The 288,358-nt window shown below is 35.7% G+C and overlaps 3 protein-coding genes across 5 annotated transcripts; 1 reads left to right on the top strand and 2 right to left on the bottom strand.

Moving 5' to 3' along the window:
- Nucleotides 1-61,554: 61,554 nt before the first annotated feature.
- LOC145660574 (heterogeneous nuclear ribonucleoprotein U-like protein 1) lies at nt 61,555-143,770 on the bottom strand. The gene is made up of 17 exons (XM_081725806.1): nt 143,464-143,770; nt 136,340-136,545; nt 132,836-132,981; nt 129,973-130,040; nt 122,271-122,413; nt 121,323-121,419; nt 121,086-121,198; nt 116,611-116,871; nt 114,035-114,157; nt 109,817-109,945; nt 97,955-98,123; nt 97,207-97,431; nt 95,959-96,034; nt 79,070-79,247; nt 70,440-70,614; nt 66,201-66,418; nt 61,555-61,806 (listed from the first exon to the last, which is right to left on the bottom strand). Exons 1-17 carry the CDS (start codon nt 143,600-143,602, stop codon nt 61,690-61,692), a joined length of 2,583 nt encoding a protein of 860 aa, XP_081581932.1. The 5' UTR covers nt 143,603-143,770; the 3' UTR covers nt 61,555-61,689.
- Nucleotides 143,771-143,793: 23 nt separating this feature from the next.
- Nucleotides 143,794-221,054, top strand: LOC145660575 (dynein regulatory complex protein 8). Of its 2 annotated transcripts, XM_081725808.1 has the most exons (5): nt 143,794-144,044; nt 162,458-162,574; nt 187,469-187,592; nt 201,778-201,988; nt 220,918-221,054. In XM_081725808.1, the coding sequence occupies exons 1-5, from the start codon at nt 143,999-144,001 to the stop codon at nt 220,924-220,926; spliced, it is 507 nt and encodes a 168-aa protein (XP_081581934.1). In that variant the 5' UTR covers nt 143,794-143,998; the 3' UTR covers nt 220,927-221,054. The 2 variants fall into 2 exon arrangements, with proteins under 2 accessions (XP_081581934.1, XP_081581933.1); XM_081725807.1 differs by lacking the exon at nt 220,918-221,054 and having other exon boundaries at nt 201,778-202,140.
- A 9,191-nt stretch (nt 221,055-230,245) lies between these two features.
- LOC145660573 (retinol dehydrogenase 11-like) lies at nt 230,246-273,073 on the bottom strand. Of its 2 annotated transcripts, XR_014126837.1 has the most exons (5): nt 272,715-273,073; nt 268,915-269,150; nt 263,770-264,064; nt 243,276-243,754; nt 230,246-232,409 (listed from the first exon to the last, which is right to left on the bottom strand). XR_014126837.1 is itself a non-coding variant. In XM_081725805.1 (4 exons), the coding sequence occupies exons 1-4, from the start codon at nt 272,979-272,981 to the stop codon at nt 243,590-243,592; spliced, it is 963 nt and encodes a 320-aa protein (XP_081581931.1). In that variant the 5' UTR covers nt 272,982-273,073; the 3' UTR covers nt 230,246-243,589. The 2 variants fall into 2 exon arrangements, 1 of the variants encoding a protein (XP_081581931.1); XM_081725805.1 differs by having other exon boundaries at nt 230,246-243,754.
- Between the last annotated feature and the right edge of the window lie 15,285 nt (nt 273,074-288,358).

The raw sequence follows: 288,358 nt of genomic DNA, 5'->3' as shown, positions 1-288,358 counted from the left end.
TTCACTACGTTACATGGGCTTTATCATTCATTTAGCCAACCCCCCGTTGTTCCACTTCAGGCACACTACCCGTTCTCTTGTTGTACGAATTTCGTTTAGTTTTCTTCTCAGGTTTTCGATGTAACACGGTATTGTTCAATGCAGTTGCTAACGAATAAAACTGGTCTTGGGCGTTTGTGGGTTAAAGTATATGTAAAACTTGATCAAATGAGACCTAGTATCTGCTGTTTTCATCAAAACAAAACTTTGTACAACTGTTGCCCATGTGTTTCAGATTTGTTACTCTAATGTCACCATCATCTTCTACATCACTTTCAGACACACACACATACCGATATTTAATCCTATTTCTGGAAGAACCACAATCAAATTTCACTAGGAGAAATACATGTGTTCTAATATTGTCCATTCTGAGCCCGACAGTTGAAGGGTTGGAACATCATTAGGAACGTTGTCTTTAAAATTTTATTCTGAATTAATGTCGCTCTCATCACTTGGTGAATATATCATTCTGTACACTGGCACTCTTTTCGTTTTCCTTGAGCCAATCTAACTTGAATTACCTTGTTCTTCTTCACATTTTAGAGTGTTTTCCTCTTCTAAATGGCCAACAACGAAACAATGCGCAATGAGTTTCGCAAAAGGGACGTGAGAGGAAAAGAGTTAATCTTTTAACTTGCCTATAACGCTGCATCCTCACTTCATTTTTCAGTTTCACCTTGTTACTATGTTTAAGTCTATATTTTCTAGCCCTTTCAGCGCCTCATTGCTTTTGTTGATCGATTCAGTTCATCACTGATAATATTACTTGGAACAGAGTTACTTCCATGTGAATCCATATTACTTATTTAAAAAAACTAACACTAAAGCAAATCTTCACTGTGAAGTAACAAACAATCACACCAAATAACCAAAAACCAACTGTTTCCCTTCAATTCACTTTCCCGCATTTTACCTGACAATGGCAGTGTTCAAATGACTAACGTTTGGCAGATAGCACAGAGGATCGAGCAGCAGGCCCGTAGCCAGCCTCCAAATTTAGGGGGGGGCTAAATGTAAATTAGGGTGGGCACACACAGAGAGAGACACAGACATTATACAATATATATATATATATATATATATATATATATATATATATATATATATATATATATATATATATATATATATATATATATATATATATATATATATAATGTCTGTCTCTGTGTGTGATGATGAATAATTTCTTATGCTCTTAAAACTAAAACTACAGCGTGAAGGAATTATTATTAAAATTTTCCCCTATAGCGTTAGTACAACTGTACCTGTAAGCTAGAATACTATGTGTCTCCTTTTTATTTTATTTGTTATGGCAACAAAATATTTCTTCCGTTTTCTCATCTTCAAGGAAATAAAAAAAATATTTGTTAAAAAAAATAGTTGGCCCAACGAACCAATCACTAAAATTTCCAAAGAATTAGTACAGGAAATACGTTTTTTAATTTTTGATGACTGAAAAAATATTTGTGAAACTTGAAAACATCTAGAGAGTAATGAGATTTAATACTATCTTCAAAGAGATTCTACAGAGAAGGGTCTCAGAATCTTAAATCAATATTTTTAAATACATGTGGCCTAAACAAATATATGCATATTGGAAAAATGAAATTAACATTTTACCTGTATTATTATTTACATCTCCTTAGATATGAAATTTTATATTTCTTAGATATCACGCGCTTTATTTTACTCTTGTACTTCTAAACATTTTTTGATCTTTTTTTATGGTGATGTTCGAAAGAAATAATGATATGTTTATGGGTTTTTGCTATCTACAAATTTATAAATTTCATAAGATTAAGTAACACAAACACAACACGCATATATACACTCCTCATGTTGGCACACTATAATAGAAACAAGTTGCACATTTGAACAATCACTAACAACACAATCACAGTATGTCTCCTTGTTTTGGATGCTGCCAATCTTAGAACAATTGTGTCCAGATCGAGGTTTCTGGTGATGTCCTTGTAACTCAGCAAAACAAGATCGGCACGGTGCAGTTAATGTACAACTCCTTTTGGAAAAAATGCCCTAACAAAGATGGAATTCCTCTCACCTGAAGTAGTTCTATATAAAGGTTGACCGGCTTCAGGGCAGAAATTTAGTAAAGAAAATATTCAAATTTACAAACGTATAATTTCTAATTGCTTTCTTTTTAGTAACCGAAAAAAACAGCTGTGAGTTCCATTTTATCACAACACATTTCAATTTTTAGACGTCGTGGACCCCGTAGACAGGTCACGCGGACCCCTGGGGTCCGCGGACTCCAGTTTGACAACTACTGCTCTAGACTCTTTGGAACATACTATCAACAATCATTTAGGATGATTGCTACTAAAGTCATGTTTAAGTAAAAATAATCTGTTATGATCTGGTACTCGAGCATTCAAATAAATAACTCCAAAAAAGTTCCCTGTTCTAGCGCAGTTACTTTCTTTCTCGAAACGAAATTGATAAGAGAAGTAACAGTTCATTAAATTTTCTTTCGATAGTACAGTTCATATCAAAGTATACATGAAATTCTTCTTTACATTGTACAAACAAGAATTCGAGATCAGTTGCTTTCGTAGGTACTAAAATGTTTAAATTAAGAACTAATTATTTAAACAGCTATTTACTTATTTCTATTGAAGATATCTCTTCTTCAAAATGAAACTACGTTAACAAATTGTTACTTTTGTGGGCTACCCCGTAGCCTCATGGGTACAGCGCTCGCCTTCGGCGCGTCTGGTTTCGGGTTCTAACCGTGCTGGGAGTCCTCGGATTCAAACAGATAGTGATTTGGATGTTACTTTAAGCTATAGGTCCCGTTTCTTTATAGCCTCCCTGCTGAAGAGAGACGCTAAACTCCCCAACGCACCCTGTTTTAAGTCAAAGGTGAAATTTCAAATTTATAAAGCATTATACATATTATCATCCAATAAGGTTCAATTTTTAATTGAAAATTCTGTTTTTCCTATAAGTGCAACTACTACCTCCGTTTAGTCCGCTGCATTTTTTGTTTACATACCAGAAGATTGCAAGGTATTCATTTACAAAATAGTAACTTTGCATGATTAGGCTTAGGCTTACGTCTAATGATCTGCTTGAACATTTGATTCTGGCACCAAAATTTGGCAACAATTATTAAATTATTTTAATATAAGTATCTAATTATTCACCCCCGATAGAGATTAAGTGAATCGAACTAATCTTTAGTTTAAAGATATATTATTCTTAAGTTATTTAACAAATAGTCAAGTTGCTGCTACACTACAATTCTCATTCTTCAAGTGAACTTCGGTGCATCTTCAGAAACCAGCATCGACCAACTTAACATGTTCAACCATGTTCAACTCACAACACAACAAGAGTAAATACAATTCAGAAAAGGAAACTTTTCTTACTCCGTTATCACGTGACATAAAATGTAGTCAAAATCCCCCACCCCTCTCTCTCTCCATGTCCAATATACACAAAACAAACCCATACACCTGTGTGATTATTAGAGCGAAGCAATTGCGACCCCCTGTTGAGGGATGCTGTCTTTTGAATCTCTCGCATATTAACCGAAAGCCAATGACTTACAGCAAAAGGATGTTTTCAGTTGCAAATTCCAAAAAGAACAGGAAGAAGTAAACTCTTCGTCCGCAGATTAAGGTAAAAGTATGTTGTTTCTGAACACAAATACATGTTTGCCGATAGAATAACCATAAATTATTTTTCTCCTGCAGCGAAGGTCGTTTGCACATGGAGCATTATATATTATATATATATAAACAGACTCACGCTCAAATAAATATTAGAGCTCCTCCATTGCTAAGCGGTTAGCGTACGCGCCTTTGGCGTGGGAGACCCGGGTTCGATTCCCGGCGGGAGCTCATGTGGTTCGGATTCCACGTTAATCAGTAGGTCCACGTCTCATATAGCCTCGCTGCTGAAAGGGACGCTAAACTAAATCAACTCAACTCAAATAAATATTAGCAATTCAAAGAAGCGTAGCGCATAAATAGGCCAATACTTTAAATGAGGATAATAAAAGTAAATTTTAATTTAGCACTCTAAAGTACATTTGGGAATACAATTTCTTCCAACATTTCAGTCAGTGTTCGAATTAAATTTTCGAACGAGAGGGGGATACTTATGTATTGTTGCTGTAAATGTAGAAGGCGAAAATTTATGTTACTTCTGTGATACGAGCCGGACATAAATTTTTACCGAAGGGGAATTTCCCCGGCATCCCCTGTTAATTCGAACTGATTTTAGTTAGGGGGGCTGCAAAAATTTAGGGGGGCTGAGCCCGCCCTAGCCCCCCGTGACTACGGGCCTGTCGAGCAGCTCAACAGTTGTACAACATTATGTGGTTTGAACGCCACCAATCAGCGCTCAGACAAATACCCTAAAGACATGGTAATAACACTAAGCGAGTTGCCTAGCAAAGTTCGACTTTGATACTTTGGAATGTAATTTAATTCATTTAAATTAAATTATGGATGCAAATTTTTTATGCTTGTTAATGTCCAAATGTTAATCTTAAAATATCAATCTCTTTAGTGAGGATATTGCATAATAACAGTCTTAGAACAACCAAACAATTGCATGGTTACTTTTCTGTCCCGTGCGTAACGGTGAGTCGAAAAAGAAAACATAGTGTGAAGCTAATTAAATTCTATTTTCCAATTTAAAAAATATAATGCACGGTAAGGAGAATGAATGTAGAACACAAGTGATGGCTTATAAAACGAAAATGCTGCCATACATCGCAGAGAATGTCCAATGAAATTGAAGTAGTCATGTGAGCTTTTTGTCTGAGTCCCGTGCGTAACGCTTAATTTTGGCTTATAACTCGAATATGCAATTGTTTTGAGTGATTCGTTTTATTTAACTATGCACTAATAAATTTCCCCCTAATTTTGACTTACCTTTTATTTTATTTGAAAATACATTTTTGTTTAAAAATGCAGTTTTTGTGTACGAATGTCCCGTGCGTAACGCTGAGAATCGCCCTTCTGAAAGTATAGGTATGATGGACCTTTACTAGCTTCGAGGAAGTATGTTGTTATTCAATTTGTATAAAACTATATGGCATGTATTAGCAATTTTCAACTATTAGTCGTTTTTTTTAAAAAAAAAAAAATCACCCGAGTAATTATTACGAGGTCCACCATAACATATTAATGATTTTAAAGCAAAAGCATAAGTTCATCCTCAATCTCGAGAATTACTTTGACTATCTGCTATGAGATACTATCTACTTTCTTGCGAAGAAAGTCAATTTTTATCAACGAAATGAAAGATGAACTTTTTGGCCACACGATCTACAAACTATCCAGAACTATCCCTCTTCCGCTATTTTCGTATATTTAAAAGCTATACAATTCTTTATTTTGCAGAGACTTGCAGTTGCTAACACCACTCAGCCTCTGTTCGTGCTAGCGGTGGAATATTTACAAACAACAACACAAATAATTAAATATAGAACTGATACCACTTAAAATACATCTTCCTTACAGTATTAAAGCATATACCGTATATGTGATTGTCATTGCATGTCATATCAATATTATTACACAGAAATACCCCTTTTCCTGGTTATCTACTGCTTGAGAGAAATCACCTGACTGCTGCTGTTATACACCATGCTCGCCCCTTCACAACATCACGTGAGGATACAAATAAAACCAAAATAAGTTTTGTATTTGTATTTATATTTTGTAAATAAACTGTAGCACGAATGAGCAAGGCTAAGGAATACTAGAATATTCTACTCATTTAAGAATGCATAATATTTTAAGAACTTAAACCTATTTTTAAAGAAAAGATTAAACCTGTGAATATGTTATATGTATTGATATTATACTAAAACAGTACCAAAATTCTAGTTGCTGGTTTTCCATAATTTTTGCGGCCAATTATATGAGCAATATGTGAGGTTTATCACAAAACACTATGGTAAATAATGTATTGTATTTGATGGTTATGATGGTGGACCTAGCGTAAAGGATATAAAACATTGGACATGAACAAAAAACCATGAATACGCTTAATCTTGAGGATGACATGCACTTGTTCGTTTAACTCAACAGGAATTTCTTTCTAACACAAAGAACAAATCCGAATTGATATCACTTCTGACGAAATATCTCGAGAAACCTGGTTGTACCGTACTTCAATCACCTGGAGGTGCAGACACATTAGTTGTGGTAATCGCAATAAGTGTTGCAAAATCTGGCTCGTCAGCAATAGTGGGAGAAGATTCAAATCTTTTGGTTCTGGTGGTAGCACTCGCAACAGCCGAGACTTACATGTTTATTATTTCTAACTCGAAGCGACCACATAAGATATACAGCAGTACCAAACTTCAGAAAGCATTGGGAGATATGGTGAACTGCATTTTATTTCTGCAGCCCTTCACTGGTTGTGATACAACTTATGCTCCACACAGTAAAGGGAAGAAAACTGCGTACAAAATACTGGGGAAAATGAAGTGCGTCGAGAAATGGATATTTTCAACAACCCAACATCATCTACTGATGATGTGGTAGCTCTAGAGAAAAAATATTCTTAGCGTTATATAGATGTATAGAAAAAGAAAATCTGGATTGTACAATACGTCCCACTAGCTTTCGAACCCCCCCTCCCCCCAAAAAAAGTTATAATTTCCGAACAAATGTACATAAGAAAATGAAATTCACAATACAAATACCTTGTTTCATGCTAAACACGAGAAAGGGTTGAACAGAAGCGCACACGTCAAAACAAAGACGATAGGTGGCGCCAGGGGAAGTGCTGCTTGGCGTGGTGCGCGGGCGTTAGTGTGACTCGAGTCGCTGCATCGCGAGGATGGTTCTGTACACCGTACAGGAACGCGTGTTCATTGTTTAAAAAAATATTGGATATCGGGATCGTACCAGACCGTTCAACGTGAATTTTGCTGTGAATTTGGATGCCGTAAAGGACCATCGAAATCATCAATACATCATTTGGTGAACAAGTTCGAAACAACAGGAACGTTGCTTACGGGACATGGAGACGCGCGTCCACGGATGTCCGAGGAGACAGTACAGAATGTGCGGTAACGTTTTTTGCAGTTCCCCAAGAAGAGCCTGCGTCGATTATCACAAGAGGTAGGGATGTCAAAGTCAACTGTACAAAGAGCCGCCAAAAGAGCCAAGCTGTTTCCATATCGCGTTACAGTCGTCCAGGAGTTGAAGACTACAGATTGGGAAAAGCGCGTGATGTATTGTCGTTGGTTGCAAGCTTTGTTGCATGACAATCCAGGAATCCTAGACTATACTTGATTCACAGATGAAGTTTGGTTCCATCTCTCCGGTTATGTGAACTCGCAGAATACTCAGGTGTGGGCCACCAAAAATCCGCATTGTACCATGAGATTCCACTTCATCCCTTGAAGGTGGGAGTTTGGTGTGCAATTTCCCGACAGCGTATCATTGGATCCATCTTCTTTGAAGATACAGTAAACACACAAGTTTACTTACACATCTTCAGTGAACTTGTGAATCAGCTGGACGATCAAGAACTGCGTCACGGTTATTTCCAACAAGACAGAGCAACATGCCATACTTCCAACGTGGCCATGGCAGAAATTGAGTCCTTTTTTGGTGACATGATAATCTCTAAAGGATAGTGACCGCCAAAATCCCCGGATTTGACACCACCTGATTTCTTCTTATGGGGTTTTCTTAAAGGTTGTGTCTACAGAAACAACCCACGATCACTGCAAGAGTTGCGAAACAACATTGAAAATGCTATTCATGAGATCACACCGGAGACTCTACTTCGGACTTTTCACAATATGGAACGCCGTGTACAAACATGTCTTGACGTCCAGGGAGGACACTTTCAGCACCTGCTGTGACGGTCATGTATTCAGCATGAAACAAGGTACGTGTATTGTGAATTTAATTTTCCTATGTATATTTGTTTGGAAATTATAACGTTTTTTCGCGTTCGAAAGCTAGTGGGACGCACTGTACAAGATTCTGCATCTACAAAAAGATTGTATCCAAACAACGCATTAGTAACACTTTTAACTTAGGAGTACTATCTTCAACAATAGCTGCTGCAAATCAGCAGAGTGTGTTCCATTAAGTTCAGCAGTGAAAAAATCAAGAGATGACTCCAACTGAATGAGGCTGGAGAATTTGTGGTGATTGCCTTCTTCCTGTAGCAACATTTGAACAACCTGCTCCAGAAGATTTGTATCTGTAGCATGCAACTGCCAGGCAAACTGCGGAAACAATTGTGGGTGCAAAAGAAAAGAGCTAGATTGTGCATCATTTTGTGGGCAGAGTAGTGGACACAGATGTGGTAATAGCACTACTTTAATTGAAGATGCAGATGACGGAAGTGATGATTAAGCTGTCACCAAAACCAACTTCTTTGAAAATGAAGTTAACGTAAACTTTGGACATTCAACTGCAAAACACCATTGAGAAAAGTAAGTCTCAAAGTACACTGGTATATTTAGAACTTTTGTTTATTAATAATCGCAAGGCTTTTTACAGTACCATATACACTGATCAGTAGTTGAATTAGAGACAGCAGGACACCCTACAGAGGTTCCACCAGTGCATGTGAATGAAATGCATCGCGAAGGCACTGCTGCTATGTACTTCCTCTCTCGATATCCGTGTCAATGGGCATAGTGATGAGCGCAAGAGTCTTGGTCTTGCAGTTTTTGCAAGAGTCTTGCATGCAAGACCAAGACCAAGACCAAGACCACGAATAGCGGTGCAAGACCAAGACCAAGACCAAGGTGTGCAAAAACAAGACCAAGACCAAGACCATACCTGCAAGACCAAGACCAAGACCAAGACTCTTGCGCAAGAGTCTTGCACAAGTACTGGTACTACTTGAATTTTTTTATACAATATAAAAAAGGAGAAAATTCATTACATCTTTACTTGAATATTTTGACTTCAGTAAAAGTGACACTAGAGTGAATGTGTTCCCAGTAGTATTATGCAATCCGTGTGAGTCGATCTGCCCCTGTAGCATATAGCTACAGTATATCGTTTCCTGAATTGGTTGTTCGCGTTTTCTGTAGATATTGCTCGTTCTCAAGCCACACAGGTGTCATCTTGCGCCATGTAAGCTATTTTAGTGGACAAACATCGTGTGCGTGGGTTTTCTTAGGTTTTTTCCGTTTCTTTCTAGTTTCTTCATTCCACCATTTCAGTCTTTTTTCATCACCACCGTCTCCCTTAGCGTTGGTGCATTACTGTGGGACGTTAAACTAGATACTTCATTTCATTTCAAAGCATACTAATGGTGTTCTTCTTCCAAAACTGAAGAGAAATGTAGTATTGAACATCGGTAATTCCGTACACCATAGGTGCTGACTACATGAGTATGGCCTTGGCTATGAGACTCAAGCATCCGTTGTAAATTTTTAATGTGTGCTCATAAAATTAATATCGAAATAACATTTTCATGACATTGACAAAAACTTAGTGCATGTGACCGCAAGTTTGATTTCATAGGCAGATGCTTATACGTTGAAAAATTGTTTATTCATATAATTTTTAGCCTCCTTAGGTATACGGCACATCGGGGATTGAGCGATATAACATTACACAACAACAGTAAATCTATATGATAAAATTGAAAGTGACTATGCTTGTGACTCCCAATCTCTTGAACACTCTTGAACCACCAGCTCGAGATCGATCAAATTTTCAATATAGATCAGGTTTGGGCCTGGAATGTTATTTATCAGTTCACTTTGAAGGAGCAACGTATGGGGGGAGGAGGAGGAGGGGGAGGTATACAAAAATTAAAATAAATAAAAATAAAAGTGACTAAGTTTGTGACTTAATAATTCTTGAACCACCAGATCGACCTTAATCAAATTTCTAACATGTATGAGGTGCCTAACTGGAAAGTTTTTTATAGTTTCATTTTGATGGTAGAACCTAGGGGAGGAGGAGGGGAGAGGGAGGTATATATAAAAATAAATAAAACTTAATAACTCTTGAAACACCCGACCGATCTCGATCAAATTTTCAACATAGATGAAGCTCAGACCTTTCACGATTTTTATCATTTTACTTTGACGGTGCAACATAGGGGATGGGGAGGAGGGAAATATATGTAAAAAATAAAAGTATAAGTGACTGTATTTGTGACTTCATCACTCTAGAACCAGCCAATCGATCTTAATGAAATTTTCAACATAGATGAGGTTCGGACTTGGGGTGTTTTGTATCATATCACTTTGATAGTAGAACTAAAGATAGGGGGAGGGGAGAGGAAGTGTACAAAAATAAATAAAACTTAATAACTCTTGAACCACCCAACCGATCTCGATCACATTTTCAACATAGATGAATTTCGGACCTGAGATGGTTTCTGTCATATCACTTTGACGATGGAGCTTAGGGGCCGGGCAGAGGAGAGATATTTAAAAATGATCGAAAATGACCGATATTAGAGTGGAGTCTATAGTTTTCGGGGTCGCTGAGATAAACAATGACACTTCCGATGCTGTTTAAATCCAAATTTAGCCCCTAGCTTGGCGGTGGGAGGAGAGATATCTAAAAATGATCGAAAATTAATATTAGTGTCGAATTCATAGTTTTTGGGGTCACGAAAGTGAACAGTGATACTTCCGATCCCGTTTAAATGCAAATTCAGCACCGCAACTTGGGGAAGGGGGAAGAAGGAGATATATAAAAATTATTGAAAATGACCATTATTATCAATGTCAAATTCATGGTTTTCGAGGTCATTGAGATGAACAGTGACACTTCCGATGCCGTGCCTTGCAACATGGGGGAGGAGGAGATATATAAATTTATTGAAAATGACCGATATTAGTGCCGAATCCATAGTTTTCGGTGTCTCTAAGATGAAGAGTGATGTTTCTGATGCCGTTTAAACCCAAATTCAGCCCCGCAACTTGGGGAGGAGGGGGAGAGAAATATAAAAATAATCGAAAATGACCGATATCAGAAAGCGCTTAGTAATAATGAAAAGTGACTGATTAACGAAACATATTATTATTATTATTATTATTATTATTATTTAAAATTTAACCCAACGAAGTTTGTAATTGATGCTAGTAATCCATATTCACAAGTGAGACTGATTTTATACAGTTATTTTAAATAACTTGTAGTTTGATGTCGTTATTTTGTATTTCTAGTATAGGTCAAAAGTATTTATACAAATTGAGTTTATAGAAAAGACATAGACAGACAGACAGATGAGTCGTTTTTAGTTTTCACTTAAATTATTCTAAAATATTAAGTTTTGATTATAATAATTATTTTATTTGTTCTCTCTTTTTTTGTCGATATGCTAAACATATCATCATAACCATCACCAAAGCTATTCTGCCATTATCGGCTGGTTGCTTGCTGCAACTGAGAAACCTCGATATACAGTGGTCCTCAGCTAGTCTCTTCGTCTTAATGTAGCAATTTTCTTAATATCTTCCTTCAACTACAATTTCCTTTTCTCCCTCTCTCTCTCTTTCCTTTCACCATACCCTCTAGCACGTCCTCCACAGCCAATATCCCAACCAGTTCCTCTTTCTCCTCTTATCAATATCTAAAATTCTTCTTTTTTCTCCTACTGCTAACATTTCTAACACCTTCTCATTCGTTTTCCGTTCAACACAGCTAATTCTCTCCATTTTTCTCCATGCCCAGCTTTCGAAAGTCTGTAATTTTTTCCATCGCTTTTGCGTAATGTCCATGTTTCTGCCCCATTGGAATCAGTAAAACAAAATCTCAATATTTAATTATAAGTTTGTTTAACACAAAAATTAGTTAATGTGGTTGAAAAGAAAAATCTGAAGCCTTTAGAGTGTAAAAATAATTTTGCATTTCATGGTATTTCAATTATCTGTACCGTTTTGATTTTCTTTCATTCGTCTCAGGGGTAGCTTCCCCAGTTTCGGAACCTGTGGAGTGTTGGATCTGTTAAAAAATGTAAAAAGATTAGCGAAGCGTGGGCACCCAATAAAAAAATAAAGGTCATCACTTATGTTGTAGACTATTATCATACTTACACGAAGATAAAGTATGTTACATTTAAAAACATATATTGTATTTCCGTTACTATTGGAGCATTGTAGAATTTATTATCCCTTATATCCAGAGTAAAATTTACCTATGAAAAACATAAGATTTCTTAAAAGCAAAACTTGCAAGACTCTTGCAAGCAAGACCAAGACTGGGTGTGCAAGACCAAGACCAAGACCAAGACTGGGTATGCAAAACCAAGACCAAGACCAAGACCACCCCGGTCTTGGTCTTGGTCTTGCATTTGCTCATCACTAAATGGGCAAAACGAAGGACCTGAGTGCACTTGAACGTGGACAAATCGTAGGGGCCAGAAGACTGGGTGGCTCGATTTCGGAAGTGGCTGCGGCACTCAGATATTCAAAGGCAACTGTGTCAATGGTGTATCGTGAGTACCTGTCTTCCGCGGTTCTGCCGCGGTCAGGGGTAAACGCGGAGTGGCCCGCATCATAACAGCCGATAGACGGGCCACAGTGCGCCAAATCGGTTCAATGCAAGACAACAACGCCGCGTCAGCAGCCACATAATTCGCAACCTCCTGCTCGCCATGGGATACAGAAGCTATTGACCCATGCGAGTATCCCTTCTAATAGCACAACACAGGAAACAACGTCTAGCATGGGCAAAGGAAAACGTTGCTGCTAGTGGTCTACTACTGCCATGCTTAGTTGCATGCATAGAGAGCATGCCCGAGACCATTCGATCTCTTTAATGGACGAGTTCCGCCAAACAAGGCACCCCGCCCGTACTTGCTCGATACTGAATTGTATACACGTGCACAAAGTGCACCGCCAGAATTTGTCCCCTAATTCTGACTCGCCTAAGCAACGTAACCCCCATTCTCTGAAGGAGTGGGATACGCCCAATGCGCAGCCAGACCGAAGTCCTAAGTGCCTATCAGTTAATCTACTGGTGGAGGCAGACTGCTAGCGAACCAGTCCTACCATGCTCTGCAGGCATGGCGCCCGAGCGTCATAAGGCAAGCTCACCTGCCGAACGTGCTCATCGTTACCCAGACGAGGTCACACGTACTCTCCTGGATCCAATGGCACGAGTTAGTCGCCCATTTCGGAGGATAGCCGAAGCCTCACCTCCGCCGGTAGGTTGTTGTCCTGCTTTTAATCAGTCCATAAAGCAGGACCGACCCTATTACAGGACACTCGAGTTAGAAACTTGTTTCCAAGTCCCACCCGAACCAATCTCCCTTACTGGCACACTATATCCATAATGCCTGCTACAGGTACGCAGCCAGCGGGAGTTGGGCAAAGGAACACTGCCTCTGGGCCGTGGAAATGTGGAAAAAGGTTGCCTGGACAGTTTTACATTGGTACATGCCAATGAACCAGTAAGGGAGCGTCGCCAACCGCAAGAGGAAATGGATCCATCATGACAGCAGGGTACTGTGCAGGCTGGTGGTGGTGGTATTCTCATTTGGGGGATGTTTACTTGGATTGAAATGGGTCCCCTAAAACGTGTAACACAGTCCCTCACAGGTAAACGCTAACGCAATATTCTGGACGACCATGTCATGTCATTTGCTTGGCTGCTACTTCCAGGTGGTGACCTCATCTTGCAGCAGGACAATGCGCCTACCCACCGCTATGCGATGGCAGCAAACTGGTTTGATGAGCACTACTCTGATCTGGCAACACAGTCATCGGATCTCAATCCGATCTAACACATCTGGGACGCCATGGAACGAAGCCTTTGTCTGTGGACCCTCTTCCAACTATCCAGCAAGCTTTGTGGGAGACTTCGCAGCAGATATGGATTGAGATTCCACAAAACACAGGCGCCTCGTGGAGTCCATCCTGCGGCGAGTACCCGCCGTTATCAAAGTGAAAGGTGGTGTTACACGCTATTAGGTAGGTGTTTATAATTCAACTGGTGATCAGTTTATATTGGGTGATATCAATAAAACGGGGAAGTTACTCATTATTCCCAATTTTATAGTAGTTACTCGTATTGTTATCAATAAAAAGAGAACTGAGCACTACTCGTCTCGGCTGACCTCGGAGGAGCCCCGCGAAGTAACCATACCTCTATTCTCGAGCCGAGTAACTACTCCGTGTTTGATATCAATAAATATCAAAGACTCCTCTGTGATGCTAGTAACTTCTCCAAATTTGTGAAGCAAGCTAAATAGGTGACTCAGTGCGAAATGTGGCAGAGTATATGATTGTTTTGCTGCGTAGAAAAACTTATGAACTGCATAGAAATGTTGCAAATGGAGATTACAAAAAACATTATAGGTTCATGAAAGAAAATGTAGAGTGGTTAGCACAACATTTTAAAAAGAAAATCGACTTAAATTTGGGGTGGTGCACTACGTAATGAGGAAAAGATGCGGGTTTTCTTGCTTTACGTGAGTAATCCGGGATTCCAGGTCGGAATGTCAGGGGATTTTGGTGTGGCTCAAAATACTGTGTCAATGACTACTACAAGTGTAATGGATGAGATTATTGTGAAATCTGAAAATTGATTGTTTCCGGAAGTGTACGTAATATGCAAACAGCAAAGGCAGAGTGGAAAGAACAATATACATTTCCGGGTGCTATCGGAGCACTTGACTATACACACGTGGCAATAAAGAAACCTAGTATTTTGGAGACGAATACGCTAATAGGAAGAGTTCCTTCGTGACTAAGCGGTTAGCGCACATGCCTTTGGCATGAGAAGCCCGCGTTCGATTCCCGGAGGGAGCTCATGTGGTTCGGATTCCACGTTAATCAGTGGGTCCCGTCTCATACAGCCTCGCCACTGAAAAGGACGTTAAACTCAAAATCAACTCAACTCAACGTTGATTGGAAGGGTGTATACATGAAAATGTATTTTTTTTTTTTATGTGAAGGCGAAAGGGGACACGTATGGTGTGGAAAACGCAATCGGATGGACGTGCTTTATGATGTGACTGGCTGGACTTTTTTTTTAAGAAAAAAGGAAAGAAAGGGGCTAAGTGTCTGATATCGTTCTTAAAGCCAAACAATCTAAAAGACCTTGGACAACACGTGATATGCGCTTGTCGTGTTGATATTGCTAGATTCAAATCAACATCCATCAGCTCCAATAGGTTCGTTCTTGTGGTTTCAATGTTACTTTCTTGTTTCCCTTTCTTTCTTTTTTTCTATTCTTTTTTTTTTTTTTTAATTCTCGCTCAAATATTAAAGATTCTCTTTTGGATTTGTGTCTCAGTCGTAGATGTATTTGATATTTCGTTGCATTTTACTGTAATTGCCTTCAAAGCTTCGGCTTTCCTTCGTTAACTTTCTGGTAACTGTGACTTCGAAAGTACCACTGGAAACTCTTTTATAATATCCACAAATGCACTTTGATTGAAACTGTAGTTGCTACTTGCCCCTTCCGTGGCGTTTAGGATACTACGCCATAGCAGTGTTGCCAGACCGATCAGTTGGGAAAGCAGAAGTTGCGAAGGTAAAAACCTGGAGAAAGCAGTAGACACATAAAGTGGCGGCATTTGAGTGCAAATCTAGGTGGAGAAAAATTTACCATTATTAAGGGAACAGTGGTCAAAACAAGCAGTCCAGAATGTATTATTACTTTCATTTTAAAATAAAGCAATACATGCAAAACATAAATTTGAATTTTAATTACTTCAAAATAAGTTTCATAACGACTTTTTCCCGATGGTTAGGTAATCTTTTGGAGGCTGAAAGACCCTCATGTTTCCTTTATATTATAATGTTTCAAACACACGTAGGCATAGTGATGTAAGACATAGCGAAAGAGCAAAGTGGGGTGGGAAAATGTCTAACCATACACCTAGCGACAGTATAGCTATATGATACAGTCACAATTAATCTTAATATAAGACGATTTTTCGCTGACGATCGTGGAGAGGTGATCTAAGCAAACTACTCTTCCAAAAAGGGGTAAAGGTGGTTCTGAAAAGGTAGGGTGACGCATGACGTCACACCGTCTCCCGTGCATATCTTTGCCTATTATTATTATTATTATTATTATTATTATTACTATTATTATTATTATTATTATTATTATTATTATTATTATTATTATTATTATTATTATTATTATTATTATTATTATTATTATTTTGAAAGTGGGGGGACGTCATAGATATCTATTTTGGAAGTAGAGTAACGACGTCCCTCGCATTTTCTCCTCACTATTACCCCTGTTTCCAACCCAAGTCCCAATCTGAACAAGACGTACTCGTAAATCTTACAAGTTATAACGATTGCCAACCACCACCCATATAGAAGATGACATACAGTTGTATCTTTGTATTGATATTATATACAGCAAAGCTCTATATGCTCTACAGAGCTTTGTGTATGTATACAGAGAAATTTCTTTTTATGTGAGGAAAAAATGAAAATTAATTATTAATAGTAATAATATATTTCTTTAACTTCTCGAAGTAAGGAAAACGCAGGAGATTGTTCACTTCTCATTTTCTTTTGCAGTAGATCAGTAGAACGTAGAAAAAGCAGGAGATCTTCTGCAAAATCAGTAGCTCTGGCAACACTGAGCCATAGGCTAAAAACAACGAAATGACCGCGACGGATGGGAGAAATGAGTAATCTCTTCTTTTATTGATACGACTCACTGTTACGCGCAGAAGAAACGCGAGTGAACGTTCGTGAATCTGGAGCAGTCTAGACCTTAGTAGTGGCTTGTTTTATTGATACAAAACTGAGGGAGGAGATTACTCCACGTGTAGTTATTCCGATTCTCGAGCAGGACTTCTCAGGAGTAGTTACTTATTTTTATTGATATCACCCATTGTCTTCCTATTTATAACTACAATAGTTTTAAGTTTAGCAGTTTAATAGATGCGTAGAAGAATCTAAGCACAATTATAAAAGCTAGCACGTATAGTGAAATAGTGAAAATCTTGAGTTGAGTTGAGTTTGAGTTTTACGTCCCGTTCAGCAGCGAGGCTATATGAGACGTGGACCTACTGATTAACGTGGAATCCGAACCACATGATAGTGAAAATCTTGAAACACGATATGATGGTATTTACTGTAAATCGGATACAAAATGCATCTCAAATAATTCCGGTAAGTATATTTTCCTTCATTTTTAACAATTAATCGCCTGTTTAAATCATCATTTTTTTAAATTTTTTCCCTAAATTTATATTTTCAAGCACTAATAGATGAAATTTTAAGGTACACTAATCTTATAGTAACGAACGCGGAGAAAGTGATCACTTATATAACCTAAAATATTAGAAGTATAATAACGAAACAATGATACTTTTACGTTTATTGGCTTAGGAGCCAGAACGCAAAAACTACGTGCTGGAGAAAATTTCAATATGGCGTACTGCTCATTTAAAATGGCGGGAAACCGGCAACTAGAGTTTTGGAACGGTTTTGGTATAATATTAATACATCGAACATATTCTAACAGGTTCAATATTTTTTAAAAAAATCATTAAGTTTGATCGATTTTTGTCATAATTGCACTGGACTAGAGCTATTTATTCAAAAAGGTAGAAAACCCGCAACTAGATTTCTTACAGGACAACATCAGTAAAACATATTTCAATAGATTTCAACTTCTTTTTGAAACTTTTATCTCAAATACTAATTTCAATGGACACATACGCATAAATACAGAAAGATAGTGCCAAAGTCTACTTTCAAGTTTCTTGTGCACCCCCTGCTGACGCTACTGTTTACGAACTATTTATTAAACTAGCCGGACTTCCAAACTGGTTGGTACTTATCGGAAATTGCAATGAAAAGCCGTCACAAAACACCAAATATATTTTTCTTCATGTTAAATGATTCATTCATATGTTTCAACAGAAATTGTGCGCAATCCGATGGCGTTTGAAGCTTCATTGCGCACCTGCTCTGACATTGTATATAGTGACAATATATACATCGTTTTAAAGCTTATGAAATTTCCAACAACTTCTATTCAAGCACTTTTTCTTTCATATTTCTACACTGTTAAGTATTATGAGGCACTGAAAAGAAAATGTCCCCTAATAGAGATCACAATTTTTCACTTTATACTAAAATTATGCAACAATGGTTACTCAGAGGGAAGTGATAATAACTTGTTACATTACCTATAATATTATAAGTATAATAAAGAAAAAATGATCCTTCTACGTTAATTAGTTTAGAAGTTATGTGGAATAAACTAAGTGCATGTGAGAAATCCAAGATGGCAGACTGTTTATTCAAAATGGCGGAGAACCCGCAACTGGATTTTTTGGATTTTCTGGAGGTTATTGAGGACGAGATTACGAACAAATTCCAGAAAGTACCATCTTTTTATTCTAAATGTCTACCTCAAACTTTATTTTGACTGCACTATATGTGTTCTTCGTAAGTCCCATTTTCACCAGAGCACAAGACAGCCTGACCCTGCCCAGTTATATGAATCCAATATGGTGGCCATTAATTATGATCCATAAAGATAAGTTTTTTTCGAAATATTGATTGAAGTATCTAGATTTATAAACAAGTACGACAAAGTAATAACAAACGTTTTTCTCTCCTCCATCCTTCTGCCCCACAGAGTAAGTATGGGAAGGAATAAACTCCAAATCATGTTTCGAAATACATCGAAAGGATCAGATAGAACTGAGTGTTTAAAAAGCTTGGAGTAATAACAACAGCACTATTCTTGAAGTACTTCTATTGAAAGTAACAACGACGTAAATCCCGTGTAATGTTTTGGCGGGAATAGTTCGAAATCACACAAAAAGACGAAGTTTGAGGCGTCTACGCAATTCTTGTGTTACCAAGAAGTCACCGATTAGCCTATTGTTTCTTCTAGGTCTGTTTTTTTTTGGGGGGGAGTTCCCCCGGAGCAGACCAAAATAATACGTCTATAATATAATAATAAATAGAATAGTATCAATAGTGCTCCCCGGAATACTAAGTGTGTCCCCCGGAACATTGTTTCTGAAAGAAACACTGATTGTTTGGTCTCGATGAGTGGACTCGCATCTACGGCTGCAGTCAGATTAACTTAGTTGACGATAGTCAGTCAGTGTGTTGAAACTGCATTTGATCAGTACAAAAAAGTGACAACTAAAGCTATTCCTGCCTATTCCAGTTCTAATAGAATGGTAATTCAGGTAAGTTTTATCACTGTATATGATACAGATTGTTATTATCTAATACACCGGTAATTAAGATTTCTTTTACTTTGTATGTTTTCTTGATGCTTGGTGATTGAAAACGTCATTGGATAATACATAGACTGACTGGAGATCGAACCCGGCGTTTCCCAAACAAACTCATTTTTTTAGCATTGAAAGCGAAAGCACTTCACTACAAGAAAGAAATTTAAATCGAAGAATCTATTCTCCAATTCGTGGAATTTGAAACATTTTCTTATAAGAGGTGGCCAGAGGAATCAACATTAGCTGCAAAATTGTATACGGTCTCGGTAGTTTAAGTGGTACATTACCTGGCCGGCAACCAGATAGTTCAAGCTCGATTCCCGATCGGAATGGTCCCTCACTTTAGGTAATATGAGAAAAGTCATTTATATATTCATGGAAATATCATGTTTATCTTAATCCTTTATACTTGTTTATCATCTTCGACAGTCTTCATTCACTTTTAAATATCGCTTTCAGTTTAGTTTTCTAATATAGGTATTGTCAGTGTGCGAATTGAAACATTTTCCCAGGGGGGGAAAGATTTCACTCATATGCGCACCCAGTCCTCCTCATATATATATATATATATATATATATATATATATATAAACAAGTACAAAACAGTTGAGATGTGAGATCTTTCATAAATTTTCACTCAAGTAATATTTAGGTTAGCTACGCAAAGTAAGAATTGTTCCCTTTTTCTATCTTATCTTTATGTCCATTTAAAAATACTCCAGAGGGGAAAAAAGTTATCACTGCCAGGGATAAAATTTTTCTTCTCCAGGGTGGGAAAGATTTTTGTCGGGGGGGGGGGAAATCCCTGGCATCCCCCCCGCCAATTCGCACCCTGGGTATTGCGCTATTTTTTATAAACTAGTTATTTAATATTAATTTTCATAATACTAAATGCACTTTTTGTTTGTTTGTTTGAGTTTAACGTCCCACATGTACGCCTTGGTGACTAAAGAAGACGAGGACCTACTGATTATACTGGAATCCGATTATAGTTGAGCCACTTTCGTTCAACTCTACCCTTACTGAGAATCGAACCCAGAATTACGCGCACAGAAGGCAAGCGAGCAAGCCACTAGACTAAGCAGGGGTCCTAAATGCACTTTTCTATGTAGGTATAAAGTATCACAATTATTGTAATTAAAGCATTGTAAATTAATTTATTGACTATGTAAGATAAATAGTCTCAAATCAAGTGAGTCTAAATTGATCATGTTTAATGATCGTAGGAAAATGGCAACTTCCTCGAAAAAGGTTGGAGGTAGTTCAATAGAGGTGAGCTCTGTAATAGATTGGAAGGAGTGCGTACTCTGCCAAAAGGGTGATACCAAGTCTCTTGTAGTTCCCAAAGACAATAAGGATCCGAGCAGACGAAACTCAGCATATTCTACCTTGCCACCTGCGTTTCAAACGGACATCGTACCGGAAGCAGCCAGTGCCCCAGCAGACCACTTCGCAAAAATAAGAATCAAGACTCCCTAGCTAGAATACTGAACAAACCAAAGGAAACAGTAACATTCGGCCCTTATCAGGACCGGGAACACGCTGAATTACCACCTCAACAAGATGAACCCACATCTGTGACCCAAACCACTAATATCCCAAATATGATACATCAAGCAGTCAGAGAAGCCACAGAGACAATCATGCAGTGGGTGACATACATACTAACAACGTGTGCTGAACCACCCAAGATCACCATACTACATAAAGCCATTCAAAAAGCATATTAAGACACCTTCTGTCCAAAAACATAAACATTGTCACATCAACGAAAGGTGATATCTACATCACTCAGACCTCGCACAAACCTCAAAACAAAAGTAAACAACAAACGAATACATAAAAAACACAGCCCGCACACAGTACAATAAGAAGAACTCAGCAACAAAATAAAACAGCACAAAATATCCAAAACAACATAACCAATAAAACTAATACACATACAAAAAACGAAAATCTCAAATAACCTCCAACCGTAGAAAACAAAACAAAAAAAAATCGGAACACAACAAGGAAGAACACAACATTCACACATACATAGCCAAACGCCTCTCTACACATAAGATACAAGCTTGCACAAACGAAGAAACTTGAAGGAGAGAGAAGAAATCACTCCACACCGAGAAGCAATAATGAAACCCCACGGCGAGTCCTCACACACCACATATAAAAAATCCACGCGAAGATCAAACTCTTGAGCACCACGCCTCCGAAACTCAAGACTAAAGAAAAACACAAACAGCGCTATCTTCACTGCAGAGAAGACCAGCCTCAAAACAAAAAGAAAATTTTCGAATCAAACGGCAAAGAATATTTCACTCGGACAGAGTAGCAACGGTGCTAATAAGTCCTCCCTTCTCTCTGAAGGGGAACCTTCGGTTCAATGATGATGATGATGAAGCCTTTTCAAAATTAACTACTTTACCAACTTATTTGTGCCCTTTGATAACGGAATCCACAAGTGGTAATGATGTGGCAAACATTTTCGAGAAACTCCAGCCAAAATATCACAAAAGTTGTTATAAACATTACAGTAAGGACAAATTAGACAGACTTGAGCACAAGATTTTATCAACCACGGAGAACAGAAGAGTCAGCTTTCTTAAAGAAAAGAACGCGTAAATGCGAAAATAAATCACTGAAAGACGAAGTTTTTTTTTCCTGTGAAAGTGGTGCTAAGCCTGTGAGAAAATTGTGCTTAGTTGCTACAAAGAGATCTATTCGTGTCGCAGAGTGCACTGAGAAGTTAGTCGAAAGAATTATGGGAATTTGTAGTGCCGGGGATTTGATTGCTCAAGAGGCAAAGTATCACGCAAACTATTTATCTAGCTTTTGTAATAAGGCAGAAAGAAAACACACAGAAGATGAACTAGAGAACGATCGGACATTATGTGAAAGTTTTGCTTTTGCCGACGTACTTACATATATTACTGAATCTATTCTAGAAAGCGATTCCAAAGGACTTGTTTTCAAAATGAGCGATCTTCTTGAACTGTACAAAACTCGGTTAATGACAATAATGAAGAAGCCTGAATCAGAAGAAATAGAAGTTCATAGTACAAGATTTCGTGAAAGGATTCTTTGTCACAGCCCAGAGCTAACAGCTCATCTGTCCGGCAGACAATATGTTTTACTTTCAGAAGGATCTGACATAATAAGTGAGCTGGAAAAGACATTGATGAAGATGCTATGGCACTAAGTCGTGTTGTTAAGATGCTTCGAAAGGATATGGCAAACCACAAGAGTCATTTTGCAGGAAAATTTAAGAATCACTGCCAGGAAGATTCTGTTCCTCCTTCACTAATAGCTGCTGTTAATAGGTTACTTTATCAGGGTTCATCTGTCACCCCTGATAGAAAAGCAAGTCAAACAACTTCAACTATTATTCAACTTATATTTCATAACTTCCACCAGAAAGCAGGCAATATTGAAACAGAAGCAGCAAGGTATAAACGCAATCGCGAGCCACCTCTTCCTCTCTATGTTGGACTGAGCGTTTATGGTAAAACTCGTAAAAAATCTCTCATAAATGCATTCACTAGGCATTTGTATATCGTCTACACCTGTACAGGAAATATCTTCAAGTCTTTCTCAGTGCTTGATAAATCAAAGTGACGAAATAGTGTGTCCTTCCACTCTTCGTCGAGATATTTTAACCGTTGCAGCATTAGATAATATTGACTACAATCCTAGCACATCAAAGGATTCTTTTCACGGTATGAGCATTTCTATTTTCCAGCATCCTTCTAAGGATAACCCTGGCATTCGACGTGACCATGTCTCACTGGATAATGTGAATAAAAAAATGAGAACTGCTCCGGCTCTCCCCGATAATTATGCTCTAGTACCTCCTGTTTATATCACTAATAAGGAATCAGTTTTACCTCAACAGAATCCGCAGTTTGTAGAGAAAGTTCTTCCACGAAGTGGATTTTTCGCAGAAGAAAGAAAAAACAAGGAGTGTTGGCTTGAAGCATGCTTAAAAAATGACAGTTTATTGAAAGTAACTCACATTACAAAAGCTCGTTTTGCTCATCATATTACTCTGACAGTTTTACACCATTTGCGGCGTGGTGTATATCAGAATTCTTCATCAGGGCGATCTTTCAATGATTGGTGCACTGAAAAGGAATAATATATAAGTTTTGAATAATATATTATTGTCTCGTGATTTTACTCTTAATTTACATCAGAGCCATACGTCAAGGAAATTTTAAGCTCTGCGTTGAAACACTAAAACTAATGTCAGAATGGTCTTTCGCAATGGACCACCTAAACTATGCTCGTTGGCTTCCCGTCCACATTTTAGGTTTGAAAAAGTTGGAAGAAACACATCCTGAGATTATGAATGCTTTCGAAATGGGTTAATTTGTGATAAGAAAGACATCAAGACCTTTCTCTGCAATAGCTATAGATCAGGCTCACGAACAGACTAACAAAATTATAAAAGGAGATGGCGGGGCGAGTGGTCTCTTACACGACGACAATGCTCTTGTCAAATGGATGACAGCGGGATTAGAAATTAGTAGACTAGTTAATTCAAAATGTCATATAATGAATATGATGATGATAATAAGCACCATGAAGATCACTCGTCGATGCAAGAAAGATTTAAATCGTCTGTTGAAAAGATGAAAGAAGTTTTTATCGAATTGGGGAATCCGTTTGAAGAAAATAGTGAACTTGTTAATGTTGCTTCCAGAATTATCTATAGCGGTGATATAATTGAATTCCTAAATTCAGCAGAAGAAAAGGGGTCTAATATGTACAAGGAATTTGTGCAAGGAAGATTAGTAGAATGTACCAAGCCATTGTTTTCACCCATGAAAAAATCTCTAATGCTTCATTCTTCCCTTCAAAAGAATAAAACAAACAGAAATGAAATAAAATTACTTAAGATGTATTCAGTGTTCGATTTGTAGGTGGGATGCCTGGGATTTCCCACTCTGGAAAAATCATCCCGGTTTGTGGTTTAGTTAATGTCGTCCCAACCAGGGATAGTGGTCTTTCCCTCTCTGTACTAGTATATAGTTCCTTTATCATGGTAAATATTTAAAATCACACTTTTAGAGTATTCTGTTTTCTAAGTTTGGATGACACTTCTTCTGTCTCACTTCCCTTTTCTTCTTTTCCGTACATGAGGCTGTATTTGAATGTACTAGCTATCCGCATAAAAATACCGTTTTGGGGAGTTTTAAACGAATCTTGCAAGAAAAAACCAAAGATGCGTGTTGTTTCAAGGTATGTAGTATATTTAAGCTTACCATTGAAACTCGGAGCACCCGACATCAATATATCAATAATGCTTTTCTTTTTCCGTCGACAAGAAAAGAAACAATTGAGGTACTGGCAAAAGCACAAGTGGACCAGAGTTTTCCTTCTTTAGCCGTGCATCACATTACAGAAGGAAGAAATGTTTATTGCTCTTGCGGTCAACATATGTTTCAAATTCTGGATCCTACAACCTCCGCAATCAAAGGTAAGAATGAATACAAGTCTGTGTTGTCATCTACAGTCAGTGGCATATTTACGATTTTGTTTCGGGAAAGGGGGCTTTGCCTGAAAATATGAAAATTCTGCAAGATATTTCATATACTTTATTATAGTAAGTAAGAATTCGGTGGGGGGCTTAAGCCCGGAAGCCCCCAAAAATACGCCACTGTCTACAGTAGTCGTTTTTAATAGCTAATCAAGGAATAGAACTGGAAAATTTGATCTCAAGAGAACAGTGGAAACCTACACTATCACTAGAATAGAATGGTTGTTGAGAAGGAATAAAAGCAATGGGGAAAATTACAAGTATAGAGGAAATTCAAGTTACTATACATTTGCGCTTGCGGGGGTCAATGCCATATTTGTTTTTTGTTTGTGGCTGTTGCCGTGACAGATCCGTTTGGGACATCAAGTTTTACTGCTCGTTGGGCTATGTTTTCCTCTATCGATCGTAGCCACATAGGGGCCGACGTTAAATTGACAACAATACCACACGTCGGTTAATTTGGATTTTTTAACAATCGAAGCGTTATATAGGTTCCATTTGGCTTTAAAGAAAAAGAAAAGAAATAGGCAGGGCCAGGACTAGAGTTGTTCGCAGCAAGTTAGATGTGGATAAGCCCTCTAGTGTTCTCTCGTGTTGAGTTGATGGTAGATGTCCGTTCGTTCTTGCGCGAAGTGCATTTTACACCGATGTAAACCGAATACTTACTTATATCGATCAATATTCTGGTAGTTTCTTTTTTCTTTGAAATCCAAAACCTATGCATGTGTATTATTTTTGAACATTAAGAAAGCTGTGGAAATAATACCGATATCAACTGCAGAATGTGAACGTGGGTTTAGTGTTATGAATCAAATATTGAATAATCTGAGGAATCGTATGCCGATTGTAACACTTAGCAAGCTCCTTCTTGTATCAATAAATGGTCCACCTTTGCGTTTCTTTAATGCCGAAAAATATGCAACAATGTGGATAAAATTGAAGCATCACAGTGATACAGACAATCCTACCGGGAAAGCAAAATATGTCGAGCCTTTTTAACTAAAACGTAAGTAATGTTTTTTTTTTTTTATAAAAAAAGACAACTTCAGTTTGTTGTATGTACGTACTTTTTGTATTACTCTATTTTTACTACATTTTCTGTTATTGTTTTGTTGCTTTTGATAATTGAATGTTTTGTTTAGCTAGATTCTGAATTTGAACGTAAAATATTACTCTGATTAGAGGAGAGTCCAGAAAATATTTTTGGCCATCTCACAACTTTGAAACCCCACTGCCCCTAATGTATATGCAAATGCACTACATATTGTGATCCACCTATCCCTCCCATTGGTAAATTAACAAATCGAACCCTGGATGTATTTCTTTCTTTTGATGTATTTCGAAACATAATTTGGAATTCATTCCTTCCCATACTTACTCTGTGGGGCAGAAGGATGGGGGAGAAAAAACGTTTGTTATTACTTTGTCGTACTTGTTTATAAATCTAGATACTTCAATCAATATTTCGAAAAAGACTTATCTTTATGGACCATAATTAATGCCCGCCATATTGGATTCATATAACTAGGCTGGGTCAGGCTGTCTTGTAATCTGGTGAAAATAGGACTTATGAAGAACACATAACAAGAGAATGGTTTGTTTCGTACAATGCAGCATCCACCAGTGATGTTTATTACGGTAAATAAACTCTCGTTCGAAATTAGGGAAAATCAATCGACTCAACGAGAATCTTTAAATTGCCATAACTTCGTTGTTTATTAACCAATCTAAATGAACTATAGACCAAACGAAAGATAATTTAACACTCTTTAAAAAGTTATACATCTTTTTCGATAATCCCAGCCGTTTACTTGTTATTTTAAAAAATATGAGTAAACTTCATCATAAGATATGCAAAGTTCTAAATTAAATAATTTCTGTAGGTGTTAATTTTAGTGTTAGTTAATACCTTTTGCTAATTTATTAGACTCTGTTATCTTCTACGTAGTTTAATTTTTGAATCGTGAAGATTGGACTATTAGTTAAGGAGATATTGGCCTCTAAAACTAACACTATGAATTCGCAGAGGCGGCCATCTTTGATAGCCGCCATTTTGGATGCTGACCACCTGTCGGAGTGGGGCCTCTTCGATTCCTGCTTAGTTGGATCAGGGGAATAACATATCCGAGTGGCACCTTTTTAACACAAAGTGCAGGATACTTCCCGTAAGCTCCCCTACTATGTCTCCCGCTAACTTCGTCTTCACATACGAGTTTTCGGTTTTGGTATCGTCCATCAATTGTAACCTCCTTCGCCCTCTCCGTCTCTTTCTTGCCAGCATACCCTCAAGCACGTCCCTCATGATATTTTCTTCTTAGATAAGGACCCAACCAGTTTATCTTCCTCTTCTCTCTCTCTCTCTCTCTCTCTCTCTCTCTCTCTCTCTCAAATAGGAAATACAGTGGGGCAAATCGAATGGTGATGTCGCCGTGTCCCCCAGGGCCACCCTTCATAGAGGATCAGAGCCCAAATTAATTTTTTTAAAAAGTTAAAACATGAAGCGAACGATACCTCCTTCGATAGATCTTTAAAAACTAAAAAGCGTTGAGGCAAAACATTTTTCATATCGTTTACCGTATTTAAAATGGCCGCCAAGATATATTACCTGTATGAGATAAAACGTCCAGTACTACTTATATGTGAACGGTTGGAGATAAATGAACAGAATAAAACTCATATAGGAAATCATAGAGGGTATTTATCATTCCATGGCTTAAGATGCAACGGAGAAAAATATTATTAAAGTAAAAGTGACATATTGCAAAAGAGGAAGTCTAATTCTTAGAATATTATCTTTCCGATCTCCCTCCCTAAGTGGGTGAAGCGGGAATGAATGGTAAAATGGAGAGCATGGAATCGTTTCCAGAATTTGGTTGGGTGGCTGGTTTCGTTGAGATCATTGCAGGTCTTAGCCCAATTCCGCAGTTTGTACGCTTTGATGTGATTCCGAAGAGTGCGCTGTAGTTGAATGTGATGATGGAGAGTTTCAGGGTTCCTAGTACGGAGGTAATCACGGTATAACTGACGGGAGCGACGAATCATAGATAAGTATTGAGGTGGAAGATGTGGTTTATAGGGAGTAGAGTAAGTAGTTGGAATATACAGTTCGGAGGCACGACTGAGAGTCGAGTTTATGGTAGTGATACTGTCGTACAATTGTTCTTCTGTAGCAGGTGGTATGTGATGTTGTAAAGACTGAGAAATGTAGTCACGGTATTTTTGTCAATCAACTTTATCGTATCGAAGTGTTGCCGTGGAGGTGGTAGATTAGCAGATTTAGTCGCCTGGGTATGACGATACGTCAGCTTAATAGGTGCGTGATCGTTGCGAAGTAGTGCTAGAACGTCAACGGTGCAATGGGAGGCAAGAGTATTGGAAGTGATGACTATATCGGGAGTTGTCTGAAAAATAGGGCGAGATGGGATGGTAAAGCGTGAATGATGCCTGTTGTATTTCAAGCAACAAATTGCGTGAACATGGTACGTTCGTTTTCTGTACGACTATGAAGATTGATATCTGCCATGATGATGTACAGCTTGTATGTATTGGATATATCTTATATCTTATAGAAAATGAAGTGGAATCGGATGACCTGGCCTGACGTAAATGGTAATAGTGTGATGGCTATATTCGGTAAATATAATGTAGTTGTTTCATACTCAGGGAGATTGAGAATTGGGCTAGAATGACGTCTATATGGAAGGTTGTGGTAAAAGCCAATTGCTGCCCCACCGTGTGCTCGCTGAGCGGGAAGAGTGTTGTCACAACGGAGGATGTTATAGCGTGTGATATGGCTAGTATCCGATCGTTTGGAAAAGGTTTCATTGAGTAGAAATGCATTTACTTTTTTCTCGAGTAGAAGCGTTTCGATGAGAAGTTTGTTTTTGAAAAAGGATCGGATATTAAGAAATAGAAACAGTAAAGCCATGATGATATGCTGTAAGAGTTGGCTGTTAGGAATAAGACGGAAGATGTGACGTATGAAAATGAGCATCGATATTAGAGTATGTTGCGTTGAAAGAGACGTGAAAAATGATACGAGCTGCGTGAATGATTTGTTGGAGGATGTGTGGACGGATAAAGGGGTGAATGTTTTGCAAGACAAGTGTAGTAAAAGCGAGTTTATCTATAGTAAAAGGAGTGGAATCAATCGGGAAATCCGTGTTGGTAGAAGAATCATGAGTGCGAAGTGGGGCAACTAATTCAGGTCGAGTACTTTCAGGTTGAAGTTTGCCTTTTCACTTGTAACTCTAAGTGGGGTGTCGTTACAGCTAGCACAATGGGGTGGAAGTTATAAATTCGGACAAGTACGGGTAGGGTGGATGCCTGTGCAGTAGCTACATATGGCAGTGTTGCGACAGTTGGCAGTGATGTGCTGATTGTATGCTTGGCACCTTTCGCAACGAATTGGAAGTGGCCGTAATGATCGGGAGGGTTCTATCCGATGACGTTTTTTATAGATCATAGCGCCCTGTGCGAGCATGGTGTCAATTGTTTCGTGCGATGTTGTTAAGACTCGCATCATGTAAGTGGATCTCTGATCGTTCCGGATGCGGAGTACTTTGGTGATGGTGAAGCCTTCAAGTTTCAGCTCTTCAGAAACTTCCTAATCCGTGTGTGTGGGATCAATACCCCTGATAACAACGGAGAGAAGAGGAGGCTTTTTCGGAGGTAGTGGTTGTTTTCGGCGAGAGGAACTGAGGGTGTCAATTTTGGCTGTTTTCCCAAAGATTTCGAATGATGCCTTGTTTCGTACAGTAGTAGTGAAATGTGGGTCTGTAGATTTCAGGATTATCCCATTGCGGGATTTGATAACTTGAATAAGATGAATACTTGGTAGATATTTACGAAGTTGAAGAACTACATATTTGACGTTGTCGAATTTTGAATCAAAATTTTGAAGGAGAAAGCAATGAAGCTCTGGTTTTGATACTGATAGAATGACTTGGTTTTGACGTTGATATGAGGATGAAGAGTGAACGATTTCGACGTCCATGTCAACTGATGTTGATGTTCGACTTAAATGTTGTTTCTTTGCTGGCGGTGAGTTCACTAAACGCTCAGTATAGCTCTCTGAACGAATTGGCGATCGCGACCGACTGGAGGCGTTCGAGACGGTGGAGGCAGTGGAGCGTTCAGAAGCTCTGCGATGTCGTGTGCCATCCTTTCGCTTTTCCACCTTCGTGACTTGAGCCGGTGGGGTGAGGATTACGGGCCATGCCGACCATCCATCGAAGCCCCAGTGATCTGAGGTGGATCCGCCATGGAGAGCAGGAAGCGTGCCGAAGCACCTAGATTGAAGAACGAACGAGATGCAGTGTGTGATGATTATGAAAGTAGATGTAGGTAAGGTGACCCGTTTGGATAGCCACCAAGGTTGGAACAGTCCTCTGGACAAACCCGTAGCACTACACACCCTTGGTTTGATTAGTCTGGAGAGTAGTGCTCAAAGGAATGACAGAAAAAAGCCCGGTATGAGGAACAGGAAGGATCTCTCAAAAATCACTATAGCCAAGTTATTGTGGTTATCGCTAACAAAATTGCTAGCGACCGAAAGTATCCGTCCTGAATCCGCCCCTGCTTCAGAGCATATCAGAACTACCTCGTTATTGGCTGTGAGTGTTTGCATTGTTTTCTGTTGTTTGGTATGAGCAAAGTTTTAAGAAATATATTTCACATTATGGCAAGTAGCTCATAACATTCTATGTTTTCTGTAATCGGTCACAATAATATTGTTGTAAACCTGTGAATTATTTGACAACATTCACACAGATAGCAGTGTTTCCATCTGTTTTCTTTATCTGTTATTCTTGTGTCTTAGCATGTATGAATAGGAGATGGCAGAACTGTTGCCTATGTAACTGTTGTTGGATGATTCACAGGTTTACAATAATATTATTGTGATCGATTACAGGAAACATAGAACATTATTCGTTACTTGGCAAAAGTGCCAAATATATTTCGCAAAGCTTTGCTTGTATTAAACGATAAATACCAATGCAAATTCTCTCAGGTAGTAACGACTTATTTCTGATATGCTCGGAAGCCGATGTGCTTGGTGCTAAATTAACACCCAAGTAACACGCTAAAGTGGAAGTCATTTTGTGTTGTTTCAACACCTCATTTTTTACAGTGTAGAAAAAAAGGCTACACAAAAATAGATAACAAAAGTATATGCGCATAAAGAATAATACAAAATTAACCTATCTCTATATGTGTGTGGGGTCCACGAAACAGTATAATTATAGCTATGCTTACAACAGCAATAAAATTATATTATACTGGCCTTCGTCTAAGTGGGGCTTCGGCCCCAGATCCCCAATCTGCTAGGTATACGGCCTTGCAAAATATAGCAAATGCCCCTACGTGCTACTGTGGCACAATACACTATGTGATCAAATGTATCCGGACACCCTAAAAACATGCGTTTTTCATATTAGGTGCATTGTGCTGTGCCACCTACTGCCAGGTACTCGTTATCAGCGACCTCAGTAGTCATCAGACATCGTGAGAAAGCAGAATGGGGCGCTCCGCGGAACTTACGGACTTCGAACGTGATCAGGCGATTGAGTGTCGCTTGTGCCAGAAGTCTGTACGCAAGATTTCCACATTCCTAAACATCCCTAGGTCCACTGTGTCTGATGTGATAATGAAGTGGAAACGTGAAGGGACCCGTACAGCAGTAAAGCGTACAGGCCGACCTCGTCTGTTGACTGACAGAGACCACAGACAGTTGAAGAGGGTCGTAAAGTGTAATAGGCAGACATCTATCCAGACCATCATACAGGAATTCCAAACTGCATCAGGATCCATTCCAAGTACTATGACAGTTAGGCGTGAGGTGAGAAAACTTGGATTTCATGGTTGAGCAGTTGCTCATAAGCCACACATCACGCAGGTAAATGCCAAACGACGCCTCGCTTGGTGTAAGGATCGCAAACATTGGACGATTGAACAGTGGAAAAACGTTGTGTCGAGTGACGAATCACGGTACACAATGTGGCGATCCGATGGCAGGGTGTGGGTATGGCGAATGCCCGGTGAATGTCATCTATCAGCGTGTGTAGTGCCAACAGTAAAATTCGGGGGTGGTGGTGTTATGGTGTGGTCGTTTGGACTGAGCTAAAACTGTGTCACGAAATTCAAGGCATTTTAATGAACAACCCCAACTTTTTTCCTTCTCTTCTACGTTAAGTGAAAATGAACAATAGATGTTGAATTATTATAAATGAAAAATCAAACTATCAGCTTTCATGTTTCTAACCGCAAGGAATCCCAAGATATGGACATCTTATAATAATAATAATAATAATAATAATAATAATAATAATAATAATCCCACCCCTTTTCTTCTCCTCTAGGTAAAATATCAAAAACGCTGGAATACGTATTGAATTATTTTAAGTGGAAAGTCCATATACTAAATTTCATGTTTCTAACCTTCAAAACAGTAGCGTAACTAGAATTTTTCTCAGGGGGGCAATGAAGGGCCCAAGAAAATTTTGAGGGGGCCATCTCCAATGAATGAATTTTTTTAATATATATATATATATATATATATATATATATATATATATATATATATATATATATATATATATATATATATATATATATATACAGGTCAAGAAAATAACTTAGAGGTTCATGCCTCTACTTAAAAGAGGATCTTTCTATTCTTGTAGGCAGCAGCAAACTTATCAACAACTTTAAGATCTAACGATTTAGCAATTTTCTTCAATATAAAGTAATCCTAAGTTTTTCAACCTATCATCAGTCATTGAATTGCCTATATACTGTATCTTTAATCTTTTCAAACATGTGAATGGACTTTCACATGTAGCATTAGAAACTGATATAGTCGCAGAGATCTAACTTGTTGGTTTCTAGGAATGCGTTTTTGTAGACGCAAAGATCAACGAAATTCACCAAGGAATCAACTTCGGTTTTCTCTCGTCTTCATACAACTTAATTGTGTTTAGGAGGATTTTGAGTTTACATTTAAATATTTCCAGATCATTTTCATAATACTGGGCCATATGCTCCACAATGTTGTAATTTAGAAAGTTTTCACCTTTTGAATGTAGAGTGGTGATTGATCTAATGATTTTGCTACATGATCCAAAGCGTTTTTCCGTCTCAGTGATTGCTTTACCAATAGTAGGCAGAAAAATGTCTCTTAGTATATTATCTTTAGAAAATTCGTTTTCTGCCTCCAATGAAGGAAGAGATTAATCCAAAATGAATTTGTGATATTTCGATGGGGAATGTCTGATTCGTTTCCACGAGGAACCCCTATAATATATCTGTTTCCGGCTCTGGAATTTCAGGACCATTTTCTATGCATATCCACAAATATTCTTGATAAATTTGTTCGAATGTTGTTCGTTGAGAGTCATATTCTCCAGACCACATTTTCGACAGCGTTTGAACTAGTGAATCTACAAGAATCAAACCATCCGACATGTCTGCATCTACTTAAAATAAGGCGAAGCTCAAAGTTACAGCATGGCAGCAGTAATATTAAATTTTACCCGAAAACATTCCATCTCGTACAGATGACATTTATTTCCAGTATGGAATGATGGAAGTAAATAAATATCACAAGTTCCAGATTTCGTTTAATACCGCATAATAATATGAATAGTTGTTTGGTAGATAAAGTGTATTAATAATAATAATAATAAAGTAAAATGTGATGTACGAGGACAAAAGTGCTTACGAGACAAACGTCGCACAGAAACAGGAACTGAACTCTAACAGGACAGTGATTTGCCGTTCCACCCCACTTTAAATTATAAGCCTTGCTCTTGAAGCTTAAGTTTCACTCTAAAGTAAACTTCCAACAATTATCATGTATTCTTAATATTTCAGAAAAATGTCAAAATTTCACGCTCTAAAAAATGGTAGCCTAATCAGTGACGAAACTAGACATTTGGTGCCCAGGGTAAATTTTGCAATTAGTACCTCTTTCATCTACATCCACACCAATAAACACACATATAAGCTTGCTGGCGCCCGGACAACTGCCCCGATTTCAGGATCTTGTTTTGATCTGGCCGTAGTTCAATTACTTTTGGTTACTTTTTGCCCTTGAGCCCTAAAACTGAATAATGAATGTGCCTTTACGTTATTAAAATGATGAAGTGAGCACTCTTTGAAGCAAAAAGAGGAAATGTGTTTTTCTTTCCCTATTATCAAACAGTGTTAGAACAGACATTTAAATCGGGACTCCTTACAGCAAAAGAAGTATATGTGGTCCTTTTCTTTCTTTCGTTTGTTTACCTTCACTACTTTTTAGAATTTGACGTGAATTCAAATACACAAACACTTCACACCCACACCGAATGGCCAAAGCTCAGCGGTAGAACATCAGCTTAAGATTCGGAAGATGGTGTGATTGATCCCTCGTGGATAAATATTTCAACTGAGGAGATTACCAAGATTCTTCTTCGGTGGCCCTATTGACTAATTTCCCTTATTTCTATCCTCTGAGTCTCGGATGTTTCAAAGCCTTAAAATAAATTCAAATGTAGTTGAAATAACGCTAATATCCTGTAGTCGATACTAAATTAATATTGTAAGTTTTGAGATTAGATTTGAAGGAGGGGCATTGATTAGTATATCCTGTTGAAAATCCATGTCACCACTGATTTACTGTTCTGCATAATTCCTACAATGTAATTTTCTCAGAAATGCTTAATGCTTAATTTCCTCAGAAATGCATATTTTGACGCAGAATTTATATAAATCTGTGATAAAAATTGGTATTCACTGACGGAACTTACTGAATGGAATATCTGTAGACCAGTCCCACAAACATCAGATAACAAGATGATACAACCTAGTCATGGGAGTAACTACACTTTTACACAAAACAGCATTACTGCTGCGACCAAGTTGTATCATCTCGGTATCTTACCTGATGGTTAGTAATCAGGAGATTGTAGCACTGGCTCTGTGATAAATTTCGAAATCTCTCTAGTAGTAGCAGTTTTGGGATTAAGCTAAAGTTAAAATAGTTTAAAAGAAAATACTTCCGAAAGATTTATTTATAAAGAATCACTGATTTTTGTTAGCCTCATTTCCCCAAACTTTAGTTAGTAGAATAGGTCCACCAAGCGCTGACTCCGTTTTCCTTGGAGATCGCTAGTATCGCAGCAGAAGGTTTCTACTTAGTTGCCACGGCCAAGAGCCTTAGGAAACTAGATGTACTGGAGACAAGACCAGAAGGTAGACGAGAAGGAGAACCAATACCAGTAGTAAATAGCAGGTGTTGGTAGTATTCAATATCTTAATTTTCTCGAACTATTGGGATGTGAACAGCAGAGAGAATGACAGAAATAATAAAAACTTCTGCTATCTTCTTTTACTGTATATTAAACAAGGCCTCTCGATATTATTTGGTGATAATAATAATAATAATAATAATAATAATAATAATAATAATAATAATAATAATAATAATAATAATAATAATAATAATAATAATAATAATACCAAATTATTTAATGGATGCTATGCATTTGTTCTATGTCGCCATAATCGATGGAAATTAATTACTTAGTGTACGAAGACTTCTTTCGTCCAACACAAGTGTAATGTTTCACTGCAGTGCATGCTATTTGTAAGTAAGCATCTCTTATTTTAGTATGACTTTCAACATTGAAGCAAATCAGAATGCAGACCTTTTTGTTGTTGTTGTTGTTGTTGTTGTTCTTAGTCGAAAACAAAGAAGACAACTAGATAAGGGACAGAGGTTAAAAGGAACGTTCAGATGCTGAGGTCAATGCATGAACCTTACAGATTTAGATAAATTAGATCTTGCTGTACTACAAACAAAAAGGAGCCTGAAGATTTTTGCTCGTAACGCAGACATTGCAACATACGATATTCTGCAGTTGGTAACTTTGTTGTCGAGATATGTTTTGGTAGTAGTTTAACTTTTGGCCACTATTAACTCACCGTTTGTCGACCTATAGCAGTATCACTCTGTGTGTGGGGGGGTCGCTAGGCGGGCCAAGATTTTGAGCAAGGGAACCTGCCCCCCCCAGCCCACCCTTGGCTCCGCCACAGTTCACCATTACAAGATCTACAATTTTTAAAAGATTTGTACAGTTAAAGACAAATAGATGCTCAATTATCTGAAGTGGCTCTTTCTAAATTTTCACGCCGACTCTGGTACTTGACGGAAGAACACGTAGCATTGGGGTTTTTTGATGATGGAGTTACCATAATGGAAAAGCAAAAAATGGTTGAAAGAATTAAAACTATAAGGGGAAACCCTGAAGCAGTAAAGAGGCTTGACGCAAAAGATGATAAAAATTCTTGTGAAAAGAGAAATCAGTGATTTTGTTACAACAAACAAATTTTCCTCGAGAGATTTAAAATACCCAAAGGGTTTCTTGAGTGTGATCCGACTTCATGGCCAAATAACAATGACTATCTTCAAGGAAAGACAATAGTTTAATTCATCCACGTAACAAACGGTGTGCAGAAAGGGGAGTGTAACTAATAGAAGATTACAACAACGTTCTTACGAAAAATGAGGAGCACAAACAGTTTCTTTTGCAGATAATAAAGGCCAAGAGACAATCTTTTCCTATATGCGACAAAGTGAACTATGTAGCAAATAAAATTCATAACTTACCAAAAAGATACTACATAAATAAGGGATATTTCAATTTCTTCCAAGTTATAATTTTTTTTCCTCATAATGGTCTATGAATCATCTGGATGGGAAAAAAAACTTATTTGTAGTTCAAAGCGAAACAAGCAGTTTCTTTCAGTTTATGTAAAAGACTTCCAAAATTCTTACATATGTGTTCCATAACTGCAATAAAATAACATTCCATGAAGCATTTTGTTTTTCGTACGTAATAATTCTTACATGGATATAGGTAACTTGAAAATAATACCAGATTTGTGCATCTGGTGAAATGCTACCTCAAAAAAATATGTCACATGACCCTCTTCCTATTTAAAAATTTTGACCTGAATTCAAGATGGCGGACTTCAAGACGGCCGCCATGATAACGTATACAAGATTAGGTTGGTCTCTTCCTCTAGTTCCATTATCCAAGACATCTTTTCATTCCCTTGAGCCGTTTCTAAATTAGGAGAGTTTATTCCAGCTTTTCCCCATACACTATGTATTGTAAACGCATTCAAAATTTTAGGTCGTTTGGGGCACCATTTAAAATTATTCAATGGATCTAATTTTTCTCCTGGCTTAATTTGGTTACATATGGAACCATTTTAGGGGGTGAGTCCAAAGAAATTCCTAAATTTATTTTTCCGCATATAAATTTGGACCACGTGGCATTTGTAATAAATAAGATTTATTGATTTAATAAATCTACCGACAATAACTATGTACTCCCATGCGCAAAAAAATTGCGCGTCTACTGTAACTCACGATTTTTCGCAATTATTTCATTTTCCTTATGTTTATGGGTAAAATTCAGTTATTAGTATGTGGAGATAATAGAAAGCAATCCATCTAAGGAGATATTTCCAAAAAATATAATAAAGTAATAAAAATATAAGCAAAAAACAAAATTATGTTCGGTTTTGTGTATACTGGCAATAATGTTTTCGAGGGAATTTTTGGAGTAGCACAGCACGATTGTAGAGGGAATTACAGAATTGGTAACAGAACAGGGGGACAGTTGAATCAAGGAACAGGAAAGTGGAGTAAAATATTGCATTTATTGGCTTAAATCTAGGGTGTAAATTGTCTGCCAAATATAAATTAGCTTCTGTAACCAAGATGTTGTACGGAAATATATAAACAAAGAGAAAAACTGTTGTCTTAAGTTTGGAAGTGACATGCTCTATAGCCATGAGCATTTATTTCTTAAGAAAAAGATAAGCAACAAAAGGAAGTCTGTGTGGTCAAGTGGGTAGAGTGACGGATTAGTAATTCTTATACTGTTTTGACCCCAATCTCATCCGATCCTGTTCAATTTTTTTTCTTTACAAAACATTGTAGAAAGTGTATAATTTTTATGTTAATAAGAACCGAAACAATATAATAATGAAATAACTTTTTGTTTTTCTGATGACGTATTTATTCAGAATTAGCTTACTATTTATTACTAATAGCGATATTTTAGTTTATGGTATGGTATGCTTAATCATTCCCTCTCCGTTTTTTTTTTAACACAGCAGAAGTAACTTCAAACTTCAACTCACTGCGAGTGTGTCTGTAAAAAACAAAACAAGCGCGACCTGCAGCTTTACACACAGCGTGACGAACACAATCACAGCCATAGCTCGTTGTCTGTTCTAGTGTTTCTGTGTATGTGTGTTCCTTTTTAGAGTATTGACTCTCTCTCTCCCTCCCCTTTTGTTTCATATCAACAAGTGCAACAAATGCAAGTCTGTAAAAAAAATCAAGAATGCTTTCTTTAAACAAAACTAAATTTTACAGCTCTCTTTGTGAATAACACGAATGCTTCCGAAATTATACAGTAGCGTGGAAAACTGATAATAAAATGATCTAACATGCATAAGCTTCTTTTTTTAGCGTGACAACACATTAAACACAACAAATTAAATTTTTGGGATTACAAATTATCACATTACGTGTCGGTGTAGGCCTATTCATTTTCACATTCGAGCGACGAAAGAAGAAAGTGCGGTTATAGTTATAAAAACCGAATACCAGATTTCAATGAATTCAAGTTACATGGCTCCTACATATAGAAAAAATGATTTTTCGATGTCTGTCCATCTATTCGTCTCTCGGTTCGTCACGCTTTTACACGCATTCAAATAGAGGCCATACTGTTCAACGTATCTGGACCGAATTCTAGACATAACGTTTTAATAATATACTATCTTTCGAATTTTATGTCCTTCGACATCTAAACGTAAGGGTAATTTACTGAAGGATTAAAATTTAAAACAATTCAATTTTCTCAAGTAAAAAAGCTGTGACGATTTTATTTACTTTTTATAAATATATATTTTATTAACGAATCTCCACCGCATATGAATAATTTTTCTGAAAAAATATATATGGTGTAATTTACTGTATGGTATGCGTTCTTTTTGCAGAATTTTCTCAACCACATTTCATAAATAAACGTATCATTAATAACCTAACAAACAACTCGTTCGAAGGAGTAGCTTAATCTTAGGGTGAGCTTTACCCCGATAGTTTTCCCATTAACGCCTCAGGCAATTTTGTTCATATTTCGTAAAGAAATGTTTCAATAATAAACTAACATACAGCATAAATCGTTTATTCCGATAACATACAGAAGAAGTGGTTTTCTCAAGGGTTGAATTTTTTTGGACAATTTTCTCAGTAATAACTGAGACAAATTTGTTCTAATTTCAGTAAAATATTTTCTGTAATAATCTTACAATATGGTATAACTCGCTTGTTCCGAAAAGAAAAATCCAAAAGAGATACTTTGACAGTGAATTTTTTCCCGACAATTTGCTTAAAAATTACTCGATATACTGTCAAAATTACAGATAGAAGAGTTTACCTTTGGGGGTAAGCTTTTCCCGATGACCTTCCTAAAAAACACTCAGGAGATTTTTGTTGTTCATATTTTATAAATACATGTGACATAAATAACCTAGCTATATGGTATAATTCCCTCATCCGGAAAAACTAGAAATGGTATATTACTTCTGACAGTAAGTTTTACCCTGCGATTTTCTCAAGAACGACTCAGGCGATTGTGTTCGTATTTCATAAATAAATGTTTTACGAAAACACTAACAATATAGCATAGCTCGTTTGTCCTGAAAAGATCCACAAGGGATAATTTATTCTTGGGGGGCGACTTTTTTCATGATTTTCTCAGAAATTACTCAGACGCTTTTGCTTATAGTTCACATACAATTATATCCTTAATAATTCTAATATATGGATCGAGTTATTTCTAACGAAAATATGACCAATGGGTACTTTAATTTTGGGCCTGAAGTTTCTTCTAGCAAAGTTTTCCAAAACATTATTTTATTCGCAATTTCCCAAATAAATGTTTCAATAATAGTTACAGCCTAACATAAGTCAGTGTAAAAAATTCGAGCGAGAAAGTACAGTGCGTTTGCTCCGTATCCTTTCTTAAATATATTTTTTAATGTTACACCTAATCACAATTTTCCGAACAAAATCGAAACTTCTTTTTAAATGTGCCTTGTTGTGGTCAAATGGTTCAAGTGTATTGGTTTTGGATTTGATTTCCAGTGAGAGCTAGTGTATTTTCATCCAAGAGATGTGACACGTCGGTGCAAAGAAAAAAGTGTTAAATAAGCCTAACCAAGCTAATCAACAAAAGAAATAATACAATGTTACGAAATTCTCGTAGAAACGTTGTTAATATTAGGTAGGTGCGACTGAAATGTCCAAACGATTATTGTCAATTCCAAAGGCCTTTGTTTTCGTCCGGCGGGAGCTCATGTGGTTCGGATTCTACGTTAATCAGTAGGTCCACGTCTCATATAGCCTCGCTGCTGAAAGGGACGTTAAACTCAAAATCACATCACACATCTTTGTTTTCGCCTTTGTTTTAAATGTCTCTGTTCATGAGCTCCTTAGTGGCTAAGCGGTTAGCGTACGCGCCTTTGGCGTGGAAGACCCGGCTTCGATTCCCGGCGAGAGCTCACGTGCTTCGGAGTCCACGTTAATCAGAAGTCCGACGTCTCATATAGCTTCGTTGCTGAGCGAGACGTTAAACTCAAACTCAATGTCTTTGTTCATAAATGTCTTTGTGTATGGTTTTGCATATACGTGGCATGGACATTAAATTTTGATTTCTACGCCATATGTATCTAATTACATACAGAGCTATAGAACGAACACAACAAACTTGGAATATCTACATTGTTTGCGTATGGAAAATAATCACGCTCTACTGCACCGGAGAGCCGTGTGTATGGAATTCCATACACATGGCAATCAACGTAATAAGAAATGTATAATAATAAGAATTAATAATAATAATAATAATAATAATAATAATAATAATAATAATAATAATAATAATAATAATAATAATAATAATAATAATAATAATAATAAACAGAAAACGATACGATCACTTACATAATTTATAAATATAAGTTAACATTTAATAAGCATATAACTGCAATGGAATTAAGTTGTTTCTCTCTCTCCCTGAACGCAACAGCCCTTATTGTGCTAAGGCGTAGAAGGGAACTTGTGGCACTCACGATTTGGGGCGGTGTGTGGTCTCAACTTCGGATCCCTTTGTTGTTAGTCCTAGCTTTCTAGACGGATGCAGTTATTCGTCCAAAGATGTGACGTAGAATATACAAGCAAATAGATTTTGTATTACTATTAAAGTAAATAATTATACTCTTTCCCTCAATGTGATACTTGTGGTTGCTTAACCGTATACAGACAGCTGATCCATGGAAGAATCGTTGATAATAATAATAATAATAATAATAATAATAATAATAATAATAATAATAATAATAATAATAATAATAATAATAATAATAATAATAATAATAATAAATAACAGAAGCTCGACAAATATTCTTGCAAATAATAGGAAAAAGTTTGCGTCACACAGTTCACTTTGCTGGACACACCAGTGTGCCGCGTTATACCGATTGTGGCACACTGGAATATAGGGTATGTTTTTTTTATTTTTTTATTTTTTTCCAACTATTCCAACTGCTTCAATTGAAATGGATCTATAATAATAAGAGAGTGAATTTAGTCTTCTTACCCTTCGATTTAGAAATAAGGTTCTCGAGAATTTCATAAAAGAATAATATACTCAGAATTGTATATAGTAGTTTGTTTTATTCGAAATTACATACTTCCTGCAACTGTTTTTTGATTGAAATGATTTGAAATGAAATCTTTAAGTTTTACGTCCCACGATTATGCCGGATAGGCTAAAGGAGACAGTGATGATAAGAAATGAATGAAATTATCGAGTGAAGAAAGTGGGATAAAACGGGAGAACCTCGAGGAAACCCACGCACAGTGTTTGTCCAGCACAAGGTTCACTTGGCGCGAGCATAGATAGAACCAAGGACTTCATGCACCAGAGGTGAACGCTCTATCACTGAAACACCGTGGGCTCTGAAATTACTTAAAGGAGAAAGGGACTACTTTATGAAAACTTGATGACGAACACATTTGTTAAAAAATACCAGCTTTTCGTGGAATATTGCTTATAGACAGGGGCGTATTAAGGCTTTTGGGAACCTAGAACCGACTGTTTTAAGGGGGCCCTATGTTAAGTATAGTTCCAGTGCATAAATTTTCTTTTCTGCCTTCCACAGCCTCATAGGCTTATGGAACTACCGAGAACTATGCTGTAATATTTGAATGTGCTCCAAGTTTAGAATAATTAGTTTAGTTAAATTCATTATTAACAATTAAATAATTGCATTCATTATTAACAGGTAAATGCTGCTGATAGAAAGACTTAAACCTAGCGATACCGCGAGCGTAACGAGCGGGAAAAAAATAGCATCGGTCTGAAGCCTATAATATAATAAGTTGATTACTATATTTTAGTATTAAACAGAGGGATTTTAAAGGCCCCCCTGAGCTTGGGGCCCCGAAGCCTGGGCTCCATTGGCTCCTCCCTTAATCCGCTAATGCCTATAGATTATAAATTAAAGGGGACGGGCCGGGTCTGTTCTAAAAATTCCGGCCCGTGCAGACCTCTAGCCCCTGTGTATATGCTATCTTTGAAAATACAGTAGAGTTTCGCTTATCCGACATGAAACAGGCAGGCAGAACGCCGGATAATATGGATGTATTAAGGAAAGATCTATTAAAAGTCAAACTGTGATATAATTTTACATATTACGCATCTAATTATCATGTTTTGCAAGAAACAAATACAATGCATTGGCTCAGTGACGTATCCAGCGTGAGGTCCTGGAAGCTGTCCCTTACCAAACCTCAAGCACTTTTTAATAAACCTACTGTTTTCCTTTTGAGGTTCTTTTATGTCAGATTACTTTGAGTCAGTGTCCAAACTGTGGACAATGCGTTGTTGTTATAATTCTAACAAGTAACACTTCGCAAGTGTAACACTCCGATTTTGATAAAATTTGGCAGGTAGATACTACACATAAAATAAACAAATAAAAGCTTCTTTATTTTTTGCTGAAAAACGGTTTTAGGGGGCAAAAACCCTCACCCAAAATTTTGAAAGTTGACGCCCGAAAGGCAAAAACAAGTGGACCAAAGTGAACGAAATTGTGAACAGATATTGTGGACATAAAATTAGGAAATACGTGTTTTGTATTTTCCTGGAAAAAACGGTTAGGTGGGGCACAGACCCCTCCAAACCTTTGATCATGAAATATCAAAAGCGCTAATAACAGTATGCCAGAAGTGCCTAAATTTACACGAAGAATTGGAACAAAACTTTGTGTTAGTACAATAAGCAAAAAATAAACAAATACGGCATTTTTATTTCCTGCGAAAAAACGGTTTTAGGGGGCAAAAGGTCCCACCCAGAATTTTGAAATTGGACGCAAGAAATGCAAGAAGAAATGGACCGAAATGAATGAAATTGTTCACAAATGTTGTAGAGGTAAGATGAGGGAATACGTGCTTCGTATTTTCCTGAAAAGAAAAAAAAAACTGTTGAGTGGACCGAGGCGTTGAGTGTCGGAAGGAGAGGACCGAAGCGAATGAAATTGTCTGTAGATATTGGATATGAAAAATAAAGCCTCTCGTGTTTCACAAGCGTCTCCATCAGATTTCTTCAAATTTGGCAGATCAACAACAAGCACAAACAGTTAGCGTATTTTGTAGTATATCACGAGGCAACTTTAACCCTTATAATGTTTTTCCGCATAAACAAAAACACGTGCCGATTAATTTCCTGTTTGTTGTTGATGTGCCAAAATTGATAGGGACATCTTAAAAACACGAAAGTCCTTATTTTACATACAGTCTATACAATATCTACACACATTTTCATTTGCTTCGGTCCATTCCTTCCTGCACTTTTACGGTAATATTTATTTTTCTTTTTTGGAGGGGCTCTAGGCCCCAACACTGTTTTGTCGTACAAATTAAAACGCATTTCATTTATTGTTTTGCAAATTGTCCCTATACGAAGTTTCGTTGCAATTCTCCATACTCTTTAGGAACTTCTGACGTATACTTATTCGCACTTTTATTATTTCGTAATCAACAGCTTAGAAGGTCCGTTCCCCACTCAACCGCTTTTTTTCCAGGAAAATACGAAACACAATTACCTCAATTTACGTCTAGAATATCTATGTACGATTTCAAAATTTTGGGGGGAATTCTGCCCCCTAAAACCATTTTTTCGCAGAAAATAAACCCGTATTCGTTTGTTTTTTTGCGTATTGTCCCTACACAATGTGTCGTTCAAATTCTTCATGTCCTTTAAGCACTTCTGACATACTATTATTAGCACTTTTGATATTTCACGATCAAAGTTTTGGAGGGGTCTGTGTCCCACCCAAACGTTTTTCTTTTTTTTTGCCGGAAAATACGGAACCCGTATTCCCTCATTTTTCGTCTGCAATATCTTTGCACAATTTCATTCATTTCGGTTCACTTCTTCTTGCCTTTCGGGCGTCAACTTTCAAAATTTTGGATGGGGGCTTTTGTCCCCTAAAACCATTTTTCCACAGAAAACAAAAAAAAAAAAAAAAAAAAACGGGTATTCGTTTAATTTTTGCGTATTGTCCATACACAAAGTGTCGCTGGAATTCTTCGTCCTTTACACACATCAGACATATTGTTACTAGCACTTTTGATATTTCATGATCAAAGGTTTGGAGGGGTCTGTGCCCCACCTAACCGTTTTTCCAGGAAAATACAAAACACGTATTCCTTCCTTTTACGTCTGCCATATCTGTGCACAATTTCGTTCACTTTGGTCCACTTTTTTTGTCTTTCGGGCGTTAACTTTCAAAATTTTGGGTGAGGGCTTTTGCCCCCTAAAACCGTTTTTCCGCAGAAAATTAAAAAAAAAACATGTATTCGTTTATTTTATGTGTAGTATCTGCCTGTCAAATTTTATCAAAATCGGAGTGTTACACTTGGGAAGTGTTACTTGTAAGAATATACCGTAGTGCCATTGATACCAGGTGGAATTAAACAGGGGCGTCATTTCAGACTTCGCTTGGGGGGGGCAAGAGCACCACCGACATAAGACTTTCAAGTTTTGTACTAGTATATTAGTAGACAATCTATTAAAGTATATGTATTTCTCAAACTCTTGGGGGGGGCAATTGCCCCCTCCTGCCCCCCCTAAATGACGCCCCTGGAATTAAAGGACACTTTTAAATGGGATTACAATTTCGTTTCCGTTCTGTTTATAACATTAGTGTATTAGAACGATACACTCATTGCCATTTGCTATTTTTGTTATGTGATATACGTAGCAGACAGTTTTCCTTACATGTCTCTAGAAAATATATATTTTTTTTTTTGATTTCGTTTGTGTTAGAATGCAGTTTGACCGGTTCATAAATGACAAGTAAGAAATGTTTAAGAGAAATACAGAACTGTTACATTATTATTATTATTATTATTATTATTATTATTATTATTATTATTATTATTATTATTATTATTATTATTATTGATATTTTTGAAACATTAGAATTACGTGCTTATGAGCTTTCGTGTCGGACCCCCTCCGAAAAGTAAAGCTGGATATGTGCCTGCACTGAATGATAGACGTATGAGTCAAGGTATAGACGGGCGTGCTAGGCAATCGAGTCCGGAGCATCAAAAACAGACTAAGACCACAACTTGCAGTTTTTCTTGCCGATTGATGCTCCTTTTTACCTGCTATGATATGTCGGATAATAATGTGAAATAAACGAAGGTCAAGACCATGGCGTATTGGTGTTTCATGCACCTAGACCTGTAAAATATTTGTACCGAAAACATCTTTCATCCACTAGCTAAATTTGTGGGTATGATCGCACATCTTGCCTTATAAAGTATAGTCTTATAAAGAATATATATAGCATGCTAAAAACCTAAAGACCAAATTCAATGATTTTCTATAGTTTTCTTTTTTAATAACGGGAAACTTGTTTATTTCATCACGATAAATCACGTTTGATACTAAGATGTCTGTTTCTGTCTATATATATTTTCATACTTTATTGGAGACAAATTTGTTTTTTTTTTTTCAAGAAAAGAGGATGATAAAAGAAGCTATATAACAACATAAACTGAAAGCAATGGCTATTACTAATAGTACACTAATTCTAAATAAATACGTCATCAGAGGAAACAAAAAGTTATTTCTTTATTGTATTGTTTCAGTTTTTATTAACATACAAATTATACACTTCTATAATGTTTCGTAAAAAAAAAATTGAACAGGATCGGATGAGATTGGGGTCAAAACAGTAGAAGAATTACTAATCCGTCACTCTACCCACTTGACCACACAGACTTTCTTTCGTTGCTTATCTTTTTCTTAAGAAGTAAATGCTCATGGCTATAGAGCATGTCACTTCCAAACTTAAGACAACAGTTTTTTCTCTTTGTTTATATATTTCCGTACAACATCTTGGTTACAGAAGCTAATTTATATTTGGCAGACAATTTACACCCTAGATTTGAGCCAATAAATGCAATATTTTACTCCACTTTCCTGTTCCTTGATTCAACTGTCCCCCTGTTCTGTTACCAATTCTGTAATTCCCTCTACAATCGTGCTGTGCTACTCCAAAAATTCCCTCGAAAACATTATTGCCAGTATACACAAAACCGAACATAATTTTGTTTTTTGCTTATATTTTTATTATTTTATTATATTTTTTGGAAATGTCTCCTTAGATGGATTGCTTTCTATTATCTCCACATACTAATAACTGAATTTTACCCATAAACATAAGGAAAATGAAATAATTGCGAAAAATCGTGAGTTACAGTAGACGCGCAATTTTTTTGCGCATGGGAGTACATCTATATTGTCTGACATACATGCACCCCACTAAACCTTTCAGAACGTGTTTAAATGTTGTGCTCACTCTTGTCCCCGTAGCTCGCTAAGGTTTATTTACTTAATAATTCGGCCCAAGCTATAGCCATGATCACAAGCATATGTTAATTTTTCCACTCATATTGAAAGCTTCCCCTTTGAGTTACTATTACATACAGGTTGCGAAAAAAAAAATTACTTCAGTCTTGTTATATCCACAAAAATTATCAGTTAAACCTGACATACTTTTTAATATATATATATATATATATATATATATATATATATATATATATATATATATATATATATATATATATATATATATATATATATTAATAGATAGATAGATAGATACTAGCCTATCAAACAAGAAATGGATTGTTGCTGGTGAGCCATTCTGTCAAATCAACACACCCAATTCACCTCACCATTTTAGATTTTGTTAAAATTTGGTATAGTTATTATGGATGCTGAGACTAAGGAAAATACCAAATTTCAATTTTTTTTTTTATCTCAAACAGTTTCTGAAATATGGAGATGTAAAATTTGCAAATACTAGCCAAAAAAGCGTGAACAGACTTTCTTTAAATCGCTCTAGGAACTGCAATAGTTGAGCTAGAGAGCTGAAAAAGGTGTAGTTTTGCAGCATTTCGTATGCTCTTTCCAGTGATATACAACACAACATAGGTTCTAATAAAAAAGTAATTTCAAAATACGAATTAAAATTTTGATTTTTTTTCCAAAAAGTACATAATTGAAAATTTTCAAAATATTCCCATAAATACTTGGTACTGTTGTAAATCAAATGGCAAAATATAAATATGGGATGATGATGGGTTCATATTTCTGACACTTGTTTTCCACTAATAGCCTCATTTGGACCAAACATACCTTCAACAAATAAGAATTTAACACAATAGGTATTAACGCTAATTTTTAAACAACTATCTATTAAGTAACACTAACTAACCTGAGGAAGTTTTGAGTTGAAAGCAGTTTCCCAAAAAATTATCTCGGACATTTACAGATTATACTTTGAAAAAGCCAATTGGGTTTGGCTCCATCACTTTCAACAAGAGTGTATGTTCTCCCAGTCGGAGTAAACGGATTTATATTTGTGAGAATATCCAAAACTTATACCCACAGGACGTCCGCATTGTTGGATAGGAGAATGATGTAGCTGGTCCACACGGTTGAAGAAAAGTTATTTTCACTTCATTAAGTTCTTCATTTTTGTCTAAAATGTACTCAAGCTACCAGTTATTGTCATACACAGTGGTAACGTAGCCTGATATGTCTTGTAGCTTCAGTTTGTCCGCCGATGTAGTTACCTCCCTCTCCCAACCTTGCACATCATCTGAAAAGTGTTTCACTAATAATTTTGATGTAGTTTTGGGAATGAATGCATGAAATTGCTGTGTTCCTTTGATTGTTAACGCTGTTTCAAGCCGGCTTTTTAAGAACATTTTTGAAGCAACATATCTTGAGTGGTATAGGCAAAATCTATGTTTGTTATGTTATTTACTGCCCACTCAAATATATCTTGTGGGGTTTGGATCTGGTTGTGGTATGGCCTTTGCAAACTTGCACGAGCTGCCAGGCTCTTCACGGAACCCCCTACTCGTCGCAAGGCCCCTCCCCATGTGCTGTGGCTGAAAAGTGCCACTCGGCTTTGATGTTGAAGTCTTTCTCAAAGGCAAAGGTTCAGAAAGCTTTTCTTATTTTTGTATTGAGCGGCAGAACCGTCTGAAAAATAATCTGTACACCCATTGAACATTAATGAAATATGCACTTTTGGATTGCGTATGCGTGACTTCCTCTGTGCTAATAAGGACCACCATCCACACTCTCTCGAATTCGAAATAGAGCCTCTTGAAATTTGGGATTTTCGAGATTTTGGACAGACCTAGCTCTGAAACTATGCACTTTTCGCCATAGGTCCATATGAACTTTTTCTCTTATTTTGATGTGAGGAATCATCTCTTAAAGTTTGTCGGTATAGTTCATATATAGGGGAAGGTAGTACACAGTGGATCAATTTTTAAAACTTTCAGCATAAATCCATTTAATGCAACTATTACTGGAATTTGTTTAGTGTAGAACATGGACACATGTCTCCACTACATTCGTAAGTAATTTATTAATATGAAGCGCTGCTCTGTATTTTACAGTTACAGTTAACGCTAATGCTTGTAAAGTGATTCACTGTGTACCACCATCGTACACAGTGGATCATATATGCGTACACAGTGGATCAAAGGAACAATGTATTGAAAGTAATGAATAGAAACCGTATGATAGGGGCCCATCATCTGAAAATCTCCAAATCTACATAAAATTGTAAACATTATTGTCAAAATCTTTATTATTCACAATACAAAATAAATTTTAAAATTCTAAATAATAGTTAGAATCGAAGTATTACAAGCATCTTAATAGCATAGTATTAATTTCAGAAATTGATTACCAAAATAAACAATACAAACGACTGTTATAAAACAAACTTTTTAGACAATTAAATTGATATTTTGTACGGAGAATCTTTGATTTTGGATTAGTAAATTTAGTAGTTATGCACAATAGCATAATCAATTTGTTATAAAATTGAGAATTTAACTTTCTGTACTGAATTCAATTAGTCTGATTATGCAAATTATTAGTTTCACTATGACGACAAAAATATATGTCCAGCTCGACAATATCATCCTTTGAAACTTCAAAAGGTTAACGGAGATCAATTCCATGGAACTCTACCGGCAACCTGATATTAACAGACAGTATTTTATTCTTCACAATAAGAGGTTTTGGAAGTCGTCTTACTATTCAAATATTGTGTGTGGGTGAAATATCTGGATTATTTGGGTGGACGAAACTTTCGTGTATCTTCTCACTTCTTAGAAACGAAATCTAAAAATCATTTTCTTTATTTTATCCGTTTTGCTTCATATTGCTGCTGAATTTGAACTCCTTTTTTTCACTAGCTTCTTTCTCTGTTATTACTTTCTTGGATGTCTGATCTGTTCTAGTTCATGTCCAAGTTGAAAATACGTGAAAGGCTACAGAATTTGGGATATTTCGTATATAAGTTACGTAAATTACTAAGGAATGCCTCAAAATTGTGTTTGTTGAATGACATCAATCTTGAGAGTCTAAGATTGACGCTATTCAACACATCTTAGGGATTTCGAATACTAAGATCTTTATTACGATTCACTCTAGACCTGAAATTTTGCTTTTTTCCCCACTAAGCAGGTATCGATATATTGTTGTTCTTGTCAATTTCATATGCCAAACGCCTCACGGCAACGTAGACTAAGACATCTTGTTGCACATTTTTATGTATTTCGGAAATAAATGCTCCAACTCTGAAGTGAATATTTGTCGTACAGAATAATTTGACTTCATTTTAACATTGTCACCTGGTACTTTCTTATTTTTTTGACACATCTGCTCAAAGTTGTGTAAGCAATGTTCTTCAATTTACCAACGCTGCTAATAGAATATACCTGCTCCACCACTAATTGCACTGCTTCTCTCATTTAAATAAATGTCTTTCATGTTGCCTTGCGTATATTTCCTTGTGGTTAAACCATTAATCTGTAACGTGTAACATGATATTAAAAGCTCCGTGAAATGCCAATACCATGACTTGTTTCTAAACGAGTATGCCAAATACATTGACTTCTATAAACACAATGAGGTACAGAGGGATCAGTCCACTGTGTACCACACCGATGTGATCCACTGTGTACCACACCGATGTGATCCACTGTGTACTTGTTGGTGTCAACCCAAACAGTTTCCCACAACAAGGAACTATTAAAGTAGAAGAACAAAATAAACAATTCTACATTACAAATACATTCTTACCTACCTCCCGTGTCCGTGATATTCTAAATTACAAGATAAATCACAGCGTCAGAGCATTCACTCCTATTACTTCATTTTTTACTTCAGCATAAGGAAAACAGATTTTTCACTTCACCACAAATGAGAAGCATCCATTGTTGTTGACATTTCGTTCATAAGTGTGTAATGTGAAAACAGAATAACTGACATGCGCTAGTTGAATTTGTGCAATAAATAAATGAATAACGCCTTCTGATCCACTGTGTACACTGATCCACTGTGTACTACCTTCCCCTATATATATATATATATATATATATTTCGACAGTTGTTAATAGCTTTTTATCTATATCATATCATTGACCAAGAAGGGAACTCAATTTGAATTGTGACGTTTTAAGACTACATTACATTAGTATATAACAGAAAGTTAAAATTAATAAGCGGAAATGAGGTACGGCACGGAAGTTATACTACCACCTCGTATCTACCTATTACCTGACCAAGATAGCAGTGCGGTTTTGGAGGGACGGCGCTGCTGTTATGTTTACATCAGTTCCAGGACAATCGCGGTGGAACAGGGCAGAGGAGTTTCACCCTGCAGTGTATCCAACGGCTTTTAAAACTTGCAGTTTAGATGTTATGCATAGCCTAATCTGTTTACACTTAATAAAGAACGTCGTAAGTTATGTAGTTGTAGTGAACCATTACTACAGTAATGTAGATGTATTGTGAATAGAGATATATAAATGGAGATTACCAATTTAAGGTGGAACTCCACCCGGAAGTCAGTACATATTTTAGCTCATTCCCTTAACTACTGCGCAATGAAACGTTACATATTATAAATATTGTACTATAAGATAAAGTTATTTTTCAGCTACAGCATAAGACACTGATTCATTTGGTTTTGTCTCCTGATATCGAAAAATGTAACAAATAAAAGAAAATATTTGATTCGTTTTACAATGAGCACACAAGATGGCACTTTCTGGTAATCTTACTAGAAGTGCTCTGTTTTATGAAATATTTATTTGTATGTGTAAAGTATTTTAGGTAACAATCTTATCACAAAATAGATATATTGTTTGACCGTTTTTCGTGTTATGTTTCACATTTTATTTAAATATTAATTTACATTTAAGGAAATGGATTTTGAGACGAAACTTGCGCAGAACGCCATAATGCGTTGTTGCCAAATTTGTACGTTTACTGTAGTAGTCACAATAAGAAAATTCCTGGATTCTAGCATTGCAGTTCGAGAAAGGGAATCGCGGTAAGGGTCGAAAACTAAGTTCTCTAGTAAGTATCTAAGCAGAATTCCATGATTACTCCCTTTATTATCTGGCATCAGTAAACATTCGACACTATCTGGCAATGCCGCACTATTCAAGCAGCGTTTAGCATAGCACCGAGAACACCTAGTGATCCACCTTAAGAACAACATAGCACAATTGAAAGTTCAGTGAGCATCTGCCGTGTATTAAACAGATTGTATAAAAATTGATTACGTGTTATTCGATGTCATTATAAAACGAGCAACCTGTAAAACCCAGGAATGACAATGATAATGACTAAAAGGTTAATTTAAAGTTGATAGTTTAGAGATTTGCGAAATACCTTGTAACTGTGAGTTTAAATCAAGTTAAGGTTAAGACTCACGATGCTTGTGGTTGTTTTAAGTGTATGTTTATCAGTTGACAAATAAATTGTTTTCTCGAGTTTTGGCCAGGGAAGAATTCCGATATGTTTGCAGTCGAGAACTGTGAAAGTCCTCTTCGTTGGTCTATTGGCTAGTGCATGTGCTTTTACTGTACGTGGTTCTGAGTTTGATTCCCAGTGAGACCAAAATTTAATTTTACAATCTTTCACTTTCATTAATCACCTCCTCTAGCATAAACTTACTTATGGGACGTTAAATAGTTTCTTTTTTTTTGGGGGGGGGGGAATAAGTGAATTCTTTGGGGGAAAAGGAGGTAAAGAAATTTTTCCTTCATTTTTAAAGATTTATGGGATTGGATAGTTTGCCTTTCGGGATTGATTTGTAAAATTTGATTCATTGCATCCTTCTTTTAGGATCATTATAGGAATCCAGTCTTTAGTAGAGTTCGAATAAAAGTATGGATAGTATCACTGCTATGGAGACATCAGCGTATGGATAGTGTAAGCGTAAGTATTACTGGTTCAGTACATAATAAATTCACAACTTTTATTTATGAGCAAATAAATTTCCCCTGGACTCCTTCTGAATTTCTCTCAGGTTCTAGCTATCATGTGACAAAGAATTAAATCTACTAACTGCTTTCACACACGATATAATTTTGAAACTTAGGAGCCTAGTGGTATCTTTGAGTCTGTAGTATATAATAGTGCTGATACGTTATTCTCTTGAACATCTTAATGGCATTTGTCAATTGACTTCAGAGGACTGAGCTCAGCCTGTAAGCACAAGTTGCTTATAGTTAAAACATATCAGATGCACGGTCTTGTTTAATAAAACCTGCCCCTCCCCCTTTTCTATCTGAAAAGACCTATATTGTTATTCATATATGCAATTCAAAGACAAAGGCAATCGTCTTTATCCAGTTGTATTTTTATTTCAAATGTAAATATTAAGGGTTTTTTTTTTTTTTTTTTTTTTTTTTTAATACTGAACTTAGGTACCTAATGTTGGGACTCATCTTCTTCATGAATTGATGTAAGAAGCGGCCGCATGATTTCCGGGCTATTATTTCATCACTGGTATCTATGAGCACTTTTCTTGTTGTTGAGCACCAGAGAGTTGAAAACGGGTATTCATTTTATTTTTTTTTTATTTTTTTTTTTTTTTATAGCCGTGCAGGTTTTGTCGTAGCGGCAATTTTGTATAGGCGCCTGAGCGTATTTTGAACTTTTCAGAGGATTCCGTTAAACGCTGTAACATTTTAGGTTTTAAAGATAATTGAGTTCAAACCAAAACCATATAAAAGTTAATGGAATGCACATTCTCTGTTCTGTGCACATCGAGACGTACTTTAGAACGTCGAAAGAAAAAGCTTTGAACATTGCGGTTGGAAACATAGAAATGGACATTTTGGAATGTACATTTTGAAACAAAATGAATGAGACTCACCTTCAATTTTTTGTCTACATAGATTCTTGATAGGCAACGCCCCAAACAAGTTTCAGATCTGAGAACCATATACTTATTTTTTTGGAAATTTTTAAACTACGAATTTTCGAAAATCGTGTATTTTCACCAAATATCTCAGGAAGGACCAAGTGAAAATCTCAAATTTGCACAAAATAGATGATAGTTGTTCAGTAAAAACTCGTAAAATTGCATCACTGAGACTCGAGTTGTTTCTGAGTTATAAGGGTTTTCTTCACTGGATCTTAATATCATGAAGTGCCATGAGGAGTGGGTACAAACTTTGTAGCAAAAGTCAAAACAACACGACAGTAATGTTTAATGGGTAAAGTATGCGTAATTTATGAATCATATTTTGTACAAAAAACGAAACGCCTGTTATTTCTTTTCCACCTATAGCGCTGCTGTTAAGACATCAGTGAGGTAAACAGTTGACTAATTTGTGTACAGAGTTCGGCACTGATATTGAAAGTACGACCTGTAACTCTGTGGGTGTGCGTTTCCGGAGAACCCTAGTGATTGGCACCCACACCGTTATTCGTAGATAGTTGAAAAAAGTTCTTGGGCCATGGGGATGGAAAAAGTTAAAACAAAGTTATTTTCCTGACTGATCTCTTTAATTTTCCCAATCCACCATTTCTCGTCGTAAATACAGGCTACGGTATCATTAGATACAAATGACAACATGCTATGTTCTTCATAACATCTGATTTGTGTTTGCGTCGGCAAAGAATTGTTTTACAAGTAGCAATCTCGAATTTCTTGCTGTTTGACAGCACTTCTGAAGAAACGTAAATTGTATGTCTGACAAGTAAACCTTACGTTTGGGTGAATCGAGTTGCTGACTGAGACACATATGAGAAAGTAGTACTAAATGTGGTCAGTATTTCAGTGAAGTTGTAGGTGCGAAGCTCCAGGGGTTTAGGAGATACAGCTACCAGAACATCACATGGAAGTACAGAATAGTCTTCATACAGTTGGAGGTAAAAGCCCTGTAAGACCTCTTGTAACGACAAAAGGTGAATAACAAATATATGGGTAAATATTAGGACTAGGGGGAAGTCATATAGTAAGGGTATATCTTACGGCGGCCATCTTGAAATCCGCCATTTTGAATTAACGTTAAGTTTTTAAAATAGGAATAGGGTCATGTGATACATTATTTAAGGCGCAAATTTAATCAGAAGAACAATGGTGACGTTAGTTTTGATTTACGCGCAATTGGTAAAAAGTTACAGGGAAATTAAATATTGTTGCAGCATATGTATTAGTCCTTTACACCACCTTGTAAATTTTGTGTTAATGATAATAATTAAATAAAAAGCAGGTGGAAAAATATTAGGTCTATGGTAAGAGTTGCCTTGATAGCGGCCATGTTCAAATCCGCCATTTTGAATCAGACAAAAGTTTTAAACAAAATGCATAACAGTGACATCTTATTGATAGCAAATTTTACCATAAATCCAACGGTATGACCATTTTTGCTTTATTATTAACCAGCACAAAATAAAATGGGAATAGAGAAATGCAATAGATGACTTCGGGCTAGAAGTTAATCAGAAATATAATAGTGGCGTTACAATGTTAGTTGTTTGATGCTGGACTTGCACGCCATTTCGTTTTTTTTTCTTGTATCTTGTTCACATCTATTTCTCGCTGCAACAATATTTAATTTCCCTGTAACTTTTTACCAATTGCGCGTAAATCAAAACTAACGTCACCATTGTTCTTCTGATTAAATTTGCACCTTAAATAATGTATCACATGACCCTACTCCTATTTTAAAAACTTAACCTTAATTCAAAATGGCGGATTTCGAGATGGCCGCAGTAAGGTATACCCTTACTATATGACTTCCCCCTAGTCCTAATATGTACCCATATATTTGTTATTCACCTTTTGTCGTTACAAAAGTCTTACAGGGCTTTTACCTCCAACTGTATGAAGACTATTCTGTACTTCCATGTGATATTCTGGTAGCTGTATCTCCTAAACCCCTGGAGCTTCGCACCTACAACTTCACTGAAATACTGACCACATATAGTACTACTTTTTCATGTGTCTCAGTCAGCAAGTCGATTCACCCAAACGTAAGGTTTACTTGTGAGATACTATCAACACAAAACCTGTACATCTGTTGAGCTGTTAAAATCGTGAATTTCACAATATTGCAAAAATTTACAACTCAAACACTCAAGTCTCAGTGATGCAATTTTACTCACTTGTTACTGCCCAACCATCGTCCATTTTGTGCAAATTTGAGATTTTTCACTTATGTCCTTCCTGAGATATTTGATGGTGAAAATACACGATTTTCGAAAATTCGCAATATTTAAAAACTTCCCAGAAAATCAAGTATATGGTTCTCAGATCTGAAACTTGTTTACTATCTAGTCTCTATGTAGACAAAAAATTGAAGGTGAGTCCTTTGTTTAGTTTCAAAATGAACATTCCAAAATGGCCATTTCTAGGTTTCTAACCGCAATGTTCAGAGCATTTTCTTTCAATGTCCTGAAGTACATCTCAATGTGCACAGAACACAAAATGTTGTCCATTCCATTAACTTTAACATGGTTTTGGATTGAACTCATTCCGCCTTATGCAGAGTCGTTTTGACGTTATATTAGCGTCATACTAAAGGCTTGACTACTGCAAGAAACATATGTTAGTCGAACTCTTTAGTATGGCACTAATATAACGTCAAAACGACTCTGCATAAGGCCCATTATCTTTAAAACAAAAAGTCACAGCGTTTAATAGAATCCTCTGTAAAGTGCAAAATACGCACACGCGCCTGTACAAAATGGCAGCTACGACAAAACTTGCGCGGCTAAAAAAATAAATGAATACTCATTTTTAGCTCCCTGAATGTGGTACAATCTTAGGTAAAAAAAAAAAAAAATTGAAAAATAAATCAATTTTGTCAACTTTTGACCTGGAAATTGGTCGATTTAATTTGGATTGCCCCATGTGTGACGTATGAAACCGACAAAAATATTTTCTTAATTAAATAATAATAAAACAGTTCCTCTTTTCCTTTAAATTCACCAGGCGTTGTGTTTGATTTAATGTTTGGCAAGAACTCACTAGACACAATGAAGATAATATGAGTGTGAATAATTTCTAAGGTTTTATACCCAAATTCGTAGTAATATTAACCTTGAGTTTTTCACAGGCAGTGCGCACGTATTCTTTACGAGGATTAATTGCTGGCCAATCTGTGAATTACCTTGAACTCAATGCACTAGATATTGGTATTACCTGACCTCCCCGGCGGTTTTGGGAGGATGGCGCTGCTGTTGTGTTTCTTGGCAAGCACGGTGGGACAGGGGAGCGGAGAGTTTCACTCTGCAGTGTATCCAACGGTTTTTAAAAGTTGCAGTTTGGATGTGATGCATAGCCTAATCTCTTTCCGCTTAATAAAGAATGCCGTAAGTTATGTGGTTGTAGTGAACCATTCCTGCAGTAATGCAGATGTATTGTGAATAGTAATATAAGAATGGAAATTACCAATTTAAGAACAACATAGCACAATTGACAATTCAGTGAGCTTCTAACGTGCATTAAGCAGATTGTATAAAAACTGATTACGTTTTATTCGATGTTATTATAAAACAGGATATTATTACTGTAAAACGTTGTTCGCTAGTTTATTCGCAAGTTAATATGGAGGGTATATTTTGTTGTAGCTGTTTTTTTTTTTTTCTTGTTACTTAAGATGTTTTGTAAATAACTGCGATTTCGAAGGTGACATTTTTTTTTCCCAGCAAAAACGCCAATGCAAGTAATTTCTTGCAATTTATTGTTTTGACTTCTGCAACGTAAAACAAACAAAAAAAAAGTAAGGCCTACATATTTTAAGTTTTATTTTACATTTATAATACAGAGGTGAAAATTCTTAGGTTTTATGTTTAAAATAAAAAAAATATCCTATTCTGGGGGGCAATTGCCCAGATCGCCCCGCCCTCTGGATCTGCCCCTGACTAGAGCATATGGGTGAAGTGGTTTATTACGAACAGGCCAAAAAGAACTGTGAGAGATTGATTACAAGTAATCCGGTTAGAAACACTGTTGCTTGCATTTTAGTTCCAAAAACCGGCCGCCCGCACTCGTTCGCTGGTCAGGTAATAGCCACATCTGTTTTCAATATCTGATCTATTACGTGAGCCTGTTTCCCAAACTATTTCAAGAAGTAAATGTTGAAGGTGCAACATACGTAAATTCCCGCTTGAATTACTAAAAATATGCTAGACGTACAACCTTACTTCTACATTTCCAGTACGTACTTCTCTAATACTTTTATAAGTATTCCTGGGTTTCAATAATTTTAATGGCAGATGCATCAAAAGCCTACCACACGCTTGAGACTTTTTTTTTTAACCCATTTGAACCCGTTGTTCCAAAATTGGAACATTTTTTTTTTTTTTTTTACTTTATTTTTATTTTTCATATTTCGTGAATAAAACATTTTTGTATGGACCTTTTCATTTGGAACCACTGGTTTAGCAGATGACGTGTCTTCGTCTTGAATTGGTGCGAACGATGTGCACTGTTGACATTAGTTGCGTTGCATTAAGAACAAATTATAACGTCTCAAAGGAGGTAAGTACATCTTATGTATATTTATGAATTTTCTATACGCATATAATACTATTTGAGTAGAAGCATTAACTTTTCAGTGCATGTGAAATGCAACAGTTGATTATGATTGTTATTAATAAAAACAGATCAATTTTGAATGTTCCAATATTGGAACAGCGAGCTCGAACGGGTACATGAAGTTTGCAATTTTTTTTTTTTTTGTTCCATTATTGGAACAACGGGCGTAAATGTACCCATAAAGCTATAGAATATGGTAATTTCATTTGATGAATTAGTAATTGTTTCGTACATTTTATGAGCGTATCTTTATTTGATGCCATTTGTATCGCTTTTGGAGATACTTTGCGCTTGCATTCAGAATTTATTGGTTTCATGGAGGTGGGAAATTTATACTCAAAAATTGATCTAATTGTTACAACCACGCGGTACGCTTTTCAGTTGATTGAGAGTTTAATATCCCTTTCAGCAGCGAGGCTATGTGTGACGGGACCTACTGATTAACGTGGAATCCGAACCACATTAATTCCCGCCGGGAATCTAATCCGATCTCCCACGCAACCCGATTAGTAATGAAGGAGCTCTTTTTCAGTTGAAAGATGACAACCGAATAGAGTTGCAGGTATCATGATCGGTCACTCACTGGATCATACATTTATTTACGTACGAGTTATGAATATTTTATAACATTTTTTATTTCACTTTACTGCAGCGAGATAAAAACACTACATTTTCTAACAGATAAAGGCACATTATATAGTTAATTCGTTTCATATGTGCAGTAGGGGAATCATCAGCAGTCTACATAATTTTACAGGCCCTGGCCGCCTTCCTCCCACTTCCTTCTCCAATTATATCATTATGTTGATCGCTCCAGTGTAAAATGGCTTCTGAGCTGTCTGGTAGCTTGTAAATCAATAAGTATTTTATGTTGTTTTATACTTTAAATGTGTATTTTACAATTTCATATGCATTCTATGTATCTCTAGAAATACTGTTTTATTTCAGATTGAGAGAGCGGTCCCGGGTTTGATTCCCGGTGCGGGCCTTCGGTCTAAAAAGTGTAAGAAGCCTTTTCAGGCCAGCCATCGTGAATGAGGTTTTCCTCATTCACACCAGGCAAATGCCGGGATGGTACCTAACGTATATGTGCCAGGCCGCTTCCTTCTTTCCCTTTCCCCGGAGTGTGTGCTCGCCGAAGGACGTCATTCGTCAAACGTGACGGGCTAACATGGCCACAGATGCCGAAAGACCAGAAAGATAAATCCTCCCTTCCTATTTCAGATTGGCTGGTGACGAAATTATCAATATACATGCTAGCGGAGAAGATATTTTCGCTGCAGATATTGTCATTACACCACCAGAAAATGAAAAGTTCTCTGAAGAAGAAGCATAGAGAGGCTATCAAGAAATCAGTTGCTCGTTAAGGGAGAATCTTCTTGTATGGTAATACAAAGCGGCCAGCTAAGGGTTTGTTGGATGATGAGGCTTCAAAACCTAGAACATCTAATGGAAGTCAGCTTTGCGCAAAGTCACGTAAGAAATGTAATCCCAACAACGTGCAATTGCTGGAAGATCTATTTCGAACCAAGTGCGACCAGTCAACAAGCTAGCAATAAATGAAGTGGGATATGACAAAGGACATTTCTTTGTAAAATCAGCAAGACAATCAAGTTGTGGACAGTGTGAAAATAACATAAGTGCTTCCTTATCTTCCGTTAGTAAGAATCTGATGTATTAGAAAATAAGTATAATGTAAAACATCTGTTGCTATGCGGATATGGTGGATAATATTAGCATGTTTTAATATTTGTATACTTTGTATTTAATGAGTATTGCAACTTCTTGTAAAATCTGTATCCTTAAATTTTAACGAAATAGTACTTTTATCTGTCTTAATTGAAATAATTTCTTTCAGAAACCTGTACCCTCTCAGACCCGTTGTTCCAAAAATGGAACATTACCAAATTAGGGATTCATGACATTTTCGTTAACCATAATGTATTTAAATGTTATTTAACTATTTCGACCAATCTCGCAGGAACCAAGATTAAATTCGACAAAAAATTAATTTCAGTTTAGATGGGTTAAAGATAAAAACGATCATTTATAGCACATAAAGCACATTGAAAACACTAAGTGGAAATCCTGAGATGATCTTTGCCGGAGTATACAAATTATTTTAAAGTGCCAAAAAGAAGCACAACGCGCCCAATTGTATTACCACAAGCCCAATTACCAATGAATATTGCAACTATATTCTTGCTCTGTTTCCGAATTTAGAGGTATGTTTAACAAAAAGTACTCGTTTTGTCAAATCAGATCTAGTGAAAATAACAGAATTTTAAGTATAATAAAATTAAAACAACACTAGCAATTAAGTGAATTATTTCAGTTCAAATATGTTTAATTCGATTTCATGACTTATGTGATACATTTGCAGAACTTTTTGTGAGAAACTAGGGACGGCTCAAGACAGCTATTAGTCGCCTATGTAAAAGCAATACTGGAAATTCGGTGTTGGCCAGGTGTATAAAAACTAAATACTATATAATTCCTATTACAGGGTATCTACTAAAATTCCAAAATGAAATTTCGTGACCTCTTCTGTACCCAATCATAAAATTTTCTAACATTTTCAAGAGCGAATTTGGGTATGAATGAGGCCGAATTTTCCTACATGCGATAGAAACGTACTTTGCTTGCGATTTGGTAGCGTCTAAAGCCGACCATAAACATTTTTGGTGGTGAATTTTGACGTTTTATAGAGTAAAATTTTCCAATCTGTATTTACATTTTCACAGTTTAAAAAAATCGTGACCCAAAAGCTAAATTTCATTACTTTCATGACCGTTTTCTGATTTCGTGACCGATAGAAACCCTGTATTACAATCATGTTCTAACTTTTGTAAGGGCGTAATCAACTTTTAAAAAACAGGAAAATAAAATACATTTAGATGTGAAGTCCTTATATTTACTAATATAAATGACTTTTTACACAAAGAACAGAACTATTTAGGAAATAATTTGTGATTTTTAATAAAAATTTGAATAATGTCTACTACATCATGATACAGTATATCATTTCAATAAAACAATTCGTTAAGTATCAATGTAACAATACTATCACTTACATGTATGACGCGCAAGTGAGCATCTAACAAATTAAATATTCGTACGTCATTCACTAAGAAGAAACTTTCCACTGCGAAAAATCACACGAAGTTTTATCTATACAAGACTTGTTTTGGTAATAAAATCAGCCAATAAAATGTTCTAATATGTCTGCTCGACAACTTTTTCCTTCTTTCTTTCTTCTTTTTTTAAAAAAAATCGAACTGAAAGTGGAAGCAGAGAAAGGAATGTTGAAGTGAACCTTCTGTAGAAAACTATTTTCCATATCCCTGCTGACTGTAACCATAGCCGCCTCCTTGGCCGTATCCTCCCTGCCACGATCCCTGCTGTTGGCTTTGACCATATCCACCGTAGCCTCCTCCGCTGCTTCCCTGCAAATTGTGTTTGTATGATTAGTCACAGCAACTAGGTTAATTTTACAGGGAAGCATCTCACTATATCTTACGTGGCATAAATTAGTAGCAATAACTTAATTTTCATGTGAGCATATGCTACTGTATATATAAAATGTTGCACATTTGTAAAGACATGCACGCATTAAATTATATCAAATTACCAGCTTTCAATGAGAACCGCTTTTATATAAGCAGTCTTACGATTTTTGGATTATTAGAAGTTTTGCCTTTTTTTTGAAACAAGCACTGCTGCATGTGCTGCACTGTAGGATAAAGCATCAGAAGTATGTACGAAATAAAACTTGTTAGATCTGTACATAACGCTGAATTAAATATACTATGCGCACATTTTATGGAGATTCACTTCCACTAAACATTTTATGGACAATTCATTTCGACAATAGAAGTTTTGAACAACAGTAATATCTTACCAATGTCTTATTCAAGTTATGAATAAACAACTTTCAAGATAAAAAGGTTATTTGATGAAGTTGCAGATTCTACGCTGACTCCGAAGAGTGTAAGTCAATCAGATGGCAATTGTAAGCTTAAGATGTATGGTTACTGAATTGCCGTCACTTGGCTTTCTTCCATCATGAAAAAGGTTCTGAAATTATTTCACATTTATTACCCTATTACCCTGAAAGCTAATGTTGTTCAATTCGGGGTGGGTACAAAAAAAATCAAGGGATAAAATTCCCTAACTATTCCGTTTTCCAGAATATCTTTTGAAAATTTCTCTGATGTGTCAGTAACGGCACACACTTGACCATGTTCATAGAAAGCTACGATCAAGAAGAAAACAATGATACATTAATATATTCTTCTCTAATCAACTAGAATAATTAATAATATAAAAATAAATACGATGTATTATATTGAAAAACACCTAATAAAAATTTCTACATAAAGCAGCGTGTTAAAAATCCCTGAAACTTTAATCTGTAACTGTCGTCACTTGAAAGTCTCGTTACATATGAAAGGAAAAGGCAGTGGGAGTCTCATTGAAAAAGTGGATGGATGCACGTACATAAAACTGGCTGCGGTACCGACAAATCTTTAGAGAAGTATTATGTAATTTTTTTTATTTCCTCAAACGCTTTTACCTGCTCATTAATATTCCGCACATATTACATTCTTTTAAATCAGCTTTAAGCTCGTTTAGAATATGATCTTTCCCTGTTTACAGTTTTTTTTTCCTTTTCCTTTTCCTCTTTGCGGCTTCTCAGAAACAAGTACTAGCATTTCGTGCATAATAAATCATGGATTTACTTATGGATAGTTTTTTCAAGATCACCGAAATACCTACTGAATCGTATACAAGTCTGCGTGCTATTAAAAAGTTTTTAAAATTATCTGGTACCCATTCCACACTGAATTAAAATCCTTTCTGGATTTGAAGATTAATGTACTAAGTATCCAAATACTGGCTCAACTTGAATTCGAACACAACTCCCTACTGCTATCTATCCAATCATTCAATAACTCATGCATCAGACCCTGCACAAACATTAGGATCCAAAAACACGAGCTCTAGTCCATTTATACTTTAAAGATGACTTTTCCGGAAGAAGAAAAAAAAAAAATCTAATTTCGGCGAAAATTAAAATGTCAATCTCTTATTGGTTGACAGTTCTTAATGGCATCTATGTCAACGATTTTTCACGAATATCTTCTTAAATTTCCACACCAATTCGCATACATGAACTGGAAGAACTAATAAGCTTCAGTGGTTTTTTTTTTTTTTTTTTTTTTTTTACAGTCGCTAGTATTATAGAAGACAGGAGCGTCAGTTCGAAATTCAGTAAGGAAAAGTTCTGAAACAATGATTTAAAATATAGGAATAGGCATTTTACCTTCTTCCAACATGCCTGACACTATCTCATAGCTCGCCTAGCTGTAAACTTTCTTATCCTTCCTGACTTTGAATATACGAAGTTTATCGGATAAATATTCACTGGGCAACAACTACTATTTTCGAGCCAACACAAAATATCACTGGAATATGATTAAATAAAATATTCCGAACTCTTAGAAATTCAAGGATTCTTCAGTCAGTTACCTCAACTGCAGCTTTAGAAAGTAACCAACCCACAGCTTCCTATATCAGGTATTACAGGGTCATTTGAAAAGTCTTGAAATTTGACCTGAAGGTATGCAGAAATTTAAAGTTTACATTGGGCCATATATCGAAATTTGAATGACCTTAAGTTCGAGAATCCCGACTGCTTCCTTTGAAACATTTTATTAAGAGATTCATCGAAACATGCAACAAAATCACATGTCTTCAACAACTGAATTAGTTCACTTCTGAAGTATGGTGTTGAAGCTACACTTTCCTGGCGATCTCACGATCTGGAACATCAAGTTTAAATAACTTACAACCACACCGTATGTCGTGGATATATTGCGGAAATTAATTAAAAGGGTTGAAATTCATGAATTGTTTGATTATCTTTGTTGTACCAATTCCATACAAAATGGTGTGGAAAACAAATTTCATTTAGAAAATCTAGATAGAATGTTGGGTATGATTTCAAAATCAGCATTTGAAACTCGGCATAAAATGATATACCGTATTTACGCATGTATGCCGCGCCCCCCCAATTTCTGGAACGTTAAAACTGAAAAAACTCGTATAAGCAGTGCACATCAATTTAAGAACAGCACGTAAAACCACACAAATCACACTTTCATGTATGGTACCGTATATCGGTACTCACCAACGTAACACGGGGTACATGAATGTTAATAGTACCTGCCTCACAGAATAATAAATCCGACTGGGCTTCAAATACCACTAGTGCCATGAATTTACAAAAGGATGCCTGAGCGCAAAAAGTGGCCATAGTAAGAATTTCCAAGTACGCTGCAAGCTAGTCAATTGTCATCAGCTGCAATAGCCATCAATTGATCCTTATTGGAAACTAGTGCATGGTGGAAGACTTGGCCAATAGATGGTAGTACATGTACGACATTTTTGTGATCGGCCGATCATGTAGATGTAAGAAGAAAGATGAGCTGTAACTTGTCATTTTATATTATAAAACTTCTACTCTTGTAAAATTACTCACAATATTCCACTATTAGGTTAATAAAAACTCCGTGATTTTAAATGCTTGGTGGCTCAATCAATTCTACATTTCCTCGTGTATACCGCGCACCCTGTTTTTTGACTTCGTTTTTGTACAAAAAAAAGGTGCGCGGCATACACGGATAAATACGGTACTTCAGACATAATTTAGCTAAATTCTTTTACGTGTGAATTTCCAGTTTTTCCTCACCCTACTTTCTTAAAAAGCAATTTGAAGATTTGATTTAATTCGAGGATACATAAAAGTGGTTTTATTTGCACCCATCGGCCATGGAGAAAATAAAATTTAAAAAAAAAGAAAAAAAAAAGTGGGTAGACGTTTGTTTATGTTGAAAATATTTTATTGCCTGAAAATGTATTTACTCATTACTGACTCTCTAAATGTTTTGGTACAGGATAGTAACACTGCGAAGTTGAAAACAAGATTGTCAATAAATATAAGAGATAGTAAGACCATACAACTTGCATGTAACATTAAAACAAGGAACTGTTGTAGGAAAAATGGTTTCTGTAATGAGCTGTTTAAGTAAGTCCGCGTAGGGACATTTCTAAATAAGATTATAACTGTAAACACCAGTGGTTAGATTTCTCTCCAACTTAAGTGTTGATCCGCCTCTGGTTTAGCAGAGGAATCTACGAAGGCTAAGGAAAGGAAACAGACAAAACTTCTCTTCAAGACTGTGGATTGGAGATTGAGCAGATTGAGCACAGACACGACAAGCCTATCTCGAAGAAAAGAAAAAGACAAAGCACATTAAGTGCCGTAGCAAATTTTTCATTGGTGAATTTAATGCGTCAACATCACTGAGGTTTAATTACAGACCCCCACTATACTAAGCATCACAGTTTCCTTTAGACTGGACCGTTCAAATACGCTTCTGAGCAGCAAACTAACTTCATATGTTTACTGCAAAAATGTACTCCGCACAATGCGTATGAATAATTAATCTTAATGTGTTAAATTACGTGTGTAGCGTATTCCATGTTGCGCCACACATACAAAGCTTAACACTATCAAAAATATAGTTGACAAGAAGTGAACGACTATCTCCCATGAAACAATTTCATCCATTCTAATATGTAGTTAAAAATCACAACAACAAGAAACATTCTATTACTCTCAACGACTAGCTCTAGCAGACATTCAGCACAGGTTGATAAAAGATTTTATTTTTCTATCAAATTTAAGACAGCATTACGTGTTATAGTTCGAGTGCTTCTTTCAATAACAAACGCATTTAAAGATTTACTCACACATAGACAAATATGTATTTACCTGATTCCATCCCTGATTGCCGCTCCCGTAGCTATTCTGTCCGTAATACTGTTGGTTCCAATTTCCGCCATATCCTCCACTGCCACTACCTCCACCACCCGTGCTGCCACTTCCACCGTAACCTCCACTGCCACTACTGTAGCCCTGACTACCATAACCCTGCTGGTTGCCATAACCACTCTGGCCATAGCCACTTCCCTGCTGATTGTAGCCAGATCCTGAAAATAAGAATGTTTACTTTAGTGTCTGATGGTGCTTTTCTTGAAGTTTGGTACTGATAGCTTCATCGGCACTTAACGTTCAAAATGGACTAAGATAATTAAACTGTGTTGCGATGCAGTATTCATTCTGACTCACTTTCTTTTACTTTTGACGCAAAGGACGCATTTTATTTATCAGTTTTCTGTGATAATGAATTTACTGTTTTCTTCACCCTCTAAGGCAGATTCTTTGTTGCTAAATGGCCATCGTTCTTAACAGAAGAGTAAATCCCATGTCGACTACGTTGAGAATATATGCTTAAAATGCTTGTTTCATAAGTATCTTATGATTTTAAAAAAACACATTCAACTTCAAAGTTAACATATTTAACATACGGATATATCCCCTGAAAAAATGGGTGGTTGTATGATGTGATTTTGGATACAAATTTATGCGTATGCTTCTCATTAGCAAATCAACAGCAATTCTGAAAGACTAAAAACGAGTGAAATTAAGTACAGGGCGGCTGAGCTATTGAAATGAAATGAAATTTTGAGTTTTACGTCCCACGGTTATGCCGGTTAGGCTAAAGGAGACGGTGATAATGAGGAATGAATGAAATGGTGGAATGAAGAAAGTGGGAGGAAACGGGAGAACCCCGAGAAAACCCACGCACACGGCGTTAGGCTGAGCTATTCTTTGCAGTAGTAGTGTATCTGGTGGTAGTAGTATCGAGACTGTACTAAATCACTTTTTTTTCCCTATTCGTAGTCTTCCTGTGTTACTGCTGGAAAAACGGCTATAGTCCATCATGTTAGGGGAAAAAGTGAGAGAAAAAATATAGAAGCCTTGGAGAATACACTAACTTGAGAACAAGAAGCGTTCTCCCAAGTTGGGTATGACTTGGCTTGCCAGAAGAGGAATTTCCCGGATCATTAACGGATTGCCAGATAATTTATGAAATACTACTATAAAGCAGATGAGTGATAATATAGTACAATTGCACTGAGTAACTTACACTATTCTGGCGACATCAATCTACATAATTATCCAGTGTTTCTTGGAGTAATAGCCTACCTGCAATCTGAAATCAACATTTCCAACCAATTTTAATGAATTATGGAATAAAATTATTGTAGGTCCATATGTTCGTGTAAGAAAAGTTCGTACACAAAACATATCTGGCAATTCTGAAGTAAGTGGTTGGGTCGTCTGGCTTTCTCACACATTTCACACTATCAAAAGTGTTGCAGTTTTTCTTATCAGTTCGGCTGGCGACAGTAAGTCGGAAAAACACCTGTAACGTTTCTGACGAGAAATTGTGCAGTTTAATCTTTTTGATGTTCTTATATTCTTAATCTTTCGTAGCAAAGAAAAGTATCAATACGGAACTGAACATATGGTATTTGGATGACGGGACTATAGCTGGAGACAAGGATACAGTACTAGAGACATTAGAAATGATCCGTAGACCGGCTAAGGAGATCGGATTGCAAATGAATTTCTCCAAATGTGAGGTCAGCTTTCTCGGAGTCTCCAATGAGCAGTCTAATAGCCTCTTCAAGCTGTTTGACGAAGCCGCGCCTGGGATTCAAAGAATTTCGACAGATGACGCCAACTTATTAGGAGCAGCATTATCTAATGAGGCAAGACGAACAATATTGAGACAAAATTTCTAAATCAGAATTCTTCTTTACATGTCTTTCCTTGATTTCAGCTCACTCTGCCTTTTACCTACTATGTGCCTCATTGTCCATGCCAAGGCTGCTATACTTTCTTCGCTGTGCTCCTTGGCGGGATGCTGATCTACTGGAATGCTATGACAACACCTTGAAAACCGGTCTACAATCTATTCTGAATTGTTCACTCAACAATAACTCTTGGTTGCAGACGTCCCTCCCTATTAACCACGCAGGTCTCGGCATTCGCCGCGCCATGGACCTGGCTATTTCATCCTTTCTGTCTTCATTCTATGGCTCTAAGCCATTGATCGAAACCATTCTCCAACAAGATCTTAGCCTAGTATTGGATTCGGATATCAATGATAGCACTGCTAAGTGGTCATCTATAGTAGGATCAGATCCCCCTGATCTTGATAAGAGAGGACTACAATCCTCTTGGGACGATCCTCTTATAAATCATCACTTTTCAGCTCTACTTCAGTCATCCGATAACCTAGAAGGCAAGATTCCTAGTTACATCGTGTCCAGAAGCAGGCGCTTGGCTCCATGCTATCCCGTCACCTTCTTTAGGATTACATCTTCCCAATGACAGTTTACGAATTGCCAGTGCACTGCGTTTGGGAGCAGATGTTTGCGAGCAACTCAGATGTCCTTTCTGTAGAAGTGTCGTAAACAAGGGCCTTCATGGACTCTCCTGTGCCAATACTGCGGGCAGACATTCACGCCCCGTCAACGACATTATCATGAGGGCACTAATTTCAGCAGGCATTCCTTCTAATTGTGAACCGTTGGGGTGCAGACGGCAAGAGGCCAGATGGTATGACCCTAATACCGTGGAAGAAAGGAAAAGCACTTCTATGGGATTTTACTTGTTCCGACACCTTCGCCCCTTCAAATCTACATCCTTCCTCAAAACAAGCTGGCAACGTGGCTGCTTGCTGGGAAACAGAAAAACGCAAGAAGTACAGGAATTTACTCGACAAATATCATTTTGTCGCTATGGCTATCGAATCAGGTGGTTCATGGGGTCCCGAAGGCCTTAACTTTATAAAAGAAGTCGGTCATCGATTTATCGTCAGGAGACGCTAGAGCAGCCTCTTTTCTACTACAACGCATCAGTATGGCAGTACAAAGAGGGAACGTTGCATCGGTTTTGGGAACGCTACCCTCTGGTAAGGAACTGGATATCTTTTTTCTGTAATCTCGGCGAAAGTTTGAAAGTGCTGTTGCAAAGCTTATCACAATAATGTGTATTATTTGATACTTATATTTTTGATGAAGTGAAAAAAGAAAAGTTATATTAAAAGAATAAATGTTCACCGAAATTTTTGTATATTTGTGGTAAGAAGTAATTTTCAAGATTTGCTTACCATTTCTTCGAAATTTACTAACTTAACAAAATTTCCTGACTCCCAGGTTTGTTGCCACCCTATACAAAGTACATCAACAGATTTCTCTCCATTACTCCTTTACCCGAGTATGAGTTATTAACAGTAGATTTTGTGTGTCTAATGCATTTGATTCTATATATGGATAACTTGTTTTTGGATTCGAAACTCTCACTTCAAAGTGGACAATAGTTCATTTACAGCACTTCCCTTCCTGGACATCGCATCTTACGTTACAAAACACACGTTATGACACTTCGGGTTAAATCTTAACACACCAAAATAAACACCTTTAAGTCCATTAACACTACGAAAATACACTGGCCTAATTATTATAGATATATTTTCGGAACAGCTGTGTGCATTCGTACGTGCACCTCTGAATCGAGTCGCACAGCATAACGTTTCTATAACAGCACAAAAACAAGTGGCTAACAGCTCTCACGCACGCTTTCAGTATGCGCAACTCATTACGTGACAGTATTTTATCTCCCATGTTCCAGCTCGCTGACTAGCTTCGCGCCAAGACTAGCTGTTCCGAAAATAATCTGCTTATACTACCATCCACAAGTAATTAGTTTGATATGTTATTTCATATTGATCATATAAATCCCAACATGGTCATGGAAATCCAGATTTCCACAAAGCAGTGAAAAATCTTAACATTTAGGAAAGTAAACTAAGCAAAATGTGAAATTCATAGGACTAAGGAGTATATTATTGCACCGGCATCGTAAGCCGGCGCCGGTGCAATAATATGCTCCCGAGGTTAGATTTGCGAACCAATCGAATATTTTAAATCCTGAATTTCATTAAGTTAGCCCCTCCGGTTGTGTGTGTTATAATTTTTGATAACTAATTCGTTTTACATTTAACAAAAGTTTTTAAGTTGTAAGTAGCAACCTAATAACCCGAATAACCTCTGGAACTGCATTTGCACTGAATAAATTTACCATACCATGACTCACCTTTCCATCCTTGTTGTCCGTAACTCTGACTGCCGCCTCCGCCTCCCCCACTACCACCACTCCAACTCTGTTGGCCATAACCACCTTGGCCACTGCCCCAATTGCTTCCGCCTCCACTGCTACCACTTCCACTGCCCCAGCTACCACTTCCTTGATTATAACCACCTCCCCAGCCCTGAAATTTACAAAACATTAAATACAGAAAATATATTTTTTAGAAGTATTTTTAAGACTTTTAGTAATTAAAGCAACACACAGTACTTAAGTAAAAAAAAGTTATAATACTATACTTCAGCTGCTATTACTCCCGGCCTGGCCCAACCCACTTGTTTATCTTCCTTGAGCTGAAAGCATAGGTAGCTAATGGTATGCTGCAATTTAGCGCACACCTCGAGCTTCCCCAGCTAAACGTTTTTTGTTTATTGGGGTGATATGGCAACAATCGAGTATTTTCAAGGACCAAGTCATTAGCAGCAAGAAAGTACGCTGTCTCCTGCTTTAGATGGTAGAGCTACGTGATTAAAGGATGGTTCGTAGAGCGTGACTATACCTGAGGTAAAGATATGATTTGGCATTTACATGGTACAAACTGAACTGAGAACTTCTTACACAATCTATTATTATTATTATTATTATTATTATTATTATTATTATTATTATTTAGAAGTCTCTCTACACCTGTCAGCAACATAAATCCTTAGTTCTAATCAATATTTTAGACCACATAAGTATGTTCAGTTTTTCGCCGAAACCAGTTTCCGTTTTCTCGGAAATAGTTTTGGCCTTTTTACTGAAACCCGTGCAATTTTCAGGGAGGAAAGGATGTTTTTAAGCATGCCGGTTTCAATTTGGTCTTCTTTTTACTGAAAACTTATTCCTGTTTAAGGAGTTCAATCCAATATAACCTAACAAAACTAGCTTCGGCTTTGTATCAAAACTGTATTTAAAATCCAGTTTCTATCTATATCAAAACCTGGTTAAAGTTCTGATGAGATGTACTTAATTTATTTCTTTCCTTCCTCCCCCTTCCCCGAAAGCTGTTTTACTTTTGATTCAAATTCTCGATCTTTCATATTGACTTAAAGAATTTTAGAATATAGATTTGTGATTTCATTAGAAGTTTATAATCATGAAGTTAGTTAGATGATGAAAATCAGGAAAGAATTATCTTTCCATGCTTCAGTTACATAGTATTGTATAATAAGTAGAATAAATCATATTGGTGAAAATGCTCATCTATTACCTTCGTAAGGAAAAGATCTTTTGATTGTGCTATTTAAAATTTAAAAACTCCCTAAATTTCTTTTTGGGCCCTTCCAAAACAAATACTGGGTATTGTTTCTTTGGAAAAGGATGAATCCCTTCCACTATGCATTTTAGCTTGCTAAAGGACTAAAGACAGGGCATCCGGATAACTATCTACAAATAAATTAAAACTGCTTGGAACCAATGGTGATAGATCTGGTTTTATAACAGAAAACATTCAGTGCACTTAACAGATCTCCACGTTTGCTCCTTTGTTTGATAACGATCAAGACGGTACTCAACATCTCAGTGATCCGTAATATTTGAGGAGTCACAGATACATACAGACATGATTCTTTGTAGAAAATTACCCAAGGATTGCACTGGTGTTCGGTAGGCAAAAGTTTTATATCTCCATACAAACAAGTCTGGGAGGAAAAAGATCACGCTAGCTCGCAGGTCAATGAGTAAGGCCTCAACTGATGCAATTCTGCGAAAAAATTGTTCGAGGAAATTTGTGATATTTAAGCACAAAGCCGGGAGGACGTCATGTTTGAATGTGTATCCATATGGTAGCTCATACAAGAAGAAAAGTCGCGTACCTCACGCTCTCACAGACCATCTTTCAAGAGGGAGGGGTGAGGCTAAGGGACCCGAAAATGTTCGTTGGTTACTTAAGGATGATTGGATTACACTTTCACTGGGAACTAGCTTAGAAAATTTATGCCAGTTATAGAATCAAAAGTAAACGTCATGTCCTCCCTTCTCAACTGATAATCCATTTCCAACAATTGTTTATGCGACCGAAACCGAAGACATTGCACAACTTTCTGACAGACTATAAAATACATCATTTTGCATACATGCTTTAGTAGTTTAGAGATCTTCCAACTGCTAGAGAAAGAAGTGACTGTCGAGAGAGAGAGAGAGAGAGAAATTGGATTATTCTATCATTTGAGTATGAGGACAATGTCTTCGGCGCTGTCATCAATATAAGTGGAATACCGAAGAGTGACGTGACCTCGCGAGTTCCTGGATCAGTTGCCATGTCCCCTTCTGTAAAAATTTGGATTCATATGTCATCTGGATTAATATCAATCATTTTGACATGTTATTTTCACGCCTTCCAACTCTCAGGACGACTGGAGTTGAAGTTAGACTTGAACAGCTTCGGGAATGTCCTTCATTTCAGCAACCCACCCAAGTATCGAAATCTTACGACGACTGTCAGTTTTGTTTTATGGGCGAAAAACTTGCGTCATCCCTAGCCAAAATCGCTGAAATTTTTCGTCCATATAAAAACTGACATGGTTAGTCGTCCTAGGGTTTCGAAAGTTGGATTTTCTGTGCCAAAATACATAGAATCCATACCCTGCGGTTCGCTGTACAGAACTTTTGCATTTTTATATGACTGTTACATTAGGGTGGTCCTTAGGTATATGGGAAAAAAATAAATTTTCGAATTTCTTCCGCCTCACCCCCTATTTCTTTTAGTTTGGTAATAAAAACATCATACACAAAATTTCACAAAAATCCATCAACGTTAACCCGTGCCGCAAAGCAGTTGATTTCTGCAAAAAGAAACCCATTTGAATTTCAATGGCACTCGATTTACTATTTGTCAATAAACGTATAATAATTATCACAAATATAAATAGGACAATATAAAGCTTTCCTCTGTAATTCAGAATTGACTGTGTTTCAAATACAGTCGGTTGGTTATCAGGCAATAAGCTACAAGCATCATGATCATCGTCCGTACATATAGTACTTATGGTAATGCACAGTATTATGAACCACTCTGGAAAATATATTTGGATCTGTTTCTCATGCCACTTGCTTTGTTAATAAAATTTACATGAGTTAGAAATCAATCAGCTAATAAATACAAGTAAAAAAATTAATAATAGTGGCTGATATTCCAAAAAATTGACAAAAAATATATTTGAATTGTAAATCGACTTAACGATAAGTTTTACTTTTTACGCAAGGTAGCTTTTCCACATCCTAGAAACAAGTTTCTATAGTCTTTCACCACTTACAAAGGAATTGTTTCTGTTCTTCATTTTTAGTTAGAATTGCATTGTGATTTTCCATTAACGTTACGCTCTTTCCGCTGCGTCATTTGTAACATGCAGCTTATAAACTACTTTTTTCCCGAAAAAAATTCATTTGTCGACCAACAAACCGGATCAAGGTGTAGAAAACCTGTAGAAATCCGAAACCTTTCGAAGAACTTCGTGTTTCCTATCACAAAATCAGCAATTTCTTTTTCTTCAATATCATCTATTTCACTAGCGTGCAGTTCAAATCGCTTCATCGTTTCATATGAACTGTCACTATTTTTAATTTTTTCTGCTATTTTATGTTTTGTTCATTATTGACATTCTCGTCAAAAAAATAAAAGTGCTCACACTCCTCTGAGAGGTACCAAACATGTTAGGAAAACTTCAATAATCCACTCTCGAGACATCAGAGTTTATGAGTTTGTACGTTTGAAGGCTCTTCAAAAATTGTAAATCTTGATGTGGTGAACGAGATGCACTGGAACAACAAAGTAAACCAAGCTTTTTAGAACAGGAAAAGTGCACACTTGACGCAGTCCTCCTCCTTCCCGCTCATTTAATTTAAACTGATTACTAAAGAGAAATATTTTTAAACATCATAAGGTTTTTCCCATTGACCTTGCCTTATGTACAGCTCCAGGGAAACAAAGAAATACCTCAGGAGGCGTACTTCCTAGAAACATTACTGTAAGCTCCAAAAGTTCTCTGTAATCTTCTCTGCACTTCCAAATTTTGAACAGCAAAAACTAGCGTATCTTTCTTCATGTTGCAAAGAACTGAATTAACATTTCGATCAGAAATTCATGTAACAAAATTGTGTTGAAATCTCGACCACTCTTTCTGGAAACGCTTAAAAATTGGCACCTCTGGACCGGAAGAAACTGAAACAATTTTCAAATACACATTTTAATATCAATTCAAAAATGTAATGCCTACACTGAAGATATAAAAGATCTTTTTCCAATTTCTGTTCAAGAAGAATACAAGCTCCATTGATGCGTCCAGTATTAGAAGAAGTTATGTCCCCCAATGCCTCTGCTGTTGCGATTAATATGCGCATGGAGCTCTATCATTCAATTTATAGTGATCAAAAGCCACAACGAGTCGTGGAGTAATAAAACGTACTTTCCCTCTTCTTCTCGAAGATCCTGACACTATCTCATCAGAATCTACTCCTTCCATTGGAATTGTATTTTCTGTTTGGCATAGGGCCTACATCTTCGTCTTCACCACTTGAATTGATAATCGACTATTCACCCGTTTTGCTCACTTCACAAGTCGTCCTTTTTGCCTTTGAGATATAAGGAATTTCTTGTCCTCTCCTGAATTTGTATTAAGTCTAAAGCATTTGCATGCGCTGTGTCAAATAAATCGTCTAACATATCTAAGAAATATGTCTTGTCTCCTCTTCCCTTCACTATTTCCTATACTTGATTTTTGAAACCGATGTCACATTTCGTACAATCCAAGGAGTTTGTCGGTGCTGTGGTGAGTACCCTTGATCGGAATTCTTGCTTTAGACCAAAAACATTTCTGTTTCACGAATTGCTAACGGAGCATTCTCTCTTACAGGTAATTTCACATTCGTATGTTATAAAAGAATGCACCAAGTACTTGTCTGTTGAACAGTAACTTATAACCCAATATCTGTTCACTTACAACCCAACGAGGTAAATACCACTACGATAACTGATTTCACTAGACAGCGAATACATAATAATCACTTTGTTCATTTAATCATATATGATACAAAACCCACAATGAAAGTTCAATTCCTTAAAAATAACAATTATATCAAAAGATCATAAATACAAAACTCAAAAACTCACATACATGTTAGATGTAGTCTAAAATTATTTTATTTACAATAACAGTTGTAATTAAAAGCAAAGGAGAGAACGATTTAGTTGTAAGTGGCCGTAAAAAATAATTGTTTGACATTTATTTATTATTTCCAATTTAATTTTGTTCATAAATCTGCTCCAAATTACTCAAAAAATGGAACTAAATAGAAGAATTTAAATCTGTGTATGTATTGCCATCTATTGAGCAACATAGGAAACTAGTGTTTTCTAAATCCTATTCCTATAAAGATTAAAATGTCTTTGCGGCACCATTTATCGTCGTCATAACGAACTCAAATTTACAGAGAACACTTTTCTCATTAAAAAGAAAAAGATTAAGGGTTGCGGTCTCAGATATACACAACTTGAGAAATAAGGACCACCCTGCTGTTACATGTATTTTCCCTATCAAAAAGTTCTCAAGTTTTTCGCCCGTAAAAAAGTCAATCATCCTGGGTTTCGAAATTTGGATCCTGTGCAACAAAATACATCAAATCCAAACCCTTAGATCCGCTGAATTGAATTGAATTGAAAAGGCTGGGGTGGGTGCGCCGACGACGGAGGTCTTTTACAGGGTGTGTACTGAGTTTCATTTTCAAAATTCCAGCATATTTCCAAAATATTCAATATAAATATCAGCAAAATTCCAGGACCTATTACAAAGAATTTTTAAAATTCTTTAGGAATAATTAAACTCTTGATTTCGGGTTTGTAATTGTTTTACCTTCAAAAGAATATTTTTTAAAAATAAATTTAGTTAGCCTTGATTTTTTGAAACAAATTATTTTTTAACATTTTTTAAAGGGCATCCAAATTACCCTCGCAGTCCTCCACTCCACCGATTGCTTTAAATGTCATTACAAAATGTATACAATTCTTGCTTTGGAAAATTTTACGGTCTCAATGAATACAAAATTGTTTCTAAGACTATTAAAACAATTACAAAAAAAAAAAAAAAAAAAAAAAAAAGTATTCTTGACAAATTATCAGTTTCACGATTTTTCCAGTATGTGGATCAAAATTCCAGTATCAGTAGACACCCTGTTTTAGCACCCATCACTAGGTAGGAGAACACACAGTAAACGCGAAGACACACAAACACACACACACACAGCTTTAAAAAACACTGTCCGTAGAAGAGAAGGTCATAAGGAACACACTAAAACAGTCACACAGAGCACCAGGCTGACTGCAGAAAAAGAAAAGTACAAGATACAATAATAAATAATGCATGAAACGTTAAAAGCGGTGCATCCACGTAACAGAACACTGTACAGTCACAGAGACGCACAGAAAAGTCAAATGCCGGATAAAACTTGAAGATGTCACAGAAATCGAACACCTTCATGACGATGCCAGGATCATCGCTGAGCAGAGTCGGACGTCAGCGGGCAGGCCAAACTGAACACGCACAGACGCACGAGGCACGCAGTCCACAAGATGATGAATAGTCAGGCGTTGACCAAAGGAGACAGTTAGGAGGAGGAGTTCTCTGTAGAAGGTCTCCGTGTGTCAAATGACCGTGTCCAATCCGAAGACGAGCCAAAGTTCCCTCTTCCAATCGTAAAGGGCGACAGCTCGACGACCAGGCTCCAAAACGGGGCTTCACAGCATGGAGTTTGTTCTTGATCTGCTGATCCCATGATGATTGCCAGCGCTGATGCAGAAGACGAGAAAAGACGTGACGAACATCAGTGCTGGAAACAGGGAGGCGGCAACGACGACCACGAAGAGCAGCCTCCTTCGCAGCAGTGTCGGCCAGCTCATTTCCAGGGATGCCAACATGACCTGGCACCCAACAAAACTGAAGATCATAGCCCTCAGCAAGTAGACCATGGCACTGAAGTAGTACTTGCTGGACAAGTGAATGCAGAGACGAGACATCGGCAAGGCTATGAAGGACACTGCTGCAATCAGAGCAGATCACAATAGCGCGAAGCTGGCGGCGACGAACATGCTGAAGAGCTTCCAAAATGTCTACCAATTCTGCGGTATAGACGGTACAGAAGGGATGAAGCTGAACTCGGGAACGGTGGACTTCCAGAACAAAAGCAGCCAACAAAGTCATCCTGCTTGGAGCCATCGGTAAAGATGAAGCGATAGCCCGGATAAACTTTTTTGTGTGAGACTGTATAATTAATACAAAATTCTAACTTTATCCTTTCACCGCAATTTTTCTAACTGTGGGGATACCACAGCTGTTAGTATGAATCGAAGAGGAAGATACGCTCTATATTTGAACTTTTGAAGAATAATCGCACTCTTTCGAAAGTTACTGTTTCATCACGTAACAGTTCTTAACTTGCAACTGGTCAAAGACATTAATACTTTTATTTGGGATCTACGACGGATTTAGCAAGAAGTTTTCGTTTACTAAGATGATTTATTGAGGAAGTCCTGTGGTACTAAGTTCAAGACGAGCATTTACCCGAAGTTAATCTTTCACCAACATGTATCAATTACTTTTAACTCACTTCTACGTATCTGATTATTTATATAGTTTACTAGAATATAGCTGTACGCAATGCTTAGGACCGATTCTGGTTTTGTTGGTTTCGCTGCTTATCTCGCTTTGGGTTTTTAATAGTAACCTGGATGGTTTTGGGAATGTCGGGCAGTCACATTTAGATGTATTAATGCACGCAATCGCACGATTAGGACTAGCATCTCCCGTACTGGGTTAGTAATAGAATTGCTGTTTTCGAAGGCTCAATTGCAGCGTCGCTTAATATAAGTTTCATTGAGTTAATTGACAATTATTAATTAGGAATTGAAACAAAGCATGTGGGATCCATGTTACGAATACGTATGAATTTTTGGAATAGCTTTCTACTTACAGTTCGTCTTACATCTTATTTCCTATATCGTCTACGATTTTAATTACTATAGAAAGGTCGCTTCTGAACCCAAAATTTTGCACCTAGCTTCTTGTTACAAAATTTGTGATTTTTTAAAAGAGATTTCAGAAACTTCTGCTCGAGAATAAATATGCTGAAGGATAATTCGACTGCCACTGATATTATTTTGATATGTAGAAATCCATCCGGAGGAAACTGTATATACTATTCAAGTGAGTTTTATTGTGAAGTCAATCAGTGTTGTCTATGCTGAAAGGTTTTTTGGTTCATTATCTTCGGCTTCCTGAAACAACTTCCACGTTTCTGTTTCTGTAATAATTATTTACGCTTACGCTTAATTACAGGTTTCATGATCAGGCAATTTTTGCTTAGTAGACTGAATTTTCTTCCCTTGAATAATAATAATAATAATAATAAATCGCAAGTGTTCCTTTTGTTCTCTTAAATATGTAGTCTAGAAGATGGAACTTACAAACTGTATAGACAGAGGCTACTGTATAAATGTTACAAAAACGTTTCATACTAACACTGCAAAACATTTTGAAAGATATACCATTCACTCAGCATGAAGACAATATAAAACGCATGCAGAAGTGTAAATATTATTTAGATTTTACCTTGCTGCTTGACTGGTTTCTTCCACCTCCGCCACCACCAGAGCGATTCCTGTCATATCCTCCGGAGACTCTGGAATCTGGACGACCACCACGGGGACCACTTCCTCCACCACCACCTCGGCCCCAACTTCCTTGAGAACTTCCTCGATAATTCTGGGAGCCTCCAGATGAGTACGACCTATCATGAAAATAAAGTTGTCATTGTTTTATTTTGGTGACTGTTCTTTGTGTTTTACCTTGTTTTATTTAAGATTTGATGTGTTGAGATTTATCTAGTTAGAACTAATAGTGGGTATACGAAAATAAAGTTAACACTGATTTGCGTTATATCAGGTTGTCAAGAATATATTGAGCTTTTAGACGTCAAAATTGAGAACACGTTTTGTGTGATCTGAAAGTAATATTATGAAACCATAGGTGCACCATTTTGTTGAATATCTTTTTAGGCAACACCATAATCCAGTAGTTACAGAACTTTCGTGATTTCTAGTTTAAAAAAAAAAAAAAAAGTGATGAGTGGTTTTCACTTCTTTTGAAAACTAACGTAACACAATTCAGGAAGTTCCACAGATATTAAACAAATGAGAGTCAAACTGTGCCAGGTTCAGGTTATACAGTGGATGCACTAAAATCTAAAGTTCCCTCAATTTGACGGATGATTCAAGATGAATGAGGTTCTGTGGTTGTCAGCGCAGTATATAAATCTTTCTGTAGCCCAGTTCCGGTAGCTTCTTTTGAATGTAGATGCACTCGCGCTAATTGTCGACAGTAAGGCCCGAGTCTATCGTTCTGCCCCGCGGCAGCAGCTAGTCATGCACAATGTCTTTGCAATACCACCAAACGCACAGCTTAACATCCTTAGGTATCAGTGTGGGCTTTGCCAGACTGGAGCTACTTCTTGCTTCGACCACAATCTTTTGCCCACAATGCTGTCGCAAGTTATCCACTTTTCACCACTCTTAATTACTTCAGATATGACTAGTTTGTTACGTTTCAGTAATTTGCAGACAGAAATTCAATTGACTAAAGGTGAGAGTCAGTTCATGTTGCAGAACCTCGAGATTGTTTTTGTAGCTAGCTTTCTACAAATGGTCTAACCTGTTTGGTGATAGATGTTTAGGTTATTGCCAATGTCACGACTTCTTACGTGCCGGTCCAGGAGCATCTTGGAAATCAAGAACGAAAGCAACTGAACCATCTTTTAGTTGTTGCTTTCAATAACTATTACCAGGGCCGGATTTACGGGAGGTGCAAAGGTGTACGTTCATCCCCCCCCCCTCCTTCGTTGTATCTATACACTACCTGAAGTGAGAAGCTAGCGGTGAAAATAGCAACACTTTCCGAAAATTGCTGCTGTCATGTTTCCGTTTGGGCTTAAAATGAAGTTTTGCAAAATCGATAGTTTAAGTTAATTTTCTAAAAGCTGAAAGAAATGGGTTCACCGAGAACAGACACTTAGCATTTTTTAGGGTATTTCCTTATTCACACCACAGATGCCTAAAGGCATTTTAAAAATTCCAATTCAAATATACTGGTAGTTATTGGTGCACACCCTCAGAAAATCCTGGATCCGGCCCTATCACTTACCTTCACAGCACAATATCTTACGTCTGATTCTAAGAATTCGACATTTTGTGCACATCTTATAGCTTCAACTGTCAGCTGGCAAGTGATGTTCGGCCTGGATCAGCTACACCTCATATACCATGAGCTTTGAGACTAACACAATCTCATACGCAAGAGGATCAATACATTTTGGACTACTTGACATTTACTCTATTTTTATACTATCTATGCCCAAGTTAACTATCGAAATTATGTGGTAATTTTCTACACAAGTATCAAAGTTTGGCTAAGTTTTTACAGCAGATAGAATGATAATTAATTTAAAATCAAAATCTGCAAGCCCTATACAATAATTTTTCTTATTGAATCCAAATCTGAATAAAACCTTAAACCAATTAACAGAAATTAACTGACGAACAAAAGCACCAAGTAGCAAAAAATATTAAATATGTTAAAAAGCAGGAAATATGCAAGCGCTTAGAAGTAAAAAAATAATTCGTTACTATATATAAAATAGGTTTCTGTCATACTAAGGAGCTGATATCTCAATTACCACCCAAATTGATTTTATATTAGGCGGCGTTAATTTGGTTTGACAAACTTTAAGGATTTTTCCGAAACTAAAAATTAAGTTATGACGAATTATTTTTCACATTTGTGTAATAATTTATGAATGAACTGTAAAACAAGTTTAGATTATTTAACACTAGAACCCCCGAAGGTGTCATTTTGATATTTCTTGTCGTAAAACCATGTCGTATTTATTTCTTGGGCTAGAGGTTTGAAAATTTTGACTTTCCATAATAATATGAGCACGGGAAAGAGCCTGTGCCCAATTAATTTGAGTATTAAGAAAGGTATGATCAGATTTGCTAAAAACGTCCGAAAGGTATGATCAAATTGACACACTATATTACATTAAGAAAAGTTGATCTTTCACTTTGTATTCTGTGATCATATTTACTGTTGTGAACTAGTTTCCACTGCAAAAGTTGGAAGATCTGTTTGTGCTAGTTGTTTTAGTCCTCTGTTGTAACACGTGACCAGAGTGCTTTAGAAGTATTTTAGTACCTTTGTTGCGTCAAGTAAACAAGATTTTATTTTCTGGACATCAGAAGTGTTAATTTTCACTGAATAAGCTTCCAAGGCAATGTCGCATCCAGAAAAACTTTTGGTAAATGCATCTTCATACTTAGGCAAGCATGAAGAGAGACCAGAAAATAACGGTTTACAGATTATGTTCTTATGAAATTAGTAGAACGTGTCCAACACTGGACGTAGTGTTACCTGCGAAACTTTTTCACTTCGCTCAAACTTGCAAAAAAACTCCAGGAGAATAAAATAAGCATTGTTGGTACCTTGAATATGGTGAGGAGAAATAGCCTGATGCCATTAGAACGTCTCAACAGCTACGCTATGATTCGGCAATGTACGATCACAAGGGAATAACTCTTACAGTTTACCAGTGCGAGAAACGAAAGAACGTTCTGTGTCTCTCCTCTCTTCATTCTGGTGGTGTCCAAATTAGCAGCAATAACAAGGAAATTCCAAGCGTTTCCTTCTACAACACTACTAAATGACGGGTTGATATTGTTGACCAGGTGGCCATAAAGTATTCGTTCAAGGCAGGGTCTCGACGATGGCTTGTTCACAGCTTCTACAATGTTCTCGACTTGGCAGCCAACAATGCTTGGATTGTCTGTAGGGAGACTTTAGGAAAGAAAATATCCCGAAGAAAGTTGATTCAGTCTTTGGCCGAAGAACTGGGACAAACTTATGTATAGACGACGAGGAACGTAGCCCCAGTTATCTCCAAGAATGTAGCAGTGGTTGCAGCAAATTCGGCTTCAGAGGATGTTGGGAAACGAGTGAAATGTCAAATAAAAAATGCACGGCAAATCTCACGACCAAAAGGTGCTCTACCTGCTTGAAACTGATGGGGGAAGTGTACTACTCGGGTTCGCTATATTTGCATAAATTGTGACGAAAATTGAGTAGTCGAAGTTGCAGAACTTTTCTTGTGTCATTTTTCCATTTACGTTTCTGAGTAACAAAGTAAATTGAAATATGTAGAACTAGTTTGTTTACTAAGATGTTACTATAAAACACTAAAAACAGTGACCCCATGTATGTAGTAGTTTAACATTTTTTAGACAAAAACTATTACAATATGTATATTCAATAACAATTTTTCTTTTTTAAAATATATTATTAGGAGTGTGTATTCGAACCAGGGTGGAAAAAAAATCATGATTTTTTTAAAAAATCATTTTTGTTGATTCTTTTGACAAATTGATTTTTATAAAATTAAAATCAAATCTTTCTTCTCGCGTAATACAAGTCACGAACTGAAGATAAAACATTAGAATTAATATTAAATGTTAATTATGTTATTTAAGTGAAAGTAATGGGTTTGAATTTTGAATAGATTGCCAGTCGTTAACCTACTTCAATCCCAAACAGAGATGGAAGGGTTCGAAAAAAAAAAAAGTTTTTTTTTTTGGGGGGGGGGAGGGATTCGGTTTTTTCTGCTTCGCTTTTTTGGTTGGGAAATTTTAAGAATTTTTCAAATTCTGCTTTAAATTGATAAAGCAGGTTTCGTTTCGCTTCTCTACAATACAAAAACTCATTTAAGTAGTAGTGGATGCAGATAATACAAAACTTCGAAAATAAACATGAATTTCGAAAACTTATTTCAAACAATTTTAATTCTTAAGACATTTTTATTATGAATCACAAAACATTAATCCATGAATAAGTTGCAGGTAAATTTTAACTTTCATATGCATTATCAGCAATATTTTTATTGTGAATTAAAAATACAAAAACAAGGAAAAACTGTTACATAACATACAGAATTTATTGTACTGTGTAAGAGTTCAAACAAATAACACATCGGGAAGATAATATATTTACTGAACAAACGCAGAAAACAAATTGCGTTTTGTTTCGACGCCGCAGCCTTCTCAAAAAATATGTTCTTCTCTTTGTTCATTACGTATATCAAGTGACTCAACTGGTACAACGTTGGCTTCGCATTCGGGAGGTCATGGGTTCGATTCCCGCTGCCGACCATCCTAACAGTTTTCCCGAGTTTCCCTCAGTACTACCAGGAAAATGCCGGGATGGTACCTACTAAAACAGGCCCTGACCGATACCTTCCCAAATCCTTTTCACGTTGTTAGATATCCAGTATAAAGTAGTCTCTGAGCTGCATCTGGTGATTGTTAAATAAATATCATTCCCTCGTCAATCTGTTATAGCCTATAAGTTTATTATGTCTGACTTCCGAAACTTTCATAAACATTCGTACTAGAGTAACAATGAAAAATAATCATTGTTTTATTACAATTCAACGTATTTTAAAAGACTGAAAAAAATGCAATCTTTGTATGGGACGCTCAAAAATCACCTAATTTGTTAATGCACCTCATGCTTTCGCCTTTGCTACCCTTACAGAAGCTTCTTTGAAGTGGAACAGAAATGTTAAAAATGTATTTTCTATTCATTTATTACATACGTAATAATCTGTTACCACTTTTCAGGTGCTTCGGACCTGCAAAATCGGTAAATTCCCAAATTCTGTAATGCACTGACTGTTCCTTAAGCTTATTTAGTCACGAAAGTACTGAATTTTCTGTTCATGGATCATATGCGTAATACTGTTCATCTGAGCGTTTGGTCTCCGAGGCTGTGGAATATATAACCACCATCACGGTTTACCCAGTCCTGAAGGTTTCTGAATTTTTAACAGGAATTCAACGTGTCATTACGGAACTTTCCCCTTTGAAAAAAAAAAAAAAAAAAACTACGAAATACATTTAAGTCAAGCACAACAAACATGAGTGAGTGGTTAGCTTTTCCGCTTCTATTGGGAAATCCGGGATTCAGTCCCGCATTCGACCATTCCGACAAAAGTTCTTAATTCCATCTGTGAATGTAGAGATAGTGCGTGTACTGTGATTCCTGGCTGATTTCATTTCTTATGTTTTAAATTGTTATTACTAATTACCAGCAATGACTGATTTGCGAAAGGGTTAGGGTGGGGGTGTCTTTCGGATTGAAGCCTGCTCTCCGGAATTACGGAATTTCTAAAACAAACGAAATTTTAGTTATGTCTTTACTCGGACTTCAAGCTCCCCTCAAATGAAAAATCAAGCATTTTTAGAAAAAACTAACCATTAATAAGAAAAAATCCTTCCCAAAACACTTTTCTAAATCCGTACTGATTATTTGTATAAAATGGTATTCAAGGTTGCATCCGGAAGATTATTGCTACGTTACACAACTACAGTATAACAAATGTGGAAGTATGCTGTGACGGATATATTGAAAAACATAAGTTTAACTATGTGCTAGAAACTAGAGTACTAAGCTCTAAGAAATGAAACACGAATAACTAAAAATGAAATGATCTAAAGAACAAAATGCCGATAACTCAGAAGTTAAAATAGTTATATAGCCTCTAAAATTGCTCTCAAATATTACGTACTTAATGTTTAATTCATAAAACATGTGCTCCATCCATTATGATGGTGAATTCTAGAGGGAAATATGGCATTCAGGTCATGAAATCTTGTTTAACTATAGAGTATACTAAAAGAAAACTATTTAGATAGAAAAACCATGAAAATGAAAAAGCCAAAAATTTCAGTTTTTTCCCTAAAAAGCCGGCGTTTTATGTATTAAAAAAACATCAATTCAAAAAAGCCGGCTATCTTGCATCTCTAATCCCAAACAATGTTTCTTAAGCACTAAGGAAAAAGTACGGCGACGTTCATCAACACGATACTTTTTTTTTCTCTCTCTCTCACAGAAGTTACTCATACTTGGGAGAGGCATAAAAAAAAAAAAAAAATAGCTTGCGGCACGATATACATAAAGAAGCAAATTTCACCTCAAGTTATAAAATCTAAAAAAGATTTAAGTTTTGGAGGGGGAATCGGACCCCTTTAAAAATATGCCCCTATTATCTGGGAACAAACAGACGAGCACACACAAGAATTTTCGTCTTAAATGTCCTTGGTGATTTTCTCGTTGGAATAGTTAACGATTTAGAAACCTTGTGTTACGGAGATAAGCAAGCAGAATTCCTCCGTTACCCGTTCAAAACGGGATTTTCCCTAATCCTCCTCTGCATGAAACACTCGTTTTCATACTGTGCTGTACATACATTTGCATCTTATTGTATTATGATTAGAGATGCAAGGGCTGGGAAAAAAACCGGCTTTTTTGAAAAAAAAAAACTCGGTTTTTTCTGCTTCGCTTTTTTGCTTGGGAAATTTTGGGCTTTTTTCAAAATTCTGCTTTAAATTGATAAATCAGACTTCGTTTCGCTTCTATATAATACAAAAAGTCATTTAATTAGTGGTTGATGCTGATTATAATATAAAACCTCGAAAATAAACTATGAATTTCGAAAAGATATTTCAAACATTTTTTCTTCAACATATTTACATTACGAATTCCACAGGATTAACCAATGTATATAATAATTTTTTATGCAAAAGTAAGCAGAGTTGGCAAGAACCATGGTTGTTTTTGAAAATGCCAAAAACCCGTTTTTTGGGGGGATGTTTAAACCAGGCTTTTTTGTTTTAATCCAGGCTTTTTTGATTTAGATTTTTTTCTTTATGTATTTATATTACATATTCACAGAAGTAAGTTTGTTTCGCCTTGGTGTTATTATGCAACAGCGGAGTTATGCCGGAAGAACTCCCATAAGCTTAAAGAAGTCCGGTCAGTAAATTTCTTAAATTGAGAATCTCCCGCCCTAGCCATCGGGAAAATTCCGTCATTACATGAAATATAAGACAATAACGGGAAAATCTGCTTTGCATGTAAAATTTAAAGGTCAACGTATCATAATCAGTACGCTAAAACTGAGGTATTAAATTACAAATTTAGTACGTAGGTATCATTGAAAGTCCAATCCAAGCTAATGTTGGAAGCTACGTAGACAATCGATAAATTTTGCCGATTTCTATCAATATATTTAAGCAATCGTGGCTTCTTTATAAAACAACAGCCATTTAGGCATGCAGATATATACAATTTGGTTTCGTTTCGCATGTTTAGGCTTAACATCCTTACGAAATACAGAGGTTATCAAGGAGAAAACTTTCGCTTAAACTGACATCCGAACCGCTACTTGGTTTACGCATGAAAGAGGGGTTGTGGTTCGACCGAGAATTGAACATGGGACACCTTGATTAAAAGGTGAAAGGGAAATAAAACTATTGCAGGTGGTTTGATATCTGGAAACGTCACCATGAAGTTCACACGATTCGCATTTTTCATTCTTCTTATTTTTTTGGTTTAAACCAGTTATTAAAAAAAAAGTTGGTGTAAACCAGCCAACCCTAAAAGTAAACACTTCTTTTTAAAAAAAAATACACAAATAACTAGCAAAATAGTATGTAGTATTTTTACTTCAAAATATTCCATACCCTCTTTTTGAAACAAAATAAAAATAAAATAAAACATAAGAGAAATACTTAGATTTATATGATACACTTAAAGGCTACACATCTAGAGCTTTTGGTTCTGTATATTCTTAAAATTCATCAGTTAAGTTTTATATAACCACCATCACGGTTTACCCAATCCTCAAGTTTTGTGAATTTTTAACAAGAGGGATTCAACATATCATTACGGACCCCCCCCCCCCCCAAAAAAAAGGACTACGGAATATATTTAAGTTAAGCTAAATACAACTGCATAACAAACATGACTGAGTGATTAGCTTTTGCGCTTCTATCGGTAAGTCCGGGATTCAACCAGCATTCGACCATTCTGACAAAGCTTTTCTTCATTCCATCTGTGAATGTAGAAATAGAGTGTGTACTGTGAGTTGGCCGACTTCCTTTCTAATTGTTTTTAAATCGTTATTATTACTAATTACCAGCAGTGACGGTTTAGCGAAGGTTAGGGGGGCGGTCTTTCGGACTGAAGCTTGTTCCCCAAAGTTACGGAATGTCTGCAACAAACGAAATATCTATTAGTTATGCCCATGGGCGGAGATTAGAGGGGGCAAGAGGGGGAAGTTGCCCCCCCACTTTATTGAAGTGACCACTTAACTCTTTTAAATTATATCATCTATTTTTCGATGATACGCTAGTATCTTCATTATTCGATTTAAAAAAAAAAAGTACCAAAAAACCTTTTTACTTCTGTTTTCTTTCTCAAGCGTGGAGGCATTGTAGAACACGTTACATATGCTTTCACGCCTTTCTGCGTCGAGACGTAGTGTGTGATGACGTCATAACAAAAAATATTTTTGTTATGACTTTAAATTACTTTTGCACCTAGAAGATTGAAATTTTGTACACACACATTCAGTGCACCCCTTAATTTTTTCGCGATTCTTTTCAGATTTCTGCGATAAAACAGGGGATCAGGAGGAGCAAAAAGGTATCTGTCTTCAACGGACCCTTTATTAAACGGAAAACTGTCTTAAACGGAAATATTTCACGGTCCCATGAATTTTGGAGAACAAAACGTGTAAAACTCCCTTCATTAAGCGGAAACTGTGTTACGCGGACAACGGAAAGAAAAATAAACACTTAACGGAAAATTCTGAGTTCCGGACTACAGCGTTTAGAAGATGTTTAGACATTCTGTGAGACATATACATTACACTGTGCGATAAAATGTTCGTTCTTTTGTTAAATATTTCTGGACAGTGTTGACTTTCCCCAACCACTACTCATATTCACCCCCACAAAAATCCCCGCAACTTAACCAAGAATCGTACGTAATGTCGGAAAGAAGAAAACGAGATAGAGGAAGAAGAGGATTACGATACCGAGTTGCAAGAAGAGTGTAGAATAAATACATAAAGATTCTCTCAGAAGTTTAAAGGAACTGCAAAAATTTGCCTTACGAAAAAATAATTCTGATTCACTTAGTATAATTTCTCAGGCTAAAGTGTATGCGGAAAGCCAAGCAGCAATGTACACAGAAAACCCTGCTTGGCTATTAGAAAAATAAAGTAAACATGTGCATAGGATATTTTGTATTCATTTTAATATTTTTGTGTATTTATTCGTAGAAGAAAGAAGTACTGTAATCGAACAATGTACGTACAGCAATATATTTTCTCAGTATGTCCCTTTATAAGCATGTATTTAAAAAAAGAAAGGAAAGGTCTACCTCCACTAAACGGAAACCTGACTTTAACGGAAATTTTTGCAAGTCCCGCTCGATTCCGCTAAAGACAGGTTTCACTGTATATATATATATATATATATATATATATCTTTTTAACAAAGATCCCATTTTTCGCGATTTTCCCTCCCCAGGTACATGGAGACATGTGAATGGTACCGTTTGAAAGGCTGTTCTGTTTTTTTTTAAAAAAAAAATGCTGTACGAACTATGATCCTAGGATAAATAGGGATGTCTCAGGGAATTTTTACCTGAGATCCTATTTTATGCGGAAATCTGGAGTACTGTAGAAATATTTTTGGCGGGCTTACTTTTACACCTAGAAGATTGAAATTTTGCACACACATTTAGTACACTCCTTAGTATTTTTTAGATTTGTTTCAGATTTCTGCGTTAAAACAGGGGGGTACAGAGGGGCAAAAAAGTAGAAAGAAGGAATATTTTTTAAACAAATAATCTATTTTTTTAATGATTTTTCCATTGCAGGTACATGATGGAGACATGTGAGTGGTACCGTTTGAAAGTATCTTCTATTCTGAAGGGAATGATGTACGAACAATGATCCTAGGATAAATAGGGATGTGTCAGGAAAATTTTATATTACATCCGGGTCATCTGGGGCATTGTGGGAATGTTCTTAGCTCATTGGTAAACATTTTCCCGCACTTAGTTTTCAAGATAGAAGCTTGACATTTTTTTATACACATGTAGTATACCCCTTCGTATTTTCAGTTGATTTTAAGATCTGTACTTTAACAAAGGGGGTCCAGAGGGGATCAAAATTTGAAAAAAAATCAAAAAATCCAATTTCCCTCAAAACCTCCCGCCTTAGGGACATGATAGGAAAACATAAATGGAACCGTTTGAAAGGTTGTTCTATTCTGAAGAGAATGAGGTACTAACCATGATCCTAGGATAAATAGGGATGATGACTGAAATAGGGATGATAGCTGATTGACTGAAATTCAATAATTTACCTTTAAAAAGCCATAATTTAAAATGGTTAATGTATATAGTTTCATTTGGAAATGTAAAGTTTTTGCATATATTACTGGTTCATAGAAAAAAATGGTAACATATAATATTTGTCGTTGCGTAAGTGTGTATTGGTTATTTGTCTTCCCGTGGAGTTAAGAATGCTACAGGAATTGCGTTTGAATTGCAATTCAAAGGAATTAATATTACAATTGCTTCGTAGCATATGCTTGTAGTATTTACTGTCTTTCACTTTCTAAGAGTAGTAACATACATTTAATGGCAAGTGCGGAATTAAAAATGTAAGTTGTTCATTAATCCCCAGTTTCAATATAACTTCTGCAAAGCCTCATTATTCATTAGTATGATTAATAATATCCTTTCTATTTATTTGTTTTGCAAATGTTATTAAATAATCTAATCACACAATTTTCCAGACAGAATTTTAAGATGTTCATGAGCAAGAAATCAAGGGTTAGTACCTTTGTGCGTTGCTCTTGTCAACTTACTTAATTAAATATGAAATATGATATACGGTATTTTAACCGAAAAAGATATTTTCCTATTAGTTATACAACTTTTCGTCAAACAAAGTGTTAGAAACAATCAAGAACACTAACACTGATATACACATATTCAGATCATATCTTGCCCCCCTCCACTTTTAACGTCCAATCGCCGCCACTAGTTATGCCTTACTCATAAACTTTAAGCTCCCGCCAAATAAAAATTACGAATGTTTAGAAAAAACTAAACATTAGTAAGAAAAACCCTTCCCAAAATACTTTTCTAAATCCGCCACTGATTCTCAGTATAAAATTATTTTTAAGGTTGTATCCGGAAGATTATTGCTAAACATATAAACGAAACGAAATATTAGTTATGCCTGTACTCATAAACTTCAAGCACCTCCCAAATAAAATTAGGACTTTTTAGGAAACGAAACAATCAGAAAAACCCCTCCTAAAGTACTTTTCTAAATCCACTACTGTTGTATAAATTGGTATTCAAGGTTGTGTCCGGAAAATTATTGCTAAATCACTTCACAGCTACAGTATAACAAATGTGGAAGTACGGCTTGACGGATATATTGAAAAACGTACGCTTTGACGGATAAATAGAAAAACGGGCAAGTTTAACATTTGCGCTAGAAGCTAGAGTACTAAGCTTTTAGAAATGAAACACGGATGACAAACTAAAATGATCTAGAGAAGAAAAAAAGATGTCGATAACTCAAAAGTTAAAATAGTTAAGTAGCTTCTAAAATTGCCCTCAAATACTACATTCTTCATCTTAGCTTTAATTCGTAAAACATGTGCTCCATCCATCTTGATGGTGAATTTCAGAGCAAAATATCGCATTTAGGTCATGGAATTCTTATCTAACTATAGAATATACTATAAGAAAGCTATTTAGATAGAAAAATGATGAAAATGAAAAAAGCCAAAATTTCCAAAATTCTCGTTTTTTTCCCAAAAAAGCCGGCTTTTTTGCATCTCTAATTATGATTAACTTCCATAATTGAAGTAACACAACAGATTCTGGATTTTACTTATTTTCACTTTATTTCTGAATTTTATTTAAATCAACGATTTTTATTTTAAAAAATCAAGTGATTTAAATCTTGATTTAATTTAGACTGGTTTAAATCAATCCACCCTGATTCGAACATCATTAAACATTTTAAATTTAGTTTCCTTATACTAAAGTATAAGTGGTGTCAAAATGACACCTCGCGGGCGGACTAGGTGGTCAAAGACACTGGGTGTTCAAGTGTTAAGATAGACCTACGTTTTACGTTAATGTTTTGCTTATATTAGCGTTGTATGTAAGTAGTGTGAAGTCAAAAAATATGAAAGAATGTGTTTCGGATTACAAAGTGGGTTTTTAACGATGTAGGTAGGGGAAGGGGTGAGAAATTACAGAATCCGACCAGCTCTTCCATCACATTAGGGATGGCCAAAAATTTTCGGATCCGGATATCCCGGATCCAGTGAGATCCGGAACCGGAACTCGGATCTGGATCCGAATCTCAGATATTGATTCGTATCCAAACCTACATCTGAAATTGTGATGATAAAATTGAATATCTAAAATTCGTCAAAACTTTTTTCGGATTCACTAATATAGTAGGATGCTGTGCTTTTAAATGTTTCCATAACACGTTTGTGCTACCTTTGTTCTTTATGTTATTTTATCCTTGCAATATTTACTTTCTTATATAAACTTTCTTATTTTCTCATATACAAATGAAATATCTTTTAGATAAGACCCTTCTAATCGCAGGAATACTGGACAAAACAAACTCTTTATTAATAGTAGTTTCTGACTCACTAGAGTCCAACCATCAACAAATCTTTCACTTCGAAGGTACAACAAAAAATATAGACTGGTTGGCGTGAAACAACAGTAGATCTTTAAACATACACACGAGAATTTCAGGAGAGCGATATGGTTGTGTAGTATTATTAGTATTAATAAAAGTGTTCGTTGTACGACTTTATTACCTAACTTATGGCTTGCCCTTCTGAGGTCAGGAGTTTGTTGAAGGAGTAAATATAAAAGATTTCTGTTATTTCTTCTTCTCCCTCCAGGTTTCTTTAATCATACATTGCAGAACGTAACCAAAACATATCCATGCATCGTATCATTGAAGCGTTTTGTGTTTTGTATATTAGTGTTCAAAAATATTTAACATGTTCGCATTTGTTCATGTGATCTCAGAGGTTCAATTCTCGGTGGAACATACATGAGATAATTGAAAGCTGAAACAATATGAAAATAGTATTTAAAAGTCAGGAAATTAATATTAAAACTTTAGCTATCTATTGTGACTGTAAGGCTTTAGTTAAATTAACCCACACGTTTCGTGAAGATATATTAAGTCGTTATTGTTTATTTACTATAAGCTACCAGATACATCCTCAGAGGCCACTTTACACTGTAATAATCAACAGATGAAAACATTGGGAAAGGAATGGAAGGAAGGTCTCCAGAGCCTTAGATCAAGGTACTAACCTAGCATTTGCCCAGTATAACTGAGGAACAACCCTGGAAAATCCTCAGTCAGGATAGCTGGTCTCCGAATTCGAACTCTGTATAATCCAATTGCGAAGCAAGAATCCTAACAAGTAGCCTGAGCTCACTCCGTATTATTATTATTATTATTTAATTAACGTATTGTTCTAAAATTAGTGCAAATTAAACCCTACTTTCTTTATTGCTGATGATATAGTTAATAAGCCTACATGAGACATCAGTCTCCCATTACATAGGCCTTGCTCAAGAAAGAATACCAGAACTGGAATTCAGGAAGCGGGGGTGAAGAGATTAATGAGGATGAGGAAACTATGTGCGATGCAAAAACTGAGAAATTATGACTTCATCACAGATATGAGGCGTATAGTTTCTAAATCCGCCATCTCCAATTTTCAAAAAAAGTAGATTTACTGGTATTCCTTTCCATGCCCGACACGATGGGAGAGATTTTTGTCATTTGGTAGTTATAATGAATGTCCAGAAAGCAGTAAAGTATTTCTAAAAAGAAAATTTTATCTCACATAAACTCTGAGGTATCAATTTTTCCTGTTTTTCACGAAACCTTTTATGAAGGAGATGGCGGATTTAGAAACTATACGCCTCATATATTCACTTACATACGTCAATTAATATTTCTCTGATACAGGGCACTCTACTTTCTATAGTGGCAGGGAAATGGCCCGCTTTTGTAAACGAACACATTAAGCACGTGCATATAGGCACAATATCCGTGCAAAGAAACATAGGTAAAACTAGAAAAAAAATAGGGAAAGCGAGGGGAAAGTGATAAAACGCCATTCAGCTAAAAAAAAAAAAAAAACCTGAAAATAACTTAGAACTACGAAAGACGCGAGGCGAATTCTATTGAAATGATTGTTTTTCCTTAGTGATTAGCTGTGCTAACTATGAACATGAATTAAAAAGAAAACAAGTAGCTAGCTTTGAGTTTCGCAAACTGGTTGAAAAGAAAATATTGGATAAAATTTAATAATAAAGAAGGCATTTATGATAATTAAAACAAATTAAATTCTTGGCACGACAGTCCTTTGGTTCCTACCATCGGGCTTACGTTCATTTGAAGCGGGATTTGAATGCAAGACATTTACAGTAAAAGGATCCACAGCCTAATGCCGCAGACCACTCGACTATGGCTGTCGGGTTTTCTCGGCTAATCTGTAGCACATTTACAGTAACTGATTATTTTAAAAGTTGCTCCTAAATACTGACAATCTAAGTTTTATGTATCAAATATTTCCTGCGATAATACCATACACTCTCCGACTTCTATAGACGAAAAGCTATAGTTACCCACATTATCTAATACAGAAATAAGTTCTGATTCTCTAATAGCTGCTGATGGTGATAGTCAAGGTTCACCGAAGCATGATCCCAAACCCAAACTGAGATATTGATGTCACTGGAACGCCTGAAGTCATTGTGGGTAAGTGAATTGCCCACTTGTCAGGATGAAGGGCGATGGTGATGTGAAATGCAGGGCTGTCAGAGGTACTACTTATAATAATTAGATTTGTAATGTTCTATGTTGCCGTAAACCCTCTTCAAGAAGATAACTGTTAATTTTAGCTTTGAAAATGTTACATAAAGAGTTTTATTGCTATCATTAGGTTGCATATAAATCTCTTTATTCCGGAATTATCGGATTTATTTTACCGCTTAACTTTCACATCTCTTCTGATTTACGAATATTTAAATCACGATTATCCCCTTAAGGTCAATTAGTGATATTTTAACTTATTTCGAACCAACTATGTATATGGCTAGTCTTGTTATATGGGAATAATTGAGACTAGAAGCAGTCTACAGGCTACGTTCAAAAGAATCTTGTCCGACCTCCTGATAAACCACGTCTTTCAGCAAGGTGAATTGTGGCAATCCGATACTAACATGAAGAAATCTTCCGGTTCAAGTGAAAGCTTCCATAAGAATCAGCACCCTAATCAGTGGTATGTGCCTTGCTAACTTTTCTCCAATGTGAAAGTACCTAATTTTATTGTTAAAAATGAAAAGGTTTTTATTTCAAACAAGTTGTCATTACAGTTTTCATATTTGAACACAACACTCATGAAAAGTCATGTTAAAGCGCGACTTACTCCTGAAAAAGAATATTTATCTGTTTTTAATTTCTCGTGTTCCTCAAACTACATGCGGAATTAGTGCAAGTGCCTTTCGCTCGCATTACCTAGGTACAAACGCAATGGCGTATTTAGGGGAGATGCTTCCGGGCTTAAGCTCCCCCCCGAAATCTTACTTACTATAGTAAACTATATGAAATATCTTGCAGAATTTTCACATTTTCAGGCAAAGCCTCCCCCCGAAACAAAATCGTAAATACGCCACTGTACAAACGGCTACGATCTTGGTACTAGCACATGTTTCGGTTTCCAGATCTCAAATATTTATATTTCAGCCTGATTCTATGTATGAATCCGAAATTTCAAATCTAGATAAGAGGCACCAAAATTCATAGTTTATTCTCGGTGCTCATATTGTGATTTACTAAATAATTATTAAATCTAATTGTAGGGTATACATTTGATATTTTGAGCAGACTGAGCAAGATAAATTTACGTACAAAGTAGTCAATACTTGTCTTAACTGTTTATGTTTTCTTAACTGTCAATGAAATAGATGCATTGAGGAATTTTAAATATTCATCTCGGTCCTGCAACCGAGTGGAACTAGATTCGACATTTGAGCTCTCATCCGGATCATTTTTTTTCTTAAGTAAGCCAAACATTTGATATTGAGAGTAGAATGAAGGAAACAAATAGACTTGTCAATATTCGTCTTAATTTTCTGTTCTCTTCTTCACTGTCAGGACTTCGTGAAATTACTTTCGGCGAATTTTAGATATTCATGTTTATCATAATTTGGATGGGATGTGGGTTTGGATAAGAATCAAGATCCGAGATCCGAATCCAGATCCGAGATCCGGATCCGGATCCAGATCCAGATCCGAAATCCGGACCCAATCAGATCCGGATCTTCGGATCCGGCTATCCCTACATCACATTAGGCTAGATAGTCGAGAGTTTGATGTTATATATAGAAACGGATGGACTGAGAACCTCTTATGGCTTATAAACATACTGATCTGGATATGTAATACTGACACTCACCTATCTCGCCAACCACCACCACCGCCGCTGCCTCCTCTTGGCTGCCATCCACTGCCACGAGATCTATCCTGTCCTCCTGCCAATGAGTATAAAAAAAAAAAAATGTTAACTGTATATAAAACTACATGAACTGACATAAATTATAGGAGTACTTCCGACTGACGTGTAAAGTTGAAATTTGGCATGATTGTAGCTTTCCGAGACTAACCGACAGGAAAATTGTCAAAAGTGAATATTCTTAATTTGTAAGGGGTCTAAACGGGGAATGAAGAATGTCCCCATGTTACTTAAATGGGCTTTTTTTTTTTTTTTTTTTTTTTTTGTTTTAAAGACCTATTATCTCATGTTTTAGGTGCTTGGAATTAGAATAAAAACTTGGAATTTGGTATGCTTGTACGTTTTCGTTAGAAATACCTAAGTAAATAAGTAAAATTAAAATTTTCAACTTTAGAGTGGTTTTATGGGGAACTGAAAAATCTTTCCCATGTTATTTATATGGGACATCTACACCCAAAAATGTTTAGGCACTTCCGGCAGGATTAGAATAATGAAATTTGGCATAATTGTAGCCTTCCGGGACTAAACTACAGGCAAGTTGCCGAAAGTGTCAAATTAAAAGTGAATATTTTTAATTTTTAAGGGGTCTAAAGGGGGATGAAGAAATTCCCATTTTATTTAAACAGGCATTTTGTTGGGATAGGAAATTTTATCTTTTAGATAGTTGAAATACGAAAAGAAACTTGAAATTCAGCAGAACTGTGGCTTTAAGAGCTGCGAGGTCGTAGGCCGAGCAAAGCCCCCAGCTGGGTAAATTCAGGAAATATGAAGAGCAAATGCATGAAATTCACTGTTAATGCAAAGGTTGATACATAAGACATGCGAGGTCGTAGCCGAGCAAACGCGGGAGTCTGGAGGCGGAGCTCCCAGCTAGCCAAAGGCTAGTCTGATGTAAGAAGCTTATCAATGAGAATGCTATATACAAACCATAACTTTCCGCAACGGCAATTATAATACATATTGTAATTATTATGCATAGAATATATTCAAAGAAATAATATAATTTTCTTTTATGTATGAAGTATCTGAATAATTGTACTAAAGAAATAAGTGAATTTTTACCACTTTTTTCTACTTAAAATTCTTAGCTCCTGAACACCAGTCTATCAAACTTCAATAGTCAATCATTGTGCATGTTCTTTTTTAAATATGAACCCAACTTATAATTTTAATAATAAGTTCATAACCAACCTCTTCCTCTGAAGCCGCCTCGGAAACCACCGCTTCTGTCTCTGTTGTCTCTAGAGTCTTTATTATCTCTGTTGTCACTCTTAAACCTCTTGAACTGCTGACCATATCCAGCATCTCGTCCTTCCTTATTGTACTGCTCTACAAGTACCCTTGCTTCTTTTTCTGGTAATTCGACGTACATAACTTCTTGGAATATATCTCCAACTTCCGGAAGTTTGAAGTTAGCTATAACATCAACAATTCGATTAAATACATGTCATTGACTCGAACAACAGTGTGTGACTGCATCAGGTCTGATTGTGATCTACTTTGATTACAGAACTTGTGCAAAAGCAGTACACATTTATTTATTTATTTATTAAAAAAAAAGAAAAAAAGAAAGTGAAGCTCAACAGAGATGATGCAACACACACAATACATAAAAATTCATGGCATACTGTGTTTTTACCGAACTCAAACCACAGTATACCAGCAAGAAAATTAATTAGCGACACACAAGATAATTTGGAATATGAAGGAAGAATGGACATCTTTATTTTTATGTTTCAAAGTACAAACTACTCTCCTTGTGAAGGAATAGCTATTTAATGCAATGCTTTGTAAGAGCAAGGTATATATATTTTCTTTCAGAACATTATAACTTGGCTACCCCATGCAGTAATCGTGGGACAGCCTCCCTGGCAGAAATGAAAAGGAAATAAGAACAGAAGTCAATCACAAGGCACATTAAAATATACACCATAGTTACCTTTCATTTCGAGTACAGCAGATTCAGGTACATCTTTTCCCTCTTCCTTTTCTCGCTTGGCAACACGTCTCTTGAACTCCTCATCTGTTGGTACTAATACAACTGCACGTCGTACGAAGCCCTCAAACCCCCTCATTTTGCGTCTTTGGGCCGTTGGATAGACATTCGTCTGTATAGGATTGTAGATAAGATAAATGTCCCAAGTTGGAGACTACTACGAAGTGCATGGGCCACCAGGACCCTGCACTCTGCTTCTACACATCATTAACAGCACAACAGCTCTGAACAATCTCTGTAATGACAAGGGCTTAAACATATGTTTAGTAGGTGTCTGAGAGGCTAGCTCTCTCGCAGATTCGGTTGTCTCCCATTATCTCCCACCCAACCCTTATCTATAACACTAACAACTAACTTACCTGCATTTAAAACTAATATTTACGGAATTTTTAATAATAAGATTATTCCTCTAAACTTACAGTCTAAACCATAAAGGTAATGTGTCAATTCAAATTTTTAATCCTGTACAATTTTGAAGTTTTAGCAACTTCTCATATCTCTTAACCTATAAATTCTACAACTGCGCTATATACATTTTACTCCTATTATAATTGCTTTCCAATTTGCTCCAACATAGAAAGCAACTGCTTTAAAAATCCTAAAAGATGCATGTCTACAGTATACAAAGTGTTAACGTACATAAGGTTACCTAACTCTATATAAAAATACAATGGTATGTCAATGAGACATCTGAACTTTATACCAACGAATTAAATATATAAATCATTCATCCAGAGCCGCTCCTCGAATATCTTCTGGGGCAAAAGGGCTTCTTCCTCTCTTAACGACTAAGTTATCACAATAAGATCCCAGTTTTCAGTGCATTCACAATATCATCCTAGATTTCTTCTTTCTTCTGATGGCGAATGACAAACCACTGCCGCACCTCCAAATGCGTCAGTTTTAGTCCATCCCTACCTATTTAAGAGCTAAAAATCTTATGTCCATTTTCACTGCCTATATATTCTTACACGTTATTTTTCTTACATTCCATCTTATCGAATACTGATACTAATAAAACTGAATTTAAGTTATGCTGCTTTATTAAAATCTAATTTGATAATTTTCTCTTCTCGGCTTCGTGCTTCATTGCTACTTACAGGCTATAGTACCTACCTTGAAGCAGGACTTGTACTCATCGTAAATGGCCAAAATAGAAAATTCACTTACCTTAACTCTTCACAGGATCCAAATGGGACGAAGGAAAGACCTTGGGTACTTACCGAATCGTATCTTCTAACAATTTGCAAGAATGGCTTATAAAATAGTCTTACCTTCCAGAGCTTAAAAGCATGAAAAAGATAAGTAAGAAGAGTTCAGCAATTCGACAAATTTATATTTAAAACTGCGTGGACTCAATATTCTAGTGAATTTCTAGATTCATAAATCGGAGGAAGAAATCGAGCTTTCGACGTTACGATATTAACACTATGAATTGGTCTTCCTAGCTAATTAACGACAGTTACTACATTTGATGCTGATAAGCTATACTTTTAATACATACACCAACGTTGTATATTAAAATTATCAGAGTGAGCACTGAAATAGCGATAAATTTTCTGTAACATGCAGAGTACTGTACTTCGTACGTTACGTGTTTTTTGTGACTTTCTAAACCTAAACAGGTATTAATTTTTGCTGGCGTTATTTCAATGGAGTTACAAAATATACTGATTTTATGTTTGCTAATTATAATACTTAGCTGCTATCCACTTGTGTATACGTACGTATGTATAGCAACAAGACTAATATTAAAAGTGTTCCTAAGTCAGGTTTCAAACTCCTCCCCAGCAATCGAGAACAGATGGAAGAACTGTACGAGTTGTTCTTATTTTAGCAAGACAGTTTTATCAGTAACCGATTTTTCACATGAATCATGAGTATTACTTATGGTTGTCACTAACAGCTGAACCTTCTTTTACAGGAATGTTGTGTTTTGTCCCTAAATCACAGCAAAACTGAGTATGCACAGCAGAAATTCATTTGCAATTGGTCTACAATGCCAAATACCTTACGTCTCACTTCTAAATTATTAAAGAGTGCTCATCAGTAACGTCTCTAGTTTTACTTCATTAAAATTTTTCTACATTATTTATATTTTGAAATATACAGGATTCACATCGAATTTCTCATTAATTTCCCTTAATTTCCGAGACGAAGTAAATTCACCCTAACCTGCGAACAGTATCATTCATAGTTGTTTCTGCTTCCACCATTTTGAATCTACCAACGTCGTCCTCTTCTATATATTTTTGAATACAGTGTAAGCTTACTTTCGTACTGTATATATTTGAGTCAAACCTCCTGTACTTGGAACGCAATAAAGCACTAGCACCACACATAATTTGACACTAACAATATATTTTTACAGTTTCATCACTTTTCGGAGCTTCAAGTTTCTTCTAAAATAGTTTCATTTTCTCAACGTTTTTCTCATCTTCCATTTGAATCTGCTTTGATCCCTTAAGGTGGTGTTCGTATTTTCTGTGAAGAACTCAACGTTTGTTAAATGTTTTCTACTATCCTCTGGGCAACTAAATTATGTTAATGTAAATTTTCTACAAGCTCGCTTTTATTTGTGGAAAAACTCCCCACTGAAGTGTGCACATGTGATAAATAAATCAAAATAGAAGTTACATTTTAAATAAGGTGTATTTCCAAACATTATAGAATAAAAATTCTAATATGGAATGACTTTATCCCAAAAAGCACTATACTTTATTTTGCATTCTCAACAATATATGACATACTATTATGTAATTAGATTCTAGTAATAAGTGAAGCCTTTCTTTCTCTTGCTCTCATCATCATCATCATCATCATCATCATCATCATAGGTATTCTGCCTTTATTGGCTCTGGTTAGTGAAAAATTAGAAGAGGATTCAATGACGATAAACCCTGAACTGTGTTGTATTTTAAAGATATGTTTCTAAGTTTCAATCAATGAGGATAGTCAAACATTAGTTTGAACCTCTTATTAAAAGTAAAGCAAACTTACCGCTGAATATTCAGGTTTCATGATAAAATACTTACAATTGCAGAAACAAGGAAAACGAAAAGAAAACAACTGACTTCAGTGAAGTATAGCAGATTTCCCTCACTTTCAAGGTCAGTGACTACCCTGATATACTACAATGCAAGATTAAGAAATCAATTTTCTTGGTTTTATTTAAATCATTTGTAAGAATAAACGAAATTGGGAGTTTCCTGGTATTCATGTTGTTTTCTTCCAAGAGGTTCTCACACATGAGTTACTCGGTAGCAGTATACTATTCTTCTCCCAACAGTGGACGTTCACAATGATTTTCAGATTTCGCATCACAATAACTGGACAAACGATAATTATCACAATCTTAGTACGTGTTTCTTTTCAAGCATCTTAATCAGTAAATTATAAGGTAAAATATTGACATACAGATTATGCTACCATTTCGCAAAGTACAAAAATTTTGCATACCGTACAGCGAATACGTATAATTTTCTTAAAAGATTCTTATATATATTTTACATTCATCATAACTTTTTCATAATGAATATTAATATCTCTTGCTTTAAAATTTTAAAATTATTTAAGGTGAACTTTCATATCAGCATGAGTTGTGTATGAATATAAGTGATTTCAAGTGATCTGCACTCAGTACGATGAAAATATCTAAGGTGTTAGTAGGCTAATCAAGAACTGCTTTCTTTTCAATTCTTATTTCTTTTTCTTTCTATTTAACATATTAACTACCTGAAACGCCGATTCTTAGCATGGGAAGGATAGGTTTACGGCAAATATATGACAGGTATATTTCCACTCCCTTAGGATGTGTATTTAAATCGAAATTAAAGTAGACGCATATGTGTGCTACCTTCAGAAAATCCTTTCAAATGATGCAGTCATTTTTGTTTGAGAAGAGTCCCCACCTCCAGAATGCGCATTTCAATCTGTAGAGATAATATTATCCAGGTCAACCCAACTTAGGTTTAAAAATTCATTTTAAACGGTTTAATCATGTCCTCGCTCTCGTCATTTTATGAATACAAAATAGGAAATTACATTACAGAAATATTCCCTGTTTAGAGGTAAAAATTTCGAGGAAAAATAAAAAAAAAGTGCGACCTTACAGCTTGTTTTCAATAGGAACTAGTACGAAGTTTTATTTGCTTGAAGGGATACATACTTTTGCCAAATTTTAAACCCGATTTACATTCTGGTGAACGTAAGATGAAAACTCGGCTCGTCTAACTATGCTCAAAAGTTCATTTTAAAATGTTCACCCGTTTTTCCGTGATAGTGAAATAAGAATGTTATTTTTACATATTAGAATAACAGAAATCGCCTTCCCTTTTGGAAGCAGCATTTTCGCCCCTAAAATGTTGGAGCATGTGGCCACTCTAAGTAACGTGTGCGTAATGGAGCACTGTGTCAGTTAAGGAAAGCCAATACATGCGATCTAGTGGCTGCATACCCAAAATTTATTCCACTAAAGAAAAGTATATATTTAAAAAAAAAATTACTAGCAATGAATATAACTTTTTTTAAATTTCCTTGACAACTACGATGTGAATTTATTACCATGCATGTTATTTTGTAGTTCGATGTGATCTATGGACCGATATGACATACAGGCCTTATCTTTGCACAACATTTTAGTTAAACAGAAATTGAAATTTAAGAATTCATTTAGGCTCTACTCCAGTATACTTATGTATTGTCTTGCTAGTGTCAAAATGAAGAGCTTAGTGAGGGAATATTACAATATCAGTTTCATCTCAACGAATATTATGGTTAAAATTAGTCAGATTTTCCATTCGATTAGTGTCCAGAATACTTGGAAATATTCCATATTACTTGTTTTAAGCAAAACATATTTGATTTAAAATCATGTTTAAAAAAAAAAAAAATCATACTTAAATCACGGATTTAAATCAATCACCCCTGCTACAATGGGAAGTTTCCATTGTCGATCTATTCTCTCTATCCTCAAATGAAAGTCTTGAATTCAATTATGACAAGTATTATATTCAAGTATTATGAGTTTCTTAAGTAGTATTTTTTTTTTTTTTTTTTTTTTTATTATTATTTTAGAAAATTACGCAAAGAAAATATGTTCTTTAATTTCTGCAATATTTCTAAAAAGTTATAAAAACGGGAATGGGACTGATGAACATATCGAAAATTTCGATCTCAAATCTAATAGATTTTAAATTTCAGAGAGATGTCTTTAAGGGCTGTATCTGCAATTAGATTAAATGTGAATATATTTGATCAGCTCATAAGTAATTATCAAGTACAAATAAATCTGATTCAATTTATTAGCTAATGCTTAAAAATTAATGTAAGCCACACCAGAATTCAACCGAAATATCCTTAATCAGTCAGAAATATTAGAAAAAACCTACGCTTCACACATTTATCAATCAATAGAGAATCTTCATTTTAATCTGTTCCACGTAACGAATTCAACAGTGCAGGGAAATACTTCCAGCTTTATTTAAAACTTCTTACGTCAGTACTGCTGAAATATATGTTAACCCTAAGAATTTGATTATAGTAGTAAATGTTTCCATTTACATTAAGTTTGAAACCAGAAGTGCATAACATGAACTGTCAAGGTAAAAAATTAAGTTTTAACGAAAGCGATTTCCTTTTGTAAATAGACTCTTCGAATTTTCATGTTATACAATAATAATTACTCGCTTACTCTTGCTGATGCTAATTATCCTACCATTAAAACTTTACCGAATGTTAAGTTTCCCACGCAGTTAACTTTTTGGATGCATATTGTGTAGTCAATATATGCTTTCTTGTATTACTAACATGTAACATTTTTCCATTACATTAACACACTTCTGGAAGATTTCCTCTACATAATTAATACTGGCTAAAAGTATCTACCATCTGCTTTTAATCAGTGATCGGCCGTGTAGTATATTCTTCCACTTTTAGGAAAATCCTGCTTAGTTATTTGATCTGCAGAATCAACTGAGAAAACATTCTCAGATTATACAACGGTGATCTTTTTCTATATTAAATACTTGCATTAGCATGTTTCATATACTGCATACCACATATTCGGATAGTGCATCTTGAAATTTCAGTTGTACTTCAACTTGGCAGCAATAGGCTTTTGGACTCGAATTTTACTTTAACGGAATTTCATTAAAGAAGTCACCTTTACTAAATGTCCATATCCTCCCCATAAATCATGATTAATTATAAAGTATATTTTCATATTTTTCGAAGTTATTAAAATTTTACAACGTAACTTTTTAAGATTTACAAAAAAACATCCTAAACCAACAGTATTTTCAAGGAGTTCCTAATTTCATTTTGTATCAATCCTATCTACCCTTATATTACAAACATGCAAGCTAGCATCTTAAGTGTAACTATGATGAACGCCCCATAACTGGCGATAACATTTGTCGATACTGTTCAGGCACGAATTCTCGATAGTAATTTTCCAACTGGCTACTTTAATTTATAAGGCTTTTTAAGTACTAGAAAGATGCATACTTTTTTGCAGTGTCCTAAAATACTTAATACATAATGGAACTCAACGAACGACAAAATATTCCTTTCAAATACATATATTTCCCGTACAATTAATCTTATAAGAAGCCAATTCATTTCAAATAAGTTTCAATTTTATGAAATTGTCTTTTAAACACATTTAGCACTAATTTATTGAAAATCAAGTAATCCTCGATCACAACCAGTCCTGAACTATATTTCATAATTAGCATTAATTACATGATCCAGGTTCTGAACTCTTCTTACTTTCAACAAATTAAATACATATTTTATAGTTTTATCGTTGTCTACTCATTATGTTCCCACAATGACTTATATATCGATCCGATCTTGTATAATATACCTATAATACTTAAGCCAAGTCTATAAAATCATTTTTTTACTCCGTTAACTGGAAAGTCACATGAACACAGCAATTTTTCACCTTCTTGTCTCCTACACCGAAGCACTTACTTGCTTATAACGTTAATACCAACAAGTTATATTATCCCAACATTAATTATTAAAAAATACTTTTCTCATACTTCGTAAAATCTTTTACCTAAATTCAGTGTCTTTTCTATTAGACTTATTCCTTAAATTAATAGCAGTCATCTGACAGCAATATGAACCTTTAATAATTAAGTCTAAATACACTGAAAAATCTGATTTATCAACATCGAGGTAAAGTTAAAGCTTAATGCAAGTGGGTGATAGTGTCTATTAAAAACTATATCTAAGATTCACACATACAAGTAATTTTGTTGACTTACTCTAGTTGCCTTTCTAATGTCATATGTCGAACTAAAATATTGCAACTACGAAAATATATAGTATACATTAAAACAGTAATATCTTCACAACAATGGGGACAAATATCATTAATCTAAATTAATAAATGTATTTTTCCCCTTGATCCACTTAAACAGTAGTTCTTACAAATCAACTGCCAAGTTCAACTAGTATCACTTTTATACTACTAAAATCAGGTATCAACTTAACCGCTAAGCTGGGATAAACTTATGACTATGAAAAAGAACCTTACAAGACTACGTGCTACGATGTATGATTAACATTTTCAGGACATTTGCATTTTGAATATCTTATATTGGAACAAGAAGTAACATACAACACAGAAGTGAAGTCGCGAAATCTTACCTTCCCTATTGCTAGTATAATAAGAAGTATCAACTCTTAAGTTCTGAAATGTATCAGCAATTTAGTCACAGTTCAAAATCATCCAAAATTATTGAATAGATATTAAGATATATATTAGATCAATATTTAAATTATCTGGTTACATCATAAAAAGAAACGCAGCTATGAAGTAATACTTCAGCTTGATCTAAAACTTACCAAATGCACTGAAAGTACCAGTTCAAATTTATTACAAATGTACTACCTTCCATGTAAGCCATAAGGTATTCGTAAGACCCATATTCCGTACTCAATTCCTTCGTTCCACCAGTATATGTAGTGTTTTGCAATAAAATTCCGATATAGTGTACCTACTCCCTATACTGTTTAAGATGTTATCAAATTATAAACCTCAACCAGTCTAATATACCTACGTGAAAAGGCACACTACTGATAACTGCAGAGATTTCCATTCAAGTACACCTTAGACACCATTTCATCACTTCAGCTCTAGAATTCCAACCACTGAACTATAAGATGTACTATGCTATATGAACGCTTCATAAACTGAAAAACCTAATTAACTTACTATATTGTTTGTAGATTCATAGGGGAAAAAAATACGATCCCATCTTACACTAACCTCCTAATCAGGATTTTTATCACCTATTTCCCTACAATCCTTAAGACTATATTTTTAAAGTAATTTTTACATTCTCCTATCACCCTGATCCAAGACTATTTCGACTCGATGCATTTCTCATGACCTACGCAACAGGTACCCGCTTATCTCGGATTGACATCACATTCGAAAGATTCATTTAGGTCAGGTCAGTTTTCTATTAATGGAACCTAACTACCTTTTACAAGCTAATGTACAATCGCAATGAACCAAGCACAATAGTAAAATACGACATGGAGCTAATTAATATATCCATACAGTATAGATAAACTTTTATGGATTTTGGTTCTCTTTAGGATAACTCCAACGAATATCCAGCACACATGCACGAAGCAGTGCCATGCACATACCAACACTCCTTGTTTCTATCGATATGCCTAAATATTTAACTATCCCCCTCCAACTACATTATCATCAATTAATGTTTCAGCTACCAAAATAAATCATCTGCATCATTTCCAGATGTTTATATACACAGAAATAACGGTACTTGCGTTATGTACTTACTGAATTTAGTGTGAAAACAGGCTAGCCTTAACACCGAATGATTACACGATTGTATTCCAATAGTAACAATAATACAGGATCAATACTCATTTCGGAGCTTATACTCGAACTGCTTTAAAAAAGTACATATAGACTGTAATCCTAAATCAGATTTTTAACTTTTTTTTTTTTTTTTTTAATTTTATATTCGTCTTGCCACAATTTCAATGGTCTTCAAACTTAGCCACTTTGCAACTGAACTTCAATATTGTTATCCTATTTTAGCAAATTTGACCATTTTTCAATTCTCAGTCATTTGAAGGTCAATCAGTAATACGGCCCAAACTAGTATTAAAAAAAAAAAAAAAAAAAAAAAAAAAAAAAAAAAAAAAAAAAGCCATGTTAGCTTGAATGTACCACATGTAAACCCTGAAGACTAAAGAAGACAAGTCCAAGAAAATGTAAGGTACTATTACTGCATGTTGAAGTGAAACGAAATTGCTGTCCTCCGAATAAAATACTACTTATTACAGCTTCGAACTGAATATGCTACCATTTTTTAAGCGGAAAAAACCCCGCAGGTCATTTAATTGCGTTGCTCTCAATGAAGACCAATATTAATTGCATTTCACAATACTAACGTTAACTTTAAAAAAAAAAATTAAAAAAAAAATAATTAGTATCTTTTTTAAGATTCAAAAATTTATATAAAGAATTTCCAAAGAACCATAAGAAAGATCCTGATTAAGAGCATTGCCAACTGAAAGTACGAAATCTTTTAATTTAGGCATCAATTTGTTTTGTCAACTTTAACTTCTACTTTTAATTAGGTAATTTCTGTAACAACTTTTTCATCACTCTTGTAGAACAAAGAACACTTAAAGCTTGGCATTTTTGTGTTAATTTGTATTATGGACCAGTGTAAAATACAAAAGAGAATTTAAAAACTATCCTTGCTGCTCCTCTACTGTTATCCAATGTTGCAAATTCATGACACGGAATAAAGGCTTCGACTGAATTACCAACATATCAACCCGAAACATTTCATTTCAAGGAGAAGGGAGAAATTAACTTTTGTAATTAACAGTGTAACGTCGATTTTACCATCATTGAACAGAATGCCACGGAACAGTAATGTTGCTTTATTACACAAATAAGATATTTTGATATACGAGAGTTTCAATCAAAAGTAAAATGTGTACTCAATGTGATATTCCTTAAGGATGAGAAACATTGTAAAGAAAGGTACATACAGTGATACTATAAATTAATCCCAGTTCATTCTTGAACCAGGTACTTTCCAACTTCGTCTACTTAGAACTGTAAGGTTCAAACTAATTTTTAAAGATTAAACTTAGACATGCACAGAAAACACCATTCTGTGATTTACTGGGTAATTAATTTATCATAGATGGTTTACTTTGTAATATTTCGTTATTACGATTACCATCTAAATTTCTTTTTAGCTATGCGCGAGACTTATCTTTTATTTTAATTATTCAAAGAATGACATGCTTAACACTGCTATTGAATGTTTATAACATAACTACTTCGGGCTAAATTACTTACAACTAATACATTTTAAGAATTAAGTTAAAAATTTAACATTTTGAGTAAAAATTTAAAAATAAATTTATGAAGCTGCATATAAATTGAGAACTTCTCGTAGTTACTATTCCTTCAATTATGAATAGAACAAGAATTTGTTTTACTGTTTGTTGAAGGAAGGAGTTTCAGGTTTTATACTTCATACTATTATACCGTGGTTCATTATAGTTTATTAAAATTTCCGCCTGTGGAAGCATCCAAATATTCATACGGCTTATTTAACACTTATCAAATGTGTTGTAGAACCATACATTCTTTATCAGAAAATTCAGCTACTGTCGGAACGAGTTTAAAATTAAATATCCAAAATGTTATTTAAAAAAAAAAAAAAAAAAAAAAAATCAACTCTGGATATGCGTAAGATTTTAAGACTACGAGATTTTCCCTTCTTACAAATATGGTTATATACTGCTATGAAAATGCTACACATCATTTACTAATTTTAAACTGATCCTGGAAACTGAAATACTGATTACTATCCAGATCGAACAAAATAAACTCAATTTCTAGACTAGATATGCATAAGCAAAAATAAGTTTTATATGTTTTCTCTTATCGTATGAAATAACGTTCACAAACTCAAGACTAGGTTAATTGGTAAGTTAACCATTTTTGCCAATCAATGAATTTCATTCCACATTTGAAAACCAAACATTCGGAAGCATATTTATATTTCTAAATAAAATGCAATCATTTATTATACACACAAACGACTGATAGTAAAACTAAGATTAGGTATTTATTTACGTCTGTAGTATACTATCAAGGTAAGATATTTAAAACTACAAACTATGAACTTATCTTTTAAACTGAACTTCAACTCAATTTAACAAACAGGATCGGATCTGAATTTAATTACTAGTTTCTTAAATTCTATATTTATTAGCATTTCTCAAAGAACCACACCGAATGCGACAAATCCCACAAAACTAATGCCTATTTGGCTCAACACTAGATTATACTAGTACTTTCGAAACTCCATACGAGTTTAATCCTTTACTATGGAACTGCACCTTAAAATCTCCTACGACGTTATCTCGTACATATATATACACACAGACTATTTGTATTCTTTTCATGGTTTTTAAATACGTAAGATTACCATAATGATATAAACTCCTTTTATGCTTTTCAATTACGTTAATTTGCTCACTAAACTTATTCGTAAAGCTAACTACGTTTTACCAAAAGCTTAAGCCAACGACAGTAAAAAAAGTTACAATGTAGACTGTTTAACATGTTTATACGTCTATTCGTTGACTGGACATTTAATATTTCTCCAACCATAAGGAACTGACGAAATTATGAGTCATTTGGGAATCATAATGAGAAGACAAGCTGTCAAGTGTATATAATGACATGAGAATGATGTATTTGAATAACTTTACCTGATCCAAAATGTAATTTCGTCGTCGACGGCCGCCCATATCAAGCAATTTATTTAAACATTTTGTACATTTGTCGATGAGGACATCCCAACGACCCGCGTAATTACGCTTTCTCGGTAACCCCATAACCTGTAAAAACAGAGCTATATTAGTGTATGTTACTTTTGATGAAAAATCTTTTATGACTTCTACTACACCAGTTCCTCCTATTAAAAGTTATCAAGTTTAAAAAAACTTAGTGACACTCGAAATTTTATCAACTAAAGTACAAACAGCTAATGAGTTGTAATGACACACAGTATTTTGAAAACAATGCGAGAATAGATGGTTCAAATGGGGTTGCATTACTACACATCTGTTTATTATTTAGTTTCTATACAATAGTAATATATACGGAAAGGGTGCTCGAAAACAACTGGTATTGTGTTGATAGTTAAAAAAAAGAAAAACACTCCACAAACACACAGAATTATTCAACTATGAAGATTTCGGTGAAAAGTTACCGTATTTAGAAGATAATCAACAGGATGTAGTTTCACACTCAACGTTAGTTTTCTGGAAACATCAGTACTGAAGAAGGCAACAACCTTTTGCTGAAACGTTCATAGATACTTCTGAGTACTTCTGGAGTAAGTACTTTTTGATGAACACTGAATATGCATCCTACCACTTCAAGTAGGAATTTCAACTCTCCGTTATCCAATATGAAAATACATTTTAAAGCATCACACGAAACTACAAGAATAATCCTTGAAGTACGTATGTAATCTTTCGTGAGATTATGCCGTGTGTTTTGTTTCAGCTACTAACCTTTCCAAGTATTGAAACTGGAATTCATTGAGAATTACGGAAATAGCAGGAAGCTTACAAAATTTGTGATGTAATTTCATCAACTACTTCAACTGATAGCGCAAACTTCCTTGTTTAATGAGTCTTCAAGTTTTCTTGAGCGGGTTTAAGTCATTTATTCTAAAGTATTTTCAACAAGAGATCTCCAACAATTTCAACACACACAAACAGTTTTTAAGTTCAGAACCCTTGCATCTAACGAGTAAGGGACCTGAAATTTTGTATCTTCACTGCTTTCTTCAAATGGATCCATTTATTACATATTTCTCTGATTTGTATTTCTTCTACAACTTTTATCTGTATGAACAAAGCGCCTGAAGAAAGGCGAAAAGTTGAGAAAGGATTTTTCAGGAATCAGTACCCAAAATAAGTAAAATGATTCAAAATTCCTAAACATATTAGTATGTCTTAAATTTGTTTCGGGTGTTTGAGTTTTTCTAAGGTGTTTCACACTACTCGTCAGAATGCCTTTTGATTAATCATTTATATCATATATTACATTACAACTTTAGTATCAATTAGTCTATTGTAAGAGGTATTTATGCATTCTCTTAATGATATATACATAGGAATTAATGTGAGTGAAGAAATTAAAAAACCTTCCAGCTTCCCGTGAAGAAAGCGGTGCAGAAAACCGCAGCAGCTCTTAACCCTTTTAAGTTTTTGGGTCGTTTTCGACCGATATTGTAGTGTCTTATCGATTAAAAGAGAACTAAGAATGCTATTTAGTTCCGGTTTTTTTATTTTCCAAGAGAGGAGGCATTCAAGAAAACCTTGGAAGGGCCTATACGTTTCCGAGCGTCAGAATATAGGGAAGTATGACGTCATCATTTTACAAATTCCCCCTTTTTTACTGAGGTCTAACTTCAACATTTTTTGGTGAGCTTCTCTTTAATCCTAGAATTCTAATATTTTCCCTAAACAATCAGTGGACCAATTAGTTTTTATGAGAATTTTTTCGGATCTCTTCGTCAACATAGAAGGGAGGTTCAGAGGAACAAAAGGATAAAAAAGGGATTTTTTTGACCAAAAATCCTACTTTCGCGATTCTTGCTCCGCTCAGCTACATGATAGGGACATTTGAGTGGTACTTTCTGAAAGCCTACTCGATTCTGAAGAGAATGACGTATGAATCATCCTCCTAGGATAATTAGGGACGTGTCAGGAAATTTTTGAAGTTTGTATAGTATTCTTGGGAAATTTCGGGAATATTCGCAGAAGAGAGAAATATTTTTCCCGACCCGTCCTTAGTATTGAAGATAGGAAATTGGTGTTTGGTACAAGTAATTAGTATACTACGTAGTATTTTGAAAGTGATTTCCAGATCTCTATGTTTACCCAGGGCCGCACCAGAGGGCCCCAAAACAGAGAAAAGGGATTTTAAAGCAAAAATCCCTATTTACTCAATTTTTCCCTCTTTAGGGACGTCCGAGGGACATGAGGGTAATAAAATCTGGAAGCCTGTGCTATTCTGAAGAGAATGGTGTATGAATCGTGTTCCTACGATAATTAGGGAAGTGTCAAGAAACTTTTGAAATTTATATTGGGTATTCTGGGAAATTCTGAAAATATTCGCAGAAGAGGAAAATATTTTTCCCCTCCTTAGTGTTCAAGATAGGAGATTGGTATTTGGCGCAAGCAATTAGTACACTACGTAGTATTTTTGTAAGTGATTTCTGGATATCTATGTTTAACCAGGGCCGCGCCAGAGGGCTCCAAACCGGGGAAAAAGGGATTTTTCAGCAAAAATCCCTATTTTCCTCAATTTTTCCCTCCTTAGGGATGTCCGAGGAACATGCGGGTGATACCATCTGAAACGCTACTCCATTCTGAACAAAACTACGTATGAACCATAATTTTACAATCATTAGGGGCGTGTCAGAATTTTTTTTAAAATTTGTAGGGTGCATGTTAGGGAAATTTTGGGCGTTTTTTTGTTGCTCTCTCAACATGGGTAAAACATTTTCCCGCCCCTACTATTCAAGACAGGAAATTCGAATTTGTCACTAGTAATTAGTACACTACGTAGTATTTTTCCAAATTTTTGGAGGTTTGTGCGCAGACCCAGTGAAGCCCCAAACTTGGAAGTTTTTTTTGTAAAAAAAATCCCGATATTCCCTCAAATAATTCCCTTCTGGCATATTATATGGACATGTAAGTGGTACCATTTGAAAGGCTGTTCCATTCTGAGAAAAACGAGGTATAAACCATGATCCTAGGATAAATAGGGATGACACTGTCACTGCTTATCTGAGACTCAAGAAAAACTCCGAAAAAGGCAAGAATTTTAAAAGGGTTAAAAGGAGTAAAGATAGAAATCTGTCTATACGAAAAGCTTCCGTACAACCAGAAAACTATGAAAATAATAATAGCATAATAATAATAAAAATAATAATAATAAGCAGATAAATGAAACTTGAAACTGAAAATAATGACAACGTGTTTTCCTAATCCTGTGTACTTTTTATTATAGATGAAAATTCTGAGCATCAAAATTCCTGCTCGCTTTTAACGTGTAGAGATAATAAAATGCACCACCCTTCAAGAATGCTATGTCAAAGAAATACAAAGCTCTTTGGTTACAAGCATAAGAATCTTCACTATTCTAGTACCAAGATTCCTCTTTTATCTGGGCCCGAACACGCACACATTCCAACTCTATATCTGATTGAACTTCTTACATTACTGTTGAATATTTTTCAAAGTTGCTTTCTTCTGAACCAATTTGAACCTGGAGTAAGCCGCCTATAATTCCCTCTTTCTATTTCATTTTTTTTTTAAAGTAATACGTAAATGGTTGTGAAAACTGAATATTATGTACCACCTACGAACAATGTCTAAGAACACTTAAGTCTTGTCTTACGAAATCATTTTAGTGAAATCTATCAAAATTTTTCAAGGTATGCCAAAGTTACGCGTTCTGCGAGCTGCATCTCTTAATCCTGTATGAATTACATTCTGTTGCCAACTCTCTCTCTCACACACACATACACACACATACACAAACAAACAAACAAACAAAAAACTTAATAAACACTACTTCGATAAAACAAGTTTACCTAACTTCGTGTTTTTATAAATGACAAGAAACTGTCGATTTTTCCTTCACTTAACAACAGAGGTTAATGTGAATGATTATAAATTCTTCAAAGTAATTGGTGGTTTGAGTTTAGCGTATCTTTGTAGCAACAAGGCTATATGAAACGTTATCATTTAAACTAGTATCGGAACCACTGTAATGCGTTCAAATTTCAAGGCTCATCCAATGAAAACAGAACCGGAATACCGTTATCTTATCAAGTAATGTATCTTAAGATGTTTTCTTCCTTAGTGCTTATTGATACATGAGGTATTTACAAAATTAATTACCTTCATTTTATCTATCAAATTGTTTGTACCCAAGATGTTGTATTTCTTATCAGGATGTTTACCAGACCACTCGTTAGCCCAAACAGTTTTTCCAGCTCCAGGCAATCCACACATCATGATAATCTACAAAGAAAGACGAAGACAATCTCTATGAATACTTCAATTCTTACAATTTAAGCTAACCTACGGCCATAAAGCTACGTGTACCTAAAGAATCTTGAATTGGAACGCAGAATTAATTCGTGATGAAGCCATATTGAAACTGAAGTACTATAATGAGAAAGTAACACAACGAAAAATACATAGTAAAATTGAAACTGTATGATCAGATTTATGCAATGAAATGATAATATGGGTAAGCTTCCGCAAGCCTTCCTCATGGTGACAGTTCAACTCGGTAGGTGGCTGTCTTTCTAAACTGAAGATGACTACATCCTAGTTCCTCGAGTACTGGGTTGAAACAAAAACCATGGAGTCTTCGCGCGCTAATGGAAGGCACTTGTGCTTACCGTTACCTATAAATATCACGAATTTTAACAGAATCTACAAAACACGGACTATTCCTGCAGGCTCTGTACATGATCTCAACTTAAAAAGCACACGCATAAAATTTGCCCCTCCTTCTGAAAGCGTGGAATTAAAATCGTTAACAGATACGTGTTGAACAGCGGAAGATAGTTATATTGTAGTTTCGAAGAGATACAATTGTGCACAAATTCAGCATCAGCTCCAATCAATTTTGGCACGAAGATTACACAAAAGTTGAAGGAGTAACGAAGTTTTCTCAGTACTCATGTAGTACAGGGTGTCCAATATACAATGCCACCCGGAGTTTTGGATAGTAGAACTTCTGAACTTGAAGTGATACACGAATAATGGTTATACCAAAATGAAGCCTCGTTTATGCATATATTTTTAAACTAGGAAGCAACGATTGAAGTACACTAGGAACCACACAGTGTTGCCAGATGTAACCGATTTTTTTTTTTTTTTTGCAAAAAATGTAAATTGACTCATAAGTATGGATGTTCTGTCGTTAATTTTCAGTTTGTTTAGTTGGAGTAGCTTGAAAACTATGGAGCAGAAAAAAGAATTTTTCATTTGCACCGATAACTAATCGCATGAGGCCTCTGTAAGGGGGAACTAGGGAAATCGTAGTTTTCATAAATTAACACTCTGAATTAGCAACTTTGCTGATGTTTCAGTACATCAAAAGGTGTGTTAAGGATCCGTCTACATCATGCAATTCCTGAAAACAATGAAAAACAAACTTTGAAATTAAGATCGAACTCTTATAATATTACTGCAATGGTATAAGCTTAACATGCGAAGGCAGGAAGTGTGCACAATCTATAGAGAGACCCAAAGTTTATTGTTAATCTTACACGCAATATTCTCCCACCGCATAACTAAATACCAGTTCATTATTTCGTTGAGAAGTATATTGGAAGGAAATTTAGGCGTAGAGAATGTTATCTCAGCCTTCTTACCTTCAATCAGCGCTGTGGAATCATACTACAATTTAACGCTGTACGAAAGCATTTTTCGATTTAATAACTGTTCAGTTGAACAGTAGCTCCCACACAGCATATATGAATGTATTATCTATAGCATACAAGTATTAGTAAATTCTCTCAGGTAAGAGAAAATTACACAGAGCACTATTCTGTGCAGCGGAAAACTGATAAACAACAAAATGCTATGCTAATTTCTCCAACATAGGCCAAACTAATGTACACTCATGTCCAAAATTATTGTGGCGTATCTATAAATATGGTTGTAGGAATATAACTTTATAACGAATTCGCCCAGTATTTCTTACAATGTTGGTATGTATACAATCGGCAAAGATATGTATGTGACAAATTTCATGTCAAAATAGCAGTAAATACGAACAATAAAACGAAAATAAAACTTTCTTGTCCACTTAGCAATATTTTGTTTCTCATGCTAATTTTCGTATTTATAATTCATTTTCTATAAAATGTACCACAAATATACATTTCCCGATTATATACAAAGTATCAGTATTAATAGTACTCTGCAAAATCATTATCAAATTATATTCTTACAAGAACAGTTATAGACATGCGAAAGTAATTTTGGACATGAGTGTACTACGAATCATTTATTTTTTAAGGTCAAATGCGAACTCTAAGGCTGTTTGAGCTGTTAAATGTTCAGAGGAAAATGTCACTCCCATCTTTCAATTCTTCTGCGTTTCCATTAGATCAGAATTTCATTCTTAATTAATATTAAAAATAAAACTAATGAGACTGTTCAAGGGTCAAGACGCATAAATTCAAACGAATTTTAATTTAATTTTATCAATAGTATAACAATTATACGTTGGGGAAAAATACATTACTGTCTGCATTTCTCAAATACACAAATTCTATGAAATTTGATTTGCTGCTTTCTTGCATCTTCATTGTAAAAACATTATTCAGGAAACTAAAAACAAAATACTGGAACTAAAATTGACACTAACAACTGTCCTGTGAAATCTTTCATGAATTTCGTACCTGCAGCCCTAAGCCACAATAAGATTAGATAAATGTTCTTTAGTTACATACCTCGCAATCTTCTCTTTTCTCAGGTCGAGCTGGACCACGTACTCGATCCTCCAGTGGAACATGACCAACAAATAAATAACCCTGCAAAGGCTGAAACCATGGCTCTTCCTGACCAAAATTGCACTGAAATTTCGAGTTCTTTGTCAACACATGTGGAAATAACGCCTTGCCTTTGAGTTCTGATCTTGATATTTCATACGCAACACCCTGAGGCTGGCCGTTTAATGTGTATGATAATATGATTGGATTACTACTCAAATCCTGAAATATATATAATTTTAAAAACGTGTTAGAAATACAAATAATGGTACCATGTTAAAAAAAAAAAAGTTTCATACAAGCTTTTTCAAAAAATTTACCAATAATTTAACAAGACTGACGGGAAAAAATCATTTAAAGGCAAATTTTCGCTGAGTGCTGTCAGAAGTATCAAAAATTAGGTTAAGAAATAAAAGATGGGCTGATGAGAATAGGATGAGCAGGAATAAATTATAGAAGTAATAACTATTCGGTACGTGCAAACGTTCTACCTCCTTGTGAAAGGTATTGTGATCGAATACATAGCGCTCCACACGCTGGAATCCTTGATCATGTTACCGGGAGAACATTACAGCAGCAACAGGCAGTTAATTTGTACTAGAGGTTCATAATTGGAAAGTATTGTGCCGATCAAATGGAGACATAAGGAAAATACACTTGCTGCTTATTGTTTGTTTGAGTTTGATCGAGTAGTAGTGCGGCCGTGGCCTGCCGCAACATTAGGCAAGAGTATAGTGAGGATGCAATTGACTAAATAACTGTCGCCGCTGGTTTCCAGGATAAAGGGACGGCGACCGAAGCTGCCAAGATTGACTACGGTCTAAATGTCTGTCCGAGTTTCTCGAAAAGGATCTGAATCAAGCCCTAACTCAGTCCGAATTCAACTGTAGAGAAAGTAACGGAAACCTTCGAGGTACACAGTTCAAAAACGGACTGAAGGCTTGTGGCGTTGGATAACCAAGTTCGACTGTCGGGTTCCACATCAACCTGAGTGCAAACTACAGGGGCGAGTCACGACACGTGTTTCCTTGCTTTCCTGGTACAAAAATAACCTCTCTTTCGTGTGGATTTTCAAAGGAAATGAATGTAAGGGATTATGTAACTGTTGCAGGATAGTGTCGGTTTCTGAACTGTCTCCATCGACATCCAAACGAACTTCATCCCAACAAGTTCGATCATCATTGTGGTTGAAGGGGCCAGGCCTCGTCAACCGTCAGGAAGTTAGTATTCAATACAATAACGCTCAGCCATATACTGCTCTGACGACATGTCAAATTTATGGACTTTGCTTGGGATGTTTTACCTCACTCGCTCTATTCCCCTGATTTGGCTGTTACAGATTTCCATCTTTCTCGCGTTTTGTAATCCATTTTTACTGAAGACCTTTACTGATATGGAGACTAAAAACGTCTTACGTAGTTCCAAAACTACGGAGTTACATAGCCGTGAGATTCATCTTCTACCGGAAAGATAGCAAGAGGTCCTTGATCACGCTGGTGCTAATAGGCGGTCTTAGGTGAATTACATCTTGTTTTTCACACTTCCATGTGCATACCAACACAGGCATAACTTTTACACATATCCAGTTAAAACATATTTTGACGCTCAGCTCAAATTCTACGTTTACTGTATTATTAACAGAATGCACTCAGATGAGCATGGTATCTTCTGAGTATTTGTAAAAACTTTAAAAGCCGCTCACACTAACACAAAGTACATTTTCAAGGCTAAGACACACGAATAAAAAAATTCAGCCTGATTTTGGAAGTTCTATTTTGGTCATTCTGTTACCTGAACACAAAACAATGTACGATTACTACAGCTGACTTTCACTCATTTTAAAACAAGATAGTAATAGTAGAGTGGAGTAAAACCGATCATAATTGCGTCGTGAATGGCTGGAAGGAATGTGAGGTTCGATTATTATTTATCTTTCCGGAGACAGTAGTTCAGGTATTTACACCGACTGTGCAGAATGCATGTTACACTTGATATTTCAAATTCATTTAAAACCTCTACTCCATCTCTGGGTGCCCAGTGGTACTGATTGTTGTCCTGGTGCATACGTTGCCCTTAAGGTCGCCTTCTGTATACCATCCCAAATTTATCAGCAAACAAATTGTGAAAATGAATATGAAAATAATAATAATAACCCTAGAAGTATTAAGGGGAAAAAGCAGGTCTATTCTGCCTACGTGTTCAATTACAGGATTGTTCCCTCAGATCTATTTATTACCTTGTTCATTTAAATGTAATGCTCACTTTTGTTACTTTCATATTATAACAGCATCTGCTTTTAACTTTTATATATATATATATATATATATATATATATATATATATATATATATATATATATATATATATATATATATATATATATATATAATTCATTTGGTGCGTGCTGATTTGACATTCCTTGCTACTAGGTGTAACCCTCTTAAATTTTTGAAGTTTTGCTTTTCCCACATTATTATTTTCCAAGTGTTACTTTTGCACCTTCATACAAACACTGAAGCTTATAAGAATATTTTCTCGAGTTAGTGATATTCGTTTTATCCTCTCTTGAATGTTGTTTCCATACATGTAATATAATGAATCGTGTTACATGTAAACATTTAAAGTAGAACTACTTCAAAGGTTTCTAGTAGTTTAGTTGAGATTAAAGTAAGCTTAATTCATTACTTCACGATCACTTAAACAGCGCGTGGCAATTTAACTTTCTCCCCTTGGTAATAAAAGTAACAGACAAGATCCTGGTAATTCTGGGGATAATACTCCGAACTTCTTTTCCCCAATCTCCATTCCGTACAGAAGCTACTGAATCTTGCTTATTCCATAGTCACCACCTCACCTGAAACCGAAAAAGTTACTCAACGCACCCTGACAATATACCAAAGTGCCTCCAACTTGTACATTCTCATTACAACAACTGAGCACTCAGGCTTGATTGACACGGAACCATTTATCATACTAGTTCTCAAGCCAGGTATTTTACCAAAATGGTCCTATAACATTCTAAAGCTCCAAAAACACAGTAGAGCTTTTACACGGTAACATTTTGCTAGGCATCCTCTGGTAACGGATAATAAAAAGTATGGCATGAACTTTCTCGTCCCGATTTTTTAAACTACATCGTGGTATGCTACATTTATTAAACATTTTCTTGCGAGAGACGAACGAGTCGTATTTGAGAAAACTGTCAAAAACAGTAAACTACGTTGGATATTTTCATGGAAGTGATTTACGTAACACTATACAATTGTTAATATGAAAAAAAAAAAATACTTTTTAAAAAAAACCTGAGAATTACACGAATTATGGAACAGCCTATATATGTCTCTCTCTCTCTCTCATATATATATATATATATATATATATATATATATATATATATATATATATATATATATATATATATATATATATATGAGAGAGAGAGAGAGAGAGAGAGAGAGAGAGAGAAACTAGTGTCTTTTGCTCACCAAAATCTTCGGTTAGCTTTTGCCTGTTACCTTTGGCTAGGAGTGACTTTCTTCAATTTTGATGTATTCCCATGCATTTTAATTTCATTATCCTCTTGTTGGTATTTTCTTTTCATTCCCACGAACTTACCTTCAATTGCTGTTCCCCGCAGCACCTAATGCAAATAATGAAAACAAGCTGAAATTATGATCATCTTCCCTACAAAACCCACTATTTTTCATTGCCTTGAAAGTTTTAAGCTCAAGAGAATATTAATTTCAGTTTGTTTTCATTATCTGCGTTACACATCGCTGGGAACAACTAAGATAGCAATAAAAAGAAAAATACCAACAAGAGGATTTTTTTATTTTTATTTTTATTTTTTTTTTATTTTGGGAAATGCGACATCAACATAATGTAACCAGATAGAATAATTCTCTCAAATGTTCATTTCTAGTCAAAGGCAACATGAGAAAATTAACAGCAAATTTTAGCTGAGAAAAAGGACGTACGAAATAAACATATTTTGCTTATTATACATGCTTCCTCTATTTTCAATAATGCCTTGTGGCTATTAATAGTATTTTTGAGCTAAAATTCGGGTCAATTGTCATGTCCTTATCCATGGGCATACACTATTGGCTCGAGTTCTCGTTTCACAAGCAGAATGGAGAGGAACTCCAAATATCACTTAGTTCCTCATTCTTATTGAGTCGAGTGTAAATTAGCTGCCCAGACTATCTGAAATTTGAATGCTTAACCAGTTTATTGTAGTTTTACTTTAAATGCCAGCGCAGTTTAACTTATTTTTTCTTTTTGTGGTATTGAAGCTTTTACATAACATTGTATACGCGAGAAAAAATGATCTTATAACTGGCCTAGCAATGCCTATTTTTATTATTTAAATGCAACAGAAAACACACCTAGAAATCAATAAAAGGTTAAGTTTATCAGAATTCAAGATTACTAACCAAGAAAGCTCCAATTGTATCTCCTTGTTGAAATGGAGCACCATAATCTTTGAACTTGCAATTTGTAGAAGCTTTTCCCGTACCTCCGTACCCGTATGACAAAGGATCTTCACCTATTAATAGAAGAGAGAAGTATTATATGAGAACACAGACATGTTTGTGCTATTAAAATTTTTTACTTCGCGTCTTAAATACCTAACGTATATAATTTATTACAGAAATGAAATCAGAACTTACCTAATTGCATGGTAGTGTCATCGGTTGAAAATCCAACTCTTACTACGTGAGGACTGGGTTCATCTTCCAAGTGAGACACATCCAAATGCTCCAATATCTAATTTTAAAGGGAAGAAAAAAAAAAGTGTTCTTTACCTCAGGTTAAGAACGTTTAAATTTTTTCCCTATAAAATTCGCTTAATAAAAATAAAAATCCAAATCAGGCATTTAAATTCTAATACTCTTAACTGTTGAAATTGCAAATTTATTGGCAGAACATAAAATATCTGAACGATATTCAAACTGCCACGAATAATTTTATTTTATTTTTGCGCTTCTTAACATCCAAGTTTGACGTTCTTTATTGTAATTTGACAACATCCGAACACTAATTAAAACTGTTGTTGAAGTAATTACTGATCAAGTATTTCGCTGAGTTTCTGAAGCCTAATTAGAATATAACCACTAATGTTGAACTATTATGTGCATACTTGAGAAGTAAATAAAGTTAGTGAAATAATCCCTCATTGTAATTGTAAATTTATATTTTGTTTTGCTACTGCATTTTGTCTTCAAATCAACATGGGGCAATAAAAAGTAAAGAAGCTACATAGTTTAATATGTAGATAAAGCTCTTGAAATAATCAGGGTACAAAGTTTTTAAATCTATTACCTATTTTTATTTTATTTTTTTAACTTCCTGAATTTATAATACAAATCGTTACAAAGCCTGTTTCCGACCTATAGAAATAAATTTTATAAGCAATAACAGTGTCACTTAACACGAAGTATGTGACATCAGCGTACTGACATATCGGATTTGAACTTAGCCGTGACACGTGATGAACGTTAGTATTGAAAAATACGTTGGGGTAAGCGAATATCGAAACAGTCACTATAGATAGGGAACAATATCTGTATTACCAAATAGCTTATAAATAATGTAATATACTTTAAAAGAACACTAACCTTGACTTCGAAGAACACCTTGCCCTTTGTAAAACCATACGTCGCTCGCGCTCCTGCCCAAATGAAACCAAATCCTTGTTCGTGCATAGGAGTGGCAACGGTGAAATTTTCCTTGTCGATTACAAGATTTAAATCTGAGTCGTCTGTAATTAAAAAGGTAATACTGAAGTCTCTTGTAAGCACAGTATGACAACTTTATCTTACATTGTTTATTATATCTTGACACATCGTTCTTCGAGGCTTAATTTTCAATTTTTTCAAAAAACAAGCTTAAGATTGTCATAATTGAAGCGGTAATTTGGATAAGGGCGTATCGACCTATTTCCGGTAAAATGAGATACATATTTTCTGCAAGTTTGAGAATGTCCGTGTATGTCTAGGTGTGTTAAGGTAATATCTCTACTCCGTAGCGAACGCGTGTCTCCAAAAATAGTGTGTGAATGCGTTGGTTAATTGGATAAGGGCATTTGTTTTTCTGCTCTTCTGAAAAATCTAAGAATTGCTAGTTACGCCCTTATCCATATTTACCCCTCAATTTATCCTATCGTGTACTTTTAAAATTTAATTTGATCTTCTCGGTTTCTGGTACACACTTTTAATTAATCGTGAGAGGGACGATATTCCTGACACTATATGACTAATGATTTGACACTTAGGTGGGCAAGTGCTGAGAGTTTTGCTCTTTAATCTTTAGTCTCTGCTACATAGTTTAACAGAATTTTCCGAAATTCCGTATGATCAACTTCAAAGTGCCTTTCTCGTGATTCTTCCAGTAGTACATTTAGACAAAAGTAGGATACTAAGGACTTTAAAAACAAACTCTAGTGATACTGATGTCAATACTGACTACAGAAAACTGAAAATAAAGAGCAGCAATTCAAGCAAACAAGGTGTGGATGCTTTCAAATGAAAGGTCAATAGTAACTGTGCACTATGGAATAGTGTATTGAAAATTAAATGAGGCTATGTTAGGTTAAAGCTGTAGTGAATATGACGGCTAGTTCAGGCTTTTTTTTTTTTTTTTTTTTAATTATATCAATTGCACTTTTCTTCAACACCTCAGTTTCTACTTTCCCCGAAGTGTACTGCACGCAATTTGTTGAGTTGTCCTTTAGCTTCCAACTCATACCATTCACTTTGCTTGGAGTTACTTGGAAGAATTAAAAAATTGGTTAAATTTTCTTGATGCCAAATGACGTTATTCCATATTTTCGGGCAAGCTAGATTGAAGCGTAACTATGAAGTACTGATGGCATATCGTAATTTAGCAATATTAATGGCTTAATCTATATTGAATGGAAAACATACTTTCAGCTTTTAACAGCATTCTTCACATTTATCGAATTTCCTGTCAGAAACGTTCTTTGAGCGGATATTACCAATTGACTGACTGGGACGACTAATGGGGACGTCAGCAGCCTGGCTACTTGTTCCCGCCACGATCGACACGACTAACATAGACTGCCCAAAAGACAACCTTACATAGGAAAGAGGAAAATAAAACAAGGTAACAATATTGGAGAAAATGTAATAGCAAAACAAAATAGAATAAAAATGGCGAACAAGGAAAGAAAACCAAAGCTTGGAGAACATTAGCAAGGTCAGAAGTGTAGTAAAAACAAGAATGCGACCAATAAAACAAATTTCTTCCCCAATCCACAACCAAGTGTACGAGGCAGTCCGCGATGTTCTCAGATTTGAGTACAAGACATTCTACTCGTGTGTGTCAAATACTCAGAAGGAAGTTCAAGCGTATCAAAGCAGACGGTCCATAGCACGCAGCAACTGAGTCAGTTGCGAGGGTATTAGACAACTACACCAGTACTTCATCAAGCTGACTCGTACACATCTCCGAAGATCCACAGTCGAGCTTCACAGCGTGAAGTTTACTGTCATGTGCTTGGTTCCAAACTGCTTATCAGTGAGAGCGTATGAAGTCCAAGTAGTTACATAGACTGAAGCTACAAATAGAATGCTACAATTCAATCCAGTCAAGGCGGCGTTCTTGACAGCTGTCAATGTTAGCTTCCCTAAATGCCGAAACGTCAAGGCACCCAGCAGCCCACGAAGACAACCCTTGCTGTGTAGATAATGGAATTTTACAATAATGTCTTCAACGAGGTGGTGTTTACCGAAGACATTCTGCAGGCTCGTAACTTTTGAGAATTGGTGCAAACTAAACACAACGTACGGAAGGCGTGAGCCCACGACTGAGAGCAAGCAGTAGCTAGTTCAGCAATAAATATTAAACATGGGAGATATAGACTGAATTCTGAACCGCCCTCGTATATCAAAGGCATAACCAATAGAATTCCATCTTTAGAACAGTCCGTATAGAACAAAATTTGGTACTGGTCTGACAATGTTGCGAACTCCTACTGGTATGCCTACGAACTGATGTGCTGTTTGGCATGAAGACAAGCGAAGAGAATCTGAATGGAGACAGTACAAGAAAGAAGAAATGAGACAAAGAGCCACACGAAATGTAAGCGAGAAAACACGCACGAATGTACCACGGTCGTGTAGCGCGAGGTTGTGAGATCCAAGGTGAATTCTGAGGGAATAACACATTAAAGTATTTGATTTTTTTTTTTTCCCAGAAATTAAGATTGTTAGATTTTCACTTCATAACCTTTTTCAGACAATATTTATTACAAATATATTTTACGGCTAAACAACAACGTAGGAATAAGTGGAGTATGCTTTTATGAAACGGAAAATTTTCATCACTTGTTACGGTACCCATACAGAAGCTTGAGAGCTGCTGAACAAAGTCGCATAATGGTTAATCATAAACAACAATCCAGAGTGATTTCTTTGAAATTCAACCAGGGAATTCTTCCCAGTAAGCTGCAAAAAAAAATATTAACAGTCCATTTGGTTTAGTAATGGCGAATCATTCCAGCATCGGATTGTCACTTCAGATGAAAATCTGCTATAACAATAGTTGGATCGTGAAAAACGTCCAGGACTTTCCTAAACCACTCCCCACTCATAGAAGATGTTACAGTGTTGACCATTATGAAATAAACCGCAAACTTGTCCGCACGTATCCAACAACGGCCAACGGACATGATGTCCTCATGTTAGTTGAGTCGATTTTGACTTAAACGCCCCGTTCAGCAACGAGACTATATGAGCTCCCGCCGGGAATTGAATCCAGGTCTCCCACGCCAAAGGCGCTTACGCAAACCGCTTAGCCACGAATAAGCTTGTGTTGGATAATAGTGCTTGCCACATGTCACGCGAAGACTGCATGTTCTCTGATTAGTTATACTGTGAAATCCTTCACCCACCATACTCTTCCCCACTAACTACAACCTCTTCCGACATCTCTATTAATTTTTGAGGAAGACACTTCCAGCGTTACCAAACAATTTTGATTAACCAGAGTTGTAGTTGTCACTTTTTAGACCTTTGTATATGCCGCACCTGAGGTGAAGATTTCATTAACATCAACATAATGAAATGGCAATTAAAGCACCAAGTAATTTACCTTAATCTAGATTTACGTAAAGCTTTATATATGGAAGTCGTTCAGCGGTACTATTGCAAATTGACCGAATGGTAGCCGCCATATTCCTTTTATTGAAGTGTTCTGTGTAAAGTTCGTCAATTCTCGGAAGAGGAATTGCTTACTAATCCACTTAACTTTAATAGTCAGTAATCATTATTTCCCGTAAACAGGAGAAACAGATATGCGACTGTTCAAGAAGTAATCCAGAGAAACAGGTTTGCTGGATAACAGAGTTCCGTGAAATATTGCAGCAAAATTCCTACCCTACCATGCACTACGCAAGTAACTACTTGCTCTTTATTAAAATCAGTATACGTTAAAATGCATCCGTTAATGTATTCGTTAGTTTAGTATGATGATGCGTACTAATAATCAAGACTATTTACTACATTCATAAAAGATCATTCAATTCGCTGTAACCTAGTTACATTTAAACATAGGTTTGACATTTCATGAGCTGAACATGTGCAAGTGATTTTTTTTTTCCTTTTGTTTTGACTTCCAGCTCCACAATTATCTTTCATATTTCGAGCCGATAATTTTACCGACCGTACGATTGGTAGCGTCAGAAACCAATCAATTATTTGACAGTAGTCACAATGATTACAAGTTACAAGTGATTTAATGTGGTCAGCTTTTGCTGTTAGATTTTCTAAGAATATTACAGAAGCTCGTGCTTGGATAAATCTAACAAACTGTACAAAAACTAACTTCAGAAATTTTCTTCCTACTGCAAAAACATGGAATGTGCAACAGAAATCACATTAATGCATTTTTGAGTATTCCAACTGGTTGACAACGAATCTACACGGAATCACAAAGTTAGTTTCATTTTAGCATTTAAAAGCAACACGTCCCATCAAAAGCGATGTTTTACACTATTGAAAAAAGTATATTTTACCCTATCGCGACAGTAATTAACATTTTTGGAAACCCATGGGAATGATGGCTCAGTAGTAAAACACTGACCGCTGGTGTGAGGAGCCCCGGTTTGATTGCAAGTTGTGTCCGACGGACACACAGGGTCCGTAGGTTTTCTCGACGTTTCCTTCCACCAACTCAATCGTATTTATTACAACTTCGTGTATCTGTCAAAATATTTTATTCTTTTAATCAAATGTATGCTATAAAAAGTTCCGTATGTCTTACTGATTTTTGTTACAGTACATTTTATTTGTACAGTTATTACAAAACTGCCACAGTGACACACACGTGAAAATTGTCTTTAAATATATATATATATATATATATATATATATATATATATATATATATATATATATATATATATATATATATATATATATATATATATATATATATATATAGGGTGGGCCATTTTAATTAATCCACGGAAATATCTGAAAAATGATAAAACATAGAAGAAATTTTTGAAGTACACGTTATATATTGCTAAGGGGGAAAACCAATTCCGCCAAAAGTACCCCTCCTCGCCCCCCCTAAATGAGGGTCAGAGAGGGTAACTTTGAAATGTCAAATGGAAACATGGGTCGAGTAATACCTCGTTCGAAAGGTCTTGGAAAACTAAGTAACGCTGTACCAAAAGATGTTCCATATTGTGCACCGGTTTCAAAATGGCCGCCATAATATGGTTCGGAAACTCCAGTACCCGTAGTGTGAAAACCATGGAAGGTAAATGAATGGAACAAAATTGAAATACGTAAATATCATAGGGCATATCGAACGGTGTGGTCCCTGTGATTCCAGTGGCCTCCCTAAAGGGGTCTTGGGGGCTAACTTCAAAATTTCAAATAGTAACATGAGTCGAGTGGTACCTCGTTCGATAAATCTTGCAAAATCTAACATATTGCAAGAGAAAACGATTGATGTGAAATGGCAGTGTTCTCAAAAGGCCGCCGAAACATAGTATCCGTGTCAGAGAAAAGGTTTAGTAACCGTAGTATGAAAGCGATTGGAGATAAATCAACAAAAGAAAAACTGGAGTAGCTAACTGACGTAAGGCACATCGAGAGGTGTCGGGGTGACTCCAAGGGCAAACTGAAAGGTATCCGGGGCCAACTTGAAAATTTCAAATAGCAACTTGAAGCAAGTAACATCACGTTACATAGACAAATTAATATCAAACAGCTTCTGTAAGAAAATTTTCGACATGAGACACCGTTTTCAAAATGATCGCAAAGACATGGTGACTGTGTCTAAGAAAACGTCTAGTGGCCATAGTATGAATACGGTTAGACATAAATGAAAATAACGAAAATTAAATAGGAAAACCACGCGAGGCGTTCCAAGGCTCGAGAATAATGCAACAGAGATAAATAAATATTAGAGTAAAATTGCCATAATATATAGAGAGAAATCCAAGTCCTACAAAATAATCTCTCCCTGCGCTCTGTATGTGAGTGGGGTGGAAAGTGAAGTGAAAGCTCAAACGAGAACTGTACTTTAATTCGTAAATTAAGGCTAACCTTACAAATAGGTATGGTGTGGTTGAAACATTTGTTTGTAAGGATGACGCTGTAGTGACTAAAAAAAGAGAAACTTTTATGCAATGCGTGCTGGTTATTCAGAAAGCATTTTGGGGAGTACGTACACACCGTTTCGTCCCTCAAGCTCACAATATGACATGAATGCTAATAGTTAATCAAAATGTAATTGTGGCCATCCGCGTTAACTTAGTGCACCAATTCTCTATGCATGAAGTCTGCCTTCCAAACAGCATTGGGTAGGTCAAGCGTACGCCCGAACCGTTGTCCGGTCGGACATTGAAATTTTGAAGTTAGCCCACAAGACCCCTTCAGGGAGGCCACTGGGATTACATCATTCGATATGTCCCATGATATTTACGTATTTCAATTTTTTTCCATTCATTTACCTTCCATGGTTTTCATACTACGGGTACTGGAGTTTCCGAACCATATCATGGCGACCATTTTGAAACTGGTGCACAATATGAAACATCTTTTGGTACAGCGTTACTTAGTTTTCCAAGACCTTTCGAACGAGGTGTTACTCGACCCATGTTCCCATTTGACATTTCAAAGTTACCCCCCGTTACCCTCATTTACGGGGGGCGGAGAGGTGTACTTTTGGCGGAATTGTTTTTCCCCCTTAGCAATATATAACGTGTACTTCAAAAATTTCTATGTTTTATCATTTTTCAGATATTTCCGTGGATTAATTAAAATGGCCCACCCTATATATATATATATATATATATATATATATATATATATACTCCCAGGTCTCTCACAATCCTCCGTAAGAACTATATTGTCATTCTACTCACCTTAAATACATAAAATGAAAATTTGCTCAAGCTATTTGGAACCAACTACTAAAATCAAGCAATACTTTATCATATATGAAATTTAAAGTCGTAAAAATAATAAAATTGAAGAACGTTTACATTTTTTTCGTGTACTATAATCCACATTACAAATAAATACCTCTGTTACTGGGTTAAAAAATTTTCTACTTTACTTAGTACTAGTTAAAAATCTATTTCCTTAGTTCACAATAATGCAGTTAACATCATTGATTAAAAGGTAGCATTATTTCCTAACTATTTTACATCACTGGAAAAACATTCTCCACAGCAGCACCTTCTCATATTCATGTTTTCTTCTTTCTTCCCAATTACATTCTAAATCATATTCATCACGATTCCAATAAAGACTTTCCTGTCAAAAATTACGTTCCGTTTTACAACTAGAGAACTACATGCGCAATGTATTTAGGCAAACTGTCAATTCTTATCCATTTCTTGCATTTCTCACGAAGATTATGCACTTTTCCATGTGACAATGTATACTTTTAACGAAGAGATATCTGAACGAATTTATTTAGCTCCTATATGCCCACTACACTCTTCTCAAGCGTCGTAACAGTTTGTATAGTCAGAAACGAAAATAGCTACGCTTTGTAAGTTTATTATGGGTCAGGTTTAATCTAAAAATTGTGAAAACATCTCTGCTCTACTGATAATTTTACTTGAATGCGTGTCGAGTGCCCAACTCTCATAAGGAAATGATCTTACATTAGGAAGGCCTTGAAGAAAAGGATTAGTGCTACTTGATAAACTTAAGACCTACTAAGCTCAGTTTCCAAATTAGTTGTATTCTTTACTACCTGGAACTATTTTAATATTGCTGGTTCCTTTTTCCAGGTAATACATTATTTCAAATATAAAAATAGTATACTTACACCATCCCAAAACTACAGCGGTTTCATCCAAGTCTGGCTCGTCATCTTTCCTCTTCAACTCTGGACTTCTACAGGAAGACAAAATACAGTTGAGTTGGATTAAGAATGTAATATGTCTGCTATTGTTTCTATTGTTATACGTGAAAGAATGATATCTGCATTGATAGGGGCACGAGGTTTTCGCACTAAGAATTTGAAAATTTCGCGTTTCGTCGCATTTTCCAAATAAAATTTCGCATTTTGTAGCTACTGCGGAAAAGATACTCCCTGACATTTGTACAATTGTTCCTTTTATAAATAATCACTACAGAAATAAACTATTAATTACCTAAAAACAAAATACACTGAATATTTCACTTGACATTGTAAATTTCACTTAAGAAATTTATAGAAAATTACATTTTTTAAAATCAAACTGAAAGAAAATCATTAACTAAACTTACTATGAGTAGGAAGTTTTGCTGTGTTCTGAAAACATAAGCACAAGTTACATTTAAGCATTAAACATAAGCATGTTACATGTTTCCACATTTTCCTCCTTCATTGTTGCACGTTTGTCATTTATCACCAGCCCATACTTAAGAAAAATCCTCTCACAATTGGCATTGCTTGTTGGAAGCGACACATATATAAGTGCATTTACAACAAACTTCAGTCATCACTTCGGAACTTTTGTTCATTTAAAATATTCACTACACTGCACTTTCCAGATGAATCACTTTGTCAAAATTTCATAGGCCATTTTGTAAAACTCCAAATATGGTACTTCATAATCAGATGCTTGCATTTTTTAAATGAAGACAAAACTTGAGAAAAAATTTCCTTAACGCAACAACGTCTGAATTACTACTACATACAATTACAGAAGGATCAAACAGCTTTCCTAAAGCATCATATTTTTCTGTAGTTTGGGGGTCTTTTCTTTGGAAAGAAAGCTTCAAGAATGATCTTTCTGCATATTTTTTAAAGTCACATTCAACACTAGCCCTCTTTTCACTTGGGAACAAACGCAAGGGTGCTTTAGTTTTTTTCACCAAAGAGGTCCTGTTGCAAAACGTTCAATCGAATACTGAGTCTGTGAAGACGACTACTCAGCGATGTGATGTTGGAAATTTATCTGTCTCAGTGAAAGTTATAAAATCGACAAAGTTACCACAATTATCATTAACAAAACTGAACTGAGCCTTCAAAATTAGCTTCTTGTGTTTCAAATAACTTTTGAACGTTCCGAATCACGCAAAATACACTGTTCATGCCACGTTCTACCGTTCAATCAGTGAAAAACTCGAGTTTTTAAATTTTTAAATTTAGCGTATTGTTAGAAATTTCGCGCAAAACTGCCAATTTCGCGTTTTGTCGTGCAACGCAACCAATTAAAATATACTCAGAATATCATAAAACGTCAAGAAACTGTAAAGTACTTAATTAGGGCGCATTTCATTTTATCGCGCATTGCGAAGAACTCGTGCCTCTATGAATTGAGGATTTGTAATTTTTACATTGAAAAATCTAAAAGAATTCACAGGAATCCGACAGGAGGATTTGTATGAATAAAAGTTACCACCATTTTGTTTCAGCTTGTTAGCATGTCTAAATCGACAAATCATATGTACACGGTCCTTTTCACCACAAACATCTCAGGTCAAAATAAGCTTTTATCGCTGCGTCTCTTCACATTCTCCCATTCGAAGTATTAACTCTAGAAAATGCTTACGAGCGCAAAGAAAATAGTGCGACATTTTCTTTCAATCTGTACTAAAAAAATTATAAGTTTGAATTGTCGCAAAGGTCTTGTTCGAAACACACGAAAAGATTCCCGCAATAGGTGACCTCCGAGGTCATATATATCGCAGATAGTGACCTACCCTACATTTGCAATTAACTTACGCAGCCAACACAAAAGATACTACAATATGTAAATATGAAATGAAATGAAAAAAAAAAAAAAAAAATATATGAGTGAACGAAGAAACAGAGCACTATTTGTACCCTCATAATGATCAAGTCTGTCTATATTAATTTTCGGTCATCATTTACCAATGGTTTAGAGAAAGTTTTATTATAAGGAGAAACGAGAGGTTATTTACTGTATGAAAACTCAAGGCAACTAATTCATTACTCTAAGAAAATACGACTTACGTTTTAACTTTTTAAATTTCCAATCGGTATATGTATTCCAGTTATGTTTTAGATATACGTAAATACTAGATAATTGTTTAATCATAAAATCAATATTTTAGTAATACTATTTATACGGAACAACCTTGAGACCAAGAAAAAATCTGAAGATTCGCTTTATTACAGAAATTTTTCCATTGTTGTAATATTTTGGGAATAAGGCAAATTAAGCATAAACGCGCCGCTTGCAGCTAGAATGGATATCATCGTTGCGTTATATGTAATTATAGTATAACAATTGATTGTGACGTATTAAATATTGAAATACATTTACTGTTAAGTCACTAGGTTGAGTCTTCCAATGTGAATATTTTTTTTTTTTTTTACAAAGTGTGCGTTCATTTACATGATGTTTGGCTTTTAGTTTCATTAGTTCAGTACCGTTAACAGTATGGTTCACAGGTGGTATGTCACTAGCCGGATTATTAAGTCACCTATTGCAAGAATGGCCAAGAAAAATTAAATACCATTTACGCCTGATTGCAGAATGTTTTGTTCTATTTTATCGCAATCCAAGATATTCTATCACGGAAGTGAAAACACTTAACTATAAGCGACTTCAAAAGAAATTCAATTTTGAACGCTGCTGTACCGAAAAACTAAACTTTTAAAACTGTCGGAATTATATTAATCAGACTATCCTCTGCAATGGAGAAACAATAAAACTTAAATAATGTCCAATTACCTAGCACGTCCTCTATCCCTATCCCTCTCTCTTTCTGGACTGGGTGATCGCTTCCTTTTCTCACCTCGCTGTTCTTGCTGCTCCTGTTTAACTTGCTGCGTTTCTTCCTTCACAGTCGGAGCCTGTTCTTCCTTTACCTGCTGATTCTGGAGGGAAAAAAAAAAATCCTGGATCACAAATTACTTTCCGCATTATTTAATAATAAAACAATTTTATATTTCCCTCCACTTTATAATTCGATTTTAAGACATTAATATGATAATTCACAATCAAAAGCATTCCAATCAGAAGTTTAATAGTTGTACACAAACAGCAATCAAGGACAAACGAAAGCAGGAAACTTCGTAGTTATTCTAAAATACAGATACTTTAATAGTGAAAAAGTTAAATAGCGCTTCCATGCAGTGTATATCTCCAATTGGTCTAAATTGCCCAGGCAGGGCATGCAGAATCATTAAAAGAAAAAAGAAAGAAAAGAAAGGGCTGCTTCATGGTTAAGGATAAAAACTTAAAGCTCTAACATAATCATATTTGTGTTGGAAATAGGATTGGGCTGAAAGTGCTTACAAATATGAGAATGTCCTGTATGTAGTCAGGGAAGTAGTATGTGCAAATAAGACAATTATGATCGGTGTTTGAAGTTTAAGTAAAATCTGAGTATAGAAAATGTGCTCTAGCAGTGTAATTTTAAAGATTTATTGAAGAACGCAGGTATAGAGAATTTAGGGTTACAATTTGTACTCTTTTTCAAATTTTTCTTTTTTCATGAAAGATCACAGCCTTTACTTTTCGTGATTTAACAACCCACCTATAAAACATCTTTGCGAAACTGAAATAAAGCTATAAAGCAAATAAACTATAAAGTACTAAAGTACTAAAACTATTCAATTTCTAATAATGTTACACCACTTTCACACCTGATATTTCAAGGCTGAAAAAAGTACATAGTGGACTGAGACATTCAACTACCAGATCCTCTCCCTGGCAACGCCCCTCCCGCCCGCCACACACACACACAAACCTCTACCTTACCCTTGAGGTCCACTCATTCACATGAACTGTATCAACTCCCGCTATGCTTGGGCAATCGAATCTACATCTCTAAAGACTTATGAATGATGAATGGTTAAGACAAATGAAATATAATTTCCTAGTTTTATACTCCTCATGCTAATGCTCTTTAGGCTAAAGGAAACTGATGATGGAACATGTTTATGAAACTTTTTGTGCTCTCCGACAGAGAATCGAACCCAAGATTACGAACACTAAACGCATACGCGCTATGGTGGATACGCCAAGGACACCGATAGATTCCCGATCTACAAGGATATTACGAGAAACCTTGCACATCAATCGCAAAATAATAATAAACAGGCAAAAACAAACTCATTTCGTTCCTATTTCTTTTTACGCAACTGGGGATCGAGGTTGAAATAGAGTGCTCAGCTTTGGTGCGTATGGTTCGTGGTTCGATTCCAGCTCGACCCGAGCAGCCGTTGTGGACAAACCCTATGGATGGGTTCTCGGAGTTCGCCCATTTCCACCACTATTTACATTTCACTACTACATTCGTTATCAGCCTGCTTTAACCTACAGGTTATAACCATGTAATGTCAAACATTTTCAACTGAATTTGCCTACACCTGCAGTGAAAGTGACCCAGGCCCTGACTTTTCCTTTTGGTGCTAATGGACTGGCTCAAGTAAGTCACAGTTATGGTTCAATATTTATAAACATTTTACTGAATTTACTAAAAAGTTTCCCACTTCCACTGATACTGATGGAGCTCCAACCGGTGTCTGACGAATAACGATTTTCTTGTATGTTGTTGCAAAACTGATTTTTCAAATTTTGCAAAAATTCAATGCGTTATTCATCAGCTTCACAATACACTATGCGAAAAGGTAAAAGATGATTAAATATCACGGGGGCATGCAAATTCAGTACGTGCTAGAAGTCAACAAAACAAACTTTTCATGCTCAATCAGAAGAAAAGAAATCTGAATACAACTACTACTTTATAATGGAATAAAATGGTTCAACAGTAAGCAATTTCTAAATATTCTAGTCTCTTCTGCTAGATATAACCGAGTCTTCACAGTCATTTGGATAGGGCTACCCTCAATTGCACTGCTACTTGCTAATTTTAATGAACTCGCATTGATACGCCTTTCACTTTCACGCTCAGCACAAAGGTGAAAATAAAGTCTGTACTTATCTGCACAAGTGTCTTTCCAAACCGAATTCCCAACTACATAAACGAAAATAAAATTTTCCCTAATTTAGAAAAATGGGGGATATTCGTTAAAGGCAGTGATAAGTCTACACCGAAAAAATTTGCCCACCAGAATCGGAAAATAATTATAGTTTCTCATTTAGAGAAGTACCCGTGTTTCAGGAATGTAGCTCCTCGTATGGCAACATTGCCTTAAGCTACCCTTATAAAGCATGCTTCTCAATTGAAAATCGAAGTCAAAATATAGAACGTGTCAGCCAGATAAGCATCTAAAATCCTGAATTCGTCTGTGCTCGACGACTACAGCCTTTCAACTCTCGGAAGAAATTCACTGCCATCTTTCAAGTTATGGGCTGCTGAAACTGAATCCTAGTCTTAAAATATTCCACTTAACCATCATATATACCGTTAGATAAACGTACCTAACTTAATACTTCGACATTTTCCTGACATTTCTTCTATTTAACCTATATCACAAAAATGTATTAAGTTAGATGGGTTGCCGAACAGTATAAAAAGAGTGGTGAGTATGCGTGAATCAAATGCAAAACTGATGGAAATAGTCCTCGAAGCAGTAGGTAAACTGAACTAGCACGTTCAAGTGGTGTTTATAATTTATATTCAGGATCCCAATAATTAAAATATAAATTAGCTATGTAAGATTACGTTATGATTATTTAGAAGACTTACACTTGCTTGCAAGCAGATTCTACCCGGGAACGGCACAGTACAGGAAGTGGCCTAAGTATATTGGGCAAATACAAGGTAACAAAAATTTATATTAGAGTTAATTTTCTCTTTGTCGGTAATTGTGATATAACGCCTAACAGAGCGAGTGGAATACAATTTCAAAATAAAATAGTACTAACTTTTATTCTTAAGGAATTAATACTCCTAAGGGAAGTAATAACATTTAAGACCTCTACGGTCCTTGACAATGGATCCTCAAAGTAATGAAATATCAGATACTACTTCTTTAGAAATAATAAAAAAAGTACTATTTTATTTAACCACAGGATTGAATGAGTTAATTTTAACGATACTTTTAGCAGCGAGGCTATATGAGACGGGACCTACTGATTAAAGTGGAATCCGAACCATATGAGCTCCCGTCGGGAATCGAACCCCGATCTCCCATGTCAAAAGGGAATGCGCTAACCGCTTAGCCACGGAGATCTTAACCACAAGACTGTTTAACAATGTTTTTCTTCACCTCATTTAAAATAAGAAGGGAAATTAGGAATCATAAGTTAAAGAATTCACTTTACCTTTGGTATATCTTCTTGCACAATTTCCTGCTTGATCTCAGCTGGCGCTGGCTTAGTATCAGCAGGTTCCTGTTTTATCTCTTCTTTCACTTCATAAGCATCTTGGGAAGATTCTTCTCCATTCTGCTCTGGCTCCTGCATATTTGTTGCTTCCTCGTCACCTCGCTCTTCAGTTGAAGTATCAACTACAGCAGACTCAGGACACCCTTAAGAGAAAACAGTAATCGAATGACTACGCCTGTTTACTGTTTGTAAAAGAAGAAATTGTCACCAGATACCAAAAATGTACGACTGGGGTTGTTGAATGTTCGCCAGTTGCCTTCTCTTGTTAAATGTTCCACTGTTATACACTTTATATCAGTGGTTCTCAAACTTCTTACCGCGACCCAAACTAAATATTAAAAAGTATTTTGTGGCCCACCTACTTTATTCAAATACACATTGTCGTTCTACGCAATTGTAGTGTATTTCAAACCAATTACATCTTTTAAATATTTCTAATTTGTCCATAGAAAGATAACACAGAACTAACACTATCCCCAATGCAATGCCCTACCTCGTGACAGATTTTAACTCTCCCGTCTATTTCCATCCTATCCCAGCATCTCTATTGACTGTACAACAGGGCAGGGCTCTGAGTAACCACTTACTCTTCACCTAATTAACAAACGCTTCCAATTTTCATTTCCTGAATGGTACTTACTTTACAACGTATGTTTCTGCATCAAACTAAAATGTTCATAATTAAAAGGAAAATCTTCTCGCGACTTATCGAATTAACTGCCCGCGACCCAAACTTTGAGAAACACTGCTTTAGACTAAAGCAGACAGACGATAAATGGAAGTGAGTGATTGAGAAATTAGTGCTTTCGTACCATCCAACCGGGAATCGAAGCCGGGACATGTAATAAAAAGAAAAAACGCGCCAGCCGCTCAACCAGCGGAGAGGACTATTATAAATTAACATTGATAAAACTGGATATTACACCTTCCAGTCGGACTTTAGGTAGTCACAAGATTAAAACTTATGCTGAACCACTCATAATTGGACGTTTCCTTGTTATATTTTCAAGGTAAGTAGGAAATATAAGGAAAGATCCGACGCATGTTAACTGACCAGAAATTGGTCCAGATTGAAAATGCTCAGAACGCATATGGTTACAAGCTTCTTGTATATATTTTGTAGCCATTGTAACTATGTACTCACATTTTAAACGGTGAGCGTAAAATATCTGAATATGCCAATATAATTAACATCAAGGATTTCAAAGTGGACTATTATTTTTTCTTGCAGACAAATCAAATATTTGTCCTGTTTTCATTGTGCTGACAGCTCGTCAGTCTGTACCTTATGAGTATTTGCATTGCGTGTAGTTGCTTTTGTTCATTGTGCATTACCTGGTAATGGCGTTGGCAGTACTTACGCAATTTCTACTTTATCAGATTACCTTGAGATGTGCCCCTGTAGAAAAAGGTTCCTTATATGTTACTTCGTTAATAACTAGATTTCACTCAAAATTTTTTTTAAATATTGGACTCATCTGTATCTTTTCCTGTCAACTTTACTTTGTCCTCAAAATATTCTAAAATTATTAAATGTGTGTTCTTATTAATAGTATACTTCATAGTATTCCTATGGCTTCATGCGTTTGTTTAGAAAACATGGCGATCATGGTAACGAAGAGGAAATGACATCACTATTTCAGTCTATTAACCGTGTCAGCTTAAGTACATCAACTAGAGACCCTTGCTTCACTCTTTCTTGAATACCGTAATAATATCTACGCTGTTAATTTTATGATGAATGTCAAAATAATTGCATAGTTCAGATTGATATCATGCCCGCAAATTGATGCCATTACAAGCAAGAATAGAATATATTCCTATTTAAAGCAGGACGAAATTGGTAGTTCAGCGCAGTTCCATGAGGATGCACTCGTACGAAGCATAACAGCGACAGTGAATATCCGCGCAAACTATGATTTTTCTTGAAAACTAGTCACTTGTTTGGTACCTGACATCCTACAATTTTCCTCCCGAGTTCCCTTTATGCAATATTAGGAATTTTCATCTATAAGTCCACTTCCTGAAATGACTGATATTTAAGTCTTCCAATACGGCACGACTTACTTCTTCACATCTAGCAACTACAATTATCGCATAAGCCTTCCCTGAAATTTGAAAACATCAACACCGTTTATCTTTCTACTTCTTATGCAACGAAACGTTTTACAGTATAAATCTTCCCCGCTTAGTATTAAAATAACGTTTGGTCTGACGCAAATTAACATCCTTCTATTAACAGTCCATGTCGCCTCGGCGATATTATAAAGTTTGTATCCTTACAAATATTTTACGTTAGTATGTTTTTACATACAATACTACAGTAACTTACCAAACTTTTCAGTGCAGTGTTTATAATAAATTCCTTACATGTCACCTTCCTTCGCAAAATATTTTTATCCGACTACTTCCCATAAAGTGGACCCATTTTCAAAATTTGCACCAAACTTCCCATTTTTGCTGCTAAATTATATATCTGTACCGTAATTTTTATATATATATTTGAACTTAGGACATTAACCTGACCTAACCGATCCTACCGCAGTATTACAGGCAGCCGCGTCACTCAAAATTCCTAAAAGTGATTGAGGAAATTCAAAACGAAACTTTTTGTTACAGCTGTACATAATAATTCTTCCATAGTACTACTATAGCTGAAAGCCGAAATGATGGGTTAAAGTACTTCAGGGCAGTGTACTAATCTACAAGCAAGCAATGTTCTCTTTACTGCGGCATAAATTCCGTTAACCTCCGGCAGGTTACAAAACACACGTTAGGCAAGGTTAGTTTCTCGTATCGATTTACCATATTAGTAGTCGCGCAGAGTAGTAATGGAATTCAACTCCTTATTGCTATTACCTGACCAGGATATTAGTGCGGTTTTTCGTGGAGGGCGCTAGTGTTGTGTTTACATCAGTTTCTAGGTAAGTGCGGTGGGACAGGGGAACGGAGAGCGTCACTCTGCAGTGTATCCAACGATTTTCAAAAGTTGCAGTTTATATGTTATAAGTAGCCTAATCTGTTTCGCTTAATAAAGAACTCCATAAATTGTATAGAATGCAGTAATTGATATTCCTGCAGTAATGCAGATGTATTGTGGATAATGGCATATGCATGGAAATTAACAATTTAAGAACAAGATAGCACACAAGTGAATTTCTACCGTGTATTAAGCAGATTATATATATATATAAAAAATGATTACGTTTTATTTGATTTCATTATAAAACAGTAGAAACCTGTAAAACTCAGTAATAAGATGTTAATGACTAAAAGATTAATTATGGGTTGGTAGCTTAGATACTTGCGCAATATCTTGTAACTGTAAGCTTAAATCAAGTTAAGGCTCGCGATGCTTGTATTTGTTTTAATGTAGGTCTATCGATTGACAACTAAATTATTTTCTTAAGTTGTATCAAGAAAGAATTCCGATACGTTTCCACTCGAGAACTGTGAAGTTCTCTTCGTTGGTCTATTGGCTAGCGTATGTGTCTTTGTTGTACGTGGTTCTGTGAGAGCCCAACAATTAATTTTACAATCTTTCACTTTCATTAATCATCTGTCTCCTCTAGCATAAAGAGCATAATCATGGGACGTTAAACTAAAGAAATTTCATTTCATTTTTTCGATGAATGTGAACCCTTTGGGGGAAAAGGAAGTGAAGAAGAAATTTTCCTTAATTTTTTAAAGGGCTACGGGATTGGATAGCTTGTCTTTCGGGATTGCCTTGTAAAACCTGATTACAATGCATCTTTCTTTTAGGATTATTATCGTAATCCAGCCTTTTGGTAAATGTGAAATAAAAGTATCGATAAAACATCAGCTTATGGGTAATGTAAGCATAAATATCATTGGTTCAATACACTATAAATTCACAACTTTTATTTATGAGTATAGAAATTCCCTTTGAACTTCCTCTGAATTTCTCCCAGACCCTAGGCCTCTTGTGACAAAGAATTAATTCTACTATCTGTTTTCATACACAATATAATTTTGAAACTTGGGAGCCTAGTGTTGTCTTTGTGTCCGTAATACATAATCAATTGTCGATTGACTTCAAAAGACTGAGTTTAGCCCGTGAGCATAAGTTGCACATAGTTCAAACATATCAGATGTACGGTCTTGTTTAACAAATCCTGTATGCACATATGAAATTCAAAGACAAAGGCAATCAATCGTCTTTAAACAGCTGTATTTTTATTTCAAGTGTAAGTACTAAAATGTGCTACGTATAGTTCCAAGAGGGGATCCTTAAAAAAAAAAAAAAAAAACTTATGTACCTAACATTGGCACTCATCTTCTTCATGATTTGATGTAAGAAGCGGCCGCATGATTTCCGGTCAATTGTTTCATCGCCGGTGTCTTTGAGCAATGAGATGGCAATGGAAGACAAACTTGATATTTTGAAAAGCTTACGCAAGTGGTTTTGTTACTTAAATACATATCTATTCACTCTAATCAATTTCAAAAGTACCATTAACTTTATAATAACATAATGAATGTAAGAGTTACCATGAAAATGTATTTTGTATTTCTTTTTTAATATGAAATTCTTTTTTTCTGAATTTCACTGGAGCTATAAGAAATCAATTGTCAGGCTCCCCACTTTAAATTTTAATCGCTCCCCTACCGCCCCCAATGTAACATTGGGTTTATTTCTTTTAAATAAATATTTCAAAATATGGTAGAAATACTGGATTTTAAAATTACCAAACCATGCTAAATAATGACAGGTTAGATATCAGAGAAAGTTATCTTTATCTACCATCTTAATTAGGGGCGGATCCAAATCTCCTTCGGAGGCGGTTAGATTATCAGTTTCTCTGTCACCAGTCTTTTGCAGCACATCCGAAAATGATCTCAATGTAAATTTCTTACTGAAGGTACTGTCAATCAGTCGATCACATGGTCCAAATTGGTAGCAATTTCGAAAACGCCTTATCTCAAAACTACACAATAAAACTTGCTTTAAACAATGAAAGCGCAGTTGCCAAAGATAACTTTGATTCACAAAGATGAACTTCGAGGTTTTGTTAACAGATGAAGTAGGAATTCCTTACACTCTAATTCTACGAAGTTCTCAGTGTTCCTTTGTACAACACTGAGGTTAGTTTATTCGCAAGTTATTGCCAAATTAATATGGAGGGTGTATGTACTTTTTTTGCAGTTCCTTAAAATGTTCTGAAAATAAATTACATAACTTTTGAAATTGTGTTTGTCTTAACTTGAACATATGCGTGAAGTGGTTTATTATGAACAGGGCAAAAACAACTGTGATAGATTAATTACAAGTAATCCGGTTAGAAACACAGTTGTTTGTATTTCAGTTCCAAAACCGGCCACCCGCACTCGTTCGCTGGTCAGGATATAGTATAGGCTACTGTTTTGGCGCAGATATGAAGACTAGTTAGGGCATTATTCCGAAGTCAGTCGTCCGTCTAGATTTCGACAAAAAGAGATAATAGCTACGAAAACTATCAATTTTTAGGACTTCTTTAAAAGGGTATATTGCAGTAAGGTAGAGTAAGATCGGGTTAGCCAAGTTTGGACCCATTTTGTTAAAATTAATAAAGCGTTAACTTCTAGTCTCTGTACGAGGATACCAACTTGAGTGTGTCTGTACACCTGCAGCCATGTTCAGAACACAAATGCTCGTTGCTTTCCAACAATCCAAACATTCGGTAACCTTGAGCCAAGTTGTTTACTCCGCTTGCCGAACCGTTCCATGTTTAAAACAGCTTATAAAAAAAAAAAATAGAACTTCTGCACTTCTTACATATTATCAAGGACACAAACGAGCAAATTATCCATTTCTTCCTGGTGAATTTTCAAAATTTTGCTGGAAACAGACGACTACCTTTGGAACTTAATTCCTTGTAATAAGCTTTGGGTGAAGTTTACAATGCCCGCTCCAGTTGGTAGGCTATGGAAATTACATTCGATCACTTTTAAACTGGGTTCAAACTTCGGTAACCCTACTTACTCTACCCTTTCTGAATGGTCTTACCTATCGATGCGTAGATTGAGCATGTATTATAAGGCTTATGTCAAAGTTACTTCAAATAACTGGGATAAATTCTAGCTAAATGTTTAGCAGAAGGACTCCAGAAGTACGTAAAAATACACTTACGGGAGAAATGGAAGATGCAAGTACTTAGACCTAACAAAATCGAACCAAACCTAACCTAAAGTAAACTAAACCTAACCTAAAGTAAACTAAACCTAATATTAATAGAAAAAAGCTAAATCCTATCATTTTTTCGAAAATTATGCTGGACCCCTACACTAATATAATGTAACAAACTAATCTAACCTAACCAAAACTAAACTAAAGTGAACAAAAACTACCGAAATTTTAACTTTTTTAAAGACAAAAATTGCTGGACCCTATCTGCTAAACATTGTCCAGGAGACATACAGGTCACCAACTTTTCAAGTCTGTGGTCACAAACCATCTGTATCATTTTTCCTAGTCTTATACGGTAATACCATTTTTCGCCGGCCTGTAAATAAGTCTGCCATATACGGTGCGTAATTTCAGACGTATTTCATTAATGTTCGTAAAATGTACAAGTATTCTAAAATTGTGGTCTCCTGTTATACGTGTAACATTCAAAGTGTTAAATAATATGCTACGTTATTATTTTTAACTACTACAGTGGTTCATTCAACTTTGACTACAACTGAATACTTATTAACTCTATACCGCACTACTACTATTTGCTCCAATTCGTTCTCAAATTATTCCACCCTTTAACACGCAACTTTCAATTACAATATATTCATAATACACACATTTATTTCGAAAGCCTTTGATCACAACCATCAATAACAAACGCATACCCAGTTATTGTACTCAATTACGAATAGATATTTTACGTAACTTACTAGATAAGAATTTTAAAATTTTTATGGCATCCATTTTTGCAACAGCTTACTCCATTTTTTATCCTGGAAATAAAAATGGCGGATACACCGGCAAAAATGCACGAAGACACGTTTAACTTATACAAAGACACGAATGCGTTTCTATAAAAATTGATAAGTAAATATGGGCATACCTTTTCCGGTTTCCTTTTCCAAAGCTTCTTTCAATCGATCTACTAGAGCCGCTTTGTTACCTCTCGTGTCCAAACCACGGGAAGCTAATTCAGCACGTAGCTCGACAACTTTCATTTTCGCCGGATCAGTTTCACTCATTTTTGCTTATTTCTTAAAACTAGTCGACTAGTGTATTGTATGTGCAGTTTCTCTGCGAAGTAATATTGTCTATTCAAATTAAAATATACGTGCGATTCAAACCTATAACACACTAATACACTTCTGAATAGCAACTTCAATACCTCGCACCACTTCCTAAATATAAAATGGCGTGGGTACTGATTAGTCGAAAAGAGTCGCACTTTTGTAAGGTAGAATGTGATTGGTTTTTAACTCACACCATTTGATCCTGGGAGAAAATATTACCCAATAATAAAAAGAGTTACTTTCAAAGCAGTTTTTCACTTACTGCATTTTATTCGCTAGCACCGGGCGCGTTATTTCATGATTGGTAGGGAAGAGTTTCCGTAACCTAGGCAACGAACTTGTTGAACAATGGCGCAAAGGGTCAGTGAGAGTAGGCAAAGAAGTAGTAAGATCAGTAAGTAATATCTATTTTAGTTTCTCTATTGGAAGAAAAGAAATTAAAAATTACAACAAATAATCTAGTTACTGTGTAATATTCACTATTCCATTCAATAGTATGACTTTAATGCAGCTTTTCATTTTTCGTACTTGTTTGGATTGGTTGAATTTAGTGTCCCGTTCAATATTAAGGCTATATGAGAAATGAAACTATAGCTTAACGTGGGATCCGAACCACATTAGTTTCCTCCGGGAATCAGACCCAGGTTTCCATTTTCCTACTTGTATAAGGAAGCAAAGCATTTTTAAAATAAGTTCCGTAGCTTGTCTAAACAAATGTATCAATATAAATGGTGATGGACCTGTAGTAGAAAGAGATGGATCAATAAAACTCCCACGAGTCGTAATCTCAAACGATCTTTGCTACTAAGACTTTTGGTATGCTACACATTGAAAGACAGATAACAAACTGACCGCTCAGAATGTGCCTATCCTTTCAGAAAACATAAACAGGAGTTATGTTTTTAGGGTTAAAAATGTTTGATGTAATATTTAACAGTTTGTATACTGTGCCAGCTTGATATTTTGGCCCATTGATTCACACAGCATTTTTCAACCTTGTTCACCTGGCATTTCCCTTCGTGAACACTATATACGTCACGCCTGTCTCCTTGCTGCTATAGTTTGTTTAAACCCCTTTTGTGATTTCGGATACAGTATTGAATGAATAAGACCAGTGTTGCCAACAACCTCTCAAAAAATAGGCTAGATGGCCTTCAGAAATAAGCTTTTTTATGCAAAGAATGGCTACTCTATCCATCACGACTCTGGAACTCACTAAAGAAATAATAAACAATTCTGACCAAAGTATATACACTTGTTTATTAAAAACTAAATTCCAGTGTAACAGTTTCAACAACGTAACGTTGTCTTCATCAGACACTAACTGCTAGATGCTAAAGAATGGCTAGATTTTGAACTGCTAACCTGTAACCCACATTGTAGATTTTAAACCCCATTTCTGTGTGTAGGATTATGAGTGAGCAGCGGCGTATTTACGATTTTGTTGGGGGGGGGGTGAAGGCTTTACTAACTTTATTCCTGGAAATGTGAAAATTCTGCAAGATATTTCAATTACTTTAAAATAGTAAATGAATTTTTGGGGTGAGGCTTAAGCCAGGAACCCCCTTAAATACGCCACTGTGAGTGAGTTATAGTAAATTTTGAATGCTGAATTTCATTCACTGAAGACTAACAAAGTAACATACATGACTTTAAATTACAATAAAATTTATCAATTTATCTGTTTTGTGAAAGTCAACAGCCATATTACAGGGTGCGGCACGTAAAACCGGCCCGTCGTAATATTCTTTGAGACGACAGTGAACAGTGACGTGTATATGGGAATCCTGGAGGAGTTTTATACACACTTGACCGAAGAGGAGCGTCAGTTATGTTACTTTCAGCAGGACGGTGCAACATGCCACACATCAGCTGCATCACTGTCCCTTGTGCATGAGATGTTTACACCAGAGAGGACAATCAGCAAAGGCTTGTGGCCTCCTCGGTCACCAGACTTGTCCACGTGTGACTTTTACTTATGGGGACTGTTAAAGGAAAGAGTATACGAAACAAATCTACACACAATTGAAGAACTCAAGACCAGGATCCAGGATGTCACCAATAGCATTACAACACAAGAACTGACAAGGGTATATATGAATCTCCTCAATCGGACTCACATGTGTGTTGAAGTGGGAGGAGGACACTTTCAGCACCTGCTGTGAAGGTGAGTAGTCATATTCAATACATTACATTTCATTTTATGTGTTCACTTTACGGGCCGGTTTTACGTGCCGCACCCTGTATTAGTTGAATTAAGTAATCATCGATGACCTCGCAACTAGCCGATAGGGATGGTATCGAGACGAGACGAGACGAGACTTTGTACAGTCTCGGTCTCGTCTCGGTTTAAAAATAGCTGTCTCGGTCTCGGTCTCGTCTCGAGTCAAAAATCGCCGTCTCGGTCTCGGTCTCGTCTCGGTCAACAAATGCTTGTCTCGGTCTCGGTCTCGAAGGCCAAATCTCGGTCTCGTCTCGGTCTCGTCTCGAAAGTCTCGAAATAAATAGGTGAAATTAAAATTGTAAAAATATTATTATTGTAAAGTCTGTCGTTTCTGCTTCTTATTTTTGGCCTTATTCTTGACTTAGAATTATAGTATGGTGTACATCTTCAGAGCTAATTTGCTAGCGCTGATGCCTTCCATGCGTGTGTTCCAGTTTCAATCATCAGTGGGTATATCATATCTAGGATAAAATTCTAATAGTAACCCATATTTCACTTTCAGCAAAAGACTTTCTCATATGGCCTCAGTACTGCCTATACAATTAAACTCTATTAAATTAACTTCAGTACTATACAGTAGTTTATTTCCTTCCTTAGAATAAGAATTGTTCAATACCTCCTAACGGATAACGCAACACATAGCAGCATGAATGTATTTAATCGTACCGAAATTGAAATTTTACAATTTCTCATTTATTATCCAATACGTTCTGTTTTGACTGTCATTTTAAAAACATAATATAACGTTCATTATCTGAACAAATAGGGTAAATTATTACTACAATATATTTTGTTTAAAATTGATCAAATGTTTTATTACCGTTTCACATCTACGTGTTTAATTGACAGCTTATAACACGAAATTCCTGAACTTTGTGGTGGGAGCTACGACACTTATCTTTGCATCTATCAACATGACTTTCGTTAAATTTTGGATCCAATTTCACCCTACCTTACCTAGTAAATTTATACAGTATATATATATATATATATATATATATATATATATATATATATATATATATATATATATATATATATATATATATATATATATATATATCTGAACATAGTGGTAGACTATGTTAAGTCACTTTTTGGTCAAATTGAGTTCGAATACTTTTTTTAAATAGACTACGTTCTTTCTAGTGGTGTAATAATGTGAGTCTAATGCCATCTTATTACTTTGTAACTACTTAGTATACTTTGAAAAACAATATTATAGATCTTAGTTAAGGAACCGGTTTTTCGCTTCTCCTGTAAAATTACGAAATTATGACTTGGTTTGGTTTACCTCTGAGGTCTCGATATAAAATCATCACCATCATCATAATCAAGCATTATCAATCCACTGCTGGATGAAGTCTTCCCAAGTTTTCTCTACAACTATCTATCTTGGGTAATTCTTTTCCAGGTTACTCCCCAGTGGTTCCTGATTTTGTCACAATTTCTTGTATGCGGACATTTCCAAGGTTGTTTTTGTCACGTGGTATCCAATCTAAAATTGTTTTCGTCTATCGATCACAATTTCGTCTTGCAATATGTCCATCACATTTTCCTGTCTATTTTAAACATTATTTCATTAGTACCAGTTATTAGTTGCCAAATAATTATTTTCTATATATTTGGGCTACAAATAGTTCATATCCTCTACTTTTGGAGCACAGACACGCTACTTTTTGGTCTCTGGCAACACTGACTCAATTATTTAAATCAAAACAATGTAAGAACCCCCATTTGCTGTAATGGCTAGTACGCTTGATTTTGGTTCGCATGGTTCCGAGTTCGATTCCTGGTTGCGGTAATGTTCAACGACCAAAGTTTTTCGGATTCCACTATGATCAGTAACTCCACGTCTCCTTTAGCCGCCCTAGCATAATCGTGAGACGTTAAACTAAAACAAAACAAAACAAAAATCAACACAATGTGTATTACTAACTGTAAGTCTGAATAATTGCATATAGCCATATGGTATGGATCGAGTTTGAGGTGGTCGGTGGTCAAACTATAACAAATGAAATGCAGCTAGGGTGTAATTAAAATTTTAATAAAGCAGCATCTAAAAAATACACCAGGCCTAAGGCTTAGGGAGAACAACTAGTGGTACTGAAAAGTTGCCAGTTACGTTTAATTTCAGTTACAATTTGCTTTTACATGTATTGCTGGAACGAAAACTTTGCCATTAACATTATAAGTAGCCCAAAGACTATGAAAAACATCGTGTTTTGAAAACATTCTTGCACCATAAAACAAATTACGAGTAATTTTAAAATATTTTGCACTTTAGCTACGTTATTTGCACTATATTTATAATAATATTTAGCAATTTATTTAAGTTCCCAACACTGATTAAAATAATGTAACTGCGACTTGTTGTAATTAAAACTACTGAACACTAATGTTATAATGTTCCTGCCATTTGAGTTATTAGAGATCTCCAAAATGTTGATGTTAGTTATATGTATTGTCCTTTGTTACACTGAATAATATATGTGCTTTTGTGGTTTAATTTAATATCTAAATTAGAAATATGTAGAGCTCTTTCGTGGCTAAGCATTTAGCCTATGGCGTGAGAGACCCGGGTTAGATTCCCGGCAGGAGCTCATGTGGTTTAGATTCAACGTTAATCAGTAGGTTCAGTCTCATATAACCTCGCTGCAGAAAGAGGCGTTAAACTCAATTAGAAAATGAAATGAAATTTTTGAGTTTTACGTCCCACGGTTATGCCGGTTAAGCTAAAGGTGACTGTGATGATGAGAGATGAATGAAATGGTGGAATGAAGAAAGTGGGAGGAAACGGGACAACCCCGAGAAAACCCACGCAACTAAACTAAATTAACTGAACAGAAATATGTAATATCAAACGTAGTGCAATTTGAGAAATTAGAACTTTATGTTGCGTTGGCAACATTGCTTGTTTATAGGGCCGCGGTGGTTCAGTGGTAGAGCGTTCACCTCTGGTGCATGGGGTCCCGGGTTCAAACCCTGCTCCCGCCAAGTGAACTTTGTGGTGGACAAACACCGTGTGCGTGGGTTTTCTCGGGGTTCACCCGTTTCCTCCCACTTTCTTCATTCCACCATTTCATTCATTTCTCATAATCACCGTCTCCTTTAGCCTAACCGGCATAACCATGGGACGTAAAACTCAAAGATTTCATTTCATTTCATTGCTTGTTTATCTAGTGGTATTGCAGAGTATCTAGAAGAATTTCCCCCTTCCATATTTCACACAGCATGTTAAAAAAAAATTCAGCATTTTTAATATATATGACTATTACATATAACTAGATGAAATACCCATTTTTCGCATGGGACCAGTATTTGGAAGTCAAGGCCTGTGGGAGTATCACTATCTCAGCAACCGCGAAAACTATGTATTTGACACTAATATCGGTCATTTTGTATTATTTTTACATGTCTCGGTACCCCCTCCCTCCCAGCAGGTGAACCCCGGGGGAGGGAGGGGGTACCGAGACATGTAAAAATAATACAAAATGACCGATATTAGTGTCAAATACATAGTTCCCCAGCAGGTGAACTCCCAGCATGAGCTCCCCAGCAGGTGAACCCCGGACCGCATGTACTGGTAGCTGAATTTGAAAGTCATCGCTAATGGAAGTGACACCATTGATCTCAACGACCTCAAAAACTATACATTTGACACTAATATCGGTCATTTTCTACTACTTTTACAAGTCCCGATAAACGCCCCTCCTGATTCAAAATTTAAAAAAAAAAAAAAAACGCTTCTTCTTGGTCTGAGGCCTGGGACATTACCCAAATTTCGTAACTCTTGGACACTTGTCTGGTCCTTAGGCCGAACACAGGCAATCAGAAAGACAGGCACGCAGACACACAGACAAACAAACTCTTCCATTTTCTTATATTAGATATGATATACAGGCGAGGATCCAAGGGGAGTGTTAAAGGGGTTATACCTCCCCTTGACGCTCAGCTATACATTGTATAAAATGGGCTTCAATCCTACTTCTTTCTTTACACTGGATAAAATGTCAAACTATGGTTTTGCCCCTCCCTCGATCATATCCTAGATCCGCTGGTACATATATATATATATATATATATATATATATATATATATATATATATATATATATATATATATGTGTGTGTGTGTGTGTGTGTGTGTGTGTTGAGAGAGGGAGACAGAGATGACTATACACATCAGCAGTGGATTTTGTTTCGGGAGAGGCTTGAGAACAAGTAAGAAATATTTGTGTTGTACGTGCAATGCGAAAAAATGATCATAAATCTATTTCGGGAGGGGCTTCAGCCCGATAGTCATCCGCTAAATACGCCACTGAACATTAGTCAACTGTTTCCATATTACCTAATACAGCAACAAAAGAAATTTTGAGTAAAGGTCAATCTTAATAATTGTCTATATCAATATTCGAGACGAGACCGAGACTTTCGAGACTGACCTAAGTCTCGTCTCGGTCTCGTCTCGATTTATAGAGCTCCGTCTCGGTCTCGGTCTCGTCTCGGTAGATAAAAGGCCGTCTCGGTCTCGGTCTCGTCTCGGTATATAAAAGGCAGTCTCGGTCTCGGTCTCGTCTCGATAATTCGAGACGATACCGAGACGAGACCGAGACTAGTCTCGGTCTCGGTACCATCCCTACTAGCCGAAGCGCTGAAATTGGATGCACCATCTTTGGATTGTGGATTGATTGTGTTTGTGTAGACTGCCATTGTCCCAATTTTCAGTAGTACTTCTTTCGGCAGGTCATAGTCCTTATTCTCCGTATTCTCCGTAACACTTCTTATTTCTCCGTAAATCCACATGAATTAGCATGATTGCATTGAGAGTTTTGAAACTAATTAGATATCCTATTTGTTTCCTTTAATAATCTAAAACAATGTATATGGCTCGAAGAACCGAGCAGTTACTAAATGTGTATTAGAAAACTCTCATGCTAGCAACGAAATGCGAAAATAAAAATAATTAAAAAGCAGCAAACGGGACCGTTACGGGAGCGGCATTAAAATTCTTTCTGTGTCGACAAGTATTGTTAAGCACCTAGGCCTATACATCTGTAGGTGGGGAGAGAAAAGCAGAATAAGAAAAAAAAAATAGTTTGTTGCGTAATAAAAGACCTGAACAGAGAAGTCAATACGATTATACGAGGGTGGGCTGATAAGTTCTCGGCCCGACCCAGAAGGACTTGAGCTGCAGGCATGAAAGTGTGAGGCTATTCAACATAGTCCCCTCGAAGGTCAACACACTTGACACTTCGATGCTGCAACTGCTCCAACCCCTCAAAAAAAAAAAAAAAAAAAAAATCAAGGTCTGCAAAAAATGTTTTCCGCAGCAGTTATCACCTCTTCATCACTGTTAAATTTCTGTCCTTTCAGTGCTGTTTTGAGTTTTAGAAACAGGTAATAATCAGAAGGGGCAAGATCTGGCGAGTAAGGTGGGTGGTCACTGCACTGAAACCCTAGGTCCCTAAGAAAATCCATTGTTCTGCCAGCCTTGTGGACGGAAGCATTGTCCTACAAGAACAAGACACCTCGTGTCAACTTTCCCCGGCGCTTTTCTTTAATAGCGTCCTTTACCTTAGTCAGCAGACTGCAGTAATTCTCTGCAGTTATGGTTGGGCCCTTTGGTAGGTAGTCTGAGAACAAAACACCATCCTTATCCCAGAATATTGAGGCAAGCATCTTCCCTGCGAACTTTTGTGCTTTGAATTTTTGGGGCCTTGGAGATCCTGAGTGGCACCACTCGCATGACTGCTGTTTGGTTTGTGGATCAAAGTAATGCAACCACGTTTCATCCTGGGTAACAAGCCGATTCAAAAAATCGTCCTTGGAGTTCGCAAAATGCCGTAAAATCACCTGCGATGATCTCACACGTTCGCGTTTCTGATCCGCGTTCAAACACTTCGGAATCCATTTTGCAGAAAGCTTACGCATGTCCAACTGATCATGGATTATTGACCCAACACGTTCTTTGGATATGTGCACTTTGTCAGATATCTCCTGAAGCAAAATCCGTCTGTTGCTCAAAATCAGGTCATGAATCTGGTCCACTTTTTCCGGAGTTGACACTGACACTGGCCTACCACACCTGTTATCATCTTCTGTTGAAAATTCATCACGCGTGAAGTTCGCACACCATTTCTTCACAGTGGAGTATGAAGGTCACTGTCTACCCAATGTGTCTAGTATGCAACCATGGATTTCCTTGGTTGACTTCTGTTGCAAGAAAAAGAACCTCGCAACTTCTCTTTGGTGAATTTGACATCTGGCTCCGCCATAATTCTTTCAATTACCTGTAAAATAAAAACCGTTAATGGTAGAATCGTAAAGTTTGGTTCTTAAACATATAAAAGATCAAAATTTCACATGATATCACGAAATTTCGAGTTTTGTGTAAATTTAGCCTAATTTTAGGGACATTTTTTTGAATTTTAATATAAAATATACCCTATTGAGTTTGGATTTGGAGCCCTCTGAAATAAACTCCTGCGTACGCTACTGGCCCCAGTTTTTTTTTCTTTAAAAAAAGAAGCAAATTATGTAAATGGAGCCCCAAGTTTTCGCAGTATTTATTTCCGAATATGGCAAGAATAAAAATTCCTGCTCACTTCGCTCTCAGTTTATTATATTTGCGTATCAAATTATTAGCATAACTGTATATTTGTCGAGGTTATAGCACTGTATGATTAAGAAATTAATCCTCCTGTATTAATATGGTATCAGTTCTATATTGCATGTACTGATCTTACTAAATAAAATTCCCTTGCGCAACTGGCTTTTAACAATAATGACAAATTCTATGACCTGTACAGTGCTATTCAACCTTTTTTTTTTCTCGCGTACCTCTAGACACAGTTCGCCATCCATTGTGTACCCTGAAGTTGTTTAAAAGAAATTAAGTTGAAATGAATTATTAAACTTAATACACATGTTCTGTTGATTAGCAAGAGGGACAAACAGAGACCCAACAAAAGAACAATCAGTGTGCCAATCAAAAGACGATTTATAGAGGGATAAAAAATTAACATGAGAAATTTCAAAAATATGGAAGACATCTAGTTCTACTGAGGGGGATTTTCCACTGACCTTCCCTGATAATTCGCACACTGAGGACAACGTTAAAAATTCAAAAACTAAAAAATAATTTTAGAACTAATCTGTTAATGAGACGACTGAGCTTCTTTCCGGGTCTCCAACTCCTCGATTCTTGGTCGAATTTTTGAGAGTGCGAGAATCAGAGCTAATTCTGGATTTCTGAAACTATATGCAATAAATGTTAACTGATTACTTTGAAATATTACATGCGCGTGACATCTCGAAACTCATCCAATGGAAAGAGAAAAAATTCTCCAACTATGATCACTAATAAATATTGGAAATGTGCTTATTTAAGGATTACGTACCCCCAAGAAATATTTTCGCGTACCCCAGGTTGAATAGCACTGGCCTATAAGATCTGGATTTAAACAGGTTAAAAAGTGTTGTCATGATTATGAGAAAGCACAATTGCCACGTACCGCGGCTACACAGAACCAAGCACAAGCATCAAGGGTCAGGCAAACCGGGCAACTGCCCGGAGCGCTCAAACGAGCAGCCCAAAATAAATTCCCAGCATGGATTTGAGAAAAGGGTATCCAACAGATAGGGAGCACTGCCATCTGAAGTGACAGATATTGTTCAAAAACAGCAGATTTTGAACTATGGCTCATGCAGGCCACGATTACCTGTGTATCATACAAATAAAAATTATAGAAATCGCAGATTTTCCAATGAGTACTACTTTTCGAAATAAGGCTGGTGTTTTTCTACCGTAGAAGGACTATAGTTATATTATTCTCCCAAGTTGTATGTGGTCTACTGTGAGTCATGCTAGCTGTTTGCAGCTAGGCGGGGAAAAAATTTCCGAGAATAATGGATTAATGGCATAAATACATGAAAGAACTTGTCCAATAAATTAGCAAGGTATGAAAGTTCAGAAAGCCATATTCAGTCAGTAATGGCGAAATCTGCATGTTCGAAAGGCAAATAATGGTAAGCAATCTCTATTTGGAAACACAAGCGAGCATTAATTATTGGCAGGAAGTATTAAAGCCAGTGTTTCGTGTTATCATTTCTCAGGGATGTAGCCAGCAGGTTTGTGTAGGGGGGGCGTCGTTTTTGAGGGGGGGCAGCTACAATGTACAAAGCCAAAAAAAAAAAATGTGTTGCTGCTAGTGTTTTTGAGGCCTGAAAGAAAGGAAATTTTGGTTTCCATCTGGAAAATTAAAAACACTATTTTAGCTTATTATTATTATTATTATTATTATTATTATTATTATTATTATTATTATTATTATTATTATTATTATTATTATTATTATTATTATCCATAAATTATATTCAAGATAGTTTTTATTATGCTTAATCAAGAACTACTGCCCGGGACCAAACGCTATACTTTTGTGCATAACTATCAAGGTAACCAAGAAAGTTCGATCCCTTTTCGTGGAGGTCTGTGTTCAGTTGGACCTCACACCGTGAGTTGAATGCGAGTCGAGATAAGGCGAATGTCAGTTGTTGGTGTGGATATATCCAACATACTATCTGGTTGTGGCAATTCAGACACACCGTGAACTTGCGTAAAGACAGAGGGAACATGGGACATTCACAGAGCGTCATAAGAGCATGTATGCTGAACGAGTTCAAATGGAGGTCAAACGCCACTGTAGCGGGACAGAAGATATGCAGGCCTTTGGTGAGGGTGTCGTGACGACGCAGACATTGCAGCGATGGTTTAACAAGTTTAAGGACGATGACGAAACATCCAAAAACACCACGTGCCAGAATACCAACACATGTACAAAGAGGAACTGGGACTACAATTCAGTGTGTGGAGAAACTATTCGGCAGCACATCCATCAACTTGTGAAGCACTACAAGTTGGGTCAATGGGTCTCACATATTTTGACTCCGGGCCAAAAGGCGACGCGGCAGTCGCCTGTGTTTATTTACTGTTTTGGAGCAATTTCTAGACAGGGCGTTGACATGTGATAAAAAGTGTGTCCTATACGAAGCTCCACGACACCGTCATCATTGGTTAGCATCCCATGAACCGATTTCAAAACAGCCGAAACCAGCACTGTACCAGAAGAAGGTCCTTCTGTGTGTTTGGTGCATCATGCATCGGGAACTGCTACCAGCTGGTCAGAGTATCAATGCAACTGTGTAGTGTCAGCAGTTGAGCTGTGCTCAACAAAAACTCAAAACCCTGGAACCATCACTTCTGAATTGCAAATAGGTCCTCCTTTACGGGACAACGCTAAGTCCCACGTGGCTAGGATGACTCAGGTCACCATTTTCCGCCTTGGATGGGAAACAATATTGCAACCACTATATTCCCCGGGTATTGCACCGTCCGATTATCACCTGTTCCATTTTTTGGACAATCACCTTAGAGGACGCCAGTTCAAATCCCTAGTCCAAAATGCACCTGATACTTTCTTCGTTTCACGGTCCACCAAGTTCTACCGCGATGGATTCCATGGCCTTCCAGAACGTTTTCAGGTCATCGATGCTGATGGGGACTATTTTTGATCTTCCAAGTTAGGTGACATATCGATGTTCAAAGGTGGTGGGTGAAAAAGTAACAAAACTTTTCTTGGTTATCTTTATATTTAAATTTAAGACCTTGTATACAGAACCTATTTACAAAAGATTGATTTTCTTTGAAATTTCACTTAATTTCTTTACGATTTGCTGGCAAAAATACTTATTTATTATTCGTGACTAAAAAAAAATATATATATATATTATTTTATTACACTGAGTAGAAATAAAAGAGAGAGCGAATGAAATCCAAATTGAATAAAAGCATTTTTTCTCGCCAAATTTTCTATCCTCTATGTCTTTTAGAACACTTGTTAAAGCATATAAAAATATACTGTACTTACAAATCAGTTTAGTACATTTGTTTTATGCCTGTATTTGTAGTACCTTGTTAAAACGTTTGTCTTCAAACTGTCAAATATAAATCTCCGTAAATTGTGTAATATGCTGTCACAAAAAAGTATCCTATTTTTCGATCGGTATAAGGAAGAGATACTATACTATTTTTCGATCGGTATGGAAAAACAATATTTCTCCATACTATTTTACCATAAATTATTAATTGTCAATAAACTTTGTTACTTTTAAATGAATGAAGCGAGATAATTTTTCTATAATGTTATAAAAGCTGGTCATTTGGGGGGGGGCAGGAAACCATTTGGGGGGCCTCGCCCCAATGGGCCCCCCTTGGCTACACCCCTGTCATTTCTTGTAACGTGGCACCTCCTGGACATCAAGAATCTGAAAGAATGCTAGAACTCAGGTAATTTCGTTCGAACTCTCAGTCTTATGGCAGAATTTGATGATGTTTTGAGAGCCTTGTAGGACACGACAGGAATATCAAACATCTAAACCCACAAATTCCAAATGAAATCATCGATCTCACTGCAAACAAAATTAAGAAAGACATCTGCAATGAGATTCAAGATTCTCGTTTTCTCAGCATTATCCTGGATTCAACATAAGATGTTACAAAAATCGAGCGAGTACGCATCACCATTCGTTATATCTTCTAAACCTATTGATCATTTCCCACAGTTCGAAATTGTAAGAAAGCTTTTTTGGATTTTATGATATGGACGAACACTGTCCTGAAAATTATGAAGATTTAATACTAAAAGTCCTATTAGAAAGTGAGACTGACATTAAGAAGTGCAGAGGGCAAGGCTACGATGGACAAGCAGTAATGAGTGGTCGTATTCCTGGCTTACAAACGCGGATTCAAAAACATGCCCCAAAAATGCCACATAACTTTACTTTCACTGCGCAGCACATAATCTGAACTAGGGAGGCCAAAAAGTTTCGGATCCGGATATCCCGGATCCAGTGAGATCCGGATCCGGACATAGATCCGGATCTCGGATTCGAACCTCAGATCCGGATCCGAAATTCGGATCTCGGACCTGGATTCGGATCTGGATCCGAAATTCGAATCTCAGATCTTGATTCGTATCCAAACCTACATCTGAAATTGTGATGATAAAATGGAATATCTAAAATTCGTCAAAACTTTTTACAGATTCACTAATATAGTAGGTTGTTGTGCTTTTAAATGTTTCCATAACACGTTTGTGCTACCTTTGTTCTTTATTTTATTTTAACCTTGCAATATTTACATGTTGCACTTTCTGTCGAAGTCTCTTTAGTAAAATGTTTTGCTTCTTCCCATTTCAGAGTGAATTGTCTGAAAACTGATGTAAATGTTAACAAATTCTTCTGTTTAGCTCCTCTTCAAAACTTAATGTTAGCTTCACATTGAAAATATTTTATTCTTAGAAAATAAACTTTCTTATTTTCTCATATACAAATGAAATATCTTTTAGATAAGGCCCTTCTAATCGCAGGAATACTAGACAAAACAAACTCTTTATTAATAGTAGTTTCTGACTCACTAGGGTCCAACCATCAACAAATGTAATAATGAATATCTTTCACTTCGAAGGTATATACAACAAAAAATATAGACTGGTTGGCGTGGAACAACAGTAGATTTTTAAACATACACACGAGAATTTCAGGGGAGCGATATGGTTGTGTTCGTTGTATGACTTTATTACCTATGGCTTGCCCTTCTGAGGACAGGAGTTTGTTGAAGGAGTAAATATAAAAGAGATTTCTGTTATTTTTTCTTCACCCTCCAGGTTTCTTTAATCATACATTGGAGGACGTAACCAAAACATATCCATGCATCGTATCATTGAAGCGTTTTGTGTTTTGTATATTAAAGTGTTCAAAAATATTTAACATGTTCGCATTTGTTCATGTGATCTCAGGTTCAATTCTCGGTGGGAACATACATGAGAAAATTGAAAGCTGAAACAATATGAAAATAGTATTTAAAAGTCAGGAAATTGATATTAAAACTTTAGCTATCTATTGGGACTGTAAGGCTGTAGTTAAATTAACCCACACGTTTCGTGAAAATATATTACGTCATTATTGTTTTTTTTTACTAGGCCTATAAGCTACCAGATACATCCTCAGAGGCCACTTTACACTGTAGTAATCAACAGATGAAAACATTGGAAAAGGAATGGAAGGAAGGTCTCCAGAGCCTTAGATCAAGGTACTAACCTAGCATTTGCCCAGTATAACTGAGGAACTAGCCTGGAAAATCCTCAGTCAGGATGGCTGGTCTCCGAATTCGAACCTGATATTATCCAATTGCGAAGCAAGAATCCTAACAAGTAGCCTGAGCTCGCTCCGTATTATTATTATTATTATTATTATTATTATTATTATTATTATTATTATTATTATTATTATTATTATTATTATTTAATTAACGTAATGTTTTAAAATTAGTGCAAATTAAACCGTACTTTCTTTATTGCTGATGTTATAGTTAATAAGCCTACATGAGACATCAGTCCCTCATTAAGAAAGAATACTAGAACTGGAATTCAGGAAGCGGGGGTGAAGAGGTTAATGTGGATGAGGAAACTATGTACGATGCAAAAACAGTAATTATGACTTCATCAATTCATACACATACGTCAATTAATATTTCTCTGATACAGGGCACTCTTACTTTCTATAATGGCAGGAAAATGACCCGCTTTTGTAAACGAACACATTAAGCACGTGCGTATAGGCGCAATGTCCGTGCAAAGAAACATAGGTAAAACTAGGAAAAAAATAGGGAAAGCAAGGGGAAAATGATAAACCGCCCTTCAACTTTAAAAAAAAAAAAAAAAAGCTAAAAATAACTAAACTTAGAGCTACGAAAGACGCGAGGCGAATTTTATTGAAAAGATTGTTTTTCCTTAGTGATTAGTTGTGCTAACTATGAACATGAATTAAAAAGAAAACAAGTAGCTAGCTCTGAGTTTCGCAAACTGGTTGAAAAGAAAATATTGGATAAAATTTAATAATAAAGAAGGCATTTATGATAATTAAAACAAATTAAATTCTTGGCACGACAGTCCTTTGGTTCCTACCAGCGGGCTTACGTTCAAAGTGGGGATGTGTAGTCAACGCATCAACACCGGAAGTCCCTAATGCCGGCTTTCTAGACTCGCGTCCGCTAGCTCTTACTTAAGATAACTCCCCAATTGTCCTGGGTCAACATCGAAATTGTTGAGTGCCTCTCCGGAAATTGAACCCATGATCACGGGCACCGAAGGCACGCACTAACCACTGTTTTTTATATATAAAAAGGTAACAGTTTTTATCAGATTATTTAGTTTGTTGAACGCTTTGCACGGATTACGCTGTAACCATTATGACACCACACAGACATAGAAGTAAATGAGGACAGTTAAAAACAGCTATGCCCGAAGCGCGATTTGAATCCAAGACATTCACAGCAAACGATCTACAGCCTAATGCCGTAGACCACTCGACTATGGCTGTCGGGTTTTCTCGGCTAATCTGTAGCAAATTTAAAGTAACTGGTTATTTTAAAAGTTGCTCCTAAATACTGACAATCTAAGTCTTATGTATCAAATATTTCCTGTGATAATAGCATACACTCTCCGCCTTCTATAGACGAAAAGCTATAGTTACCCACATTATCTAATCAGAAATAAGTTCTGATTCTCTAATAGCTGCTGATGGTGATAGTCAAGGTTCACCGAAGCATGATCCCAAACCCAAACTTAGATATTGATGTCACTGGAACGCCTGTAAAGTCATTGTGGGTAAGTGAATTGCCTACTTGTCAGGATGAAAGGCGATGGTGATGTGAAATGCGGGGCTGTTAGAGGTACTACTTACGATAATTGGATTTATAATATTCTATGTTGCCGTAAACCCTCTTCAAGAAGATAACTGTTAATCTTAGCTTTGAAAATGTTACATAAGGAGTTTTATTGCTATCATTAGGTTGCATTAGGAATTATCGGATTTATTTTAACGCTTAACTTTCACATCTCTTCTGATTTACGAATATTTAAAAAGCGATTATCCCCTTAAGGTCAATTAGTGATATTTTAAATCATTTCGAACCAACTTTATATATAGTTAGTCTTGTTATATGGGAATAATTGAGACCAGAAGCACTCTACAGGCTGTCCAAAAGAATCTTGGCCGACCTCCTGATAAACCACGTCTTTCAGCAAGGTGGATTGTGGCAATCCGATACCCACATGAGGAAATATTTGGTTCAGTGTGAAAGCTTCCATAAGAACCAGTACTCTAATCAGTGGAATGTGCTTTGCTAATTTTTCCTCAGGGGGGCGGTGGCTCAGTGGTAGAGCGTTCACCTCCGGTGCTTGGGGTCCCTGGTTCGATCCCACCTCGCGCCGTGTGGACTTTGTGGTGGACAAACACCGTGCTCGTGGGTTTTCTCGGGGTTCTTCCGCTTCCTTCCACTTTCTTCATTCCACCATTTCATTCATTTCTCATTATCAACGTCTCCTTTAGCCTAACCGGCATAATCGTAGGACGTAAACCTTAAAGATTTCATTTCATTTTCATTTAATTTTTCCTCAATGTGAAAGTACCTAACTTTATTACTAAAAAAGAAAAGGTCTTTATTTCAAACAAGTCGCCATTACAGTTTTCATATTTGAACACAACACTCATGAAAAGTCATGTTAAAGCGCGATTTTGCCCCTGAAAAAGAATATTTATTTGTTTTTAGTTTCTCGTGTTCCCCAAAGTACATTAGGATTTAGTGCAAGTGCTTTACGCTCGCATTACCTAGGTACAAACGGCTACGATCTTGGTACAAGCACATGTTTCGGTTTCCAGATCTCAAATATTTATCTTTCAGCCTGATTCCATGTATGACCCGAAATTTCAAATCTAGATAAGGGGCACCAAAATCCATAGTTTATTCTCGGTGCTCATATTGTGATTTACTAAATAATTATTAAATCTAATTGCAAGGTATACATTTGATATTTAGAGCAGACTGAGCAAGATAAATATACGTAAAAAACTAGTCAATACTTGTCTTAACTGTTTATGTTTTCTTAACTGTCAATGAAATATGTGTATTGAGGAATTTTAAATATTCGAGTTTTGTATTCCGGTTTCAAATATAAATATGTGTGTATTTCATCTCTGTCCTGCAACCGGGTGGACCTACATTCGACATTAGAACTCTCATCCGGATCAAATCAGATTTTTTTTTTTTTTTTTTTTTTTTTTTTTTTTAGTAAGGCAAGCATTTGATCTTTAGTGTAGAATGAAGGAGACAAATAGACTTGTCAATATTCGTCTTAATTTCCTGTTTTCTTCTTCCTGTTCCTTTTTCCTGTCAGGACTTCGTGAAATTACTTTCGGCGAATTTTAGGATTCAAGTTAATCACAATTTGGGTGGGATGTGGGTTTGGATACGAATCAAGATCTGAGATCCGGATTTCGAACCCAGATCCGAGATCCGGATCCAGATCCAAGATCCGAGATTCGGATCCAGATCCGAGATTCGAGATCGAAGGAATGTTGCTCTATATCAAATTATCGGATATAAGTTCACCTTGCTCAAAGAGAGTTCATTGAAAGATAACATAGAATGGTATCGATTTGTAATCTAACATTTGGCTTCCTCTTTGTAGCAACTAGGAAATTAAGGAGGTATTAGTTTCCTGTGAAAATTGAACCCTCCTACCGAATTTTCCTATGTAAAACCATCTTCCCTAAAGTAAGTGCGTCTTTTAAGCGATAACACGGAATGGTATCGATTTATAATCTAACATTTGTGTTTCTCTTTGAAGTAACATAGAACAAACAGGGAGGTATTGGTTTCCTAGGAAAATTGTATCCGCTATCAAATTTCGGATATAAATCCATCTTGTCTAAAGTGAGTGCGTCTCTTAAGAGATAACACGGAATGGTGAATTTGTAATCTAACATTTACCTTTCTCTTTGAGGTAGGCAAGAAGCTGAAGGCGTATTGATTTCCAAGGAAAATTGTACCTCCCTGTCAACTTTTTTTAATATAAGCCATCTAGCCTAAAGTGAGTGCGTCCTGCAAGAGATAATACGGAATGTTATCAATTTGTAATCTAACATTTGAGTTTCTCTTTGAAGTAACCAGGAAGCGAGTAACCAGAGAGTATTGATTTCCTAGGAAAATTGTATCCCCTACCAAATTTTCGGATGTAAAGTGAATATTTAAATAATAACTATAATAAAAGTTGGAAGATACAGCTTACTGTTCCGATGAAACACGAAAAAAATAAGAACTTACTTTGCAGTGGAATATTTTATCATTCACGAGTTACACGAAGTGCCGCCTATTTGGAGAATGGCTCAGCTGTAGAAAGGTAGTTTACAGGTTTTATGGCGAACCATTGAAAAACGGATGATGAAAATGAGAAAGCGTTTTTCTTAAGGTAGATTCAGTTGATAAATAAAAGCAAGTTTTGAACTGTAACTTCATTTTTTCATTGGTAGGTCAAAAACTTTTCAGACTGCCCCTATATATATATATATATATATATATATATATATATATATATATATATATATATATATATATATATACAGATTTCATATTGTTTTATCAGTGCTAATCTTCCATCGATATTCATGGTTTGTTTTTATAGAGTCCGTTGTAGAGACAGAGCAGGACAAGAAAATTAAAGATGCTTTTCAAATATTTGATCATGCTGGTAATGATACGGTGGATGTGAGAGAAATAGGAACGATCATAAGATCGTTTGGTAAGTATTATCACAAGTATTACTTTATATTATTATTCTATATACATTAGGAGTATATATATATATAAAACAGTTCTACACTCTTGATATTGGTAAATCCAAAATAATCAATAATAATTTTATTGTAATTATTTCTATCTTAACAGGGAAAGAAAAGGCACATTAATTGTTTTCATGTGTTGAAATGTCACCTATATTCTGTATCATGTCATGTAAGTCAAAAGATGTGTATATCGTAATGTTCAATGTGCAATTCTGTAATGAAAATTATTTCCTTACGACCTTGTTGTACTATGTGGAGAGACACTTGAAACTAGATTCCTTGAGATTGAAATTGTGTCAATTAGATTGCGAATTAGATCAGACACCTCAGCATATTTTGAGTATAAAACCTTGTGGAAAATCAATGATGACAGACAGCATAAGACCAAATTAGACAGCAGAGAGTAATCGACGGAATATGATGGAGTATTTCATATCTTCTCTGTGAATGGTTGAAATTATCCACAAGTAGTCTGCGAATTACCCAGGTTTAAGGGGAACCCCAGTGTTAATGGATGACTGCCATAATTATTTCGTTTTTCATGCTGAGTCATCTGCAATTTGAGAGGGGGCAAAAAAAAATTAATCTATTTTTCCTCTAAAACAGATATATATTTTTAAATTTAATACTAACTGAAAATAATTCATATTCTCTCCCCTGAGAATGATGAAAATATTCTGGTGTAAGTAGTGATTAATTTCTGCAGGACATGGTTTGCAATTTTCATTATTTTTTTCTAGTTTTCTTTCCGGAGTAATACAAAAATCTTGTGACTTCTACTAAAAGCTTCCAGGCACTCTCGCGTACTTTATTCGGGGGAGGGGGGACCAGAAATATTTGGTGAATAATTATCTAAATATAAAATTGTTTTTCATTTATTATGGGTTGCGGAAGAAGATATTAATACTAAAGAAGAGAAAAGCAGCAAGAAACTAGACTCTTAACTAAATACTATTTACATCATTAGTCAATGTAACAATAAGATAAAGAAATATCGCACATGCTAATAGTAAAATGTCAACACTTGGATACATTTCGAAAGCGGTTTTTTTTTTATATTAATTTGAGAACATTGAATGTAATTGCGTTCATGGAGTTAAGAGAAAAATTACCTCAAAAGTGAGATATAAATAAACATCTAAACTCTGAGATCATTTGACGTTTAAAAAGTTTCATTGTATAGGTCGTTCTCATATCTAAGATACAAAAAAAAAAAAAAAAAAAAAAAAAGTGACATTGTGGTTGATCGAATCAAGAGAGAGCGGCTGAACCGTTTGAAATGAATCTTTGAACATAGTGAACCATTATCTCGAACTGGTTAAAAGACTATTGTAAGAAGAAGCGAGGGTCATAATTTGTGGGAGAAATTGAGTATCTCACGAGCCTGTCAAGCTAAGAAGAGGAAACTTGATATATAAATTCTTCACCAAAAATAAACAGACCCGTGTTTCGGCGTTTCAAAAACATCGTGTTAAGGAGAGGATTTTCTATGGTGACATCAAGTTTCACATATTCAATATTCGCTTAATAACCTCTGGTAATGAAATTTTCGTGTGAACTTTCAAAACAAAATGTAAGATTCGTCAAATGTGAAATTATGTTGGTAGTACTGGTAAGGAATGACAAAATTATATTTATTAAAGTATGAATATATTTTTAAAGTAAATCTCAAACTAGTTTACGCTCAATTATATGGCTAGGTAGACCTGACACAGGGTTGTGATTAAGTTACACGAAGTTACAAAAACCATAAAATACAGTTTGAAACCATAAAATAAAGCTTTTCTTACTCAAATCATCAAGAAGATATGTTGGCTATATGGTAGAGCGTTTACCTATGGTGCGATGGGTCCCTGGATCGATCTCAGGCTCTGTAAGCTTGGAGCAACATCGTCTATTGGTTTTTTGGAGGTTCTCGCGTTTCCTTTCACATTCTTTCTTCCCAATTTTTCATAATAGTTCATTTTCCTATAAATCATTCATCTAATTTAGCCTAAACGGCATAATCAGGTGAAGCAAAACAATAGATTTAATTTAACTTACAAATCACCAAGAATCACTAGTCATAAAATAAAATACAGTAAGTCACTGCATCAACAGATGTATTATGTTCATTTCCTGTGATTCTAGCCTTGTTTTGAATTCCACAATATATCAATTAAGGCAATACCACTTCACTTTCTTTCAGTGACTGATCTTCAGAGAAGTTCTAATTCTTGTTGGAACAAGGAAGTTTTTTTTCTTTAGCGTCTAACGAGAAAATGTTATTTTCTACTTATGTGTCTTATCTCAAGAGCCGCCAATGCTTTCTTTGATTTAGCGACGTGCTTTGATCCACTGTCATATTATTCTCTACTTGTATCTGGTTTAAAAGGTCTATAAATCTGTATAGGTTCAGGTGTAAATTTCCTGCTTTCTTGTGAATTTCGTAACCAACAGTTCAGCCCGATTTGTCATCTTGTCCATTATCATGCTAATTGCACGATGATCTGCAAGAAAAAAAGAAATAAAATTGCCATTAACAAGATCTTTAGTAATGATGAAATAAATACACATTTATCTCAATTAATGAATTATATATCTGACTTGTACCCGTACAAAGGAACTATTTTCGTATACCATTATATAGGTGACTACATGAGAGTAAGGATCATGTTGCCGTTTACAGCAATTTGGTATCTCAGATCTAGTAGACACTGTTAAAAAAAATAATGAAACGAAATATTTTAGTTTAAGGACACACGATTATCCTTTAGGCTAAGGGAGGCAGATGATGAAGAATTAATGGAGTGAGAATGTGGGAGAAGACGGGAGTACCCCTAGAAAACCCATGGACACGGCGTTTTCCACCATAAGCTTACTTGGCCGAAGATCTAACCAGGAACCTCACGCACCGGAGGTAAGCGCTCTGTCACTGAGTCAATATGCTCCCAGATACTGTTACCGTTTGGAACACGGCTTAAAATTATGTAATTCCGAAAACTATCAAAAATTATTGTTGACAAATACGCCACATCTATATTTTTCATTATCTCAGATTAAATTGAGATGTCAAGTTGCTCTAAACGGCATTATGATCTTTATATTTCTTGAAAACCATCTACGTTGTTGAATGTGATACTTATCTAAGTACTTTTGTGAAATAAAGTTAAAAAAAAAAAACAGTCAAACGTTCAATTCTTTGCAACTTTGTTCCTACTTGTTCCAAATGCATCACATAATGATAACAGTATTATGCTTCATGGACATTGTCCCATTCATCTCACGGGACAGTCCAAATGAAATCGACCAATTTCCAGGTCAAAGGTTGCTGACAAAATTCATATATATATTACCTTAGATTTACCACATTCAGGGAGTTGAAAACAGGTGTCCATTTATTTTTTAACAGCGCAGGTTTGTTTGTAGTAGCCATTTTGTATAGGCGCGTATACGTATTTTGCACTTTTCAGAGGATTCCCTTAAACACTGTAACTTTTTAAGTTTTAAAAATAATAGGCCTTATGCAGAGTCGTTCTGACGCATGATTAGTGCCATACTAAAGAGTTCGACTAACGTATGTTTCCTGCAGTAGTCAGGCCTTTAGTATAACGCTAATCATACGTCAAAACGACTCTGCATAAGGCCCAATGAGTTCAAACCAAAACCATTGAAACATAATGGAATGGACAACATTCTGTGTTCTGTGGACATTGAGACGTACTTTAGAAGTTGAAAAAGAAGCTCTGAACATTGAGGTTGGAAACCTAGAAATGGCCATTTTAATGTACATTTTGAAACGAAATAAATGAGACTCACCTTCAATTGTTTGTCTACATAGAGACTAAATAGTAAACAACGTCCCAAACAACTTTCAGATCTGAGAACCATATGCTTAATTTTTGGAAAATTTTTAAACATTTCGAATTTTCGAAAATCGAGTATTTTCACGATCAGTAAGCACACAAGTGAAAAATCTCAAATTTGCACAAAATAGACGATAGTTGTTCAGTAACAGTAGTAAAATTGCATCACTAAGACGGGGACAAGGGATAAGCAACGGGAATTGACAAAGAGCCTTGGATGATTTTGGTATTTGGAAACGCGGTCGTACTGTGTATAGCGTGTGCCACCAAACTCTAGTCGCGGTAATCACCCAAATGAATGAGGGACCCTGTCGGACAGTCAGTAGACGAACTACACACAGTGACGTAACTAGGGGGGGGGCAACCGGGTCTGTGCCTCGGGCGCCGGATTTCGGGCGCAAAACTGAAGGCAAGGAAAGGAGTTTTAGGGATAGCCCGCAAAGTTAAATTTTAATCCCAGCTGTCTGTGTTTTCATTTAACTTACATCGATTTAAGAGATTTGCAAAATGTCCGAATATAATACTCGAGACAACAGCTGGAGTGTTTGTCATAATTAAATATTCTATTCTAAAGCAACAGCCTGTTGATTCATTCTACACATATGCACATCCCGATATAATTCCAAAAACAGTTTGATTTACAGTTATTATGATAAGATTTTAATAATATGTCAAGCATACTACTCTCAGGGTTATTTGACAATCAAATACTAATTAGTTTGGTGTTTTATGGTGTCAAGCTCGAAGTCGATGCAAAGTGGTGCTCTTATTGTTTACCTTTTTTTCGTGGTTGTGTGTAGTGTTTATGTGCGTGATCTACTGTCTTCATGTAGTATTGGTGCTGTGACTTTCCCAAGTGAAGTATTGCCAATGAAACATGGACTGAAGTGTAGTGGAAGATCCTTCCATTTTATTACTGCTTCCTTCATACCAAGAGGACTGCCATGTGTTCTCTCAGGTACTGCTAATAGTGACGGAGGAACTGCCAATGATTTTGTGCCAAGGTATGAGTATTAAAAAAAAAAGTACATCATTCTATTTTGTTTTCTCCTCCTTAGTGGAGATATTCACGTAAACCGGGACGCACCCCGTCCAGATTACACCAGTGCTTTTATCATATACTACCAAAATGTTCGTAGTATTAAAAACAAATTACTTGAGTGCTCATTGAACCTAGGTGAGATAAGGGAACTGGATTGTTTCGCAGTGACCGAATCGTGGCTGAATGAACCAGTGAATGACAGTGAAATTAACTTTTCTAATACTTTCTCCATTTATCGTAAAGACCGCATAACTCATGGAGATAGAGTGATGATTTGTATAAATAATAAATAGAAGAGCAAGAGAAGACTGAATCTCGAAAGGGATTGTGAACTTATTTGGGTGAAAGTTTTTATAATAAAGCATCGTTCTGTGTTTATTGGGTGCTTCTATACGCCGCACAAGACCCCCCCCCCAGCACATCTTAGAAGCTTGCCATAACTCACTGTTATATGCGTTGACACCGAGGCTGACGAGGAAGACGTCCTTTCTCGTCAACCTCGGTTGTCACACAGTGACGTCATCGTATTGGGTGATTTCAACCTTTCCATCACGTGGCAGGACAGCAAGCATGGCATCGCTAAAGATGGAAACGACAATTATTTCATGGACAGTTTTATTCATGGACTTGGTCTAGGTCAAGGGTGTGCAACTTGGAACAGTGAGCGGGCCAATCACAGAGCACTAGATGGCGTCGCGGGCCACTGTAGTAATATCATTTTTACGACAATTGAATAGTATAGTCAGGGGCGTCATTTAGGGAATTGCCCCCTGAGTTTGAGATTAATATAGACTTTATCAAAAGAATTAGTGTTGCCACGAGACGACACGAGAATTCAGGCTGTCTCGTCTCGTCTCGTGCATAGCATGTCTCGTCTCGGAAAATGTGCCCGTCCCGTCTCGTGTCTCGTCTCGAGAGGTTCTGTCCCGTCTCGTTTGTCTCGTCTCGTAAAAAAATAGCAGCATACCATGGGAACGAAAGTAAAATGTAGCAGACTTCATCATGCTAATCAACATGGGCGGCGATTAGAGGAGCAAAGGGGCATTTGCCCCCCCTTTTCTGAAATGGCTTATTAATGTGTATAATTTCATTTGGAAGGGTACAACAGACAGAAGTTAAGGAAGAACATAATTGAAGAGGAAAGAAGGAAAGGAAGGAGAAAGGAGAGAAAGGAAGAGGAGGAGAACAAATGGCACGGGATAGAGAGCATCGGGGAGAAGACAGAAGTACTAAAGAACTTACTTAGAAGAAGTAGTGTGAAGACGTACAGAAAAGGAGGAAGAAGAATTTTGGAAATTATTAAGAAAGCGAAAAGTAGAACGAAGGAAATATGTGAGAAAGATGAAGGTGTAGTGTGTAAAGTGACGTGTAAGGATTGTGATATGATATACATAGGGGAAACAGGGAAAAAACTTAGAGAGAGAATTAAACAACATAGGGATGATGTGAGACTTAAGAGAGAAAATAATGCCATATATAAACATGTTAAAGAAACGGGGCATGATATAGATTGGGAAGGTGTAAAGGAGCTAGAAAGGGAGAATAGACCAATGATAAGGAAATGGAAGGAAGCACGAAGGATAAAGAAAGAGAAAAGTGACAAATTAATGAACTGACAAGTGGACTGTTAATACATGATCTATGGGATAAATTATTAGAACAAATTGAAGTGAAAAAACAAGATTGAACATATTTATATGTAATTTATATTCATATATTTAATATTGTATATAGGTATATAGAGTTTTATATATTGTTATATTTTATAGTTTATATATATATATATATATATATATATATATATATATATATATATATATATATATATATATATATATATATATTTGTATTGCTGTATTTATAATCAGTTGTATGTAGTATAGTCTGTTATTTATTTCTAATAGCCATCAGAGGTAGATTAAGAGAAAATGTTTTAAGGCAATTGGTCAAGTATAAACAACAGGTGTGTCTGGAAAAGATAAACACAGGTGGGAGGGTAATTAAGTCAGGGCAGGTGGCCGAAAGATGACGCCCGGGGAAGTCCGACCCAGGTGGCTTCCCATGCACACAAGGACTTTCACTTTTAGTATAAATAACTGCGCTCTAAGATATCTCTTTCAGTTAGTGTCTGATGAAGACAACGTTACGTTGTTGAAACTGTTACACTGGAATTTAGTTTTTAATAAACAAGTGTATATACTCTGGTCAGAAGTGTTTATTATTTGTTTTATGCGCCTGTAAGAAACCATTTTTGAAGATAATTCAGATCCTAATGAATATTATTCCCTAGGAAAGTGAAGTATTCCCCTCCTCTCAACATGGAAGCAGAGGGCAATTTCTCACTGTGGTCAGATCAAACATTTCCGCGTAACAAAAGGAAGTACCCCCTGTAAAACCTCTTCAGCTCCAGGGTTATTGTTACTATAGGGGTACCATAAATTTGCTGAAAGCAAACAATTTAAAGGGTTCGTCGACAATATCTTTGCTTTCTTTGTCTTTCGCCCGGCTTCCAAACGAAGATGTGAATTTTTCAACATGACTGCTGTAAGCGGGCGATTGGTAAAACGGTAAAAGTGTGTTTTTATGTGTGTGTGTGTGTGTGTGAGGGAGAGAGAGAGAGAAGACAAAATTTTAGTTGCAAGATGACGTACTTCAATTGCCATTTTCGGATCATTTAGTAAAAAGAATTCCGTCGCGCCACCAGAGAATAAAGACAAGTGTAGTCTGTTGCCACCTCAGCCAGAACTTTCAACTACAGCCTGTGATGAGTATAGACCTTACCCAGTTTTCAAATTGAATAGCTTGTTGTGGTAGTTCGGTTTCTTGACCTTGTAAAAATCTTCCCTGTCTTTGGTTTGTTTGTCATCATTCCAGCCAGAAATGAAAAAAAAAGAATTACTCAGTTTACAGCAAGGGGAATTTGGGACAAGAGATTAAGGATAATATTCCTGGAAGCTCACGTATCACGATTGTTTCATTCAATAGACAGACGACTCTTTTCTATGAAGGCTTTTCAACATGTTTTCTCACAAAGGGGATTTTCCTTTTGCAATCTATAGGACCACTGGCAATTTCAATCTTGGCCATTCCCGCCAGCGTTTTCATTTTCGAGACACGAGACGGGACGAGACAAGTAGTCTATCTCGTCTCGTGTCTCGTCTAAAAGGTTTATGTCTCGTCTCGTGGCAACACTAAAAAGAATAATGGTAAATCAGTGAAAAACGAGAAATTTCATCAAAAAATCAAGGGGTCTTGCCACCCCAAGCAAAATCTAAAATGACGCTCCTGAGTATAGTATTAAATAATGGAACATGTTCATCGTAATTTACATCACTATAACGCAAAACAAGTGTTATATTGGTAACCAAAATATTTACTCACTAAATAGGAGCAGAATAATGTATTTAGAACTTTGTCGGTACATCTAGCAATCCTTATATACCGAGAGAAATTTCCCCCAAGTACCTGCGCTTGCCAAGTGCTTATCTTGAGGGCATTACCACGTTTCGTACTGTGTGATCGATGGAAACTTTCCAGTTCACTCTTAACAGGTTTTGTAAAATAATAATAATAATAATAATTGTTTTCAATAACTGACCAGCAGGCCGGAAGACAGGGTTAGGCGGGCCGGCTGTTGCACATGGCTGGTCTAGGTCAACATAATATTCATAATACCTGCAAAATAGCAATCTTGACTATGTTCTCTCTAACTTAGAACCTCGTTGTGTTGTCCCATGCAGAAATCTTTTTCCCTCGGTTCACGATTCCTTGGATGTTTCTTTCGTATTCCTCCCCTCCACTACTACAAACCAGCCCCTCAAAAGTAGGTCACAACTAGTGCTGTCGAAATCGGTTTTTGAAAAAACCGAAAACCGGTTTTTGAAAAAAGTGAAATTTCATAAAACCGAAATGTCGGTTTTGAAAACCGCATTTGCGGTTTCGGTTTTGAAATCCGCATTTGCGGTTTCGGTTTTGAAAACCGCTTTTGCGGTTTCGGTTTTGAAAACCGCTTTTGCGGTTTCGGTTTCGAAAACCGCTTTTGCGGTTTCGGTTTTGAAAACCGCATTTGCGGTTTCGGTTTTGAAAACCGCATTTGCGGTTTTCGGTTTTCAGAAAATCGGTTTTCTGAAAAACCGAAAACCGCAAATGTCACAAAAATTCTACAGCACTAATATCAAGTAACGACGAGAAAACAGCAAAGAATCTTTCCCCACACCGGCTCTCAGTTGCCAGATGGAGGGAAATTTCCCTCGGCGGCTTAGGGAAAAATGATCAAAATTTGTAGAAGGAAAAGAAGGTATTTTTTCTTAAAATGTCCTAAAGTGTAGGGAAATTCTATACTTTTACAATTGGCAGAATAAAAAAAAATATAAGCTGCAATTTCTCAAAGAGGCACGGCTATCGTTATTGGGAAGTAAAAAGATACAGAATAAAATATGATCGGTGTTTCCGTCTAGTATAAACTATTGCAGGTGTCTGGGACTTGCGATAAGAAGCCAGTCGACACATGCAAAACCACAACATTCACATTTATCGGAGTGGCAACAAATCAACAATAAAATTGTGTATTGCGATAGAGATTTTCTTTCTTTCTTTTCTCTTTCTTTATATTAAGAAAGGGAGGTGGTGCCTTTTTGTTAACAAAAGAAAGAGTGGCAATACTATTTTTAAAAATATGGGGAGAGAGTAATAATAATATAAAAGATGTCAGTTTAAGTGGATGATATTTCAAATTGAATTTCATGAGTTGCATGTGTAGTGATCTTAAATAGGGATATACCTTATTTCTATTGAGTGTTGGCTTATTACCCTATTTTAGCGGGTACCACCCGATTTTCAGGTTATATATTCGTCCCCCGCTTAAACATATCTTAATCACGAAAAACCACCCGCTTTTTGGGATTGGAGAAAAATCTAAGAAAACTTAGTTGATAAAGTGTTGGTATGATATATTCCCCGTAAACCGCTACACCTTTGACAATCTCAATCGCGATTGAGTTAAATTTGGACTCGTCGCTCAGGCTCAAGCTCTGGGCTATCTGAGCAGTGCGCGTGTGCAGAATCATTTGCTAATAAGAGATCTGCTCTAATGCACAATGGTTTTCTTTCTATAGTTCATGTGTTTTCTATGTAATGTATTGGAGGTTCTATACGAATGAATATTCGTTTGTAGATGTTGTAACAAACATACTTGAATTATTCATACCTTCACAAGCTACAAGAATGCCGAACGACAATTTCAAGTGTAACTTTAAAGACTCTTATAGAAGCGAATTTACGTTTCTTAGCCAGGGCAGAACTCAGTTTGAAGCAAAATGTACAATCTGGAAAACTGTTTCGTTTGAAAAGTAGGATGCAGGGAAGCAAATTGGACCTCCCCTGATTTTTATATATTTTGTAAACTAGATCACGAGGAATACGAATCTGAAGGCGTTTTAACATTCCGACCTCCGGAACTCGAGATATTAAAACTTAAAGTTTAATATAGACGCTATATGAAAAAAACACAATATTCTCTATACAAAACATATTATGTCCTGAGAGATATATAAAGGTAACCAAGAAAGTTCTGTCGCTTTTTGTGGAATTCTGTGTAAAATTGACCCTCATACCGTGAGTTTAATGCGAATGGAGATAAGGCGAAGGTCAGTTGTTGGTGTGGGTATATCCGACATTCTACCTGGTTGTGGAAGTTCAGTTACAACGTAAACGTATGTAAGGACGGAGTGAATATGGAACCTCCACAGAGCGTCATAGGGGCGTGTATGCTGTACGAGTTCCAACTTGGATCAAACGCCACTGTAGCGGGGCGGAAGATACCTCAGGCCTTTGGTGAGGGTATCGTGATTACGCAGACAGTGCAAGGGTGGTTTAGCAAGTTTAAGAACGGTGACGAAACACTCACGAAAGACGCACCACACGTGCCGGAAGACCAACACATGTACAAAATGAGAATCTTCAGGTAGCAATTGAGCCGAACAGACATGTGAGGAACTGGTGCTAACATTCAATGTTAGTCGAGAAACCATTCGCCAGCACCTCCATCAATTTGGGAAGCACTACAAGTTGGGTCTATGTGTCCCAGATGATTTGTTTCCGGGCCAGAAAGTCCTCCTGTGTGTTTGGTGGACTGCTCACGACATCGTGCATCGGGAACTGCTACCGGGCGGTCAGAGAAGAACATCAATGCAACTGTCTACTGTCAGCAGTTGAGCCGTGTTCAAGAAAAACTCAATACCCTGGAGCCAACACTTCTCAATCGCTAAGGGGTTCCCCCATTACGGGACAACGCTATGCCCCACATAGCTAGAATGAGCCGGAACACCATCCTACACCTTGAATGGGAAACACTATTGCATCCGCCATACTGTCCGGACATTATACCGTCCGGTTATCACCTGTTCCTTTCCTTGGACACTCACTTTAGAGGACTCCAGTTCAACTCCGTAGTAGAGGTGCTAAATGCACTTGGTACCTTCTTCGCTTCACGGCAAACCAAGTTCTACCGCGAAGGAATCCATGCCCATCCCGAACGTTGGCAGAAGGTCATTGATACTGATGGGTACTATTTTTGATCTTCCAGGTACGTCTTTGGTGACATATCTATGCTCTAAGTGATAGGTCAAAAAGCGACAGAACTTTCTTCGTTATTTTTATACATATTACATAAAACTACTGTATAAGTTCTAGTACTCGAGATCGGGAAATCGGAATGTCAAAATTCGTTCAGATAATTGCTAATTTTGGTCCAGTTTACAAAATATATAAAAATCAAATAGTGTCCTTTTTGCTTCCTGGTTACTTTATGTTCGAATATCTCGAGTTCCGAAATTCGGAATGTCAAAATTCCTTCAGATTCGTGTTTCTCGTGGTTTAGTTTACAAAATATATAAAAATCAGTTGGGGTCTAGTTTGCTTCCGTTTTCACTTGATGTTCGAATATCTCGAGTTCCGAAATTCGGAATGTCAAAATTCCTTCAGATTCGTGTTTCTCGTGGTTTAGTTTACAAAATATATAAAAATCAGTTGGGGTCTAGTTTGCTTCCGTTTTCACTTGATGTTCGAATATCTCGAGTTCCGAAATTCGGAATGTCAAAATTCCTTCAGATACGTGTTCCTTGTGGTCTACTTTACAAAATATATAAAAATCAGGTGGGGTCCAGTTTGCTTCCATGGTCAATTTATGCTCGAATATCTCGAGTTCCGACATTCGAAATGTCAAAATTCCTTCAGATTCGTGTTCCTGGTGGTCTAATTTACAACATATATGAAAATCATGTGGGGTCCAGTTTGCTTCCCTGCAGCCGAAAAGTACATTGAATAGTCGTCAAAGAAATAACTAAAAAAAAAAAAAAAAAAAAAAAAAGCTAAGGATCGAACGTCAGTATTTGTCACCCTAATTTAGCTGTGACTTGTACAACCATCGAATTATCCCTTTCGCACTGTGCTGCACATATTACCATAATAGTCTTGGAGCAAATAAAAAAAGTTAAAACACACATATAAATCAATACATTTGTCTCGATCGATAGATGCTTTCACAATTGTTAAAAGGTGTAATTAAAAACAGCAAACATTGTTTCTACTTTGAAAAGGACAATCCCTTATAAAACCGCAAACACGGTTTCGGGCGGCTTTCGCTTTCGAAAAGAGCTTTTTCGATTTCAGTTTGGAAAACCGCATTTGCGGTTTCGGTTTTGAAAACCGCATCTGCGGTTTCGGTTTCGAAAACCGCTTTTGCGGTTTCGGTTTTGAAAACCGCATTTGCGGTTTCGGTTTTGAAAACCGCATTTGCGGTTTCGGTTTTGAAAACCGCATTTGCGGTTTCGGTTTTGAAAACCGCATCTGCGGTTTCGGTTTTGAAAACCGCATCTGCGGTTTCGGTTTTGAAAACCGCATCTGCGGTTTCGGTTTTGAAAACCGCACTTGCGGTTTCGGTTTTGAAAACCGCATTTGCGGTTTTCGGTTTTCAGAAAATCGGTTTTCTCAAAAACCGAAAACCGCAAATGTCACAAAAATTCAACAGCACTAGTCACAACTTCTTTAGAAGAAATCTTCCTGGGGTGACATCTGCCGGGCTATTGAACTGTTTCGTTGGTGTTTGTTAGACTGTTTGTAGACGACCCAAGAAAGCTTGAACAAGTCTATTCAATACCCCAAATTTACATGTTCAAAGGAGTATTGTTCAGGACACTTGAACAAGAGTCTCGAATGGACTTGAAACAAATTTTACACGATCATAGAGGTATTGAATCTGTTTTATATTCTTGTTAATAGATGGCAGTTCAAAACAAGTGACTGTAACTATGAAAACAAATGAAAGCGAAACTGCGTACTGATAATAGTTCAGACCTGCGCATGAATAGCTATATTAGCATATTTTTCGTAACTTTCTGCAGGCATTTGTAATTTAATAAATTATATTACATAATTTAGAATATGCAGCAATCCCGTCGAATTTTCACTAAGTAGTTTGTCCATTTTACATTAAATGCGAGTTAGGTTAGCTAACCTTAAAAAAGTAAAGTGCTGCTTAGATATAAAATCGTTCCCTATACTATGCTTTTTTTAAAAAAAAAAAAATCTGATGCTTCAAATGACGTGCTGATGACAGAACCACACTCAAAAAGAAAAGTCGAACTGTTTCCTAAAATTGTGTGTATCACGAGGCATTTAATGTTATTTATGCTATGACATCGAAGACTATGACATCGAAGAAAAGGCTGAAACCACAGAAAACCAAACGAAGCAATGATAACATTTTTTCAGCTACTGGACTTACCGCCCGTATCAGACTTTCTTCACAAATCTATCCCTGATTTGATACTGGTTAAGAATAACCCGTCAAACGAATAGTAATTTTACTGTTAAAATGTATGATTGTGTTACTGTTACTGTTAAAATGTATGAAGGAGAATTATCTGAGATACCGTAATAATTCCCACTGTCGGAACATGCCTGTATAATGTAGGAAACCAGTATTTTATGTTTAAAAGTTTAATGTTACCAATATCAAATCATGACAAGGGCTATAGTTCAATTCAAATGAGTGAATACGAAGTCAAGGGTTTGTTTCACTATTCTCATTTATACATGATTCTTATTCTTGCACTATAACCTCCGTCGATGACGCGCTTGCTCCGTACGGACGTATTCTCCCTTGGACCCCCTTCAATGCTTCTGCCACGACACTGTTAAATAGCATTCTCGATTTTATTTACTTATTTATATTTTTTTGCAGTCTTGTAAGTAGCATGTTAGGATGCACATTTATACCTTACGAGAAAGCACTGGTAAAATTAATCTACACGCATGAAAGCAACCTCTACCTTAAGAAATAGCTTCTGAAATACTACGTGTGGATTTCGTGATAAAATAATTAAATTACAATAGAATAACATGTAATCATTTGCAGAATATTTCAGTTTGGGAGTATATTGTCAATCTGTACAAAATTATTTGATATTATTTGAGATTAATAACAGTACAAAACGTCTTATTAAATCAAGAAAAGTCAGTTATATATATTTTATTTAATGGACTCTTTCTTAATCTACACCCGGTATTCTTATATATTAAATTCTTAAATTAATACTTATACTTCTCATTGCCTCAAAATTTAACAAAAGTTATGGGCATGCAAACATTATAACAATATAAATCGTTATATTATCAACAAAAAAATACTAACAATATCTCCCGACGCAAATATTAGTTTTTGTTCATTATTACAATGCATGCTTGGAATATCATATATTTATAGAAAAGAGTAACGAAAAGATATTTATTCAACTGCAGCTCTGTCTGCGACGCCATCATACCTGTTTTGTATTTTCCTGCACTCAACTCGAGCGCTGATTGGCTATTGAACGCTCTTGAATTGGATTGTTTAGAACAGGACCGAAACGAAATTTCTTGAACGAAACTATTGAATTCAAGACAAAAATGACGTCAGTGCTGACATCTTTTTCATCTAATAGTCTTGAATGGTCTTGAACAAGAGTCTTGTTCACGCTTTCTTGGATCGTCTACAAGCAGTATTAGAGGTAGGAAGTGTTGACGACGCTGTAGTCTTATTTACATCTGTTGTCCACTCAGCCATAAAGGACTTTGTGCCGGTGAAAGCATCAAAATCGAACAGGTTTCCGGCCTGGTACGACAATGAACCATGTGATCTTAAAAAGCTTGCCCGGACTCGATGGAAATCATATCCGAGTGACTACTAAAACTTTGCTAAAATAGAAGCCTTGCCAAGAAAGTACAGCGGCGTAAGTATTTTGAATACATGGACTCAATTGGTGATTTTACTGTTAGCAACCCTAAACTCTTTTGGTCTGTAATTAAATCTAGATCAAAATCTCCGGACATACCGGCAACAGTTCAAGATGAAAATACTGAAGCGAGTGATGATCAAAGACCCGATCTCTTTAATAACTACTTCTGCAAAACATTTACTTCCTTTCCCTCTACAACCCATCTTCCCTCTCTCCGCCCCATCTGTTCGGACATCTTACCCAACCTCTCTATCACCCGGGCGAAGTTCTGACTCTCTTGCAATCGTTATCTCCACATAGATCACTTGGACCTGATACATTGGTCCTCTCTTTCTCAACAAAACTGCTTCAGTTATTGCGGTTCCTCTATCTTATTCAATAGATGCTTCAAGAAAGGGTATTATCTCACCAGTTGGAAACTAGCTCACCTCAATATATAAATCAGGACTTAAAGATAATGTATCCTCCTATAGGCCAATATATCTTCTTTCTGTAATATCAATTATCTGCGAGAAAATAATCAAAGACAGACTACTTAAATTCCCCTCACCTTACATCCACAGTTCTCAGCACAGCTTTCTGTCGAAAAGCTCTCACAAACTTAAGTACTCTTCTTTCCTGTGCAAATGTATGAATAACAATACTTACCGTAATTAGATGTTATCTACTTTGGTCTCTCGAAGGCCATTGATTCTGTCAGTCACATTCATCTTCTTCATAAGCTCTCCAATAGATTTAACGTACCGTACATGGCAAATTTCTCTCTTTAATCACCAGCTACTTGAAAGACCGTAAACAGAGATGTGTTCTTTCAGGGGTGACTTCTAACCCCAAACCCGTGATCTTAGGGGTGCCTCAGGGGAATGAACTTGGGTCTTTGCTATTTGTCCTGTATATGGATTTTGATCTCCACGCGTTTATCAGCTCAACCTAGTGGCCTTCTGCTTTTTGCTGACGATTGTAAGTTATACAGAGAAAAAGCGTGTTTCCATGACACAATTGCCATACAGGAAGACATAAATTATCTTATAAGTTGGTGCGAAATGTGGCACTCGGAACTCAACAGTAAGAAATGTGACAGTATTACTATTACTTTGAAAAAGTTTCCTGTCCCATCCACATGCAATATCAATGATTCTCCTATCACACATTCTGCTAGTCATAATGATCTAGGTGTCATCTTTGATTCAAAACTCAAATTCTCTGACTACGTCTCCTCAATACTTAAGAATTCAATGCGCATGTTGGAACTTCTTTATCGATTCACTAAACTACGCGCTGTTTCGTCATTAGCAACTTTTTATAAAACTTAAATAGCGCCCAAGATCGAATACTGCTCTCCCATATGGGCCATGGCAGCACCTACACATCTCTCCAGACTTGATTCTATTCTCAAATTCTTTATTGTTATAGTCCGTTTTCGTGTTCCTGCATTTCGAATATTATCTAAGAAGGAACTCTTGCGACATATTAATGTCCAGACTCCGGAGGTACACAGAATTATCTCTCACCTGAAATATCTTCATAAAATATTTAAATAGTTAATGGAAACTTAAGATCGGAAATATTACTTCAGGAACTATCCTTACGTGTCCCTTCCCGCATAACCCGGAATACCCCCTATTCCATCGTACCAGTCCTAGGTTGGCAATTACACAGAGGTTTCCTTTTTACAGAATGCCAAACTGTTATAATCAAGTAACAACTGATGTGGACATTTTTTTCGAGCTGCTCGGTGTTTGAAAGAGCAATTAAAGAAGTTTTGACGGAATAATACTACTTTTACACTCTTTTTTGTCACTGTTCTATGTTGTTGTTATTGTTGTCTTGTTTTTTTCTTTCTTTTGTTAACATTCCCTGTGTAAAATGGCAAAGTTATGCTGTATCTGGGAATTTGTTCAATAAATAAATAAAAATATTATGTACTGTAATTTTGAAATCAAACTTTACCATTTGAAGAAAAAATGGAATAGGAGAATTACTATGTGATGCCAATATTAGGTGTAGTTTGGTTTTGTTGGTCAGGAAGGGGCTAAGGCGAGTTCTTGCCCCGGGTTACAACTAGCCTAGTTGCGTCGCTGACTATACAAGTATATTATGTATATGCAGCGTTCACATCACAGTACGGACTTCAGAGGCTGAAAACCCACGAGAGTATTACTTCTCACTGTACGCCACCGCGTTCTTTGAAAATGCTGAATCCAATCAAAGTATTTTAAAATATATACATCCATCCAAGTAAAAATCACCTCAAAGTTAGGATCTTTGAAATATCGCTTATACCAATGGTAAAATTCAACATATTTGAATACATTTCTAATTCCATTCTTTATACGAATTTGAGGACGCTAAAACCAATGAAACTATTTTTGAATATATCTGTTCGTGCGTCACAAAAAAAGTGATCTCAAAATTGGGATTGTTGAAGTACCACTTAAACCAGTAGTAAAAGTGTTCACGCTTGGATACATATCTAATTGCATTTTTATAAACAATTTGAGGATGCTGAATCCAATGAAACTATTATTAAACATATTGGTCTATGGAATCTTTAAAAATTATCTCAAAATTGAGATATTTGAAGCACCGCTTATACATTTGAGGAAGTTGTAACCAATAGAACTGTTTTAAATATATCCATCCATGGGTCATGAAAAATTACCTGAAATTTGCAAAAGTAAAATAAATATTAATAGGATAAATTACATAGATTAAACAAATAATTATACAGTTTACAGTTTTTTCAGGCAAATAATTATACAGTTTTGCAGGACATCATACTTAAAAACAAAGTTAAGAGTAAATAATTATTATTTGCATTGTGTATAGAAGTCCTTTCATATTTCTCTAATGGTAACACAAATAACGAAAATGGTAAATAGTACGGTACATCGGTTTCCACGATACTGCCATTAAAACATGTAAATTCAATATTGTCGCAATCCATATACAATATTTCTCCACCGAGTAAAAACTGCTGTAATAAATATTTCTGGAGCTCTTTTCTCAATTTAGTACGAGTTCTGAGCCTTTGGGAAATTTAATGTAAATCATATCCGCATATTTATATCCTTTTTCATAAAATGTAGTTTGCTTCATCTTGGTTTCGTTTATTATCTCATGAAAGTATTTAATTGTTCTTTGCGAGATATCCGCCGAATATAAAATATTAGAAAATATTTTTTTAACTTTTCAAACTATATGAAATAACATCACAATATGTTTTACAATATATTTTTTTTGTTGTTTATTTCTTGTTTCAGAATTATGCTGCTACCCTATTTGCTTTAGGACACTCTCTATGTGTCCCTTTAAAATATCAGCACATTCAAGAAATACAAACAATATAGTGAAAATATACGAAGTTATTTTTTAAAATATTGATTTGAAGTGATCTCCGCTTAGCCTTTGCCATTATTCTTATTATTTGTTATTGTATTGTAAGAATTGCTTTGTCTTGGAAAGTATTCCCCAAAAATATAATACTAAGTGTTAAATTAGACGTGAATAATGCAAAGTAAATTGCTTTTAGAGTAAAGTTTTTCAACACATTTTTAAGTATTTCAATTGTGAAATAAACCTGATTTAATTTTCTGCCAATTCTAGTTACATATTCATCTTAGGAGAGCTTTTCATTTATCCAAATCCCTAAGAACTTGGTTGATTTCGTGTAGTTTATCGCCGTATTCTCAAGCATGAGATTAGCAGAATGTGTATATTTGTTGCGCAAGTAACGGAAGTTGATTCTTTAAGTTTCTCGATGTTTATTTTCTTGAATTTAGTGGGATACTTTTCAAACAATCTCATTGTATTTCGTTCAAATCCTTCTCCTCTTATTATAATATTAGTATCATCTGCATAAACGGATATGTCCCGCTTGAGGAATATTGCTCGGTAGATCATTAATATAAATCAAAAATAGTGACTCTAATACGGATGGTATTGTTTCTTTCCTCGATATATGTCGTGTAGTTTAGTTTGTTTCTGAGTTAATGTCCCATATTTCTACTATATGCTGTCGATTAAATAGTTGCGGATACTATTTAAACCATTTGAATGCAATGTTTCTTATTCCATTAAAAGAAGATTTCCATGTGGAACCAAATCAAGTGCTTTTGCAAGATCAAGTAAAATACCTTTACATTCCCCCCCCCCTTATCTAAATTTCCATGTATAATTTATAGGAAATTGCATATTGCACTTTTCATTGATTTCCCTTGTAAGAAGCCATGCTGTTCATGTGTTACCAGATTATGTTTTAGTAAAATAATCGGACACTCAAGGTGATTTTTAGATTTTGAGAAAACTGATAGGAGAGAAATAGGCCTGTAATTTTTAAGACCTATTTTATCACCTTTTTCACTTTTGCAATTTTAAATATATTTTTTATTTTTAATTCTCCATTTAAGAATAACGGATACACCGGGAATCAGCAATATATTTAATGTTTATCTTTCTAATACTTGGCGATATTCCATCTATGCCAACTGACTACCTACATTTCATTCTTTTTACTATTTTTATTGTTTTCGTGGCAGTAACTGGACATAGACATATTATATTGTTACACACTTTTCAAGATACTTTCGATGTGAGCGTTGCTGGCCAATTATTGTACATTTGGGTTATCTATACGAATTGGTCCAGAGGTGGTTGCTCGACCATCTACGAAAATTATAAAAATTTGAGTCTGATGAACCTTGTGTATGAGAAGTTCAATAACATCATTCACGTTGTCGTATATGCGAGTGTTCCTGAATGGCGGCCATCTTTGTTGATGGTGGAGTGCCAATTTTTGCGTTTGCAAGCATTTACGAAAACTATAGTTGCTCAGCACGTACGAATCAGACGAACACCAAACAAAAACGAATGTTTACATGAGAGACGGAGGTACACGGTGAATATGAAATTTTGCGTCTAAATAAATATGCAGGGTTGCAAACCAATACATGAAATCACCAGAAAAACGAGAAAATTACACTTTTAACCGGGCTGTATTTTGGAATGGCATAAAGTGGGAGTTCATAAGTATTGTGCTGAATACTATTGCGTGTAAAGATTCTGTAGAAATATCCACAGCTATATATTACTGACACCGTAGATTTATGTCCGAAAGTTGAAGTTCGTGATTTTGGTGCCATTTTTGGGGCGTAATATCTCAGGATGGCAAAGTGCTAAAAATTTGTGCTTACGCCACAGAGTAATTCTGTATGTGAATAAACTATTACAAAAAAATCATGACTGATATTACATGGAGAAAAAAGTGAGGGCATGGTGAAAACGCGAAGAAAGCACCTGCGTGATGATGGTCGTAGCCCAGAAAATTTAAATATTTAGATATGTTTCATGCTAGATCTCAAAAAATATGCATGGTGCAGCAGTTAGGACCGCTTTTGTTTGTGTTCAGTTGTGCAAAAGCTTGCGTGTTGCGTTTATTTCATATTTCTAGCTCAATGATCATTGCCACGTCTATATGGTAAGAGGGTTAGCTCCCCCTTGCATTCAGGACACACATCGTCAAACTGGACCGCGCTATTAAGGCATTTGATGTATCAGCAAAGTGTCATTTAAATCCAATCCAAGTTACGGAAGTTAATATTTTCACAAGGTTGCATAATAGGTCTATATAGGATAGACTAGCCTTTGGCTACTTGGGTACTCCGCTACCAGACCCCCGTGTTTGCTTAGCCTACGGCTTCGAACCTCTAAAACCTATAATTCTACCAAATTTCAAGTTTCTTTTCGTATTTCAACTATCTAAGAGAGAAGATTTTGTATCACAACGAAACATCCATATAACTAACATGGGAATTACTTCATCTCCCCAATAGATACCTTCAAAACTAAAAATATTCACTTTTGGCGATTTTTCTGTAGGTTTGTCCCGGAAGTCTACAATCATGCCAAATTTCATCATTATAATCCTGCCGGAAGTGTCTAAAGTTTTGGGGTGTAGAAGATGTCCCATAGAAATAAAAATTGGAAAGACCTTTCAGTTCGCCATAAAAGCTCTGCACGGTTGAAAATCTTTATTTTTGGTCATTTGCTTAAGTAACGCTAACGGCAAAATACAAGCATGCCGAATTTAAAGTTTTTATTCCAATTTTCAGTACCTAAAATATGAGATTATAAGTTAAAAAAAAGGGGGCTCATTTAAATAACAGATAATTTCTTCATCCTCCCTTTAGACCCACTAAAAATTAAAACTATTAACTTTTGGCGATTTTCCTGTGGGTTAGTACTTGTAAGCTACAATCATGCTAAATTTCGCCTTTCCACGTCAACCGGAAGTACCCTTTTATTTTATGTCAGTTCATAGTTTTATATTTAGTTAGGACAGATGTAACGCAACATTGTGAACATATTAACTTCCGTAACTTGGATTGGATTTCAATATCACTTTGTTGATATATTAAGTGCCTGAACACCGCGGTCCAGTTCGACGATGTGTGTCCTGAATGCAAGGGAGAGCTAACCCCCTTACCGTATAGAAGGTGGCAATGATCATCGAGCTAGAAAGATGGAACAAACGCCACTCGCAAGCTTTGGCACAACTGAACACAAACAAAAGCGGTCCTAATTGTTGCACCATGCGTAGTTTTTGAGATCTAGCATGAAACATATCTAAATATTTAATTTTCCGGGCTACGACCATCGTTACGCAGGTGCTTTCTTCGTGCTTTTACCATGCCCTCACTTTTTTCTCCATGTAATATCAGTCATGATTTTTTTTTGTAATAGTTTATTCACATACAGAATTACTTTGTGGCGTAAGCACAAAACTTATGAACCCCCACTTTATGCCACTCCAAAATACAGCTGATTTAAATGTGTATTTTTTCTAGTTTTTCTGGTGATTTCATGTATTGGTTTGCAACCCTGCATATTTATTTAGACGCAAAATTTCATATTCACCGTATACCTCAGTCTCTCCTGTAAACATTCGTTTTTGTTTGGTGTTCGTCTGATTCGTACGTGCTGAGCACCTGTAGTTTTCGTAAATGTTTGCAAATGCAAAAATTGGCACTCCACTGACAACAAAGATGGCCGCCATTCAGGAACACTCGTATATACGACAACATGAATGATGTTATTGACCTTCTCACACACAAGGTTCATCACACTCAAATTTTTATAATTTTCGTAGATGGTCGAGCAACCATTTTCACAATTTTTGGACCACTTCAGATAGATTTACCCATTTGTGATAAATTTCTGTAATGATTATTAATCGTCATACTCTTCTAATATACTGGGGTCTTTTATTATGTTACCATTTTTAATTATCTCGAAATTATGCCAATAGTAAAAGTGATGTTTAGATAAATTTCTAATACTACATTTTTTTATACTAATTTGAGGATGCTGAATCCAATGAAACAAAATTTTTAAATATATTCATCCACGAGGTCACAAGCCCTCCCCATTGATAATATCTCCGCGTGTTCTGACGATCCTACGAGCTATGCCGGATAGAGGTCTCCCAAATCGGTCAGCTCTTCAGAATAGGAACAAGACTAACAGAGATATAACTTAGAGGTCTACTCTATTGTGAATTGCTGCAACCGGGCCAAACGGTTAATCCTAAACGCTACCGAACACAATTCCTCAATTTGAATCGATCAATCAAAGAAAAACGTCGGAATATGTCAAAAGCTATGACAAAATTCTTGTTCTCCATGATAATGCCATACTACATATTGCAAGTCTATAAAGGTAACCAAGAAAGTACTGTCGCTTTTATGGAGGTCTGTATTCAATTGGCCCTCACACCGTGAGTTGAATGCGAATGGAGGTAAGGCGAAGGTCAGTTGTTGGTGTGGGTATATCCAACATACTACCTGGTTGTGGCAGTTCAGTTACACCGTGAACTTGCGTAAGGACAGAGTGAACATGGGACCTCCACAAAGCGCCATAAGAACGTTTATGCTGTACGAGTTTAAACTGGTGTCAAACGCCGCTGCAGCGGGGCGGAAGATATGCTAGGCCTTTGGTGAGGGTGTCGTGACGACGCCGACAGTACAACTTTGGCTTAACAAGTATAAGGACGGTGACGAAATATTGGAAGACGCACCACGTGCCGGAAGACCAACACATGTACAAAATGAAGATCTGCAGGCAGCAATTGAGGCGAACAGTGGCTAGACATGTGAGGAACTGGGACTACAATTCAGTATGAGTGGAGAAATCATTCGACAGCACCTCCATCAACTTGGGAAGCACTACAAGTTGGGTCGATGGGTCCCACATGAATAGACTCCAGGCCAAAAGGCAACGCGAGCAGACACCTGTGTTTCCTTGCTGTCTCGTCTGAGGAAGGAGCCATTTCTGGATAGGGGGTTGACATGTGATGAGAAGTGGATCCTGTATGAAGCTCCACGGCGCCATCATCATTGGTTAGCATCCCATGAACCGGTTCCAAAGCAGCTGAAACTAGCACTGCACCAGCTGTGTGTCTAGTGGACTGCTCGCGGCATCATGCAATTGGGAACTGCTACCAGATGGTCAGAGCAACAATGCAAGTGTGTATTGTCAGCAATTGAGTCGTTTTCAAGAAAAACTCAAAACTCTGGAGCCAGCACTTCGGAATCGCAAAGGGGTCCTCCTGTTACTGGACAATGCTAAGCCCCATGTGGCTAGGATGATCAGGGACACTATTCTACGCCTTGGATGGGAAACACTATTGCATCCGCCATACTTCCAGACATTGCACCGTCCAGTTATCACCTGTTCCATTCCTTGGACAATCACCTTAGAGGACGACAGTTCAGATCCTTAGTAGAGGTGCAAAATGCAGTTGATACCTTCTTCGATTCACGACCCACCAAGTTCTACCGCGATGGAATCCATGACGTTCCAGAACGTTGGCAGAAGGTCGTGGGGGATTGCCGATGGGGACTAATTTTGATCTTTCAGGTGCTCCTTAAGTGATATATCTATGTTGGAAGGTGGTGGGTGAAAAAGCGACAGAACTTTCTTGGTTACCTTTATAGTGGAGGCACTTCGATGGGATGTCTTACCCCACTCGCCCCATTCATCAGACATCGCGCCTTCACATTACAATTTGTTTCGGTCGATACAGCATGGTGTTTCTGATCCTTTTTGATAACACTTCAGAACTTCTGAGGATATCAAAAAATGGCTCGGTGATCGCCTAAAAGAATTTGATTTTTTTTAAAGTTGGGTAGCCTGTGTGTTACCCGAAAAGTCGAAACAGACTTCAGTTTTCAAATGATAACATTATCAATAAACATAATGCAGTGAAATAAAATTTAAAATAAATATGCACTTTTGTTTTAAAAAATAGCGAAAATTAATTATAGCACCACCAAATAATGTAAAAATTGTAAAATGCATCAAAATGTGAGAAAAGAATAAGAAATACACGCTACCTGTTGCGCTGAGTATACATTACCCAAGTCTGAAAGATGGATATAGCAGAGTTTAGATGACCCTCGTGATTTTGTTGCATTAAGTGGCAAATGTAAAGCAAGTAAAGAAGAGAGGATCCAAGGGAGTCAGGGAACTTTGGTGAAGTAGGGTTGAGGATAAAACATCTGGGAATATAATATTGATAGTTGAATAAGGGCACAAGTACTCCTATTCCGTCACTTAGTTACTTTAGCAGACTTTTCCATTCATACGTTGAGATACTTTTTCTAACACCACATGCATTCATATTTTTTAAAGGTTTGTGTCCTACTGAGGCTGAAATTCAAGAAGTAATTACTCAAGTTGAAGATCGCGAAGCTTCAGGAAGTGTTAAATTAGAACGTTTTCTTCCTGTTATGAACGCAATACTTGACGAAAACAAGTAAGAAGCTAAAATACAGAATATGTTTAAAACTAACCTATATACAGCGGACTCTCGTTAATTCGAACAAGTTTATTTCCCTTCAAAACTGGATGGAAAACAATGGCAAAAGTCGTGAATAAATCGAACTTTTGAACCTCCTGTTTGCATAATTCGAAATATGCGCAAGGGCGCCGATTTCTCTGTAAATTTGGGGCGGGGGGCATTTAGATGCAGAAGGCATATATGAGGATTTTAAGACAAATTGCATTCAAATTAGGCCTAATATCGTAAATTTTTAAATACGATAAGGGGAGCCCACATAAGCTTTGGAGGGCCAAGGCCCCCTCGACCCCCCCCCCGGGATCGGCGCCCTTGAATATGCGTAATACAGTAGCAGGAGTGTTAGTGTTGAGCATATTGCAAACAGGGGAATGCAATTTCAACTGGTTTTCAGCTATCCAGAGACAGTCGTAGGCAAAACTCTCACCAAATATATATATGTATATTTCCTATGATGACGAGATGCGATGAAGTAAAGCAACAGCGTGTGCCGTTCTCATTTAAAGCTTCTGAAACAGTTGGAAATTTAAAACCTTTTCAGTGTCAACCAAAAGATAGTAATAACATATTTCATCCAATAAATGAAATTGAAGATTTTATTGACTGCGCAAAAACAAATCAAATCAAACGAAGATCACTAACTTCTTTAAGTTAGAGCAGACAATTAAGATTTTTTACTCGTACGTGGTTTTTGCATTAATTCAGAGTGTATGCTGCTGTGTTTAAGTGGTTTTACTTAGTACGTTTGGGTTAATTTATGCACAAGTAAATGTAGTTTCTTTTCGGTATGGTAACAGCAAATAATATGCTCCTCAAAGCTAAAGCCTACTGCATGTTAATTTTGTCATGTAGGTACATTAGTGTTGTTCACTTGATTGTAGGTTTTAGTAATCCATATTATTGGAATAATTCGAACTTTTTTCGTATCCCCTTGGACTTCGAATTAAAAAGACTCCGCTATATATATATTGTATATAAAGAAAAAAACATTTTATGTAATATTTGTAATTGAGTGTGACTGAATATCTGTAACTTAGTATACTAATCAAGTACTTCCTATGAAAGGTAAGAGAAATAGTATTCTACCTGGGAGATATTAGTTTGTAAATATTATTTCTTATTGTACATAAATGTTAAAATTTAAAATCTTTAATAGTAGTAAATACCTCAGTTCTTCATACCCGAAGACGGGCTTTTGGTCGTTTACCTAACAAAACTAAGAGATCACTAGGTAGTAGAGTAAAGATAGGATGGTCAGTTCTTTTCCATTTACGAAATATAGGCCTAATGAATGTGTTAAACAAGTTTATCCTTAATTAAATAAACTCACTTTTTGGTGTACCACCCGTGTTTTATTTATTTTAACTTACTTTTCAAACGACCTGACTGCATTTATCGTCAGAGTTGTATTAAATTAGGAATTATAATACAATTATTGTAATATAATTTAGTTGTTACTATTTTATATTTCAAATTTAGTCAAACACTAGCGTTTACTTCCCGCTTCGCTGGGCTGAAATGAAAATTTAAATGCACAACTCCGTATTTCATGTATTTAGTACCCGTGAAATATGCTGTTTTCGTTTTTAATGGCGTCGATTTAAACAGCATCGGATGATAATCTCGGCGACCCCGAAAACCATGGATTTGACACTAATATTGTTCATTTTCGATCATTTATATATATAGATATGTATATCCCCCTCCCCCATCTTGCGGGCCATGGCATCGGAACTGTCACCGTTGATCTCAGCGACTCCAAAAAATGTGGATTCAAGACTTATATCGGTCATTTTCGATCATTTTTAAATATCTCTTCCTCTCCTTCCCCCAAGTTCCAGGGTTGAATTTGAATTTAAACGGGATTGAAGTATCACTGTTCATCTAAGCTACCCAGAGAACTATATATTCGACACTGATAGTGGCCATTTTCGATCATTTTTATATATTTCTTTCTTTCCCAAGTGGCGGGGCTGATTTTGGATTTAAACCGGATCGGAAATGTCACTGTTTATCTGAATGATCCCGAAAACTATGGATTAGACACTAATATTGGTCATTTTCGATTATTATTATTATTATATATAGCTCCCCTTCCTCCGTGTTGCGGCACACATCGTTAGAATTGTCACTCTTAATCTCAGCTACTCCTAAAACTATGGATTCGACACTAATATTAGTAATTTTCGATCACTTTTAAAAGTTTAGTCCTTCCCCTATGTTGTACCCTCCCCCTCCTCAACAATCAGGGCTGAACTTGGATTGAAACAGCATCAAAAGTGTCACTTTCTCTCATCGACCCCGAAAACTATGGATTCCACACTAATATCGGTAATTTTTGATCATTTTAAAATTTCTCTCCTCCTCCCCCTCCACTACGTTGCATTGTCAAAGGGAATAGCCTAATGTAATCCCTGCCCCTAAACTCATGTATGTTGAAAGTTTGATTGAGATCGGTCGGTGGGTGGTTCAAGAATGATGAAGTCACAAAGACAGCCATTTTTTTTTTTACATATATCTCCTCGTCTCCCTCCCCTAGATTGGCTCGTCAAAGTGAAACGATAAAAAAAATCCAAGGTCCGACCCTCATATATGTTGAAAATTTGATCGAGATTGGTTGGATGGTTCAAAAGTTATTAGGTTTTATTAATTTTTATTTATATGTTCCCCTCCCTTAGGATCTACTGTTAAAGTGAAATTACAAAAATGTTTCCAGATCCGAACCTCATGTATCTTGAAAATTTGATTGAGTTCGGTCGAGTGGTTCAGGAGTTAAGTTTTATTTATTTTATACCCCCTCCCCTCTCCCAATCCCTCTGTTCTACCATCAAATTGAATAGCTTAAAACTAGCCCAGCCTCGAACTTCATCCATGTTACAAATTTGATCGAGATCGGTCGGGCGGTTAAGGAGATTTAGAGTCAGAAACATATTGATTTTCAATTTTTTTTATATATACAGGGGTGACAAAAATCTAAAAACACTTCATACAGGACACGTAAGTTTGGCCCTCCACTGTACAACACGTTTTGCGGTTGCCGATCGTTTTTTGTTTTCAATGTGTCATGTGGACCTTCCTCTTCCGTCAGCAGTAACCAGTTCACGTGTGAGTGTCGTGGTGTGAAAGTGGTGCAGTAAAATGGGCGACCTGACAGACTTGCAAAGAGGCATGATCCTTGGTGCCCGTCTGGTTGGAGCTTCAGTGGCAACAGTCGCGAACATTGTGGGAGTTTCGAAAGGCACTGTGTCCAATGTCACGAGGGCATACACAATTCATGGGCAAACGACGTCTGCAAAGCAGAACAGTGGTCGAAAGACAATTCTGTCAGATAGGGACCGGAGGGCATTAAAACGGATTGTAGCAGCTAAAAAGAAGACTACTGCAATGAAAATTGCGTCTGAACTCAATTCCGGCCTACAGAATCCGGTTTCATCAAAAACAGTGCGACGGGAATTTCATAAAATGAAAATTCATGGCAGGGCCGCTTTCGCCAAAGCCCTGGTCACAGGAGTAAATGCGAAGAGACGTATCCAGTGGTGCAAGGACCACAAGGCGTGGACTCATGAGCAGTGGAAACGCGTAATGTGGTCCGATAAATCGACCTTCACCTTGTTTCCAACAACCGGTCGTGTTTATGTATGGAGAACACCGTCGCAGACTTATGATACAGTCTGTCTGCTCCCAACTGTAAAGCATGTGTGTGGTTCTGTTACAGTATGGGTAGTAATATCATGGTTTTCTGCAGGTTCCATCATAGCCCTGCATGGAATGATGAATGCTAAGGCGTATGAGGCCATTTTGGGGGACCAGGTTCTACCCATGGCCCAAATATTGTTTCCTTATGGTGATGGCATCTACCAAGATAATTTGGCACCCTGTCACGCTGCAAAAACAGTGAAATCATGGTTTGAGGAGCATGACCAGGAGCTATCACACCTCTCCTGGGTCCCACAATCATCAGATCTGAATATCATTGAGCCATTGTGGTCTGAGTTAGAAAGGCGTGTTCGGTCTCATTACCCTCCACCAGCATCCCTTAAGGAACTGGAGGAACAATGGTACAAAATTCCACACACCACGATTCAGGAGCTGTATGCGTTCATTTCACGTCGGATCCAAGCTGTTTTGGACGCAAAGGGAGACCCCACACCATACTAGATATGATTTTCACACGTTTGCAAACGTTTTAGATTTTTTTTTTTTTTTGTCAAACACCTGTAGATTGTTGAGCTCCGTCGTGGCTAAGCGGTTAGCGTACGGGCCTTTGGCGTGAGCGGCGGCGAAAGCTCATGTGGTACGGATTCCACGTTAATCAGTAGATCTACGTCTCATATAGCCTCGCTGCTGAACGGGACGTTAAACTAAAAATCAACTCAACTCAACTCAACCTGTAGATTGTTAAAATTCAAAGTTTCATTCAAATTTATTTATATAATATTCTTAATTATTATTATTTTCTTCTTTTTTTATTCTTATTGTAATAAAACATTACAAATTTCAATTAATTTCAAACCTTCCTCTCTGTTCAATTTGCTATCACGTAATTTTATTTCCATTACTTCTCCTAATAACCTTTTATATGCATGAGTGAATATACATATAGCAGGGGGTATTTTCAAACAAAAGTTTATGTTGTTCTTCTAGTGCATGTTGCGCTGATGTTGACTTCTCTGGTTGATTTCATCGTACCTAGGTATATATCTTGTACGCTCTTCACAACTGGTTTTATTGTTTGTCCTGTTTGTCCAATGTATCGCACCCTTACTATAAAAGTGCCACAACTCAAAAATTGTCAATTTTAAGTTATGTATATAGTCGGATTAGTGAGCCTGCTGTCTATCCGGCAATATAAGAATCATGGCACTAGCTTTTCTTGAAGCTGCACGAGAGCCCTAGATTCACTAGTGAATAACATTAAAATGAATGTATTACCAACACTTTCAAATGCTATTTACTCAAAACTAACTTTTTTTTTAAGTTGTGGCACTTTTGTAGTAAAGGTGCGATATGTTATGTCACATTCTCATGGAATTGAACAAATACTTGGGGGTGTCTAATCTTTCCTGATCTTTCACGGAGCATAGTATTTTCCTGATTTTTAAAGATGGCATGTGGCATAAGTTGGCTACTAAATAAATATGGAATAATAACAATTCAGTTATGTGACTGTCGTATCTACATGGATCTGGAACACACACAAACAACTATAGACAAGAAATTATAAGAAGGTGCGATATTCATATAAATTAGTACCTTAAAAAACACTTACACATAAATAAGTGGAAAAATCTAGTATTTATAACGAGTAATTAATTTATGCTCTGATATGTAGAACTTACTAGGGTGTATGACCAATTCTGTGAGCTAGTGTAGGAGATCAGAAATACATTGTCATTTCTTTCCAGGCCGGTTCGAAACCAGAATGATTGCTTTCATCAATACTTTTTTCTTCTTCTTTCGTACCTTTTATTTAGAATCATGCAATTACATTCCAATTCGCTTTTAATTCTGAAGACGTTAGATTTCAAGTCTCAGTTTCCGGTTTTTAAATGCAATGTAGTTCATGCTTTATAATCCGTATAGTATGCTTACTGATGACTCGAATTTTGTTCTCTACACTTTCATGTTTACGTCTGAGAGTGAATGTTGAGGACTGTTTAGGATGACGATGTTTTTTATTTGCCTTACGTTTATGGACCGATATTTAGTAAGGTTTATATTTTATATATGCGACGATAGAGCTTGATCGATCAATATTTTATAGCGATATTTATTGAATGGGATATTATTTGGTTTTGTGTATGTAGATATCATTGTAATATTAAATTTATGGCACGAATAATATAAACTGAAGAAAAGTGAATAATTTAAACACAGCAATATCACTATAAGTTTATCAAATTCCAGCTTCTTTTTTCATTTTGATTTTCGTAGTTCTGTTATTGATGTTATACAATCTATTTATCAACAATACATTTATGGACAACTAAAATTTTGGAATTTTACTATATATATATATATATATATATATATATATATATATATATATATATATATATATATATATATATATATATATGTATATAGTTGTAAACACTTAATGGAATTGTTGTATGATATGGATACGACGATGGATATGTAAACGTTTATCTGCGAATACTTTATATAATTATCTGCTGTTTTACTGTATATAAATAAATGGATATTTAGGCACTGTATTTTCATTCTTTCCTTTACGTCAAGGTGTGTACTTACTCATCTTTCCATTTACCGCTAAATAAATCTAGAATGTACTCGTTGTTTCTATTTAACTTAATTTAAATTCTAAGTTCAAATATCTGTATGCAGATATTTGAATTACAATGCAATATAATATCTTGGCATCTTACATATATTCTCATCTGGATTAACACGTGTTTCTATATGTGTTGTATATCTGTTACGAATCAGATCCTGGTTTTCTGATTAAGTTCGCTATGTAATATTATTTAGTTTCATCTTCCAATTTTTTGGCTTTTGGGATAAGAGTAATTCTAATAGTTTGGATATTCATGTTTTAGTAATATCATACTAAAACATATCATACTCATACTTCCAGCTTATTCTATTCAGTTTTTTCTTTGTATCTTTTGACGCAAACATTACTTCTCTTCCTTTTCCTTTGTCTGTGTCCGTCCTTTTTTATGTTGTTTATAACTTTTCAATCAAGTAAATAATAATCTCAACTTAGATAATTGTGATAAGTGCGTTAGAATGTCATATATAAACAAGCAAAACCCATATTATATACATACAAAAATTGTTAAGAATAGTACAATACTTACACATTTCAGTAATTCAGGCTACTATTTCCAAATGCTCACATAGTTTTTTTCTAAATACTAGACCAACCATTTTTATGTTATGTACTAATATCAAAATATATTGAAAATAGTCCTGTTAAGTTTAGTAATTATAAATATTTTATGTTTTCAGTAATTTTAATTTCTATACCTCTCGTATTTATCGTATTTTTTCATTCTCTAACAATAATTGATTTTGTTTTTTGACGCAATTCGTTAGTTATATTTTTATCTTTTAAATAGAGATTTGCAATGTATTTGTTATCTTACTTGTCTTAATAAATATGTTCCATCTTAAACTGAAGGTTTACGTCTCATATAACCTCGATGCTGAAAAGGAACGTTAAGCTTCAACAAACAAACAATGATTGATTGTTTATTGACGGACGCTACAGAATACATACTAAATGAAACAACAATGACCTACCTCTGTATTCAGTGATGAATATCCTGATTATTCGTGCGTATACTGGTGTGCTCTGAGACATTTCTCAGTATTAACGTTGGCTGTTGAACTCAATTTTATTTACTTTATCACTGTTGAAAGTTGATGTCCTGGAAAATTATAAAACGCAGTATTATCTGAAAAACAATAACTGATATATTAATTTTCCTATTCCCCACGTCTTCACTTGGAGAAGTCATCTATAATGCTTTTGTAAGTCCTCTTATCTGAATGAGGAAAGTCTTAGATTTTTTTCTAACGAATATATTTCTTTTTGTTTGTTGTGTTAAAAGATTACTGTAAGTTTTCCAGTCCAATTTTTAAATACAATGTTTAGTCATAAGTCTTGCAATATTCTGCTATACAACATGCCTGTACTTATTACAGTACAATGAAAGCAGGTTAACATATAAAGTACAGCCTCTCGTGTTGGGACTGTCTGCTGCCACCTTCTTACAAGGGATACTATCCAACTCCTCGACTAGCATCGCATTGAAACTTGCACAAGAGGCAGGACATATTAAAAGATGGAAACATGCTTACTCGTACGATTCGCAACGCTCTAGAACAGGAATTATAATGATCTTTCTCCATAGTCCCTGAAAGTTATGTAGTCTGGTCATACGTGCCTTGGATGGAATATGAATATGAGCACTGGAACTTATTTTCTCACGAAGACAAATGTTGCAAACTCAAGATGATAACAGTCGGTGGTAATTGTGATCTCTGGTACCGGTATGTCATTTATACAAATCGATGTCAAATTGAACACGATACGCGACGGTAAGTTTCAAACGAATACGTTTACCCGGTGGAGAAAAGGGATATGCTAAAAACAACGCACCAATTCTTATTATTATTATTATTATTATTATTATTATTATTATATTAGTAGTATGATTAGTATTGTTAATGTTAGTAGTATGATGAGTAATAATAATTAGAAAATAAGACAAATTTATTTTTGAGCCAGTTAAGTAACGAAGGACTTCGGCCCGTGTTGATTGTCATTAAGGTTTTAAATTCCACAACCATAAAATAACATTACCGCAGCCGGGATTCGAAGTCCAGACCCTTGAGTCGCTGGCTTGACGTCTCAACCCACACGAACACGAGGTCGGCAAGAAGAAAAAACAGTATAGGATTTATTATTATTATTATTATTATTATTATTATTATTATTATTATTATTATTATTATTTCTTGCCGATTTGGTGATAGTGTGGGTTCAAGCGTCAAGCCAGCGATTCAAATGTCCCGACTTTGAATCCCGGCTGGGGTAGGTAGTTCGTGAATTTTAAAACCTTAATGGCAATGCTAGACGACAATCAACACGGATCGAAGTCCTTCGTTACTGAACTGGTCCAACAATATATTTGGTATCTTATTATTATTATTATTATTATTATTATTATTATTATTATTATTATTATTATTATTATTATTATTCATACTACTAATATTAATAATACTAATCATACTACTACTACTACTACTCTACTAGTAATAATAATAATATTCATAGCAAGCCACTTTTGCGTTGTGTTTTCAGCGTGTACCTTTTCTCCACCGGGTAAACGTGTTCGTTTTGAACTTACGATTGCATATCGTATTCAATTTGACATTGAATTGCATAAATGACGTACGAGAGATCAAGATCACCACCGACTATTATCATCTTGAGTTTGCAACATTTGTCTTCGTGAGAAAACAAGTTCCAGTGTATCAGATTCATATTACATCCAAGACATGTGTGATTCGAGTACATAACTTTCAGGGGCTATGGGGACTGTTCTACGACGTTGCGAATCGTAGAAATAAGCATGTTTCCATCTTTTAACATGTCCTTCCAGTTGTGCAAGTTTCAATACGATAGTTGTCAAGGAGTTGAATAGTATCCTTGTTAGAGAGAAAGAAGTCAGTCACTGCTGTTTCCACCTCGTGCTGGTTAGTGAAGCATCGTGATTTCAGGAAGTGTACCATCGATCGAAACAGGCAGTAATTCGAAGGGGCAAGGTCTGGAATTTATTCTGAAAGTAACATAAGTTTGATGGCATCAAGTTCTTGTCTTTCTAATTTTTCTTTTAAAAAATATTTATTTATTTATTTTATTTTATTTTATGTTTTTCGAGCCAAGGTGCGCTTTCGGTTCACCAATGCAAGATATTTTTGATGTAGTGAAGCATACATCCGCTCCAACTGTTTCGGTATAAATTTCGGCATTGACGGTACGATTATTAGGAATGAACTCGCAGTGAATTACTTCCTCGTAGTTCCTCCACACACACACACACACACACAGCAGGACTTTATGCTCGAAACGGTCCTGTTTGACGACCAGTTGTGGAAGTTGGCTCTTGCTCAACCACTGTTTTTGTATATTTAGATTTCAGAAAAACACCTACTTATCGACACGTGTGAAAATCCGTTTCAGGAAATGCATATCAAGCAGAATTTTGCAGCAGTTCTTGGCACACATTAAATTATGTTCTAGGCCTGAGCTGGGGTCAACTAATGTGGTACAATGTGGTAGCTCCTGATAGTTGTCCTGAGTTCGTGAAGGTGGCGCACTTGAGTGGACTGGGACATGCCAAGTTGGTTTGATAATCGTCATGTGTAGTGGATGAATTTTCCTCAATGGGGTGTCGTATGACCTCAAAAGCTGTTACCTTGGAGTGGCCGGACTTTGGCTGGTCTTCGACATTTTTTACAACTTGCACGAAGTTTCTGGAACCACCAGTTTATGTGCAATAGTTCACTGCACCTTCCCTTCTCGCATGACAATTCTTTTGGGCTGCGGCAGCAACCAATGTTATGCTCGAGTTCAAACTCATACAGTAAGAATTCGGGTATGAGACGACGTTATTGAGCACTCATCATTTCCACAAAAAACTGATGGAGTGTCAGACTCCGCGTTAAATAGTTCACTTGTCATATGTCCCTTGGGTCAATTTTGCCTTGTACTTAAGGTCGATCACGGCGTATACACGCGCCTACTGTTTGGGTTGTGGAAATGTTCAGGACTTATGATCCACCTTTTTAAACACGTAAAAACGCTTGGTTTTCATAACTATTTTACTTTTAATGTAACATTTGAAAATAAATTATTTCTAATATATATACACACACTTAACTATATATTCCTATTGCGACTTGTTAATTTTTAGTAACGCTCATTTTTCATTTTGTATCAGTTATCTGAATTGCGAAGATAACTATACTTGGCCGTATAAAAACTACCGTGAATAGATCCAAAAACAACAATAATTTAATTCGTAAATAATCATTATATACAATCCTATTTATAATTTGGAAAATAAAATGGAGTACACAAGTATTTCTTTTCTATAGTTATATCATTATTATTCTTTATATCATTCCCTGCGATCTTTTTTTTATTTTTTTATTACTTTTTTTTTATCAAGATTGAATAGATCTTTAGATTTATGAAGAATGATTGGAGCACATTTCTGTCCGTGCTGGTGGAACAAGAATGAAACACTTTAACTTGTTCTGTTCGATGTATAGTCTCTAGCAAGTGCCTGGATAAGCCTGAGCGGGGATTTATGATCCCTTGAGTTCTTAACGTGTTCTTTCACTGGTGGATCTTTGTCATTTTTATGTAGGACTTGGGGCATGCAATTAGAACCTGTTCTTTCATTGTAGTGGATGTATTCCTCTTTGATCATTCCTACGTAGGATTTATAACATTCCACTTAGACCAAAAGTAGTTAGAGACTCAAGGAGTGATGACCCTTCCCTCCTCCTCCCGCCACACACACACATCAAGCTTTTCCAGGTATAGTAAGATACTGGATATTGAATTAACTAATTAACTCTGTGGCCTATTAAACTCGGATTTTCAATGCCGCGTTCACAAAAGCTCTCCATTGTCATTAACCAACTGGATCCAGTTTCTACTTTGTATTCCTATTTCTGCGAAATCCATCTTAATATATATCCTCTCATCGGCACCTAAGTCTTCGTAATGGACGTTTTCCTGTTGGATTTCCAGTAAAAACTTTGACAGCGTTCCTACCTTCTATTCTGGCTACATGACCTACTTACCTGAGCTCCTGACGTTTTCCTGTTGGATTTCCAGTAAAAACTTTGACAGCGTTCCTACCTTCTATTCTGGCTACATGACCTACTTACCTGAGCTCCTGACGTTTTCCTGTTGGATTTCCAGTAAAAACTTTGACAGCGTTCCTACCTTCTATTCTGGCTACATGACCTACTCACCTGAGCTCCTGACGTTTTCCTGTTGGATTTCCAGTAAAAACTTTGACAGCGTTCCTACCTTCTATTCTGGCTACATGACCTACTTACCTGAGCTCCTGGACTTGATGACCCTAACGATGTTTGCTAAGCGGTATAAATTATGCAGTTCCTCGTTATGAAGTTTCCGCCATTCCCCATTCTCGTCATCTTGGGTCCGAATATTCGCCTCAAGAATTTATTCTCAAGTACTTTCAGTTTGGGTTCTTCCCTCAGAGTAAGCGACCATGTTTTACAACCATACAGCACAATAGGCATCATTATCGTTTTATATATTTTAAGCTTCAAATTCCTTGACAGAATTCGCGACGACAAAAGATTTTGAACTGAATACCTGTACTGCTTGCAGTTGATATTGAATTTCTTTTTTGGATATGATTTTGGTTTATTAATATTGGTCCTAGATATTTGAAAATATCCACTTTGTCGAAATTATTATTTGATATTTTGACGCATCCATAATTTGCAATATTACGATCTCGGCGAATTTCCATGTATTTAGTTTTTTTCTGCATTTACTTCTAAACCCTGGAAGTATTTAATAAGGCCTCTGAATTCTTTCTATTGTTCTCCTATCGCCCTTTATTAGATTTATATCATCAGCATACGCCATAGCTGGTGAATACCATTCAGCTCTAGACCTCGATTGTTGTCTTCGATTTTCCTTATAGAGTACTCCAGAACAAAGTTGAATAATAATGGCGACAACGCATCATCCTGGACATCGAATAGAACAAGTGTTTCATCCTTGTTTCACTAGCACGGACAGAAATGTGTTCGAAGTGTTCTTCATAAGAACTAAAGAGAATCTGCCTCAATCTTGAAAGAGGTAACCTAGATCACTGATGGGATGACACCGATTCTAACTTCAGAAAAGAAGTCTACTACTTATATACTTTATTTGGAAAGTGAAGTAAAGAATACAGGTATTAGACTAGCATCTGCAACAGGAATACATATTTTTTTTCAAAGGATGTATACTAAATTAGCTACGTAAAGTATATTAAATTACTAAAAGTAAATTAGCTACGTAAATCAAGTGCATTCATGTGTTTATATACATAAATTCAAGGAGAAAACCTACAGTAATCTTCTAATACAAGAAAAATATCCAAAGGAGTTCGCTAGAAAGAGACAGCTGAGGTTAAACTCACTTATATACGAGGTCTTGCAAAAACATTAATATAGAAACACACACTGAAGAAATGGAAAGAAAAGCAAAACTAATGCATCAGTAATTGTTTTCCAGATAATATGAGATTTCATAATTTTCCCGGGCAACAATTTTCAACAATGAGTATATAAATAAAATTGAGTTCAATAGCCAAAGTTGGTGTTGAGAAAGTTGGCCAAGGGCAAAAGTCAGAGGAGAGCTTTTGTGAACGCGGCATTGAACTTCCGGGTTTCATAAGCCATAAGAGTTAGTTAGTTAGTTAGACTTACTAGTAAATTAATAAATAAATATTATTCTTTCAACATTAAGATTAAAAATATTAAGTTTCTTAAATGAATGTTATTTTTAATTTGTTCAATATATTTGTTCCAATGCCTTATGTGAATTTGATATTATGAAAGACTTTTACATGTAAACTTTAAATTTGTTTATGAAAAACGAAAAATCATCCATGCAGCACAAACTGTTGGTTTAGTGCTGACCAATTGTAAAATTAGCTTACTTGCTAACGTTGGTTCTACCCACAATTTTTCCCATATCTACAAACTATAAAAATTTAGAACAAAAAAATAAATACTGTTCTTTAAAATTGTTTTATTTAATGAGCACCAGATGTATACAACAACATTAAAATAAAGTGGCAAAATAGGTAGCGTGGCCTCCCTGTGTCTTCCTCGTAATGGGTATATGTTCTACTATTTCAGCTACTAGTGACAAGTCTGTTGTTGGTTTTTGTGTGTGTTACCTACTCTTGATATCCTTATTAACCAAATAAATTTTATTGGTAACCATTTTGTGCAGCACTATTCTGTGAATACTTTCAATTATTATTATTATTATTATTATTATTATTATTATTATTATTATTATTATTATTATTATTATTATTATTATTATTGTTATTATTATTATTATTTTGAAAGTTTAAATAAGTAGCGACAATTTTTTTCACAGATCGTCTGTTCTATGAGTTTTGCTTAACAAACGGCCAAATTTGTAACTATGCATTTATATCAAGACGACTAAATTAAACACAATAAGTGTAATTTTACAATTGTGTAATTGGTGACTTGATTAATTACAAATGTACTGAATATAGTTCATTGTACTAATTTTAAAATGGTACACTGCAATTAAGGACAGTAATGCACCTATGTAAATTTTACGATTAGGCTTCCAGTAAATAATGCGCAAAGTAAGAGGTTTTCCTAATTTGTTTCGGCATATTTACCCACTCCTTGTAGATTTTTTCGAAATTTACATTGGTTTGGTTATTGTTACACAGTTGTTTCCCACCGTCGACCTTTTATAATTTTTGTAGGAAAATTGGCCTAACAATTTAACCATTCATTCGCAATCAGGCGATCCGAGTGCGTTGCATTGCTAACGTGTAGGTCTTTACAGATTTCAATCAGCGCCTGCAGAAAAACTCCTCCAAGCATTTCAAACACTCGACCCGGAAAAGAAAGGATATCTGACAAAGGATTTTCTAACAAAAGAAATGATGGAAGAAGGGGAACCTTTCACACAGGAAGAAGTGGACGAAATGATGGCTTCCGCAATTGATCCTGAAACTGGAACAATCCAATACGAAGCATATATTAATCAACTAATGGTAAAAAAACGTCCTTAATACAACATTATTGCAATATGTCATTTTTTAATGTTTGGTGTTAAATATATTATCACTTCTTTGTATAATTTTATAGATTATGTTTAATGCATGCAATTTGTCATTAAATTTAATAATAACCTTTGCACTTTTAATTGTGTTTTATTGAAATGTATAAAAATAATATACATGTCAAGGATTTAATTGCATGACGGTTTAAAATTGTGTTATAAACTCATCTTGTAAATTTAATTAACTGATTTATTCTTTTTCTTTTGTTAGATGAACTTTAATGTTCAAATGTTTCTGATTTCGTGTGCGTACTAATTTTTTTCGTTATAAAGTACCCGTACCAGTGGAAAGTTGAAATTTGGCATGTTTGAAGCTTTCTAGGACTAACCGACAGGAAAATGACCAAAAATAAATATTTTTATTTTTTAGGTCGTCTAAAGGAGGACGAAGAAATTCCCCATGTTATTCAAATGGGTCTTTGCATGTTTTTAAATGCTTATATATACGCGCGTATATATATATATATATATATATATATATATATATATATATATATATATATATATATATACCGTATTTACTCGCGTAATTTTCGCACTTTTTTAGAGGAAAAAAGTTGTTTTGAAACAAGGGTGCGTAAATTATGCGGGGAAAAAATTAGTCACATCAGTGAACATCATCTAATTTTTCCTCAGTCAAAATAACACGAAAATACCAGTACACATTTTCTTTGTAGCAAGAATTGACAACAAACAACTAATTCTAAATTTGTAGAAAAATAACATTAAAGAATTGATTAAGAAGTCGTGTGGTTTCTTATCTTACAAATCACTGTCAAATCCTCGCGTGCGCAAATTACGCGAGGAAAATAAAATATACAGAAAATGCCCTCCAAAATTAGGATGCGAAAATTATGCGAGGGCGAAAATTACGCGCGTATTTACGGTATATATATATATACATATAAAAGCAAAATGTGTAAATTAATAATTGTTACAGAGATAAAAAAGATAGAAATAACAAAAGGTCACCTGTTACGAATGCTGTTCATGTGAAACCAAAAGAGAAAAAAGTACAAAGTGAAAATGGTTATCATTTTCTGCATGCCATTAAGAGTACAATCACATGGAGCTAGCATTAAACCCTGGGAGTGTTCATCAATCGAGTATGCCACGAGTGTTTAGGCATACAAACCTGTGGAACATATTGATTTGATTTAAAAAAAAAAAAAAACTTTTCTATTAAAATAAAAAGTATCTGCCATTTATATCTAACTTCAGCAGTGTCGCATACTTCACAGTCTGTGACCATTGCTCGGCAACGGACAAGTTTTAAAGATAATGAGTTCAAACCAAAACCATATGGAAGATAATGGAATGGACAACATTCTGTGTTCTGTGAACATTGAGACGTACTTTAGAACGTTAGGGGAAAAAAGCTTTGAACATTGATGATGGAAACCTAAAAATGTCTGTTTTGGAATGTACATTTTGAAACAAAATAAATGAGACTCACCTTCAATTTTTTGTCTACATAGAGACTAGATAATAGACAACGTCCCAAACAGGTTTCAGACTTGAGAACCATATACTCGATTGTTTGAAATTTTTAAACATTGCGAATTTTCGAAAATCATCTATTTTCACCACCAAATAACTCAGGAAGGACGCAAATGAAAAAATCTGAAATTTGCACAAAATACACGATAGTTTTGCGGTGACAAGTGGGTAAAATTGCATCACTGAGACTTGATTAGTTTTTGAGTTATAAGTTTTTTCTTTACTGGGACTTAACATCATGAAGCGCCATGAGGCGTGGATATAAACTTTGTAGCAAAAGTCAAAATCACACGACAGTAATATTAAATTGGTAAATTATGCACAATTTATGAATCATATCTTGTACACACACACACACACACACAAAAAAAAAGAAAAAAAAAAGAAAAAGAAAGAAACGCGTCTGTTATTTCTTTTCTGCCAATAGCGCTGCTGTTCAGACATCAGTGAGGTAAACAATTGACTAATTTGTGTACAGGGTTTGGCACTGATATTGAAACTACGACCTGTAGGAATTGTGAACTCTGTGGGTGTGAGTTCCCGGAGAACCTTAGTGATTGGCACCCACACCTTGTCATTCGTAGCTAGTTTAAAAGAGGTTCTTGGGCCATGGGGATGGAACAAATGAACAAAAAGATCGTCCTGACTGATGTCTTCAATTCTCCCAATCCGCCATTTCTCGTCGTAAATACAGACTACGGTATCATTAGGCGCAAATGACAACATGCCGTGTTCTCGAAGTGCTGAAGCACTCAATCAATAAGTTCATCTGGTTGTGATAACTCATAACATCTGATTTGTTTGCGTCAGAGGTACAAATCTATGATATGATCTGGTACTGATAATTCTTTTACAAGTAGCAAATCTCGAATTTCTTGCTGTTTGACTTCACTTCTGCTGAAACATAGATAAATTGTATGTCTGAGATACTATCAACACAAAACTTGAGTATCTGTTCAGCTGTTAAAATTTCGAATTTCACATCATTGCAACAACTTATAACTCAGAAACTACTGAAGTCTCAGTGATACAATTTTACCCACGTGTTACTGCACAACCATAGTCTATTTTGTGCAAATTTGGGATTTTTTTACTTGCGTCCTTCCTGAGATATTTGATGGTGAAAATACATGATTTTCGAAAATTCGCAATGTTTAAAAGTTTCCAAAAAATCAAATATATGGTTTTCAAATCTGAAACTTGTTTGGGACGTTGTCTATTATCTAGTCTCTATGTAGACAAAAAATTGAAGGTGAGTCTAATTTATTTCATTTCAAAATGTACATTCCAAAATAGCCATTTCTAGGTTTCCAACCTCAATGTTCAGAGCTTCTTTTTAGACTTCTAAAGTACATCTCAATGTCCACAGAACACAGAATGTTGTCCATTCCATTATATTTCACATGGTTTTGGTCTGAACTCATTATCTTTAAAACCTAAAAAGTTCCAGCGTTTAACGGAATCCTCTAAAAAGTGCAAAATACGCACACGTGCCTATACAAAATGGCCGCTAGAAACAAACCTGCGCTGCAAAAAATAAATAAATAAAAATAAAAAATAAAATTAAAAAAAATAAATAAATAAATACCCATTTACGACTCCATGAATGTGGTAAAATTAAGGTAAAAAAATAAAAAAAATTGTCAGCAACCTTTGACCTGGAAATTGGTCGATTTCATTTAAATTGCCCCAGTTGTAAAGTAACAAAAGTTTCGAATTCCAAAATTTGGTAGGACAACCATCAAATTGGCAACCCTGGCCAGGCCGTATCAATTATTTTCTTGATTATATATATATATATATATATATATATATATATATATAAGCGGATGATTTCAGTGAAAAAAAAGTTTACATAAGAGACTCTCGTTGCTTTCGCTTGCAAATTCCGACCGTTCTTTTGAAGATTTTGTTGATTCTGTTGAGGCCTGTAATATTAAATCCATTGATATGGATGAACATTACGAAGAATTCAAAGTGTTCAAGAAGTAGCAGCCTCAGGTATGTTCAAGAACTGTACAAAAACTGTTGAAGAAAGGTATTTAAAACTTTTCGAACGTGCGAAAACACCAAGCGAAATTGGTTACAGAGTAGTAATGCTTACTTCGAACGGGTATTTTCATTAATGAATTGCCATTAAGTCGGTTGGACAAAGAACCAACCGACTTAATATTTCCACAGTTAAGTTCGAACTTTAAGTTCGTTTCAACTTTGAAGGAAAAAGTGAGAATGGAACATGCAGTGACATATTTAAAGAATTCTTGCAGAACAAGCGTCTATTGAAAGCCGCTCAAGGATCAGAGAAATATCAATGAGGCAACAATTTTAACATGTAAGTGTTGCTATTTGTAAATGTAGCTTTCCTTGCTTGAGCCAAAGATACTTAAGTGCAATTAATGAACTGAATTGTCATATGTGGGGAAAAGGTTTACATATTCATAAAGTCCGGCTTTCTAAGTCAATGTATCCGTTTTTTTCATCATTGCCTTCTGGCCACCCTAAGTACAAATCAAGGAACATATTGACACTGCGATATCAGATTAAATAGATCCGTTTAGATGAATTGATGCAAAAAAGCTTGTTTGTTTGAAGTTTAACATTCCTTTTCAGCATCGAAACGGAGATGTCAACTTACAGTTTGAAGTGAGATCTGAAAAACGTAACATCCCCCAGAGACTCAATCCGGGTCTCTCCAGCACCAAAGATTAAATCGTTAAATATTCAATCATGAAATTTTTCATTGTGTTTATCAATTACGATTGCGTTTCAGGATACGAAAATGAAGGAAGGTGCAGTCGAACATTGAGTGTTTAGAAGAGTGATAGAGTGAGAAAAGCAAGCTGTCTTTTGATAATGCTTTTCAGCTTTCGTACGTCGCACCGTGGTCAGTTTTTACGATCTGGCGTAAAAAAAAAATATTTCATGCTAAATAAATTGTAACTGAGTGAAAAGTGAGCTTTCAAACTCCCTAGCACGGTGTAGGGAAAATATAGCCTGCTACGCAAACCAATAACTTGTTCCGCGCAGATGGAAATACTCAAACCAATGTTTATCTTTGGGTAATCGTGAATTGGGCGTCTATGGTAAGTTCTACCACCTGCTGAGTACATGTTTATTGAATTTGCTTTGATTTTCTGTCAAAAATCATAATATGGGTAGGTAATCTTCATATTTCGTTTGAAAATTTTATGCAACTTCTAATTTGATTATTTTTTAAAAAACATCAAATTTAATTATTTTATGCAAATTCTAATTTGATAAAAACAACACATTTCGAATACATTCTAATGACAGTGAGATTATAATAGTGTTTGTTGTATTTGATGGACAAAGAGCATTGTTATTAACGCGTGTTGGTAACCATAACGACTTCATTATTTGAAGTATATATATCGATGTTTCAATTGTAATAAATTTAATTTGCAATAACTTGCAATTAATACATTTATGAGCCTTTACTTCGCACTAACGGTCCAGAAGTATCTACACCAAAACTGTCATTTGTGTGTTATTTTGTACCTAGGCGGGCACACCCTTGCATTAACCCACACAGGTTAGGTTCAGTTAGAGTGGGATAGGTTATATACATGACTCACAACGCCGGTTTTCGCACCTTGCGCATGTACATAAAAGTAAATTTACACATCTACCCCATTTACTTTCCTACGCTATAGAAGTACGCTTCACGACCTTTTTGATATTTACAGCTATGGTATCGATAGGTATAAATGCAACGCTAATAAAACTGTTACTTTTCTCACTACCAGCGACGTATGCAGGGGGTTCTTCATACATACTTGGTAGTGAATACTACATATAACCTTCGCACTACAGAGCTTACATAAAATACTCATTTACGGAGGAATATTGTAGACAGTGTTGTGTTAGCAATGGAACAAATGCCCGAAGAGGTCCAAGAAGCGCGCAACAAGGACTTTTAAACACTTCCGAGAGCATCACTCGTAACTTCAGCCAGTAACAAGTCATGGAAGACATGATGGACATGTTACTGAACTCCTTAGGTGCCTACATCTCTAATTTGAAGGAGAAAAAAGAAGAATGAATGAAATTGTACGAAACTTTGCTCCAAATAAGTAATTCTAATGTCAAAAGTCACGAAAGATCCCCAAAATCAGTGCGAGTCAAGCAATGATAATATTAGCGACAGCGATAAAAGTGGCCACTTAAATCAGAGGTAATATACAGGGTGGTCCAGAAGTGGGCGTACCCCCTCCTTTAGTTTCAACAGTATAGTGTTAGTTATGGTAGAATGTCTGTACACAGTTACGTTGAAGTCTTAAGGGTCTTAAGAATCATAAACATCGGTATGATCACCACCCACGTCGTAACACAGATGAATTCTGCGCCGAGTTCTCGCAGATATTTTGCGGAGATACTCCGGAGTCACGAGGGTGAAGGCGTGTTCCACAGTTGCTCGTAATTCCTGTGTTGTGTGATATCGAGTGTCTCTTACTTGTTGCTTTATGAAACCCCAGAGAGCATTGTCTGGTGTCCTCAGATCGGGACTTCTTGGAGGCTAGGCAAAGGGAGGTGGTGGAGCCATCAGCAAACACCAATTAGGGGTACGCTCACTTCCGAACCACCCTGTACGTTGTTCTATATACGAGGAAGTGTTAAATGGAAACAGCAAAAGTGCCAATAAAAATATGTTTTGTTTTCTAGGCGATTGGAAATTTACAGACACAGTCCTTGACGCCTTTCCGAGCTGATAGCACGAAGACGTGCCGGTGGATGGGGTTGGAGCTGAATAATTACAATTAAAAACATTATAGACGTAATAGTGGAACCCCTTACACACTTAATTGGATACTAGTAGAAGGAGTGTTCCCAGATTGTCTTAAGATTGCGGTTACTATTCCCATACAAAAAAGGGGACAAAAACTGTCCCAGCAACTATAGACCAATATCTCTCGTACCAATTGTATCAAAAATTATTGAACATTGCATGAAAGAACAACTAACTCTGTACTTTGAAAATAACAATCTCATTAACTGTGCACAATATGGGTTTCGGAAAGGTATGTCCACAATTAAAGCAGTTGAAAAAGTTGTATCTGAGATAATTGATGCCTTTGAAAACAGTTCATTCGCTTGCGCAACATTATTAGATTTAAGTAAGGCTTTTGATACTGTTTCACATGAAATATTGATTCAGAAATTACAGTATTATGGGATCAGAGGAACTGAGCTCTTATTGATCAGGTCTTATCTAGAAAGTAGAAAACAAGTTGTGTGTGTACAAAATAAACAGTCAAACGTACTTGAAATATTAACAGGAGTGCCACAGGGAAGTGTCATTGGACCTTTTCTATTTCTGGTATATATTAACGATTTACCTGACTACGTATTAGAAACCACTGTTATGTATGGCGATGACACTACATTTATAACGAAAGATAATAATATCAACGCAATACACACGAAAAATAATAAAGCAATAGATAAATCTACTGTTTGGCTGTTCCACAATAAATTACATTTGAATCATAATAAAACAGAGAAGTTATATTTTCATCTCAGCAGCTCCACAACTGATACAAAAGAATGCTCCTCAGTTAATCTATTAGGGATATACTTAGATACGAAATTAAACTGGAATGTGCATACTATGCAACTTTGTGAAAAATTATCAAGGGCAGTATATGTGTTACGTAAATTAAAAATATCTGTAAGTAAAAATCTATTAATCACTGCATATTATGCTTTCTTTCACTCTCATCTGTCGTATGGCATACTATTATGGGGTAATTCTTCCGGGGCACAAACAATATTTAAGTGGCAAAAAAGAGCGATAAGAAAGATAACAGGAATTCCAGAGAGAGAATCTTGCAGACATTTTTTCAAAGATTTTGAAATAATGACCATCCCGTCCTTGTACTCCCATGCGCAAAAAAAAAAAAAAAAAATTGCGCGTATACTGTAACTCAAGATTTTTCGCATTTATTCCATTTTCCTTACGTTTATGGGTAAAATTCAGTTATTAGTATGTGGAGATAATAGAAAGCAATCCATCTAAGGAGATATTTCCAAAAAATATAATAAATAATAAAAATATAAGCAAAAAACAAAATTATGCTCGGTTTTGTGTATACTGGCAACGATGATTTCTAGGGATTTTTTCAGTAGCAGATCACAATTGCGGAGGGAATTCAGTAGGGGAGTCGAGAAGTTGGACCAAGGAACTGGATAGTGGAATAAAATGTTGCATTTATTGGTTAAAACCTAGTGTGTAGATTGCCTGCCAAATATAAATTAGCTTCTGTAACTAAGATGTCGTACGAAAATATAAAATTAAACAGAAAAACTCTTATCTTAAGGTTCGAAGCGATACGGACCATGGTTATGAAGATTATTTCTTTAAAAAAAAAAGCCAACTTAACGTAGCCTCCGTGGCTAGGTGGATAGAGTGGCGGAGTCGTAGTTTTTTTTATTATTTTGACACCACATCGAATCCCATCCCATCCTTTTTTTTTTTTTTTTTTTTTTACAAAACATTATAGGAAGTGTATAATTTTGATGTTAATAAGAACCGAAACAATATAATAAGGAAATAATTTATTGGTAGTATCCTTTAATCGACGTATTTATTTAGTATTAGAATACGTGTACTATTGGAAACAGTTATTGTTTTCAGTTTATAGTCTTGTATGTTACTTCCCGTTCTTGAACAGCAGACAACTCACTTCGGGTTTGTGTGTTAGGAAGAACATATGCGACCTTGAAGTCTTTCCAGTCTTACCCCTTGTTAAATCGACCTGATGTTAAATGATCGTTTATGTGTGTGTGTGTGCTTGTTTTTTGCTTTTTAGAGTATTGACTTTCTCTCTCTTTTTTTTTCATATCCACAAGTTCAAGAATGCTTTCGTTGAACGTAACTAAATTATACAGATCTATGTATGCGGAACACGAATATTTCCAAATATAGAATGAATATGAGCGATAATCATACCATATTTCTACATTATATAGTAGCGTGAAAAACTGATATTAAAATGATATAACAAACAGGCATAAGCTTTTTTTCTAACATGGCAACACATTATACGTAACTCATTAAATTTTGGGAATTACAAATTATTACCTTACGTGTCGTATTCCTATTCTTTTTCACGTTCAAGCGACGAAAGAAGAAATTGTAGTAATAGTGATAAAAATCGAATTCGAGATTTCAATGAATTCAAGTTTCACGCCCCCACATATCGAAAAAGTGATTTTGATGTCTCTCCATCTGTTCGTTTTTTGGTTCGTCACGCTTTTACATGCATTCAAATAGAGGCCATACTGTTCGACGTATCTGGACCTAAGTCTAGACATGAAGTTTTTATAACACTTTATCGTTTCGAATTCTATATTCTCCGACACCTAAAAATAAGGGTAGTTTACTGAAGGATGATTTTTTTTTTTTTTTTTTTTTTTTTTTTTTTTTTTTTTTTGCAAACATAGTTTGAATCATTGCTCCGAAAAAAAATACGTAAGGTGTAATTTACTGTATGGGATGCGTTTTTTCGAGCAATTTTCTCAATCACATTTCATAAATAATTGTGTCATTAATAACCTAACAATATGACACAACTCGTTCGTCCTGTAAACATTCAGAAGAGGTAGTTTACTCTTCTCCGACGATTTTCCCATTAACGCGTGACGCAATTTTGTTCATATTTCATAAATGAATGTCACATAAATAACCTAACGATATGGTATAATTCCATCATCCTAAAAAGCTAGATGTGGTATATTACTTTTCGGGGCAATTTTTACCCTACGATTTTGTCAAGAATGACTCTGGCAATTTTGTTCGTATTTCATAAATAGCATAACTCGTTTGTCTTGAAAAGATACACAAGGCATGTTTTATTCTTGGGGATGACTTTTTTGACGATTTCTCAGAAAGTACTCAGACGCTTTTGCTCATAGTTCACATACAATTATTTCCTTAATAATTCTAATATATGGCATAAGTTATTTCTAACAGAAATATGACCAATGGGTACTTTACTTTTGGACATAAGTTGCTTCGAACAAAATTTTCCAAAAACACATTATTTTATTCGCATTTCCCAAATAAATGTTTCAGTAATAGCTGCAGCCTAACACGAGTCAGTTTAAGAAATTCGAGCGAGAAAATTCAGTGTGTTTCATCCGTACCCATTCTTAAATATATTTTTAAATGTTACACCTAATCACAATTTTCCTAACAAAATCGAAACTTCTATTTAAATGTGCCTTGTTGTTGCCAAATGGTTCAAGTCCATTGGTTCTGGATTTGATTCCCGGTGAGAGCTAGTGTATTTTTATCCAACGTTAAGGTTGAAACGTTGGAAGAGAAGAGAAAAGAGAAGAAGGAAAGAGAAAAGTGTTGAAACAAGCCTAACCAACCTAATAAATAATACAATATTACGAAATTATAGAAGAAACGATGTTAATATTAGATATTTGCGTGTGAGATTGTCCAACCGATGACTGTCAACTCCAAAGGTAAGAAAGTGAAACATCCAATACCAGGTTAATCAGTGGTCTCTAGGTAAAGCTATTCTACTAGGAAGTGATTGAGATACCAAAAAATGTTGTAATCGCTGGGAGACATGTTAGGAGAATACATTGGGTGAGAGACTTTAATTCATGAATAGTCTGCACCTTCATTGGTGTATTGAAGTGCGTAGGTAGTGTGTGTTTAGCACATCGGGTTCCTTTGTTGTTAGTCCCAGCTTTCTAGACCGGATGCAGGTATTCCCGGTAGAAAATACAAGAAAATATACATTTCTATTACTATTAAAGTAAATAATTACACTCATTCCCTCAATGTGATACTTGTTTGTTTAACTGTATACAGAGAGCTGATCCGTGGAAGAATCGTTCATAATAATAAATAAAATAAACTCGACAAATATTCTTGTAAATAATAGGTAAAAGTTTGCGTCACACTGTTCATTTTGCTGGACACGCCAGTGTGCCACGTTATCCGGTTGTGGCACACTGGAATATAGGGTATGGCTTTCTAATTTTTCCCAACTATTTTAACTGCTTCAATTGAAATGAATTTATAATAATAAGAGAGTGAATTTAGTCTTCTTACCCTTCGATTTAGAAATAAGGTGCGATAGAATTGTATATATAAAAAATAATAATACTCAGAATTTTATAGAGTAGTTTGTTTTATTCGAAATGACATATTTCCTGCAACTGTTTGGGTTGGAATTATTTGAAATCAAATCTTTAAGTTTTACGACCCACGGTTATACCGGCTAGGCTAAAGGACACGGTGATGATGAGAAATGAATGCAATGGTGGAATGAAAAATGTGGGGGAAACGGGAGAACCCCGAGAAAACCCATGCACATGGTGTTTCTCCACCACAAAATTCACTTGGTGCGAGCTGTGAGCCACCGCGGCCCCTCTGAAATTATTTATAGGAGAGAGTGACTACTTTTATGAAAACTTGATATCGAACACATTTGTTTAAAAATACCAGCTTTTTGTGAAATATTGCTTAATATTCAGGAAAACCTAAGTCAATAATAAAATAATAATAATAATAACTATTATTATTATTATTATTATTATTATTATTATTATTATTATTATTATTATTATTATTATTATTATTATTATTATTATTATTAATTAGCTTAAATTAAAAACTCTCTGGACCTAGTGCATTGGCACAATTCCACGAATTAAAAAGAATGTGTTTACTTCTCATATAAGTGCAGAAGAACTTAATCCCTGTTGCTTTCAATATAAAAAGAAAGTGTCCAACTGTCAAATGATATGCTACATAAAATGCCATATGCAACATAATGTAGTATAGAGTCATCATTCCAGGTTGTCTAAAGAACACTTTCGTTTTAGCAAGAAAGGAAGAAAATAGAAAATACTCAGTTTTAACCTAGTAGAAAGTTTGCAGATTTAAGGGAAAATGCACAGAGTTGTTGAATATAAATGTAGTTCGGATAAATGGAGTAAGACACCGTAAATATTTTATTGTTTGAAATATACTGGGAGTGACCAAGCCATTACATATGGAAATATCGAAAGAGATACGTTAATGGTGTTAGTTGCAAACTTTTTTAGAAATGAAAAAAATAAGGAAATCTCTAAAACTCTGATATCACAGATCCAAATTGACTGACTGTTAAGTAAAACTGCTAAATCTGAGTAAAGAAAAAAAAGTATTAATGACCTGTGTTACAGTTTCAGACATATCATTCTCATATCAAAACCACGATAGAAGTAAATTATGAATAAAGGTGAATTCAGTTCTGGAATACCAACAAATGATTTTGCTAGATGTAACTTTTCGGAAAACTTTTTTATAAGGCTTTAGATTTATTTATTTATTTATTTATTTATTTTTGTTTGTTTATTAGCTTCCCCATGCCGTAAACGTCGCCAACTCCTAGTGGCCCACTTGCCGATAAATGGCGATCGTCGATATAGCGACACGTCGAAGGATTGCCGCTAGCGTGCCACTAGTGGCAGGGATTCGTCGAGTCGAAGCAGATATCTAGAATCGGGGGTATTGAAGTTACCACAACGTAAGAACGAGGACTTCATTTTGGTCCGCGCTCGTTTGATTTGTCACGGAGAATCGTAAAGGGACCAACATGAACTATCGCCAGTCATGTGCATGCGGTTATTATTATATATTATTTCTTCCTGACGAATTGTTATTATAAGGACAATACTTGAGCTCCGGGGGTCAAGAGTAACTCCTGCCTTTTCATCATGAAGTGAAAAATCTTGAGGTGGGTGCGTATAATTGTATGAATTTAGTTGGCAACTGTCGCCGATCACTAGCAAGTGAATATGGGAGAACTATGAAAAAAGTAAAAAGACGCTTGCCATTTTGTTATAAAATTACATGACGAGTGCATTTGATTTGATTCCGAACAGTTGTCTTCAAATATACACGGTTAAAGAAGCACTCTGATTAGAAATATTAAAAAGACTTCAACGATTTATCACTCTACAAGCTGTGTCTTCATAATCGCCTCCGTGACGAATTCGGAAGAACACGCAATTAGTAACCCTAAGGTTGATGGTTCACGCCCAGCTCAGGGCACTTTCGTTTTATTTTTTTAAAAATGTTTTTAGACTCATCCTGATGCAAAGAAATTACGTATATAGGCGATTTAACGTATTTTAGGGGAATAATTTTGTGGTTCGTTGGCGTTCCGTCGCTTCTCTGCCGGTGGTGATATAATTTTCAAAACGGAAGTGGGACCAATTTTGGGCTGCGGGGCCGCCCATTTTTGGGGACATGTCACTAGTTGCCTATCGGTGGCCCACCGACGCTTACGGCATGGGATAGTCCCTTCACGAGTGAGGCAGATTGTAATCGACCAAGAGTGTTTTGGAAAAATGGGAAACATCTTCCGACTTCGACTTCTGAATAATCCGTTTAGGATCAGGTCGAATCAAGGCTGCGCCACGGGAAGGTAGAACAAGTGAGGCAATCGTTCCAAGCACTACGCTCGACAGCTTCCGTCTCATTCACGACTTAGACTCTTCAGGAAAAGTAACAAGTTTATTACTTGTAATTTATTCTTTGAGTCAAAGTATTTTGCAATAAACCATCGTTTTGTAAGATATTTTTACGATTGTATACTATTAATTTCGAAAATTGTACTCATAATATAATTTCCCACCATGGATTTGAAAAAATTAAAGTTGGAACAAAGAAAGATCTCCGATCCACATGTCTCTTCATGTTTGATATGGAAGTCTCATCTTCATTATTTACCCTTAATTTATTTTAGTCCTAGACAACGCGAATCGACGGGATGGCTCTAAGTGAAAACATTCATTTAGATGGTTAAGTAATCAGGAAATTCCTGCTGTTATTTCACGAAACACAACAGATCTTGAGGAGAAACAAAAATATTTTTGCTTACCAGGGGGAGGGAGTAAATCATCTGCTTACGTTTGCTTAACTAGGAAGAAGGCAAGGGCGCCGAACCTGGGGGGCCGGGCCCGCTCAAAGCTCATGTAGGCCTCCTTTGTATTTATGAATATACAATATTTGGCATTATTTGAGTGTAATTTGTCTTAAAATCCTCATATATATATCTTCTGCATTTTAATGCCCCCCCCCCCCCAATTTACAGGGAAATTGGCGTCCTTGGAAGATCTAGTGAAATGAATAAAAATGTGATAACGTAATACTTGAACAACTCTATCTAATGGAGGAAAGTAAATTAGTATTCAAAACTTCTTTCAGTTTTAAGCATTTCAAAGATTCTCGTAATTTAGTAGCCTCCCGGATTTGCATTTTTGAAGTACGGGAACTTTATCTATACCTTAACGTGGGAATCGGTTTCGGACCATGCACTTAAGCCGCTTTGCCATAAGAGGCACAAGGAGTTTTTCTTTCGATTTCCTTAGGAATATTGCGAATGGTATAACTTTTAAAACTATGTTTAAAAAAGAATACACATCGACATAATAAGATGATAATCTGGTACCTTGGAAATATATTGAATTGTTTTTAATTTGTTCTCACGTTTCCAAAACAGTACTTATGCTTTTTTTTATTCCAGCCTTTTAATATAAACATTTCAGACTATTGTCTGTTCTAGAACGATACAATTCTAGTTCATGTATATGCTAGCTTTGGAAATACAGAAGAGTTTCGCTTATCCGACATAAACAGGCAGGCAGAACGCTGGATAATATGGATGTGTTAAAAAAAGACCTATTAAAAGTAAAACTTATTATATAATTTTACATATTACGCATCTAATAATAATGTTTTATAACAAATAACTGCAGTGCACTGAATCAGGGACGTATCCAGCGTGAGGGCCTGAGAGCTGTCTCTCTCCGAAACTCAAGCACTTTTTAATAAACTTGCCTTTACCCTTTTGAGGTTCTTTTATATGTTTACTAGTAGTTAGTGTCCAAAATTTGGGCAATGTGCTGTTGTCTTGTTATAATTCTAAGAACATACCATAATGCCATTATACCAGGTGCAGTAGCGTATTTAGGGGGGTGGCTTCCGGGCTTAAGCCCCCCACGAAATCTTACTTAGTATAGTAAAGTAAATGAAATATCTTGCAGAATTTTCACATTTCCAGGCAAAGCCCCCCCCCCCCCGAAAGTTAGCAAAGCCCCTCCCGAAACAAAATCGTAAATACGCCACTGACCAGGTGGAATTAAAGAACAGTTTTAAATAGGATTAACATTTCGTTTCCGTTCTGTTTTTAACTTTAATATACACTCATGCTCAAAAATTAAGGATAATTGCAGATTGTGATACTACACAACGTGGCACTACACAAAACTGGCGCTAATAGCATAGGCACATAGTGAACACAACATACGAACAAACGAAACATATCGGTACCACGATATTGGTGATATCCATGGTATCCACGGTGTCCACGGTATTGGTAATAAGTTGAGAAATACGTGTGTTACACAACGCCACTGTTTCCTGCGCATGTACCCCGAAATCAATATGAGATATGATCACCATGCACACGTACACAGGCCGCAGAACGGGTTGGCATACTCTGGATCAGGTGGTCGAGCAGCTGCTGGGGTATAGCCTCCCATTCTTGTACCAGTGCCTGTCGGAGTTCCTGAAGTGTCCTAGGGGTTTGAAGATGTGCAGCGATACGTCGACCAAGAGCATCCCAGACATGCTCGATGGGGTTTAGGTCTAAACAACAGGCAGGCCACTCCATTTGCTTGATATCTTCTGTTTTACGGTACTCCTACACGATGGCAGCTCGGTGGGGCCGTGTGTTATCATCCATCAGGAGGAAGGTGGGACCCGCTGCACCCCTGAAAAGGCGAACATACTGATGCAAAATGACGTCCCGATACACCTGACCTGTTACAGTTCCTCTGTCAAAGACATGCAGGGGTGTACGAGAACCAATCATAATCCCACCCCACACCATCAAACCACTACCTCCATACAGATCCCTTTCAAGGAAATTATGGGGTTGGTATCTGGTTCCTGGTTCACGCCAGATGATAACCCGGCGAGAATCACTGTTCGGGCTATACCTGGACTCGTCCGTGAACATAACCTGGGACAACTGTTCCATTGACCATATACTGTGTTCTTGACACCAGGCTTTACGGGCTCTCCTGTGAACAGAGGTCAGTGGAATGCACCTTGCAGGTCTCCGGGCGAATAAACCATGTCTGTTCAGTCGTCTGTAGACTGTGTGTCGGGAGATAACTGTTCCAGTGGCTGTGGCAAGGTCCCGAGCAAGGCTACCTGCTGTTCTCCGTAGCCGTCTGCGGGCACTGATGGTGAGATATGGTCTTCTTGTGGTGTTGTACACTGTGGACGTCCCGTACTGTAGCGCCTGGACACGTTTCCTGTCTCCTGGAATCGTTGCCATAATCTTGAGATCACATTTTGCGGTACCTGCTGTATTTGACCAGCCCCCAGTCGCCCTATTATTCTACCCCGCATAACGTCAGCAATATGTGTTCTTTGAACCATTTTCAACACACAGTCACCATTAGCACGTCTGACAACATCTGCATACTTACACGCTGCACCGTACTCTGACATGCACCAACACACCTCTGCGTATTTGGACTGCTGCCAGCGCCACCGTGCAACGACCGCACCGCATGTACCGCACCAAATGGTCAAATGCACCGCATGGTCATACCCCTAGGTGATTTCCAACCGAAAACCGCGCACCAGAGCGTTGTTTCACCATGTATCTGCATTATCCTTAATTTATGAGCACGAGTGTATTAGAACGATACACTCCATGTCTTCTTGCTATTGTTGTTATGTGATATACGTAGCAGACAGTTTTCTTTAGTTACATTTCTCTCGAAAATATGTTTCATTTTGTTTGTGCTATAATGCAGTTTCCAAAATAAACCGGTTTATAAATGAAAAGTAGGAAAAAGTTTAAGAGAAGTACAGGACTGTCGCATTATTATTATTATTATTATTATTATTATTATTATTATTATTATTATTATTATTAATAATAATAATAATAATAATAATAATAATATTTAAAAACATTAGAATTACGTGCTTACGAGGATTCGTGTTGGGCCCCCTCCGAATAGAAAACCTGGATACGTATCTGCACTGAATGATAGACGTATGAGTCAAAATGTAGACGGGCGCGCTAGGCGATAGACTCCACAGCATGCAAAATAATTAAGACCACAACTTGCAGATCTCCTTGCCGATTGGTGCTATTTGCAATGATATATTGGATCATACGGTATGTGGAACAAAGGATGGTCGGATAAGCGAGAACATGGTGTATTGGTGTTTCATGCACCTAAACCTGTAAAATGTTTGTATAAACAATTATCTTTCACTCTCTAGCTAAATTTGTGGGTATGATCACACACCTTGCCTCATAAAGTATAGTCTTATAAAGAAAAAAATATTTTTTTAGCTAAAACCTAAAGAAAAGCCAACTTTTTTTTTTTTTTTTTTTTTTAATAATGGCAAACTAGTCCACTTCATCACGATAAATCAGGTTTGGTACTAAGATGTCTTTTTCTGTCCGTATATATCCTTCACACATCGTTGGAGACAAAATTGTTTTTTCCCCAAGAAAACAGGATGACAGAAACTATACAACAGCATGAACAGAAAACAATAAATATTAACAATAGTTCTCTAATCCTGGATAAATACGTCATTACAGCAAAATATCAGTAAGTTGTCCTTATTATATTGCTTCGGTTCTTATTAACATGAAAATTATAATGTTTTGTAAAAAAAAAAAAAAAAAAAAAAAAAAGGATGGGATGGGATTCGATGTGGTATCAAAATAATAAAATAACTACGACTCCGCCACTCTATCCACCTAGCCACGGAGGCTACGTTGTGTTAGCTTTTTTTTTTTTTTTTTTTTTTTTTTTTTTTTTTTTTTTTTTTTTTTTTTAAGAAATAATCTTCATAACCATGGTCCGTATCGCTTCAAACCTTAAGATAAGAGTTTTTCTGTTTAATTATATATTTTCGTACGACATCTTAGTTACAGAAGCTAATTTATATTTGGCAGGCAATCTACACACTAGGTTTTAACCAATAAATGCAACATTTTATTCCACTATCCAGTTCCTTGGTCCAACTTCTCGACTCCCCTACTGAATTCCCTCCGCAATTGTGATCTGCTACTGAAAAAATCCCTAGAAATCATCGTTGCCAGTATACACAAAACCGAGCATAATTTTGTTTTTTGCTTATATTTTTATTATTTTATTATATTTTTTGGAAATATCCCCTTAGATGGATTGCTTTCTATTATCTCCACATACTAATAACTGAATTTTACCCATAAACGTAAGGAAAATGGAATAAATGCGAAAAATCTTGAGTTACAGTATACGCGCAATTTTTTTTGCGCATGGGAGTACATATTATCGTGCCTTATGCATATCAAAGAAAACTGTACAAATTATGTTACTCGAAGTAGTGTTCACTCACACAATACAAGGCGCAAAAATGAAATAAATATTCCCCATGTGCGGCTGTGCAAAACTCAAAATAGTTATAAATATATAGGGATGAAATTGTATAACCTGTTGCCACTTAGAGTGAGAGAAATGGAGATTAAAAATTTTAAATGTTTTTGTAAAAAGTGGCTCTTAGAAAAGTGTATATATAGTATTTCAGAATTTCAGGAAGAAATTTCAGGATTAGAATAGAAAAAGTTACATTTTCCATCCGATAAGGCACTCATTGCGGAGGTGGAGGGCTGGTTTGCACAGCAGGACAAGACCTTCTATTTATAAGGGTTAGAAATGTTGCAACATCGTTGTGAAAAGTGTATTGAGCTTCGGGGGGAATGCGTTGAATAGTGTATTGAAATGGTTCTTCCAGATAAATTTCTTCTTGGTGATTTCATGAACTTTCCAGCCTCCCCTCGTATGTATATATATATTGAGTATACTGATTATTACTCGTTATAGATGCAGATTCATTCTTTTCACACGTAGAAACTTCCTTTATCTTTTATAAAATAGTATATATTGTTTTATAGAATGATATTTTCAATGCAAAGTCCATCATCTCTTAAGAAAAAGTGGTAATAATGGGTATACTCTTTTAAAAACACGTTTATAATGGGAGGAGAAAAGAAAATTATTTAGAGTAAACAAGTACCTTTGCATATTTCTAATTTTAAGTCTAAAACTATGCTTTGAATATTTATGGTGTTCTATTCATAATTTATTCTATCAAATAAAGCTTTTCATATTTGTCTGCATTCTAAGCACTGACACGATTGCTTAGAAAGAACTAATTCTACCGCCATAATATGTATAATTAAATTTATTTTTTCATTAAGATCTTAAATACTGTAATTATTTTCATTATTTCTATTTTAGGTCGACTAACAAAGATGCAAATCTGTACATAACGATTGTGAGAAGTCAAGGATTTGGAACATAGAAGTAATAAGTTTGAGGCAAAGATACTGATAAAAGACAGAAAACTAATAATACTGAATGACTTATAATTGCATGGAATTAGCCAGATAAGTTGTCATTTATGTAGCCAGTATTTTGAGACATTTAGTTGTTCTCGTACTAATCCTATGCTGAAGAAATCCTTAACAGCGTGACTTACAAAGTCAGTATTTTGTGAAGATCTCTTTCGTATAAGTTGAAATTAAAATAATACATTAAATAATGCAATGAATTAATATACAAAAGCAGATGTCGTCTTCTAGACATCCGTTATCATCACTGTTCCAAAAAGTGTGTGTATAAGAAGCATTCAAGACTTTGACGAGTATAGAATTTAGACGTATTAACAACAAGACAATACTTTCGTGTAAATATCTGTTCAACATTTTGTTATTCAGCCATTTGTAATTTACAAATCGTTTATACTTGCTTCAGATCCTAGATTTTCCTCTTATACTCCATGTGATCGTGGATCAGCAATAACTACTATATATACACAAATTATACAATTTCATTACTTGGACACTTCACAGCTACTTTCTTGTTCTCTACTTCTTTCCCTCTCTATCTGGTGAGACGTTTACTGAAAACCTTTTATAATAGTGAATAGTTTGTGAAGAATGTTATAATATGGTGAATAGTCTGTGAAAAGTGTAAGAGGACAATAGTCTGTGGAGTTTGGCATGAGTCAACAGTTTATGAGCAGGAGTTTGCGGAATACAAATGTGCATGTTACAAGAATTTCAAGGACAAGCAGGGACAATAATATTTCCTTGCATTTGTGTGCATGTATCTGTACCAGTAAATAAAGATTAGCCTAGTCTTTGGAAAGTAGTTATTTAATTTATAAAAATAATGTACAAGGGTTTTCGTTATATAAAAAAAGCATGTTGGAAGAACTACTTTTGGACAAATTGTTGGGAGTAAATTTAATATGTATAACAGAACACTGGTTACAATCAGGCTGCTTAGAATACCTAAGCATTCCTGAATTTCAGCTAAGAGCAGGATACTACAGAAGTATTAGAGATAGAGGGGGAGCCTGTATATATGCAAAGAGGGGTCTAAAAACGAAAGAATGTATTAGGTTTAAGTATTTAAATGTAGAAAATCACTTTGAAAGTTGTGCATTAGAAATAGTAGATTATAACCTTGTAATTGTATGTGTATATAGAACTCCTGACAGTGATATAGAAATTTTTATAAATAGGATGGATACGATACTAAATTATTTTATGAAAATCAAGAAGACCGTCGTAATTGTTGGCGATATCAACATAGACTTTTTACAGCCTATAAAACACGAGGTAGAACTTCTTCTAGATTCATTTAATATGGACGCAATTGTTAAAGTTCCCACACGAATTACAAAATACTCTAAAAGTGCAATTGACCAGTTCATAGTGAGCAAACATCTTAACTACAACACAGTAGACGTCTTCAACAGTGGTTTTTCAGACCACCTTGCCCAAGTACTCGACATACATGTAACTCTTAATAAAAATTTTTGTAATGCAAAAGCAAGTAGTGTAACGTACAAAAGAAAATTTAATGACGAAAATATACAATATTTTAATCACCTTCTCAGGGAAGAAAATTGGAACGAGCTTTATATACATAATCAGGTTAATGAAGTTTTCAGTTATTTCATTGACACCATAAGATTCTATTTCGATCTAGCATTCCCTGTTGTAAAATGTGTAACTTCAACAAAACAATCAAAACCCTGGGTAACACAAGGGATCAGAATAGCAAGCAAAAAAATGAGACTTCTTAACAAAGCTAAAACACAAGGAAATCTATCACCACATACAGAGACATATTACAAAAGATACAAGAACATATACAAACGGGTTCTGAAAGCAGCAAAAAAATTACACAATGATACAATCATTAAAAAATCAGATAATAAGTCGAAGGCGTTGTGGAAACTAGTGAAGAGCGAGTTAAGTTTAAACACTCGTAATGATGACGGTAATTTAGAGGTAATTAAAAATGGCAACATAATAAAAGACCCTCGTATAATTGCTGACCTATTTAATAACTATTACACCAACTTATCACATACGTACAATAATGATCCAGCATTGTCCACTTCGAAAATATTCTCAAAAATTTGCAACAATACAATGTATCTACATCCAGCTACTAATGCAGAAATAATAAAGGTGGTAAAGAAAATGAAAAGTAAATGGTCAGCTGGCGTAGACGGCATACCGCCAAGTATTGTAAAGAAAAGCATTAAATATATTGCTGACCCTCTGTGTTTCCTCATAAATATGTCGTTTTCAAGTGGAGAATTCCCTAGTATATTAAAAATTGCAAAAGTAAAACCAATATATAAAAAAGGCGACAAATCAGCGCTTGAAAATTATAGGCCTATTTCGCTTCTCTCAATTTTCTCAAAAATCTTAGAAACCACAATGAGTGTCCGGCTAGCATCCTTTTTACTTAAACATGATCTAATAACACACGAGCAACATGGCTTCCTACAAGGGAAATCAACGGAAACCGCAATATATAACTTCGTGGAAAGTGTACATAAAAGTTTAGATAGTAAGGAGAAATGTATAGGTGTTTTTCTGGATCTTTCGAAAGCATTTGACTTAGTGTCACATAGAAATCTTCTCTCAAAGCTACAAGATTACGGAATAAGAGGCATTGCATCCAAATGGTTTCAATCGTATCTGAAAAATCGGCAGCAAGTAGTAGAAATTACATACAATAACAGGGATACAAACCAAGCTACACACTACATATCAGAGAAACAAGAAATAACATGTGGAGTGCCACAAGGATCCGTATTAGGGCCGCTATTATTTTTGATATATATTAACGACCTACCAAGTAATATTGCTCCAGCAGAAGCATCCCTTTATGCAGATGACGCTAATATTATAGTAAAAGGTAAAACAAATGAGGTTGTTGAAGGTAGTGCAAACGAAATCCTTTGTAAAATCTCTCACTGGGTTAAAGAAAATAAGCTTAAATTAAATATTGAAAAGACACAAGCAATCAATTTTCATCACATGCGCAACAAACATGCACAGCCTAGGAACATTATAATTCAAAATAATGAAATAGAATATGTAAACTCAACTAAGTTCTTAGGAATTTGGATAGATAAAAATCTTTCTTGGGATGTGCAAATAACTAAGCTTAGTAAAAAATTAAACCAAATATATTTCGCAATTAAAGTTCTTAAAAATGTTTTAAGAGAGTCTACTTTAAAAACAATTTACTTTGGATTATTCCAATCGAATTTAACATATGGTATTATATTTTGGGGAAATACACACAAGGCCAAAGTCATCTTTACGATACAGAAACGAATAATAAGATTGATGGCAACTGCTAAACTAAAAGATCATTGCAAACCAATATTTAAAAAACTTCGTATACTTCCAGTACCCTGTTTGTATATTTTAAATCTATTGATATTTGTAAAGAAACACCTACAAGGTATCCTTACGCGAGTAGAACAGCAACATGATCATGACACAAGAAACAAAGAAAACTTTTCTATTGTAGAACACAGAACAGTATTATATGAAAAAGGATGTAAATACGCGGGTATCATGCTTTACAATAAACTTCCGAAAGAAATTAAAACTCAGGACTCTGTTGCTAAATTTAAAAAAGAACTCCAGAAATATTTATTACAACATTGCTTTTACTCGGTAGAGGAATACATGAACTGCTAAGTAAATAGAAACGTTACAGGATGTACAGTAAATCAATGTCATTACTTGCTTTTAGAATTACATATTTGTTGGAGGGTTTCTAAATACACTGCAAGTAATAATTGCTAAGTTTATTTTTAACAATGATGTCATGTAAAATGTATAGTGTAATAAGATGTAAGAAGTATGGCTTAATTACTAACCTAGTGTATGTAATTTTCACTATTATTGTTTCTTTTACTTTTGTATTCATATATAAATGACGTGTCCGCTTCATATGCATTGTATTACAGTGCTAAATGTATGAAAAAAGGACGAAATAAATACAATACAATACAATAATAGCAACTTTATATCATAGTCTGTGTGTGTGTTTTTTCTTTCTTGTAATTAGTTGATATGTATTTCATTCTCGTTTCGGGGTTCTTTATTCCAACGACATACATATTAACTACTATAGAAAGTTGTTCGGTTTTTATTATATCAACTTTCAAGGTGTATTTACCCTACAAAAGCCATACCATCACCGCTACTTGTGTTCTATCGTCCCACTAGCATTATGAATTACGATCCGATATCGCAGTTTCCACTACAGCAAACTACTTTTGAGTACAGGTATACGAATCCCATCTGTTTCCTCCCTTCAGGTTTTCCATAGGCAGTGACGGTGGTGTTATCATTTTACCAGTCCAAATGCGCAGAAACCACTTGGGCTTGGCATCAGCACGTTGAACTGCTGGAAGTTCGCAGCATTCACCTTCACGTTCTTGTCCAAGTTGCATACCTCGAAATTCCCCTCGCAATTGTATCCGGCGTCAAACACGATTTGCTGCGAGAAACTTTCTCTAAACTGGCAGTAAAACTTGGTACATTTCTTACCGGAGGTCGATCTCAGCTCGCGTCAAATGAGCTTTGTGGTGCACAAATACTATGTGCGTAGGTTTTCTCCGGGCTTTCCCGTTTCTTCTCACTTCTTCATTTCACTATTTCATTCATTCTCATCATCACCATCTTCTTTAGCCTACACAGCATAACGTGAGACGTGAAACTAAAATATTTAATTTTCTTTTGAAAGTGTCACGGTACGAAATTGCCTTTATGGTACCACTACGTGTGAGATAAATGCAGGCCACATCCAACGTGATAGCCATCTTCCACTTTGATACTCTCTCCCTTCCTCCTTTCTCACAGTTTGCGGCAATTTGTTTTATTTTCAGCAATTTGGTACTTGAGAAGATCATGGTTGACTATGGTGTGAGCCAGATTTAATGCTTGGCACTTACATTTAATTTAATGTTAACACTCACGCTTAGGTAACAGATTCTTCTGCCCTACCAATCGAAATTCTACGAAGCATTTCAACCCAAACTTTTGCAGGTAACTTTGAATGGGCCCGTTTTGGTATCGAATGTTTCAGCGTGGGCCCTCATTTGTATTTGCCAGGCCACGATATTTGTAGCTATAGTCACTCCAATTATTCAGCATTTTCCTGACACTGCTTCACTATTCAGTTGTACTATTTGGTTGTGCGTCTAATAGAGCGAAAGTTTACTCTCCCCATAAAGGTTTATTTTCGGTGGCATTTCACTAGCACAAACACGATACTCTGACATCTACAAGCTTAGACATTACAGCGATAACAACAGCTGTTTCAGGTTTATGGTACAACCACACACATGACACAGCATTGCCAAATCGGTCGGATATAAAATAAACAACCTTATCTATATAGTAGAATTGACTATGTCTTGTAGCTCGAAGTACGTATTACGGAGATCGTAATAAAGTAACTATATAGGCTATTTACGAGTGTGTTCGCGTATTAACAAATTCTCTTGAATAATTTCGGAAAACATCCGTGTAGTGTAAAATTGGATGCCAAATGAGAAACCTGTCTCTAAACCCTGACTTATGAGTAATTTATAGTTCATTAAGATTTTGAAAAGTTTTTCTTTCTTTCTTTATTTATTTAATTTATTATTTTTCGTAACTCTCAGGGACTTTGCAACTATGTTACTTATTTCCAACAACTTTTGGTAAAAGAGACAAGAACTCCACTCTCAAAATACTCATGTAAGATTGTTCGAAGTAAGTTGATGGCCAGTGTTTTATGGAGCTCTGAGGGCATTCTTATGATTCACCCTCTAGCAAACGGTGATACGTTGCCGGAGTATACTATTGACAACTATTAAACTATTAAGTTAAAATAAATAAAATAAATAAAATAAAATAAAATAAAATGAGAGATCGCCGTAAAAAGCTGTCTAAAATCGTTCTGATACACCAAGACAACATAAAGTGTATACGTACGTATATCAACAAACTGCGACAAATAAAATGTCTCACGAAGTTTAGTACCCTCAAACCTATTTTCTGTTCCCTACCTTAATGAACTACGTTCTAGTAGTGATGAAGGAGTTATGGCTGATAGTAATTTCCTGAACACTAAAACTTCGGATTTATTTTCAAATTTACGAAAATCTTATAGATCGATGTAAGAAGTGATTTGCACTAAGAAGGAATCACACTGGGGTATATATAGAGATAGGGTATTCACACTGGGGTATTCCGCCTGTATGACTTCTTATTTTTGGATAGGTTCGAAAGTTGTCAATTACTCCTGTAATACACATACCATAAAACTGTACGGCAAGAATAACTGAAAAGTTACTCTCTCTCTCTCTCTCTCTCTTTATATATATATATATATATATATATATATATAATCACCCAGTGTGATTCAAATCAGGTTTAAGGGTATTGAATCCCCACAAAAAGAAACAGCACACACGACTACCGGAACAACTACAAAGCTTTCTTCCAATTGTATGGATAGATAACGAACTTCTCAATAACCCTCCTTGTGTTTTCAAGTATGTTTGTGGTCGAAAAGCCTGTGTTTTACCTACAAGGAAGTTTTCTGCATTTGCCAAGTACTATTTTGTTCTAAAACTATCATTATATTATGTAACCAAGAAGAAGCTCAGCATTTCAAAGAGCGAACTGTGAGATGTGTTCGCAAGTCTCGTTATTTTTTCTTATGACTTCCCCTCCTATTACTTCAAATGTGTTGTTACCAAACTGACTATTTTAAGAGAGCCAAAAATTCAAACATGCAATTACATTTTGGAGAAGTGTACATTAAATAATTATCATCATCATCATTTGTAACCTATATATAGAATTCCCATATTTCTGCTATTCCAAACCGGGACATTTGCTTTCACTTCCTCCATTGGTAGAAAGTACCTAACCAGGACAAGAGCCATTTTTATTTTATTCCTACTGGGTGTATCAGTAATGATGGACGCATCTCAGATATTAAGATTATATTGAACTGTATACCGTGACATGGCGCGCACTACCAATATTTATGGGTATTGTAAATTAAGATTAGGTTGGTTGTTTGATTTTGAGTTTAGTGTCCTGTTCAGCAGAGAGGCTATATTAGATGTGGATTTACAGCTTAACGTGAAATCCGAACCAGTTGAGCTCCCGCAGGGAATCGAGTCCGGGTCTTCGGTGCCGTAGACGCGTACACTAACCATATATCCACGAGGGACCTCATTAATATAACCTATGTAATATCGAAAATAATCCTTTAGAATACTACAATAAGGATAGAACACAAAAATGTGATGAAAAGATTACTATTACTGACAAGCAGGACTGTCCCGATTAAAATGGTAACCTACCTATAAGGTACAATCTTTCAATAGTCTGCACCCCTACTTTCAGTAGTCTGTACTTTCACACCTCCGAGTTCCAGAATCACTGTTTTAGAGTGCAATATGTTATTCTTCCTGTAATAGTAAGATCCAAAAAAATTCAAATCATTATATTCTTTGGTATGCATGTTTACGTTACAAAATTACATCACGAGAGTTTGTAAATGGAGATGCTGATTCACTTTTCACCTAGAGAATAAACACTGTCACTCACTTTTATCATTCACGTCATATCATTGAGTAATACAAATACATTCACTGGCTGTATTTCATGCGTTACTCAGAAACTAGGCCTTCAGTTGTCCATGTTAACAATAGTAACAGAAGTAATACCACATAGCACTACATCTAGGCAACGGTAGAAATCAAATAGAAGTATAGTTTGTATAGTTAAGCTATTCAACTTCAAGTGGAATGATTTGTGTGCCAGCTGTATCTAACAATTAATATCAGAGATATCAAAGAATATTATGTCGCACGTCCAGATATATGGCTTTTGAAGCTAGCCGTTCACACGAATCCGTCTGAACACTGATTATGATATCAGCATATGGGCTACAATACTATCTGTAGTGATTGCCGTGGACTACCAGTGTAGTACGATAAGTCTTGGTTTCAGTTATTTCACACAAATGCAGATTATATGAATTCATTTTTCATGGAAACACTGAACTATTTACAGCCGATCAGAAACGATGAGTCTGCTCAGTATGGGAAAAATGCAGATGGAACGAAATGAAATCTTAAATATCCTTCGTTATATTCTGTATGATAAAGGTCACGGATGATAAATGCAAGTTTATAATTCTGAAAGAAGTAATATTTGGCACAAGAAGATAGAAGGAAATAACAGAAGTATCAAGAAAATTACACGATTTATCCAACATAAACTCACATGTTCTAGATTCAACAAGGGTCGCCTCACATTAAATGTGATCTTAACCCAGGGCCACCATTCCTTTTTCATTCTTAACTAGACCCGTAAACTTTACCTTATAGACCACTTTGTATTCATGAACATATGCATGGGGAGGGGAAGAACTACGGACAAAATAAAATAAAAGAAGTTGAAGAGGCGTCACCTGATCCTGCATTCAAATATGGTGTATGTATTTTTAGTCAATGTATCACTTAGTTTCATGATCATTCGGAAATGGTTAGAGAAGCTTTCTACGTCCTCCGACTCCGTGAAAAACTACAGCATACATTGAATATTGAATCAGTCATTCAAATAGTGACTCCTGCTACAACAATGGCTCCAGACTTGATTGCTACAACTGAACTGGTGAGTGGAAGAACAGCACAAGTCTAAAATAAGCCATTATACCTAAATGTATAATAATTGTGTCAGAAATAATTGTTAAATGCATAAGAACAACACACCCTATAGATTGGTAAAACAGTTTTTTTTTTTTTTTTTTTTTTAACTATTATACCAATATATTAATTTAAAATTGAACTTTAAAATGTAGGACAGCATAACGTAATTTTCTTATTGAAATATTCACGAGATGTCATTTTTGGACTAGCACTGTTTTTCCACTCACCTATTCAATTAGATTTGTATATCACTCCCACGCAGCGACACTATATTTTATATATTCCAAAGAACTACGAAGTTACTAGGTAGAGTCTCCAGTCACTGAGAATACAATCAGCATCTTTTCCTTTACTTCTTTCTCCAGTGAGGATTTTTACTTCAATTTACTCCTTTTTTCACTTTTACTGTCAAATATTTCTAATTGAATTAATTTTTGATTTGAAATAATGTAATATAATTTACAGACTTGAACCTCTTATCTAAACGTAGAAAATGAGTAAATAAAGCACATAATATAGATAAGAATGATTTATTAGGTTTCTACCAACTATTTTTTTATTTTCAAATCTTAAATGGAACCATTTTTATTTGGAATGCAAATCTGATCTATTACAAAAAATGGAACTAAATGTTTGTATTTATGTAATAATTATAATTTAAATAATAACTTCACAATCAATCAAAACAAGATTCACATAAAGGGTGCTAGGCTACACGAAATTTAGCTACTTCATTTAAAATAAATATTTTCCATCATGTTGATAGTGTTTAATTATTTACAATAAATTCATTATAAAGATGTTGAAAATTCTATACCTTAAGCCATTGATAACCTTCTAATTGATTTCCTAGAGATGAAAGCTATTTATGTATTGAAAAGCACCAGAAATTTATAACATGATCATCCAAACATAATATGAAAGGTTCGGGCACAAAACTTGATAACCACAGATTGACAAAATAAAAAAAATAATAAATAATAGATAAATGTGCTTTCCGATGAAACTGTCTTGTTTTGATGGTAACTTCTTTGAGGAAGTAAAAAATTCAAATTTATCACGATATATATAGTACACGTGTCTCCAACATGTAGGGTAAAAGATTTATTGTTGTCAATACACATTTTTTTTTTTCGAAAAATTCAAATTCAATTTTCTTTGAATACCATTTTATAGATTATCAAATGTTTCACCCGAACCTTCATATAATTAAATATTAATATTATTTTGTAGAAAACTCTCAAAAACGTAAACAATATAACGTAATTCTATTAAAATGTTTCTTATATATACAAAAGAGGACAAAAATATATTTTTAAAATTAAAGTTAAATAGTGGATGGAAACATTCTCCAGTGGTTTAGAACTAATCGGTTTTGGTCTTATCTAATGTCAGGTACAGAGTTATACATTAATCAACAACGCCACCAATTAAGTTCAGAAAATTGCTTCTCAACTTAAACGGGTAATTAGTATTACATGCATGTTCTATGATATGAATTTCTCGGCTTGTAACTTGCCTTCTATATTTATATTATGGAAACGGACGGTAATAATGTTATATTTTATTATATTTAAATTTCAATTTATTAATTTTTGCATAGCACACACGTGTAATTGCTTGTACCATTTCTGTAAAATATCAATATTTATGTAAAATGTGTATAAATGAGACCGTAGACGCTGATATTGAACTTTATGTAACAAAATTACTTCTACATGTGCATGTAAATATTTTAATTTTTCTACAAGCCCAAGCCAAGATTCTATAACCTGGAAAACTTGAACAGTTGTCAGTGAAATAGAAGAATTATATGTAAATTATTGTAACTGAGGTTAACAGCTCAGCATTCAACTCTATATAAAAACTTCTTATCTTAACTTCAAAAATAGAAACTTAGTTCAAAAAGACATACAGCGACGAAGTACATCAGTCCGACTACAGACTTAGGTCTGCCACACGTCGACTTTTAACTATCTCCAAGTTGAGCACCAGTGAGGTTTCATTCTAGGATTTTCGATTATAATCAATAAACTACAGAGTTGTCAACATATTAATCTAGAACTATAAGGAGAAGTTACTGGCAGACTAATAACAAGCGTAAAAATTGAGCTGAGTAACAACTTGGACATCTGAGGAAATTTATTCTTAACTGCAATACGTATGGACAGATTAGTGACTCCTATCTGCAATATGTTCATCACGTATAACGCTCACCCACATTCCACACATTCACTACACTTTACATTTAATTAATTTTAAAACCATATTGAAATTGACTTATTTTATCAGATTAATCACATCTAGATAAATTTATAATGCATAAAATTACCGATATTAGAAAAGTAACAGATTTCGCGTAATACAACTTCTCGTATTAGTTATAAGTTACTTTTGACTAGTATTACGAAAAGGACACAATAAGAAAAAAGACTCAATAATTCCTTCTACCTTTATAGAATTATTAAATTACCACTTAGAATTTCTGGCATATTTAAATTTGTAAAATTATTACCATACGTTTCCATAACGCGTATTTTGATCGAAGCACTAATGCTTTCCAAATAATGAACCATATATCCACCTCACTTATATTCATCCACCTTCACCTCACTCAAAGACTACTTTACCGTGACTTCTTGATGGAAATTAACAACATGCAGCATTTCTGGGAAGCATTCTGAAGGAGAAACAATCGCCATGAAAAGCAAGATGTGCAACATATAAATATGAAATTAACATCTAATATTTCTTTTCTTAAGCAGGTATTATCTTGATTACTAACATTTTACTGAAATATTTTATTTATTTATTTTATTCTTAGTTGTAAGGAATGTATTGTTCCGTTCTACTAGCCTAAATAAATATAAAGTAAGTAGTGAAAATATATTTCCCCCACATAAAATATTTTTGTGAATATGGATTGCTGATTTAATTACAGAGACCCTTCTTAGAGGCATAAATAAGTTACTGTGTAATAAATGACTGGAACAAAGGAATCCCGAATTGAGCAAAGAAATTAAATTACTTTCCAGAGAATAATGTATCACACAATACCAAAGAAGATACTTCAAGCTCTTTCGTTAAACATTCCATCCGATTAGATGTGAAGCATCCAGTGGGTGCCATTTTGAAATGCAGTCACGTGATAGTTTTGATAAGTTGAAAGTAGAGAGATAGCCTTTTCTCTGTTCTTTATTTTATTTTATTTTATCCGGAGCTAATGGCGTTGTTCTGTAATCCAGCTGGTCTTGGAGGCGAGATAGAGCGATGCGAACGGCCTATACCGTGAGGGATGATCTTGCATAATGATCTGTGCACCCATTAACTGCACCGGATTCAAGGCCCGGTCATGGCTTAGAGTCCGCTAATAGTGTGTCTTTCCTGCATAACCTCAGTGTTGCATAAGGACGCAAAAGAAAACTCAACTTTCTTTTCTCCTATCTAATTACGTGTTATAGATAAAGTGCTTTTACATTTTTTCTTTAGTGGGTGTAACTGTTCCCACTATATATAAAAATGCTAGGTTTATATGTTTGCGGATGTTTGTGGCCAATTCTTTTGACAATATCTCGGAAACCACAAGCTCCAGAAAGATACCGTTTTCACTGATCGATTGCAAATTTTGTGTAGATTGTTCAGTTCTAATTGAATATATATATATATATTAAATGGCCGTTATTTCTTTATTACATCTTTTAGGGATATACTGGAAGTAATTGAAATTTTACAAAGTAAAGCATCATATCTTACGAGTTACATATTCCAACACCACACAATTGTATACTGGGTTAGTATATCTCTGCGGCGTTTGTTTCATGGCCAAATGATAATGAAAAATGAACGATAATTATTTTTCAGTCTAAGATGAATCTTTATTGTTTGGAGTGTTTCGTCCAATGAACACCATATATCACTGGCATTATAATTAATTGTGTGTGTAATGTATTTGCTTGTTACATACAGCATGCAAGAAGGAAGAAAATACTGACCATACATGAATTGGAAACTCCAACCGGAAGTAGGCTCAGATCTTGCAAACGGTGCGAGATATTGAAAAAAAAAAAATAATCGAAAAAATCATCCCTTTATGGTACCCCTTGCCGATTTTTATCAAGACGTCTTTCACTTGTCTGTAAAGGGACATGTACAAATGTTGTGAGGAATGACAAGAAGATTCATGCTCATAAGTGAATGATGCGCTGTGTAGAGTGTGCAGGTTCAGCTATACCCTCTTTGGGACTCCTTTGTTTCAACAGGTAGTCTAAAAGATATTTGCGCGCAAGATGGCATTCGTGTCCCATAAACTCGCGGTATTAGTCGCAGCGGATCAGGCCTAAAGTCATTCGACATCTGACAGTTGAACCTACTACATGTGCGAAATATTTTGGAACTCTTATAATTAGACGTAATATATTGCGCCGTGATTATAAGTGAACTTTCCAGAAAATGCTACATTTTACAATTTTCCTTTGATAAAGGCGCAAATGCTGCACAGGTCCGTGAAGAAATTTGTGCTCTTTATGGGCAAGATATGTTATGAAAAACAAGTCTAAGATACTCCTTGCAGTGGACGACCAACCATAGCAAAAAGTCGAGCAAGACCAGGATATAAGCAGTCACGACATCGCCAATGACTTAAACATCCATCACCAAACACCGTTAAACCATTTGGAGAAAAGTGGCTAACAAACAAAACAAAAAACGCCGTTTGAGGCCACGTGAGCTCACTCAAAAACATTTACTCGAATTTCAATCTATGAATCTCTACTGTAACATAACCAACTCGAGCCATTTCTGAAGCAGTTGATCACGAGTGATGAAAAGCGCATAACTTACGATAACAATGTGCGGAAAAGATCGTCGTCGAAGAGAGAAGCTCCACAGTTTGTGGCAAAGCCCATATTGACGCACATGGTTATGTTGTGTATTTAGTGGAATTCAAGAAACATCGTGCATCACGTGCTGCTGCAGCTGAGCAGAACGATAGATTCGGATCTGTACTGTCAACAATTCACGAGAGTGCGCCTAAAGTAAAAAGGAACGGCCGGAGCTGGCCAACAGAAAGGGGTATCGTATACCACGCTGACAACACCAGACAGCATAAATCTTTAACGACTCGTCAGAAAATGAATCTATTGTTTGGAAGGTGTCAATGTATTTACCGTATAGCTCAGACTTGGCACCGTCAGACTATAATTTGTTGCAGTCTTTGCAGAACTCTTTGGATGGTGTTAAGTTAGTTTCAAAAGAAGCCTGTAATAAAAGGTACGGACAATCGCACTAAAGTTTTTCGCGCCAATTCCATAACAAATCATGTCCTGCAGTTATTAATGAAACATTTTCTTCTGAAATACGAACAAAATTCTAACACGTTTTCGGAAAGCTTCATTGAAAGAAAACTCATCCCCCAAAAATAAATTCCAGATTTTTCATAAGAAATGACTTACGCCATATGTTAGGGTTATTAATGAAATATTTGTTTGTAAAATAATAATAAAATCACACAAGTGGTATTTTACAAAACTATAAAAAAAACGAAAAAAACTCAAGAGTAAACTACCCCTTGTGGATACTCTCATGGAAATGATTTATGTAACATTATGAGAATAATAATGGAATATTTATTTATGAAATATGATCAAAGTTGCCTGAGTTATTTTTGAGAAAGTAGACTGAAAAGAAGAGTAAATTACTACTAGTGTTTTTTTCGTAAGGAATAATTTATACAATATTATAGAGTTACCAAGGAAATATTCATTCATGAAATACGAAGAAAATGGCATGACTCATTATTGAGAAAATCATCCCCAAGAATAAACTACCCCTCGTAGATTTCCAGCACAAATCAGTATGTCATGTTATCTAGTTATTAATGAAATCTTTATATATGAGATATAAACAAAACTACTAGAGTCGTTTTTGAGAAAATCGTTCAAAGAAACACCCCTCGTAGATTTTTTCAGAAGAAATGAATACTATTGTCAGGTTACTAATAAAATATTAAGAATATCGCATGAGTCGTTTTTGAGAAAATCGACTGAAACAACTCATACCCAAAAATAAACTGTCTCTAGTGCATTTTTTCAGGAAAAATAAATTATGCCATATTGTCATGATATTTTAGATGAAATATTTATTTATGAAATATGAACAAAATCGTGTGAGTCGTTTTTAAGAAAACCGTCCAAGAAAATCTCACCTCCAAGAATAAAGTACACTCGTAGATTTGTACAGTACAAATGAGATACTATATTAATGAAATACTTATTTATGAAATATGAACAAAATTACCTGAGTCAGATTTAAGAAAATCGTACGTAAGAAAACTCACCCTCGAGAATAAAACATCCCTTCTCGACTTTTCCTAGAGAAATGACTTATGCCATATGATGGGGTTGTTTCTAGAAAATGGATTTATGATATAACAAAATCGTTAGAGCTGTTTTCGAGAAAATTGCAGTTTTTGATTTCTACTCTCAAGTAAACTACTTTTATTTTTCGAGGTAGGAAGAAAATTCCACCTCCCCCCTCCCTGGAGGATCACATAAAAACCTTAAGTTTAAAATTTGGTCTCGATACGATAAACAATATGGCCTCTAGGTGAGTGTACATCAGGGCAAATAGACGGACACATCTCGAAAAATTACTTTTTCGATACCTATGGTCCATGAAACTTGTAAATTTCCCTCTCTTTCTCTGTATCTATACATATATCTATCTATATTTATATCTACATATAGATATATCTCACTCTCTCTGTATATGTAGCAAATAATTGTGAGTAATTATCTGAGTAATTCTGGTAATACCAGTGTGCCACCCGATGGGCAGTTGTTTAGCACCTTGTGGGGTCTGCTTCTACCAAGAGTCGCGATGAGGCGCCAGCGTGCCGCCTGACGGGCAGTTGTCTGGCTGGAATTCCTTGCCTATTCAGTTTTGGTAACCAAGTTGCGTCAAGAAGATGGTATTTTCCGTGCAACAGCGAATTATGATAGTGGTATAATATTTGCGGACTGGGTCAATTAAGAATACACAAGAAGCCTACACTGCCTGGTACACAAGAATAAAACTACCTGCGAAGCGCTGTGTTCAGGACCTGGTGCAAAAATGACGTCATACAGGATCTGTGACGAATGTGAAAGACAGAAACCAAATGTTGTCCGAACACCGAGGTCGTCCGTGATATTCAGCAGCGGACAACACCAACCCCACAAAAGTATACTCGGAAACTATCCTAACAGATCGTTATGTCACGAACGTATCAGTGCATGCTGAAGTTTTTCAAACTGAAGCCATACCGTGCAACATGTGTCCAGGAACTGAAAGAGCCGGACACAGATAAACGGATTACGTACTGTAATTGATTATTGATAATGACTGCGGACGGACGTTTTGACCCTCTGCTCTGCTGTACTTTATGTCCGACGAAGCGTGGTTCCATTCATTGGATTAAGTGAATGCGCACAATACGCGGCACTGGTCTGCTGATAATTGCACAAAACTCTTCCACGACCAAAAGATTGGTGTTTGGTGCGCAGTTTCACGTGTAGTGGATCAAGTGTTCTTTCAGTCAACAGTGAAGATTATCGTGTCTTCTTGAAACAATTTTACGACGAAGTGACACCATAAGAAATACTATACTATTACTTCGAACAAGATGGAGCCACATGCCATATTTTGAACGAATTGGGGCATGAACTTTTTACAGAAGAGTGCACAGTAAGGAAAGGATTGTTGCCCTCTCATTCCCTGGACTTATTCTCTTGTGATTTTTATCTCCGAGGATGCTAAACGGAGATGTACGCAAATAGCTACCATACTCTGACTGAACTGCAGCAAGACATTACCCTACTATCCGGATCATTACCCGTGAAGAGCTACAGCCGATATCAGTCAATATGCTGAGACGTGCACAAAAGTGTCTGATAATGGGGACCATTTTCAGCATCTCTCTGTCACGTACAGGTAAGCCAGTGTTTACATTTTCCTATCTCTTTCGGTCAGTCAATATTTGCTTTCATTTAATATGTAGATTTTAAACAACCTGACAGTGTCATTGAAAAGTACAATTTTGTTAGATTGGCAACACTATTAGTCTTATGTATTGAAGAGTATGTCAAACAATGTCCCTCTGCTGATATTTGCATGATACAAACTTTCACTGTTTATATATATATATATATAAAGTTACAAGAGCGTTTCAAGATAAATGGTCCGCCCTATATAAGTATCTAATTCGGTGATTTACCTATTTTAAAGTTTTTGTGGACATTTAACTGCAGCTTAGAAACTGTATTGTTTCAATTATTTTAAAATGGATAGTGACGATACTGAAACGGGCTTTGTTGTTTACTATTAGGACAATAGTTGTAACTATATTTAGATTTGATCATTAATATTTATGTAACCACAGCTGGTTGGTGGAAAACTATCTATGTAAATAATAAGAGCTTTTAATTAAGCACAATTTCAATCTATATTGTACAGTTGGCCTGAACGCTCGGGAGCAACAGTAGTATATATATAAGTCGAAAGTAGTTTATTATTATTATTATTTATCAGAGGCCGATGGTGTATGGACGGAAAAATGTTTTAAGAATGTATCCTTTTTTGAAATGCTTTTATTTTAGAAATGAATATCCTGATGGACAACGAATTTACTGATGCAATTAAACTGTATCCAAGTACATACTAGATTTGCATTATTATAATGAATACAAGCGAAAATCATGTAAGACATGTTAAGAGGCTCTTGGTCATGTTCTACAACAACGAATCCATTTATATTATTAATATTTCCATACACTGTAGTATCTTCTACACAAAGTATAAGAAGTTATAAATTACAGAAGGAGCAATTATGGAAGAAAGAATAAAAGAGATCTGTGTGATATTAAGCAAGTTCTATTTCATTTTGCATTTACGTTAATGTTTTAAATACCATTAATCAGATTATAATTTAGTTTCCTTTTGTTATTTGTTAAGTATGCATTTAATGAAGGGAATAATGGAATGCATTTTGGAGTTTTACATTGTTTCACGCAAAAGACACAATATTATGTTACAAACTAAAGTAGATAAAAGTATTACAGTTGTTTTATCTTACAAAATCATTTTATACTACGTTTCTTATTTATAAAATATACAATTATGTAATATATTACTTATCTGTTAATACTAACTAATCTGTTTCAAAATACAATTATTATGTTTTTCAAGTTGGTCATTTGCCACAGTGGTACCAAAGGAACATATACAGATTTCAGGATATATTTTATAAGACTTGTAACATCATTTTTTTTTACAAACATTTCTTTCTGTACAAATCGATTGTGTAGTCTACCTGTAGACTATCCTAGCTGTAAGCCATTATATTTCCAAACCGTGAAAATATACGAAAAGTTCTGGAAATCTATTATGTCAACCGATCTAGGAGGTTTGCTCAAAGCAGTTATAGTTCTTAAGCAATCAGATATCACACTCTTTTTAAATAAAAATTACATATACTTTTGGGTTTATCGTAATTTTGTATAAGGTTTGTACGCATCTTGGTAAACCTTTAATTTTGATTTCTGTCTTCATTAATGAAATATCCTAAAATTCTGCTCTTTTCTATTTTGTCCTGAATTGTTGCAACGACCCTGAAATTTACTTATTTTTGTGTTTGTAGTGTTAATGAATCGTTTTTTTTATACCCAAGAAGACACCATGCACACTGCGTAGCTGTGTTCATATTTTATCACTCAATAATGGCTTAGATTTTCCAATAACTCGCGAATTTATTTTTACATTTTGTAATAAACTACTTTGGTACTATCATTACAAACAAATGAGTGTAAGAAATTAAACATTCAACGATTAGTATATATAATATTGTTTGTGTTGAACTAATAGGTAAGAAAGTTCATAAATCTATTAACACAAAGGAGCTTAAAGCAAGTCCACGTTTAGCAAGAACGAAAAATCATCAGTTCTTAGATGATGAGAAAATAAAACAAGCCAATAAAAGAAAAGAATCATATACAAAATATAAGTGAGAAGAAAAAATGAGAATCAAGGAACAATGAAAATATTGTAGCAAAACGCTGATGATATGGTCGTTGAAGACAAAATAATCTGTTTACTTTCTTAATAAAGTTAAATGCGTGCTATTGAGTCAGGAATCGAAACTCTAAATATCAGTTAATTGAAGGTGTATGCACGTCAACAGTAAGTGAAAAATTATTAACTTAAGTTGTAAATATTGCAATGTAAACCTTTCCATCAGTGTTTACCAGAGAGGATCTTGACCAAGCCATAAGGAACAGCCCGGTAGCAACACTGTAGCGAAATTAGCGGACATCTTCCAGGTACACAGGAAAACAGGCTAAAGACGGATCGAAGCGCTCGGTTTCACTAGGAAGTTAGATCGTTAGGTTCCACATAAGTGCAAATCAATAAGAGGTGTGAATCGCGATCTGTATATTTCTTGCTTTTCCTGGTACAAAACTGCCAGTTTATTCATGCATCTTCACGCACAATGAGAAATGGGTTACGTGCCCGAACGTTAAGTATTGCAGAATTGTGTATCGAGTTTCTGACCGCTGCAATCCATGTCCAAACCAGAACTTCATCTCAAGATGCTGTCAAGTGTGTAGTAAGAGGCCAAAGAAATAATTCACTGGAAGATAATGGATCCTAGCGAAATGATTAATGCCACCTTCTAATGTGTGAAGTGCGATAGACTGCAAGCTGCATTGTGATCGAAGCAGCCACGCCGCGTCAACTGGCAAGAAGTCATCATCCACCGCGATGGTGCCAGGCCACATGTTGCTGTAAACTCACATCAAAAGTTAATTGACTTTGGTTGGGAGGTTTTACTTTACCCGGGCTATTACCTTAACTTGGTCCCTATACACTATCATCTGTTTCGGGCTTTGCAGAATTCCTTCATTCGGAGAATCTTACAGGCTATGAACATTGTCTTACAACAGCTCTTCAACTCGAAATCTAAAAACTATTATACGTGTACAGGATTTATTTTCTACCAGCAAAATAGCAAGAGGTCATCAATTACGGTGGCTATTATGCAGAATCGAGGTGAGTTATAATTTAAGTTGTTTACACTGATAATTTGAGTCGCCACACCAGAAACGTAACCAATATAAATCATATCATCTTTTGTATTTGTTTCTACATTTTTATGGGAATGAAAATTTTATTTCAATATAAAGCAGAAAATGTATATGAGAACCGAGGGTCTGTATTTTAAATAATAATAATAATAATAATAATAATAATAATAATAATAATAATAATAATAATAATAATAATAATAATAATAATAATAATAATAATAATAATAATAATATGATGATGATGATGATGATGCTCTGGTATGTATCGTAGTGAGACGATTTGTTCTCTTGTTTTCTTTCTTTCTTACTTAATGGGCTTAAAGGTTTATTCTTTGTAGAAAAAGTACTGATGTTCTAATTACTAATATATTCTTCGGTTTTGTTTATGATAGCTTCACAGAGCACTGACGGTTTCTCGACTCAACATTCGTACAAATCTTTTGATTGATTGTCAAAGAACTTAGCTATTCCTTTGTTTACTTGAAACTAGTACATAGAAGCCATTTTTATCATCAGTCACAATGCGCGACGAGTTCACGAGACATCGAACGAAGAAGTGCTAGTGATAACTGATTTTTGTTGTTTCCTGTTAAAGTGTGGAGATATCTTGTCAATATTTTCAAAAATTTTCTACAAACTGTACAATAGCTGAGTGGTCAATTTTTTAGTTGACTGACGCGGACCACCATGGGTCAAAGAGTTTCAACGCTCTTCGTCTAAGTCAAAGGTTCGTTCTGAGCGCAGAAGATCCTTTTCGTCAGAAATTCTCCTCTTAAACTAATTTTATTCGTGCTTTCGCCAACTGTGTTCTCTCCTGTATACTAAATATTTCTACTTGCTTGTGCTGTATCATTAATTTTCAGATAAAATTCAAATAAATGCGTATATCAGAAAGTATCTTTCCTCAACCGATACTCTATAATGTTGAATATAAAATTAAGAAAAAATCAAACAAACAAGACCTGAACGAAGATTGGGCTTTAAAATAACGTACAAAATAAAACATTTTCTTTCCTTGCAAAAGTTTCCATTAGAAAGAAAAAGAAAAAATATCCTGGTGCAACAGCCTTTACAGGGCCAGAGCCTACCAGCCGAACGCAATGAAAACACTATCTGTTGGGTTCCAACGGTCACCCATCTTTCCGTTGATCAGACCTGGCACTGCTTGATTTCGCTGATATCACGAGAAGCTGTTTAGGAAAAAAAAAAAAAATCTACAAAATTACATTACCCCGTTGCCTGTAATTAACATAAATAGTTTGATACACAATTTTAATTTTCACTTTCGCACGTTTATTTTGATAACGGAAGGAACAGGTATTTGATTTCTCTTTTCTATTTATTCCTTAGCTCCGAATCCACATCCCGAATGGTGGCCAAAATGTTTTATCAATTTTCTTGCAATCCGTTTTTCAATTACATCATCATGGCAGTGTAGGTAATTTGACAGTCACATAATACTTATGAAATCATTATCTTGTTGTAGGCATAGGTGTCACACTCAAAGAACACTTTTTTGCAGCAAATGGCTGTAACAGTATAGTACAGTACTATTCTATATTATATAGAAGAGAGCTTTTCAATCTTTCGATACTCGTAAGCCAGCCAAAGACTGACTGATAAAGTGTAAAGTGCCACACTCCTAATGAAACTAATTAAAAGTAATTCGCGGAACGGGTGGTTGGAAACCACTGATATAGAAGATCGTTTATATAAATCAAATTAACCGTAAAATGAAATGGTAAATTTTCGAAGCAAACGGGTCCTTCACTATATTTTCCTCAATATAAAACAATTTGTACAGTCAATATCCGAAGAACTGACATATAAAGAATACAATGTAGAAAATCAGTTTACAAAATATCACGATACACAATAGTTTTGATTATTTTTATGATTTATTCCGGTGCAATTAAGAAATCTGCATTTAAGCTCATAAATTACCCTTACGGAACATCGGATGCATGCATCAATGAACACAAAACTTTGATAAAAAATTTTCATATCTGACAAACAACTAATCAAATTGAATACATAATATTCACTAACATTGTATGTTAATAATACCTGAATGAAAACACTACAGAATTCTTATGAAATACAGTTTGTCTATCAAAATTTTAAATATAAAGATCCTTCAAATAACAGCATTTTATATAAGACCCTAAACACTTCTTCAGAATTTATAATGAAAGCAACTTTATCTTTTTCTTATGTCCAACACTAAATATTATTAAAGTAAAATAATAAACAATGTAAAAACGTAATATCACGAAAAACTTAATTTCTTCTGAAATAGCAAAACATTACTATTAATATGCAAAACAAATTTGCACTTAATTTGTACTACTAACTGTAGCAGAATTTATAAGTCCCATTCACAGAATAAATGTTTTACATACTCAAACGGACGCATTTTCACTTACCTTTTCCTCATTCTTTTCTACATTCAACTACACAAGTTTAAAATTTTCCAGATAAGCTTTATTAATATTTCACTATGTAATTAAAGCAAAAAATTAAATCATTACAAGTATTTCGTACAATATGTACGAACTTCGTTAGAAAAACATTGGTTACTGTCTCTGGCGAAATCTCTCTATTATTGAGCTAAAATTGTAAAATTGAGCTAATGACGTCCTTCCAGTTTCGAACAAGCCTAAGTAATAAATGTCTATATAACAACGTCTAAAAGTTTCACCAATTCCTTATCAACTTTTGAAAATCTTATGACAAGGATTCATGTTCTCAATCCTGTCATTTCTTCACTTTTTTGCCATAGCCTTTGTGCCACTTCTGTATCGATATCAACTTTACTTCTGTACACTTTACAATCTCTGTACATCAACCCTGTCTGGTCTTCAACGTCTGATGAAATAGCGCAATGTAAAACTGTCTGCATACCCTGTAGGTAAGAGAATCATATTTTTGTTAGACATTCCATGTTCTAGAAGCATTGCGAAAACATTACTCTAAGTTTATAGGATTTCATACTTTTTATCATCAAAAGTATGAAAAAGTACGATAACAATAATGAATCACGTATAATTATCTGGTTCATGTTAGCTTTGCTTTATTTTAAAACTTACCAAAAGAAATTCAAATCTCTGAACAAAGCAAGTTTTGATTAAAAATAATAATTATGTAATAGTCTTGGCAACTAACTAAACATCTTGGCTTCATACATCATTAATAATTGGTACTGTGTCTCATAAAGCCAAGATATTTAGTTAGTTGGCGAAACTGTTACACAATTGTTTTTTAATCAAAACTTGCTTTGTTCAGAGATTTGTATTTCTTTTGTTAGGTAAATAACGTGTATTTGCATTTCCTCGTCGACGTTAAATCGAACGTTTAAACTAGCTTCTCTCAGGAAAAATATCAGAGTTACTTTAGATTTAAGTTTCAGAAACAAGTTTCGTTTTGTAATATATCAACTTCCAATCGGTATCAGGACATTTGCGTACAACCAGAGACCAGTTTCTCTGGGACATTTGCGGTACTGTTCAAAAGTTTCCCTCAGACAGTGGGATATTTGCGGCACACACCGTGAAACATGCGCCAAAATCAAACATTTCACACCACTGTAGTCTAAATTAGAATGAATATAAAGAATAAAGGAGGTGGGTATGGAAATGAAACAGCCTAATATTGTGTGATTCATTTTGATTGACTGATTTTAGTAGGTTATGGATATATAAGAGGAGATCACGCAGGTCACCTAATGGAAACTATCACAGTAATTGAAACCTCTAAAAAGAAACCATGCACTTTTCATCAGGGTTTTAAGTACAGACAGTATCGAAATCAAGAACGGGAACATAACTTGGAGGAAACAAATATTGTTCCGTTGATCTTCAGATCTTACCAGCAAGAGATAGTAAGACATTTCAGGGATTTTTCAGTTTTACGAAGGCTAATATTAATGACTGAAATCCGAAATTAGTCAAATTGGATTTCGAGCAAGCAGCAATAACATCTCGACGAACACTGTTCCAGCAGGAAACGCACATTAGTAGATGTAATTTTCATTTCAATCAGTGGACGAAAGTTAAGGAATTGTGACATAAATGACTACAAATCAGTTCCAGAGGTGAGGCTCTGCCTCAGGATGTGTTCTGCCCTAGCATTATGTGTTTATCTCTAATGTACTAATTGAACTCTAAATCATGCAAATAAATTACTAATTCACTGAAGATTAATTTTGACTTTGTCTCTTGTACTTATTCCGAGCTTGATCTTACCAAAAATCTCTAAATATGCTCATAACAATGGACAACCGTGTGCAAAATGAGTGATTTTTGATAAATCACTCTGCAGGCAAGTTGCTCTTTGGATAATTCCGTAATACTTTCTCGTGATTAGAAACATCTTAATATGTTGAAAACGAAGAAAGAAGAATATTATATTTCAACTCTAAGTAAACACTTGCACATAGTTATTGAAAAACCGTTAATGAAACCTATAAAAGAAAACAAAAAATATAAATATTTCTAGAAATTCTCTTTAAATGCCATCGATAGGCATTTGACCAATCACAGATAACGATTTCTTTATTTTTTTAGTTTTGGCCAATCACAAACAAGCATTTGTTTACATCTTTCGGATGTGACTACCATGTATTCTAGTACTTTTTCTTCACTTTTCTGTATAAGTGATACTTATATTTATTTGGGTTTACATGTTCTTAGTGTTCTGAGAAAGGTTTGTTTGTATGTATGTATGGAGAGTTAATAATGGTTTTATATTCTGAAAGATATTTAGTCTGCTTTTAGTATGCAAAAAAGCCCAGAGTCCCCTGAAAAGACATGTTATTCTCCTCTAGAACAACTTGCTAGCTACACCAATGTTATAAAATTTGGTCTTTGTATAGCAGTTGATAGTGTGTGCTTATCCTCTAACTGAACACCCGAAAATATCCTCTCTTAACTTAAGAATAAGAAGCTATTTCGAATAGTACCGCAAATGTCCCAGTATCACAAATGTCGATACCGCAAGTGTTGTGCTTTCCTTCCAGTATATTTTTGTCATTGGAATTTTTTCACCAACAAGTACCTAATGATTTGTGCGTGTACTCCCACGTTCGATTTCCAATGGAAGGCGAGGATTTTTAATGTTGAGCTACATCATAAAGAAATTAAGAAATCACATACTTGAATTAAAAAAATAGCGAATTCCAATGTGCAAAATCATAAATAATGGCGATGGAAGTCAATGTGATAACCGTATTACCCAGCATAGACCTCTGTGAACTCTACTATCTGAGAGTTTAATTACATTAGCAAATTATTAATTAGAATATAACAGCGAAAAATATCCATTTGGTAAAATAAAAATAAAAAAAAAATACTACTACATGCTATAAAAACGAATAAAACCGGGCAGCTTCTACCACAATGTATGCTACAAATTAGTCTGGATTGACTTAACGCTAAACAGTATCTAAGCAATGGAGGGCACGGCGTAGCTTGCATAAATCTGTAACACAGCTAAAATAATAACTTGAGTATTATAATGTCAATTTCTGGAAATTACAAATGAAATAAATGTTATTTGACGTAGCACTACAGCTTGATAAGACTCGAACAAAATTTGTCTGACAAGGTCTACTTGATAGTAATGGCACACAGTCTTAATCATTATAACTATCCGAATATTATAAAGATAACGTACATCTCAACTAGTCGTATCTGCTACGATGAATCTCTCGCTGAACCAACTAATTTCCAATTCCTGAGTAAACACTTGGTACCCTCCAAGATATCTCGCGATTCTCGAGGGCTATGAACTTCCTCGAACTTCATAGCTGCAATGCAGCATTTAGTTCAAACCTTGTTATGAAATAACTTACGATGCCTTTTTCTTGCAGGAATACTTCCTAATTCTGTTGTGTGATGTCTACGTTACCTCTTTTATCTTCTTAAACAACTAAGTTGTTTACAGCTTTCTTCTTACACAATTTCCAGAAATAAATGTACGAAATTATTATTGAATTTTAGATATGTCGATTTATGGCAAGTACACACTGGAAACTACACAAAATACACTTTTTGCTTTGTTTAAAATTGATATAATTTTCTTTCTGTTACATTCCTCAGAAACATACTAAAGGAAAGTTAAAAGGGGCAAGGTCAAATTTAGAACAGACGAATCAAACATACATCAGCGCCATTGCATGTTAAATCATCAAATGGTTTTGCTCGATTATCAAGTTGTATATATATTTTAACCAAATGTTACTTACTGATGAAGTGTTGAAAAAGATAATCATCTGCTGCCATCTTAGACTTAGACTCATTTTTCTTCACTGTCGCGCGTGAAAATAAGGATTTGCAGTGGTGCAGAGAACAGGCTGCTGCACTGTTATTACGAAAGATCGAAAGTTGTGGTTTATACTACCTCAAAACAGAGAAATACTGATCTTTCATAAAATATGTATATAAAGGGAGGATAATATTTTGGTAAAAGAGATTTGCAAGATCTCGAATGCAGACATCAAAAATACAAACTTTGCCAATTTCGAAAGTCCGTGCTGTAAAATCAGAAATACTTAAAACCACAAAATGGATCTTTCTGCACAAGAACTATGGCTAGAAAGGTAATAGTGAAATATAGTTGGCGTTGAAAGTCTTCATGCCAATTTTTGGCTTCAAAAATAAATAAGAAGAATTTAAAAAAAAAAAAAACGAAATATTTCCAGAACAAATTTCTCAAAATGAAAGCAGCAAGAAATTTGAAATTTTGGCGCTACATACTTCTATTAGTTCTAAATAGAAACTGTGGATTTTATTTGATCAAAAACTTAGGTAAAGAAGACGAATGATTAATGGAAGTAAATTATTGTAAAAGTAAGTTTTTGTGGTCTCTTTGGAATCGAACCCGAGATCACGTGCACCAAAGGCGCAGGCCCTCGTCACTAGACCAGCGGAGGAATGTTCACGTTTCTCGAGTGAAAACGTATTTGAATTCTCTCCTGGCTGAAACTCGAGAAAATAATTTATGATCAAACGATAAATATAAATTTAATTGACTGTGAGTTTTACGTCCCGTTCAGCAGCGAGGCTATAGGAGACGTGGACCTACTGATTAACGTGGAATCCGAACCACATGAGCTCCCGCCAGGAATCGAACCCGGGTCTCCCACGCCAAATATACATTTAAAAAAACAAACGCAATCATCCTTATTCGTTCAATTAACCTTAACTTTAACTTGATTTAAACTTATAAGACATCGCACAATTCTCCAAACTATCAACCCTAAATTAAACTAGTCACTGACATCGTCATTTCTACCTTTTACAAATTACTCCTGTTCTATAATTAAATCGAATATAAAGTAAAAACTTATACAATCTACTGCAAGGTGGAAGTTCACTGAATTATCGATTGTGCTATCTTGTTCTTACATTGGTAATGTCCATGTGTATATTGCTATCTTTAGTACTGCAGGAATGGTGAACCATTCCTAGATTCAATAACAACTATATATTTTATTATGTTCATTAAGCGTAAACAGATCAGGCTACGTAAAACATCTGCAACTTTGAAAAACTGTTGGATACACATTGAAGCAGTGAGACTCTCCACTCTGCTGCCTCACCGCGCTCCCCAGTTATAATCGTAAACACAACCTGGCGATCCCAGTCAAAACCGGCACTGCTATATTGATTAAGTAATAAGAGGGTGAATCAAAAAGTAATGCTTCCCTCACTATAGTTTTGTTTCTATTACAGCTACTCAACAATCTATGCATTACAGAGGTGACATTACTCCACTAATGTACTCTTTTCTTTTTCAGATTGCTGATTAGAACCATGGATCTAAGAGTCATCATTGAAATTCTAGCAAAATAAAGTCTTCCACTTAAGGAAATCTATAATCGCTTGAAAAATGTTTATGGGGACGCTATAATGGACATCAGCAATGTGAGACATTGGGTAAAGAAGTTTCGTAACGGAGAAACAGAAGTTGCAGATAAACTGAGAAGCGGCCGACTGACAAAATCAGTCATAGACACAAATCGAGAACGTGCTGATGAACTGATTTGAGGAGACAGGCGAAGGAATAACTACTGACTTAGAGTATCAGAAAGTTTGTGCTAAGTGGATTCTCAAGCAACTGACTGCTGAGAATCGGAGATGAGTGGGAATTTGTCAAGAATTCTTGGCCGCATTTAAAGCTGGCACTCAAGACTTCTTCAAAAATGTGGTCACTGGAGTGTATCTGTATGTGTACCCAGGTGTACCTAGGTGTACCCAGAGAGTAAAGTGTAATCCAAAGAATCTTACGTGTTATCAGATTCAATGATTTGGATGAAATTAAAATAGCTGTAAAATAATGGGTCAAGAAGCAAATCCCTGAATTTTTCCAAACTGGTTTTGATTCCTGGTTTAACGATGGAGAAAATGTGTTCAAGATCATGGAGACTATGTTGAACGGTAGCTTTCCGTAGAAGACAGTTCAGACTATGATCTGTAGTATCTTTTGCTGTTATGTTCATTAATACATTTTTATGCCACAGGAGGCATTACTTTTCGATCCAACTTCGTACATTCGTTGAGTTCCTTCATTTGTTTTTGGATTGGATTTACCTAGTTTCATGATTACGGACAAATGTATCTGATAATATTCAACTACAGCTGCCATCGCAAACTGCATCTAATTCCACTGCCAAATTTGAAATGCTGGGACCTATTTCAAATGCCTATTTAAAACACAAAATACCATTTTGTACTTTATATTTTAAATACCTTTTCAAAAACTATTTTGTATTTTATATTTCAAACAGGTTTTGTAGTGCATTTTGTTATTTTCCATAATATGCAAAATAAAAAATAGGTCTGACCTTGGCAATATAATATTACGCAGTTTACGAACCTGCACACAGTATACTCGATTCTAACAGTTATAAACATTACGTCGCGGCACCATTATAATTGCCTGCTGTTGCGGAACTTGCAGTCGAAATCCTCGGAATCATGCGAAGTTTTCAAAGATATTGTTGGTGTCTCCCACAATACCTTGTCGTACAAGGTGGAATTCTTATTTTGATAGTTTAATAAAGCTTCAAAACGTAAAAAGTAAGTTAAATAATGCATGTCTTGTACTGGGAATTCCGAATCCCAAGGTAACGCGTTGGAATTTCTCGACGAATACCAGAGCCGTAGCTGTGGGGAGGCGAGCGGAGCGGTCGCTGATAGCAAGATGGCGCCGAACGAGCAAGAAGAAGGGAAAAGTATTGGAAAGGAGTAAACATGCATCGCCCTGAAAATGTTTTGGCGCCCTATTAAATCAATATTGTTGCCGGTTTGCAAAGAAATAGATGTTAAAATTTCCTTGCTCCCTACCCAAACATTTGAATAAGATTGATAGCAAGTTTTTACTCTTACTTAGGGAAAATTATTATATATGATTTGTTAATGACCATGTGATATACACTTGCCGAGTAATGACTTACAGTGTACGCAGGAGCGTTTTGAAAATAAGAAACGGTAAAACTCTGCAATACATGTTTGGCGTTTTGTTGATGGCGACGAGTTTGCTTAGTTAATCATGCTTTTCTTCCCAATCGGATTAATCACGGCGGTGAGAATGAAGGTATGGAAATGAGAGAAATGAAGACACACACGGAAGCTGCTGTTTGTGCGGGAATATGAAAAATACAGTTAAACAAGGAGGATAATAACATTTTCGAAGTTCAATCAGTTATAGAATAGAGGCTTAGCGGGACAGAATTTAACCCAATGAATTTTGTCTTTTCCAAAGACTGATCAGTACGTTTTTTTTATTTTTTTTTTTCATTGATATATGAAATGCTTCCAATTTGAATATGAATTTGTTGGAATAATTTCTCCATCAACTACTTGTATCGTCCCCAGAATATATTTTGTGCGTACGTATCTAGATGTGTGATATTTTTACATACAAAAAATATACACTCATTATATATAGGAGACTTTTGAGACACCCTATATATATATATATATATATATATATATATATATAGGGTGTCTCAAAAGTCCCCTGACATATTGTTATTATCAGAGTTACAACAAAATGTAAGAGAAGAAACCACCTCCAAAGGTGATGTTTTCAATCTAAAGTGAAGGTTTTTTTTTTTTTTTTAAATCGGACGACCCGTTTGGGCTGTACACTCTTTATACGCGCAATGTTAAATGAAAATACAACATTGCCATTTACCTGGACCCACAACATAAGTGAGTGAAGTTACTGTCTTTTGCGCTAATGTGTCGATGGCCACCCTACATTTCAAACGTGCCCCATTCATTTTTTGTTGTCGGTCCATATAAACGGTAACGTTGCATTTTCATTCAATATTGGGCGCATAAAGAGTGTACAGTGCGATTTCGAAAAAAAAATCCTTCACTTTAGATTGAAAACATCATATTTGGAGACGGTTTCCCTTCCTACATTTTCTTGTAACTCATAATAATAGTTATCCTATGTCAGGGGTCTTTTGACATAGGTATATATATTGGATTTAAATACAAACATTAAACATATTCTTTACCTCTATCAGTCAACATGGAGAACTGTAAAAGAATCGAAATTAAAATGTTACTTGCGTGGTCACATACAGAATAAAATTGCAAAAGTTTACAATTATTACTGAAAATTAATGCTGTCACCCATATCGAACATTTTAAAAGCACATAGTTTCTAATGTATTGAAATTTCATTTCTTCGCGATAGTATGAAACGCTGTAAATTATAAATTTCCATAACTGTTCTCAAAGTGGATTTGTATACAACCAAAGGAAGTTTTGTCAAGTTTTAAAAACAGTCCAAAATAAGCCTCTTGAAAGCAGCTCTTATTTGTAAAACAATACAATTATCGCTTTTGGCTGTTGCAATGGTATGTCCAAGCAGCTTGATAAAAATTCAGCGTAGTATAACAACAAAAGCTGCTTCTCTTATATGTAATAAAAAATGGAAAAGGACAAGCTTGGTAAGGTTAGTGTACGGGGGTGCTGAATTCCACTTCGCCCCGGACGCTAAAATCTCTAGCTACGGCTCTGACGAATACTTAAATTGTATGGAGCCCATCGCACAAGGACTTGATCAACTCCAATCGTCTGACTCTTTCTTTTATGGCAAGCTCATCCCAGAACTTATTCGCATGAAGAAAGTTCTGGAAAAACTGGAACTACGTTCATTAAAGTACTGTAATCCGCTAGTGAAGACATTGTTAAAGGGCATGGACAAAAGATTCCATTAATATCTTGGAGTCATCAGTAAATGATGTTATCCTTGCTTCTGTCACTCATTCGTTTTTCAAACTTAGATGGGTTTCCAAGGAAAACAGATCATCTCTAAAAGGTGCATTTATGGAAAAGATTCGCCATGAACACTTAACCGACAAGACTGTACCATCAAATGAGAAAGCAGATGATCTTAGTGATGAACAATGCTATTTGTTCAAATCGGACACCAGCGATCACAAGGGAAATATCTGTGGGTCTTCCAATGCTTCCCAGTTGCAATGTCTCCAGTACCTTGAGGATTTAGATACTTCACTGTGTCTACTGGAGAAGTACCCTTTTGTTCTTAAATTATTTAAAAAGTTCAATACATGTGTGCCAAATTCAGCAGCTGTTGAGTGACTTTTCTTATTTGGAGGCCTCATTATGAGACCCCACAGAATGAGGGACAAAATGTTCGAGAAACAGTTATTGCTGAAAGCAAGTAAGCATTTCCTTAAATGAAAGAATCGTGTTTAATGTAGGTCTAATGGAAGTGTTTGATGTTGGTTAGTGCAAAGAAAACGATTGTGTTTGATGTCTAAACTATTATGTGGACCATAGTCAATACAAATATTTTGCAGACTATGTATAAAATTAGTGATACCTATTTTATATTTTGTAAATGTATTTGAAATACGTATTTTGTATTTTAAATACACTTCTGAAAACTATTTTGTATTTCAAATAGGTTTGCTTACCTATTTTGCCCAGCACTGCAAATTTGAATTATTTGAATTGACGCCGAATGCAGAGCCATCTTATAAGAGTTGAGTGAACGTTTAAGACAAAAAAAAAAAAAAAAAAAAATTGATACTGTTTATAGCAAATTTATTCTGGAATGAAACCGTGGGAGCTCCCAACGGAAGAAATCTTGGTGAAACCAGTTTTCATTGATTACAACAAAAGTTTCGAATAAAGTTTACTTGCTTTTTCCGTAAAACCCGAACCGCAATAAAAAATGGAGGTCCGCATTTAAATTTTCAAACTTGCCCTCATAGACCATAGGCCAGACTTCAGACCACCATCCCCCCCCCCCTTGCGGATTTTTGAAGACCTACATTTCTCAAAAGTATGATTATTAAGGTCTTTAAATCAAGTGGTCTGCATTTAATCCATTGGTGGACGTGTGTGTAAGTGACGTTTGAAATTGAGTACTACCGGGGATCTACTGTAGCAACGTATTTGGATATAGATTTTATGTTCTCTGCTTGAGGATACTGACAATTTATGTACAATTGCAATAAAACACTTGACGTCATATTGTTTATTAACGATGTGTTACAGTATTACATCCATATATATATATATATATATATATATATATATATATATATATATAATTGTTTTAAAGGACTTGGGGCAATGAATCATAGTATTGGACTACTTTTAACCATGTGTTCTGTTAACTATTTTCAACTAAAGCTGCACATTAACGTTTTATCATTTAGTTCTTTTAGCATTGCTGTGAACTGTATGCTGCATAGATTCCTGTATGAATTTTTGCTTATTATTTCCTAGCTCAGCTTATATACTTACAGACTTCTGCTCATAGTTGCTGAGTGTATATGGTAGTTACATGTTCAATTAACTCATTGACTCTGTTTTTACAAACATTTTCTTTCTCTTTCAGGAACTGAACAAAACCAAAATGAGTGAATCTAAGAAACTAGATGAGAAACCTTTAAAACTTAAAGTGTGTAGAGTTTCCACCAGCAACCAACGAAAGTCTCAAGGACTGCATTGCATTATTCACTATTCTCAAAACAAATCAGATGTGAAAGTGAGAAGGCTATCTGATACAAGCTTCAAGAGAATTTTGGATTGTGCTAATATTCGACAGAACAAAGGACAAGCAAATGAAAAACTCTCAGAAATCTGTACTCAAGTGCCTACTAAATACTCTGCTAAGTTACATGGAACTCATTCTTGGTGTTACAAAAACTTTACAAATATATCGCGAATTCTGAAAAGAAAAAATACTGCAGCTAACAGTGCACATTCATGCCCCTCCAAAAAACGTCGCACATACGATGAAGGTGTACTATTTCCAAAGAACAAATGTATTTTTTGTGAAAAGAACAGAATAAGAAAAGCAGGAAAGGAAGAAATACTTGTCAAATGTGTTACTAAAACTGCCGAGGAAGCTATTAAAAAGGCAGCTGCAAGAAGAAATGATGAAGTGATATTGTTAAAAGTAAACGATGTTGACTTGGTAGCACGTGAAGCACATTATCATCCATCATGCAGAAGGGACTATACACGACAAGACCGGTCTAAAATATCGGGAAAACAGAAAGAAGATCAAACTGCTCATAATAATGCATTTGAACACTTGTGTCAGTATGTAACAGATAGCATAATTAATGGCTTCAATGTTGAAAGGATGTCAATGCTGAAAGAACGCTATCTTCAATTCATGCTCGAGAACACACCTCAATTCTACAATGCTTCTTACAAAACTGACAAACTGAAAGCAAAACTACAGAAACGATTTGGTAGCCAAATACAGTTTTGGCAACCAAATTACAAATCTGACCTTGTTTACTCATCCTACCTGCCCAAAGGTCAAGCAGTGGAAACTGCATTTGAAATCGCAGCCTCTGATTCAAAGAGATTAGAAGAAGCAGCTTTAGTCCTAAGGAGAATCATTCAAAATGCCCACATGGAATCTCCAGTCATGCCATGGCCTCCTACTTCAGATTTTCTTCTGAGTAACAAAGTTCAGCCTCCTCAACTTCTTCAAGAATTTATGACATGCTTGATAACAGGTAAAAGAAATGAAGACTCCAGTAACAGGAATAAACGGTTAGTTTCTTCCCTTTCTCAAGATGTATGCCATGCTGTAACAAGGGGACAGTTGACCATGCCCAAACAATTGCTACTTGGCATGTCTGTCCGACACCTGACTGGAAGTGCAGAACTAATTACCATTATCAATCGGTTTGGTCACTGTGCATCATACTCAACACTGCTTGAACTAGAGACAGCAATGTGCAAGAGAGTCAATGAACATATGCATACCATTCCACCAACAATATCGACAGAAAATAATGTTGTTACTCATTTCTGTTGGGACAACTTTGATTTAAATGAGGAAACTCCATCAGGTTCAGGGACCACACACACAGCACATGGAATTATTATCCAAGAAGTATCAACAGACACAATAGTTAAACATACAATCACCACAGACAATTCCTCCAATGTCAAAAGTAAGGAAAGATCGATTACTAGTTTTCGGCTTGATATCGAACCTTGTTTCGTGAAAGAGAAAACCGAGCCACATCTAACTGTATGTAGGACAGAATCATCTAATGTCCAAGCTGTGTCAAAAGCAGAAGCATCTGACCTAGCCTGGTTGTTCTGCAGAGCCATAGTAAAGAATAATGATCAAACTGTTCCGGGGTGGGCTGGCTGGATATCTCTTACGGGAGGATCACAGAAGGATGAGGTTCAGTTGTCACGCATAGACTACATGCCCCCAGTGATGCAACCCATTACAGAAAATGCTACTGTTCAGCACATACTCGAACTATCTCAGAAAGCCACAAAAGAGGTGAATCAGCAACATACCATTGTGTGCTTTGACCTTGCGGTTGCAAAGAAAGCGTATTCACTTGTGTGGCAACAACCACAAAAATTCAGTGATATTATAGTCAGGCTTGGCACATTTCACACTTCATGCGCTTTTATGGGTGCCTTGGGAAAATATGTGAGGTGTAGTGGCTTTGAAGATATTCTGATAGAATCGGGAATTTGTGCCAGTGGTTCTATTGAAAAAGTGGTGTCAGGAAAGCACTACAACCGAGCTCTCCGTGTCCACAAAATTGTCCTTGAAGCCCTCGAAAGACTGCTTTTGGAGAAATATGAGGCTACACATCCAATGGAAGAAGATGTAAATGTACTTTTACTTAAACTTGCTAAGGACCCATCCTATGAAAATCTTTCTGAGGTTCTTGCAAATGACGCCTGCAGGAAGAAGTTTGTCATGTATTCGGAGTTCAAGGATAAGATTCGTAGGGGAGAACTTGGGAAAACTGCACAAATGTGGATGCAGTACATGGACTATGTTTGGATCCTTCTCCAGTTTCACAGAGCAACAAAGGAAAACAATTTTGACCTTCATGTGTCTTCTCTGGAGGAGATGTGTGCACTTTTCTTCAGTTGTGACCACTTAAACTATGCAAGATACGCTACTGTGTATGTTTTAGATATGCTGAATTTGCAGCAGTCTCATCCAGGAGCAGAACATCATCTTAGACAGAATGGCTTCAGCGTCAACCGATCTAGTGTTCCATCATCTAGAAATGCTGTGGATATAACTATAGAACAAACATTAAATCGGCATGCAAAATCACATGGTGGCATAATTGGTTTTAGCAGGAATCATGCTGCATACTACAGATGGTGTATGACCAGGCACAATAGAGCAAGTTATCTTCAAGCAACTTTGGAAATGGCTGATATTGACACTTCAGAGAACTCCACACACAAAGACGTCAGACCAGCAGAAATTGCTCACAGTGAAGAGGACACATGTAAAGTCATTGAAACAATAAGTAACTTTTTGAATCCCTTCGATGTTGAGAACAAGGATATTCTATACTGCCTATCATCAGGTGCTCCAGCAACCAAAGCAATTGAGCAAGATCTCCTATCAGTGCATAAAGTGGGAAAAAATGCACACACCACATTTATTAAGGAGAGAATTGTTGACAAATCAAAGAGCTTTTATGCACCTATTACTAAACAAAAGCTCAATACGTTTGCAAACCTTGCTAAAGTTTCCAAGATATCTGGACCAGCCAATAAATTAAAGGAAGTAAGAGCAGAAAGAAATGTATTTGGGCAGCTTCTTGTTCTTGCTTTGCAGCATGATATTAGCATGGAAAGAGTTCTGAAATACCCTCTGGGTCCAGTACCATGGGCTTTGGCAACCAGTGATGGTACTCCTGTCAAGACAGATAAATCGCAACTTATGCACATGCTAGAAAAAGATTGTTACCTTGCAGACAGACCAAATGAAGAAAGTGTCATTTGCATTATAGACGGTAATGCTCTTTACCAAACTCAAAGCTCTCTGCCAAATACATTTGGAGAATTAGCAGAGATTATGTTCGAGCAGCTTCCCAAAGTACCTCGAGTTGATTTTGTGACAGATACATACAAGCCATTATCAATTAAAAGCTTAGAAAGGGCAAGAAGAGGCTCAACTACAGGTCATGTAATAAGGGGAGAGCTGACAAAAGTTCCCAGAGATTGGAAAAAATTTCTATCATGTAATGAAAATAAACAAACCTTGACACTGTTTCTGTTAAATGAGTGGAAGAAAGCCAAGTATTCAAGAAAGTTACAAAGAAGAAGGGTGTACTTTGTTTGTGAGTGTAAATGTATCTGTCTCACTTCTCCTGATGGTAAAGAAACAAGTGCAGTAGAAATTAAAGAACTTCAATCAAGCCAGGAAGAAGCAGATACAAGAATGATCCTTCATTGTTTGCATGTTGCTAAAAGTTCTCCTTCTGACAGTAAAATAATAGTTAGATCTCCAGATACTGATGTATTTGTTCTACTTTTGAACTTTGCACAGCGCATAGAACAGACAGTTCTGTTTGATACAGGTACTGGTAACAAGAGGCGTCTCATTAATGTGCACCTTGTCATTAATGAAGTTGGAAGGGAGATGTGTTCTGCACTGCCTGCACTTCATGCTTACACGGGTTGTGACACCACTAGTGCCTTTGTAAGGAAAGGTAAGAAAACACCATTGAAGACTCTCATGCAGCATCCAGACTACATTCAAACATTCCTCTCTCTTGGAAGAAGTGTTCCTTGCAGTGATTCCTTGTTTGAGCAATTGGAGCAATTTACGTGTATTATGTATGGAGGATCGGCTACAGGAGACATAAATAATCTTCGCTATGAAAAATTTCTACAGAGATTTAGTCCCAAACCTGGAACATTATTATCAGCTTACAGTGGGATAGACACAAGTCTCCTACCTCCTTGTAGGAATTCTCTAAGAATGCATGCAGAAAGGGCTAATTACCAGGCTTTCTTATGGTACAGTGCAGACAAAGCAGTTCCCAATATCCCACTACCTTCTGGCCATGGATGGAATGTTGTGAATGACCAGTTGGAAATTCAATGGACTGAAGGCGACCTAATGCCGCAAGAACTAGTAGAAGTGTTAATGGATGAATCAGAAACTTTTGATGAAGATGAGACTCCTGAACTTGTTGATTATAGTGATGTAGTGTTTAATGCAGATCATTGACTGTATTTTTTACATTCAGCAGTTGAATTTCTATTGTTATATATTCACTAAAATATAACACAAGACAATAATTGAACATGAACCATATAACCGTATATATTTATCCATTACTAAATATCAAACATATTTTGAGAAGCAGTTTCTGTTATTTGACACAATGTTTCAAAATTAAAATTTGTAAGCTCTTAGTTTTTATAAAACATGTAGGTAATATTTTGACATATAGGTAATATTTGTAACTGCCTGCAAACAAGATTTAAAAAATTCTTAATGAAAATTAATTTTTCCCTTGGATACCTTATATACAGGTAATCTACAGATTTTCCCTACCTCTCCATACTCACATTTCACCTAATGTTTTGATTTTTTGATGTTGTGTACATTAATGTGTACATACACATTGCGATCATTTTGTCTGCATACGAAGATGTTGCCAGTGGTTAGAATTTCTATTAAAACTTTTTTTCAAATTCTTGATTTTCTTCTTTTCTTCTTCTTCTTCTACGGGTTGGGCATATTGTGCCCAAAAATTGCTTTGTTGGAACCTGAGTTCCATAAGCTGTCCAGCGAGATATGGTTATCTCCTTGTCGATATTAGAAGAATGCCCCAAGCCGTCAACGTTATCTCTTATATTCTTTACTTTTATAATATAAGAGGTTTACGGTGGTATTAATTTGACGATGTATCTCTCCATGTGTATTACACCTACTGCCATGGTTTTTTGATATGTTATACACGAATGAATAGATTATATATTTCAAGGATTTTGTTTGCGTACAACGGTTGTAAGTGTTGCTAACTGCCTTCGATTTAAGAAAAAACATTTTTTTCGAATTCTTGGTTTCGATCTTCTTCTTCTTCTATGGATTGGGTGCATTGCACACAAAGGTTACTTAGTTGGAATATGTGTTCCATAAGCTTTCCAACGAGGTATGATTCATGTTCATGTGTCAATTAGGAGGGCAACTAGAGCCGGCAATATGAGGGTCTACAATTTTCGTAAAATCCCTGGTAATTTCCTTGATCACATTTTGAAAACTGCCCCCAATTATTCACTCCACTAATATTCTGCTTGCAGACCGGCCGATTTCGCTTATTTAGACATTACTTTAACTAAAAAACATTGTCTCCAAAAATCCGCAAGGGGGGGGAGGATTTCGGTATCTGGCCCATGGTCTATCACACCATTCTCAAGGGGACGAAGGGGATAAAATATATCATAGGTGAATTTCCACTTCCAAAATATTAACTTTGTTTTCGAATACTTTTTCGTCCGATGCTTATTTATTCAGATATTTTGCAGTCCAAGTTAAATAACTCATCACCGACCATTGGAGTTTCTCAGACTCAAAGAAGAATTAAATGATGTTTCATACAAAATAAATGCTCTTTTTTGGACCCAATGGCTTTGTTCAATTGCCCCAGCATCCCGTATAGTATTCATATACGGTTATAAACACTCTCTTTCCAGTTGGCTGCTGGGAGAAGTCAACAGGAAATCCAATTTTTACTGTAAAAAGAAGTTAGGAATAAAATAATAATGATTATCAGTTCAATACATACAAATGATTACTAATGTTATGCCGTGAAAAAAGTTTATCTTACGAAATTAAACATGAAATGTACCCTTTTGAAACTGAACTTTTAAAACACAAATAAATAACATGAGCACTTTCACATTACACTGGATAATAACTAACCTTAAAATAACGAGCGTACGCTTTTTCAACTTTTACTTTTTCAGAAAATATATTGTGACGCTTTGGCCTTTTTATACTCATGTGTTCTGGTCGTGTGTGAATTGATACGCTTTATTTAATAACATTGAAACACTCGCGATTTTCACTGTCGAAGATATCTATTAACACTGGGAGTATGAGGGGGGAGGGGAGTGCTCCTTCCTTTCCGTTGATCTGCTTTTGTGCTGACTTCCAAAGACCTCTAAGACGTATGAATTCAACAGACGTTTAACGTGAAGAATTCTTAAGTATACTCTTTGATGCTTTGCTATGCTACATTGACTGCTTCAACGATAATGATGAAAATAGTTCGCCGTCACTCTTATGATGAAAACTAATGAATATGATGCAACTTTGCACTTATAAGTCTGAGCCTGGATACTATAAAATGTTTTCGTTCTCCTAAAAAAAAATATTCGCAAGACAGATAACGGTGACACAATTTCACTACTTTTTATAACCACGTATTGATGACCAAAATTAAAGTTAGTTAGGTACTTGCCTTTATAATAAGACAATCGCACCGAGCTTTATAACATAAGTACTAACAAAGGAGACTTGGAGTTCAACGAGGCTCTCTCTCATGAAGTCAACGTGTGATTCTCCTAATTACACTCTGGCGCAAATTCACATTGGAGCGTCATTTTCTACAATTGGTCGGATTATTCACGTGATTGATGGTTTTCCTTCAGATATTAAAAAAAGGATCAATGGTTGAGAATGGTTCCCATCGCTTCGCCAGGCTAAAATTAGAAATACGTGAAGACATGAACTTTTCTAAAACACTGAATAAAGCAAGTGCAAATGCACTGGACTTTATCAAGTTTACATGGCACCAGAGTTACTGATTCGCACAAGCTAAATGCTCCAATATGAAACTAAAATGAATGTTTCGTCCATAAAGAGAAATATAACTTTGAATAAAATTTTAAAAAATTTTCTTTCGCTCAAAATTCGAGGTTATGGGGAGTGTGTTAAACCCACTCTGTACATAAGAATTTTGAGAGCATGTAAATTGTTCACGAGTATAAACCATAAAATTAATTCCAAAGTTTCTATTCACAATCAGCAGGAGTATTTAACGCCAAAACTTCAAATTTTCTACTTCCTCCCCATTTTAAGAAATATGACCTTGATTTTCTAATAATATATTTCCGAAGCCATAAACTGGCATGATGGACTTTCAACTCCAGCTGTGTTTCACATTTCTGAAAACCCTTCTAGTCATAGTTCTTGTGCAGAAAGATTCATTCTATGGTTTTAAGTACTTTTGGTGGACAAACACGTGGGTTTTCTCGCGGTTCTCCCGTTTCCTCCCACTTTATCCATTCCACCATTGCATTCATTTCTCATCATCGCCGTCTCCTTTAGCCTATCCGGCATAACCGTAGGACGTAAAACTGAAAGATTTCATTTCATTTCATTTTTGATTTTACATGTTTTCGAAATTGGCAACTTTTGTATTTTTGATGTCTGTATTCGAGATCTTTCAAATCCCTCTTACCAAAACATTACCCTGCCTTTATATATGTTTTATGAAAGATTAATATGTAATCGATGCTTTCGTGTGGTTAGAATTTCCTACGAATACAAACAAATCATCACTTGTCTTTCTTCCTTTTTTTCCCCGTCTTTCCAGCTATACCACGACGAAACTCGATTTATCCAATACTTATATTTTATCGCACCCGGAGCTGGGAAGCCGGGGGATAAAAGATAAGTACCGTAAAAATGTGAAACGACTGAATATTTAAATATATACGTGAGCTTAAATCAAACGTAAACAACAAGTTCAAAATCAATCCTATGAGCAACTAAAGAAAAATTCAATTTACGAGATATATTACGTGTAATGACACTTAATACGGATTATGATACATACAAAATGACATTAAACATACAATCAAACAGATCCCAAATTATGACGTTTACAATTATTTGTTTCCAACCTTTGGTGGCTCGGTGGTAACATTGAAACACATTACTCACTGTGATCTTCGATCGGTCAAATCTATTCGGAATGATCGTGGTCCTGGTGTCGAGTCTTAGTTAGACGCAGAGGGTTCACAGAAAAGTCCCTGTGCTGCAGATTGGGCAATCCCAAAAGTCTCTTTTGGGTTCCGTAAACGATGATTTAGATTTCTCCGCACTGAAATGCTCCTACTCTCCCATTCAGCAATTCAGGTCTGACTTGAAGGAATTCTCGTTTGCACGCAGTTATTCAAAATATGACAATACGAAATAACACCAAAACGTTTACAAGTATCTTACAGTCACTGATACTAAACTGAAAAAGTTCGCTCTCACATATACAAAATAGCAATTTAAATAAAATTTGCGAAGCTCAACCCATATAGGGGAGCGTATATGGAGAAACAACGTATGTCAACTTTAGAACAATGCACCCCACGTACCTTCGTGGGTGGTTTTCAAAACGACGATCGCAACGGGTCTCGCGCCCAAGAGATCGTGCACAGCAGAGGATTCTTCTAGTTAACTATAGCTTGTATATAGCGAGCCGGGGAAATCCCGATTTTCACTCGTAACATCGGGACCAGAATCATAGCTAAAAATATCGATGAGTCTTCCTTGTGGAACGAACACTGGGCGAATTTCTTTCTTTTTCGGCGATATAAGGGAGCCCTGAGCGATTTGGTTGAAGCCAAGAGCACCAACACATAGGCAAGCTTGTGAGAAAAGGCTTCAAGATTTTGCCTTTATGTACGAGGCTTGGTCAATTAAGTTTAAAATTGTCTTTTCCATTTTGCTTAAATGCAATAAATGGGCTTGGGGGTCGGTGACAAATATCTCTGTTTTAAGGCAGTATAAACCACAACTTAATACTTTTCGTAGTAACCGTGTAGCAGCCTGATCTCTATACTACTACAAACCCTTATTTTCATGCGCAACAATGAAGAAAAATGAGTCTAAATCCAAGATGGCGGCAGCCAGAAAATTATAATCTTTCTCAGCACGTCAATACTAAGGTAATTTTTGCTGAAAATATCAAAAAAAAGAAAAAAGATGATGATCGAGAAACCATTATATTTAATGTGATGATTTTACATGGTATGCTCCATCAATTACTCACTGTAGGCATACAGAAGTTGTTTTAAATAACCAACAGATAGTTTAGTTGTTTTTGATAGATTGATATCAGCTTGGGTCTCAAATGAATAATCTTACTTATGTTCTATCTGTTGTTGCCAAATTTAACCTTATTCTTGCGATGTTCTTTACAAGAATGTCTTCAAGAAAGAATAGATGAAAATTCCAACATACAAATAACCACATGAATTATAAATAAAATAACATTAAATAATATATACTGTTAATAACTATAAAAATATACTTTTAAAATCTTTTTTCTCTTTTAATGAATGTTACACGTAGAAATTCGCATGAAACGGAACTCGACTTGAAATTACAAAATAAAATTACATACTTTGGAATATTTTTTATAGTGTGTACACGTAATGAAATATTCATATCATTTATACGTCTAACAATACAGATTGAATTCTTTGGTTCATGTATCCTTCAAATAGTAGGTATATTTTCATTATAGTTTTGAAAAAAATATACTATACACAAAAAGCGTGGATTAATTTTTCAAGTAGTAAACTTATTCTATAAATTTACCTGATATGGTGTTCTCATAAAGAAGAGCATAAGTGGAGGCAGGAGTAGATACTGATACCATGCTATACTTGAGTATCTGAATAGATTTGTATATACCCAACCGGGACAAACAGTATACACATTAACTCCAGTACCAGCCGTTCTTCTTGCAAGCTCATAACCAAACATTACATTAGCTAGTTTCGAATCACAATATCCAGCATTAGATTTTCTATATTCTATGTGTGTTGCGTTATTTAAGTTTTCCAAATCTATTCGGCCTTTCTCATGAAGAATCGATGAAAGAATGACAATTCTGTAAATTAAAAGCAAATATAGCCAGATTTACTAATATATTTTATTAATGTTACTTTTATGTTAAGTTCACTTTAGAAGGATATGTATGGAAGCAGGCACTTATATTGACCGAGACAGAGTTCACTGCTCATTTAATAGCTAATGTGACAACAAAAGATCAGTTCTGTATCACCACTATAAACTTATATTTCACCTTAGATAAGGATCTACACGCTATCTCAAGACCTAAGTAACAGCACTCTCCTCCATTAACTCTGCTTACTTATACATAGCGGATACTCACTACAGCATCCACGAACAATCTTAAGTCAAACCTAATCTGCTTGCACCGGTTATATTTGATATTTCCCGGAGTATGTGATACAACTTTAATCACCTCCTACCTGCACAATTAGATTTATATTATATACTGTTATCCATAATTAATGTTGTCTCTAGACTCTAAACGAATCCTGTGTATTGGTAAAACGCCCACGCTTGAGAGAAATTAGTTGGTCGAAGTTTAACTTCCTTTTTAGTACCGAGGATATATTACACAGAACCTACTGTTTGGAACGGAATCCGGACTACGACTATGTTTCTATTTGTCAGTTACATAATCAGGATTCAAACAGTACTATCCATCGCTGCGCTTTTCTTTATGCATGCCATTATTTTATGTTGGATGCTTAAGCAGCAGAAAAGAAATTAAGTAAACATAAGTGTGTGAACTGAGGAGGAATGCACAAAAAATACACAACTAAGTCATCTGTCAACTGAGAACAAAACGCTTTTTATTATTATTATTATTATTATTTTTTTTTTTTTTTTTTTTTTGACAAGGAATATATAGATAATATATGTGCGATAAATGGATGCGTATCACACTATTTAGCAAGTTTTGTACTCCTCCATATGATTTATATCGAACAAAACACTTGTCTTTCATTTCCTTTAAGAAGCTTTCATTATGCATTTCATTACGAACATAGTGCATCTATTGTTATTTTAAAATCCTAAAAACTTTTATCTTCTAGAAGACACCGCTGAAAGTGATGCTGTGATGCTCCCATCATGATGTAATTCGTTGTGGTTTCGCTGAAGTTATCCGAACACTTTCAGAGATTAGTTCCATTAGAACAAATCTTTCGAAAGTATCACTATTTCGTATTCTACGATTTGTTTTTTCTATTTCATCAGTGTGACGTGATTTTTATTTCTAAATGTCCAACCACGTTCATCTTATTTTTTTCCTAATACAAATTACTTAAGCAGTGCAGTGTATGTAACAGTTTCACAATTTAAACAAACGTCTGAAACAAAGAAAATCCTAACAAAAGCCATTATTCATCACGAATTATTCCGTGTCCATGACACAAAGAGAATATAAGTGAAGTACGTATCGTGTGTAATGTTTCTGTATACCCTACTTGGCAATACGTTTCTTTACAGGACAACACGTTTCTTTCTTTACTTCCATTAGAACAAATCTTTCGAAACTATCACTATTTCGTATTCTACGTTCTTTTTTCTTTCTTTTTAAGTATAGGGCACCATAAACAAGTTAGAACATGTTCTTTACTTATAGATGACTTTATATTATTTCCACCTCGTATATTCTTCATTCTACATTGTTTTGTTCTAAGGATGAAAGTTTGACTTTTCCCTGAAATTAGTTCCTTTGAATTTATTCTAAACAAGAGTTCTATCCGCTGGGTTCTAAAGATAGTTCTCCATTTAGACCTACATAAACAACAGATTGTTCGTAGCAGGCTCGACCATGCCGAAGTGGTCTAAATGTGTAAGTCAAACAGTGACCTTGGATACAGAAGTACTCCTAGCAGTTAAGTTGGCTAAAATCATGGTGATGGTACGGCAACCACGGTTTCCCAACCTTTTCTATTCGCGATATCTCACTGTTTCCTCCGCAGCCCACGCGCCCGAAAATATCTGTGTCTGTTTACCCAAGTTCATTTTTTTTTTTTCGAATCGACTTCTCACTCCCTCATATCAAATTTTATGCTCCGATTTCTTCCCCCCTCCTCCAAACCTGTTTTTTCAGTTGGATATTCATTTCTTCCAGCACATAGTTATGATATGAGAAGAGTTGAGCCCGAAGGAGTCACCTTGTTCCTTATTAAACTGTTCTAAAATAATTCCTGGATAATAATGTAATTTATTTAATATCTTTGTTCATCTATTGAAGGGAAATACCATGTAAACCTTTTTCTTTAATGATGGATGAACTATCTGTTCCCAATTACAAATTACATTTGTCTTCACAAAAATCTCACATTCAAACCATATTTGCCTACTACTCTACCTTCCTGTCCTTCCCTGACAACAAGACTAAAATCTTTCATTACATTACCCACTCACCTCTTTTTCTTATGCAGCAGTAGGTTCGTATGTCCGTATCAGTATCCGAGATTTTCTTCTTCCTTAACTTATATTGAGCTCTCTGGTGACTAAATAGTCAACGTACGTGCTTTTGATGCAGGAAACTAGGGTTCGATTTCCGGTGGGAGCTCAGGCTGTTCAGGTCCCATGTTAAGTTGCAGGTTCACGTCTCATACAGCCTTGGTACTGAAAAGGAGCGTTAAATTTCAAACCAACAAACCATAAGTCATATGATTACAAAAAAAAAAAAAAAAGAAAGAAAGAAAAAAAATGTTGTGACGAATTCTACTCTCATTATTTTCTCTTTAAAAGATTCACCCAGACTTACTATCGCCTTTTTCATTGCCAAAGTAAAGTATATCCTTCGCTTCGTAAACGGCGTGACAAACATCTTGGTATTTGAAGGCGGCGCTCCAAGTTCCCTTTAAATGCTACTAGCAAATGAGAGGCCAGCGGTATTGAGACGTTTATTTTGTACACATCCACGTCTATCCCCTGTCACCTTATCGCGCTGTAGTTCGTCTGCTCAGCCATAGCCACACCATCTTAGCACTCGGCAACGTCGCGTTTTATTCGTTTAGCTGAAATACCAAGATGTTTGTCACAGGCTTTAGTTCCTTATTTGTTTAATTTAACTCTACGAATTCCTACTATATTTAGATTGTTTTGTTTTATTTCTTTGAGATTTTATAAACTTTCTTCCTGCAACATGATGGGAAGGATCATGTTCCAAGTTCAGCTTTCATTTCCTTCCTCTTGGTTTTCTTTTCTTCTCTCCAATTATATATATATATATATCTCACATTGTTATTTTCTCTCAACACATTATCCTCTCAGAGATTCGAAAGGGCGAGGAATAAAATAACTTCAGAATCTTTTGCCTGTAAAACCCGCTGTGTATAGTTTTTTCCCTTTGTTTTTCAACAGACTAGGGACGATTAGTATTGTAGTTTGCCATTACTTTCTACGCCGTAGATTTTCAATTGTTAAAGTTACTCTGAGTGAAAAATTGGGGAAGGAAGGACTGAAAACAACAGTGACGGGGTTAGAATTTTAATACTGGCAACTGACACATAAAAGATCTATAGCTATACGTAGCTCTATAAAACTTCTCATGTTCTTCGATGTAGCCACTAGCGTGGTGTATGACCCATTGTTAGTTCAGTGGAAGTCGTAGTACATATGTCGAAGCGCTTATTCTGCTGACTGTCCGAATGAACCTGCTATTGAGTGAAGAATATCGGGAACAGTTCGGAAACGTGTGTCATCAAATTATATTCACAGAAGCGTAAGTGCGGGCAGTATGATGCATCATACAGCACTTCCCAGTCCGATCAAGCAAACAAATTAGATATAGGTTGCTCTAAAAGCACCTATATATGTCCTGTAAAATGACAGGAGGGATCTACAGAAGTCGTATCCCCTTTCCTTGAACGCTGGTCGAAGCTAATGTTAAAAAATAAACAGTAATACCCTGACGGTCTGTCTTTGTAGTATGGAATGTGTTAGGATGACACTATTACAGTTGCACGATAATCACCTAATTTTCACATTGCTAGGCTTCTAACGAACCTTTTGCTGTTTGTGATGAGCCATTATGTCACCATTAGTCTGATTAATGCTTCAGTTTTGATTGGTGCAATCTAGCTCATGCATCATTCAGCTTAATGACAGGAAGTAAGAAAGCCTCTCTTTCGCGCTCATGGCCCTGAGTAGCTGAGAACCATCGTATCATGGCTATTTTTGCATTTCCATCAAATGGTGCGGAACCCATCACGATAATCATGCTTCTCGCGCTAACACAAATTGCCTAGCCCCGATTAGTCTACAACAAAGCGCAAACAGCTTTCACTTCCTCTGCACTGACATTGCGGCTACCTGGCCGAGGCATTTGGCACACTTTCGTATCCGTCATCGAAGACTTTAACCCACCGCGCCATTGTTCTATGGGGCAACGCAGATTCCCAATGCGCGTCACAAAGACTTTGATGACAATGTGCTGTACGGCCACCACATATTCAAGTCGTTGTTTAACTCCACTGTTCCCGTTCGAGAATACCATGACTACAGAAATTTAGTGTGTTCTCACGAAATTTTGTTCTTCTCGTCAGGATGCATGCAAACAGTGTTGTAAAGAAGAGTCTATTTAGAACGAGGAGGGTTAGACTCCGATCTAACGTATGATAAGCGAAAAGCACTAGTTCCTTTCATGGCGTATATACAGCAGTGTTGCCGATATTAAAGTTCCAACCGTCGTATACAGGCAGCTAGATAGTTAATTACAAATAGAAATAGAAAGGGAAGAATTCTACAAAAGAAAATGTGATGGTGGCTTTAGAAATTATTACGAAAATTTGGAGAAATGCACAGGAGTTGAAATCAACGAAGAAAATCGTAGAAAACAAGGAGTAACAACGATAACAATTAAAGCAACGAAGAGAGATCGGAATATTAAAAAATACAACTTACCTGCTAGGTGCAGATAGTTTAATAAGATCCAATAAAAGATTCGTTAACAGAAAGTGTCCCAGATGATTAACTCCGAAATTTATTTCATATCCATCTTTCGTCCTTTGTTTAAGTTCCATTGGAACGCTAACACCGGCATTATTAATAAGTACATCTATCCTGGGAACAGCTTGTTGAACATTAATACAGAAATTCCTCACAGAGGACAACGATGCTAAATCTACTTCCATCGGTATCTGTAACGAAGATAAATCTGAAAATGCATTATGTGTCGTCAGGACATATAGTCACATTAAAAAATTTCCAACCATTAATTAAATATTGCAAGCCTTGTATTTATACATGTCGAAGAACTACATAAGCGTAGGCGTTTCTTCTCTGTTTCTCAAATTATTGTTTATCATTGAAATGCCTTTTATGTAAAGATGGCAATAGAGTAGTAGTTGTTATTGTTAATAATAATAATAATAACACTGTTAGTTACATTGCTAACGTACCTTTTCTTTTCTTTAATTCTGTAGTAACCTGGGCTCTCTCCTCATTCAAAATTATCATATTAAGTGATATGTCGCTTGACGTTAAACTTCTTTAAGCATGATAAGTTGAATAATATAGGCTGCCTTAATGTTTTTCGACATATTATAACATCTAACACTATTTCTGTCTTCTAGGAAAAAATACAAAACTCCCCAAATGGGGCTGAACAAAATTTGGATTGGTGACTTGTGTTCTACATAAGCAGTCCGCTGCACTCAAACTACTTAATATTGTGACACAAATATTGAAATGGAACAGTCACGTTACTGGATTGTTCATAACAACTTGTGGTTGCTTGCCTGAGCAAATTGAGTGGCCAGGATGTCGCGGACGAGCAGAATTGTGAGAAAAAAAAAAAAAAAATTCACCTAAGCTGTATTATGCACCTGTTGATGTGAGTTGAAAGTAGCAGTATCTATATACATAAAGCGATATTAAAATGAAATATTACAATTCGCAGTTGGAAGCATTTTCAACTCTTGCTCTTACGGACGATAACAATGGATCATTACAATTGTATGAAATTTTTCTACACTTAAAGAACGCTTAAACGCGAATCTTTTAAACTGATTTCCTTCATGTTTACATTGCAACTGATGCCAATTAGCATTGACTGTTGCTCAACTGCAATTTTTACCAAACAAATCCTTTCAGTACTACTTCACTAAAGGACTAGCATCGAAATGAGTGATATAATTTTAAACGAGATAATTAAACCTAATTTTTCTAAATTTAGACACCTAAAAAAATTTAAGTTCGTAATGACCCAGAGTTCATATGAATTGTGATCTTGTTTCCAAACTTCTCGAACTCTTCCCTCCCGCGGGGTGACCAGATTCTGACAAACGAAAAGTAGGACACAAATATAATAGTATAAGATATATAATGATATAATATATCATGATATTGTATCATATAATATATATAATATAATGTTTACTGCGTCGACAACACGCGTGTCCTTATTTCATTTAATTAATCTTAAGTTATTCATTCGTTTTTCTTAAAAAAAAAAAAAAAAAAAAAAGGTACTGAACAAAAGTATTGAAATAATTCAATTTCAAATGATTTGATTAATGACAAAGTAGTTTATTTGTTCTGAACGCACAGTGAAACTTCGTGTAGGGATAAAGACTTTTTAAAAAAAATCGATTTTCGGAGCGTGGGATTATTTTAAAGAAAGAGGGAAAATTTAGACCGATACAAGGGAACTTCTACTTGGTTAGCATCACTGTCGTAAGTTAAAAAAGAAACCTGTCCAACCTTACCGATATCTCAACAAGCCCTCCTCAGTAAAAACAATGTATGTATTACAAAACAATGGTTCGCTGATTGCTCTCCTTCCCTTATCTTTTGAGGAGTGTTGCAAACCACAGCGCTGTTTAATGTTTCATTCAGTAAAAGAGTGCCTGTGATTCAAAATGTTGTGAATAAAGAATGAAACATTAAAATATTGCAAATAAGTTCTCAGGATATTTCTCGGTTTTCTAGCGTCTTCGCAAAAGGCAGGACAGCTCTTTGAAAAACAGTACTGTACTGCGAAAATCAGTGCATCTGGTCACCTACCCTTCCGTCTCCTAAAACTGCCTACTAGTCGTTCCAGTTTACATTTGGTATAATTTGGATTAAGCAGAGAACAACAACATAAAAAAAAGTATAACAATTACAACAGGGGCGACAAACAACAAAACAAAACATGATAAACAACTAAAAAAATAGGAATAATTAAAACAACACATGTAAAATCTAAAACAAAACCTTTAGAGAACGTAAGTTATTTCAATCATACGAGTAAACGCGATTACCCGATTAAATACAAGGTTACCCCTAAAAGCTGACTGGTATTGTTAAGTAGGTTCCCTGAGGTCTGAGTATTCTGTGCATACTACAAGAATATTCCGAATACTAAGTGGGACGATACATCCGTATAATATGGATAGTTAGTCCCACGAACTAAAAAGGAATGTGTCCAAAATACAAGCGCGCCACGATCATTCATTTCGGCGATTAGTAAGCGACGACATCTGCCAACTGCCCAGAATATGTCTAATTGAATTGAACTTAGTTTCGTTCGCCTGGTTCGAAGCCGATTGCAAGTGAGAGCACATCCGCTGAAAGAAAGCTGCAGATATCCGAGCACGAAAGAGAGTGCTCTAGTGCAATATTCTGACAATGCAGCAGTCTTTACGGTGCAGATTCATTGTACGGATCCAAATATTTGTAAAATTTACAGAGCAAATTTCTAATTGTCCTATATTTTAATAGACCAGTACAACGAAAGTCTAACTTGTTAAGCATGGATTTGCCCACAAGGTAGCCATTAACCACAGTTAAAAAAAAAAAAAAAATGAATCTGAAGTCAGTGTGCTAACTCATAACCTACCATAGAAATGACCGAGAATTAAGGTGTCCATATATTTGTGAAATTTATGATGGTAATGTGATATGTTACTTTGGAATATAAATGTGTAATTAATGAAAACATATCGGGGTATTACCTATAACATCTTTAGTACGTAACGTACGTACATATACGCAATCGAACAGGTGAAGTAAGTGTTCTTGTCATTTTGCGCTATCCTTGTTTGTGTGTACCCACCGTTGCTGACGCACCAACTTTATACAGTGCATGGTTCCACTTCTATTCCGCTCGGCCCCTCACTTGCCCCGACTTGATTAGATGGTATTCGTGTTTTTTGTGGCCACTTAGCACAACCTGGTTAGTGTGATTTGCATAATAGTTCTTATTTTGTACATACACTAAAACCCTCCTAAAGTGAATCTGCCTGAGGAGTGCAAATCTACACCACAAAAGTGATTGTTTAAGATTGAGAGTCGGTAAAAAAAAAAAAAAAATATATATATATATATATATATATATATATATATATATATATATATATATATATACAATGAATTTATATATAGATCCATACAATAAATCTGCATCTTCTTTGTGCTGTTTCAACGCACTTGTTTCCTAGAATGCCGATATGCCCCGGCATCCAGCAGACAACGATGGACACAGCTGTTGCTGTAATTGACAGCATCTCACAAGAATGTCTTGCACGATGACGTGTTTACTAAAAAAAATTCTGCAACATGGACAATTACAGAGGATATACCTAACTGCGAAAAGATAATCACAAGACAGACACACTATTACAAGTAATAGCATGCTGAAATAGTTAATGAACATGCTATTAAGAGATTTTATGGCACATAGGCCTCTAGTCCTAGAAGTAACCACGAGTTTTACTTACCAATGTTCCTGTTGATACAGTTTGGCGAATATCACGAATTGCCGCTTTTGCTTTACTCATATCTCGACAGGCCATAACTACTACTCCTTTTCTACGAGCTAACTCCCTCGCTGTTTCCTTGCCAATTCCTGAATTTCCACCAGTTACAATAAACACTTTGCCTGCAACATTTTCATTTCCAACGAATTTACCCCACTTGCTTTCTCGATATTTTCTTATAATATAGACACATAGAATAAAGGGAAATACAATGTATATAACACCCATTCCTATGTATTTTTAACACTATCTATTACTCTATTACAAATATTTTACGCTCTCGTCTGCTTTCTTCCAGTTTGTTTATTGTTTCTGCTCCCACCACAGTGTTGCCAGCAGTGGAACAATACAGACTCCAAAGAAAACAAAACAATCAGAGTTCTGAAAACTACAGATAAATTGCAAACCAATGATCATCTATGAAAACCAAGTAGGAATAAAGTAACAAAGAAAGACACATAACATTGATAATAAATTATATCTTATGTCCCAAGTAAATTGTTGAAAATTCCGTCCAAATGTTTGTAATACTCTTTTTAAAGGAACTTCTAATCAAAGAGTAAAGGGAGGTATTAACTTAATGGATTTGTGGTCGATTCAGTTGAAATGACATTGCATATTAAGGTAAAAAGAGAGCCCTAAGAAATGTCATACAAATTGGTGTAATTTGATCAAGAACCACTGAAGTAACGCGGAAAAGAATTTTAAAAGACATATGATTGTAGTGAAAAATTCCATCCAGCAGTGGATTGGAAATGGTAGAGCACAAGATCAAATGCATAGATTGGGCAAATTGCGTTTTGAAATCAGTGCAACAAGCAATCTATTAAGTGGTGAATATTATCCCCAGAAGTGTTTCTGGCTTCTTTTCGTAAGATAAAGTGTTGTATGAAGTTTGTGAAGTGTTTGTTCATATTGTCTGGAAGGAGCCAATTCAGCCTTTTTGGGTAGGGATGTCGGAGTTCCCGGCAAAGTGCCTTAAGATTGAATAGTGAGCGATATATCTAATTGGCGATTATACTAGATGCTGAAAGCCAGTGGTGCCCCCCCCCTCCCTCATGTCCATGACGCACCCCCCTCAATTGTCTATCCGTAGGTGTTCTTCCATGAAAAAAAAATCTTTTCGATTAATTTTTACACACCCTCAAACATATTTATATAGATTTTTAACCCCCCCAAATATTTCAATGACGCAGTTTGCGTCATAGCCCCCCCTTGTGGGCACCCCTGCTGAAAGCTATCAGTTTTGTTAAATTAAACTCAGTTTTGAGGCATTAATCCCTGCATGTACCAATTTTGGCTAGGAGAGAGTGAAGTCAGTGGGGGCTTTAGTGACCCCGGTGGTACAAAAGTTTATTGGTATTCCATGTTCACTTGGCTTACGGTTTGATTGGATATTGTATCCGACTCTGCCTTTGGCATGCATTTGTGAAAAAAATAGTTTGGGAATGTTTGATTGCTACTGCTTTTGAAACAGTTAATTTGACCCAATTGGATCAGACAATTAGCCGTACAGCTCAATACCAGATGATCTAAATGATGGAAATGGAAAGGTAAAATAAACGCAAAAGATTACGTCAACGATGATGAGTTATATCAATTTTTGTATTTCTAAGTAGTATGTGCGTTTTGTGTATAATTTATGTTTGTGCGGTTGAGACGTAGGATTTTTCTGCAATAGTTTGTTTGGAGATTTCCAATTTGAATGAGTTTAATTTACTGCTTTCTAACTCGGCTTCTTAGTTTCATGAAGTGAGATAAATTTGAATTTCCCTTTTTTTTCGAGAGCTTGAAAGAATTGATAGATTTGGTATCGATTGATCCAGTATACATTTAGTATTCCCTATTTTTTCCTTTTTAAAGTTAAGTTTGGCTGAATATGATATTCGAATAAATTATTTTTTTTAAACAAAAAAGAACAAATTGACTTCCTTAGACTTGTCGATATTTGTTTTCCAGTAACAGAGCTATGCTAATGAATAATAGGGTTATTTAAATTGAAAGTTTATTAATATTATAAATCTGATGAGAAATAATTCGTATATTGCGTGCGAAAGTATTTTTCTCGTTGTGTTAAAATATTGTTATAACGTATTTTGAAGACCTATGAATTTTAATCGGGATTAGTTTTTTTTTTTTTTTTAATACTGATTTGAAAAATATTTGAATTAGCATTGGAATATTATGTGGGTTTGAGGATTTATTACTGAAATTCTAACAAGAAGTTTGCAGAAAATAATATAAGTAGTATGCGTGCTATGAGTTGCATGTGATTAATGATTTTTGAATTGAATAGATTTTGAACGACGAAAAAGTTTTGCTGAATTAATTGGATTTGCTTAAATTTGTTTTGGAAATTAATTTATTGTTATTTGAATAATATTGAGAAGATATCTATAATCTGGCTCGTTGTAAACCTTATCCAAATATCGGTTATTATATATTTTTTTATTTACTTCTGGTTGTATTATTTGCTGTGTATATACGTTGTTCAAACGTTTCAGCGCATATACACACCTGTTACCTTGTTGAATAAAAATTGTTACTGAAATATTGAAAAATTTTTGTGTTTAATTCAATACTTTTGAGTTGTCTATTTAATTTGTATGTATATTGGATCATTCAACCGAATTCTCCAGTGATTTGCACCGTGGTGAATGTGTACCGCAGAGACTGCTCCTTCAGTGCGGAACTTACCCAGCCCAAGCTGATAGTTTGATTTTTTATTATTATTATTATTATTATTATTATTATTATTATTATTATTATTATTATTATTATTATTATTATTATTAATTTTTATTTATCTCTTGGCTTGGTTTCGGTGGGGGTAGGGGGAAGTGGTCGCTACAAACTGGACTACAATTCAATGTGAGTGGAGAAATGAGCACCTTCATCAACTTCGGAAGTACTACAAGTTGGGTCGATGAGTTCCACATGATTTGATTCCCGGAAAGAAGGCAACGCGAGCAGACACCTGTGTTTCTTTGTTGTCTCGTCTGAGCTAGGAGCCATTTCTGAACAGGGTGTTAACATGTGATGAGAAGTAGGTCCTGTATGGACCTGCAGGGCGCCGTTATCATTGGTTAGAATTCCATGGACCGGTTTTAAAACAGTCCAAACCAGCACTACACCAGAAGAAGGTCCTCTTGTGTGTTTGGTGGACTGCTGGTAGCATCGTGCATTGGAAACTGCTACAAGCTGGTTAGAGCATCAATACAATTGTGTACTGTCAGCAGTTAAGCCGTGTTTAAGAAAAACTCAAAACTCTAGAGGCAGCACTTCTGAATTGCAAAGGGACCCCCCTTTCACAAGACAATGCTAAGCCCCATGTAGCTAGGATGATTCGGAACACCATTCTACGCCTTGGATGGGAAACGCTATTGCATCCGCAATACTTCCTGAACAGTGCGCCGTCCGATTCTGCTGTTCCATTCCTTGGACATTCGCCTTCGAGAACGCCAGTTCAAATTGCTAGTAGAGGTGCAGAATTCACTTGATTCCTTCTTCGCTTCACGGCCCACCAAGTTCTACCGCGATGGAATCCATTGTCTTCTAGAACGTTGGAAAAAGGTCGTCGATGCTGATGGGGACTATTTTTGATCTTTCAGGTGCATACTTCTTAGGTAACATATCGATGTCCAAAAGTGGTGAGTGAAAAAGCGACAGAACTTTCTTGGTTACCTTTATAGCTACCTCTCACTAGCGTACATTAGGTTTTCCTGACTTGAATTTTTTTTTAAATGATACAGCGGTTAAGACATCTTTGAACTAACGAATTAATATCAATGTGCTTTTAATTATGTCTTACAAATATAAACTTATGGAAACAGATTTCACCATTGTATTTCTCGTAAAGTTCTAGCCAAATTTGATGCGGTACAGGACCCCGTTTCTACTTAAAAACGTCGAGCGAGATACACGATGTCCGACTTCAAGATGGTGGCCATAATGAGCATACCTTAAATAGATGTCTAATTCCTCCCGGTATCGGCTAATGTGTTTTACTTCTCTCGCTTTACAAATAAAATGAAATTTTCATACTTGAAACACATTGTTATGGCTTATTCTGACAAGTAAACCTTACGTTTGGGTGAATCGAGTTGCTGACTGAGACACATATGAGAAAGTAGCACTAAATGTGGTCAGTATTTCAGTGAAGTTGTAGGTGCGAAGCTCCAGGGGTTTAGGAGATACAGCTACCAGAACATCACATGGAAGTACAGAATAGTCTTCATACAGTTGGAGGTAAAAGCCCTGTAAGACCTCTTGTAACGACAAAAGGTGAATAACAAATATATGGGTAAATATTAGGACTAGGGGGAAGTCATATAGTAAGGGTATATCTGACGGCGGCCATCTTGAAATCCGCCATTTTGAATTAAGGTTAAGTTTTTAAAATAGGAATAGGGTCATGTGATACATGATTTAAGGCGCAAATTTAATCAGAAGAACAATGGTGACGTTAATTTTGATTTTCGCGCAATTGGTAAAAAGTTACAGGGAAATTAAATATTGTTGCAGCATATGTATTAGTCCTTTACCCCACCTTGTAATTTTTGTGTTAATGATAATAATTAAATAAAAAGCAGGTGGATAAATATTAGGTCTATGGTAAGAGTTGCCTTGTTGGCGGCCATGTTCAAATCCGCCATTTTGAATCAGACAAAAGTTTTAAACAAAACGCATAACAGTGACACCTTATTAATAGCAAATTTTACCATAACTCCAACGGTATAACCATTTTTGCTTTATCATTAACCAGCACAAAATTAAATGGATCGCTCCTTAGGACTACTGCTTTGGCGGAATTTTTAACGACAAATGTGTCAAGTGTAACTCGATTGCCTTTGTCAGGTGTGCTCACTGTGGGCAGAGCATTTGTGCAAGTCATATAGTCACTTGCTGCATTTGTGCAAGTCATATAGTGCAAGTGACTCTTTTCTGAACTACATATTGATTGTACTAATTGAGGACTTTTCTGGAAGAAAGACCCAAGTTCAATTATGACTCAATTTCACTTTGGTCATTTTTCCTTAAATTAGCAACTTGTTTATGCGATAACAAATGCTGGTTAATGATAAAGCAAAAATGGTTATACCGTTGGATTTATGGTAAAATTTGCTATTAATAAGGTGTCACTCATATGCGTTTTGTTTAAAACTTTTGTCTGATTCAAAATGGCGGATTTGAACATGGCCGCCATCAAGGCAACTCTTACCATAGACCTAATATTTATCCACCTGCTTTTTATTTAATTATTATCATTAACACAAAATTTACAAGTTGGGGTAAAGGACTAATACATATGCTGCAACAATATTTAATTTCCCTGTAACTTTTTACCAATTGCGCGAAAATCAAAATTAATTTCACCATTATTCTTCTGATTAAATTTGCGCCTTAAATCATGTATCACATGACCCTATTCCTATTTTAAAAACTTAACCTTAATTCAAAATGGCGGATTTCAAGATGGCCGCCGTCCGATATACCCTTACTATATGACTTTCCCCTAGTCCTAATGTGTACCCATATATTTGTTATTCATCTTTTGTCGTTACAAGAGGTCTTACAGAGCTTTTACCTCCAACTGTATGAAGACTATTCTGTACTTCCATGTGATGTTCTGGTAGCTGTATCTCCTAAACCCCTGGAGTTTCGCACCTACAACTTCACTGAAATACTGACCACATTTAATACTACTTTCTCATATGTGTCTCAGTCAGCAACTCGATTCACCCAAACGTAAGGTTTACTTGTGAGAAATTAGGTTTTTGATCACTGCAGGCACGTTGCCAAGGGGGGCCGGGAGATCCCCCCACTTCGAGACCAGAAATTAAAAAAATAAGGAAGGATGAAACAAAATGAAATGAAAAAATGAAGATCAGCGTTAAAAAAAACAGGAAGCTTTTGGTTACTCTTTTTTATGAGGAGATTTGTATTACACTGTTCAACAAATTTTGATCGAAAGTATGTAAATTCTTTGAAATTGCGATTTTTACATTCATTTAAGCATAATATGAAAGGAAATGATGATAGAAGAATTTTCTTAGCTCAGGTTGTGAAAAAAACGCCCTTGTACAACAGTAGCTATATATATACAAATGTATTAATATTTATAGAACATTTAAGCAAAATCCTTGTAAAAACCTACATTTCACTTTTTTTTTTTTTTATTTATTTCACTGTGATGTGATAAGCTGGGGAGTTAAGAAGTACCCTAACCTATAGCTTTCTATACCCTTGTATTTCCTTTTTCAAAATTGCGCAAATACCAGTTTCACAGCGATACAGAAAATAAAGTAACCGTGGTCAAGTTAAACATTAACAATTCCATAATAAAAATCTGTATTAACATCAAAACATGAAAAATATGTACAAATACCTTTTTGTGCAAGAACTACACTGCAATGTAGACAAAAGTTTCAAGTGATCCCTTGTACAGGATTATGTTTATTTTATTTTGAGCGTCTTCGCTTGGCTTGCCTTTTGTAGGTTACATCTGGAGCATACCTTGCAATAGTCCAACAGTAGTCGGCCAATATGTTAGAACTCCACTTTCCCTCATATCTCTTCTCCATGGCTCCAATATCTTGATGGAAACGCTCACCATGTTCGTCACTTACTGCTCCACAATCTCCGGGAAAGAAGTCTAGATGTGAATGAAGAAAGTGGAGTTTCAGAGACATATTGCAACCAAGATTTTCGTAGCACAATAACAACTTTGCTACCAGTTGTTTGTAATTTGTTGTTCGGTGTCTTCCCAGGAACTGTGAACAAACGCTCTTCAAGCTTTCCCACGCAGCTCTCTCCTCACCTTGGAGAATTTCGTCGAACTTGTGATCTTTGAATAGTTGCCTAATCTGTGGCCCTATGAAAACACCCTTTTTAACTTTGGCATCACTTAATCGAGGGAATTGTCCTCTTAGGTACTTATAGACCTCATCCTCTTGGTTCATGCTCTTAACAAAACTTTCCATAAGACCTAATTTGATATGTAGAGGGGGAAGCAAAATTCGGTTACGATCTCCAGTGGTTCATGCTGCACATTTTTCACTCCCGGCTGAAGAGTTTCTCTGGTACTCCAATCACTTTTGCGGTAATGAGATCCACGATCTCTACTATCCCATTCACATATAAAGCAACAATACTTTGTATACCCTAACTGCATACCTAGCAACAGTGCTATTACTTTAAGGTCACCATAAATGAGCCACTGAAAATCGTAATATTTAATGGCTTGAAGTAAACGTTTCAAGTTTTCATAAGATTCCTTCATATGAACTGCGTGGCCTACAGGAATTGAAGGAAGTTCATTTCCAATATGTAAAAGCATTGCCTTTAAACTCGCCTTGGACGAATTTATAAAGAGCCTCCACTCCGTAGGTTCGTAATTAATTTTAAGTGCCCTCATGAGACCATTTACATCTGTACATGCCACAAGTGTGTCTTCCATAGTAAAAAATGAAGTGAACATCTTCTCCCTATTCCGATACACTGAAATATTTACTTTTTCCTGCAATAAATTCCATTGCTTTAAGCGTGACGCTAAAATTTCGGCGTTGCTTTTCGAGAAGTCCAAGTCTCTAATTAGATCACTTAGTTCCTCTTGAGTAAGTCTATGTGGTTCACATGGAGGTTCTACAACAAACGTAGGGTCCTTCGAAGTACTTGATTCAGGAGCTTCAACTTCTTGATCATCATCAGAAAAAAGATCGTATTCTTTAGGTGGGTCAGAAACAGGTAGTCCTTCTCCATGTGGAACAGGGCGCATTGCAGAAGGAATGTTAGGAAAGATCAAGGCCCGCTTCTTCTTCGTGGAAATTTCCTTCTTGACGGAAGGAACCATACAAAAATAACAGTCTCTGATGTGGTCGCTTGGCTCCCTCCAAATCATGGGCACTGCAAAAGGCATTGAGCGCCCCTTCCCATTAATCCAATTTCTTAGATTGCTGGCACAAGAGTTACACACAATGTGGGGTGCCCAAGATTTATCTTGGTCTCCAATTTTACAACCAAAGTAATATTGATAGGCTTTTCTTATTAGTGGTGTTATAGTCTTCTTTTGTGAGCAAAATGTCACTTCCCCACACACGTAGCAGAAGCTATCCGCACTGTTTACACAATTTCGCGGCATTTTTGTTTATTGAAATCCTCAAAATGTCACTTGAAATAGTTCCGACAACTATTTAAAAATATACATTCGAAATACCAGTATTTTTGCGTACTTGTAGTTGTATTTTTATGTCCTGCACTACACAAACGTCACACCCAAAACACTGATAACTGCACTAAACCTGTCTTTTCTAACAATAGCAGAACACTACTGAGATAAGGAACACAATTAACCTTTATTTTACGGCTGTCAGTACACTGCCAGAATAGTAAATCCGTTCTTTCCCGCGTGGCACTGTACTGACACAGGCGAAATGTTTACTTTGACCCGCGAGCACACATATTTTTTTTTTAACTGATGTGCCTTATTGTATGAAGAGATAGTCCATAGTGAAAGGAACCAAAAACGTTGGTTCTCAACCGGTGTGCTCGCGGGTCAAAGTAGACCTTTCGCCTGTGTCAGTACAGTGCCACGCGGGAAAGAACGGATTTACTATTCTGGCAGTGTACTGACAAGCCGTAAAATAAAGGTTAAACCAATCGTTCATATAGTTTCTCCAGTGTTGCCGGATCAGTGTAACATTTTACCCCAAACGAAGCGAATATATTTATTTTTAAAGCGTTATTATTATACATGCCTGTAAAACGAAAAGTAGAGCTAATATTCGAAAATAACTTTCAAATTCGTGATCAGCAACATAAAATCAATAAGAATTAGCTGATTTTGTTCAATTTTCATTTTCGTTGTTGAACAGTGTTATTTGAAATACATGGTGGCGAGGTGAGCGAGATATCCTTGAAAATACGGAAATTTGAAATTTCTTGACAAGTTACGGAATTCTCAGAATTTCTGCTGCTTGTCAGGGAGATTTCAAGCGTCAGAAAGCATAATGCCGTTGTGTAACAGCGTGATTTTTTATCATAATTTTTCGTCATCGCATCCTTACAGTATCAAACAGGTTATTTCAAAAACAATTTTGTGCTGCTCCTTTATTAACCTGTCATTTGGAATAGACAGTAGTTGACGGAATAATAAAAATAATATATATATATATATATATATATATATATATATATATATATATATATATATGCGGAAAATTCTGTTCACATTTGATTCAACACAGAAAGGAACGCAGATATTGTAAAATATTTTACAAGACATTATTGAGTATGTACCAAATTTCACATAAGTAAATCCCCACGCTAAGCGGGTTTGCATATCCAGGCTCCTAACTATGAAAATATTTACGATCACTCCAACCCCAATCATTTCACAGATTCAACCTGTTGTATATAAGTTATTAGGACATAAAATTGAATGTAATTTATACGAAAAACCCTTTTATGCATTGCAAGACCTGTAACGTTCAAATATTCACCACAAACTTATAGTTGTATCGACATAAACAAACAAACAAAATAAAAAAAAAAGTGTGGAGCAGGAAACCACTTTACACAAAAGTCAAAAGAGGTCATTGAAGGCATACGAACTGGTCGAGCGGTGTGGGTGACTAGTCTGTCAATCAGAAGTTTATGTGTTCAAACCCTGTAGAAAATATTCGTTTTGTTTTTTTCTTAAAAGTGTGTTCCTATTTTCATCAGAGGACTGAGAACATTTCTTTGAATAAATCTTTGGAAACTACTTTTCTCTCAAATTCGATTAGAAGCGAACATTATATGGTTTGCTAATCTAAAATCCACAGCTGAGAACAAAATATTAAGTATGTTCAATATGTCATTATTATCATTTGATTTGTAGTGAAAAACTAATTATAAGCATTGACAATTTCAGAAGATTCTCCCCCGGTAATGGTCAAGATATGAATGAGAAAAAACTGATAAAACATTATTAGTCTACTTTGAGCATGATCGAAGATAACTTATGGCCACGAAGGGGAAATTTATGTCGACAGGGTCTCAAATTCTCCGACGGGTCATGACCTGAAATTATCATTGTTTGAAAGGTTTCCTTAACAAATAGAATATTATATTTATTTCTCCTTCTACGTTTTGAAATGGAAAAATCATAATTTTAAATAGAATTATAATACGATAAGCATAAAGATTTATACAACTAATGAAGTAAATATCCTTGTGTAAGTTATCGATTTCTATTCGGATTAAAACTCGAATATTCGTTTGCATCACACTTTAAAGTAAATCCTCTCTATATATAGTTCCTACTGGAAAGCATGTTTAACTCCAATTACTTAATCAATATTTTTAATAATATATTTTTATTGTAATACTCTTACTATTCAATGTTGTATGCACTTAATTTCCCAAAGCAAAACCTCACAAATGTATAATTGACTAGTAAATATTATCAAATAAATTATCATTTAGTTTACGTAAACATTGCATCGCCTGATTTGAAACTTCGTATTTTAAATAACAATAATAATAATAATAATAATAATAATAATAATAATAATAATAATAATAATAATAATAAAATCATAGCCATATCTTTATCAGAATTTCAGGCTTAGTCAATAAATGAATTCGACATAGTCTCTATTCGAAGCTCTATTTAATCGAATCAGATAGAAATACGAAGAGGAACTTCGAGAACAGGTAAAAGAAAAATGTTACTTTGGTGGGTTTGGAAGTAACTTTTAAGAGTTTTTTTTTTGTGCAAATTACAGACAAATGCCTTGGACACTTTTTTCTTTTCTTTAAGTTAACTGATTCACCGAACGTATCTGACATATGAGTAACTTGTCTCTATTTTCTACTCGGTTATACACGTTTTACAATCTTTTCCATTAACGACAAGAACACGAACACAAAATCATCCACATAGGTATGACAGTTAAAATTTCTAACCTCCCCACGGGGAATCGAACCCGGGACCACATACACCTGAGGCACACGTGCTAGCCACTAGACCAGCGGGAAGAGCAAATAAAATGTATTTTGTAGTGTCTGAAGTTTATAGCTATTTCACCCTATTGTAGTATGTCTATTGATTTTTTAATGTTTACCGTATTCGTTACTTTGAGGAATGATATATATTATTGATATAGGTTTTATTACATATTCGGCCATAAATATTATATAAATTATCAGAATTATTCATGATCTTCCATGGAAATTCACTGGTGCATGCGCAGTAGAAACAGAAGAACACAATTTTCTGATGTTGGTCAGAACGCAAATTTCTAACAGGCTGTCTGAATTCCTTGGTGGAAAGCAGTAGTTCCCAACCTAGGGACCCGCAGCTTCCTCCTGAGTAAGCATGAAGAGCGAGTAAGGTGGCGAAAGCTACTGGCATAAAAGAATTGCGCAATAAAGAAATAAAGCATTACTTATTATGACTTTCAAATTCAGCTTGACAATTTTATAATTGCCGTTTTACAAAAACATCATATTGCACTAGGAGGGTATGCAAAAGTTTTGCTGGAAATAAATATAAATTCCTGGGATGATGATGATGATGATTATTATTATTATTATTATTATTATTATTATTATTATTATTATTATTATTATTATTATTATTATTATTATTATTGGTCTCCTACTTCTTGGCCAAGATGTGAAATATTCACTACCTTCTTTATACCGCTAAATCAATTTCTTCACTGTTTTCTCGTCACAGCTCATACCCCTAGCTATCTGAATGGCAATTTGTCTAATTGTTGCTCGACCTATGATTTTCCCTCGCATAGTAACAGATAGTTTTCTACAGCTTTTAGAGCGAGGTATTTTGACAACCTGTAGAAATTTGCATTGTGATTCGTATTAGCAATGACAGTAAAGTGGATATTTCTGTTCCTACTGTGCATCATCAGTATCATTATATCAGAAGTATTCCGCCATTACCAGCGGGTCACTTACCGCAGCTGAGAAGCTGCCATGCTCCACGATCTTCTGTTAACCTCTCCATCTTCACATACGATTTTTCTGTTTTGATATCGCCAATAGCCTAATTCTGTTTCTATATAGTCTAATTCGTCCTCTCCCTCTCTTCCCTGCCACCATACCCTCTAGCACATCCCTCATGATACAGTTCCTTCTTAAGAGTTTCTACAGTTTCGTCCATGTTTATGTCCTATAAATACAGTAAAATACAGTAAACGAAGCATTTTATGAGTCTTTTTCTTTACAACTCTATTCGTGGTCCCCTCAAAATACTATTTCCTCCATCCTAAAGGCTCTTTTCGCCATTTCTATCCTTGCTTTTATTTCACGTTCGCATTTCATGTCATTACTAAGAACACTACCCAGGTATCGAAAACTATTCACTTGTTCTATTTTCTCCCCTCCTACTTTTATATTTCACACCGATCGCTTCGTTTCAATCACCATGGATTTTGTCTTTCTAACATTTATTTTCATCCCATATTCTTCACAAGCCTTTCTCAAGTTTTCTACATCTTATTAATTTTTTTTAGATTCTACAACAACAACCATATCAACCCCAAACCGTATACACCTCACCATTCTATCTTCTACGGAAATTCCATCTTCATTATGTAGACTCGTTTTCGTTATCTCTTCTAAATAGTTATTAAATAAAATATAATCGGCGGAATATAGCCCTATAATCTCTGTTGAACTCATCTTCCAATTACACTGTCTGTCTACTGTGCATGCACCAGTGAATTTCCATGGAAGATCATGAATAATTCTGATAATTTATATAATATTTATGGCCGAATATGTAATAAAACCTATATCAATAATATATATCATTCCTCAAAGTAACGAATACGGTAAACATTAAAAAATCAATAAACATACTACAACAGGGTGAAATAGCTATAAACTTCAGACACTACAAAATACATTTGATCTTCTCTTCCCGCTGGTCTAGTGGCTAGCACGTGTGCCTCAGGTGTTTGTGGTCCCGGGTTCGATTCCCCGTGGGGGAGGTTAGAAATTTTAACTGTCATACCTATGTGGATGATTTTGTGTTCGTGTTCTTGTCGTTAATGGAAAAGATTGTAAAACGTGTATAACCGAGTAGAAAATAGAGACAAGTTACTCATATGTCAGATACGTTCGGTGAATCAGTTAACTTAAAGAAAAGAAAAAAGTGTCCAAGGCATTTGTCTGTAATTTGCACAAAAAAAAAAAACTCTTAAAAGTTACTTCCAAACCCACCAAAGTAACATTTTTCTTTTACCCGTTCTCGAAGTTCCTCTTCGTATTTCTATCTGATTCGATTAAATAGAGCTTCGAATAGAGACTATGTCGAATTCATTTATTGACTAAGCCTGAAATTCTGATAAAGATATGGCTATGATTTTATTATTATTATTATTATTATTATTATTATTATTATTATTATTATTATTATTATTATTATTTAAAATACGAAGTTTCAAATCAGGCGATGCAATGTTTACGTAAACTAAATGATAATTTATTTGATAATATTTACTAGTCAATTATACATTTGTGAGGTTTTGCTTTGGGAAATTAAGTGCATACAACATTGAATAGTAAGAGTATTACAATAAAAATATATTATTAAAAATAATGATTAAGTAATTGGAGTTAAACATGCTTTCCAGTAGGAACTATATATAGAGAGGATTTACTTTAAAGTGTGATGCAAACGAATATTCGAGTTTTAATCCGAATAGAAATCGATAACTTACACAAGGATATTTACTTCATTAGTTGTATAAATCTTTATGCTTATCGTATTATAATTCTATTTAAAATTATGATTTTTCCATTTCAAAACGTAGAAGGAGAAATAAATATAATATTCTATTTGTTAAGGAAACCTTTCAAACAATGATAATTTCAGGTCATGACCCGTCGGAGAATTTGAGACCCTGTCGACATAAATTTCCCCTTCGTGGCCATAAGTTATTTTCGATCATGCTCAAAGTAGACTAATAATGTTTTATCAGTTTTTTCTCATTCATATCTTGACCATTACCGAGGAGAATCTTCTGAAATCGTCAATGCTTATAATTAGTTTTTAATTACAAATCAAATGATAATAATGACATATTGAACATACTTAATATTTTGTTCTCAGCTGTGGATTTTAGATTAGCAAACCATATAATGTTCGCTTCTAATCGAATTTGAGAGAAAAGTAGTTTCCAAAGATTTATTCAAAGAAATGTTCTCAGTCCTCTGATGAAAATAGGAACACACTTTTAAGAAAAAAACAAAACGAATTCTTTCTACAGGGTTTGAACACATAAACTTCTGAATGACAGACTAGTCACCCACACCGCTCGACCAGTTTTTTTTTTTTTTTTTTTTTTTTATTTTCATTTGATTACACTACAGGAACATCTCAGTGCATATATTCATTATACAAGATTCGTAAGTAGTGAGCAAAATATTTGTTTTCGCACTGTACAGAAAATCTTTTACAAGCATTTTTCAGAAAAATAATGTAATCAGACATATTGCCACACGGATACGTATCCATGATATAGAAAAGTGATTGTCCAATTAGCCAGGTGACAGTATTGTGTTTGGTGATCGGAAAGAAACGATAGTCGGGAAACAGTATATACTGAGGTTCAAACACAGTTGCATGTAAACGGCAAATGACACTTAACATTCTTGTTAACGTTCTCCAGATATCAGGTGATTGAGCACAGAATTGCAGTCTGTGTTCAATCGTATCTGGTTGATCACACCGTTGACACATATCCGTTTGTAGTACTCCAATACGTTTTAATTTAACATTAGTAGGAACAAGCTCATTCACAATCATATACCAGGTACTCCTTACCTGCGTTGACAGAGTGACATTGTGCACATTATGCCATATCATTTTCCAGTTTTTTGTGGGAAATTTTTGCTGAACGTGCGGAACCATTTCGTTGTACAGAGGTGCAAGTAAGTACTGACCCATAATTTTTACATTGAAATAATTGGTGGGATCCAAGAGAGGTAGATACGACCAACCTTGCACGCATTCTTTAATATACACAGGGGCGTCTTTGAGGGATTCCATATTAGGGGGGTTGGGTGCTGGAAATGAGACCATCCAGCACGAAAGCCACTGATGTGTAATACTGTCAGGAAATTGATATTGCTTATAGTTGTTGGTTAAGAAAAACGCCTTACATTTCTCACGTATCGAAATGAGCTGTAAGCCCCCTTGTTTCCAAGGTAGAATAAGGGTATTACGTGTGACACGAAAATAAAGTCCTGCCCAAATAAACCAACCAATAACAGAATGAAGTTTTCGAAGATAGAGGTCCGATATCGGATATATGTGAGCGTAATACCATAATTTTGCACACAAATAACTATTTACATACCAAATACGTTGGATAAGGTCTAATTTGCGTAATTTTTGTTGGAGACACAGCCCGCGCACAGTATTCAGTAATGGATCCCAAATTCGTTCATAATGGATACTGTCACTATTCGAAAATATAACACCCAATATTTTAACTTGATCTACCACTTCAACAGTTGAGAAGGGCTCTGGAATGCCATCCATTTTCCAGTTATGAAATGCCAACACTTTTGTTTTAGAGAAATTGATA

This window comes from Thermobia domestica, chromosome 9 (assembly GCF_964235325.1).
Source record: "Thermobia domestica chromosome 9, izTheDome1.hap1.1, whole genome shotgun sequence".
NCBI classification, from domain to species: domain Eukaryota; kingdom Metazoa; phylum Arthropoda; class Insecta; order Zygentoma; family Lepismatidae; genus Thermobia; species Thermobia domestica.
This window is presented reverse-complemented; position numbering and strand designations above follow the sequence as displayed.

Coding starts and splice junctions, on each gene's coding strand:
- LOC145660574 (XM_081725806.1), bottom strand. CDS start 143,602: ATGAGTGAAACTGATCCGGCGAAAATGAAAGTTGTCGAGCTACGTGCT. Junction 130,041..132,835: donor AGGGATAGAGGACGTGCTAG/GTAATTGGACAT, acceptor GTCTTCCTGTAG/AAGTCCAGAGTTGAAGAGGA. Junction 96,035..97,206: donor AGGCGGCTTCAGAGGAAGAG/GTTGGTTATGAA, acceptor ACTCATTGGCAG/GAGGACAGGATAGATCTCGT.
- LOC145660575 (XM_081725807.1), top strand. CDS start 143,999: ATGGCGCAAAGGGTCAGTGAGAGTAGGCAAAGAAGTAGTAAGATCA. Junction 144,045..162,457: donor GCAAAGAAGTAGTAAGATCA/GTAAGTAATATC, acceptor TTGTTTTTATAG/AGTCCGTTGTAGAGACAGAG. Junction 162,575..187,468: donor AACGATCATAAGATCGTTTG/GTAAGTATTATC, acceptor TATTTTTTAAAG/GTTTGTGTCCTACTGAGGCT.
- LOC145660573 (XM_081725805.1), bottom strand. CDS start 272,981: ATGGGTGTTATATACATTGTATTTCCCTTTATTCTATGTGTCTATATT. Junction 269,151..272,714: donor CTGTATCAACAGGAACATTG/GTAAGTAAAACT, acceptor TCTTCGTTACAG/ATACCGATGGAAGTAGATTT. Junction 264,065..268,914: donor AAACTATCTGCACCTAGCAG/GTAAGTTGTATT, acceptor TTTAATTTACAG/AATTGTCATTCTTTCATCGA.